This window comes from Salmo salar, chromosome ssa20 (assembly GCF_905237065.1).
Source record: "Salmo salar chromosome ssa20, Ssal_v3.1, whole genome shotgun sequence".
NCBI classification, from domain to species: Eukaryota; Metazoa; Chordata; class Actinopteri; order Salmoniformes; family Salmonidae; genus Salmo; species Salmo salar.
In genome coordinates this window covers 34,602,092-34,890,449 of record NC_059461.1, presented here as the reverse complement: position 1 = coordinate 34,890,449, position 288,358 = coordinate 34,602,092, and the positions used below count along the sequence as shown (strand labels likewise).

The following is a 288,358-nucleotide window of genomic DNA, read 5'->3' as shown; positions in this document are numbered from 1 at the left end:
GGCACCCCCATAGAGACTGCCAGAGGTCCGAACAGGCCCTCCGATTTGACACACTGAACTTTGTCTGAGAAGTAGTTGTTGAACAAGGCGAGGCAGTCATTTGAGAAACCAAGGCTGTTGAGTATGCCGATAAGTATGTGGTGATTGACAGAGTCGAAAGCCTTGGCCAGGTCGATGAATACAGCTGCAAAGTATTGTCTCTTATCGATGGAGGTTATGATGTCATTTAGGACCTTAAGTGTGGCTGAGGTGCACCCATGACCAGCTCGGAAACCAGATTGCATAGCGGAGAAGGTACGGTGGGATTCGAAATGGTCAGTGATCTGTTTGTTAACTTGGATTGGATTGCCTTTTTACTGAAGTTGCTGGGAAATGACTAACAACACAGCTCTTAGCTCCCTCTGTAGATGCCTACTGGACAACTTATTTGTATTGCTTTTAAATATTTTTAATGACTTTTAATCCTATTAACACTTTGTTCTAGCTAGCTATTTGTGTAGGTAGCTATCAAGTAAACACAGGGTAGGATAGATATAGGTCTGTAGCAATTTGGGTCAAGAGTGTCTCCCCCTTTGAAGAGGGGGATGACCGCAGCAGCTTTCCAATCTTGGGGATCTCAGACGATATGAAAGAGAGGTTGAACAGGCTAGTAATAGGGGTTGCAACAATTTCGGCGGATAATTTTAGAAAGAGAGGGTCCAGATTGTCTAGCTCGGCTGATTTGTAGGGGTCCACATTTTGCAGCTCTTTCAGAACATCAGCTATCTGGATTTGGGTGAAGAAGAAATGGGGGAGGCTTGGGCAAGTTGCTTTGGGGGGTGCAGGGATGTTGGGGTAGCCAGGGGGAAAGCATGGCCAGCTGTAGAAAATTGCTTATTGAAATTCTCAATTATTGTGGATTTATCGGTGGTGACAGTGTTTCCTAGCCTCAGTGCAGTGGGCAGCTGGGAGGAGGTGCTCTTATTCTCCATGGACTTTACAGTGTACCAGAACTTTTGGGAGATTGTGCTACAGGATGCATATTTCTGTTTGAAAAAGCTAGCCTTTGCTTTCCTAACTGCCTGTGTATATTAGTTCCTAACTTTCCTGAAAAGTTGCATATCGCGGGGGCTATTCGATGCTAATGCAGTCCACCACAGGATGTTTTTGTGCTGGTCAAAGGCAGTCAGGTCTGGAGTGAACCAAGGGCCATATCTATTTCTGGTTCTACATTTTTGAATGGGGCATGCTTATTTAAGATGGTGAGGAAAGCACTTTTAAAGAATAACCAGGCATTCTCTACTGACAGAATGAGGTCAATATTCTTCCAGGATACCCGGGCCAGGTCGATTAGAAAAGCCTCCTCGCTGAAGTGTTTTAGGGAGCATTTTACAGTGATGAGGGGTGGTCGTTTGACCGTAGACCCATTACGGACGCAGGCAATGAGGCAGTGATTACTGAGATCCTGGTTGAAGACAGCAGAGGTGTATTTGGAGGGCAGGCTGGTTAGGATGATATCTATGGGGGTGCCCGTGTTTACGGATTTGGGGTTGTACCTGGTAGGTTCATTGATAATTTGTGTGAGATTGAGGGCATCAAGTTTAGATGGTAGGGGTGTTAAGTATGTCCCAGTTTAGGTCACCTAACAGCATGAGCTCTGAAGATAGATGGGGGGCAATCAATTCACATATGGTGTCCAGTGCACAGCTGGGGGCAGAAGGTGGTCTATAGCAAGCGGCAACGGTGAGAGACTTGTTTCTGGAAAGGTGGATTTTTAAAAGTATAAGCTCAAATTGTTTGGGCACAGACCTGGATAGTAAGACAGAACTCTGCAGGCGATCTCTACAGTAGATTGCAACTCCGCCCGCTTTGGCAGTTCTATCTTGTGGGAAAATGTTATAGCTAGGGATGGAAATTTCAGGGTTTTTGGTGGTCTTCCTAAACCAGGATTTAGACATCTGGGTTGGCAGAGTGTGCTAAAGCAGTGAATAAAACAAACTTAGGGAGGAGGCTTGTAATGTTAACATGCATGAAACCAAGTCTTTTACGGTTACAGAAGTCAACAAATGAGAGCGCCTGGGGAATGGGAATGAAGCTAGGCACTGCAGGGCCTCGATTAACCTCTACATCACCAGAGGAACAGAGGAGGAGTAGGATAAGGGTACGGCTAAAGGCTATAAGAACTGGTCGTCTACTACGTTCGAAACAGAGAGTAAAAGGAGCAGGTTTCTGGAAACAGTAGAATCAATTCAAGGCATAATGTACAGACAAAGGTATGGTAAGATGTGAATACAGTGGAGGTAAACCTAGGCATTGAGTGACAATGAGAGAGATATTGTCTCTAGAAACATCATTTAAACCAGGTGAGGTCACTGCATGTGTGGGAGGTGGAACTGAAGGGTTAGTTAAGGCGTATTGAGCAGGGCTAGAGGCTCTACAGTGAAATAAGGCAATAATTACTATCCAAAACAGCAATGGACAAGGCATATTGACATTAGGGAGAGGCATGCATAGCCGAGTGATCATAGGGGTCCAGTGAGTAGCTCGGCAGGCTGGAGACATGGCGATTCAGACAGCTAGCGGGCCGGGGCTAGCAAGCTAGCAGAAGGGCCTTAGAGGGACGTCGTGACGGAAGAAGTCTGTTGTAGCCCCCTCGTGCTGTTACGTCGGCAGACCAGTCGTCATGGATCAGCAGGGCTCCGTGTGGTAAAAGGGTTCAGGCCAATTGGCAAAATAGGTATAGCAGCCAAAGAATTTGTCCGATGGGCCTTTGCAGCTAACAGTCCGATATGCTCTCGACAGCTAGCGGGCCGTAGCTAGCAGGCTAGCAGATGGACATTCAGGGGACGTCGCGATGGAGGAGCCAGTTGAAAAACCCCCTCGGGCGAATTACATTGGTAGTCCAGTTGTGATGGGTCGGGGGGCTCCGTGTCGGGAGTAAAAGGGGTCCAGGCCAATTGCCAAAATAGGTATTGTAGCCCAAGGAGAGGCTGATGGACCTCTTCGGCTAGCCGGGAGATGGTTCTAGCAAAGGCTAGTTCCAGGCTAATTGGTTCTTGCTTCGAGACAGAGACATTAGCCAGGAGTGGCCACTTGGATAGCGGCTAGCTAGCTGCGATGATCCAGGTGAAAAGGTTCAGAGCTTGCGGTAGGAATCTGGAGATATGGATAAAAATAAGTCAGATTTGCTCTAGTTTGAGTCGCGCTGTGCAGACTGGAGAGAGTTGTCCGGGCTAAAGGTAGCTGATGACCGCTAGCAGTGGCTAGCTGACTACTAGCTAGTTAGCTGGCTAGCTCCTGTTGGGGGTTCCGGTTCAAAAGTAAAGAAAATAGCAGATATATACCACATTGAGTGAGGCGGATTGCAGGAGAGTCTGTTGAAGTTGAGGTTAAGAAAAATATAAAACATATATGAGAAGAAAAAATATATAAAAATATATATACACGGGACACGACAAGACGAGGACAAAAGACGTCTGACTGCTACGCCATCTTGGATATGACATAGAATTGTCTTGGTAAGCAACTTGTGTATATTTGGCCTTGTGTTTAGGTTAATGTCCTGCTGAAAGGTGAATTTGTTTCCTAGTGTCTATTATAAAGCAAACAACCAGGTTTTCCTCTAGGATTTTCCCTGTGCTCTATTCCATTTCTTTTTAACATAAAAAAACCTCACTAGTCCTTGCTGATGACAAGCATACCCATAACATGATGCAGCCACCACCATGCTTGAAAATATGAAGAGTGGTACTCACTGATGTGTTGGATTTGCCCCAACATAAACTTTCTATTGAGGACATGAAGATAATTTCGTTGCCACATTTTTTTAGTTTTGCTTTAGTGCCTTATTGCAAACATGATACATGTTGGAATATTTTATTCTGTACAGGCTTCCTTTTCACTCCGTTATTTATGCTAGTATTATGGAGTAACTAACGGAGACGCTGGGAGTCGAGAAGCAGGTGCAGGGGGTGAGTTTAATAATACAAAACAAGAGTAGCGTCTGGACATGAAACACCTAACCAATACTGCCTGGGGTATGGAACTAAGGGAGTGACAGTTATAGGGGAGGTAATCAGTGAAATGACAGAGTCCAGGTGTGTCTCATGATGAGGCTCAGGTGTGCGTAATGATGGTTGTCAGAACCAGTGATTAGTAAACCGGCGATGGCGAACACCGGAGAGGGGGAGTAGACATGACTGTACCCCGCCGACGACGCCAGCCAGGGGGACAGCCTCGAGGGTAAGGAGCGGGCTGGTTGGCAATCATGGATGATATTGGGATCAAGAATGTCCTCCACCGGAACTCAACACCACCTCTCTTGACCGTACCCCTCCCAGTCCACCAGGTACTGGAGCCGACCCCCATGATGCTGGGAGTCCAGTAGGGATCTGACTGCATAGGCAGGACCTCCCACGACGTCCAGGGGAGGTGGAGGGGTGTCGTGGGGGACAGCTTCAGACAGGGGACCAGGAACCACCGGCCTGAGAAGGGAGACATGAAAGGAAGGTGAGATATGGTAGTCACTTGGGAGCTGTAATCTATACGTCACCTCGTTAACCCTCCGGAGAACCTTGAACAGCCCCACAAACCAGGGGCTCAGCTTCTTGCAGGGAGGAGTGGGAGGTTCCTGGTGGAGAGCCAGATGCAATCACCAGGATGGAACACGGGAGCCTCCCTGTGGTGGCAATCCGCTGGAGTCTCATGTGGGCATGGCTCCACACTTCTGCATGCCTGAACCACTCATCCACCGCAGGAGCTTCGGTCTGGCCCGGGATCCACGGAGCCAGGGCTGGCTGATATCCCTTCCAGTGTGTTCTGGGTTTCAGCCAGGTGGAGAAGTGACCTAACAAATTCTGGGTGTACTCCGCCCAGGGAAGGAATTGGGCCCACTCCCCCTGCCGGTCCTGGTAGTGGCTCCTCAGGAACCTCCCCAGCTACTGGTTCATCCTCTCCACCTGCCTGTTAGCCTGAGGCCAATACCCGGAAGTGAGCCTGACTGTGACTCCGAGCTTCTCCATGAAGGCTCTCAATACCTGTGATGTGAATTGGGGGCCACGTTTGGGGACGATGTCCTCTGGATAGCTATAATACCGTAAGACCTGCTGGAACAGTGCCTCAGCAACCTGGAGAGCAGTAGGGAGACCAGAGAGATAACAGGATTTTGAGGACCTATCCACAACCACCAAAATTGTGGAAAGGGGAAGGAGTTTCCCTGCTGTAGTGTGCCCGTATTCTGTAACGGTGACGCTGGTAGTCGAGAAGCAGGTGGTGAGTTTAATTAATACAAGCAACATGGACCGACACAAAACAAGAGTAGCATCTGGACATGAAACACATAACCAATAGTTTGGGCGCACACAGAACAGGAGTTGCCGTAGAGAATAACATCCTGTGCCAAGGTGGGCCACCATTACTTTTCAGAGAGATGTCCAGCGACAACAGCTGTGTGTGCCCAAGTCAGCAGCCAGTCTCTTATCCCCGTGGGAATGTAGATGCGCTCAGGACAACAGGTAGTGGGTGCGGGTTCCCTCTTCAGAGCCTGACGAATGTCCACATCTACATCCCAGACCACAGGGGCTACGACTCGAGAGGGGACGGGAAAGCAGGTTCTCCGGCATTCGAGTGACCAGTCCGTCATTCTCATCCTCGACCATGAGATGGTGGGGTTATGACGTTGGAGCCATGGGAGGCCGAGCATGATCTTGTAAGCTGGTTGATGAAGGGAATGTTTTCCTGATCAATGGACTCCACGGTGAGGGTGAGTGGTGTAGTGGTGTGTGATGGTTCTGGATCCGATTATCAAGGGCTTGAACCGGAAACTGAGAGAACAGCAGGTTTGAGGTGATGTTCAGAGAGGAGGCAAGGGTCCGATCAATAAAGTTCCCAGCAAAACCGGAATTGATTAGCGCTGTGAAACAGTACATGACGGACAGCCAGCTAGTGTGAGCGACACAAAAGGTTGGCAAAAAATTATGAAGATAGGATACTCACACCTGCCCCAGGAGGTGGAAGATCATGTGACCGTCCCTCTGCTCTCGTGGAGCCCAAGCTGGGACATACCAGACACTGCTGAAGCCCCCTTGATCCCAATAGGGACAGAGCCCTGTCTGCGTCACTCAGCTGCGGGGAGGCATGTGACCCCTACCTCCATGGGTTCAGGCTCTGATACAGAGTGGTCACTGAGGGAGGGAGAGAAACGATGAGGGTACCGACGCTCCCAAAGGTTATCCAGACAGATGGCCATCGCGGTGAGTGCGTCCAAGGAAAGGATGTTGTCTTGACATGCCAGTTGGATGCTGGATGCTGCTACTGTCCGGAAGCGGTCTGGTCATCCTGCCCCAGTTGGAATAGGCGCTCACCATGGCAACGGTTAACCTCTTGGGGCTAGATGGGACGCTAGCGTGCCACCCGTGGTGCACTCCATCAACAGCAGGTGCATTTCAAGAGCGGCAAATTTGAATCCAAATAAATGTCAAAATTCAAATTTTTCAAAAATACAACTATGTTACACCATTTGAAAGATAAACATCTCCTTAATCTAACCACGTTTTACGATTTCAAAAAGGTTTTACGGCGAAAGCATAAATTTAGAGTATGTTAGGACAGTACATTTACAAGAGTTGTGTGTAATGTTTTGTCAAGTCAAAGACAGGGTCACCAAAACCATAAAACCAGCTAAAATGATACACTAACCTTTTACAATCTCCATCAGATGACACTCCTAGGACATTATGTTAGACAATGCATGCATTTTTAGTTCTATCAAGTTGATATTTATATCCAAAAACAGCGTTTTACTATGGCATTGATGTTGAGGAAATCGTTTCCCTCCAATAACCGGCAGTCAAGTCAGCGTCACAAATTAAATAATTAAAATTAGAAAACATTGGTAAAATATTATATTGTCATTTAAAGAATTATAGATTTACATCTTTTGAACGCAATCAACTTGCCAGATTTAAAAATAACCTTACTGGGAAATCACACTTTGCAATAATCTGAGCACTGTGCCCAGAAAAATACGCGTTGCGATACAGACTAGACGTCATGTTGGGGAGATCTAAAATCGAAAATACTATGTAAATAATCCATTACCTTTGATTCTCTTCATCAGATGTCACTTCCAGGTATCACAGGTCCATAACGAATGTAGTTTTGTTCAAAAAAGCTCATCATTTATGTCCAAAAATCTCCGTCTCGTTAGCACATGATGTAAGCCAGCCGGACTTCTCGTCATGAACGAGGGGAAAAATATATTTCCGTTCGTTCAAACATGTCAAACGTTGTATAGCATAAATCATTAGGGCCTTTTTAACCAGAACATGAATAATATTCAAGGTGGACGAATGCATAGTCTTTTATAACGTATTGGAACGAGGGTACCCAACATGAAGTAGCGCGCCAGGTGTCTAATGGGACATCACCGTTCCATGGCTCTTGTTCGGTCAGATCTCCCTCCAGAAGACTCAAAACACTTTGTAAAGGCTGGTGACATCTAGTGGAAGCAATAGGAAGTGCCAAAATATTCCTAAACCCCTGTGTTTTTCAATGGGATAGGTTTAAAGTCAATACAACACATCAGGTATCCACTTCCTGTCAGAAAATGTCTCAGGGTTTTGCCTGCCAAATGAGTTCTGTTATACTCACAGACACCATTCAAACAGTTTTGGAAACTTTAGAGTGTTTTCTATCCATATATAATAAGTATATGCATATTCTAGTTACTGGGTAGGATTAGTAACCAGATTAAATTGGGTACATTTTTTTTATCCAGACGTGCAAATGCTGCCCCCTAGACCCAACAGGTTAAGTGTGCCAAACTACTAACATTCTTTATTTTTACTTTTTTATTTATCAGATCAGTATAGTGTCTACACTCGGTCTGTTGTTTTTATTAAGTAGTTTTCCTTAAATCGTTTTTAATCATAACAACAACATCTTTAACCATTGGAAGTTTTGATAGCTAAGGATTTCACAATGAGGTTAGCTTTTTCGGCTGGGACCGCAAGTTTGTGTCCTGGATTCCTGCTAAAAAAACACAATCATGCTAACAGAGCAAGATAACGCTAGCATTGCTAGAGACAAAACACCAGTGTGGTATTTGTGTCTACATCTGGGCTCAAATGCACTAGGTATGAGATGATATCTACGCAAGATGAGTAAAATAAGATGGAACTGATGAATGAACATAAATTCTTTGTCTATTCCAAATGTATCATCATCAAGCAGCTTGGGGAAGAAATTCTCCGTCTGCTAGATCAGCTGCGGGAAAAACAAGATGTGCTTTCCAAGTACCTCGATGCAGCCCAGACACACAGAATTTCAGTTCTGAAGGGCCGACCAAGGTCCACTGTTACCAAGACACCCATGTCCAAGACATCAACTCCCCCCTGCCTAAAGTTCTAGGCAACTACTCTAATATTGTCACCATTGTCACTCACGCTGGATTTAACGACATTTGCTTTCGGCAATATGAGGAACTGAAGAAGGACTACAACATTCGCTTGATCAGCCTTGTTTGCACAGGGAAGAGGATAGTCATCTCTGGCCCCCTGCCGTGCTATAGAAGTGGTTCGGAATGAGTTTCTGAATAAACTCTGCAAAGACAGGAATGTCTCCTTTTGTGACAATTTTGACTTTCTGTGGGAGCAACCAACACTCTTTAAAAGAGATAGGATTCACCCTAACCACAGTGGTTCCAGGATTATCTTAATCAACATAGCGAACTGCTTAAGAGACTGACACTGGTTTTGTTAGCGCTCCAGTCCTCCCTGTGATAATAAGCAACAGAGGACATGGAAATTATATTATATCCAAGAGAAATAAAAGTGAATTAAATGTAAGTAACCTAATCTATGTTCCTTTAACTGTTAGCTCCGAGGGTATTGTCTGCAATAATTATATGTACATAGAATTTAATTCCACAATTTGCAAGGAAACCGTCTGCCTTAGGAAGAAGCCCACTGTGGGCAGCCCACTCAGTACCATTAACTCAAATGTAAATGTCACTGACATGTCTATCCTGGATCAGCCTCTCAGAATAGCACTAAAAACAAACAAGCAACTCAGAAAAGGACAAAAAAATCCCATATTAACATACCTAGCCTGAGAAACAAGGTTCATGAAAATGACAACTTATTAACATCAGAAAACATTCATATTCTGGCCATCTCTGAAACACACTTAGATCATTCATTTGATGATGCATTAGTAGCTATACATGGTTATAGAATATATTGGAAAGATAGAAATGCAAATGGAAGAGTAGTTGCCATGTATATCCAGAGTCATATTCCTGTTAGGCTGAGAGAGGATCTCATGTCAGGTTCAGCTGCCTCACCGTAAGCTTATTCTCGTAGGATTGTTGCTCTAGACCACCAAATGCTAAAAGTCAGTATTTGGACTAAATGTGTGAAATTTTGGATAATGTTTGTGATTTTAACATAGAGGTACATTACTGTTCAAAAGTTTGGGTCACTTAGACATTTCCTTGTTTTTGAAAGAAAAGCACATTTTCTGTCCATTAAAATAACATCAAATTGATCAGAAATACAGTATAGACATTGTTAATGTTGTAAATGACTATTGTAGCTGGAAACGGCAGATTTATTTATGGAATATCTACATAGGCGTGCAGAGGTCCATTATCAGCAACCATCACCCCTGTGTTCCAATGGCACGTTGTATTAGCTAATCCAAGTTTATCATTTTAAAAGGTTAAATGATCATTAGAAAACCCTTTTGCAATTATGTTAGGACAGCTGAAAACTGTAGTGCTGATTAAAGAAGCAATAAAACTGGCCTTCTTTAGACTAGTTGGGTATCTGGAGCATCAGCATTTGTGGGTTTGGCCAGAAACAAATAACTTTATTCTGAAACTTGTCAGTCTACTCTTGATCTGAGAAATGAAGGCTATTCCATGTGAGAAATTGCCAAGAAACTAAAGATCTCATACAACGCTGTGTACTACTCCCTTCACAGAACAGCACAAACTGTCTCTAACCAGAATAGAAAGAGGAGTGGAAGGCCCCAGTGCAGAACTGAGCGAGAGGACAAGTACATTAGAATGTCTAGTTTGAGAAACAGAGGCCTCACAAGTCCTCAACTGGCAGCTTCATTAAATAGTACCCGCAAAACACCAGTCTCAACATCAACAGTTTTTCTTTGTCTCTTGACCTAAGAGTTGAGGAGAGACTGACTGCATCACTTCTTCATTTTATAAGAAACATTCATTGTGTTGAAAATCCCAAATTGTTCGCATAGTCAACTTACACACAGCTCTGACACACACACTTAGCCCACCAGACATGCCACCAGGGGTATTTTCACAGTCCCCAAATCCAGAACAAATTCAAGAAAGCGTACAGTATTATATAGAGCCGTTAATGCATGGAACTCCGTTCCATCTCATATTGCTCAAATTAAAAGCAAACCTGGTTTCAAAAACAGATAAAGCAACACCCCATGACACAACGCCTATTTGACCTAGATAGTTTGTGTGGATGTATTGGTATTGATATGTAGGCTACGTGTGCCTTTTGTTATTTATTTTTGAATTTATGTAGTTCAGGCACTTGAACTGTTCTTGTCTATTAATGTTCTATATCCGGTATTCCCAAACTGGTATACGTGCAATGCCGTCGGGGGTATGCCAAATTTGCTTTTTCAAACAGTCCATTTATATTATCCAACGGGCCTATACATTTGGGTGAGTTTTTTTTCTTCGTCTGAGTAGCCTCGTTTCACTGCCAAAAATATAATTAAACTATCTAGTGTTCAGCGAAATAACAACACAATGTCAAATACAGGTATCCTGGTCTTCCCTGTGGCTCAGTTGGTAGAGCATGGTGTGAGCAACGCTAGGGTTGTGGGTTCAATTCCCACGGGGGACAGTAAAAAATAAAAAAATGCATGAAATGTATGCATTCACTACTGTAAGTTGCTCTGGATAAGAGTGTCTGCTAAATGACTAAAATGTAAATAATTAACATCCAATCACATTACCTGTTTCTCTCGTGGGAATTCCACTAATGGTCTGTACGTAGCTGCTGCTCATTCCATTTGCTCGAAAGTGGATAAAAGGTTTTACTACCAGCAGTACTACACCTGCACCTGTCGACGACACAAGTTGTTCTGCTTCCACGAGCACATCCAATGCTAGCATCAGTAATTCAACATTTGTTGTTAGCCCAGCTAGCATGGACACTGACAGTTGTGAATCTAATGCAGACGAAGAGCTACTGCCCCCTTACCTGGGAAAGCACTGAACAACAGACCGGGACGTTGGACCATCGAAGAGGCGCAAATATGATGAGAAATACATTGATTTGGGGTTCACAAATATTGGGAGCAGTACCTTTCCTCAGCCACAGTGTGTTATATGTGCAAAAGTACTATCTCACAACTCGATGAAACCTTCACTCTTGCGCAGACATTTAGAAACAAAACATGCCAATTTGAAAAATAAGCCACGGGAGTTTTTTGAGCGAGAATTAAGACGACTTTCGAGTAGTAAGACATGTATAAAAGCAACAGATACCATTAATAAGAAGGGGCTGGAAGAGTCTTATATGGTGAGCTACCGAGTGGCTAGGACAGACAAGCCCCATACTATTGTGGAGGACTTAATTCTTCCTGCTGCCGCGGACATGGCTGGGACAATGCTGGGGGAAAAGGCCAAAAAAAACGTTCCAGACAATGCCTTCATCAAACAACACTGTTTCACGACGCATCAGTGATATGGCAGGAGATGTTTTGAAACAATTACTGCTTCGCATATAAGCCAGTGAATTATATGCGTTACAGCTGGATGAGTCAACAGACATGGCGGGCCTGGCACAGCTCCTGGTATATGTCCATTATGTGGATGGGGGATCAAATAAGGAAGACATCCTCTTCTGCAAACCACTGGAAACCAGAACAACATGAGAGGATATTTTTAAAGTACTGGACAGCTTTGTGACATCAAATGGAATTTGGTGGTTAAGATGTGTTGGTATCTGTACTGATGGCGCAAAAGCCATGGCAGGGAAACATAGTGGAGCAGTAACGAGCGTGCAAGCAGTTGCTCCCGACACCACTTGGGTACACTGCAGCATCCACTGAGAGGCTCTTGCCGCCAAGAGAATGCCTGTCAGCTTGAAAGACGTTTTGGACACTACAGTGAAAATGGTTAACTTTGTTAAAGCAAGGCCCCTGAACTCTCGTGTATTTTCTGCACTATGCAGTGATATGGGCAGCAACCATGTAACGCTTTTACAACATACAGAAGTGCGCTAGTTATCAAGGGACAAAGTATTGACACTTTTTTTTATTGAGAGACGAGCTTAAAGTTTTCTTTACTGACCATAATTTTCACTTGTCTGACCGCTTGCATGATGACGAGTTTCTCACACGACTGGCCTATCTGGGTGACGTTTTTTCTCACCTGAATGATCTGAATCTAGGATTACAGGGACTCTCCGCAACTATATTCAATGTGCGTGACAAAATTGAGGCTATGATTAATAAGTTGGAGCTCTTCTCTGTCTGCATTAAGGAAGACAACACACAGGTCTTTCCATCATTGTATGATTTTTTGTGTGCAAATGTTCTATATGACTAACGGACTTACGAACAATGTCAAATGTGATATGGCGAAGCACCTGAGTGAGTTGAGTGCGCAATTACGCAGGTACAGTTGAAGTCGGAAGTTTACATACACCTTATCCAAATACATTTAAAATCAGTTTTTCACAATTCCTGACACTTAATTCAAGTAAAAATTCCCTGTCTTAGGTCAGTTAGGATCACCACTTTATTTTAAGAATGTGAAATGTCAGAATAATAGTAGAGAGAACTATTTATTTCAGCTTTTATTTCTTTCATCACATTCCCAGTGGGTCAGAAGTTTACATACACTCAATTAGTATTTGGTAGCATTGCCTTTAAATTGTTTCACTTGGGTCAAACGTTTCGGTTAGCCTTCCACAAGCTTCCCACAATAAGTTGGGTGAATTTTGGCCCATTCCTCCTGACAGAGCTGGTGTAACTGAGTCAGGTTTGTTGGCCTCCTTGCTCGCACACGCTTTTTCAGTTCTGCCCACAAATTTTCTATAGGTCAGGGCTTTGTGATAGCCACTCCAATAACTTGACTTTGTTGTCCTTAAGCCATTTTGCCACAACTTTAGAAGTATGCTTAGGGTCATTGTCCATTTGGAAGACCAAATTGCGATCAAGCTTTAACTTCCTGACTGATGTCTTGAGATGTTGCTTCAATATATCCACATAATTTTCCTCCCACATGATGCCATCTATTTTGTGAAGTGCACCAGTCCCTCCTGCAGCAAAGCAACCCCACAACATGATGCTGCCATCCCCGTGCTTCACGGTTGGGAAGGTGTTCTTCGGCTTGCAAGCATCCCCCATTTTCCTCCAAACAAAACAATGGTTATTATGGCCAAACAGTTCTATTTTTGTTTCATCAGACCAGAGGACATTTCTCCAAAAAGTACAATCTTTGTCCCTAGGTGCAGTTGCAAACCGTAGTCTGGCTTTTTTATGCCGTTTTTGGTGCAGTGGCTTCTTCCTTGCTGAGCGGCTTTTCAGGTTATTTCGATATAGGACTCGTTTTACTGTGGCTATAGATACTTTTGTACCTGTTTCCTCCAGCATCTTCACAAGGTCCTTTGCTGTTGTTCTGGGATTGATTTGCACTTTTCGCACCAAAGTACTTTCATCTCTAGGAGACAGAACGCGTCTCCTCCTGAGCGGTATGACGGATGCGTGGTCCCATTGTGTTTATACTTGTGTACTATTGTTTGTACAGGTGAACGTGGTACCTTCAGGCATTTGGAAATTTCTCCCAAGGATGAACCAGACTTGTGGAGGTCTACAATTTTTTTCTGAGGTCTTGGCTGATTTCTTTTAATTTTCCCATGATGTCAAGCAGAGGCACTGAGTTTGAAGGTAGGCCTTGAAATACATCCATAGCTACACCTCAAATTGACTCAAATAATGTCAATTTGCCTATCAGAAGCTTCTAAAGCCATGACATCCTTTTCTGGAATTTTCCAAGCTGTTAAAAGGCACAGTCAACTTAGTGTATGTAAACTTGTGAAATAATCTGTCTGTAAACAATTCTTTGTAGAATTACTTGTGTCATGGACAAAGTAGATGTCCTAACCGACTTGCCAAAACTATAGTTTGTTAACAAGAAATTTGTGGAGTGGTTGAAAAACAAGTTTTAATGACTCCAACCTAATTGTATGTAAACTTCCGACTTCAATTGTGCTTTCCCGAAACGGGTGACAACAAATCAACTTGTTTGTTATCCTTTCATGTCCTGCCTCCAGTCCACTTACCGATATCTGAACAAAAGAGCCTCATCGAAATTGCAACAAGCGGTTTTGTGAAAATATAATTTAATCAGAAGCCACTGCTTGATTGGGCTGCGCTCAGAGTGTCCTGCCTTGGCAAATCACGCTGTTAAGACACTGATTCCCTTTGCAACCACGTACCTTCAGTATGTGAGAATGGATTCTCGGCCCTCACTAGGATGAAAACTAAATACAGGCATAGACTGTGTGTGGAAAAACACTGAGACACTCCAATATATGCAACATTGCAGAGATATGTGCTTCCTTTCAAGCACACCCTTCTCATTAAGCTGTGGTGAGTTATTCACAATTTTTTGATGAACAAATAAGGTTTTATATGTAAGATGGCTAAATAAAAGAGCAAAATTATTGATTATTATTATATTATTATTTGTGCCCTGATCCTGTAAGAGCTCTTTGTCACTTCCCACGAGCCGGGTTGTGACAAAAACTCATTCTTATGTTTAATGAATGTATTGTATAGTGTGTGTGTGTGTGGCAGGCTTACAATGATGGCAAAAAACATAATTTGAGAGTGCGCTGACCCTGGTGCTAGAGGGGGTACGCAGCTGGAGGTTGAATGTTTGAAGGGGTTCGGGACTATAAAAGGTTTGGGAACCACTGTTCTATATTATGTAATGTTTCATGTTTTGGGTGGACCCCAGGAAGAGTAGCTGCTGCTTTTGCAACAGCTAATGGGGATCCTAATAACATACCAGAAATGCTCATCTGCCTACTCAAAACGAAGCTCCAAGCTGTAACCAGCACCTTCAATCTGGTTTAAGTCATCAGTCTACCTGCCAAGGCATTTACAAACAGAACAGGAATAAAATCATTCACGTGTATTGATCACATCTTTACTAATGCTGCAGAAATCTGCTCTAAAGCAGTATCCACACCCATCGGATTTAGTGATCATAATATAATAGCCAAATCTAGAAAAACCAAAGTTCCAAAGTCTGCAATTAAAATTGTGTATAAACAATCATACAAGAGGTTTGCAATGATTCCTTTGTCCAAGATGTGAAAAATATTTGTTGGTCTGATGTGTGTAATGAGGAAGATCCGGACGCTGCACTTGAAGTATTTATGAAACTGCTTCTTCCGGTTACTGATAGGCATGCACCCATCAAGAAACTGACTGTTTGAACTGCCAAATCCCCATGGATAAATGATGAATTGAAAAACGGTATGGCTGAGATGGATGAGGCAAAGGGAATAGCAAATTAGTCTGACAACACAGCAGACTGGCAAACAGAGACAATTGAGATATCACATAACTAAACTAAACAAAAAGAAGAAGACACTATACTATGGAACAAAGATAAATAAATAATTATAGTAAAAAGCTCTGGAGTATTTTAAATGAAATTCTCGGCAAGAAAGCAAACTCGGAACCATCTTTCATTGAAGCAGATGGCTTGCTCATAACAAAACCCTTTGATATTGCCAACCACTTTAATAACTTTTTTGTTGACAAGATTAGCCAATTTTGGCATGACATGCAAACAAATGCTGAGCCTTCATATTCATGCATAATGGACCAAATAATGAAAGACTAGCACTGTAGTTTTGAGAGGTGAAACAATTGTTGCTATCTATAAATAAGGACAAACCACCTCGTACCGACAACCTGGATGGTAAATTGCTGAGGTTTGTAGCGGAATACATTGTGATTCCTGTTTGCCACATCTTAAATTTAAGCCTAGAAGATCGCGTGTGCCCTCAGACATGGGGTAGGCAAAGGTCATTCTGCTACTCAAGAATAGGCTGACCAATCAGACTTTTACAAGTGCTAAGCAAACTTTGGGAAAAATTGTGTTTGATCAAATACAAAGTTATTTTACAGAAAACTAAGACTTTCAGCATGCTTATTTACATGCTTTGATTTAACCTTTATTTAACTAGGCAAAAAATGAGTTAAATGAGGCCTCACCTCGTGGTTACACTAGTGACCATATCCCCCGTGCATCCCGCAAAGGCGGAGGTGTTGCTAACATTTACGATAGCAAATTTCAATTTACAAAAAAAAAAGTATGACGTTTTCGTCTTTTGAGCTTCTAGTCATGAAATCTATGCAGCCTACTCAATCACTTTTTATAGCTACTGTTTACAGGCCTCCTGGGCCATATACAGCGTTCCTCACTGAGTTCCCTGAATTCCTATTAGACATTGTAGTCATAGCAGATAATATTCACATTTTTGGTGACTTTAATATTCACATGGAAAAGTCCACAGACCCACTCCAAAAGGCTTTCGGAGCCATCATCAACTCAGTGGGTTTTGTCCAACATGTCTCTGGACCTACTCACTGCCACAGTCATACTCTGGACCTAGTTTTGTCCCGTGGACCACCATTCTATTACGTTTGCAATCGCAACAAATAATCTGCTCAGACCCCAACCAAGGAGCATCAAAAGTCGTGCTATAAATTCGCAGACAATCCAAGACTCCCTCTGCCTACCCAAGGACGTCAGAGGACAAAAATCAGTTAACCACCTAACTGAGGAACTCAATTTAACCTTCTGCAATACCCTAGATGCAGTTGCACCCCTAAAAACTAAAAACATTTGTCATAAGAAACTAGCTCCCTGGTATACAGAAAATACACGAGCTCTGAAGCAAGCTTCCAGAAAATTGGAATGGAAATGGCGCAACACCAAACTGGAAGTCTTCCGACTAGCTTGGAATGACAGTACCGTGCAGTATCGGAGAGCCCTCTCTGCTGCTCGATCATCCTATTTTTCCAACTTAATTGAGGAAAATAAGAACAATCTGAAATTTCTTTTTGATACTGTCACAAAGCTAACTAAAAAGCAGCATTCCCCAAGAGAGGATGGCTTTCACTTCAGCAGTAATAAATTCATGAACTTCTTTGAGGAAAAGATCATGATCATTAGAAAGCAAATTATGGACTCTTTAAATCTGCGTATTCCTCCAAAGCTCCATTGTCCTGAGTCTGCACAACTCTGCCAGGACCTAGGATCAAAGGAAACACTAAAGTGTTTTAGTACTTTTAGTACTCTTGACACAATGATGAAAATAATCATGGCCTCTAAACCTTCAAGCTGCATACTGGACTCTATTCCAACTAAACTACTGAAAGAGCTGCTTCCTGTGCTTGGCCCTCCTATGTTGAACATAATAAACGGCTCTCTATCCACCGGATGTGTACCAAACTCACTAAAAGTGACAGTAATAAAGCCTCTCTTGAAAAAGCCAAATCTTGACCCAGAAAATATAAAAAACTAATCGGCCTATATCAAATCTTCCATTCCTCTCAACATTTTTAGAAAAAGCTGTTGCGCAGAAACTCACTGCCTTCCTAAAGACAAACAATGTATTCGAAACGCTTCAGTCTGGTTTTAGACCCCATCATAGCACTGAGACTGCACTTATGAAGGTGGTAAATGACCTTTTAATGGCATCAGACCGAGGCTCTGCATCTGTCCTCATGCTCCTAGATCTTAGTGCTGCTTTTGATACCATCGATCACTACAATCTTTTGGAGAGATTGGAAACCCAAATGGTCTACACGGACAAGTTCTGGCCTGGTTTAGATCTTATCTGTCGGAAAGATATCAGTTTGTCTCTGTGAATGGTTTGTCCTCTGACAAATCAACTGTAAATTTCAGTGTTCCTCAAGGTTCCGTTTTAGGACCACTATTATTTTCACTATATATTTTACCTCCTGGTGATGTCATTCGAAAACATAATGTTAAATTTCACTGCTATACGGATGACACACAGCTGTACATTTCAATGAAACATGGTGAAGCCTCAAAATTGCTCTCGCTAGAAGCCTGTGTTTCAGACATAAGGAAGTGGATGGCTGCAAACTTTCTACTTTTAAACTCAGACAAAACAGAGATGCTTGTTCTAGGTCCCAAGAAACAAAGAGATCTTCTGTTGAATCTGACAATTCATCTTGATGGTTGTACAGTCATCTCAAATAAAACTGTGAAGGACATCAGCGTTACTCTGGACCCTGATCTCTCTTTTGAAGAACATATCAAGACTGTTTCAAGGACAGCTTTTTTCCATCTACGTAACATTGCAAAAATCAGAAACTTTCTGTCCACAAATGATGCAGAAAGATTAGTCCATGCTTTTGTTACTTCTAGGTTGGACTACTGCAATGCTCTACTTTCCGGCTACCCAGATAAAGCACTAAATAAACTTCAGTTAGTGCTAAATACGGCTGCTAGAATCCTGACTAGAACCCAAATATTTGATCATATTACTCCAGTGCTAGCCTCCCTACACTGGCTTCCTGTTAAGGCAAGGGCTGATTTCAAGGTTTTACTGCTAACCGACAAAGCATTACATGGGCTTGCTCCTACCTATCTTTCCGATTTGGTCCTGCCGTACATACCTACACGTACGCTACGGTCACAAGACGCAGGCCTCCTAATTGTCCCTAGAATTTCTAAGCAAACAGCTGGAGGCAGGGCTTTCTCCTATAGAGCTCTCAACCTTTAAGTCTTTACTGAAGACTCATCTCTTCAGTAGGTCCTATGATTGAGTGTAGTCTGGCCCAGGAGTGTGAAGGTGACCGGAAAGGCTATGGAGCAACGAACCGCCCTTGCTGTCTCTGCCTGGCCGGTTCCCCTCTCTCCACTGGGATTCTCTGCCTCTAACCCTATTACAGGGTCTGAGTCACTGGCTTACTGGTGTTCTTCCATGCCGTCCCTACGAGGGGTGCGTCCCTTGAGTGGGTTGAGTCACTGATGTGGTCTTCCTGTCTGGGTTGGCGCCCCCCCTTGGGTTGTGCCATGGCGGAGATCTTTGTGGGCTATACTCGGCCTTGTCTCAGGATGGTAAGTCGGTGGTTGAAGATATTCCTCTAGTGATGTGGGGGCTGTGCTTTGGCAAAGTGGGTGGGGTTATATCCTGCCTGTTTGGCCCTGTCCGGGGGTTTCATCGGATGGGGCCACAGTGTCTCCTGACCCCTCCTGTCTCAGCCTCCAGTATTGATGCTGCAGTAGTTTATGTGTTGGGGGGCTAGGGTCAGTCTGTTATATCTGGAGTATTTCTCCTGTCTTATCCAGTGTCCTGTGTGAATTTAAGTATGCTCTCTCTAATTCATTCTCTCTCTCTCTCTCTCTCTCTCTCTCTCTCTCTCTCTCTCTCTCTCTCTCTCTCTCTCTCTCGGAGGACCTGAGGCCTAGGACCATGCCTTAGGAATACCTGGCATGATGACTCATTGCTGTCCCCAGTCCACCTGGCCGTGCTGCTGCTCCAGTTTCAACTGTTCTGCCAGCGGCTATGGAACCCTGACCGATTCACCGGACGTGCTACCTGTCCCAGACTTGCTGTTTTCAACTCTCTAGAGACAGCAGGAGCGGTAGGGATACTCTCAATGATCGGCTATGAAAAGCCAACTGACATTTACTCTTGAGGTGCTGACTTGTTGCACCCTCGACAACTACTGTGATTATTATTATTATTATTATTATTATTTGACCATGCTGGTCATTTATGAACATTTGAACATCTTGGCCATGTTCTGTTATAATCTCCACCCGGCACAGCCAGAAGAGGACTGGCCACCCCTCATAGCCTGGTTCCTCTCTAGGTTTCTTCCTAGGTTTTGGCCTTTCTAGGGAGCTTTTCCTAGCCCCCGTGCTTCTACACCTGCATTACTTGCTGTTTGGGGTTTTAGGCTGCGTTTCTGTACAGCACTTTGAGATATCAGCTGATGTAAGAAGGGCTATATAAATCTGACATATATATTATAAGTCAGTTAAGAACAAATTCTTATTTACAATGACGCCCTACCCAGGCCAACCCTCCACTAACCCGGACGACGCTTGTGCTCCGCCCTATGGAACTCCCGATCTTGGCCGGTTGTGATACAGCCCGGGTCTGTAGTGACGCCTCTAGCACTGAAATGCAGTGTCTTAAAATGCTGTGCCACTCGGGAGCTTATAGGGAAGGGTACTCAACATGCTCGCCATTGACACAAATGACTGATGTTTGGCTGAAAGAAATTGAAAGTAAGTAGATTGTGGGAGCTGTTCGTTAGACTTCAGTGCAGCTTGTGATGTCATTAATCATAACCCATCTGCCTTATTATGGATTGAGAGCTACCCATCTAAAAGAACACAGAGGGTTTTCGTTAATGGAAGACTCTCCCATGCAAATTCAGTTGAGTGTGGTGTACCGCAGGGCAGCCGGCTAGTGCAATAATTTTTCTGTTTTTACAAACTAACCTTGAATAAAGCCTGTCTGTCTATGTACGCTGACGACTCAACAGATTACACGTCGGCTGAAACAGTAAAATAAATGAGACACTTAACATAGAGCTCCAGTCAATTTTAGGTAACTAGCAATAGGCTAGTGATAAATATTTTAAAAACTAAAAGCATCATTTTTGGTACAAATCACTCGCTCAACGCTAAACATTATTTAGATCTATTATTGAATAATGTTGCTGATAAGAGGAGACTAAACTGCTAGGTGTAACCCTAGATAGCAAGCTTTCATGGTCAAAACCTATAGACTCAATGGTTGCTAAAATGGGAAGAGGTACAGTGCCTTGCGAAAGTATTCGGCCCCCTTGAACTTTTCGACCTTTTGCCACATTTCAGGCTTCAAACATAAAGATATAAAACTGTAATTTTTTGTGAAGAATCAACAACAAGTGGGACACAATTATGAAGTGGAACGAAATTTATTGGATATTTCAAACTTTTTTAACAAATAAAAAACTGAAAAATTGGCCGTGCAAAATTATTCAGCCCCCTTAAGTTAATACTTTGTAGCGCCACCTTTTGCTGCGATTACAGCTGTAAGTCGCTTGGGGTATGTCTCTATCAGTTTTGCACATCGAGAGACTGAAATTTTTGCCCATTCCTCCTTGCAAAACAGCTCGAGCTCAGTGAGGTTGGATGGAGAGCGTTTGTGAACAGCAGTTTCCAGTTCTTTCCACAGATTCTCGATTGGATTCAGGTCTGGACTTTGACTTGGCCATTCTAACACCTGGATATGTTTATTTGTGAACCATTCCATTGTAGATTTTGCTTTATGTTTTGGATCATTGTCTTGTTGGTTAGACAAATCTCAGTCCCAGTCTCAGGTCTTTTGCAGACTCCATCAGGTTTTCTTCCAGAATGGTCCTGTATTGGGCTCCATCCATCTTCCCATCAATTTTAACCATCTTCCCTGCCCCTGCTGAAGAAAAGCAGGCCCAAACCATGATGCTGCCACCACCATGTTTGACAGTGGGGATGGTGTGTTCAGGGTGATGAGCTGTGTTGCTTTTACGCCAAACATAACGTTTTGCATTGTTGCCAAAAAGTTCGATTTTGGTTTCATCTGACCAGAGCACCTTCTTCCACATGTTTGGTGTGTCTCCCAGGTGGCTAGTGGCAAACTTTAAACGACACTTTTTATGGATATCTTTAAGACATGGCTTTCTTCTTGCCACTCTTCCATAAAGGCCAGATTTGTGCAGTATACGACTGATTGTTATCCTATGGACAGAGTCTCCCACCTCAGCTGTAGATCTCTGCAGTTCATCCAGAGTGATCATGGGCCTCTTGGCTGCATCTCTGATCAGTCTTCTCCATGTATGAGCTGAAAGTTTAGAGGGACGGCCGGGTCTTCGTAGATTTGCAGTGGTCTGATACTCCTTCCATTTCAATATTATCGCTTGCACAGTGCTCCTTGGGATGTTTAAAGCTTGGGAAATCTTTTTGTATCCAAATCCGGCTTTAAACTTCTCCACAACAGTATCTCGGACCTGCCTGGTGTGTTCCTTGTTCTTCATGATGCTCTCTGCGCTTTAAACGGACCTCTGAGACTATCACAGAGCAGGTGCATTTATACGGAGACTTGATTACACACAGGTGGATTCTATTTATCATCATTAGTCATTTAGGTCAACATTGGATCATTCAGAGATCCTCACTGAACTTCTGGAGAGAGTTTGCTGCACTGAAAGTAAAGGGGCTGAATAATTTTGCACGCCCAATTTTTCAGTTTTTTATTTGTTAAAAAAGTTTGAAATATCCAATAAATTTCGTTCCACTTCATGATTGTGTCCCACTTGTTGTTGATTCTTCACAAAAAAATACAGTTTTATATCTTTATGTTTGAAGCCTGAAATGTGGCAAAAGGTCGAAAAGTTCAAGGGGGCCGAATACTTTCGCAAGGCACTGTATTCTCCATGATAGGGCATTGCTCTGCCTTCTTGACATCTCAGTCAACCAGACACGTCCTACAGGCCCTAGTTTTGTCGCACCTGGACTACTGCGCAGCTGTGTAGTCATGTGTGGCAAAGGAGGACATAGGTACATTGCAGTTGGTCCAAAACAAAGCAGCACATATCTCACTTAGATGTACATGGAGGGAAAGTGTCAGCAACATGCATGGCTCAAAGATGAGGAGAGGTTGACTGCATCACTATTGGTCTTTGTGCGAGGTATTGATGTGTTGTAGGTACCGAACTGTCTGTTCAACCAGTTGGCACACAGTTCGGACACTCGTCGCTACAACACAAGACATGCAACCAGAGGCCTCTTCACAGTCCCCAGGTCCAAAACAGAGTCTGGGAAACACACTGTATTAAATAGAGCCATGACTACATGGAACTCTCTGCCACCCCAGGTAAAGCAAGCTAGCAATAAAACCAATAAAAAAAACAGATAAAAGAACACCTTACTGCACAAAGGGGACTGTGAAAAGCATAGCTATTTTATATATGTTCTATTTCAATTTGCACTGTATTAGACCTAGATATTGTGTGTATGTACTGATATGTGTGACATTTCACATTGATGTACACTGCTCAAAAAAATAAAGGGAACACTTAAACAACACATCCTAGATCTGAATGAAAGAAATAATCTTATTAAATACTTTTTTCTTTACATAGTTGAATGTGCTGACAACAAAATCACCCAAAAATAATCAATGGAAATCCAATTTATCAACCCATGGAGGTCGGGATTTGGAGTCACACTCAAAATTAAAGTGGAAAACCACACTACAGGCTGATCCAACTTTGATGTAATGTCCTTAAAACAAGTCAAAATGAGGCTCAGTAGTGTGTGTGGCCTCCACGTGCCTGTATGACCTCCCTACAACGCCTGGGCATGCTCCTGATGAGGTGGCGGATGGTCTCCTGAGGGATCTCCTCCCAGACCTGGACTACAGCATCCGCCAACTCCTGGACAGTCTGTGGTGCAACGTGGCGTTGGTGGATGGAGCGAGACATGATGTCCCCCCATGTAAGCACAACCCCCACCTGTGGACGTCGGGCCCTCATACCACCCTCATGGAGTCTGTTTCTGACCGTTTGAGCAGACACATGCACATTTGTGGCCTGCCGGAGGTCATTTTGCAGGGCTCTGACAGTGCTCCTCCTGCTCCTCCTTGCACAAAGACGGAGGTAGCGGTCCTGCTGCTGGGTTGTTGCCCTCCTACGGCCTCCTCCACGTCTCCTGATGTACTGGCCTGTCTCCTGGTAGCGCCTCCATGCTCTGGACACTACGCTGACAGACCTTTTTGCCACAGCTCGCATTGATGTGCCATCCTGGATGAGCTGCACTACCTGAGCCACTTGTGTGGGTTGTAGACGCCGTCTCATGCTACCACTACAGTGAAAGCACCGCCAGCATTCAAAAGTGACCAAAACATCAGCCAGGAAGCATAGGAACTGAGAAGTGGTCTGTGGTTACCACCTGCAGAACCACTCCTTTATTGGGGGTGTCTTGCTAATTGCCTATAATTTCCACCTGTTGTCTATTCCATTTGCACAACAGCATGTGAAATTTATTGTCAATCAGTGTTGCTTCCTAAGTGGACAGTTTGATTTCACAGAAGTGTGATTGACTTGGAGTTACATTGTGTTGTTTAAGTGTTCCCTTTATTTTTTTGAGCAGTGTATTTCAGTCCTTGACTAATAATGTTCTGTCCTATGTATTATCATGTTTCATGTGGACCCCAGGAAGAGTAGCTGATGCTTTTGCAGCAGCTAATGGGGAGCCTAATAAATACCAAATATTTGGCAGAGCAACTTGTACAGAAAAAGGCAAAAGCAGATAAAGAAAATATGTTTGCAAAACGGCAATAGCAGTTTGTCATGCATAGGCACTCACATGAAGACGTTGACAGAAGTATGCTGACATACAGTACAGAATGTATTTAGTAGTAAACAACTGTTACACAACACTAGCAAATGTACCTAGAAAGAAAGATTAATACAGATTCAGCCCTTAAATTTACCCGGTATGCCTTGTGGTGAATTATGACAACGCTGTTGCAAAAATATAACTTATAAATGTCTCATGAGTGTAGTTCAACTGTCGTACCCCATCAGAACCCAAAATATGAACTTGTTTAACTCCAATGTTTGTAAACAAAGTAAATGTTAACACTGTATAACCTCAAAACATGGTTAAAACTATCATTTTTATATCATGGATGGTCAGTCCTTGCATCCATAGCTCTGTCTATGAATTTGAGCGTGGTTACATTTCTCCAGCCCCATCCCTCAGATTTTTACAGAAACAGGGCGTGCAGAACTCTGATATTGTTTCTACTGCTGATTGCCACTTTAAAGCTAGTACCTTGGTAAAACTGCCACATCCGTTTTGGGATATTACAACAAAGAGGTTACTGCAAACAAACAGTTTTTTCCCCCCACTCTGACGTCATTGCATGCGGGATAAACAGAAGAATATGTACTGCAATTATTTTTTGCACCATTCTGCCAGACGCTACTCTCCTCAACAAAAACAGTAACAGGCGCTGTGGTGAACAGTAACAGGCGCTGTGGTGAACAGTAACAGGCGCTGTGGTGAACAGTAACAGGCGCTGTGGTGAACAGTAAGAGGCGCTGTGGTGAACAGTAACAGGCGCTGTGGTGAACAGTAACAGGCGCTGTGGTGAACAGTAACAGGCGCTGTGGTGAACAGTTGCGCTGTTTACCCAAATGCGGTATGATCTTTAAGAGAAGGATGATTAGAAAACTTCTAACATATTTTTTAAGTGCAGAACACCTTACACTGCATTTTCAAAATACATTTATTAAGCAATGTTCCTCCACCCACTTTAGACTATTTTCAATGCAAGGCACCATTTAAAACACATGGTGGAGTTTCAATTTACATGTAGCATAGCAACCAATTATCACAATTACCATGTTCATGTTTCAAGACAGATTCAATTAATTGCACTGATTACTTTCAATTTGATTTGATTGAAATTTGTAATATTAATAATTTTGACTAATCTGTCATTGCAACATGAACTCAGGTTAAACAAGGTTTGTTATGATAAAACAATTACCCCCAGAACATCAATAATATCAGGATACATAAACATAAATTTACAAACACCACTCCCACTACAAATAGATAACACAAACAGTAATCTGACAATCATAAGATTTAATGGGTTAATTAAATTGATCCTGCATTAATATATACAAAGTGGCTCTTATCCCATCGTTAAATAAAATACACAAAATGCTATTTGGGTATTGTAAAAATCCTACTACGACCTGGTAGGCTTCCCTCACAGGAGAGGCTTCCGGTTGTCAGAATTCTACGTGTGTCAGCAGGCAGTAAGTAGCCTTCCGTCTGTGTCAACATAGAATCATGTATACTGCATAAACACTTCCATTACAGATTGGGTCAATACAATTTCCAATTTAATTCAGGAGGTAAACTGAAAATCCAATATTCCTCAAGGTTTTCCAGTGAGATGTGATCTCCAAAGTGCAAAGGGCATGAGGACTTAAGGTTGACATTAGGATTGGGCCAAAGCTTATCTGGTGCCATGCGACTGCCTAAACAAAGCTACCCTGTCTTCTGTTCTCCTCTGTTTCTTTCTCAGGAGGATCATGGTGAAGACAGGCCTGAGACCTCAGCCGTGCTACTGCCTGTCTGGCCAGCACCTAATCCAGTTTGGACATCCTTTGTTGTTCTGACAACAAGCTTTTTTCAGTTTTTGTCCAATGTTTATTACATTTACTGAGGGACTCAGCAGATCCTTGTTTTTATCTGTTATTTCTACTCTGGTCCTGCTGGCACTGTTTTTTACTCCCACACATCACCACAGAGGAAATGTCATTTGACCAAACTGACACATTTGAAAAAAACCCAACCCTGCTTCCTTTAAACAAACAGCTGCATGCATTTCCAGTCTGTAAATGGGAGAAGCTGAAAAGCCGTTGACGCCATGCTTTCTCCTTTCGCCCCATCCCCTCCTGCCCACAAAGCTCCCACCACAAAATAAACCACATAATACAATATACTGTACACAACACAAATGTGGAGGCTTGCAGTACACCAAAGCAGCATAACGCCATAGCAACCATACTGTGTAAAGACTAACACAAACATTATTCAGCAGATCATTTTGCAAGCAAGCCGCTTTGATATTTAAACAGTTGCAAATGAGGCTGTTAATCTATTGTTAGATTGTATTTGTCTTATTAGGTTGTGGTTTGTTATCTTGTGTTCTATAAAATATTAGCTAGATTGAGTTTTGTAAGGATTTGCCAGATGATTAGCATTAAAACTATATTAGTAGTAAATTAATAGGATCTCTATGGGTACAGTAACCATAACGACATTGCTTAACAATGACATATGAAATAGAAAAATAGCATTTTTTTTGTGTCATACCTCTGACCTGAGCGTGCTTTTCAGTTGAATTAGTGCTCTGTCTTTTCAGCACCTGAGTAAGTCCTACCCAATGATGTACAGTGAGGTTGACATTTTTGAGACCCTTCAAAATAACAGTATAAAATAAACAATTAAAATACTGCGTTATACTGTATGCTGGAACATTTTGGGAAATTATATTATTTTATACTAATTCAGAGAAAGAGATTGTTTAATAACAAGTAATACTTTTTTTATAAAAAAAGGTAGGGGTCAAAATTATTGACACCCCCATTTTCAATACCTTTCAATACCTCACCTTGCGAAGATAATGGCACCGAGCCTTTTTCAAAAATATTTTATGAGTTGGAGAACACATTGGCAGGGATCTTAGACCATTCCTACATACAGAATCTTTCCAGATCCTTGATATCCGTTGTCTGCGCTTATTGACTACCTTCTTAAATTCAAACCACAGGTTTTCAATGGGTTTCATGTCCGGAGACTGAGCTGGCCATAGCAAAATGTTGATTTTTGTGTCCAAATAACCATTTCTTTGTGGATTTTGATGTTTTATATTTTGTATTAAAATGTTTATGTTAAGTTCAAGTATGCATTAAGGTGTCTGTAATAAAATGTTGTTCGCAAAACTAATGTACACATGAATAAATAAATTTTTTACAATGGTGGGGGAATACAAAAATGGCTGCGAAGTGGCTTCAAAACAGCAGCCCTTGTCAGTCCTCTAGTGTTTATACTAATGATGTATATAAACTCTAAATTGCTGATGCTATATATTGGCCAATGAGAGGCTTTGAAGTCATTGGTCGACCATATTGATTCTCCTTAGTAGAAGCAGTCCCTCATAGGAATAAATGGAATTCTACAGTATTTCAATTAAATGTTTCAAGCACACAATGACATGTATTTAAGTATTTTTGTCATAGTGGGGACAGTAACATTAGGTACCGTCTAGAAATTATACTTTAAGAAAAATGTTTTTACATATTTTTTATTTGTATGTTTAGCTCACATAATACAATGTAAATGTAGCCTTAGTGATATGATATAGATGCATAAAGTAAACACTGTAGTGGGTAAAGAGTGTTGATGTGCGAGGCTCAACTTTTTCGTTTTTGTGTTGCCCTGGCTACTACGCTGTGAACAGCATGAATGGCACCCCCTGTCAGTCATCTAGTGTATATATAAATCATTGCTTTATACCAGGGGTTCTTACACTTTTTCAGTTTGAAACCAAAATTAGAAATGTAACGTCCTCCCTTGACCCAAATCGTCCTCCAACGACCCAAATTAAGAATAAATAATGTGACTAGAGATGTATTCTCATAATTCGTGACCCATAACTCGTGTTTTGTTTGACTCAGCCCCTTCTGGTGTTTTCATCAGTCCTATAGAGTAAGGGCATTCTCAGAAAACTTTAATAAAACCTTACATCTTTCTCACTCCTTATTAAACTGATATGTTTGTTCAGTAACATGTACAAATGTATTGATCAATAAATAGTTTGGTCCCTGTTTTCACTAGCGACAGGGACTAGATTTCAGTCCAATACTGCTTCTCCAAAACAGTTATTTTCCACCTGTATACTTTTTAATAGTTGTTTAAAACGTATAACTTATTGTGTTATTGTCATTACTGTTATTTAGAGTTTTTTAAAAATATTTCACTGCACTGTTGAGGTAGCTCGCAAGTAAGTATTTAATTGCACCGTTTACCTGTGTATACGATGAATAACCTTTGATTTAATTAGATATCATTTGATTTGTTGTGCTCTGCAGTATCAGATAATGCACTTCCCCTCTGTGCTGAAATTTCTTTTGCCTCAAGTTTCAAGATTGAATTGAACCAAACTGCCTTTTTCTGAGGCATTATGTTCTTTGAGACATTTTAAATGTTGCTTGCTTATATTTATTGGTTTCTCATCTATATTGTTGACAGTGTTCAGATTGAGACTACTTTAGGGCTAAAACGTTGACATTAAACAGTCTCAACTATATCCCCTCTCGTTGTTTTGCTGACAATGTTCAAAGAAATCTTCACTGAGCAAAACAGAATTCATATTCCACTAATTCATATTACAAGCAAAAACAGAATAAGGGCATCACAATGATTGATGTCTTTGCTTTGATTTGCTTTGTTCTCTTTCTTTTCAAGTCTATCTTTGGTGTTTGGAGAGTACTTAGCCGCTCTTAGATTATAGTTTGTCAGATCTAATCTAATGTTGAGATGAGTCCACTTCCCTCGCAATTTGAGTCCACACATGCCATGTCATCTGAAAGAAAATAAAATAAGATGGTGCCTATCTTTTCTATGCATTAAGTATGCATTTAGATTGTAAATGTATATTTAGATTGTAAATGTAATGTAAATCTAAACGTAAAACATTATTAGGGATGCTGAAAGCACCTCCACGGTTTACATCCCCACTAATGATCCCAGGCCTGACAAACTCCCATTGGGCTGGTCTGCTCGTCAACCTGTAGCCCCTTTTTGTTCATCCCATTTCCATTCCCTATTCCTCCACCTGCCCCAGTCCCCCCAACCTCAACATGGACCGTGTTGCTTCCCATCTTAGAATTCTTCTTCAAGTCCAACTCAAGGTGGACAGAGTGCATCACATTACTGTCGGTATACACTTTGTTTCTAGCCCCAAATGGGAGAGGATTGGGGTTGCTTGTCGGCTCCCTCTGGCCGCTTCCACCCTCACCACCATTACCCCCACCACCTGCTCTGACTTCCCGGTTTCCCCTCCCTGCTACCTCAACCCTATTTCCCGGGTGGCAGCAGGAGTTGGTCTGGTAGACTGCCTGGAAGCCCCTCTTGAAGTTCTCATTGAAGTATCCGTAGATGATGGGGTTGACAGAGGAGTTGGAGAAAGCCAGCCAGTGGGCGAAGGGGAAGATGTATCCGGTCAGGAGCTCCAGCTGCTCCTCGTCCAGCCCTGCGTAGTCTGTCAGCAGCATCAGAGTCCACAGAGGCAGCCAGGACAGCATGAACAGCAGGGCTACTACGATCAGCATCTTGATCACCTTGATCTTCTTCTGTGAGATCAGATGCCTGCCCCCCTCATGCCTGGCTGGAGGAGGAGGATGTGCTGCATCCTGAGGCTCTCTTCTTGACACCACGGAGGTGTAGAGCTTCACCCCGATGCGTCCGTACATGACAGTGATGAGAGCCAGGGGCACCAAGTAGATGTGGGCGAACAGCACTGTGGTGTAGACCTTCCGCATCTTCGGGTCGGCAAAGTTCTCGTAGCAGGAGTACAGGGGGTAAGTCTTGTTGTAGTCCTGGTTATACACCATGTAATGATCGGCCACTTCCACCACAGTCAGGGCAGCTGCTGAGGGGCACATGATTACCACAGCCAGGACCCAGATCATCGCAATGGTCACCTTGGCAACTATTAAGGTGAGTTTGGGCTGAAAAGGGAACACAATGCAGCGGAACCTGTGGAGAGCGAAAATAGACAGAGGAAAAGGAAGAACACTTGCTGTTTTTTTGGGGGGGGCAAGGCAAATCAATTCCAAATCTGTGTGAACTTCCACCTTTTATCAACAGCTCTGCAAATCTTTCTCTATCCTTCCTGTCTCTTCTATCTATCCAGCCATCCAATCAACAAATTTAAACAAGTTTAAATAATGAAGCAAATAAACTGTAAAAGAGGTAGAGGAAGAGGCATTGGCAAACCTAAAAAAAACAGTAGGTCATTTATGGATCAAATCTACTATTGTCCATTCACCACCACCACCTCTCCTTCACACCACACACCCCTGCCTCTCTGTAGAGCTCCATCATACCAACCTGTCTACTGCGATGGCCACCAGGGTGAAGACTGAGGCAGCCACAGACATCCCCTGCACCAGACCACTCATTTTACACACAGTGTTGGTAAACGGCCAGCCTGTCAACAAAATAAATTACAATTACCAACATCATCTTGTTAAATAATTGTCAATAAAAAAATTGACTTTCCCAGCAGCAATTTGTATAACCTGAGTGTGTACAGTACTAGGCCATATACAGCACAGTGGTGAACACGTGTGTGTTGAGTGGTTAGATTCTGCACAAATGGGAGTATAGATTTGACCCTTCTTCATAGATCTGTGTTCAGTGAAATGAATGACCTTAATGAATGATCTGGCTTATAACCTGGCCTAGACTTCAATAGAGTATAGTATAACATACTCCCATTTAATTCGCCTCCAGTTATTTCTTTTTCTTTTTTTCTTGAACCTTTATTTAACTGGGCAAATCAGTTAAGAACAAATTCTTATTTACAATGACGGACTGCTCCGGCCAAACCCTAACCTGGACGACTATGGGCCAATTGTGTGCCGCCATATGGGACTCCCAATCACAGCCGGTTGTGATACAGCCTGGAATCTAACCAGGGTCTGTAGTGACACCTCTAGGACTGAGATGCAGTGCTTTAGACCACTGTGCCACTCGGGAGCCCAAGTTAGTATGGCTGCAGGCTAGGGAAACATAACTGCAGAAACTGCTTTAAAGGCACAGACCAGTCAAAATTCATAGTTTATGTTTAAAAATAAAATTCACACAGGCCCTTCTAATCAGCAGGCTTTGCATGGGTGGAGTTTTGGCTTCCCTGGTGATATCACCAGGCGGTATAGTCCAGTGGCTAATCGTCCAATTTTTGGAGAATTGTGGGTTTTGTGATAGAGGCATCAAATTTTACACAGGTAGGAGAAGTCCTTATTAGTATGATAAGCCATCGCATATGTTTTTAGATTAAATATTTTTTTTCACCCATCTATACACAATACCCCATAATGACAAAGTAAAAACATGTTTTTAGACATTTTTGAAAATATATTGAAAATGAAATACCTAAATATCTAATTTACATGAATATTCACACCCGAGGCCATACCTATATGTTAAAATCACCTTTAGCAGCGATTACAGCTGTGATTCTTTCTGGGTATCTAAGAGCTTTGCCCACCTGGATTGGTTGTCAATCATTGCAAGACAACCATTTAAGTTTTGTCATAGATTTTCAAACTGATTTAAGTCAAAATTGTAACTCGGCCACTCAGGAACATTCACTGTCTACTTGGTAAGCAACTTCAGTGTAGATTTGGCCTTGTGTTTTAGGTTATTGTCCTGCTGAAAGATGAATTCATCTCCCAGTGTCTGGTGGAAAGTAGACTGAACCAGGTTTTCCTATAGGAATTTGCATGAGCTTAGTGCCTTTCAGTTTCTTTTTTATAGTGAAAAACTCCCCAGTCCTGAACAATTACAAGCTTACCATTTACATGATGCAGCCACCACTATGCTTGAAAAAAATAGAGAGTAAAACTCAGTAATGTGGTATTGTATTTGCCCCAAACATAACGTTTTGTTTTCAGGACATAAAGTTAATTGCTTTGCCACATTTTTGGTAGTATTATTTTGGTGCTTTGTTACAAACAGGATGCATGTTTTGGAATATATTTATATTCTGTACAGGCTTCCTTCTTTTGACTCTGTCAATTAGGTTAGTATTGTGGAGTAACTACAATGTTGTTGATCCATCCTTAGACTGGTTTCCTTCCTCTCCTGCAACTGGGTTAGGAAGGACGCCTCTATATTTGTGGTGACTGGGTGTATTGATACACCATATAAAGTGTCATTAATAATTCACCATACTCAAAGGGATATTCAATGTCTTTTTTTTTACCCTCCGACCAATAGGTACCCTTCTTTGTGAGGCATTGGAAAACCTCTCTGTTCTTTGTGGTTGAATCTGTGTTTGAAATTCACTGCCCAACAGAAGGCCCTTACAGATAATTGTATGTGGAGTACAGAGATGAGGTAGTCACTATTATTGCACACAGAGTGAGTCCATGCAACTTGTTAAGCAAAATGTTTACTCCTGAACTTATTTAGACTTGCCATAACAAAGGGGTTGAATACTTATTGATTTAAGTAATTTCAGCTTTTCATTTTGTATTCATTTGTAAAATTTTCAAAAAACATAATTCCACTTTGATGTTATTGTGTGTAGGCCATTGAGAGAATGTCCCAACTGATTCCATACATTGAAACTAGTTCAGTGGAGTTTACTCTTTCCCTCTGTTTCTCCCTTCAGCAAGCCTCGCTCTTCTCCGCTGTGAGGAAATGGGTGTTTCAGAAATCTGTGAATCATGGAAAAATACAATGTTTTACTGAAAGCGTACGGCCAAATTGGCTATTTTTATCAAAAGTACTATCGGTTTTGTCACGCCTACTCACGCTCCCTCTCTCCGGCGCTCGATGTCGCCGGTCTACTAACCACGGGCCCTGGCAACCATCATTACGCACACCTGGACTTCATCGTCACCTTGATTACCTTCCCTCTATTTAGTCCTCAGTAATAAGGCAGTATTGGTTTGTTTTCATGTTCAGTACGCATCCTCTGTTTTGTTCATTTGCCTTGCATCATTGTTATTAACCTCTCCTTCTGCACCTACTTCCTGACTCTCTGTGTATACGTGACAACTTGAGTCAGGAAATGTGTACTTTTCCACCTATAACATTTGCAATTATTTTATAGCATTATTTTATGTGACCATCTGACAAGAGCAGGGAAGGGTAACAGCTGCGCATATGTGCTTGTTGGGGAATCCCTGCTATGTAAAATGACATTACATCCCCTTACTTTTTGGTGGGAGAAGAAACTGGTTTGTGAGAAAAGAATAACCTACACACTCCTATTGCTAGTATCACTGCTCTTTATTAAGCTTTACGTATTGGCCTCAAGGCCTTCGTCAAATCTTAATAAAGAGCAGTGTGCGGGTTTGTTCTTTTTTCTCATGTTATTCAACTGTTACCATGCACCTGCAACAAAGCTCAGATGTGCAAGTGCCTTTTGAATTTAGAACGAACTGGTTCAAAAGTTTAGAGAGTTATCAAAGGTAAAGTTTGTTCTGAAAAGTGGAAATCTGAAGAGCTGGTGTTCGGTCCCTGGCTGCAATTTATATATGCAATCTAGGGAAGGAGGCACAAAATGTCACAGATGCAGAAAATTGTTCATAGCAATTAGAAACAAATACGATGTAAATATTACGTTGCTACAGTATTACGTCGCTAGGTGTCTGTAGTAGGTACTTAAACGCCGATGACTATGAAAGAGATCAAAAATGATGGGGACAGATCCCCGAAGAATACTCAAAGATACAGCTGTTCCTTCTGTATTACCATGGACTGGATCTGGTGCAGGGCCAAAATACAGAGGCGTGTTTGAGAAGAAAAAGCAGCAAAGTGATCGTGTGGAGGTTCAGTTGTGGCCAAATATATTGGCACCCTTACACTTTTCTTAAATAATTCCCTATTTATTCTAAAATAAGTTGAAATTGAAAATAAATGTTGGTCTCCACACCTTGGTATTGGATTTCCAACATCACAGAACCAATTTTATTTGTGTAAATTTAAGTTAAATAAATACAAAGGGCATGGTCAAAATGATTGGCAACCCAGAGCTAGTACCTGGTTGCGCAGCCAAGATAACTACAGACAAATGCTACTTGTAGCCATCGATGAGCTTGCTGCATATTTCTACTGGCAATTTGCCAGCAAACTGCTCTAATTCTTTCATGTTTGAGGGATGCCCTCCATGAACTGCTGTTTCTAGATCTCACCATAGGTTATAGATGTGATTCAGACTTGGACTCTTCGCTGGCCACTCTAGAACAGTCCAGCATTTCTTCTTGAACTATTCCAGGGTGCTTTTGTGTGTTTGGGGTCGTTGTCCTGCTGGAATGTCAACAACCTTCAACAGAGACAGTTTTTGGACACTGGGTTGAGCATTGCACTCCAAAACACCTTGATAATCTGCTGATGGATGTCATGATGTCTTCCATACTTTGAAGGCCCACAGTACCAGAGGCAGCAAAGCAACCCTACAGCATTATTATTATTTTAGGGGCTCCCGAGTGGCACAACGGTCTAAGGCACTGCATCTCAGGGCTAGAGGCGTCACTACAGAGCCTGGTTTGATTCCAGGCTGTATCACAACTGGCCATGATTTGGAGTCCCATAGGGCGTCACACAATTGGCCCAGCGTCATCCGGGTTAGGGTTTGGCCGGAGTATAACGTCATTGTAAATAAGAATTTGTTCTTAACTAACTTGCCTAGTTAAATAAAGGTTAAATAAATAAAGTAAATACATTATCAATCCTCCCCCATGTTTGATTGTAGGGAGGGTGTCTCTTCTTTGAATGCTTCATTTGGTAATTGAAAGGGAATATTGTGGAAAGGAATAACGTGCCCTTTTAATGTAGCAGGCATTCCCCAACGAGCACACATGCATAGTTGTTACCAATCTCCTCTCGTGTCAGTCAGCCATATAAAATGATATAAAATAACCGCAAAACCGATAGTACTTCTGATTTAAAAAAATAGCTAATTCAGCCATACACATTCAATAAAACAACGTATTTCTCCATAATTTGTGTATTTCGGCAGAGCGAATCACGTGACCCGTTTTTTTGCAGCTGTCTCACTTCTCCACAACAGGGAGAGGAAGAGAGCAAACTTCTACTAGTTTCAATGTGTGAAATCACTTGGGACATTCGATTTTAGGTAAATGTCTCCTTAAAAGGTGGTGAGGAGAACACAAGAAAATGGCTCAAATATGCCATATACAGGTAAATGCTAGAATAATGGAAACACAAGTAAATAAGGGATACAGAGTATATTGAAAGCAAGTACTTCCACAAAGGTGTGATTGAGTTAATTAAGAAATTAACATCCCATAATGCTTAGGGTCATGTATAAAAACGTCAATTTGCCCATTATTCTGTGTAACAGGCTATAAGAAGAGATCAAATTGACTTTGAAAGAGGGGTCTCAAAGAACCATAGGGGGTTTAAAGTGTGTGTGTGTGTGTGTGTGTGTGTGTGTGTGTGTGTGTGTGTGTGTGTGTGTGTGTGTGTCACCAGATCTCAACCCAATTGAACACTTATGGGATATTCTGGAGCGGCACCTGAGACAGCTTTTTCTATGACCATCAACAAAACACCACATTTTTTGTGGAAGAATGGTCTCGCATCCATACAATAGAGTTCCAGACACATGTAGAATTTATGCCAAGGCACATTGAAGCTGTTCTGTCTTGTGGTTGCCCAACGCCCTATTAAGACACTTTCGGTTGGAGCTTCCTTTATTTTGGCAGTTACATGTATATGTTTCCTTTTTTTTTTAAGTGGCAAAAAAGTGCCCAGAAATCTATCCAAATTTGTGATTATCGAATATACACTGAACAAAAATATAAATGCAAAAAAAATATATTTTACTGAGTTGCAGTTCATATAAAGGAAATCAGTCAATTAAAATAAATTCATTAGTCTATGGATTTCACTTGACTGGGAATACAGATATGCATCTGTTGGTCACAGATACACTACATGGCCAAAATGTATGTGGACACATGCTCATCAAATGTATCGAATTCCAAAATCAAGTGCATTAATATGGAGTTGGTCCCCCCATTGCAGCTATAACAGCCTCCACTCTTCTGGGAAGGCTATCCATAGATGTTGAAAAATTGCTGCGGGGACTTGCTTCCATTCAACCCCAACAGCATTAGTGAGGTCGGGCACGGATGTTGGGCGATTAGGCTTGGCTCGCAGTAGGCATTCCAATTCATCCCAAAGGTGTTTGATGGGGTTGAGGTCAGGGCTCTGTGCAGGCCAGTCAAGTTCTTCCACACCGATCTCAACAAACCATTTCTATATGGACCTCACTTTGTGCACGGGGGCATTGTCATGCTGAAACAGGAAAGGGCCTTCCCCAAACTGTTGCCACAAAGTTGGAAGCACAGAATCGTAGACTGTCATTGTTTGCTGTATGAACCATGAAAAACAGCCCCAGACCATTATTCCTCCTCAACCAAACTTTACAGTTGGCAATATGCATTGGGGCAGGTAGCGTTCTCCTGGCATCCGCCAAACCCAGATTTGTCTGTTGGACTGCCAGATGGTGAAGCATGATTCATCACTACAGAAAACGCGTTTCCACAGCTCCAGAGTCCAATAGCAGTGAGCTTTACACCACTCCAGCCGACGCTTGGCATTGTGCAGGGTGATCTTAGGCTTGCGAGCAGCTGATTGGCCATGGAAACCATTTCATGAAGCTCCCAACGAACAGTCCTTGTGCTGACGTTGCTTCCAGAGGCAGTTTGGAACTCGGTAGTGAGTGTTGCAACCAAGGACAGACGATTTTTGCGCACTACACGCTTCAGCACTCGTCGGTCTTGTTCTTTGAGTTTGTGTGGCCTACCACTTTGCGGCTGAGCCGTTGTTGCTCAGACATTTACACTTCACAATAACAGCACTTACAGTTGACCGGGGCAGCTCTAGTATGACGTGCCACGTTGAACGTCACTGAGCTCTTCAGTAAGGCCATTCTACTGCCAGTGTTTGTCTACGGAGATTGCATGGCTGTGTGCAAAATGTTATACACCTGTCAGCAACGGACATGGCTGAAATAGCCAAATCCACTAATTTGAAGTGGTATCCACATACTTTTGATCATTAAAAGTAGTTTATCATTGTAATCAGCATTCAGGGAACATATCACTTTTTAGAGTGTTTACTATACATAAAATATTCGAGTAAAAATATCTGAGTAAAATATTGTAACTAGGCATGAGGACATTACAAAAAAACTAATTTGGGTCACTATACAAACATGATTTCAGTCTTGGAGGTGTGTTTCCTGATTGATTCCACGACACTGTAGACGCAGAAGCATATTTCACTTTCTCAAAATAACCAGAAATTATCTAAGATAACGCAAGAAACCTGTAATAAATGGACATTTTTGCTGAGGATGTTTTAGTTGCGCAATTTTATATACAACTAAAGTGTTTGGTGCAGTATTTCTCAAGTTCAAAAATGCGCAAAATGTTTTCTTATGTAAACAAAGTCAGAGCCGATGGGAAGGTTGTCTCACTGTCTATGTTAATGGATAGAGAGCAATCACTGCAGTTGTTCACCCCATGTTAGTGGGCAAATGGACATTTTCAAATCAAAACCCAACCTTAATTTGCCCGTTTGCCGACGCACGGACGTTGCAAACTCTGTTTTAGACAAGACTGACTTCATGACCAACATTATTTTATTACACTTTGTACACAATTTTGAAACTAGAATAGGGATGTGTTTCAAATTGGTTGTTGCTTTTTAAAGGCAGTCACTCTTTAAAGTAGACCAATATACGGCATATTTGTGTTCTCCACATCACCCCACACATTTTAAGCAATCATTGGGCTTTATTTACCTTTTATTTATGGAGATATGGACATGTGCCTACTGTCCAATATGGCCCCATGGAGCTGGTTGTTGGCCATATTGGAAATGGTTGCCAGGGGGGGTAATGGACAAAATCTGTGATGGCCCTATAGCCCAACATAATTATTTAGACATGCCTTAGCGGTGTGTAAAATTGGGTGCCTCTTATCACAAAATTGTCCCCTACAATCAGACCACTCCCAGACAGTCCAAGCAAAATTCTTGAGTGGCCAAGTTACAGTTTTCACTTAAATCGGCTTGAAAATCTATGGCAATACTTGAAAATGTCTGTCGAGCAATGATCAACAACCAAACGGACAGAGCTTGCAGACTTTTAAATAGAATAATGTGCAAAAAATTGTCAAAGTCATAGACTGTTAGGGTCACTTGAAGTCACAATGAATATAGGAATACACACACTCCGTCTCTGAAGCGTAGTAGATGAGTGTGTGGCGACGGCAGTGGGGATAAGTGACAGGGCTTAAGACACCCATTAGCTAATGGATCTCTCTCTCTCTCTCTCTCTCTCCCCTTCCCCCCCTCCGTCCATCAGGATGTCAGGGGTTGGAATGGGTGGGGGGTGGGGTCCTGCCCTCCTCCTAATGCAGGCATGTGATTGATAGATGACAAAGTGAAGATATAATTTAGCAATCAGGGCTGCTGGGCTATTTATCCTGGCTGACAAGGGGGCCGTTAAGCATAGAGCATGCTTGACCTGTGCCTGTGAGGAGGCTGTCGTGGGGTAATGAGAGGGAGGAGGTCTAAATATAATACACTTATAGCTGCCATTCAAACAATACACACTCTGCACCAGACAAGGTGCACTGATGGGCCTAGGATCACTAGTCTAACCATGCTTTCAGTGTGTACGACATTTCTCTCAATTCTTCTCTCGTCCCCTCTTTTTTTTCTATTCCTCCTCTTTCTCAATGATAGTGTGGGACTATGGTTACGCGCAATGCTGTCGGGGGTACGCCAAATAAAAATGTGATTCACATATTCAAAACTGGAAAATGTAAATGTACTGTTTTCAAAATGTGATTCACATTTTCAAAACAGTATATTTATATTTTCCAACAGGGCCAAACATTTGGGTGATGTTTTTTTCTCGCCTGAGTAGCCTCGTTTCAATGCCAAAAATAAAATTAAACCATATAGTGTTCAGCGAAATAACACCACAATGTCAAATACAGGTAGCCTAGTCAAATAATTAACATCCAATCACATTAACCATTACTCTCTCGCGGGAAACCTTCACTCTTGCGCAGACATTTTGAAACGAAACATTACAATTTGAAAAATAAGCCACAGGACTTTTTTGAGGGAGAATAAAGACGGCTTTCGAGTAGTAAGACATGTATAAAAGCAATAGATACCATTAATAAGAACGGGCTAGAAGCGTCTTATATGGTGAGCTACCGAGTGGCTAGGACAGGCAAGCCCCATACTATTGTGGAGGACTTCATTCTTCCTGCTACCGTGGATATGACTGGGACAATACTGGGGGAAAAGGGACAGAAATCTATACAGACAATGCCTTCATCAAACAACACTGTTTCACGATGCATCAGTGACATGGGCAGGAGATGTTTTGAAACAATTACTGCTTCGCATACAAGCCAGTGAATTATATGCGTTACAGCTGGATGAGTCAACAGACGTGGCCGCCTGGCACAGCTCTTGGTATATGTCCGTTACGTTTATGGGGGATCAATTAAGGAAGACATCTTCTTCTGCAAACCACTGGAAACCAGAACAACATGAGGATATTTTTTAAGTATTGGACAGCTTTGTGACATCAAATGGACTTTGGTGGTCAAGATGTGTTGGTATCTGTACTGATTGCGCAAAAGCCATGAAAGGGAGACATAGTGGAGTGGTAACGTGCGTGCAAGCAGTTGCTCCCAACACCACTTGGGTACTCTGCAGCATCCACCGAGAGGCTCTTGCTGCCAAGGGAATGCCTGACAGCTTGAAAGACATTTGGGCACTACAGTGAAAATGGTTAACTCTGTTTAAGCAAGTCCCTGAACTCTCGTGTATTTTCTGCATTATGCAACGATGTGGGCAGCGAACATGTAACGCTTTTACAACATACACTGGTTATCAAGGGGCAAAGTACTGACACGTTTTTTTAAATTGAGAGACGAGCTTAAAGTTCTTTACTGACCATAATTTTCACTTGTCTGACCGCTTGCATGATGACGAGTTTCTCACACAACTGGCGTATCTCGTGATGTTTTTTCTCACCTGAATGATCTGAATTTAGGAATACAGGGACACTCTGCAACTATATTCAATGTGCGGGACAAAATTGAGGCTATGATTAAGAAGTTGGAGCTCTTTTCTGTCTGCATTAACAAGGACAACACACAGGTCTTTCCATCATTGTATGATTTTTTGTGAGCAATTTCATTCTAGCTTACACGGACAATGTCAAATGTTATATAGCGAAGCACCTGAACGAGCTGGGTGTGCAATTACGCAGATACTTTCCCGAAACGGATGACACAAGAGAGCCTCATCGAAATTGCAACAATCGATTCTGTGAAAATATAATTTAATCAGAAGCCACTGCCAGATTTCTGGATAGGGCTGCGCTCAGAGTTGCCTTGGTAAATCGCGCTGTTAAGACACTGATGCCCTTTGCAACAACGTACCTACAGTTGAAGTCGGAAGTTTACATACACCTTAGCCAAATACATTTAAACTCTGTTTTACACAATTCCTTACATTTAATCCTAGTAAAAATTCCCTGTCATAGGTCAGTTAGGATCACCACTTTATTTTAAGAATGTGACTTTTTTATTTCAGCTTTTATTTCTTTCATCACATTCCCAGTGGGTCAGAAGTTTACATACACTCAATTAGTATTTGGTAGCATTGCCTTTAAATTGTTTCACTTGGGTCAAACGTTTTGGGTAGCCTTCCACAAGCTTCCCACAATAAGTTGGGTGAATTTTGGCCCATTCCTCCTGACAGAGCTGGTGTAACCGAGTTGGGTTTGTAGGCCTCCTTGCTCGCACACACTTTTTCAGTTCTACCAACACATTTTCTATAGGATTGAGGTCAGGGCTTTGTGATGGCCACTCCAATTCCTTGACTTTGTTGTCCTTAAGCTATTTCGCCACAACTTTGGAAGTATGCTTGGGGTCATTGTCCATTTGGAGTCATTGTAACCACCATTTGCGACCAAGCATTAACTTCCTGACTGATGTCTTGAGATGTTGCTTCAATATATCCACATAATGTTCCTCCCTCATGATGCCATCTATTTTGTGAAGTGCACCAGTCCTTCCTGCAGCAAAGCACCCCCACAACATGATGCTGCCACCCCCGTCCCCCATATTTGGGATGACGTTCTTCGGCTTGCAAGCCTCCCCTATTATGGCCAAACAGTTCTATTTTTGTTTCATCATGTGCGGTTGTCCCCCTTTGTCCCCATGTGCAGTTGCAAACCGTAGTCTGGCTTTTTTATGCCAGTTTTGGAGCAGTGGTTTCTTCCTTGCTGAACAGCCTTTCAGGTTATGTCGATATAGGGCTCGTTATTCTGTGGATATAGATTATTTTGTACCCGTTTTCTCCAGCATCTTCACAAGGTCCTTTGCTGTTGTTCTGGGATTGATTTGTACTTTTCGCACCAAAGTACGTTCACTTCTAGGAGACAGAAAGCGTCTCCTTCCTGAGCGGTATGACGGCTGCATGGTCCCATGGTGTTTATACTTGCGTACTGATGTTTGTACAGATGAAAGCTGTACCTTCAGGCGTTTGGAAATTGCTCCCAAGGATGAACCAGACTTGTGGAGGTCTACAATTTTTTTTCCTGAGGTCTTAGCTGATTTTCCCATGATGTCAAGCAAAGAGGCACTGAGTTTGAAGGTAGGCCTTGAAATATACTGCTCAAAAAAATAAAGGGAACACTTAAACAACACAATGTAACTCCAAGTCAATCACACTTCTGTGAAATCAAACTGTCCACTCAGGAAGCAACACTGATTGACAATACATTTCACATGCTGTTGTGCAAATGGAGTAGACAACAGGTGGAAATTATAGGCAATAAGCAAGACACCCCCAATAAAGGAGTGGTTCTGCAGGTGGAGACCACAGACCACTTCTCAGTTCCTATGCTTCCTGGCTGATGTTTTGGTCACTTTTGAATGCTGGCGGTGCTTTCACTCTAGTGGTAGCATGAGACGGAGTCTACAACCCACACAAGTGGCTCAGGTAGTGCAGCTCATCCAGGATGGCACATCAATGCGAGCTGTGGCAAGAAGGTTTGCTGTGTCTGTCAGCGTCGTGTCCAGAGCATGGAGGCGCTACCAGGAGACAGGCCAGTACATCAGGAGATGTGGAGGAGGCCGTAGGAGGGCAACAACCCAGCAGCAGGACCGCTACCTCCGCCTTTGTGCAAGGAGGAGCAAGAGGAGCACTGCCAGAGCCCTGCAAAATGACATCCAGCAGGCCACAAATGTACAAATGTCCATGTGTCTGCTCAAACGGTCAGAAACAGACTCCATGAGGGTGGTATGAGGGCCCGACGTCCACAGGTGGGGGTTGTGCTTACAGCCCAACACCGTGCAGGACGTTTGGCATTTGCCAGAGAACACCAAGATTGGCAAATTCGCCACTGGCGCCCTGTGCTCTTCACAGATGAAAGCAGGTTCACACTGAGCACGTGACAGACATGACAGAGTCTGGAGACACCGTAGAGAACATTCGGCTGCCTGCTACATCCTCCAGCATGACCGGTTTGGCGGTGGGTCAGTCATGGTGTGGGGTGGCATTTCTTTGGGGGGCCGCACAGCCCTCCATGTGCTCGCCAGAGGTAGCCTGACTGCCATTAGGTACCGAGATAAGATCCTCAGACCCCTTGTGAGACCATATGCTGGTGCGGTTGGCCCTGGGTTCCTCCTAATGCAAGACAATGCTAGACCTCATGTGGCTGGAGTGTGTCAGCAGTTCCTGCAAGAGGAAGGCATTGATGCTATGGACTGGCCCGCCCGTTCCCCAGACCTGAATCCAATTGAGCACATCTGGGACATCATGTCTCGCTCCATCCACCAAAGCCACGTTGCACCACAGACTTTCCAGGAGTTGGCGGATGCTTTAGTCCAGGTCTGGGAGGAGATCCCTCAGGAGACCATCCGCCACCTCATCAGGAGCATGCCCAGGCGTTGTAGGGAGGTCATACAGGCACGTGGAGGCCACACACACTACTGAGCCTCATTTTGACTTGTTTTAAGGACATTACATCAAAGTTGGATCAGCCTGTAGTGTGGTTTTACGCTTTAATTTTGAGTGTGACTCCAAATCCAGACCTCCATGGGTTGATAAATTGGATTTCCTTTGATTATTTTTGTGTGATTTTGTTGTCAGCACATTCAACTATGTAAAGAAAAAAGTATTTAATAAGATTATTTCTTTCATTCAGATCTAGGATGTGTTGTTTAAGTGTTCCCTTTATTTTTTTGAGCAGTGTATAATAATATATGCCATTTAACAGACAACCTTGTTACAGACACTTATTAAAAACATGTTTGAGATACATCCAATATCTCATATCAAGTATCCCTTTTACAAATAAACACATGTAATATAAAACTGATAAAAAGTTACCTTGGGCCTCTGACAGGGTTGACGATAACAGGGTTGAGGATTTAGGTGAAGGATCTGCCATTACTAATCATGTGGTGAAGAGCACGGGACCATGTTCCACACATAATGAAAGTTAAATGAAATTAAAAGTTTTCTTTAACATTAATTGAGCGACCACCTCAGTCAAAAATGATAAAACAATTATCAATAGACCAAAAAAAGAGCAAAGAATTACTTCCTTTTCAACCATGCTTTTCAGTGATATCACCTGCTGTGAATCATTTAATTTGGTGGAATGGTCCATTATTTTAAAGGAGTAAATTGTTTGCATAACAGGGTTGGCCTTAAAATGAGGGACAGACAAATGCATCACTGATCACATGAATATAAAAAATAATCTTCAGAAATGACTGTCAATGCAGCAAAATAGCTAGGCCTTTAGAATGATGGTGAAAGTTGGAAAAATATTTGGATTAAGTGGGTTGAAATCTTCCTAGAAGTGACACAGGGTTGACGGAGGGATGTCATGACTGTACTGTGAGGATCCAAATAGGTCATATCAGCTTTGCAATAAATAACTTCAACCAGACCCCAGACCCCCCTCACTCGCGGGGGGGACTGGTGGGGGTTGACAGCTCACGCCATGTTTTAAATCAAGGACAGAACCTTCAGCTCTCACGCTCTCCAAATTCAACGGAGGAATGTGCCTTTGTTTCAAAGATTTTCCTGACGAAACTCTAACACATTCTAAAGCGAATACTGGAACAATATTTCTTACATAGAATGTGGGGAATGGTGAGAGGTAACCTAAAAGAACACCAATGTTGGTTTGGTTGTTATTTTGTGATATCATTAAAAATGTTAAAAGAAATATTGTAACTTGAAAAGTATACACACTACATGTACAAAGTTTCCATCCTCTACATTGTGCGTGCTATATGAACAATGGTGAAAGTGTTTTTTGTTAAAAAGGGGATGTGATTTTAGAAACTATAATAGGAAATTGTTTCTAAAACTGCACAGTAAGTAGTCACCGCCACCTTGAGTGAGGTCAGAGAGCGTGTCAGCCTGACGGAACAGCCATTTTGAATGAACTGTATAAAATGATGAGTTAAGAATGAATATATTAGACCAGAGAGACGTTGAGCTGCAGCTCACGTTTAAAGTGGTTTGAACTCAGAATCTCAACACGAGGTAGAGATGATAAAATCACCTCCCGGACAATCCCTGGTACGGCTGATTAGCTGTCCTAAGTAAAGTATCTAGAAACGTGAATTTAAGCGGGACCATTCTACTACTCTGTTCAAACCATCGTATTCCGCTACTCTCATCACCCCACTGGGAACCATCGACATGGCTGGCTAGCCTATCTTCAAAGAAGCATCTTTCAGAGCGAATGGGAGGATAAACTTGTAGTTCTGTTCAGGACTACACAATAAGTCACCGGATACCGGACGACTGCAGAGAACAACATTAGAAGATGTGTGGGGACACCTTTTGGACAATCAGAGCCTTAGAAGCGTGCTGCGAAAAGGCCAAACCCCCTTTCCAAGGTGGCCCGGTTCAGATACACGGCGAACAACACGGCAAACTGTTTATCCAGTGTTACTATTTAGTTAGCTAGTAATTAAATAATTAAACCAAGTTGTGTAGTACTGAATCATCAGTAAGGCTCAGGTTTTTGCAGATGCAAGGATACAACTGTTCACAGAATGATGATATGATACGAGGTTATGATTAATAAGTTGACTGTGATAGGTTTTTTTATTTGTATTTTATTTAACTAGGCAGGTCAGTTAAGAACAAATTCTCATTTACAATGACAGCCTAGGAACAGGGGCAGAACGAGGATTTGATCTAACAACCTTTCAGTTGCTGGCCCAATGCTCTAACCACTAGTCTACCTGCTGCCCCATAGGTAAAGACCTTTAGAGTTTAATTCGGGAGAAGGTAACTCTAGAACTGCTCTCGTGGTGCACCAAATCCTAATGAGTTAATTGTTACATGATTAATTCAATTCGGTAACAATTAAACATAGTTAGTTAATTAGATAAATAACAGTCACCAGATTAATGAAAGTAAATTCACGACAAACATGTCAAAATACTGCATTTTGGCACTTTAGCTAAAGGCACCAACTTCGTGGAACGACCCTGGTACATCCATTTTTGGACTTATAAATGAATGATGTACGCATTGATTCTTGAAGAATATAACTTATAAATGTCTCATGAGCTTAGTTCAACTGTTGTACCACATCAGAAACCAAAATAAAAGCTTGTTTTCATTCAAAGTATATGTACACAAACACTAACCTCAAAACATGGTCACGCCTGAAATTCTGATGAATCTCTGTTGCCTCTACAATAAATATCTAAAATGATAATTGTCCATTGGCCTATGTCTAATATGATGAGTGTACAGTAGGGTAACGTGGGGTAAATGCCCCCCCCCATTTTCATTTTCCAACACTTTCCCTGGCTGATTCATAATGATGTGGCATCAACTATGCATGGACATTTTAATATGAGGATTAATTCATTAATAATTTTATCTAATTCACTTTCTAGCAATGTCATGTTAATTATATGCACAGGCAGGGTTTGAATTGGCCTTCACATTGGTCTTGGGTTGACAAAAAGATAGGAGTCCACCAAGTATAACATTTTTAATGCTTATGGGCATCCATTGGTCCCTCCAAAATCCAAACGCAGTCTATGAACGATAACATATTAATAGTTATGCAAATTGAGTTCTGAAATAGTAGAGTTTAAAAAAATATATATAATCTGCTTTTGGAAGATACTGTATGAAGAAAATGTCTGGTAGTAAAAGTAGAAACTCATGAAAGACATTCAGAAGAAAGGATCTATGATAATATTCCCTCTGTTCGTGTCTCCTTTGATCATTTAATGTTGCCTGATATACTTTGTTTACGTTAATTATAATTGTTTGCTTATGTGCTTTCTTTTTGATGAGTCATTCAATTCACAAATTACTTTAACATCTACATACCAGACCTGAGTGAAAATGGATCTGACTCAATCTTTAGAAATTCAATATGGAGTTTGAGTCTGTGATATTGATGTGTCACGGATATTACACTATTCATGGATTGTTTCTAGAGTGGAATTAAGTTTGTAATTAAATTCACATTGATCAACACATTCACCTTGATATGGAGTTAAATGAATGGGATGTAATCAGTGGTGTAAAGTACTTAAGTAAAAATACTTTAAAGTACAACTTAAGTAGTTTTCGGGGTATCAGTACTTTTCTTTACTATTTATATTTTGACCACTTTAACTTCACTACATTCCTAAAGAAAATAATGTACTTTTTACTCCATACATTTTCCCTGACACCCAAAAAGGACTCATTACATTTTGAATGCTTAACAGGACAGGAAAATTGTCAAATTCACACATTTATCAAGAGAACATCCCTGGTCATCCTATTGCCTCTGATCTGACAGACTCACTAAACACACATGCTTTGTTTGTAAAGGATGTCTGAGTGTTGGAGTGTGCCACTGGCTATCCATTAAAATAACAAGAACATGGTGCCGTCTGCTTTGCTTAATATAAGGAATTTGAAATGATTTATACTTTTACTTTTGATACTTAAGTATATTTCAACAATTACATTTACTTTTGATACTTAGTATATTTAAACCAAATACTTTTATACAAGTAGTATTTTACTGGGTGACTTTCACTTGAGTCATTTTCGATTAAGGTATCTTTACTTTTACTCAAGTATGACAAGTGGGTACTTTTTCCACCACTGGATGTAATAGAGTTGATGATGCTGAGTTGCGTTATCCTGCTCAGTTGCGTCTGCCAGCTCAGACAGAATTGCGTTTGCCAGCTCAGACAGAGTTGCGTTCACCAGCTTAGTTAAACCAAGTTGTTTTACCTACCTGTGATGAGGTTGTCCACAAGCGTTGTGGGGATGCAGAAGATGCCCACCAGCAGATCGCTGACTGCCAGGTTGAGGATGAAGAGGTTGGTGACGGTTCTCATGCGACGGTTCCCCAGCACGATCAGACACACCAGTACATTACCCACCATGCACAGCAGGAAGATGAACAGGTAGGCCAGGATGAAGCTAGCAGCCACAGGGAGGGAGTGTTGGTAGTAAGGGAAGTAGGTGATGTTGTTGGTGGTGGTGTAGTTGGAGTCGTTAATAGCTCTGTGGTGGAGGAGGTGGTGATTGGAGGTGGTCAGGGCTGTCATGGTGTCTGAGGAGCCCTCCAGTTCAGTCAGACCCTCCTCTTCACCACTGTTCCACACCTCCATCACTTCTTCAGGATGGGTTGGTCTGATAACACACCACACCTTGTGACACAAACAAAAACATACATCAGGAACTATTATCAAATTATAATGTATTAATTCACTGCGTATCCATACAGTGTGTGACAGTGCTGGCCGTACCCTGTGCACATCAACAAGTTAAAATAATAACTGGACTGATAAAAATTGTCAAAATCAAATAAATATTTATTACGCTGTAAAACAGATGGTTTTAAAGAAGTTAAAACACACCATGCTAAAAGCTTATTAAACACAACAAAAACTGTTGCTGCAGAGCATATATCACGTCTACATCTCCCTCCCACTGTTCAAATAGACCACCTTTCAAGACAAACCAATTAACACACTCAAAAGGTCAACACACCTGAACACACTCAAATTGACAACACAAACGACTGACTGTTGAAGATGAAGTTGATGGTAAATGTTTAAATATATGGAATGGTTTGAACAATGAAACCATTTTGGGACCAATTAACACACAAGTAACAGAATCGCACATTTAAAAGGTATAAATGAAGATGCATTGAATGCAATAAAATTCATCTTCACACAGTTTATCTCCAGTGCTTTGAATTGTTCTGTAATTTGGGTAGGAATTTTTCATAGCCTACTTCTAGTGAACCAAAATATAAATGCAACATGTAAAGTGTTGGTCCCATGTTTCATGAGCTGAAATAAATGATCCCAGAAATGTTCCATACTGTATGCACAAAAAGTTGTGTTCACAAATTTGTTAGTAAGCATATCTCCTTTCCCAAGACAATTCATCCACCTGACAGGTGTGGCATATCAAGAAACTGATTAAACAGCATGATCATTACACAGGTGCACTTTGTGCTGGGGACAATAAAAGTCCACTTTAAACGGAGACTTAAATACCCTGACCAAGTGAGATATACATGGCGGAGGCTTAATCAAGCTAGTCATCTTGACTACTTTCTTATGCCATTCTCTCTGGCACCAAAAGTTTAAAAAAAAGTGTTGATAGGGGACAGAATGCGGTCGGATCTTCACATAATTGGCATATATATTACTCGTACAGGATTTCCACATGGGCGAGGATATTGGAAATTTAATCAAAGCCTACTAGATGATAAATTGTTTTTCAGACATAACATAGGTACAGCAGATCCCCTTATTGTATGGGATACTTTTAAGTGTGTATTTAGAGGCCATGCAATTCAGTACTCATCTATAAAACAAAAGCAATTTAGATCAAAAGAGTCTATATTAACAAAGGATCGAAGGACTAAAAGTGAAGAATAAAAACTGTACTACCGACAGAATAGGTTAGAGAAAAATAAAAAAAAATGGAGGAACTTATTCAAGAAAGATCGAGTGTATCTTTTATTTTAATTGACCCTGTATTTGACTTACAAAACATTACACACAACTCTTGTGAAATGTACTCTAAAATTACTCATAAATAAATTTTTACAAATGATGGACACGATGTTCACTGAATGATAAAAGAGGAAGAAATTTAGAATATGAATGTTTATCTTTCAAATGGTGTAACATAGTTGTATTTTTGAAAAATTTGAATTTTGACATTTATTTGGATTCAAATTTTGCCGCTCTTGAAATGCACCTGCTGTTGATGGAGTGCACCACAGGTATTTTGACTTGACAAAACATTACACACAACTCTTGTAAATGTACTGTCCTAACATACTCTAAATTTATGCTTTTCCCGTAAAACCTTTTTGAAATCGTGAAAGTTTTTGTTAGAAAGGGGAGTGTATTTTAGAAACTATAATAGAATTGTTTTAAAACTGCAGTAGGTAGTCACCGCCACCTTGAGTGAGGTCAGAGCGTCTCAACAGCCATTTTGAATGAACTGTATAAAATGATGAGTTAAGAATGAATATATTAGACCAAGAGACGTTGAGCTGCAGCTCACGTTTAAAGTGGTTTGAACTCAGAATCTCAACACGAGGTAGAGATGATAAAAATCACCTCGGACAATCCCTTGCTGATTAAGCTGTCCTAAGTAAAGTATCTTAGAAACGTGAATTTAAGCGGGACCATTCTACTCCTGTTCAAACCATCGTATTCCGCTACTCTCATCACCCCACTGGGAACCATCGACATGGCTGGCTAGCCTATCTTCAAAGAAGCATCTTTCAGAAGCGAATGGGAGGATAAACTTGTAGTTCTGTTCAGGACTACACAATAAGTCACCGGATACCGGACGACTGCAGAGAACAACATAGAAGATGTGTGGGGACACCTTTGGACAATCAGAGCCTTAGAAGCGTGCCGAAAAGGCCAAACCCCTTCCAAGGTGGCCCGGTTCAGATACACGCCAACAACACGGCAAACTGTTTATCCAGTGTTAATATTTAGTTAGCTAGTAATTAAATAATTAAACCTAGTTGTGTAGTACTGAATCATCAGTAAGGCTCAGGTTTTTGCAGATGCAAGGATACAACTGTTTACAGAATGATGATATGATACGAGGTTATGATTAATAAGTTGACTGTGATAGGTTTTTTTATTTATTTTATTTAACTAGGCAGGTCAGTTAAGAACAAATTCTCATTTACAATGACAGCCTAGGAACAGGGGCAGAACGAGGATTTGATCTAACAACCTTTCAGTTGCTGGCCCAATGCTCTAACCACTAGTCTACCTGCTGCCCCATAGGTAAAGACCTTTAGAGTTTAATTCGGGAGAAGGTAACTCTAGAACTGCTCTCGTGGTGCACCAAATCCTAATGAGTTAATTGTTACATGATTAATTCAATTCGGTAACAATTAAACATAGTTAGTTAATTAGATAAATAACAGTCACCAGATTAATGAAAGTAAATTCACGACAAACATGTCAAAATACTGCATTTTGGCACTTTAGCTAAAGGCACCAACTTCGTGGAACGACCCTGGTACATCCATTTTTGGACTTATAAATGAATGATGTACGCATTGATTCTTGAAGAATATAACTTATAAATGTCTCATGAGCTTAGTTCAACTGTTGTACCACATCAGAAACCAAAATAAAAGCTTGTTTTCATTCAAAGTATATGTACACAAACACTAACCTCAAAACATGGTCACGCCTGAAATTCTGATGAATCTCTGTTGCCTCTACAATAAATATCTAAAATGATAATTGTCCATTGGCCTATGTCTAATATGATGAGTGTACAGTAGGGTAACGTGGGGTAAATGCCCCCCCCCCCCATTTTCATTTTCCAACACTTTCCCTGGCTGATTCATAATGATGTGGCATCAACTATGCATGGACATTTTAATATGAGGATTAATTCATTAATAATTTTATCTAATTCACTTTCTAGCAATGTCATGTTAATTATATGCACAGGCAGGGTTTGAATTGGCCTTCACATTGGTCTTGGGTTGACAAAAAGATAGGAGTCCACCAAGTATAACATTTTTAATGCTTATGGGCATCCATTGGTCCCTCCAAAATCCAAACGCAGTCTATGAACGATAACATATTAATAGTTATGCAAATTGAGTTCTGAAATAGTAGAGTTTAAAAAAATATATATAATCTGCTTTTGGAAGATACTGTATGAAGAAAATGTCTGGTAGTAAAAGTAGAAACTCATGAAAGACATTCAGAAGAAAGGATCTATGATAATATTCCCTCTGTTCGTGTCTCCTTTGATCATTTAATGTTGCCTGATATACTTTGTTTACGTTAATTATAATTGTTTGCTTATGTGCTTTCTTTTTGATGAGTCATTCAATTCACAAATTACTTTAACATCTACATACCAGACCTGAGTGGAAATGGATCTGACTCAATCTTTAGAAATTCAATATGGAGTTTGAGTCTGTGATATTGATGTGTCACGGATATTACACTATTCATGGATTGTTTCTAGAGTGGAATTAAGTTTGTAATTAAATTCACATTGATCAACACATTCACCTTGATATGGAGTTAAATGAATGGGATGTAATCAGTGGTGTAAAGTACTTAAGTAAAAATACTTTAAAGTACAACTTAAGTAGTTTTCGGGGTATCAGTACTTTTCTTTACTATTTATATTTTTGACCACTTTAACTTCACTACATTCCTAAAGAAAATAATGTACTTTTTACTCCATACATTTTCCCTGACACCCAAAAGGACTCATTACATTTTGAATGCTTAACAGGACAGGAAAATTGTCAAATTCACACATTTATCAAGAGAACATCCCTGGTCATCCTATTGCCTCTGATCTGACAGACTCACTAAACACACATGCTTTGTTTGTAAAGGATGTCTGAGTGTTGGAGTGTGCCACTGGCTATCCATTAAAATAACAAGAACATGGTGCCGTCTGCTTTGCTTAATATAAGGAATTTGAAATGATTTATACTTTTACTTTTGATACTTAAGTATATTTCAACAATTACATTTACTTTTGATACTTAGTATATTTAAACCAAATACTTTTATACAAGTAGTATTTTACTGGGTGACTTTCACTTGAGTCATTTTCGATTAAGGTATCTTTACTTTTACTCAAGTATGACAAGTGGGTACTTTTTCCACCACTGGATGTAATAGAGTTGATGATGCTGAGTTGCGTTATCCTGCTCAGTTGCGTCTGCCAGCTCAGACAGAATTGCGTTTGCCAGCTCAGACAGAGTTGCGTTCACCAGCTTAGTTAAACCAAGTTGTTTTACCTACCTGTGATGAGGTTGTCCACAAGCGTTGTGGGGATGCAGAAGATGCCCACCAGCAGATCGCTGACTGCCAGGTTGAGGATGAAGAGGTTGGTGACGGTTCTCATGCGACGGTTCCCCAGCACGATCAGACACACCAGTACATTACCCACCATGCACAGCAGGAAGATGAACAGGTAGGCCAGGATGAAGCTAGCAGCCACAGGGAGGGAGTGTTGGTAGTAAGGGAAGTAGGTGATGTTGTTGGTGGTGGTGTAGTTGGAGTCGTTAATAGCTCTGTGGTGGAGGAGGTGGTGATTGGAGGTGGTCAGGGCTGTCATGGTGTCTGAGGAGCCCTCCAGTTCAGTCAGACCCTCCTCTTCACCACTGTTCCACACCTCCATCACTTCTTCAGGATGGGTTGGTCTGATAACACACCACACCTTGTGACACAAACAAAAACATACATCAGGAACTATTATCAAATTATAATGTATTAATTCACTGCGTATCCATACAGTGTGTGACAGTGCTGGCCGTACCCTGTGCACATCAACAAGTTAAAATAATAACTGGACTGATAAAAATTGTCAAAATCAAATAAATATTTATTAGGCTGTAAAACAGATGGTTTTAAAGAAGTTAAAACACACCATGCTAAAAGCTTATTAAACACAACAAAAACTGTTGCTGCAGAGCATATATCACGTCTACATCTCCCTCCCACTGTTCAAATAGACCACCTTTCAAGACAAACCAATTAACACACTCAAAAGGTCAACACACCTGAACACACTCAAATTGACAACACAAACGACTGACTGTTGAAGATGAAGTTGATGGTAAATGTTTAAATATATGGAATGGTTTGAACAATGAAACCATTTTGGGACCAATTAACACACAAGTAACAGAATCGCACATTTAAAGGTATAAATGAAGATGCATTGAATGCAATAAAATTCATCTTCACACAGTTTATCTCCAGTGCTTTGAATTGTTCTGTAATTTGGGTAGGAATTTTTCATAGCCTACTTCTAGTGAACCAAAATATAAATGCAACATGTAAAGTGTTGGTCCCATGTTTCATGAGCTGAAATAAATGATCCCAGAAATGTTCCATACTGTATGCACAAAAAGTTGTGTTCACAAATTTGTTAGTAAGCATATCTCCTTTCCCAAGACAATTCATCCACCTGACAGGTGTGGCATATCAAGAAACTGATTAAACAGCATGATCATTACACAGGTGCACTTTGTGCTGGGGACAATAAAAGTCCACTTTAAACGGAGACTTAAATACCCTGACCAAGTGAGATATACATGGCGGAGGCTTAATCAAGCTAGTCATCTTGACTACTTTCTTATGCCATTCTCTCTGGCACCAAAAGTTTTAAAAAAAGTGTTGATAGGGGACAGAATGCGGTCAGATCTTCACATAATTGGCATATATATTACTCGTACAGGATTTCCACATGGGCGAGGATATTGGAAATTTAATCAAAGCCTACTAGATGATAAATTGTTTTTCAGACATAACATAGGTACAGCAGATCCCCTTATTGTATGGGATACTTTTAAGTGTGTATTTAGAGGCCATGCAATTCAGTACTCATCTATAAAACAAAAGCAATTTAGATCAAAAGAGTCTTTCCGGTTTGGCGGTGGGTCAGTCATGGTGTGGAGTGGCATTTCTTTGGGGGGCCGCACAGCCCTCCATGTGCTCGCCAGAGGTAGCCTGACTGCCATTAGGTACCGAGATGAGATCCTCAGACCCCTTGTGAGACCATATGCTGGTGCGGTTGGCCCTGGGTTCCTCCTAATGCCAGACAATGCTAGACCTCATGTGGCTGGAGTGTGTCAGCAGTTCCTGCAAGAGGAAGCATTGATGCTATGGACTGGCCCGCCCGTTCCCCAGACCTGAAACCAATTGAGCACATCTGGGACATCATGTCTCGCTCCATCCACCAACGCCACGTTGCACCACAGACTGTCTAGGAGTTGGCGGATGCTTTAGTCCAGGTCTGGGAGGAGATCCCTCAGGAGACCATCCGCCACCTCATCAGGAGCATGCCCAGGCGTTGTAGGGAGGTCATACAGGCACGTGGAGGGCACACACACTACTGAGCCTCATTTTGACTTGTTTTAAGGACATTACATCAAAGTTGGATCAGCCTGTAGTGTGGTTTTCCACTTTAATTTTGAGTGTGACTCCAAATCCAGACCTCCATGGGTTGATAAATTGGATTTCCATTGATTATTTTTGTGTGATTTTGTTGTCAGCACATTCAACTATGTAAAGATAAAATTATTTAATAAGATTATTTCATTCATTCAGATCTAGGATGTGTTATTTTAGTGTTCCCTTTATTTTTTTTAGCAGTGTATAAAGATACAGTCCATTTAAACAATTGGAGACCTCTTAAACTTCAGTGTTGTGATGCAAATATCCTAGCAAAATGCTTGGCGCATAGAATTAAAAAAGTATTGTCAGATATTATTCATCCTAATCAGAATTTTTTTTTTACATGGATGATACATTGTAGATAATATAAGACAAGTACTGGAGACAATAGAATACTATGACATTTCGGGGACACCAGGCCTGGTTTTCATAGCTGATTTTGAAAAGGCTTTTGATAAAGTACGACTGGAGTTTATATGTAAAAGCCTAGAATATTTCAATTTTGGGGAATCTCCTATAAAATGGGTTAAAATTATGTATAGGAACCCTAGGTGTAAAATAGTAAATAATGGCTACATCTCAGAAAGTTTTAAACTATCTAGAGGAGTAGAACAAGGTTGTCCACTATCGGCATATCTATTTATTATTGCCATCGAAATGTTAGCAGTTAAAATTAGATCAAACAATAATATTAAGGGATTAGAAATCCGTGGATTAAAAACGAAGGTGTCATTGTACGCTGATGATTCATGTTTTCTTTTAAAACCACAATGACAATCTCTCCACGGCCTCATAGAGGATCTAGATACTTTTGCTATCCTCTCTGGATTAAAACCAAATTATGATAAGTGTATTATTACGTACTGGATCACTAAAGAAAATGCAAATTTTACATTACCAGGTAGTTTACCAATTAAAGGGTCTGACGGAGATGTGGACATACTCGGTATACAAATCCCAAAAGAAGGAAATGATCTCACCCCAATACTATTTTTATAGAAAGTTAGCAAAAATAGTTAAGATCTTGCTACCATGGAAAGGAAAATACCTGTCTATTTGTGCAAAAATCACCTTGATTAACTCTTTAGTCATATCACAGTTTACCTATTTTCTTATGGTTTTGCCTGCACCTAGTGACCTGCTTTTTAAATTATATGAACAAACAATACTCAATTTTATTTGGAACGGCAAGCCAGACAAAATGAAAAGGGCCTATTTGAGGGCAGCAATTATTAAATATTAAAGCATTAGACCTCTCACTAAAGGCATCAGTCATACAAAAGTTATACTTAAATCCAAACTGGTTCTCTAGTAAATTGGTAAGAATCTCATCCTATGTTCAAGGGCCTTTTTCCCTTTATACAGATTACACCTGCTCACTTTCGGTTGTTTGAAAAGGAAATAATCTCCAAAATATCGTTCTTTTTTAAACAAGCCTTAGAAAGTTGGTTGCAATTTCAGTTTAATCCACCTGAAAAGGCAGAACAAATAATAAAATAAATATTGTGGTTAAACTCAAATATACTAATTGATTAAAAAAAAACGTACTTTTCGAAGAAATGTTAAAAAAGGTATAATTTTTGTGAACGATATCATAAATATGACTGGTGGAGTGATGTCACACATACAGCTAACAGACATACAGAAATGTCTGCTCTACCCAAAATTACAACCAATTAATTGCAGCATTACCACATAAATGGAAGAGGCAAGCAGAAGGGGAAAAAGTAAGGAACTTGTATGGTTAAAGAAAAGTGTGATAAATAAAAACATTTACCAATTTCATTTAAGGACTAAAAAACTGACAGCTGTGCTATATAAATTGCAAAATAGTTGGGAAGAGATTTTCGATGTACCCATTCCATGGCACACGGTTTATGAATTGATACACAAAACAACGCCAGATTCAAAACTTCAAATTTTTCTATTTAAATTACTATACAAAATTCTTGCAACCAATAGAATGTTATATATATGGGGGATACAATCTTCCCAGCTCTGCAGATTCTGCTGTGAGGAGGCAGAGTCATTAGATCATTTATTTTGGTATTGTCCATATGTAGCTCATTTTTGGTCACAGGTCCAGGAATGGCTGAAGAATTGCAACATTTGCCTAGAACTAACGCTGCAGATAGCAATACTGGGTGATTTGAAAAGCCATAGTCAATCAATCAATAACATAATTATTTTAGCAAAAATGTTTATTTTTAATTTACAATCTGTAGAAGCTATGAGAACAGAAAGGTTCAATACTTTAGTGAAGCATCACTGCACAGTTGAAAAATATATGGCAAATAGAAATCCAAAATGTTGAGAGATAGATGGGAGGGGTTAAATGGAGCTGAAGGATGGGACTAATAACAAGATAACCAATGTAAAACATATAGGGTCTGTAAAATGTATATAGGTTCAGAACTTTTGTGAAATAGCACAGTTACAAATAGAAATCAAACTGGATGGACATCAGAAATAGAGGAAGGACTAAAAACAAACAAAATATAACTATTGTAAAATAGATTGTATCTGTAAAATGTGTATAAGATATATAAACTGAAGGTAGAAGCCTAAATGTTTATTGGTTTACTCCTATTGGGGGAAGGGTGGTAGGGTTTGCCGGGAATAATAAAGGTATATTCTAAAAAAAGTATGTCTATATAGGTATGTGTATATGTATGCATGTGTGTATGCATATGGATATATATATTTCCCCCCAAAATATATGGGGGATTGGAAATGATGCAGACAATTACATTGATGGAAGCAACAGTCTTTCTGCAATATTAAGCTGATCCAAAAAAAATAAAATAAAAAATAAAAACACTAAAAATGTGCAGTTTTGCCACACAACACAATGCCACAGATGTATCAAGTTAAGGGATCGTGCAATTGGCATGCTGACTGCAGGAATGTCCACCAGAGCTGTTGCAAGGGAATTTGTTAATTTCTCTACCATAAGCCACCTCCAACGTCACAGGGGCCCACCCAGGAATGCGTCCCTGCCCAGTCATGTGAAATCCATAAATTAGGACTAAATACATTTATTTAAATTGACTGATTTCCTTCTATGAACTGTAATTCAGTACAATCTTCGAAATTGTTGCATGTTGTGTTTATATTTCTGTTCAGTATACTTTGGCCAATACATCCCTTCATACTTGGTAGTGCACAAGTTTGGCTATTGGGACAAAGACAATGTAATCTACCTTTGATCTGGGCTTGAGGACATTGCTTTCAGAATGAATAACAATGATCTCATATCACAAATGTTTCATTGTAGTAATGTACGCTTACCTCAGACGCACTGAGATGAAGCACAAGGATGCAATTATGTGCACATGAAACTCAAATCCACATCTACAAACTAGAGATGACTATTTTTACAGTATATTCTGAAAATAATATAAAACAAGTACTATAATTTAGAACAAATCCATATTGTACAATTGGCAGTAATTGGCTCAACTGGACTGGACACCTCAACCACTCAACCTGTCCTTGCAGGAATTAAATATTGGTAAAAATTCATATTTGTTTCATGACTTATCTTGAGGCTGGTCAAATTATGAAATAGCTATTGAAATGGAAGCTCTTCAAAATATGAGGCAGAACAATACATTATGTTACCTTTTGTATAATGTGAAAATTATTGCAAACATCACTGAAGCCCTTTTGACCAATAAGCAAACAGGTCTAAGTGACGCTTCGAAATGTACTGTAAATATACTTTTTTTTTTAAACTAAAATGCCCACACCCTCCCCCTCAAAGAACTCACTCAAAATGATGTTTATGGCCACGAATAACAATTACTCTAGTGACTATAATGGAGAGGCGTGACACTCTACATTATAGTGTTTATAAACATGGATAATGACTTTGCCACTCAGTAAATGCCTCGCAGGGCTACAGGCCAGAAGGTTTAGGTTTGCCGACCACCACAGACGAGCTCACTCTCCCTGCCTGTAGGCCTACCATACGATCAGAGCTGGCTGCAGACAATGATCAGCTAGGGGGAAATCAGATTTTAACATTTTGATGCCATATTTATAGTTCTATAAAATATATGCAACAAATTTTCCACCAGCAGGTTTGTGTGCCAATGTACCACACAACCAATAAACAAAGCATACCGACTTCGGGTGTTTCAATATCATGGTTTGCGTTTTCAACACCTAAATATATATACTATGACTATGTTAATCTCGTCAAACAGAAAATACATCCATCCCCACCTTATAGGCCTACCTAGTATTGAAGGCTTGGCATGTCATGAAACTTTTTGGTGTTTTGTAACGATGTCTCTTTCCATTCATCAAATGGCCGCTGCACAGTTTGGATTTTGTCAGTTAAAAACAATGACTTTCAAAAAGTATTCATACACCTGGACTTATTACACATTTTGTTGTGTTACAGCCTGAATAAAAAATGTATTAAATAAAAAGTTCTCTCACCCCTCTACACACAATAAATACCCCATAATGACTAAAGTGAAAACATGTTTTTATTAAATGTTGCTAATTTATTGAAAGTTATATACAGAAATATCTCAGTTAAATAAGTATTCACACCCCTGAGTCAATACATTGTAAAAGCATCTTTGGCAGCAATTACAGCTGTGAGTCTTTCTGGGTAAGTCTAAGAGCTTTCCACACCTGGATTGTGCAAAATTTGCCCATTTTTCTTTCAAAAATTCCTCAACCTCTGTCAAATTGGTTGTTGATCATTGCAAGACAACTCAGCCACTCAGGAACATTCACTGTATTCTTGGTAAGTAACTCCAGTGTATATTTCACCTTGGGTTGTAGGCTACGGCCCTGCTGAAAGGTAAACTAATCTCCCAGTGTTTGCTGGAAAGCAGACTGAACCAGGTTTTCCCTTTAGGATTTTGCCTGTGATTAGCTCCATTCCATTTCTTTTTTATCCTGAAAAACTTCAGTCCTGAGCAATTACAAGCATACACATAACATGATGCAGTCACAACTATGCTTGAAAATATAGAGAATGGTACCCAGTAATGTGTTGTATTGGATTTACCCAAAACATAACACGTTGTATTCAGGACAAAAAAGTGAATTTCTTTGCCACATTATTTTAGTGCAAACAGGAAGCACGTTTTGGAATATTTTTTATTCTGTACAGGCTTCCTTCTTTTCACTCTGTCAATTAGGTTAGTATTGTGAAGTAAGTACAATGTTGTTGATCCATCCTCAGTTTTGTCCTTTCATAGCCATGAATTAAACTCTGATGGTTTTAAATTCACCATTGGCTTCATGGTGAAATCCCTGAGTGGTTTTCTTCCTCTCCGGCAACTGAATTAGGAAGGACGCTTGTATCTTTGTAGTGACAGGGTGTTTTAATTCACCATCCAAAGTGTAATTAATAACTTCACCATGATCAAAAGGCCATTTTATTTTACCCATCTACCAATAGGTGATCTTCTTTGTGAGGCATTGTAAAACCCCCCTGGTCTAAGTCATTTAATCTGTGTTTGAATTGCATTGCTCGATTGAGGGAACTTAGATAATAATTGAATGTGATTTTTTAAAAGTGACCGGGATTGCACAATAAAGTCAGGGAATTATTTCCATTGTAGTCCCTATTTGTTACATAAATACATATGCAATTACTTACATACACACATTACAGAAATAAAGTGGTTATGGTTGGTATGGCTTTGAGTTGCTATGGTAGTTTTGTTCCACTCAACAGCACCTGTAGATAAAAACAATTTCTTACCAGATAAAGTATTATATTTAAAAGAGTGAATATTAGAGTCTCTGGCTCTGGTATTATGCTGGTGGACATCTCTAACAAATGTAAAATAGTTAGATAGGTACCTGAGGGCTGAGTCCATGATAATTCTGTGGACCAGACCTTGTTAATGAATGCTACTTTTTTCGCCCCACAGATAGCCAGCTTAGCTGCTTAAAATGCTCGACCTCCAGATGAGAATGAGGGGGTGGGGGCATAATCAAAGTTATACTGGACTAGTGCACAGTCTTTAGGGTGTCTATAGCTAGGTTTTCATCCAATTGGTGACACATTTCATACGAATGTCTAAAATCAGCATAAAAACAATATGCACATTTTCCCATCAGAGTTGTTTCCACCAAATTAACTTGTTGCAGATAAGTCTGTGCCTAAATACATAGTGCATATAAAAATAACTGTTAAAAATCATCAAATACAAGTTAAATGGGTTTGTGATGATACATTTTATGTTTGTTCTTTTATAATAACCAATGTCTTTGTTCTCTGTTTGTGCTTTTCTAATAACACATTTCTGTGTTCATGCGAGTGACTGACTAATAGTGGGGATTCGTTCAGTGTTTTCAATTTGGCAGTAAGCCCAGAACCTTGTTTTGAGAACGAAATTCTCTTAGTTTCAAGGTCTCAGCTTGGAGAGAAGCCTCGTGAGGTATTGGTCAGTCACATGCATGAACAAAGCGTTAATGATGAATTAATTATGAATGATGAATAAGCTAAATCATGCCTGTAAGCAGTATAAGAGATCTAATGGGACTGCCCCGAGAGAGCTCCTGACAGACATGTGCTATGGTGCATCAAGTTTGTTGGAACCTCTACAGTTAACTGTTAACAAAAAATGATTCATTGAAGATTGAGTTCGAGTGTCCCTGTGTAGAATTTCCATAACAGGTTTCCATCGCATTTTGAGCTCTAGGCCTACTGGTGGTTTTGTCACAAAAAAATGTTGCGTAGGTACAGCAAATGTGCCCACTAGTGTTGGCACGTGCGCTCTAGTCAATAGCTCGCGGATACAGTGCGGTATAGCCTAAATTATGTGATAACTATGGGTAAGAACAATAATATTTGTATTTGTCAAATGGCAGCCAAGCATCGATCATCATGTCACAAAAGTCAGACCCTCGATATTTATTGGAAAGGTGCATCAAGATCACCGTACAATTTCACCACCCTGTGAAGTTCATAAGTTATTTCACCTGTAGCCTAATAAACTACATGGTTTCCCAAGTTGTAGTGGGAGGACCACACACCATACTGTATCATCGCATCATCACCACACGGAACCCCACTAACCCACAGACGGAAACGCACGAGCTGGCTAAAAACAGACCTCCCTCCCATCTTCCACCAGCTTGCTACCTATGGCCCGGCTAGCTGTCTGAATCTCACTGGAGCCTTTGATCACTCGGCTAAGCATGCCTCTCCTTAATGTCAATATGCCTTCTCCATTGCTGTTCTGGTTAGTGTTTATTGGCTTATTTCACTGTAGAGCCTCTAGCCCTGCTCATTATACCTTATCCAACCTCTCAGTTCCTCCACCCACACATGCTATGACATCTTCTGGTTTCAATGATGTTTCTAGAGACAATATCTCTCTCACTATCACTAAATGCCTAGGTTTACCTCCTCTGTACTCACATCCCACCATACCTTTGTCTGTACATTATACCTTGAAGCTATTTTATCGCCCCCAGAAACCTGCTCCTTTTTCTCTCTATTCTGGACGTCACAGACGACCAATTCTTATAGCTTTTAGCCGTACCCTCATACTTATTCTTCTCTGCTCCTCTGGGGATGTAGAGGTGAATCCAGGCCCTGCAGTGCCTGGCTCCACTCCTACTCCCCAGGCGCTCTCTTTGATGACTTCTGTAACCGTAATAACCTTGGTTTCATGCATGTTAACATTAGAAGCCTCCTCCCTAAGTTTGTTTTATTCACTGCTTTAGCACACTCCGCCAACCCGGATGTCCTAGCTGTGTCTGAATCTTGGCTTAGGAAGTCCACCAAAAACTCTGAAATCTTCATCCCTAACTACAACGTTTTCAGACAAGATAGAACGACCAAAGGGGGCGGTGTTGCAATCTACTGCAGAGATAGCCTGCAGAGTTCTGTCCTGCTATCCAGGTCTGTACCCAAACAATTTGAACTTCTACTTTTAAAAATCCACCTCTCCAAAAACAAGTCTCTCACCGTTGCCGCCTGCTATAGACCCCCCTCGGCCCCTAGTTGTGCTCTGGACACCATATGTGAACTGATTGCCCCCCATCTATCTTCAGAGCTCGTGCTACTAGGTGACCTAAACTGGGACATGCTTAACACCCCAGCCATCCTACAATCCAAGCTTGATGCCCTCAATCTCACACAAATTATTAATGAACCCACCAGGTACAACCCCAAAGCCGCAAACACTGGCACCCTCATAGATATCATCCTAACCAACGTGCCCTCTAAATACACCTCTGCTGTTTTCAACCAAGATCTCAGCGATCACTGCCTCATTGCCTGCACCCGTAATGGGTCAGCGGTCAAACGACCTCCACTCATCACTGTCAAACGCTCCCTGAAACATTTCAACGAGCAAGCCTTTCTAATCGACCTGGCCCTGGTATCCTGGAAGGATATTGACCTCATCCCGTCAGTAGAGGATGCCTGGTTATTTTTTTTAAATGCCTTCCTCTCCATCTTAAATAAGCATGCCCCTTTCAAGAAATGTAGAACCAGGAACAGATATAGCCCTTGGTTCTCCCCAGACCTGACTGCCCTTAACCAACACAAAAATATCCTGTGGCGTTCTGCATTAGCATCGAACTGCCCCCGCGATATGCAACTTTTTAGGGAAGTTAGAAACCAATACACACAGGCAGTTTGAAAAAGCTAGCCTTGGCGTTTCTAACAGAAATTCGCTTCGTGCAACTCCAACTCTAAAAAGTTCTGGGACATTGTAAAGTCCATGGAGAATAAGAACACCTCCTCCCAACTGCCCACTGCACTGAGGATAGGAAACTCTGTCACCACCGATAAGCCCACTATAATTGAGAATTTCAATAAGCATTTTTCTACGGCTGGCCATGCTTTCCACCTAACTACCCCTACTGCATTCAACAGCACTGCACCCCCCACAGCTACTCGCCCAAGCCTCCCCCATTTCTCCTTCTCCCAAATCCATTCAGCTGATGTTCTGAAAGAGCTGCAAAATCTGGACCCTTTCTTTCTAAAATTATCTGCCGAAATTATTGCAACCCCTATTACTAGCCTGTTCAACCTCTCTTTCGTGTCGTCTGAGATTCCCACAGATTGGAAAGCAGCTGCTGTCATCCCCCTCTTCAAAGGAGGTGACACTCTTGACCCTAATTGCTACAGACCTATATCCATCCTACCCTGCCTTTCTAAGGTCTTCGAAAGCCAAGTCAACAAACAGATTACCGACCATTTCGAATCCCACCGCACCTTCTCCGCTATGCAATCTGGTTTCAGAGCTGGTCATGGGTGCACCTCAGCCACACTCAAGGTCCTAAACGACATCGTAACCGCCATCGATAAGAAACAATACTGTGCTGCCGTATTCATTGACCTGGCCAAAGCTTTTGACTCTGTTAATCACCACATCCTCATCGGCAGACTCAGTAGCCTTGGTTTCTCAAACGATTGCGTCGCCTGGTTCACCAACTACTTCTCTGACAAAGTTCAGTGTGTCAAATCGGAGGGCCTACTGTCTGGACCTCTGGCAGTCTCTATGGGGGTACCACAGGGTTCAATTCTTGGGCCAACTCTTTTCTCTGTATACATAAATGATGTCGCTCTTGCTGCTGGTGAATCTCTGATCCACCTCTACGCAGACGACACCATTCTGTAAACTTCTGGCCCTTCTTTGGACACTGTGTTAACAACCCTCCAGACGAGCTTCAATGCCATTCAACTCTCCTTCCGTGGTCTCCAACTGCTCCTAAACACAAGTAAAACTAAATGCATGCTCTTCAACCGATCGCTGCCTGCACCTGCCCGCCTGTCCAGCATCACTTCTCTGGACGGTTCTAACTTAGAATTTGTGGACAACTACAAATACCTAGGTGTCTGGTTAGACTGTAAACTCTCCTTCCAGACTCACATCAATCATCTCCAATCCAAAGTGAAATCTCGAATTGGCTTCCTATTTCGCAACAAAGCATCCTTCCCTCATGCTGCCAAACATACCCTCGTAAAACTGACCATCCTACCAATCCTCGACTTCGGCGATGTCATTTACAAAATAGCTTCCAATACCCTACTCAACAAGCTGGATGCAGTCTATCACAGTGCCATCCGTTTTGTCACCAAAGCCCCATATACTACCCACCACTGCGACCTGTACGCTCTCGTTGGCTGGCCTTCGCTTCATAATCGTCGCCAAACACATTGGCTCCAGGTCATCTACAAGACTCTGCTAGGTAAAGTCCCCCCCTTATCTCCGCTCACTGGTCACCATAGCAGCACCCACCTGTAGCACGCGCTCCAGCAGGTATATCTCTCTGGTCACCCCTAAAGCCAACTCCTCCTTTGGTCGTCTCTCCTTCCAGTTCTCTGCTGCCAATGACTGGAACGAACTACAAAAATCTCTGAAACTGGAAACACTTATCTCCCTCACTAGCTTTAAGCACCAGCTGTCAGAGCAGCTCACAGATCACTGCACCTGTACATAGCCCATCTATAATTTAGCCCAAACTACTACCTCTTCCCCTACTGTATTTATTTATTTTATTTATTTTGCTCATTTGCACCATATTATTTATATTTTATCTTTGAACTTTCTTCAAACTACAAATCTACCATTCCAGTGTTTTTCTTGCTATACTTTATTTACTTTGCCACCATGGCATTTTTTTGCCTTTACCTCCCTTATCTCACATCATTTGCTCACATTGTATATAGTCTTATTTTTTTTTCTTCTACTGCATCATTGATTGTATGTTGTTTTACTCCATGTGTAACTCTGTTTTTGTATGTTGTCGAACTGCTTTGCTTTATCTTGGCCAGGTCGCAATTGTAAATGAGAACTTGTTCTCAACTTGCCTACCTGGTTAAATAAAGGTGAAATAAATAAAAATAAATTAAAAATGACTCCCAAGTGTACTTCAATATGATGGTTATTATATCAATATTTGCACAAAGGCATTTCCACCTCCATTTCTCTCAAAAATATATATATTTTACAGACAGAAAAAGATCTGACCATGTCAAACGAACAAATTATCTGATGGCATTTATAAACTGTACTGAAACTTCCTGTTTCCATCACAGGTGTCGTGATTTTTATTTTATACGTAACTATAGATGGAAACGTGGTCATTAGCTAGGTTTCCATCCAATTGGCGACAGATTTTTATGCCAATATTCTAAAATCCGCATCAAAACAATGCACACATTTTCCCACCAGAGATGTGTTTCCATAATATTGACCTGTAGTGGATAAAAGGCTGTGGGTGATGAAATAGTGATTATATATACTTGCCAAAACTATAGTTTGTTAACAAGAAATTTCTGGAGTGGTTGAAAAACGAGTTTTAATGACTCCAACCTAAGTGTATGTAAACTTCTGACTTCAACTGTGTGTGTGTGTGTGTGTGTGTATGTATGTATGTATGTATGTATGTATGTATGTATGTATGTATGTATGTATGTATGTATGTATGTATATATATATATATATATATATATATATATATATATATATATATATATATATATAGCTCAAAAAAAGAAAGGGAACACTTAAACAACACAATGTAACTCCAAGTCAATCACACTTCTGTGAAATCAAAACTGTCCACTTAGGAAGCAACACTGATTGACAATAAATTTCACATGCTGTTGTGCAAATGGAATAGACAACAGGTGGAAATTATAGGCAATTAGCAAGACACCCCCAATAAAGGAGTGGTTCTGCAGGTGGGGACCACAGACAACTTCTCAGTTCCTATGCTTCCTGGCTGATGTTTTGGTCACTTTTGAATGCTGGCGGTGCTTTCACTCTAGTGGTAGCATGAGACGGAGTCTACAACCCACACAAGTGGCTCAGGTAGTGCAGCTCATCCAGGATGGCACATCAATGCGAGCTGTGGGAAGAAGGTTTGCTGTGTCTGTCAGCGTCGTGTCCAGAGCATGGAGGCGCTACCAGGAGACAGGCCAGTACATCAGGAGACGTGGAGGAGGCCGTAGGAGGGCAATAACCCAGCAGCAGGACCGCTACCTCCGCCTTTGTGCAAGGAGGAGCAGGAGAAGCACTGCCAGAGCCCTGCAAAATGACCTCCAGCAGGCCACAAATGTGCATGTGTCTGCTCAAACGGTCAGAAACAGACTCCATGAGGGTGGTATGAGGGCCCGACGTCCACAGGTGGGGTTTGTTCTTACAGCCCAACACCGTGCAGGACGTTTGGCATTTGCCATAGAACACCAAGATTGGCAAACTCGCCACTGGCGCCCTGTGCTCTTCACAGATGAAAGCAGGTTCACACTGAGCACGTGACAGAGTCTGGAGACGCCGTGGAGAACGTTCTGCTGCCTGCAACATCCTCCAGCATGACCGGTTTGGCGGTGGGTCAGTCATGGTGTGGAGTGGCATTTCTTTGGGGGGCCGCACAGCCCTCCATGTGCTCGCCAGAGGTAGCCTGACTGCCATTAGGTACCGAGATGAGATCCTCAGACCCCTTGTGAGACCACATGCTGGTGCGGTTGGCCCTGGGTTCCTCCTAATGCAAGACAATGCTAGACCTCATGTGGCTGGAGTGTCTCAGCAGTTCCTGCAAGAGGAAGGCATTGATTCTATGGACTGGCCCGCCCGTTCCCCAGACCTGAATCCAATTGAGCACATCTGGGACATCATGTCTCGCTCCATCCACCAACGCCACGTTGCACCACAGACTGTCCAGGAGTTGGCGGATGCTTTAGTCCAGGTCTGGGAGGAGATCCCTCAGGAGACCATCCGCCACCTCATCAGGAGCATGCCCAGGCGTTGTAGGGAGGTCATACAGGCACGTGGAGGCCACACACACTACTGAGCCTCATTTTGACTTGTTTTAAGGACATTACATCAAAGTTGGATCAGCCTGTAGTGTGGTTTTCCACTTTAATTTTGAGTGTGACTCCAAATCCAGACCTCCACATGGGTTGATAAATTGGATTTCCATTGATTATTTTTGTGTGATTTTGTTGTCAGCACATTCAACTATGTAAAGATAAAAGTATTTAATAAGATTATTTCATTCATTCAGATCTAGGATGTGTTATTTTAGTGTTCCCTTTATTTTTTTGAGCAGTGTAGGATATCCAGCAGGACTCCCTCTGAAGTAGTAAGATGTCGATGTTATCTCCTCTCCTTGGTAGATTAACATGCTCAATGCCTGTGTATTTGAGGGAGGAGATGGTTAGCTTCAACAAAGTGAGCTGCTACTGGATAGTCAGTGTTCTTACACCTGATAGCTATGCATTGTTTTAATTGTCTTTTCATTTTTCCTACGTAGGCTTTCCCAGATGAACAGGTAATGAGATAGATTACTCCATTTGTCTTGCATGAGATGATACCCCTAACAGGAATTTTTAGAACTGTATATGGGTGTCTGAAGAAGGATGTTTTTGTAGTGCTATTACACTGTGCGCATGAGACACATTTGTAGTTCCCATTTGGAATGAGTGTCAAAAGTGTCTGAGTGGGCTCAGGGGGCAGGTCAGATCTCACTAAGCTATCCCTAATATAGATTACATAGTGCACATAAAAATAACTTTTGTGATTAAATTCCCTTGTACCGAATAAGGAATACAAGTTAAAAGGTGCTATATGCAAAAATCGCTTCGTCTTTTCCTGGCTGCAAAAATTCTAGCAGTTCGCCTAATTTCAGTGTGACACAAAACAAGCAGTCATTGTACCATCTAAACCTCAGTGAAATATATTTTCCATAAGCAGAAATATTGAATTTTCAGTTGTTTGAAGCTCTTGTATAGAACCTAAAGTAAAAGAAAACGAAACTTAAAAACGGGAAGCATAGAAATTGTGCACATAGAACAGACCTACTGCTTCTTAGACTTGATTTCAATGAGAATGACAGATTTATAACTAACATTTCAATGTGAATTTGGTTAGGTCGCCCAAAAAGTTACATATTGCCGCTTTAAATGGGTTTACATCACATTTTCAACTCTACTGATGGTTTTGTAAAAAAATAAGTGTTTTATTGCAAATGTGTCCACTCTGGTCTTGGCACCTGCGCTCTAGCCAACAGCTCCCGATACAGTGTGGGTAAATTAGCCTAAATGATGAGCAAGATTATTTATTTGTCAAAAGGCATCAACGCATCGATCATCATGTCTCCAGAGTAAGACCCTTGATATTTATTGGAAAGGAGCATCCAACACCGTGTGCATTTTCAGCGACTTCATAATGACTTTTATCTGTAGCCTAATAAAGTGCCTTCTTTCCCGAGTCGTAGTGGGAGAACAACACAACATATCATCACGGGGTCCCGTGTGGCTCAGTTGGTAGAGCATGGTGTTTGCAACGCCAGGGTTGTGGGTTCAATTTCCACGGGGGACCAGTATGGAAAACAAATGTATGAAATGTATGCATTCACTACTGTAAGTCACTTTGGATAAGAGCGTCTGCTAAATGACTAAAATGTAAATGATATCATCAGTACTTCAATAAGATTGTTATTATATCAATATGAGGCTAAAGGCATTTCCATCACCATTTCTCGCATACTTAATTGTACAGACACAAAAAGATCCCACCTTGTCTTAGTGGATTTTATTTTGTCGACATCTGGAAAATATACCAACAAATTTGCTGTTTCCATCAGGCCTGTGGTGACATTGTTCATCCAACATAATTTACTCGCATAAAAAGGTTGGATGGAAACCTGGTTACTGTCTATGTTTAACATGGTATAGCATCCATGGTTTAAAGGCTTTCCTATTGTTGAATGTGAGGTTATTCTAAGACAGCAGGACAGCAGCCAAGTCAATAACCACCATCATGGGACCAGCCTTAACACAGTTAAGTTAGTCCAGGGTCTAAAAGTGGCCGATCATCTTGAGTTCAGTTGTAGCCCATGTTTCTTTAATCAATTTATTAGCGTTATCCAAAATTCATCTCTTCTACTTCAGCGTCAGTTTGACATCATCTTGATTTTTGATTGTTATTTTCATTGGCTTTCTGAATTACCTTCTGTCTCTCAGTTGACAAATACTCAATTTGTTTCTGTAATATCTCTTGGGAAATGTGAAGATAGTGATTCAATCAAAGCAAATTGTGTGCTAAGTGGTTTGTGATAATATTGTTAAGTAAATGTGTACTGTACAGTAGACACGTCAATCTATCTCCAATTAAATGAGACATTCAGTTGGAATCATTCTAATTATGTCACCATGACATTGTTTCTTCACGTAATATCGGTACATTTAAAATGTTTTCATGCCATCTATTGAAAACTTTTTTATTTTACTTGGTACTTATTTTAGACATGATGCTGTAGAATTGAGTTCACTCAGAAAAAGATAATCCAAGCCAGTGGGCACTCATAGGAAAGGACATGGTGGGTATAATGGAGCAGTAATGCCATGCCCATTTTCAATAAAACATTAGATAAGGCAAGAAAAAAATGTCACAGTAAAGTTTGCCACAATTCCTTTTTGGGACTTTTTAAACCCATTTACTGAGGCAGCTTTATGGTTAGACCACAACCACTTCCCCTTAGACTCATTGATCCTTTAGTTCACATTGCATCCTTGACGGAGTCGTGTACAATGATCATTACATGCTCTCTATGGCTGCGTTTATACAGGCAGTCCAATTATGCAATTTTTTTCACGCTAATTGCCATTTTGACAATAATTGGGCAAAATATCAGAATTTGGCTGTCTTTGTTAACACAGCCATTCTATGCTCTCAAAGAACTGTACAATGAGAGACATTTACAATAAGTGACCTTAACCTGACATTTTTTCTGTCATTGCCTTTTTCACAGATACAGTGTACCTTCCTGAAACAGCATACTAGAAGGCCACGGAAAACAGTGAACATATTGTTTGTGTTCCCCTGCGCTGACGTTGATGCCGCATGCCAGATCTTACAACACCTGGATAGGTGTTCTACCTATCTGCTAACCACATCATATGCTGTAGCAATCTGGTGCCCGACTGCACAGTCGATGATATGGCACGCAACCATTGGTAGACGCATGCAACGTCAGACCAGAAGAACACAAGCATTGCTGACCCTGGCCTGACATATAGAGGTTGTGTCCGAAATCTAATACCCATACTTGCGTTCTAAATGGTAGGCATTTAGGGTATGCGAAAATATAACCTTTTATAGTATGTGAAATGTAAAAAAATGTAATATGGTTTAAATGCCAGGATGCCATACTAATTTGTCCAGATCTGCAATAGGCTAAATAGCAATCGTATCACACAAAAACATTCTAAGCTGCATACAGTTTTTATATGAATTGACAAGAACAAATAGGAATAGCTGAAAGGCAGCGGCAGAGCCGGGCGGCCCAATACGCTCACTACGCAAGTTGCGTAGGGCCCCGCAAATTGCGAAATGGCCCCGCCTACCCCGTGTCAAAGCGGGTGTCAATGTTTACAACTTCGATGAGAGGATGAAGCGGAAACATCCTTCTGGCCACGAAAAGAGAAGAAAAAAAATCACCATGAAAGTGAATTGCGGGAACAGCAATCAGGTAAACTTGTGTTCTGTCCAAATTTGATGTCAGCAAATAACAGTAACGTTGATGTGCTAGCTGGGCAGTGCATCTCTCTCTAGTCTGTCAGTCTGTCTTGGTAACCTAGCTGGGCAGTGCATCTCTCTCTAGTCTGTCAGTCTGTCTTGGTAACCTAGCTGGGCAGTGCATCTCTCTCTAGTCTGTCAGTCTGTCTTGGTAACCTAGCTGGGCAGTGCATCTCTCTCTAGTCTGTCAGTCTGTCTTGGTAACCTAGCTGGGCAGTGCATCTCTCTCTAGTCTGTCAGTCTGTCTTGGTAACCTAGCTGGGCAGTGCATCTCTCTCTAGTCTGTCAGTCTGTCTTGGTAACCTAGCTGGGCAGTGCATCTCTCTCTAGTCTGTCAGTCTGTCTTGGTAACCTAGCTGGGCAGTGCATCTCTCTCTAGTCTGTCTGTCTGTCTGTCTTGGTAACCTAGCTGGGCAGTGCATCTCTCTCTAGTCTGTCTGTCTGTCTTGGTAACCTAGCTGGGCAGTGCATCTCTCTCTAGTCTGTCTGTCTTGGTAACCTAGCTGGGCAGTGCATCTCTTGGTCTGTCTGTGTCTTGCTTGCTTGCCAGCCACTGCCACTGCAGCTCGGAAAAGAACCGATTTGCGTGTGAACATGCACAAATTGAAACTCGCGCTTTCCAACAGCAACTTCTGTGGGGACCAGTCCAGATATATATACGGGCGTGATAACACTCCTCATAGGTGCACAATTTTAAAACAAGACAATGATTGCAAGTGTTTGGTTTCATTCTGTTGAGCCATGTTCTTTGGCCAAATTAAGTTCCAACTGTAATGGTGTGTTTGCCACAATATTGCTTGTATTTTCCCTATAAACAATGGCTTGACTTACTTTTGATATTACCCTAATAAAGTTTAAAAACTTTTGTGAAGGTTTGGTGTGGCTATTATTCATATTTAGCTACTGCAAGCCTATGACATTAAGGCAGTGTGACCGACGCTCCAGCTAACTCTTGAACTTGAAGTGAGGAAGAATGTTTCAGGCCTATCAGAGTTAGTCCTATAATCTAACAATTTTATGCTTATCCCTATACAAAATATTCTGATTTAAAATGTATGAATTAGCCTCCTTCTGTACATCTGTATAGCAGACGCAGTAGCCATCTGACTTTAAAAAAAATGCATCATGGTGTCATGGCATGCCGCGGGCATATATCAATCTCTCTCTGGGGCTAGGCTTAAGCTTCTCTTCCTTTTATATAGGCAATAACTTTTTTTTAAATTAATATCATACAGTGGACACCTAAGCCTATAGGCCAATGCATGCAATGCCCTGATACATTTAGTACTCAAATCTCCAACATCATACGATATGTGAATGTTTTAGGAAGATTTTAAGATCAACATTTCACCATCATTGTAAAACCCTGGATATTATTTTTGATTTGACAGTCATTTCTGAATATTAGTATGTATTTAATGAGATTAGTGATTCATTTGAAGGTAATAACAAAAAATAATAATTGTCCCTCATTTTAAGGTTGAAGATAGCTAGGTGAGAGACTTAGTAAGCAAAAATGTTCCTCAATAAGTAGCTATCAGAAAAGTCAGTGCTAGTAAGAAAAGACAAATGCAAGTGTTCGTTCAAGAAGACAATAGACTGAAGGTAGGGAGGGGCATCACTTAGTCATACACACTGGCAATCTGTACCTACACAGTATGCTTGTTACATCCCTTTAACCTGAATCACACTGTAAGAGCCTGCAGTATAATGCCTATCTGAAGGAAGCAGCTGGTATTCAGAATGAAATACAAATTGTATTGTTGCCAGGATGGGTACTGATAAATTGCCTACAGGTGGAGAAGCTGACTTTCACAGCAGTTTGTATCAGAGGGCTGTCTACAACAGAGAGAAGCAATGTTTTCTTATCAACTTCTTATCAGACCCTACTGGGCATTTCCATGTAAAAGGATCCATGAGCAAGCACCAACATGTGAAAGGAGCATAACAAATTGGATGTCAAATGAAAGCTAAGAATCTATATTTTTGGGGAAATGAAGGCATAGATACATTTTAACTATTTTCCATCTTTGAAATTAGGCATAAGTAAAGGCTTTGATTTCTGGTCAAACAGATGGAAAAGCTGTCTTAGGAAACATCTACCAGAAAAATTCTTAAAAGCTACCAGAAATACATCAGAACACAATAATGTTGACGTAAAGACTCCTGCCAACTAACAACAAAACTTTTAGGGGGGGGGGGGGCAGAAATTCTTTACCTTCTGTAAGTCTAAGAAATATTGCCTTTTGTGAAATATTGCCTGGTAGACATTTCCTAAGACCCCTTGTGTAATTCCATTACCAAAAACCCACATATCTAAGATATTTTCACATTTGTCTCCCTAATGTGGAGGGAGGATAATGAAAGTTCAGAAGTAACAAGTAATGGAAGACCTACCAATTAGTTAGCGATTTTACTGATATAATTTTTTAAAATTAATTATTAAGTGGTAAAAATCTGTAAGGGATTTACTGCAGCTGAATTGGCAAAAATGGGAAATCATAAGTCACAAGCCACAGTTGTCACCTGCTAAAATCCTCCCTTCCACCGGCATACTGTTATGTTCAGCGGAAAGCTGTTTTCCTTCTCTTTCTGTCGTCTAGTGGTCAAACCAAGAATGTAACAAATCTGGACAATCCCTCCCTCCCTGTCTCTCTCTTCCTTTCTCTCCCTCTCTCCACTTACTGTCACCTCTCCCAGCTCTTACTGACACCTACCCATGAGTCCCCTCACTTTCCATTTGCTTTAACCACTATCCTCACCCACTGAACACCAACCAACACTGGACTTCCATGGATGTTGAAAAGTGGTTGAAATTTGGTCAGTCCACCTTGGCCTTGATGTTAATGTCCACAGACGTATCAAATCTGAACCTATCATAGGTGTATGTTTCATAAGTTTGGATAGCACAGTAAAGTGAGTAGAACACATTAGAGTACAGTCCAGTATAGTACAGTGGTAAAGTTCAATACAGTAAAAGAGAGTATAGCAAAGAAAATTAGAGTATAGTACAGTATATTGTACTGTAATGCTCTACTTTACTGTACTCTGCTGTGCTGCACTGTCCAAACTTGTGAGACATTCATATCCATAATTATGCATTTCTGTGTAGTACAGATCAGGCACCCATTGACGTAATTCCGTTACCGGATGAAAACACACTTCACTTACTGTAACCAAAATAGATTTGTTCAAACTTAAGGTGTCATGTCATAGCTGACACCCCAGTCTTTCTGCAGACATCTTTAAATTGTAATTCAGGACAGATATTTAACAGAGTTTCTGAAAAACGTGGTCGCATAAAAACATGAGAGATTATCGTAATTCCTTTAACAAAGTTTGTCTGCACAGTTCTTCACTAAATGTGCTTTTGTACATTTTTCAGTGGACACAAGTAGTTCTTGTGCAAAGAATATGGTTTGTTCAACACCGAAATCAATGGATTTTGTTTGGCATAAAGTACATTTTTAAGTGAAAAAACTGAGTCAAAGCATAATTCCATTATTGTGGAATTGCCCCACTGCAATATACTGTATCTCTCAAACAAAATACAGTGGTTGACTTGCTGCCGACCTCTGGAATGTAGTGTACTGTACTACTGGAGAACATGGCGTCCACGCTAAAGACCCTGGGTCTCATAAAATAGGCCTATACATTGGGTATCATAAGGATTTTTTTTTACGTCAAAGGGATTGAAAGTAGTGATGCACCGATATGACATTTTTTGGCCGATAGATATTTTCCTTGCCCCCCAAAAACGATACCGATATTTAACATTTTAGCGACCTTTTATGCATTCTAGTTCAGTTAAATAGTTAACACACACACGTCTAAGGCACTGCATCTCAGTGCAAGAGGCATAACAACAGTCCCTGGTACGAATCAAGGCTGTAAACAGCCGTGACTGGGAGTCCCATAGGGCGGCGCACAATTGGCCCAGCGTCGTCTGGGCCGTCATTGTAAATAAGAATTGGTTCTTAACTGACTTGTCTAGTTAAATAAAGGTCTCTCACACACACACACACACACACACACACACACACACACACACACACACACACACACACACACACACACACACCAAAAAGTTATTTTGTTGGCATTTATGTCCCCATTAACAGTAAAACATAATAAAAACCTATTTCTTTCACTTACTTGCTGTGCTGTTTCGTTGTTCATTTGTTCAGTCATTTCATTCTCAACCAGGATTTCTATGGAACCCAGTTTGGGTCTTTGCATGTCAAAAAAGATATGAAATATTTGACATGTCAAATAGTGTATGTCAAAACGATTCATATGCAATGATGCTGGTAAAGTTGTTTCGCGCATCTACAGTGCTGGTCATAAAAAAAAGCTAGCTAGCTCATGGATGCAAACAGTGGCGGCAGGTAGCCTAGTGGTTAGAGCATTGGGCCAGTAACCGAAAGGTTGCTAGATCGAATCCCTGAGCTGACAAGGTAAAAATCAGTCATTCTGCCCCTGATCAAGGCAGTTAACCCACTGTTCCTAGGCCGTCATTGCAAATAAGAATGTGTTCTTAACTGACTTGCCTAGTTAAATACATTAAAAAAAAAACAATGTTCTTCCCAAAAAACATAGCAAAATGACACTGTTTCAGTAGCTATAGTTAGCTAGCTAACTATATATAGCTAGGTATCATCATCTAAAATAACCCTAATTTATAAGACAGTATTTCATTAATGGTGGTCGGACCCATCTATGTGAGCTAGCTACAATAAGGATTAGCCACAATAGTGGACATTGCGGTTAGCCTTCAAAATAAGAGTATGGCATAATTCTACTATTTGTATTCCTTTGCATCACTGTCAATGACAATTTATTTTGAAGGCAAACTGCAAATTTCGCTATTGTGCCTAATCCTTATTGTGGCTAGCTTCACAACACATAACCCAGTCCGGTCGAGCCTCACTAGCCAGATGAAGCTAGCTGTCTGCTTATAACATTAGCTTTGGGCAACAGGGTTAAGTAGCTGGCTAGCTATTTATTTTCATGAACTGAAGTTCAATTTCAATTGGCGAACAACAAGTGGCAACCTAGCTAATACTTACTCACAAGGACTCCTAAATCATTGCTAAGAATAATGAAAATGACCGCAGTTTCTACTGGTCATTGTTTTCAGACTGGTTGTATTGGTGCTAGCTAGGTACCAAGCTAAAGCTAGCTAGCCCAGAAGTTGAGATCGAACAAATGATGCTTTATTACCAACGCGGTATTGTAAACATCTTTCGTGGTCGGTGTTTGCAGACTTTTGTACAGCTTTGACAGTGCTACTCTTTTTTGACACGCAAAGACCCAAACGGCGTTCCATAGTATGCATGTCATGAAGCTAACAGCAGTGACGCTATTACTGTGTAACTCCGGTAGGGCAACATCTGAAAAATAGCGCACTTGGTAGTGTGTACCAGTGCTCGACCAGTCGGTGAAAGCCAACATGACCCATGACAGAGAACAGTTCATTGTCAAGGGCAATGCATTCCATTATCTTGGCTTTAATGGATTTCGCCTTTGAGTTGTCTCGCTGAAATTTTCTTACTCTTTCAAATGACTGCCCGACTTGTTGACTGCTGGATCCAAACAGCAGACATTGTGTGGGCTAGGTTAGGAATGCTGTGTTGCACGTGTAGCGCAAAATTTTATGTGGTGTCATTACGTCATGTTATATAGGTATGCATGGTAGCTTTGACATTCGTTTTTGACATCTGCGTTAAACTAGACATCGGCTGATACCGATGTTGCCAGTTTTCGCTAATGTCGGCCGATTCTGATATGGTCACCGATATATCGTGCATCCCTAATTTAAAGAGATTTATTAATAGGGATTTTTTTTGTCATTGACCTACACAAAACACTCCACATTGTCAAAGTGAAAAGAAAATTCATACACATTTTTTCAAATTCATTAAAAAAGCCTAGTGTGTCTAGTGGTTAGAGCGTTGGGCCAGTAACCAAAAGGTTGCTGAATCGAATCCCCAAGCTAACAAAGTAAAAATCTGTCGTTCTGCCCCTGAACAAGGTAGTTAACCCACTGTACCCAGGTAGGCCGGCATTGTAAATAAGAATTTGTTCTTAATTGACTTGCCTAGGTAAATAAAGGTAAAATAAAACGTTTAATAAAAAAATCGTTTAGGCAAGCCTAAATTATTTCAGGAGTAAAATGTGGCTTAACAAATTACATAAGTTACATGGACTCACTGTGTCAAATAATAGGGGTTGTGTCACGTCCTGACCAGTAAAGGGGTCATTTTGTTATTATAGTATGGTCAGGACGTGGCAGGGGTGTGTTTGATTTATGTGTCTTGGGTTTTTGGGTAATGTTCTGTGTTTGAATGTCTATTTAGTCTATTTCTATGTTCAGGTTTGGTTTGGCCTTCAATTGGAAGCAGCTGTTCTTCGTTGCCTCTAATTGGAGGCCATATTTAAGTAGGGTTTTTTTTGGTCACTGTGTTGGTGGGTAGTTATGTTCCGTGTATTGATGTGAGCCTTACAGGACTGTTTTTCGTCGTTGTTTATTATTTTTGTTAAGCGTTCACGTTTTTCCAAATAAAAAAGGAAGATGAGCACTCACGTTCCCGCTGCGTTTTGGTCCACTTTTTACGACGCACCTGACAGAACTACCCACCAAACCAGGACCAAGCAGCGGTGATTGGAGCAGGGAGAGGGATGGACTTGGGGTGATGAACGATGATTCTGGGAGGACAAACTAAGGGAGCTAGAGGAGACCAGGGAGGCATCCCCCAAAATCATTTTTTTTTTTTGGGGGGGGGCACAAGGGCAGTTGGGCAGAGTCAGGATGCAGACCTGAGCCAACTCCCCGTGCTTATTATAGGGAGCGACGGATCAAGAAAGCACCGAGCTATGCGGAAATGCGCACTATATTGCCCAGAAGCATTCAAAGGCCGGTGCGATTGGTTAAAGCTCCTCAACATGGCCAGGCTATATGGAGCACTCAGCCAGGAAGGGTTGTGCAGGCTGTACGCTCCAGACCTCCAGTGAGTCTCCAGGGTCCAGTTAACCCTGTTCCTGCTCCTCGCACTAGCCCTGAGGTGCGTGTCACCAGTCTGGCGCCTCCAAAGCCAGCCCCACGCATCAGGCCTCTAGTGCGCCAGCCCAGTCCAGTACGTCCTGTTCCCCACACCCACCCTCCATTGCGCCTCCATAACCCGGTACAGCCAGTGCCTGCAGCGAGCACTCGCCCGCCAGTCCGGCGCAGCCAGAGTCGCCCGCCAGTCCGGCGCAGCCAGAGTCGCCCGCCAGTCCGGAATTCCCAGAGTTGCTCCTCAGCCCAGAGCCTTCAGCGGGGGTGGACAGGTTAGGTTGGGGACTAGGGCCGGAACCAGAGCCACCTCCATAGCGGGGAGTTTGGGGAAGGGGGGTTTGCACAGGAACCGTCGGTGACGGTGGCCACCCTCCCTTCAGTTCTTAATTTTTTTTTGGGGGGGGGGGGGGTTATTGTTGGGGTCTTTTTGTTGGGGGGGGGGGGGTACTGTCATGTCCTGACCAGTAAAGGGGTCATTTTGTTATTATAGTATGGTCAGGACGTGGCAGGGGTGTGTTTGATTTGTGTCTTGGGTTTTTGGGTAATGTTCTATGTTTGAATGTCTATTTCTATGTTCAGGTTTGGTTTGGTTTGGCCTTCAATTGGAAGCAGCTGTTCTTCGTTACTTAAATATGGCCTCCAATTAGAAGCAAGGGGTTTTTGTCACTGTGTTGGTGGGTAGTTATGTTCCGTGTATAGCTGTGAGCCTTACAGGACTGTTTTTCGTCGTTGTTTATTATTATTTTTGTTAAGTGTTCACGTTTTTCCAACTAAATAAGGAAGATGAGCATTCACGTTCCCGCTGCGTTTTGGTCCACTTTTTACGACGCACATGACAGGTTGACAATTTTTTAATGACTACCCCTTCCTCTGTCCCCCATACATACATCTGTATGATTCCTTGGTCAACCTACATGAAAATAAAGACTAGTTTACTAAAGAATACTAAAGTATAGAACTATATAGTCAACTGTAGTATACTGTAAAATACTATACTACACACTAATATCCCTCGATCATGTGTAGTACTTATTGTAGAACTGACCAGTAAATACTACAGGATTATCCAAAAACAAAACTGTATAAAATAAATTCTGCAAAAACCCTAATCCAACAAATCACTACACTTTTTTAATCATTGTAAATACTACAGTATAGAAATGTAAAGACACCCTGATCATTCCCCTCCCCCATACACTTAATAGGCACTTATAGTAATTTCGAGATGAGAACCTGTTAAATGTAATATTAAAACGTGCTCTTTATGAAAGAATATTACAATTAGGTGAAATAAATTAATACAATATTCATCAAGTTACACTACTCAAGAGGCACCTAATTGGTGGAACTACCCAGACGCCCTTATACAGAGGGACTTACAGTTAGTGCATCCATCTTAAGATAGCTAGGTGAGACAACCGCATATCAGTCATAGTAAGCAAAACATTTTCCTCAGTAAGTAGCAACAGTATCAGCAAAGTCAGTGCTAGTAAGAAAATAAATGTGAATGTTACTTCAAGAAGACAATAGACTGAAGGTAGGGAGGGGCATCACTTAGACATATACAGTTGAAGTTGTAAATATACATACACTTAGGTTGGAGTCATTAAAACTTGTTTTTCAACCACTCCACAAATTTCTCGTTAATTAACAAACTATAGTTTTGGCAAGTCGGTTAGGACATCTGCTTTGTGCATGACACAAGTAATTTTTCCAACAATTGTTTACAGACAGATTATTTCACTTATAATTCACTGTATCACAAATCCAGTGGGTCAGAAGTTTACATACACGAAGTTGACTGTGCCTTTAAACAGCGTGGAAAATTCTAGAAAAATATGTCATGGCTTTAGAAGCTTCTGATAGGCTAATTGACATCATTTGAGTCAATTGTAGTTGTACCTGTGGATGTATTTCAAGGCCTACCTTCAAACTCAGTGCCTCTTTGCTTGACATCATGGCAAAATCAATTTCCAAACGCCTGAAGGTACCACGTTCATCTGTACGAACAATAGTACGCAAGTATAAACACAAAGGGACCTCGCAGCGGTCATACGGCTCAGGAAGGAGACGCATTCTGTCTCCTAGAGATGAACATACTTTGGTGCGAAAAGTGCAAATCAATCCCAGAACAACAGCAAAGGACCTTGTGAAGATGCTGGAGGAAACAGGTACAAAAGTATCTATATCCACAGTAAAACGACTCCTATATCAACATAACCTGAAGGGCCGCTCAGCAAGGAAGAAGCCACTGCTCCAAAACCGCCATAAAAAAGCCAGACTACGGGTTGCAACTGCACATGGGGACAAAGATCGTAGTTATTGGAAAAACGTCCTCTGGTCTGATGAAACAAAAATATAACTGTGTGGCCATAATGACCATCGTTATGTTTGGAGGAAAAAGGGGGAGGCTTGCAAGTTGAAGAACACCATCCCAACCGTGAAGCACGGGGGTGGCAGCATCATGTTGTGGGGGTGCTTTGCTGCAGAAGGGACTGGTGCGCTTCACAAAATAGATGGCATCATGAGGTAGGAAAATGATGTGGATATATTGAAGCGACATCTCAAGACATCAGTCTGGAAGTTAAAGCTTGGACACAAATGGGTCTTCCAAATGGACAATGACCCCAAGCATACTTCCAAAGTTGTGGCAAAATGGCTTAAGGACAACAAAGTCAAGGTATTGGAGTGGCCATCACAAAGCCCTGACCTCAATCCTAGAGAAAGTGTGTGGGCAGAACTGAAAAAGCGTGTGCGAGCAAGGAGGCCTACAAACCTGACTCAGTTACACCTGCTCTGTCAGGAGGAATGGTCAAAAATACACACAACTTATTGTGGGAAGCTTGTGGAAGGCTACCTGTAACGTTTTACCCAAGTTAAACAATTTAAATGTAATGCTACCAAATACTATGAGTGTATGTAAACTTCTGACCCACTGGGAATGTGATGAAAGAAATAAAAGCTGAAATAAATAATTCTCTACTATTATTCTGACATTTCACATTCTTAAAATAAAATGGAAATCTAACTGACCTAAGACAGGGCATTTTTACTAGGATTAAATGTCAAGAATTGTGAAAAACTGAGTTTAAATGTATTTGGCTAATGTGTAGGTAAACTTCTGACTTCAACTGTACACTGTCAATCTGTACCTACACAGTATGCTTGTTACATCCCTTTAACCTGAATCACACGAAGAGCCTGCAGTATAATGCCAAACTAAAGGAAGCAGCTGGTATTCAGAATGAAATACAAATTGTATTGTTGCCGAGATAGGGACTGATAAATAGCTGACAGGTGGAGAGGCTGGGTTTCACAGCAGTTTATATGAGAGGGCTATCTACAACAGAGAGAAGCAATATTTTCCTATCAACTTCAAGACCCTACTGTAATATACTTCTCATACAGTTGTTGATTTGCTGCTGACCTCTGGAATGTACTGTACTCCTGGAGAATGAGTTCCACTCCAAAGACCCTGGGTCTTATAAGGCCCATATATAATAAGTATTCACACCCCTTGGATCTTTAAAATTGTTTGTTGTATTACAAATTGGGGTTGAAATAGATTTACTGGTCATTGATCTAAACAAAACTCCATAATGTCAAAGTGAAAAGAAATTTCTACACATTTTTACAAATGAAATGAAATGTAATAACTTAAATATAGTCGTTGCATAAGTATTCACCCCCTTTGTTTAGGTTAGGCTAAATTAGTTCAGGAGTAACATTTGGCTTAACAAATCACATAATAAGTTACATGAAATAATAGGGGTTGACAATATATTCCTCTGACCCCCATGCATATAACATCTGTAAGGTCCCTCAGTCAAATACTGAATTTCAAGCACAGATTCAACTTCAAAGACCAGGGAGCTTTCCAAAAGCCTCAAAGAAGGGTATTGATTGGTAGATGGGTAACAATAGCACATTAAGACATTGAATAACTCTTTAAGCATGGTCATGCTAATGCTTATGCTATGGATAATGCAATAAACCACCAAGAAACATCAAAAAGATAGCCATCATTCTGAACTGTGCTGCAGGACAGGAAGAAAGCAGTTTTAATGGTGACATCCCTGAGCAGTTAAGTCGTTCAATGGCTGCGATGGGAGAAAACTGAGGACGGATCAACAGTAGTGACTCCACAATAATGACAAAGGGAAAAGAAGAATAGAAATATACAGAATAGAAATATTCCAAAACATACATCCTGTATGCAACAAGGCACTAACGTAATACTGCAAAAAAACAAGGGAAATGAACATACTTTTTGTCAAAGCCTTATATTCGGGGCAAATCCAACACAACACATCACTGAGTAGCTGCCTCCTTATTTTCAAGCATGGTGGTGGCTGCATCATGGTATGGGTATGTGTGACATCAAAGACTGGGGAGTTTTTCAGGATAAAAAGAAATGAGGTGGAGCAAAGCACAGGCAAAATTCTAGAGGAAAACCTGTTTCAGTCTGCTTTACACCAGACACTAGGAGAAGAATTCACCTTTCAGCAAGATAATAGCATACAACACAAGGCCAAACATACATTGGAATTGCTTACCAAGAAGACAGTGAATGTTCCTGAGTGGCCAAGTTACAGTTTTGACTTAAATGCAGGTTTGCAAAGCTCTTACAGATTTATACTAGATAAGTCACAGCTGTAATAAATGCCAAATGTGTTTCTAGCATGTATTGACTCAGGGGGGGTGAATACTTATCTAATCAAGGTATATTAGTGTTTTGTCATTAATCTCTAATAAATGTTAGAAGTGTTCTTCCTGTAGATTATTGACAGAAAAGGACAATTAAATCCATTTTAATCCCACTTTGTAACAATAAAATATTAAGAAATCCAATACTTATGATACCCAATGTATATTTGTTGTTGTAGTTGAACTGTGGCGCCTGCTGTGTGTTGGCCTGGAGGATATGCTGTATGTATCTAGTCAACTCCAAAGACCCTAGGTCACAAAGACCCTACAGTGGGTATTATTAAACAAAATAGTTGTGTAATTCTAAAGCATATGATTGTGGTTCACCTAGATAATATGCTTTCCAAGTAGTGAACTCCCAAAAAATTCTGTGTTTCATTAAAAAAAAATACAGTTGCTAAACTCTGGAATGGGCTGTATACAGCATAGATGGATGTTTACACCCAAATACCTATCGGCTATGACTTTCTCTGGTGTCATTATGGAATGCCTCAGGCTAGTCGAAACTGATTTCCTCTAGTCTGTTGTTTTGACAGTAGAATAAGTATAGAAAAGGTCAACTGCACTAACCTCTCAATCTCTGACCTGTTCACACTCGTTTACAGATTGTAAAACAAAGTATACCCAATCACAAAGTCATCACAGAAACAGTTATTCTTTAACAGTCATATCATATTTGGTCATCACCAAAAGATGGACCTAGCCTGTGTTAATCCTTGTGCTTTATTATCTTCTGAAGAGTTCTGAAGTTATGTGCACAGAAAGCATTCCTTTAGTGCCTCTATTGTGTCCTCAATCCATAAATTGACAGTTTTGACAAGAGGTTTGTTGCTTTCAAATGCTTTACGTTAAGTTTGAAAGGGCTGGCTGAATTTGCTTTGCTGTCAAGGCATCATTGATATTTCCATGGTATTTAGCCAGGTCTCTGTTCTTTCCTGTGTGTCATTCAGAATGGTTAATCAATACAAAAGTGTAATTTGTGCAGCTTCCAAATATGAAATACAGTCAGATCTGACAATTAAAAAAAGGTAATCTGTACTGAAGCACAGTAAAAGAATCTTCGAAATTGATTGATAACAATGATCAGGGGCATATTTCAGAAAAGTATTTCATTATTACATGGGTTATTATTACTTTAGATGATGGCTGATGAATTTGGCACCTAGCGTCACCCTGCAAGAGTTTGTCAAATTAAAGAACAGCTGAACTCACCACTTCCAAATTTGTTGGTCGGCTGCTTATTAAGAAAAACAAGATTTGCAGCTTGGGGGTGTGGTTCGATGTGGGTGTTATATTGCAATATTATAAACTGGGTGGTTCGAGCACTGAATGCTGATTGTCTGAAAGTCGTGGTATAGCAGACCGTATACCACGGATGACAAAACATGTATTTTTTTATGATCTAATTACATTGTTAACCAGTTTATAATAGCAATAAGGCACCTCACGGGTTTGTGGTATATGGCCAATATACCACAGTTAAGGGCTGAATCCAGGTACTCCGTTGCATTGCGTCTAACAGCTCTTCCCTGTGGTATTTTGCCATAGACCCCACCCCTTATTGCTTAATTATAAACCGGATAGTTTTGGTCCTGGATGGTGATTGGCTGAAACAGCATTCTGGCCGTGTGTGTGTGTGTGTGTATCAGACATTATACCTTGGGTATGACTTAAAACGACTTGTTTACTGTTATATTTATGTTGGTAAGCGGTTTATAATAGCAATAAGCAATGTTCCCTCTAAGCTGCGCCCATCAGCCCGTGCAGAGAAGCTCGAGATTGAACTTCTCAACTTTAGAGTTTTCACCATTAGTTAACACTATCATCAACATTTCGCTTTACTGTAGGAATTGTGATCGAATCAACGCAATATTAGTCACTTTCGAAGCAATAACGAAACTAAATGAACTACTATGCAAAACTAACTATGCAAGAACACATCGAAGTAGGATTCAATTGCATTGACAGGCACAACTCAAGCCCGTACTCTACACAGACAAGTGCACCATAACCAATCAGAGCTGCAGTAGGCATATATGCAAAAAAAACATTGCCATATATGGATTTGTGCCATTAACTTTTAACTGGACTGTTTAACAGCATGAGCAGTTGCGATTACTATGCACTTGTTTTTTTTTTTTAAGATGAAATCGAGAGCTGCATGTAGGCACGTGTGCACATTTGTTCATATTCTCAAATCAAATGTGTCAATGCAAATAGTCCGGGAGGCCAGAGAGAGCAGTATGACTTGGGTGACTGGAGTCTTAGACTATTTTTTGTGCCTTCCTCTGACACTGCCTAGTATATGGGTTCTGGATGGCAGAAAGCTTGACCCCAGTGATGTACTGGGCTGTACGAACTAGCCTCTGTAGCACCTTACAGTCAGATGTCATACCAGGCAGTGATGCAACCGGTCAGGATGTTCACCATGGTGCAGCTCTAGAACTTTGAGGATCTGGGGACCAATGCCAAATCTTTACAGTCTCCTGAGGTAGAAAAGGCCCTCGTCGTGCCCTCTTCACAACTTTCTTGGTGTGTTTGGACCATGGTAGTTTGTTGGTGATGTGGACAAACTCTCAACCCGCTGCACTACAGCCGTCGATGTGAATGGAGGCATGTTTGCCCTTCTTTTCCTGTAGTCCACTATCAGCTCCTTTGTCTTGCTCACATTGAGTGAGAGGTTGTTGTCCTGGCAGTGTCTCTGACCTCCTCCCTATAGGCTGGCTCATCGTTGTCGGTGATCAGGCCAACCACCATTGTGTCGTCAGCAAACGTAATAATGGTGTTGGAGTCGTGCTTGGCCACGCAGTCGTAGGTGAACAGGGAGTAGAGGGGTGTTACGTTTTTCTTGTTCCCCATTTTCCCCCGTTAGTGTGTTTGTGTCCTGAGCATTACAGGTGTACCGAGTTGCGGCTAACGATGGTGGGCGTGGCTGTAGCTGATTACAGAGAGGATATCTGTTTGCCGTGTGAGAAGAGGAGAGGAGAGAGAGGACACTTGTTTTTTGTTTGAGTATTGGTGTTAATTTCTTTGTTTGTGTTTCAGCCGGGCCTCCTGAGGCACTCCACCCTACATAGGTCCTGGAGAAGGGAAAAGGTAGATCTGCCCATGGGTGTACATTCTCACGTAGATAACCCATTGTTTTATACACTAGGTTAGCCGGGCGGGTGTCACCCTTGTATTTTTCTTGGAACCAGGTAGGACAGTGGGTTAGGGTGTAGAGTGTGTTAGGAAGGAATAGGTGTGTAGAAGAGGGACCTTTTGTTTATTTTCATTACTTGGACCCCGATCCCAAACATTCCCTTCTCTTACCTTCCCTTGTTGTGGTTGTTTTGTTTCTTATTGATTATTTATGGGTGTTTTATATTATTTATTTAACTAATTCACTAAACATCCCCTGAGGGTTAAAATTGAGTTCTGGTTGTGGTCTGATTTATTTATCGCTCATTGCACCCCACATTTCTTTCCCTTTCATCCGTGTTACCTGGTGTGTTTAGGCCCAGGCATTTACGTCTCCTCCTCAGACGAGCTACACCCGAGGGGAGAACGTAATAAGGGGACTAAGCACGCACCCCTGAGGGGCCTCCGCGTTGAGGATCAGTGTGGCAGATGTGTTGTTGACTACCCTTACCACCTGGGGGTGGCCCATCAGTAAGTCCAGGATCCAGTTGCAGAGGGAGGTGTTTAGTCCCAGGGTCCTTAACTTAGTGATGAGCTTTGTCAGCACTATGGTGTTGAACGCTGAGCTGTTGTTAATGAACAGCATTCTCACACAAGGTGTTCCTTTTGTCCAGGTGGGAAAGGGCAGTGTGGAGTGCGATCTGTGGATCTGTTGTGGCGGTATGCGAATTGGAGTGGGTCTACAGTTTCCAGGATGATCGTGTTGATGTGAGCCATGACCAGCCTTTCAAAGCACTTCATGGCTACCAACGTGAGTGCTAGGCAGGTTACCTTCACTTTCTTGGGCACAGGGACTATGGTGGTCTGCTTGAAACGTGCAGTGCCGGTCAAAAAGGTTGGACACACCTAATATTTTATACATTGCAGAATAAAAGTGAAGACATCAAAACAATGAAATAACATATGGAATGGTTTAGTAACCAAATAAGTGTTAAACAAATCAAAATTAATTTAATAGTTGAGATTCTTCAAAGTATCCACCCTTTGCCTTGATGAAAGCTTTGCACACTTGGCATTCTCTCAACCAGCTTCATGAGGTAGTCACCTGGAATGCATTTCAATTAAAACAGTTGTGCCTTGTTAATTTGTGGAATATCTTTCCTTCTAAATGCATTTGAGCCAATCAGTTGTGTTGTGACAAGGTAGGGGTGGTACACAGAAGATAGCCGTACTTGATAAAAGACCAAGTCCATATTATGGCAAGAACAGCTCAAATAAGCAAAGCGAAAAGATAGTCCATCATTACTTTAAGACATGAAGGTCAGTCAATTCAGAACATTTTAAGAACCAACAAGCGCTTTGATGAAACTGACTCATGAGGACCGCCACAGGAAAGGAAGACCCAGAGTTACCTCTGCTGCAGAGGATAAGTTTATTAGAGTTACCAGCCTCAGAAATTGCAGCCCAAATAAACGCTTTACAGAGTTCAAGTAACAGACATTTCAACATCAATTGTTTAGAGGAGACTGCGTGAATCAGGCATTCATGGTCGAATTGTTGAAGAAACCACTACTAAAAAGGACACCAATAAGAAGAGAGTTGCTTGCTCCAAGAAACACGAGCAATGGACATTAGACAGGTGGAAATCTGTCCTTTGGTCTGATGAGTCCAAATTTGAGATGTTTTGTTGCAATTGCCATGTCTTTGTGAGACGCAGAGTAAGTGAAAGGACGATCTCTGCATCTGTGGTTCCCACCGTGAAGCAAGGAGGTGGTGTGACGGTGCTTTGCTAGTGACACTGTCTGATATTTTTACAATTCAAGGCCCACATTCTGCAGCGATACGCCATCCCATCTGGTTTGAGCTTAGTGGGACTATCATTCGTTTTTCAACAGGACAATGATCCAACACACCTCCAAGTTGTGTAAGGGCTATTTGACCAAGTAGGAGAGTGATGGAGTGCTGCATCAGTTGACCTGGCCTCAACGATCACCCGACCTCAACCCAATTGAGATGGTTTGGGATGAGTTGGACTACAGAGTGAAGGAAAATCAGCCAACAAGTGCTCAGCATACGTGGGAACGCCATACGTGGGAAAAGCATTCCAAATGAAGCTGGTTGAGAGAATGCGCCAAGTGTGCAAAGTTGTCATCAAGGCAAAGGATTGCTACTTTGAAGAACCTAAAATATATTTTGATTTGTTCAACACTTTTTTGGTTACTACATGATTCCATGTGTTATTTCATAGTTTTAATGTCTTCCCTATTATTCTACAATGTAGAAAATAGTAAACATAAAGAAAAACCCTTGGTTGAGTAGGTGTGTCCAATCTTTTGACTAGTACTGTAGGTATTACAGACTTGGTCAGGGAGAGGTTGAAAATGTCAGTGAAGTCATTTGCCAGTTGGTCTGCGCATGCTCCGAGTACACATCCTGGTAATCCGTCTGGCCCCGCAGCCTTGTGAATGTTGACCTGTTTAAAAGGTCTTGCTCACATCGGCTACGGAGAGCGGGATCACAGTCGTCCGGAACATCTGGTGCTCCCATGCTTCAGTGTTGCTTGTCTGGAAACGAGCATAAAAAGGCATTTATCCCGTCAGGTAGGCTCATGTCACTGGGCAAAAACATTTTTCCTTTGTAGCCTAATTGTTTGCAAGCCCTGCCACATCGGACTAGCATCAGAGCCGGTGTAGTATGATTCAGTCTTAGTCCTGTATTGATGCTTTGCCTGTTTGATGGTTCGTCTGAGGGCATAGCAGGAATTCTTATAAGCGTCCGGATTAGTGTCCAACTCCTTGAAAGCAGCAGCTCTAGCCTTTAGCTCGGTGCAGATGTTGCCTGTAATCCATGGCTTCTGGTTGGAATATGTCCGTAGGGTCACTGTGGGGACGATGTCGTCAATCCACTTATTGATGAAGCCGGTGACTGAGGTGGTGTATTCCTCAATGCCATTGGATGAATCCCGGAACATATTCCAGTCTGTGCTAGAAAAACAGTCCTGTAGTGTAGCATCCACGTCATCTGACCACTTCCGTATTGAGCGAGTCACTGGTAGTTCCTGCTTTAAAATTTTGCTTATAAACAGGAATCAGGAGGATAGAATTGTGGTGAGATTTGCCAAATGAAGGGCGAGGGAGAGCTTTGTTCGTGTCTCTGTGTGTGAAGTAAAGGTGGTCCAGAGTTTTTTTTTAAATATTTTTTATTTATTTTTTTTCTCCTCTGATTGCACATTTGACATGCTGGTAGAAATGAGGTAAAACAGATTTAAGTTTGCCTGCATTAAAGTCCCCGGCCACTAGGAGCGCCGCTTCTAGATGAGCATTTTCTTGTTTGCTTATGGCCTTATACAGCTCGTTGAGTGTGGTCTTAGTGCCAGCATCCGTTTTTTGCTAGTTAGTGAGTTATTAGCCCAGTTATAGCTAATTTGTAGTCAGAAATGTGGGAGTGATTGCTTCCAACAAGAGCACAAAACGTGAACATTTATAGCCAAAAATTCTTACACAGGGACACTTGAGAAATTGGTTTATAGAACAGCACATGAATAGAACACTGAAATTAGTTATAAGCACAAACATTCAAATTCCCATTACAGCGAGTCAGGTAAACCTATATTATAATTAAGTCTATGATTTGATAGAGCAGTCTGACTGAGCAGTGGTCGGCAGCAGCAGGCTCGTAAGCATTCATTCAAACAGCACTTTCCAGCGTTTGCCAGCAGCTCTTCGCAATGCTTGAAGCACAGCGCTGTTTATGACTTCAAGCCTATCAACTCCCGAGATTAGGCTGGCAATACTATAGTGCCTATAAGAACTTCCAATAGTCAAAGGTATATGAAATACACATGGTATAGAGAAAAATAGTTCTATAATTCCTATAATAACTACAACCTAAAACTTCTTAACTGGGAATATTGAAGACTCATGTTAAAAGGAACCACCAGCTTTCATATGTTCTCATGTTCTGAGCAAGGAACTTAAACGTTAGCTTTTTTACATGGCACATATTGCACTTTTACTTTCTTCTCCAACACTGTGCCTTTGCATTATTTAAACCAAATTGAACATGTTTCATTATTGATTTGAGACTAAATTGATTTTATTTATGTATTATATTAAGTTAAAATAAGTGTTCATTCAGTATTGTTGTAATTGTCATTAGTACACACGTATGTACGTACGTATATATGCACACACAAAAAAATTATGTTTTTGGTCCTCCAATAATCAGTATCGGCATTGAAAAATCATAATCGGTCGACCTCTATGGCCAATACACTACACCTCCTCGGGCCTTGTTGCTTAATCGTGCCCTGGCAGCTATTGTTAAAAAAAATTAGCAGGGTGGGAGACCCACGGTATAGGCGCCAACCGCACAGAGACAAAGCGTGTTTCAATAATCGTCAACAACAAAAAATATTTTAACCTAAAGCATTTAATAAAGACGTATATTATGGGGAATTGGAATGAGAGGGTTACTTACAGTGTTGGGAAAGGATCACAGCAGTGATTAAATGAGGGTATGAGGCATGAGTTGAGGTGTTCAGAGACTTGACTTCAGTGCAGGACAGGGGTTGAGGTGTTCAGAGACTTCAGTGCAGAACAGGCTCATTACAGATGGATGGATGGATGGATGGTGTTGGAGCACAGCTTAACTCTTCCACTAAGGGCAGGACAGGATTTGACTGGGGAGACCAAAAACAATAACAAATTACACTACACAGACAAAATATCAAAATATCTGTTAGTCCAAGGAGTAAAATCATTGATGTGTAATAATGTGATTGTGATTGACTCTACATACAGTAATGAGAAAATGTACAAGTCTACTCACTGGGTGGCTACTTTGTTAGATTTTTCAATGGTTGGAGAGGAAACATTCAATGTGCCAGTGAATGTGTGGGCAATATGAGACGCGGCTTCAGTTAATGTCAAGAGAGAGTTGATAATGATAGTGGAGTAGAGTGGTCATCACCTCTTTACACTTTTCTGAAATTCACTGAGTAGGATGGTCCTTCCCTTCCTCCTCTGAGAAGCCTCCACTGTTGTGTATGGTTTCCTAGAAACAAGGGTGGCTCAACTTATCCCACTCCCCCCTTATCACAATGTAAATAATTTAAGCATTAATAGGCCAATATTGAAACTCGGTAGAATCACCCATAATGCTCACTGACTGGACATCAAATTACCATGGCAATTATGCATCACAATAGTAAAATATACAGTATTTATGCAACAGTTCACTGTATCCATCAACTGCGCTGCTGCTGCACACATGCACACAGCATGAGTACGCCCAAGCTGTCTGATCTTACGTAATCGCATCCACTACAGCGTCAAGTTCCTTCTAATTGGCTTGAACAGAATGAGCCTATCCCCCAGAGTCATTGAAGACTCTTCTACATACGTTACTGTACAGCCAGAGAGAGCCTCCTTCATGTGTATTAGTGATCAGTCAAATCACTACTAGCTAATGTCCTGTTCCTTGCATCCATCAACTATATTTAAAGAAAAAGAGAGCAGGTCACACCCGGTAACTGGCTATATTCTTTTACAAAGAAATCATGCTGTGACAAGGTGCTAGCATACTGAAAGACGAATCATGCTGTGACAAGACTATAGGCACTATTATTAGAATGTCATCACCTCCACAGTGTGAGAGTAGAGATCAATGTTAAAGACAAACTGGTTTCAATCAGTGTTCGAAAGTTGTTATTCTGTAGGTCAGGACAACTCCTGTGGCGGTAAGTGATGTGAGTAGCTGAGTCATAGCCTCTGGACTGATTCAATACCGTTATTCACATACAGTTTTTACTGTTGTCAAGTTCAATGGTTCAGAAGTCTATACCTACCCATCTTCTGTAATTGTCATGCAATTTTTTCCCCCCTTATTATCTGAGGTAATGGTGATAACCGTAACTTCTTATGTCCCAAATGACACTCTTTCCCTTTAGGGGTGATTACTCATGAAACTAGAACCAAAAAATACCTTTATGGGGAATTTTCACTAAATGTAATCCATAGTGTTACATCTGCCCCTGCCACGCCCTCTACTTCTCATCCTGTGTCTCCCCAACCTGCCACCACTCCCCCAGTGCTCTCTCCCTCTCTGTGTGGGTGTATCTGATTGTGTGAGTGGAGACAGGTGTGCTGGAGTCAGAGCAGATCCCCACCAGCTGCAACCTGTTCCATAATCAAGACCTCTACAAATACTCACCCCTGCCACTTCCATGCTGCTAGATTGTAGCCTCTGCTCAGTCAGTCTGCATTTCAAGCTGTTTGTTCCTGCATAGATCTTATCTTGTGGTGCCTGTTTTCCCTAGCCTGACGCTGCATTTCTCTCCGCTACAGTTCCGTCCGCTCTGACTCTGGTCCCTGTGTCGCCAGTCCCTCATCTCGTCAGTCTTGCTTCCCTGCCCTGGACCCCCCACTCTACTGCTTCCTTGGATTCCGCTCCGGACCTGCTTAACCTGCCCCTACTCCCCTTGCCCCAGCCTCAGTTCCTGGTTCCCTGCTTCCCAACCGAGCTCCCCCTGGCCTGCACCCCATCTCCCCCTGCTTTTCAATAAATACCTTATCCCTGTCTCCCCGTCTGAGTCTGCACTTGGGTTCACCTGCTCCACCCCGCGTAACACATAGAAGGGTACTTTGGAGGAAGTGTTGTTATGACATTTGTATGTTAATAAAGCATAAATGAAATTATTTAAGTTGAAACGCGAGATTTTGGCCTTAACCAGACTTCCTTTAAGAATTGGTGTCATATGAAGCTTTACCACTTGCTCTGTAATATGAGTAGTGTTTGATTTCAATTAAATTTAAGAGTTATGATCCAATATGTAACCATTAGCAACAATGTGAAAATCGATTCAAAATGGTTGCCCTCTGCTGGCGATTTGAAGGACGTGCAATGACAAGTAAAAGGAGGGATGTGATTGGTTACATTGCCTACCATGTCAATTTCTCTAAAATGGGCCGTAACTTTCAAACTAGCAGAGATCCCACTGGAACTTTATGCCCGTAGAGTAGATATGTTCAACAATATATTTTTTAAAACTAGCCAAATCAAAAGCTACATACACACACCTGAATATTTTATGCAAGAACATTTATTTCATAAAAAAAAAATACTCATATCACAGAGCAAGAGGTAAAGCTTCTTATATTACCAATTTTTGCATTGTAGCTCCTACAGATTAATCATTGTGGTGTTTTAAAGGAGGCCTGGGTAAGGCCAAAATGTCAAATGTTCAAACTTCTATTATTTGTCAATGATGCTTTAAGATACAAATGTCATTTGAAAGCTTACAAACAGGGTTGTCAAACTATTTTAGAATTCAACTCAAATGTTTCTAATTTTCCCGTATGTTGTAGCATAGACCATAGTTTACATTGAGCAGTTTGCGTTATGCCAGTCATCGGTTGAGACACAGCATTGTCTTGAATATACGGTCATTTCAAATCATAGAAACCGATTTGGTCCCCTTCAAACAGACGCTCAGCTTAAACAGGCTTCATAAAGCGTTCATAATGCCTTCATAAGAGCTACATAAAATGTGTTAACAAGCATCTAGAACTGTATGTCATGCTCTAGAAAAGGTGAATAAAATGGAATAGCTGTGTGACAACCCATGTCAAATGTGACATAACCCACCATGTGAAAAATGACATGAACCTGTTCTTTATGAAGTGTGGCATAAAAGCATTATAAATCATATTAAAATGGAGGCTTCACAAAGCATTTATAACCTTGTCATGCATCTCGGTAGAGCACTGCAACACCAGGATAATGGTTTATATTCCCGGGATCACCCATACATCAAAATGTAAGTCACTATGGATAAATGGCATATTACTCAACTCTTTCTAGGATGGCCCAAACAATGTTGGACCTGATCTCAACTTTCCCCCAAATGCTGTGCTGCAGGAGAATACACACTCTAAAAAAGTTGATACGGCACTTTAAAATCCATATTTAATTATTTTGCCCAATTCTGTTTTTTTACTATTCTGTTTTCTACGTTTATTTTATTTTATTTTTTTCAGGTTTCGGATTTGCTAAATTTCTTCAGGTTTCTCCAGAAAAAAATTAAGTTGTGATTCCCTTGGATTTTCTGTGTTCAGAATAATGCCTAAATCACATCAGGGGACCATTTGTGAGGTTTGGAAAAAATGTAAGAAACTTTGATTTTTTTGTGTAGTTCCCTTTAATTCAGTGTGCATGCACCATCTGGTTAGCAGTGTTTCTGTAGTTCAGAAATCGCACATGTGATGGAGTTCGCAAATCAAATGACCACTTGTGGTGCAACTGGGCAGTGAAAAAAATAGTAAGTTAAAATAATTTGAAATCCAATAAATAAAAGGTTGTAGTAGTTGTATAAGTGTTAGATTACATACAGTGCACTCGTAAAGTATTCAGACCTCTTGACTTTTTCAACATTGTTATGTTACAGCCTCATTCTAACATTGAGGGGGGAAAAAACGATTTAATCAATCTACACACAATAGCCCATAAGGACAAAGCAAAAACTGTTTTTTAGAAACGCATAAAAAAAATATAAACTCAGCAAAAAAATAAATGTCCTCTCACTGTCAACTGCGTTTATTTTCAGCAAACTTAACATGTGTAAATATTTGTATGAACATAAGATTCAGACAAACTGAACAGGTTCCACAGACATGTGACTAACAGAAATGGAATAATGTGTCCCTGGACAAAAGGGGGGGGGGGGGCAAAATCAAAAGTTACACTATCTGGTGTGGCCACCAGCTGCATTAAGTACTGCAGTGCATCTCCTCCTCATGGACTGCACCAGATTTGCCCGATCTTGCTGTGAGATGTTACTCCACTCTTCCACCAAGGCACCTGCAAGTTCCCGGACATTTCTGGGGGGAATGGCCCTAGCCCTCACCCTCTGTTCCAACAGGTCCCAGACGTGCTCAATGGGATTGAGATCCGGGATCTTTGCTGGCCATGACAGAACACTGACATTCCTGTCTTGCAGGAAATCACACACAGAATGAGCAGTATGGCTGGTGGCATTGTCATGCTGGAGGGGCATGTCAGGATGAGCCTGCAGGAAGGGTACCACATGAGGGAGGAGGATGTCTTTCCTGTAACGCAAAGCGTTGAGATTGCCTGCAATGACAACAAGCTCAGTCCGATGATGCAGTGACACACCACCCCAGACCATGACGGACCCTCCACCTCCAAATAGATTCCGCGCCAGAGTACAGGCCTCGGTGTAACGCTCATTCCTTCGACGATAAACGCAAAGCCGACCATCACCCCTGGTGAGACAAAACCGCGACTCGTCAGTGAAGAGCACTTTTTGCCAGTCCTGTCTGGTCTAGTGACAGTGAGTTTGTGCCCATAAGCAACGTTGTTGCCGGTGATGTCTGGTGAGGACCTGCCTTACAACAGGTCTACAAGCCCTCAGTCCAGCCTCTCTCAGCCTATTGCAGACAGTCTGAGCACTGATGGAGGGATTGTGCGTTCCTGGTGTAACTCGAGCAGTTGTTGTTGCCATCCTGTACCTGTCCCGCAGGTGTGATGTTCAGATGTACCGATCCTGTGCAGGTGTTGTTACACGTGGTCTGCCGCTGCGAGGACGATCAGCTGTCCGTCCTGTCTCCCTGGAGCGCTATCTTAGGCGTCTCACAGTACGGACATTGGAATTTATTGCCCTGGCCACATCTGCAGTCCTCATGCCTCCTTGCAGCATGCCTAAGGCACGTTCACACAGATGGGCAGGGACCCTGGGCATCTTTCGGTGTTTTTCCAGAGTCAGTAGAAAGGCCTCTTTAGTGTCCTACATTTTCATAACTGTGACCTTAATTGCCTACCGTCTGTAAGCTGTTAGTGTCTTAATGACAGTTCCACAGGTGCATGTTCATGATTGTTTATGGTTCACTGAACAAGCATGGGAAACAGTGTCAAAACCCTTTACAATGAAGATCTGTGAAGTTCTTTGGATTTTTACGAATTATCTTTGAAAGACAGGGTCCTGAAAAAGGGACGTTTCTTTTTTTGCTGAATTTATATATTACATTTACATAAGTATTCAGCCCCTTTGCTATGAGACTCAAAATTGAGCTCAGGTGCATCCTGTTTCCATTGATCATCCTTGAGATGTTTCTACAACTTGGAGTCCACATGTTGTACATTCAATTGATTGGACATGATTGGAAAGGCACACACCTGTCTATAAGGTCCTACAGTTGACAGTGCATGTCAGAACAAAAACCAAGCCATGAGCTCCGAGACAGGATTGTGTCGAGGCACAGATCTGTGGAAGGGTACAAAAAAAAAAAAGTATGCAGCATTGAAGGTCCCCAAGAACACCGTGGCCTCCATTCTTAAACGGACGAAGTTTGGAACCACCAAGACTCTTGCTAGAGCTGGCCTCCTGGACAAACTGAGCAATGGGAGGAGAAGGGCCTTGGTCAGTGAGGTGACCAAGAACCTGATGTTCACTCTGACAGACCTCCAGAGTTCCTCTGTGGAGATGGTTGTCCTTCTGGAAGGTTCTCCCATCTCTGCAGCACTCCACCAATCAGGCCTTTATGGTAGTGGCCAGACAGAAGTCACTCCTCAGTAAAAAGCCACATGACAGTTTTCCAAAAGGCACCTAAAGGACTCTCAGACCATGAGAAACAAGATGCTCTGGTCTGATGAAACCAAAATTGAACTCTGGCAACATCATGCTGCGAGGATGTTTTTCAGCGGCAGGCACTGGGAGACTAGTCAGGATCAAGGGAAAGACAAACAGCTTAAAGTACAGAGAGACCCTTGTTGAAAACCTGCTCCAGAGCGCTCAGGACCTCAGACTGGGGTGAAGGTTCACCTTCTAACAGGATAACTAGCCTAAGCACACAGCCAAGACAACACAGGAGAGGTTTTGGGACAAGTCTCAATGTCCTTGAGTGGCCCAGCCAGAGCCCGAACTTCAACCTGATCTAACATCTATTGAGGCCTGAAAATAGCTGTGAAACGATACTCCCCATCCAACCTGAGAGCTTGAGAGGATCTGCAGAGAATGGTATAAACTCCCAAATACAGGTGTGCCAAGCTTGTAGCGTCATAACCAAAAAGCCTCAAGGCTCTAATCGCTGCCAAAGGCATTTCAACAAAGTACTGAGTGAAGGGTCTGAATACTTACGTAAATGTGATATTTAATTTATTTTTTGGGGCAAAAATTGCTTCATCATTATGGGGTGTCTCATTTCAAACAAAGTATTACAGGACACTACATAATGTGTCAATAAGTAGGTTTTAAAAGTTCTGCCGATTTATGAAAGTTCTCTCATGATCCAAAGGTTACTGTAGGGTGTGAGAAGTTTTTACATAGGTTGATGGAACTGCAAAGCTTGCGTTTGTGTGTGTGTGTGTGTGTGTGTGTGTGTGTGTGTGTGTGTGTGTGTGTGTGTGTGTGTGTGTGTGTGTCAGAGCCGAGATTATTTGGAATAGTCCTACCGTACCTGAGACTACCGCACCAGGTATTCCTCTTCTGTTCACAAGCTGGAGACCTAACTTGATTACAACCTGTTACAATGGTGCCAACATTTTATGGCTGATCTTTCAGCGGTAGAGAGGGTGAATGTGTCAAAGACCTGACGGGGTCCAGCACCCCACGGTATAGCTTGTTATATTGTTGTCAAAGACCTGACGGGGTCCAGCACCCCACGGTATAGCTTGTTATATTGTTGTCAAAGACCTGACGGGGTCCAGCACCCCACGGTATGGCTTGTTATATTGTTGTCAAAGACCTGACGGGGTCCAGCACCCCACGGTATAGCTTGTTATATTGTTGTCAAAGACCTGACGGGGTCCAGCACCCCACGGTATGGCTTGTTATACTTTTGTGTGCATGTTTGTGAGGAACATTTCACAACAAAGCCACTTTCAATTTCCTTATGTTGGTGGCTTTCATCAAGGTAATTGTTGCCTTGTGTAATTTGACTAACATGACTTCTCTTTAGAGCGTGTGTCATCCGGTAGCACAACATGTCACCCTTTATAAAGCACGTTTGTCATATTCGACATAGTGGATTATGTCACATTTGACATTGGCGATTGTCACAGAGTAATGTCACATTTGTGAACCCTTTATTAATCATGACATAGGGTTATAGATGCTTTATAACACATGTAGTTCTTATGAAGGCATTATGAAGTCTTTATGAAGCCTTTATTAGCTGAACGTAATTTAAAGTGGGACCAGAGAATTCATAGAATGGACCTATCCCTTCAGACCACTGCAATTTAGATGATCAACTTTAAAAAAATGTTACTAACCTTTATTTTAGCAGGGAGTCCCATTGAGACCAATGTCTCTTTTCCAAGGGAGCACTGCATAAACAAAATGTAAGAATAATGTACAACATACAACGAACACTGAGTGTACAAAAATATTAAGAACACCTGCTCCTTCCATGACCAGGTGAACCCAGGTGAAAGCTATGATCCCTTATTGAAGTCACTTGTTACATCCACTTCAAATCAGTGGAGACCGGTTAAAGAAGGATTTTTAAGCCTTGAGACATGGATTGTGTATGTGTGCCATTGAGGGTGAATTATTTAAGTGCAAAATACACTGCTCAAAAAAATAAAAGGGAACACTTAAACAACACAATGTAACTCCAAGTCAATCACACTTCTGTGAAATCAAACTGTCCACTTAGGAAGCAACACTGATTGACAATAAATTTCACATGCTGTTGTGCAAATGGAATAGACAACAGGTGGAAATTATAGGCAATTAGCAAGACACCCCCAATAAAGGAGTGGTTCTGCAGGTGGTAACCACAGACCACTTCTCAGTTCCTATGCTTCCTGGCTGATGTTTTGGTCAGTTTTGAATGCTGGCGGTGCTTTCACTGTAGTGGTAACATGAGACGGAGTCTACAACCCACACAAGTGGCTCAGGTAGTGCAGCTCATCCAGGATGCCACATCAATGCGAGCTGTGGCAAGAAGGTTTGCTGTGTCTGTCAGCGTAGTGTCCAGAGCATGGAGGCGCTACCAGGAGACAGGCCAGTACATCAGGAGACGTGGAGGAGGCCGTAGGAGGGCAACAACCCAGCAGCAGAACCGCTACCTCCGCCTTTGTGCAAGGAGGAGCAGGAGAAGCACTGCCAGAGCCCTGCAAAATGACCTCCAGCAGGCCACAAATGTGCATGTGTCTGCTCAAACGGTCAGAAACACTCCATGAGGGTGGTATGAGGGCCCGACGTCCACAGGTGGGGGTTGTGCTTACAGCCCAACACCGTGCAGGACGTTTGGCAAATTCACCACTGGCGCCCTGTGCTCTTCACAGATGGAAGCAGGTTCACACTGAGCACATGTGACAGAGTCTGGAGACGCCGTGGAGAACGTTCTGCTGCCTGCAACATCCTCCAGCATGACTGGTTTGGCGGTGGGTCAGTCATGGTGTGGGGTGGCATTTCTTTGGGGGGGGCCGCACCTGCAAGAGGAAGGCATTGATTCTATGGACTGGCCCGCCCGTTCCCCAGACCTGAATCCAATTGAGCACATCTGGGACATCATGTCTCGCTCCATCCACCAACGCCACGTTGCACCACAGACTGTCCAGGAGTTGGCGGATGCTTTAGTCCAGGTCTGGGAGGAGATCCCTCAGGAGACCATCCGCCACCTCATCAGGAGCATGCCCAGGCGTTGTAGGGAGGTCATACAGGCACGTGGAGGCCACACACACAGCCTCATTTTGACTTGTTTTAAGGACATTACATCAAAGTTGGATCAGCCTGTAGTGTGGTTTTCCACTTTAATTTTGAGCGTGACTCCAAATCCAGACCTCCATGGGTTGATAAATTGGATTTCCATTGATTATTTGTGTGTGATTTTGTTGTCAGCACATTCAACTATGTAAACAAATAAGTATTTAATAAGATTATATCTTTCATTCAGATCTAGGATGTGTTGTTTAAGTGTTCCCTTTATTTTTTTGAGCAGTATATTTAAGTGCCTTTGAACATGGTATGGTAGCAGGTGCCAGGCGTGCCAGTTTATCAAGAACTGCAACGCTGCTGTTTTCTTTTTTTTTTTCTTCCACTTAACAGTTTCCCGTGTGTATCAAGAATGGTCCACCACCCAAAGGACATCCAGGCAACTTGACACAACTGTGGGAAGCAGTGTCTCAGCCAGCCTTGACCGGGAGACCCATGAGGTGGCGCACAATTGGCCCAGCGTTGTCCGGGTTAGGGGAGGATTTGGATTTCCTTGTCCCATCGCACTTCAGTGACTCCTTGTGGAGGGCCAGGCACCTGCAAGCTGACTTTGGTCACCAGCTGGACGGTGTTTCCTCTGACCTAATTGGTGCAGCTGGCTTACACCCTGACTACACCGCTCTCGTCGCGTGCAAAATAAATTTAGAAATCTATATTATTCAATTATTGCACCCACTGCGCGTGTGCCAATAAGCGTCTGCGTTGCCAAGGGCTAAAATAGAAGTTAGTGCTATTTGTGACGCAATTCGCGCTGCAAGTCCTTCCTCTCCCATCTCCTCATTGGTTTATAGAAGCAGCTACCCACGTGCCATCTCCTCATTGGTTATGCCCACGTGGGTGACAAAGACGAACGAGGTCGGTGGCGGTAATGCACCTAACTTATGAAAGTTGCCAATCGCAATATAAAGTCCAGAGAAGAAAAGGCCTGGAAGGAGGAGAGATGACTAGAAACGATTCGGTTGACCGTTTTATGTGTGGATTAATTGTCGGACTAGAGGAACTTGTGCATTTCAGGTAAAATAACAACTCAATGTTTATATCCCAGGACAAATTAGCTAGTAACAGCAAGCTAGCTAAAATAGGACAAATTAGCTAGCTTGCTAAATTGCCATAAATGTTTAATGCTTTTTGACCCGTCCCTAAATTAATCTAATTAGTTCAGAGTTTGTTTTTGATATTTTAACCTGCGTGTCGTGATCGCGTTTGGTGTGGGGGTACAAAATAAATGTATGCACGATGGCACACGCGCGCAGCCATTTTGGGGTCCGTGTTAAGCAAGCAGTGTGTCAAGAAGCAGTGCGGCTTAGCAGGGTAGTGTTTCGGAGGAGGGATGACTCTCAACCTTTGCCTCTCCCAAGTAACCTTTGCCTCTCCCAAGTCCGGAGGGGAGTTGCAGCGATGGGACAAAACTGTAACTACCAATTGGATATCACAATATTGGTGAGAAAGGGGGGGGTACAACAACAAAAAGCTCTGCAGATCATTCCATACAAAGAGTGAGAGTGTCTCCCCCTTTGAAGAGGGGGATGACCGCAGCAGCTTTCCAATCTTTAGGGATCTCAGACGATACGAAAGAGGTTTGAACAGGCTAGCAATAGGGTTTCAACAATTGCGGTGGATAATTTTAGAAAGACAGGATCCAGATTGTCTAGCCCAACTGATTTGTAGGGGTCCAGATTTTGCAGCTCTTTCAGAACATCAGCTATATGGATTTGGGTGGAGGAGAAATGGGTAAGGCTTGGGCAAGTTGCTGTAGGGGGTGCAGAGCTGTTGACCGGAGTAGGGGTAGCCAGGTGGAAAGCATGGCCAGCAATAGTAAAATGCTTATTGAAATTCTCGATTATCGTCGATTTATCAGTGGTGACAGTGTTTCCTAGCCTCACTGCAGTGGGCAGCTGGGAGGAGGTGCTCTTATTCTCCATGGACCTTACAGTGTCCCAGAATTTTTGGGAGTTTGTGCTACAGGATGCAAATTTCTGTTTGAAAAAGCTAGCCTTCGCTTTCCTGACTGCCTGTGTATATTGGTTCCTAACTTCCCTGAAAAGTTGCATATTGTGGGGGCTATTCGATGCTAATGCAATACGCCAAAGGATGTTTTTGTGCTGGTCAAGGGAAGTCAAGTCTGGAGTGAACCAAGGGCTATATATGTTCTTAGTTCTACATTTTTTTAATGGGGCATGCTTATTTAAGATGGTAAGGAAAGCACTTTTAAAGAATAACCAGGCATTCTCTACTGACGGAATGAGGTCAATATCCTTCCAGGATACACGTACCAGGTCGATTAGAAAGGCCTGCTCGCTGAAGTGTTTTAGGGAGCGTTTGACAGTGATGAGGGGTGGACGTCTGACCGCGGACCCATTACGGACGCAGGCAGTGATCGCTGAGATCCTGGTTGAAGACAGCAGAGGTTAATTTAGAGGGCAGGTTGGTCAGGATGATATCTTGAGGGTGTCCGTGTTTACGGATTTAGGGTTGTACCTGGTAGGTTCCTTGATAATTTCTGTGAGATTGAGGGCATCTATTTTAGATTGTAGGATGGCCGGGGTGTTAAGCATATCCCAGTTTAGGTCACCTAACAGTACAAACTGAAGATAAATGGGGGGCAATTAATTCACATATGGTGTCCAGGGCACAGCTGGGGGCTGAGGGGGTCTATAACAAGAACTGTTTGTCAGGAGCTTAATAAAATGGGTTTCAATGGCCGAGGAGCCGCACCTAAGACTAAAATCACCTATGCAATGCCAAAATAGGTCAACTTTGAAATCACCACACTAAACTTTGAAATCATTAAAATCCAGACGGAAAATATTTACACAAGAAGCAACCTAATATCACACAGTCAACTCTAGTCATTTAGTAAGTTCACCATTCTGCGATTCTCACTTTTAAACATTGCACAGTGTTCAACACAATGCTCTTTATGTCATCCAAAAGTCAACCTAAAGTATAAAATCAAAAACAAGCAAGTATAATTGCGTATAGTATAATTTGGGAATGTGGTATACACATTCCCCCCCAAAAGATAAATGACCAAAAAAAAAAGTATGTGGACACCTGCTCGTCAAACATCTCATTCCAATATCATGGGCATTACTATGGAGTTGATCCCCCTTTGCTGCTACAACTGCCTCCACTCTTCTGGGAAGGCTTTCCACTAGATGTTGGAACATTGCTGCAGGGACTTGCTTCCATTCAGCCACAAGAGCATTAGTGAGGTCGAGCACTGATGTTGGGCGATTAAGCCTGGTTCGCAGTCGGCATTCCAAATGATCCCAAAGATGTTCGATGGGGTTGAGGTCAGGGCTTTGTACAGGCCAGTCAATTTCTTCCACACCAATCTCAACAAACCATTTCTGTATGGACCTCGCTTTGTACACGGGGGCATTATCATGCTGAAAGAGAAGAGGACCTCCCCCAAACTGTTGCCACAAAGTCGGAAGCACAAAAATCGTCTAGAATGTCATTGTATGCTGTAGCGTTTAGATTTCCCTTCACTGGAACTAAGAGGCCTAGTCCAAACCGAAAACAGCCCCAGACCATTATTCCTCCTTCGGCAAACTTTACAGTTGGCACTGCTTTGGGGCAGGTAGCGTTCTCCTGACATCCACAAAACCCAGATTCGTCCGTCGGACTGCCAGATGGTGAAGCATGATTCATCACTCCAGAGAACGCGTTTCTACTGCGCCAGAGTCCAATGGCGGCAAGCTTTAAACCACTCCAGCCGACACTTGGCATTGCACATGGTGATTTTAGGCTTGGGTGCGGCTGCTCAGCGATGGAAACCCATTTCATGAAGCTCCCGACAAACAGTTATTGTGCTGACGTTGCTTCCAGAGGCAGTTTGGAACTCGGTAGTGAGCGTAGCAACCAAGGAAAGACCAATTTTACACACCTGTCGGTCCCGTTCTGTGAGCTTGTGTGGCCTACCACTTTGCAACTGAGCCGTTGTTGCTCCTAGACATTTCCACTTCACAATAACAGCACTTACAGTTGACCAGGGCAGCTCTAGTCAGGCAGAAATTTGACAAACTGACTTGTTGCAAAGGTGGCATCCTATGACGGTGCCACATTGAAAGTCACGGAGCTCTTCAGTAAGGCCATTCTACTACTGTACCAATGTTTGTCTATTGAGATTGCATGGCTGTGTGCTCGATTTTGTACACCCGTCTGCAACGGGTATGGCTGAAATAGCCAAATCCACTCATTTGAAGTGGTGTCAAAATTTGTGGATTTGTCAATATCAGAACTTTTCAAAATGCACATAACGGTTCTTCGTTGCAAGGGTTCACCTTCCTCCAAAGGACCCTTCTATGGATTCCGTTTTGTGAAAATCTCTAAAATCATGGTCTTTTTTGGTTCTAGTTTCATGAGGAATCACCCATGGTGCCTGGAGCAACACACGCTTATGCTAATATCATCTTCTATCAAGGACAGTGAAGAGTATTAAGTTTGACTCCTCAGTCCTCACTGGACTAGCAGTTATAAAATGAATTTTTCCATGTACAGTTGTCAAGTGTAAATTGGTGCAGATACCTACCCATGTACTGAACTTTTAAGAAATGTGCTTTGTTATTTCTGACTATGGGGTTAAAGGCTAATCTGTAGCGGCTCAGAAAGCCTAGAGTAACAGTGAACAGCGTGGCAGTTGAGGTAGACAATTCTCTCTGACACATCACCTCGGTACTCATCACCTCACTAAAGGAGTCAAAGCTGTGTCTCATTTCAATCCATCTTCACCTCAAATACAAGATAGAAGACGGGATTTCCACTCAACAGCAGCACGGTAAGGCTACTTGAGACTGAAACCATGCATCCTTGGCCAGTTCACACTACTCTTATGCGGAAATATTGATATAATAAACATCATATAGCAGTACATTTGGAGTCACGAGATTATATATCGTGTGTGGTCATCCCACTACGATTTGGAAAACCATGCAGTTTATTAGGCTACAGTTTAAATAAATTATGAAATTCACAGGCTGGTGAAAGTGCGCGGTAACGAGTTCGATGGCGCTTTCCAAAAAAATATCGAGGTTTTTTTTCTGGTGACATGATGATCGGTGCTTGAATGCCATTTGACGAAAACAAATATTCTCGTACTTATCCATAATAATCAAATCAAATACTTGACAACCCGCACAGTATCTGTGAGCTGTTGGCTAGAGCGCAGGTACCAAGACCAGAGTAGGCACATTTTCTATTTAACACAACAGTTTGTGACAAAACTATCAGTAGAGTTGAAAATGCGATGGAAACACATTGAAATTTAAGTTAATGTACTGAATAAAAATCTAAGCGAAAAAGTAGTTTGTGTGCACTACCTCATGCCCTGATTTTTATCCGCAACAAATCCATTTGGTGGAAACATAACACTGGCTTGGAAAATGCGCATATTTTCTTTATGCGGATTCTAGAATATTCATATGAAAATCTGTCTCCAATTGAATGGAAACCCAGTTACTGGTTTAAAAATACTAATCTTTAAAAAAAAATCTCTCCCTCTCTCTAAAGTGTAACTGATTTGAAAAACTGCCTCTTGAGGTGGCATGGGAATTTCAAATGAGGGGAAGGCAAATAGCCTAATTTTTAATACCCCAAAAAAAGGAATATTTTCTACGGTCATATAGATGGAAAATATTGGATAGGAAATATTTATTCTGGCTGGCATAGCACACCAACCTAACATAAACCAATTTTTGTGCAAATGCCTCATTGTATGCAAGTAAAACTAATTCAATATCTGTGAACTTAGATAGTTTCGTCCCAAAAATATATGAAAATGTATTGCTTCAGGTCAACCTTTTTTTTCTGATTGAGAGTAATGCTACTTTAAATTACAGGTGAAACAAATTATACTCGTTTGGTTCGAAAACCCACGAAGCACAGCTACTAGCATGCGTCCAGAATCTTGCGGATAAAAAAAATATACTTTACAAAGGTAATGCAATATTAGGCTACTTCTGAGAACATGCATGCGATTCATTGACAGTTGTTGACCCATGCAACAATAACGCCCAAAAAATTTAGAAAAAGCCTACCTTCTTGAGCGAGCGCTTCACTCCAATTACTTTGACAGAAGTTGAAAATAGTTATAAGCGATGCAGCTATGCAAATGTTGATGAATAAACACGCCACGAGTGGTTGTCGCAGAATAGCCTAGACGTTTTCCCAATTAAGCCAAATCGAGTTGCAGGAATTGATTATTCATTTCTGATCAAATTTAGCAAACTCAACGAGACATGCAGCTTGGCGAGGTAATTCCATATTTCTCATCTGAATGCCTCGCCTCTCAAGTCCAACTGAGCTACTGAGTTTAGGGAGCTGTGTCAATCACATAAAGTCCATGGGAGCAAGTACCCACCTAACAAGCATACATGCCTAGCATAGCCTACTGTGCACGCCCTTTCCCCATACACACTCCCTCCACCCGGCACGCACGTGCACACGCACGCACTAAACCTCTCCCCTTGACAACTGAGGTGGTTTTCTGACACTGAATTCAGTAAGCCCTACAATAGCTATTTTTTCAATACGGAGTCAAATTGTTCAAGTTCTAACTTGCCAATTAAACTCATTCCCACAAGGGGCTGAAGCACATAAGCCCACACCATGTGGTGAATTCAATTCTCAGCTGGAATGGTGAACAAGGCTGATTCATTCATTGCTAATTCAAGGACACTATGAGAGCCAGATTCAAGTAAATCAGTATTGTCCAAAACTCAGAGCTCCACCACTGAAATACACCCTTTATTTTCACCCAGCAAACATTGTTTGATTAATTAATCATATTACCGTTGATTACAGGATGGGTTAGAGAGGGGACTTGGGGGGTGGGGAAGGCAGATGGGCAAGAACCCATGCAACATGTTAATTACACTAAAATAGATTTCACCCATTGAATGGTGTTTCCTTGCCAACTATCTATACTATGAATACCATGATCAATCTTACAGTATTTTCCTGAAATGCACAGGATCTGAATAAATCTCATGAGCGCACAAGCACACTGAATTGAAAAATGTATTTAGCCAGGAATCTAATTTTGTAATGGGATGTAAACAGGGATGGAACCTAAGGATTTTGGGCACTGGCCAGCCGTGCTAGTAGACTGCAATTTTGACTATCCCGGGTCCAAAATCTGTGCCATGCGATATCTTAAAATACAACATTTCACTGGCTGGTGGGCTCATTGGGCACATTTTCTACTAGCCCGGTCTGAAGGGCTAGCGGGCTAGCTTAATTTCCATCCCTGGATGTAAACAAATACAAAACAGATACAGTATTTCCATGTTCTTGCCCCCTCTTAGAGCAGCAAGAAGACCAAATGGAGGCTGATTGTTGCTAGATGCAATTATCTTTATGAAATTGATATTGATTGTGCTGCTGAATCTTCATTAATAAAGTCCATAGTAAATTAGATGGACAGCATACCCAAAAAATAGTATTCTATCCATGTACCCACTGGGTGCACACTAGTTAAATTAACGTTGTTTCAACGTTATTTCAATGAAATTACATTGAACTGACGTGGAATAGACATTGAATTGACATGTGTGCCCGTTGGGTATTGCTCTGCACAGACTCATTTCATCCGCAGACTAGTTCAGTGTAAAGACATTCAACAAAGTAACCACAGGTGGCCATAATTACTATTTCCAACCCACAAGTTGTCACCCAAACGAAAGCTATTCTAAACAGGCAGGTAAAATACCAGTCTATGGATACATGACAAGACAAGGTAGGCAACCCAATTTGCAGTGTGTCCTTCTGGACATCAGTGTGAAGACAGGATATGGCCCTTGGGATGAAGAGAGTTTGACCACCCTTCCTTAAAAGTGTTAAGAATGGCGCCGGCGGGGATGGCTGCAATTTTACGTGCTCCTAACCAACTGTGCTATTTTGTTAGTTTTTTCGCATTGTTTGTAACTTATTTTGGACATAATGTTGCTGCTACCATCTCTTATGACCGAAAATAACTTCTGGACATCAGAACAGCAATTACTCACCTCAAACTGGACAAAGATTTTTTTCTTTAACAAGACCGACGCGAAGGATAAAATGCTTTCTTGGGAATGTGCTCAAATCCCTGTCATTTGCGTGAAGAAAAGATGTAGAAAAAGAGGACGGAGGTCAGGCTGCCTTCTGAGAATTCGTAGGTGAGTGAGTAAACCTCCACTGCCATCCTCTCTTTTTTTTATTTCACCTTTATTTAACCAGGTAGGCCAGTTGAGAACAAGTTTTCATTTACAACTGCGACCTGGCCAAGGTAAAGCAAAGCAGTGCGACACAAACAGAGTTACACATGGAATAAACAAACGTACAGTCAATAACACAATAGAAAAGTCTATATACAGTGTGTGCAAATTAAGTAAGATTAGGGAGGTAAGGCAATATAGGCCACAGTGGCGAAATAATTACAATTAAGCAATTAAACACTGGAGTGATAGATGAGCAGAAGATGAATGTGCAAGTAGAGATACTGGGGTGCAAAGGAGCAAAACAATAAATAACAATATGGGGATGGGGTAGTTCGGTGGGCTATTCACAGATGGGCTATGTACAGGTGCAATGATATGTAAGCTGCTCTGACAGCTGATGCTTAAAGTTAGTGAGGGAGATATGAGTCTCCAGCTTCAGTGATTTTTGCAATTCGTTCCAGTCATTGGCAGCAGAGAACTAGACGGAAAAGCCAAAGGAGGAGTTGGCTTTGGGGGTGACCAGTGAAATATACCTGCTGGAGCGCATGCTACGGGTGGGTGCTGCTATGGTGACCAGTAAGCTGAGATAAGGCGGGGCTTTACCTAGATGACCTGGAGCCAGTGGGTTTGGCGACGAATATGAAGCGAGGGCCAGCCAACGAGAGCATACAGGTCGCAGTGGTGGTGTCATAAGTTTCGTCTTCTGAGGAGGAAGAAATATCAGACCAATACGCAGCGTGGTAAGTGTCCATACTTATACTTTTATGGAAACGTGAACACTGAAAGAAAACGAACGACAGTCCTGTAAGGTAACCTAACTATACATGGAACAACCACCCACAAACACAAGAGAAAATAAACCCACTTAAATATGGCCTCCAATTAAAGGTAACGAAGAACAGCTGCCTTCAATTGAAGGCCAAACCAAAACCCTGAACATAGAAATAGAAATACTAGAAAATCAAACATAGAAATACATAACATAGAAATAACCCAAAGAACCCAACAACACAAAACAAACACACCCCTGCCACGTCCTGACCAACTACAATAACAAAATGACCCCTTTACTGGTCAGGACGTGACAGTATCCCCCCCAAAGGTGCAGACACCGAATGCACCTTAACCATAAGACACCAACAACAACCCACAACAACAACAAAAAAACTAAAGGGAGGGAACGGTTCCTGTGCAAACACCCCCCCCCCTTCCCCAATACTCCCCCCTACGGAGGTGGCTCTGGTTCCGGCCTTAGTCCCCACTCTAACCTGTCCACTCCTGCTGAAGGCTCAGGGCTGTAGCCCACCGCTGAAGGCTCTGGGCTGAGGGGCGACTCTGGCTGCGCCGGACTGGCGGGGCGACTCTGGCTGCGCTGGACTGGCGGGGCGACTCTGGCTGCGCCGGACTGGCGGGGCGACTCTGGCTGCGCCGGACTGGCGTGGCGTCGCCGGAAGCTCTAGACGGGGCACTGTTGCCGGAAGCTCTAGACGGGGACTGCGCACTGAAGGCCTGATGCGTGGGACTGGCTTTGGAGGCGCCAGACTAGTGACACGCACCACAGAGCTAGTGCGAGGAGCAGGAACAGGATGTACTGGACTGGGCAGGCGCACTAAAGGCCTGGTGCGTGGGGCTGGCTTTGGAGGTGCCAGACTAGTGACACGCACCACAGGGCTAGTGCGAGGAGCAGGAACAGGATGTACTGGACTGGGTAGGTGCACTAAAGGCCTAGTGCGTGGGGCTGGCTTTGGAGGCGCCAGACTAGGGACGCGCACCACAGGGCTAGTGCGAGGAGCAGGAACAGGACGTACTGGACTGGGCAAGCGCACTAAAGGCCTGGTGCGTGGGGCTGGCTTTGGAGGCGCCAGACTGGTGACGCGCACCTCAGGGCTAGTGCGAAGAGCAGGAACAGGGTAAACTGGACCCTGGAGATGCACTGGAGGTCTGGAGCATACAGCCTGCACAACCCTTCTTGGCTGAGTGCTCAACATCGCCTGGCCATACTGAGGAGCTTTTACCGATCGCACCGGCCTTTGAATGCGTCTGGGCAATACAGTGCGCATTTCCGCAAAGCTCGGTGCTTTCTCGATCCGTCGCTCCCCATAATAAGCACGAGGACTTGGTTCAGGCTTATTGCCTGACTTACTCAAAAAAAAACTTTTTGGGGGGTGCCTCCTCACCTCCACCTGCTTCCCCGGCAGGCGGTTGCAAAAGTCCAATAGCTGTTCCCAAGTCCGGTCAATTCTTGCCTCCAATTCCTCCAGCGACCAGGATGCCATCACCTCCCGAGCACGCCGCTTACTCCACTCCTGGTGCTGCTCCCTTCCACGCTGCTTGGTCCGTTGGTGGTGGGTGGTTCTGTCATAAGTTTTGTCTTCTGAGGAGGAAGAAATATCGGACCAATACGCAGCGTGGTAAGTGTCCATACTTATACTTTTATTGAAACGTGAACACTGAAACAAAACAAGAAAACAACCGACAGTCCTGTAAGGTAACCTAACTATACATGGAACAACCACCCACAAACACAAGAGAAAATAAACCCACTTAAAACCTGTTAGGGCAAGGGGGCAGTATTTACACCGCCGGATAAAAAACGTACCCGATTTAATCTGGTTACCACTCCTACCCAGTAACTAGAATATGCATATACTTATTACATATGGATAGAAAACACCCTAAAGTTTCTAAAACTGTTTGAATGGTGTCTGTGAGTATAACAGAACTCATTTGGCAGGCAAAAAACTGAGAAGGTTTCATGCAGGAAGTGGCCTGTCTGACAAGGTGTCGTTCTTCTTGTCTCTGTTTATTGAAGAGTGAGGATCTTAGCTGTCCCGTGACACTTCCTACGGCTGCCATAGGGTCTCAGAAGGCGGTAAAAAGCTGAATCGTGGCTTTGCAGGCTCTGGCTGAAAAAAAGTAGCGCGTTTGGGTAGTGGCTTGTTACAGTACTGTGACACTCAGGCTCGTGCCCACGTCGACCGAAAGCTTTGTTTACTTTCCTCTGTTTAGCTAAATGGACATTCCCGGTCGGAATATTATCGCTTTTTTACGAGAAAAATGGCATAAAAATGGATTTTAAACAGCGGTTGACATGCTTCGAAGTACGGTAATGGAATATTTAGATTTTTTTTGTCACGAATTGCGCCATGCGCGCGACCCTGATTTACCATTTCAGATAGTGTCTGGGACGCACGAACAAAACGGCGCTATTCGGATATAACGATGGATTATTTTGAACCAAACCAACATTTGTTATTGAAGTAGCAGTCCTGGGAGTGCATTCTGACGAAGACAACAAAAGGTAATCAAAGTTTTATAATAGTAAATGTGATATTGGTGAGTGCTAAACTTGCCGGGTGTCTAAATAGCTAGCCCGTGATGCCTGGGCTATGTACTTAGAATATTGCAAAATGTGCTTTCACGAAAAAGCTATTTTAAAATCGGACAAATCGAGTGCATAGAGGAGTTCTGTATCTATAATTCTTAAAATAATTGTTATGCTTTTTGTGAACGTTTATCGTGAGTAATTTAGTAAATTGTTAGCGAATTCCCCGGAAGTTTGCGGGGAATTTGCTAGTTCTGAACGTCACATGCTAATGTAAAAAGCTGGTTTTTGATATAAATATGAACTTGATTGAACAAAACATGCATGTATTGTATAACATAATGTCCTAGGGTTGTCATCTGATGAAGATCATCAAAGGTTAGTGCTGCATTTAGCTGTCTTCTGGGTTTTTGTGACATTATATGCTAGCTTGAAAAATGGGTGTCTGATTATTTCTGGCTTGGTACTCTGCTGACATAATCTAATGTTTTGCTTTCGTTGTAAAGCCTTTTTGAAATCGGACAGTGTGGTTAGATTAACGAGAGTCTTGTCTTTAAATAGCTATAAAATAGTCATATGTTTGAGAAATTGAAGTAATAGCATTTCAAAGGTTTTGAAAATCGCGCCACAGGATTCAACTGGCTGTTACGTAGGTGGGACGAATTCGTCCCGCCGGTCCCATAGAGGTTAAATATGGCCTCCAATTAAAGGCAACAAAGAACAGCTGCCTTCAATTGAAGGCCAAACCAAAACCCTGAACATAGAAATAGAAATACTACAAAATCAAACATAGAAATACATAACATAGAACTAACCCCCCCAAAAAACAACAACACAAAACAAACACACCCCTGCCACGTCCTGACCAACTACAATAACAAAATTACCCCTTTACTGGTCAGGACATGACAGGTGAGTAGTATATGGGGCTTTGGTGACAAAACGGATGGCTTGTGATAGACTGCATCCAATTTGCTGAGTAGAGTGTTGGAGGCTATTTTGTAAATGACATCGCCGAAGTCAAGGATCAGTAGTTTTACGAGGGTATGTTTGGCAGCATGAGTGAAGGATGCTTTGTTGCAAAATAGGAAGCCAATTCTAGATTTCATTTTGGATTGGAGATGCTTGATGTGAGTCTGGAAGGAGAGTTTACAGTCTAACCAGACACCTAGGTATTTGTAGTTGTCCACATATTCTAAGTCAGAACCATCCAGAGTAGTGATGCTAGACAGGCGGGCAGGTGCGGGCAGCGATCGGTTGAAGAGCATGCATTTAGTTTTACTTGCATTTAAGAGCAGTTGGAGGTCACAGAAGGAGAGTTGTATGGCATTGAAGCTCATCTGGAGGTTTGTTAACACAGTGTACAAAGAAGGGCCAGAAGTATACAGAATGGTGTCGTCTGCGTAGAGGTGGATCAGAGAATCACCAGCAGCAATAGCGACATCATTGATGTATACAGAGAAAAGAGTCGGCCCGAGAATTGAACCTTGTGGCACCCCCATAGAGACTGCAAAAGTTCCGGACAACAGGCCCTCCGATTTGACACACTGAACTCTGTCTGAGAAGTAGTTGGTGAACCAGGCGAGGCAGTCATTTGAGAAACCAAGGCTGTTGAGTCTGCCGATAAGAATGTGGTGATTGACAGAGTCGAAAGCCTTGGCCAGGTCGATGAATACGGCGGCACAGTATTGCCTTTATCGATGGCGGTTATGATGTCGTTTAGGACCTTGAGCGTGGCTGAGGTGCACCCATGACCAGCTCGGAAACCAGATTGCAATGCAGAGAAGGTATGGTGGGATTCGAAATGGTCGGTGATCTGTTTGTTAACTTGGCTTTCGAAGACTTTAAAAAGGCAGGGTAGGATAGATATAGGTCTGTAACAGTTTGGGTCTAGGGTGTCTCCCCCTTTGAAGAGGGGGATGACCGCGGCAGCTTTCCAATCTTTCTATTGGCCAACGGACATTAAAAACTGTAATATCTTCTGTTTCACAGAGTCGTGGCTGAACGACGACACGGATAACGTAGAGCTGGCGGAACTTTCCACGCATCGGCAGGACAGAGAAGCTACGTCTGGTAAGACGAGGGGCGGGGGTGTGTATCTATTTGCCAATAACAGCTGGTGCGTGATGTCTAATATTAAAGAAGTCTCAAGGTATTGCTCGCCTGAGGTAAAGTAGCAGGAACCCACTTTGGTCCGCTGAAGTAGTTCCTAGCTAAGACAGTTTCTCTAGGATTGAAAGCTCTGTCCTTTGCTCTCAGTTCACAACGTTTGACTTGACACTCCTCTTGACGTAACACTGTCTCCTTTGCATTTGGAGGTTTGAATAGGTCGAAACTTGTATGTAGCTCTCTCTTCATGAGTGGCAAAGCCTTGGTGGTTGCGTGAGGCGTGTTCCAGTAGGAGAGCAGGAAGCTGTTCAAGCGTTGGCCCAGTGTCCCAAAGATGCTTTCAAGGCATGTTTCATGGTCTGTATGAAACTCTCCGCCAGCCTGTTGGTAGATGGATGATATGAGGCAGACCTGATATGCTGTACGCAATTCACCTGTAGGAACATGGCCATTTCTTGGGACACTAGCTGCGGTCTGTTTTCACTAACGAGTTGGAGTGGTGATCCGACCAGACTAAACACTTCCCCAAGCTTCTCTATGGTCTTCTGTGCAGCAGGCCTTATGATGGCAACATTTGGCCTCTTGCTATGAGCATCCACGACCACAAGAAACATTCCTCTTCAAATGGACCTGCAAAGTCACCATGTATGCGTTTCTTTACATCATCCGGCCAATCCCACTGATGAAGAGGTGCAAGTTTAGGTACGTTGCGAACCTTCTGACATGAGGAACATGTTTTTGTTTTCTCCTCAATGCTTCCATCCAATCCAAGCCACCAAAAGTAGCTTCGTGCGATTTCCTTTATGCAAAGCATTCCACGATAATCTGAGTGTAGCTGTTGCAACACCGGTTTCCTCAGCAAAGGTGGAGTGATTATTTTCCTTCCCCACAGCAGACAATAAGACTGTACTGACAGCTTCAGTTCCAAAGCATCTCCTGTGGCTTTACCTTTCATGATGATGTCCATCACTTCAGATACCACCAGGTCGTTTCTAGTGCCTCTCCGCACTTCTGTTGAAGTGACTGACGCATTTTCCACTTTCCTGAAGTAGAAGATAGATAGTGGTGGTAACCTGTAAAGATAGTGGTAACCTGGAAAGTCCATCAGCGTTGCAGTGTAGTTCTGACTTGCGTTATCCGAAAGCGATCGGCTTCTCTGCACCGGAATGCATGATATGGGATGCAACTGCTCCACAGGCATGGTGCCACGAAGGGGCAAAAGGGGGCAATGCCCCCTTAGTTGGAATTTTGTGCCCCCTCAGTTTTGTATCTCTATTCAGTCCCACAATCTGCCCCCTCCGTCATGCCCAACCAATTTGTTGTGTATGCTTCATTCATGCAACTCCCTTGCACGCATAATACATACAGTTGAAGTCGGAAGTTTACATACACCTTAGCCAAATACATTTAAACTCAGTTTTTCACAATTCCCGACATTTAATCCTAGAAAAAAATCCCTGTTTTAGGTCAGTTAGGATCACCACTTTATTTTAAGAATTTGAAATGTCAGAATAATAGTAGAGAGAATGACTGATTTATTTCAGCTTTTATTTCTTTCATCACATTCCCAGTGGGTCAGAAGTTTACATACACTCAATTAGTATTTGGTAGCATTGCCTTTAAATTGTTGAACTTGGGTCAAACATTTCGGGTAGCCTTCCACAAGCTTCCCACAATAAGTTGGGTGAATTTTGGCCCATTCCTCCTGACAGAGCTGGTGTAACTGAGTCAGGTTTGTAGACCTCCTTGCCCGCACACACTTTTCAGTTCTGCCCACAAATATTCTATAGGATTGAGGTCAGGGCTTTGTGATGGCCCCTCCAATACCTTTACTTTGTTGTGCCATTCTGCCACAACTTTGGAAGTATGCTTGGGGTATTTGTTCATTTGGAAGACCCATTTGCAACCAAGCTTTAACTTCCGGACTGATGTCTTGAGATGTTGCTTCAATTTATCCACATAATTTTCCTCCATCATGATGCCATCTATTTTGTGAAGGGCACCAGTCCCTCCTGCAGCAAAGCACCCCCACGACATGATGCTGCCACCCCCGTTCCCCATGGTTGGGATGGTGTTCTTCGGTTTGCAAGCCTCCCCCTTTTTCTTCCAAACATAAAGATGGTCATTATGGCCAAACAGTTCTATTTTTGTTTCATCATGTGCAGTTGTCCCCATGTGCAGTTGCAAACTGTAGTCTGGCTTTTTTTATGGTGGTTTTGGAGCAGTGGCTTCTTCCTTGCAGAGCGGCCTTTCAGGTTATGTCGATATAGGAATCGTTTTACTGTGGATATAGATACTTTTGTACCTGTTTCCTCCTGCATCTTAACAAGGTCCTTTGCTGTTGTCCTGGGATTTATTTGCACTTTTCGCACCAAAGTACATTCATCTCCAAGACACATCGCATCTCCTTCCTGAGCGGTATGACGGCTGCGTGGTCCCATGGTGTTTATACTTCTGTACTATTGTTTGTACAGATGAACGTGGCACCTTCAGGCATTTGGAAATTGCTCCCAAGGATGAACCAGACTTGTGGAGGTAAACAATTTTTTTTCTGATGTCTTGGCTGATTTCTTTTAATTTTCCCATGATGTCAAGCAAAGAGGCACTGAGTTTGAAGGTAGGCCTTGAAATACATCCACAGGTACACCTCAAATTGACTCAAATGATGTCAATTAGCCTATCAGAAGCTTCTAAAGCCATGACATCATTTTCTGGAATTTTCCATGTGTCACATCCTGACCATAGAAAGCTGTTATTTTCTATGGTAGAGTAGGTCAGGGCGTGACAGGGGGGTTTTCTCGTTTAGTTTTTCTATGTTATGTTCTAGTTTTGTATTTCTATGTTGGGTTTTGTTTGGAATGATCTCCAATTAGAGGCAGCTGGTCATCGTTGTCTGTAATTGGAGATCATACTTAATAAGTAGGTGTTTTTTCCACCTGGGTTTGTGGGAGATTGTTTTTGAGTTAGTGTATGTTTCAACTCTGCATCACGGTTTGTTGTTTTTGTTTGTTCAGTTTATTGTGTATGTATTGCATAGTTTCACAGTGAAAATAAAATGTGGAACGACACACACACTGCACTTTGGTCCGCTCCTTCCTACGACAGCCGTGACACCATGTTTAAAGGCACAGTCAACTTAGTGTATGTAAACTTCTGACCGACTGGAATTGTGATACAGTGAAATAATCTGTTTGTGAACAATTGTTGGATTAATTACTTGTGTCATGCACAAAGTAGATGTCCTAACCCACTTGCCAAAACTATAGTTTGTTAATAAGAAATGTGTGGAGTGGTTGAAAAACAAGTTTTAATGACTCCAACCTAAGTGCATGTAAACTTCCGATTTCAACTGTACATCATACACATTTTACCAGTTGAAAAAAACACATTTTGATTGGCCGTCACAGTAGAAGGGCAGGGTCAATTTGACAGTTTAGGTTTACTTTCAAAGTTACGTACTACGGGGAAAAAAGTTTAACTTCACAGCTGGATGGAATTTAGCTAATGTTAACAGTTAGGTAGGTAGCATGATGGATATTAAAAAGTGGCTTCGCCAGGGTACAACGGCAGCATCGGATCAAAGAGGCGGGGAGGGGGAGAAGCCTGCCACAGAGGCCAAGGCCGCTGAGCCGACGCTAATCACCGAGGCCAAGGCCGTCAAGCCCAGCAGCAAAGTTACCTGCACGACTGTCTTGCAGCCTGGTGACATAGGAGGTAACCAACCCGAGGACGGGCCTGCAGCCGCCAAGACCGAACCTAGCAGCAGCACCGCCAGGATATTACAAGCACCGACGCCTCCGTTAGTGCCTGATCGACTTCGGTGATGAGGAGCCAGCGCAGGTTTGTCTGGGGAAATAACCAACCGCCTGTACTGTGGGAAAAAACGGGCATTTTGTAGCATGTGATTCAAAGGCAGAGAGTGGCTGGAATATTTCTGCAAGGCAGATTTCAACACCTGTGAATTCTGCACAGCTTGCAAGAAATCGTATGTATTTGTCATTGATTGTGGACATTGGAATGTCAACAAGCTTCCTCTCAGGGGAACTTTGGATGCGATTGATGGCGATGTTAGATTATACACTTAGTAAAGACAAGGAACTTGCTAGTGCCTTAAGCACAATTCCCCGCAATGCCACATACACCTCATGACATCCAGAATTAAATAATGGGGCTCATGAGTGAGTTAGTCAAAGAGGAAATTGTGAAGGAGGTAGGTGATTCATGGTACACACTTAAAGTGGATGGGACTACAGACCCAACTGGGTGCGAGAACATTTCAATTGTACTCCATTACGTGGACGAAAACAATCTTGTTTGTGAGCGGCTACTGTAACTGGCAACGGGTAAAGAATGTGATGCTTTATCGCTAACTAACTTGGTCCTATCAGAGCTAACAAATGTTGGCCTTAGCACCGAGAAGATTCTTGTTCAATGTTATGAGTGAGCCAGTGTGATGTCTGGTAAACATGGGGGAATGCAAAAGGTAGTGCAGGACGAGCTGAATCGGGAAGTGCTGTATGTGCATTGCTTTAACCACCAGCTGCATTAAGTCATAGTGCACGCTATGTCCTCTAATGTGTGTAATTCCCTTTACAAGTTTCTCAGGAAACTGTGCAATATATGGGAAAGAAACTGAAACGGCTGCTTGAGCAGTGAAGGACTATTCGTGTCATTATAAAATCTCTGGATAGCATCATCCACCTGCTCAGAGAAATCAAGAGTACCCGCACCTACAGTACAGAGGTGCGACTTGAGGCTGTGGGCCTATTGAAAGCTGTTTCCGAGCCGAGCTTCAGATCCATTGCCTTCATGGTCCACAAAGTCCTCAGCCTGCTCGATCCCCTAACAAGTTACTTCAGGCTGAAGCAACTGATCTGTACACTGGCATCCGAGTCGTCCACAGTGCCCACAACTGTGTGGAAAAACTGAGACGTGTGTAACGGCTGTCAAATGGAGTAGACCAAGGCACAGCGATTTTAGTGCTCATCATGTATTTATTTGATCTGAACACTGAAACAAAGAAACAAGAAACGACAGCCAAACAGTTCTGTCAGGTAAGTAATACAAAACAGAAATTAACCACCCACAAAACACAATGAGAAAACCCCTACATAAATATGGTCTCTAATCAGAGGCAATGAGATTCAGCTGCCTCCAATTAGAGACCAACCCCAAACAATTCCAACATAGAAACAGAAAAACAAGATATTCAAACATAGAAATAGAATAACATAGATCAACCCAAAAACCTTAAAACACACAAAACAAACACCCCCTGCAACGCCCTGACCAAACTATCATAACCAAATGACCCCTTACTGGTCAGGACGTGACAACGTGACAGTGAGTTTGATGAGTTACGGGAGAAATACAAGCACACGGATACCCCCGCTCCAAGCAAAAGGCAAAGAGTAGTGAGTAGTAATCTGAAAGAATATGTGGTCGAAACAACAAATTGGCCAGCAAGAAGAGGATAATTTTTCAGCCCTCTGGATGCTGTACTGGGAGAAATGTCAGCAAGATTTAACAAACGAAACAGCCAACTTCTTGAGGCCCTGTGTGCCTTGCACCCAGAGAATGAAACCTTTATGGATGTGGAAAAGGTGAAACCACTGCTGGACTTAATCTCAGGAGACTTTGTGGAAGCTGAGTTTACTGTTGCACTACAGTTTCTACAGACTGAAATTTCCCGATCTGGAGAAGAAAAATGGACTACGCAGAGCATTTTGGATAACTTTGGGCCTCTAACAGCAATGCCTACTGTGATGATGGCATTGAAGCTGGGATTAACATTTGGAGCATCCACAGCAACTTGCAAGAACTCTTTTTCAACATTGAAAAACATATTAAGTGAGCACAGATGGAGCATGTTGTACAGGAGGAAAGCGCAGCTGATTCAACTGGCATTTGAGTGGGATCTTACGAGCAAATTCTGTGGAGGGTGGAATGAGAGACTGCTGAGGAGGTTCAACACAGCCTCAAGGCGGCTGCAACTCTTTTGAATCTGGGTAAGAACAGGCAGCCTGGCTGGGCTTGTATTATTTTGTTATTTGCTAGCTTTTGGAAATGCATGGCAAATGTCATAAAAAGGCGTAGATGTGATTTTCTTTATTGGCGTTGCTGCCAAGTCTACTGCTTGATTTCTGTGATGTGATTGGATTGGAAATGTTTGGTTTATAATATAATCAGATTGTTTTTAATGTTGTTTTATATGGTAGAAGAGGTGCTCTGCATTATATTGATGAGGGTGGGCAGACCTTGACTAATGGTTGAGTAACAATGTAGCTATAGTGTTGCCATAAACAGCTCGTTGCCATGGAATACTAATTTCTCTGTTATCATACACAGCGTAGTTCAACACTCTTGTGGGAAGACAGCTTGGTAGCTGCGTCAAAGCTGCATTGTACCGATAAGTCGTGGTTGTGCATTGTACATTATTGTTTCTTTTCTGCCATTGGAAATGGATTGTATTGGCATGGGAAGTGTTATTACGGTAATTAGCAACTGTTTTGCATTGCATTGATGGGTATTGTGCATGCAGCTGTGTAGCATTGTCATAACCTTCTCGAGATAGTAATGAATTGTCCATGTTTGTAAAGTGGTGCAGTAGCCTGTATTCTTGCGCAAGACAGCCGTACATGACTGCAAATACATTGTGTGCAATTGTACTATTGATAATTATCCATCCATTGTTATCACCAAGCAAAAATAGTTGTGCCCCCTTAGTCATTTCTGATGCCCCCTTGCCGAGTTAATCCTGCCGCTGGGCCTGCTACTCCAACACCATATGGACTAGCATCACAAGCTAGTTGGAAATGTGTCAGTGCCGCAGAGTGTTTCCGTGGTTTTCACAAATCCTTCCTCGCATTGTTCTGTCCATTTCCATCTTTTGTCCTGACAGAGCAACTGATGCTTCATTGTTAAGCTGGGGATAAAGCGTCCATAGTAATTCGGTAACCCCAAGAAAGAACGTAGTTGGCTGACGTTCTGAGGAGCTGGGGCGTCCAAGATAGCCTTGACCTTTGACCGAGCCTTGTTAAAGCCTGTGGTGTCGATGACGTGTCCGAGGTATTCAACTGATGAGTGAAAGAATGCACATTTGTCCTTACAAACTCACAGTCCATAGTCCTTCAACCTCTGTAAGGTCGCATCCAAGTTCCGGAGATACAGGTAGCATTGTACTCCTGGCAATCCACTCAAGATCTGGTCCATCGCCCTCTGGAACAGCGCTGGCGCACCTGTGATTCCAAAAGGTAGACGACATTACCTGAAAAAACCCTTGTGTCATGACGCTCAGCAGCTCCATGTGCATCTTTAAGTAGGCTTGGCAGAGGTCGATTTGACAGAATTCTTTACCCCCACCTAAGCCCACAAAAATGTTGTCGATGTGTGGTAGCAGATACTGCTCAGCGGACAACACAGGGTTCACTGTGACTTTAAAGTTTACACATATGCTGATTCCACCATCCTTCTTAAAGTGTGACTGCCTTTAAAAAGCAACAAATCCCTTTGGAAACGATATGAGTCAGAAACAGTTATTCTAGTCTCAATATTGACAACAAAGTGTAAATAAAGTCAGTCTAGTCTAAAATGGAGTTAGGAACATCCGTGAGTCACACTGTGTAAATGAAGGTTAGGTTTTGATTTGACGAGGTCCATTTGTCTACTAACATGGGGTGAACAGCTGCAGTGATTGCTCTCTATCCAATGGCATAGACAGTGAGACAGACCTGCCCAGCAGCTCCAAATGTTTACATAAGATAATACAGTACATTGGCCATTTTTTTTACATGAGAAATACTGCACCAAACACCTTCGTTATATGTAAAATTGCGTAACTAAAACATCCTCGGCCAAAATATCAAAATTATTTACACATTTCTTGAGTTCGATTTTGAGGAAGTGAAATAGGCTTCCGCGTCTACAGTGTCTCATGGGGGCAAACATCATTAACCAAACGCGGAATTGGTCAGGAAACACACCTCCAAGACTGAAATCAAATTTTTCTAATGAGTAACAGAAAAACGCATGTGCCAATTGGTGTGTTCAGTGGCCCTTTAAGAAATGGTACAATGGGCGTCACCCATTCACTCATGCTGACCTGCTCCAGTTCTTTGTCCTTGACTAGGGCGGCAGGTAGCTTAGCGCATTGGGCCAGTAACCGAAAGGTCGCTGGTTTGAATACCCAAGGTGAAAAATCTGTGAATGTGCCCTTGAGCAAGGTACTGAAAAATAATGGTAGTTTATTACATTTGTAAAGCGCTTTTCATTAGACAGAATAATAAATGCATAAAATAAAAACGGGATGGGAGGCATCCAAGTCAACCTCGACTTTTGTTCTCATAGCATAAGGTACGCGTTGTGCTTTCAGGAACTTTGGTTTGGTGTCTGGCTTATTGCTAAACTTCACTGTAGTCTTTAATGCTTCCCAGCTCTCCATTAAATAATTATCCATGTTTCTTTAAGATGGAGGGTATGCCTGTGTCTTCATGTGTCATTGCATGCACTGATGGCCAGTCCAGTGTGATTTTCTCCAACCACAAACGTCCCAGTAGTGATGGGTAGTCTCCTTTCACGATGTAGAGTGGCATCTTTTCAGTTTGTCCGTTTAACTGAACTGTGACCTCAGTTATACCTCTCACGGCGACAGATTCACCTGTGTAAGTCTTTAACACGATGTGTGCTGGCTGAAGTGGAAGGTGTTTCAATGTATTTTTGTGGACTGTGTCTGAAACAAGAGCTACAGCTGCCCCGTGTCAACCTCCATATGATACTGGCTGCCCCTCTAGCAAGGGAGAGACATATTAGCCGTGCCCCCCCCCCCCCCCAGAACCAGTCAGTATTTTCAGTGTGACTTCCTCATCTGAGTAGTTACTCACTTCTCTCAACAGAGTGAACACGTGTAATTTGATCGATGTGGCCCTTTTACCACAGGCTTGGCAATCCATGTCCTTACACCAGCATGTCGATGGCTGATGTCCTACTTTGCCACAGCAGAAGCATGTACCTTGAATTCCCTGTCTCTGATTTTCAGTTGCAACTCGGTGCACTTTTGCTGAAGAACTCAACTCCCGAGCACCTTTAGCAGCTAGTTCCATGGACACACTGACTTCAACAGCCTTTGCCAAGCTCAGATTACTTTGTCAATAGTCGCTTTTGTGAAGCTTCACTCTGTAGCCCACATTGTAGTCTGTCTCTAATGGTGTCATTTAGAACATCATTAAACTCAGTGCTCAGATAGTTTCTTTAAAGCAGCAGCAAACATTGTCACTGATTCTCCCTCTTTTCAATTTCTTCTGTGGAACCTTCAGGAATAACTAGTGGTTTTGGTAAAAAGTGTCCTTTCAGTATTTCCACAATATCCCCATATTGTACGTCTTATTACCTGGCCTGTCTGGCTGTAGCAGGCTGCATTGTAAATTAAATGTATTTGGCCCCATAACACAAAAATATGTAGGCACAGTTCTGTCCTCATCTATGTCATTTGCAAGAACAAAATAGTCAAACTTTTCTGTATATGAGCTCCACTGCTCAATACTTTCATCAAACTGTCCAATGTTTCCAACAATTCCAGCCATTTTTCATTTCTCAATAAGCTCCTGATTGTCACTCACTTCAATATTGTCCTCAACCATGGCAATATTTTCTTCAGTCATGTGATCTTCATTCACTTCCCTTACTAACGTTTCCTCCTCAAGTTCGCTCATTTAGCAGTTTTTAATTTCAAAGTTCGTCTTCACATTTGAGTAAATGTCCTTTCCTTTACTCACTCTATATTCCTCCCTTTTAAATCACCTTGTTTTCCTTCACCGAAGTGACGATGCTAACTCTGTCTCTTAGCTAGCTCAACTATGCACTTGCTTCTGATAGCAAAACACTGGGCTAACATTAGCTTAGACTGTACCATGGAAGATAACAGTTTTAAAAACAACTTTTTCCGGGCAGAATAGTCACTGTAGGTTCACACATACTCTTCATCACTTTTGTTATGTTTCATGGGTTTCCTAACCACACAAAAAAATGTCATTCAATAATGATGAGACGGGAATCAGTTCAACCATTTAACTAGAAAGTGCTCATCTCAACGCATACAACACCCATGATGCTCTGCAGCACAACTCCAATACACAACACTTGGCACTTCCAGGCAATATTCCAGGAATCTGTAATACTGTGCAGTCAGTGTCTATACGATTAGGTGTGAATATGCTTGTTAGGTGGACTCTCGCTCTAAGTTACTCTAACTAGCCATTCAGCTACCTGCTAACCTCTGTAGTTAGCCTGCAAGCTAGCTAGCGAAGCTAACGGGATTGCAAACGGGTTAGCATAAAAATCATATTTAACTCCAGCCAAACCCCAAAAATTGTTTTTCTAAATATTAGCTAGATAACATTTATGAAGCCAGCAAACACGTTCCTCGCACACTAGGAACATATTCCCTCCAACGTTATAACAAAAAGGTGCAGCTTGCTCCCAAAACACACGTTTTCTGGAGACTTGTGAGCAAAATGCTGATGAAATCGCCCACTGTATGCGTTTTTGGTAGACTGATTGTGTCCAGAACGAGGGTAAATCCACACACAATGCTTCTCTGACCTGAACACAATCAGACCTCAACGCAACTTTTGTGCATCTAGACTTTTCATCTTATTCTAATAGCAGAAGTCGCATGTAAGTGTCAAGTGTAGACATGCCCTCAGTGGCCTTGTGGTTAGAATGTCTGCCCTGATATCAGAAGGTTGGGGTTTGATCACCAGTCATACCAAAGACTCTAAATATGGAACCTGATGCCTCTCTTGTTGGCGCTTAGCATTAAAGGCCCAATGCAACCCTTTTTATATCAATATCAAATCATTTCTGGGTAAAAATTAACTACCTTACTGTAATAGTTTTCCATTCAAATTGACAAAAAATTGCTTTTTAGCAGAAAACTTTTTTGCTAGGACTGTCTGGGCGTGATCTGAGTAGGGAAGGGAAAAATTAAAACTAGCTGTTATTGGCAGTGACGTTTGGAAGTCTTTGTTATTGGTCAATTAACCAATTTACCTCCTGATGTCACTAGGCAAGCCGAAACTCCGGCCCATGCAAACCTGCTGATTATCAGGTCCTGTGTACAGTATTGTAGTGGAGGCTATACGCAGGTATACACCGTATACCCACTTATTTTTCAATGGGCATTGCGTCTACTCACTTCTTAAACCCCACAATGCATATCAAAGTAGTGTAGTGGAGGTATATGCTGTATCAATGAATAAGGTTGATAGAACAGATCAGGGCCCGGCTTCCCAAAAGTATCTTAAGGCTAAGTTTATCGTAAGAGCCTTCTTAGGAGCGTCATTAAATCTCAGCGCTGTTTCCCAAAACGATAATATTGCACTTGAAAACGCTCATAATGCCGGCCTCAGACCACTCGTAGAACAGCTAAGTGTGTGGTTAGATTCATGTTTTGCCCTCCCGCATAATTTTATACACAGAACATATTCGCTAAACATAGAATCACATGGTTTATGCATCTCTCTGTGAAGGCTGATAACTTCAGAACAAAGTTGACTACAAATATACTGAACAAAAATATAAATGCCACATGTAAAGTGTTGTTCCCATGTTTCATGAGCTTAAATAAAAGATCCCAGAAATGTTCATGCACACAATAAGCTTATTTCTCCAAAATTTGTTTGTGAGAATTTTTTCATTGCCAAGATAATCCAGCCACCTGACAGGTGTGGCATATCAAGAAGCTGGTTAAATAGCATGATCATTACGCAGGTGCAGCTTGTGCTGTCGACAGACATTCCTGCTGTTCCAGAGCTGTTGCCAGAGAATTTAATGTTCATTTCTCTACCATAAGCCGCCTCCAATGTCATTTTAGAGAATTTGGCAGTACGTCCAACCAGCCTCACAACCGCAGACCATATGTAACCACGCCAACCCAGGACATCCTCTCGGTTTCAACTGTACTGGGAAGATGGCGTTGTGTGGGTGAGCAGTTTGCTTATGTCAACATTGTGAAAAGAGTGCCCCATGGTGGCTGTGGGGTTATGGTATGAGCAGGTGTAAGCTACAGACAACGAACACAATTGCATTTTATCGATGGCAATTTGAATGCACAGAGATAATGTGACGAGATCCTGAGGCCCATTGTCGTGCCATTCATCTGCCGCCATCCCATTATGTTTCAGCATGATAATGCACAGGCCCATGTTGCAAGGATCTGTACACAATTCCTGGAAGCTGAAAATGTCCCAGTTCTTCCATGGCCTGCGTTCTCACCTACATGTCACTCACTGAGCAGGTTTGGGATGCTCTGGATCGACGTGTATGACAGAATGTTCCAGTTCCCGCCAATATTCAGCAACTTCGTACAGCCATTGAAGTGGAGTGGGACAACATTCCACAGGCCACAATCAACAGCCTGATGAACTCTATGCGAAGGAGATGTGTTGCGCTGCATGAGGCAAATGGTGGTCACACCAGATACTGACTGGTTTTCTGATCCACACCCCTACCTCTTTTTTAAGGTATCAGTGACCATTAGATGCATATCTGTATTCCCAGTCATGTGAAATCCATAGATTAGGGCCTAATTAATTAATATCAGTTGAATGATTTCCTTATATGAACTGTAACTCAGTAAAATCTTAGTAATTGTTGCAATGTCTTTGAAATGTATACAAACAAGCGATGTAGGCTATAAAAAGATACTTCAAATGAAAACCGAGATGACTGCATAAAAACAGTAGGCTATAGGCCTATTTCAATCATATTGAAATACATTTCATGTTCAATGAATTAAGTTCAATTTTACTACTTGTGGGCTACTGCCTGTAATTTGTCTCAATATATTTCATGATGTGTAGCCTAACAGGTGAGCAATAATATTCCAATAGGGTTAGGAGGTAATATCTCTCTAGGAGCTGATCCGTCATCAGTATTGTGAAATAATTCTAAAGTTATAGCAGCAATCAGCAGTTGAAACAATAACAAAGCACATCCCCGCCCCTTTTACAGTAAAAAGCTGAGGGATGGTGCTGGAGAAATTTTACCGCTCTCAAATTCATAGAGAGAACTATGGATTCAAGGACTGACCATCCATGATATAAAAATGATAGTTTAACCAGGTTTTGAGGCTATATAGTGTTTGTTTACATTTACTTTCTTTACAAAAATTGGCGTAAAACAAGCTTATATTTTGGGTTCTGATGTGGTACAACAGTTGAAATAAGCTCATGAGGCATTTACACTGAGTGAACAAAACATTAGGAACACCGTCATAATATTGAGTTGCACCCCCTTTTGCCCTAAGAACAGCCTGAATGCTTGAGGGCATGGACTCTACAAGGTGTCTGTCAAAAGCATTCCACAGGGACGCTGGCCCATGTTGACTCCAATGCTTCTCACAGTTGTGTCAAGTTGGCTGGATGTCTTTTGGGTGGTGGACCATTTTTGATACACACAAAAAACAGTTGAGCGTGAAAAACCCAGCAGTATTGCAGTTCTTGACACACAAATCGGTGCGCCTGGCACCTACTTCCATACCCAGTTTAAAAGCACTTACATTTTTCTCTTGCACATTCACCCTCTGAATTGTGCACACACAATCCATGTCTAAATTGTCTCAAGGCTTACAAATAGTTCTTTAACCCTGTCTCCTCCCCTTCATCTACACTGATTGAAGTGGATTTAACAAGTGACATCAATAAGAGATCACCTGGACTCACCAGGTCAATCTACTGTATGCCATGGAAAGAGCATGTTTTGTACACTCAGTGTATAAGTTATATTCTTCAAGAATCAATGTGTCCATATCATTAATTTACAAGTCCAAAAATAGATGTAGCATCTGCAGATTGCCTCTTTATTAAGGAAAGATTTGAATGGAGAAAACTGATCCAAGAGCAGCGCTCTCTTTCTTTTGATCATATCAGTATCGACACATGCTCCAACGACGCACTTAGCGACCGTTCTCTCTGCGTGGCATGTTACATCTTCGGCCGTTGTAGGAAACAAGCATCGTTAAAACACTCGTAAGCAGTGTTTATCTCTATCTTAAACAGATGTTTTTTTGATGAGGATTTTTTAAATATGCTAATTCGATTCCCGAGGGGGCATCGACCTCTAGGGGATAACACTGATCAAATGTTTTCACACTTTTAGAGTGTTACTTTCATCAACTGTTGTACAATATGATACAAAACACAAGAAAAACGTCATTTTCACTGCACGGGGCCTTTAATAAGGAGATGGATTGTGTGTAAAACCCTGCATCAGACTAGCTTCTTGTCCAGGGGGTGTACTTGTAAATCAAGCTATGTAACGCCAAAAACAGCCTATGGGCTGTCTAGCTCAGACAAGGCTTACTTACTGAATGCTTGTTGCTCTGTCAATCTAGGAGACCATGGTGCAGATGGAGATGAAACATCCCCCCACAGACAACAGGCTGCCAATTAAATTCAGGAATGTTTTTATTAATTGAACTGTGTCATGTAGAGCAGGTGGACAAGACACTGCTATAAGTGACGCAGGGAGATGGATGATCGCGTTGTCATGAGTAGATGTTTTCTGGTTGATTTATTAATTATCAGATATTTTGGATGTTTGTATAATTGGGATGCAATTGTTGTCTTGGCTATTCAATTTATGCAATGTGGTTGAGTTCAGATGGTTGGGTAGAGAGCATAAAGACACATTTCCATTACATTAAAAAAGGATTAAAAGCTTTCTTTCTAATTAGTAAGTACTAGAATTACTATAATTTACAGCACTTTCATTAGAGCTCTTTACACAGGCCAAACTATGGATTACGGCCTAATTACGCGTATTTGAAATGGTGAATTAATACCAAAATGGTTCATCTTTGTTTTCTTATCGATCTACACAACCTACTCCACATTTAAGTGAAAGAGAAATTACAGAAACATTTTCTCTTCACACCACAGAGTTAATACTTGGTCTAAGCACCTTTGGCAGCCATTACAGTCTTTTCTTGCCAGCAATGATTTTGCTGATAGTTGCTTTACTTAGAATGATTGTGCGTTATGTGGTGTCTTACCTAGCTACCTTATTAAAGCTGAATGCACTGACTGTAAGTCGCTCTAGGTAAGAGTGTCTGCTAAATTACCAAAATGTTAATGCAAAATGTCTATCCCATGTCCATTCCCGGAGGGATCACATACGCATAGATCTCCTAAAAATGGATGCACTCTGTGTCCTGAAAGTCCCTTTGTAGACAGTATAAAGTGCCTTCAGAAAGTATTCACAGCTCTTGACTTTTTCCAAATTTTTTGGTTTTACAGCCTGAATTAAAAATGTATTAAATTGGGATTATTATGGGGTCACTGGTTTACACACAATACCCCATAGCGGTCAAAGTGGAATTATGTTTTTAGACATTTCTACAAATTAATACAAAATGAAAAGCTGAAAAGTTTTGAGTCAATAAGTATTCGACCTCTTTGTTACGGAAAGCCTAAATAAGTTCAGGAGTAAAAATGTGCTTAACAGGTCACATAATACGTTGCATGGACTAGCATTGCAGTGCTAGAGGCGTCACTACAGACCTGGGTTCGATCCTGCTGTGTCGCAGCCGGCCGTGACTGGGAGACCCATGAGGAGGCGCACAATTGGCCCAGTGTCGTCCGGGATAGGGGAGGGTTTGGCCGGCCGGGATGACCTTGTCTCATTGTGCTCTAGTGACTCTTTGTGGCGGGCCGGACCCATGCACGCTGATTTCGGTCGCCAGTGTACGATGTTTCCTCTGACACATTGGTGGGGCTGGCTTCTGGGGTAAGCAAGCAGTGTGTCAAGAAGCAGTGCGACTTGGCAGGGTTGTGTTTCGGGGGACGCATGGCTCTCGACATTCACCTCTCCCGAATCCGTACAGGAGTTGGAGCGACGGGACAAGACTGTAACTACCAATTGGATATCATGAAAAACGGGTAAAAAGTACCACATAAAAAATGAATGACTACATCGTCTCTGCACTCTGCACATACAATTATCTGCTCATTCAAGCAATGAATTTCAAACACAGATTCAACCACAAACACCAGGGAGGTTTTCCAATGCTTGCAAAGAGGTGCACCAATTGGTAGATGGGGAAAGAATTGAATATCCTTATTCATTACACTTTGGATGGTGTATCTATACACCCAGTCACTACAAAGAAGTAAACCGCTCAGGGATTTCACCATGAGACCAATTGTGACTTTAAAACAGTTACAGAGTTTAACGGCTGTGATAGGAAAAAAATTAGGATGGATCAACAACATTGTAGGTACTCTACAATACCTAATTGAGTGAAAAGAAGGAAGCAGAATAAAAAACATTCCAAAACATGCATCCTGTTTGCAACAAGTCACTAAAGCGCTAAAGTGATACTGCCAAAATGTGGCAAAGCAATTAATTTTTTGGCCTGAATACAAGCATAGTGGTGGCTGCATAATGTTATGGGTATGCTTGGAAAGGACTGGGGACTTTTTCAGAAAAAAACAGAATGGAGCTAAGCACAGGCAAAATCCAAGAAAAAAAACCTTGTTCAGTCTGCTTGCCACCAGACACTGGGAGATTAATTCACCTTTCAGCAGGACAATAACACAAGGCCAAATCTACACGGGAGTTGAATAACAAGAAGACAGTGAATGTTCCTCAGTGGTCGTGTTACTGTTTTGACTTAAATCTGCTTTAAAGTGTATGACAAGACCTGAAAATGGTTGTCTAGCAATGATCAACAACCAATTTGACAGAGCTCGAAGAATTTTGAAAAGAATAATGGGCAAATGTTGCACAATCCAGGTATGCAAAGCTCTTAGAGACTTACCCAGAAAGACATCACTGCCAAAGGTGATTCTAACATGTATTGATTCAGGGGTGTGTATACTTATCTAATCAAAATATATGAGTGTATTTTTATCGAATTTTTTACAAATGTTAGAATTTTTCTTCCACTTTGACATTACATATTATTTTGTGTAGATCATTGACAAAAAAATTACAATTAAATTTTAATTTTTTAGTCCCACATTGTAACACAACAAAATATGGATACTTTCTGAAGGTACTGTATCTGCTAAGTAACATATACTATTATAAGTGACCCACGTTTTTAATAGTGATTGAGGTACTACAGATACTGCATAATCAAGTACTGTATTTTAAATCCCGAAAAATTTCTGACGCAAAAGTCTACGTTCTCTTCCAATTCTGTAACACTCTCACACAACATATTGATGTTAATTACTATTTTAATGGAAAAGTGCTCAACTGCATAAAAAAGGAAGAACAGTACACAACCACAACAGTGGATTCATGTGGAATAGTAGCCCATTGTATAAAACATCTTATGGATTTCACTGGTCTCTCGTTGCTGATTTGCTTCCGGGCGCCGAGATTAGGGTTTCACTTAAGATGTTTTATGCAACTGGGCTTCTCAACCCTAAGACACCATCTGTTTAGTAGTCTGTAGCAGGGTTCTAGTGTGAGACAGACGATGCTGTCAATATGGGAGATGTATTGATGCTATATTGCTATAGGCTGCTCGGACAGCCCAGGGTTCTCACAGACTATTTGACTGATCTGGCATTGTGTCACCTCTGTCTTATGGATAGAAAGCCTGAGTCAAGCTAGGGCCCTTAAAATGGTCTCAGACTCAACAGGACACTGTGCAACTGTCCAGAGAGCATAATCAGGTGAGCTCTCAGGACAGTTATGAAACCTTTCCAACCTCTTTCTGAATGATGAATCACACTAACACTGTCTGGTGTGAAGGTGTACTGAACTGTTCTACTATAGCTAGACATCTGCCTTGTGTAAGTGATCAGGTCACCGACCTGGGTATGAACACATGACATCTACATAACAACACCTCATACTCACAAAGCAACTTCCAACCAATCGCTCTACCAAAACCATGGTCTTGGACTGGTTGAGCAAAGGAAAGTCTCAGGCAGGGTGAAGACACTGCGCAATGCTCGCTCTGGTGCTCGGCCAACCAACTAATCAAATCAAATCAAATGTATTTATATAGCCCTTCTTTCATCAGCTGATATCTCAAAGTGCTGTACAGAAACCCAGCCTAAAACCCCAAACAGCAAGCAATGCAGGTGTAGAAGCATGGTGGCTAGGAAAAACTCCCTAGAAAGGCCAAAACCTAGGAAGAAACCTAGAGAGGAACCAGGCTATGAGGGGTGGCCAGTCCTCTTCTGGCTGTGCCGGGTGGAGATTATAACAGAACATGGCCAAGATGTTCAAATGTTCATAAATGACCAGCATGGTCAAATAATAATAATCACAGTAGTTGTCGAGGGTGCAACAAGTCAGCACCTCAAAAGTAAATGTCAGTTGGCTTTTCATAGCCGATCATTGAGAGTATCTCTACCACTCCTGCTGTCTCTAGAGAGTTGAAAACAGCAGGTCTGGGACAGGTAGCACGTCCGGTAAACAGGCCAGGGTTCCATAGTCGCAGGAAGAACAGTTGAAACTGGAGCAGCAGCACGGCCAGGTGGACTGGGGACAGCAAGGAGTCATCATGTCAGGTAGTCCTGAGGCATGATCCTAGGGCTCAGGTCCTCCGAGAGAGAGAAAGAGAGAAAGAGAGAATTAGAGAGAGCATACTTAAATTCACACAGGACACTGGATAAGACAGGAGAAATACTCCAGATATAACAGACTGACCCTAGCCCCCCAACACATAAACTACTGTAGCATCAATACTGGAGGCTGAGACAGGAGGGGTCAGGAGACACTGTGGCCCCATCCGACGATACCCCCGGACAGGGCCAAACAGGAAGGATATAACCCTACTCACTTTGCCAAAGCACAGCCCCCACACCAATAGAGAGATAACTTCAACTACCAACTTACCATCCTGAGACAAGGCCAAGTATAGCCCACAAAGATCTCCGCCACGGCACAACCCATGTAGGGGCGCCAACCCAGACAGGAAGACCACGTCACTGACTCAACCCACTCAAGGGACGCACCCCTCCTAGGAACGGCATGGAAGAACACCAATAAGCCAGTGACTCAGCCCCTGTAATAGGGTTAGAGGCAGAGAATCCCAGTGGAGAGAGGGGAACCGGCCAGGCAAAGACAGCAAGTGCGGTTCATTGCTCCAGAGCCTTTCCGTTCACCTTCACACTCCTTGGCCAGACTACACTCAATCATAGGACCCACTGAAGAGATGAGTCTTCAGTAAAGACTTGAGACCAAGTCTGCATCGCTCACATGGGTAGGCAGACCATTCCATAAAAATGGAGCTCTATAGGAGAAAGCCCTGCCTCCAGCTGTTTGCTTAGAAATTCTAGGGACAATTAGGAGGCCTGCGTCTTGTGACCGTAGCGTATGTGTAGGTATGTACGGCAGGACCAAATCGGAAAGATAGGTAGGAGCAAGCCCATGTAATGCTTTGTCGGTTAGCAGTAAAACCTTGAAATCAGCCCTTGCCTTAACAGGAAGCCAGTGTAGGGAGGCTAGCACTGGAGTAATATGATCAAATTTTTGGGTTCTAGTCAGGATTCTAGCAGCCGTATTTAGCACTAACTGAAGTTTATTAAGTGCTTTACCTGGGTAGCCGGAAAGTAGAGCATTGCAGTAGTCCAACCTAGAAGTAACAAAAGCATGGATACATTTTTCTGCATCATTTGTGGACAGAAAGTTTCTGATTTTTGCAATGTTACGTAGATGGAAAAAAGCTGTCCTTGAAACAGTCTTGATATGTTCTTCAAAAGAGAGATCAGGGTCCAGAGTAATGCTGAGGTCCTTCATAGTTTTATTTGAGACGACTGTACAACCATCAAGATCAATTGTCAGATTCAACAGAAGTTTGAATCTGTTTCTTTGTTTCTTGGGACCTAGAACAAGCATCTCTGTTTTGTCCGAGTTTAAAAGTAGAACGTTTGCAGCCATCCACTTCCTTATGTCTGAAACACAGGCTTCTAGCGAGGGCAATTTTGGGGCTTCACCATGTTTCATTGAAATGTACAGCTGTGTGTCATCCGTATAGCAGTGAAATTTAACATTATGTTTTCGAATGACATCCCCAAGAGGTAAAATATATAGTGAAAACAATAGTGGTCCTAAAATGGAACCTTGAGGAACACCAAAATGTACAGTTGATTTGTCAGAGGACAAACCATTCACAGAGACAAACTGATATCTTTCCGACAGATAAGATCTAAACCAGGACAGAACTTGTCCGTGTAGACCAATTTGGGTTTCCAATCTCTCCAAAAGAATGTGGTGATCGATGGTATCAAAAGCAGCACTAAGATCTAGGAGCACGAGGACAGATGCAGAGCCTCGGTCTGACATCATTAAAAGGTAATTTACCACCTTCACAAGTGCAGTCTCAGTGCTATGATGGGGTCCAAAACCAGACTGAAGCGTTTTGTATACATTGTTTGTCTTCAGGAAGGCAGTGAGTTGCTGCGCAACAGCTTTTTCAAAAAAAATTCAGAGGAATGGAAGATTCGATATAGGCCGATAGTTTTTTATATTTACTGGGTCAAGGTTTGGCTTTTTCAAGAGAGGCTTTATTACTGCCACTTTTAGTGAGTTTGGAACACATCCGGTGGATAGAGAGACGTTTATTATGTTCAACATAGGAGGCCCAAGCTAACGAAGCAGCTCTTTCAGTAGGTTAGTTGGAATAGGGTCCAGTATGCAGCTTGAAGGTTTAGAGGCCATGATTATTTTCATCATTGTGTCATGAGATAGAGTACTAAAACACTTTAGTGTCTCCCTTGATCCTAGGTCCTGGCAGAGTTGTGCAGACTCAGGACAACGGAGCTTTGGAGGAATACGCAGATTTAAAGAGGAGTCCGTAATTTGCTTTCTAATGATCATGATCTTTTCCTCAAAGAAGTTCATGAATTTATTACTGCTGAAGTGAAAGCCATCCTCTCTGGGGGAACTAATAGTTCTACATCTTAGCTCACACATGCACACATACAGTGAGGTCCGAAATTATTGAAACCCTTGATAAAGATTATAAAAAATGACTGTATAAAATAAATTATTAAAATACAGCTTCAAAAAATGGGGAAGTTATATTATTTAATACTGATACCTCACCTTGCAAGGATAACGGCACTGAGCCCTTTTCTAAAATGTTTTATAAGTTAGAGAACACATTGGGAAGGATCTTAGACCATTCCTCCACACAGAATCCTTTCAGATCCTTGATATCCTTCACATGCACTTATTTATGGACTGTCCTCTTCAATTCAAACCACAGGTTTTCAATGGGTTTCAAGTCCGAAGACTGAGATGGCCATTGCAAAATGTTTATTTTGGGGCCAATTAACCATACCTTTGTGGATTTTGATGTGTGCTTGGAGTTATCCACTTGCGGCCAAGTTTCAACCTCCTGACAGAGGCAAAGAGGTTTTTTGCTAAAATGTCCTGGTACTAGGTAAAGTTCATGATGACATTAACCTTAACAAGGGCCCCCGGGCCAGTGGAAGCAAAATTGCCTCATAAAATCAAAGATCCACCACCATATTTTACAGTAGATATGGGGTTATTTTCTGTTCATGCATTCTTATTTCGAAGCCAAACCCACCACTGGTGTGCGTGCCTATCTGATCAAAGCACCAGTTCCAATCCAAGTGTCAATGCAGTTTAGCAAACTCCAGGCATGTGTTGGATGACATGAAAATAGAGCTCTTTGAAGCTCTGTCGCAATCGTTGGACCAACCAGAACAGAACCCCAATAGGATTAAGGTTTGAAACTCTTTCTGCCCTGGGGTAAAATAATATATTTCCCAGTACTTAAGTTGACTTTAGTTATTGCCTTAAAGGGACAGTGTTTAATTTGGGAGTGTTTGCCATGTTTCAGTGAACTTTATTTTGGGACATGAAGAGTTCCCAAGCTACCTGTTAAGCCTTTTGAGTTAATAAATCCCCATTTGAACAAAATCTCTTTCTCTCAGCAATTGTATCAGTATAAAATAGTATAACTTCCCAGTTGTTTAGAGCATACAATATAGCTACATTTTATAGTCATTTTTTCCTATCTTTAACAAGGTTGTCAATCATTTCGGACCCCACTGTATGTACACACACACGTGTGCAAGTAAGCATTTCATTGTACTGTGTACCATGTGTATCCTGTGCATATGACAAATACATTTGACTTCTATAGGGTACATCTGTTCCACTTGAGAGCAGTGGGTGTGTTTGACAATCTTAGCCTACAATCAACCTGCCATCATGGCTTCGAAATCCATTGGCTATGCTGCTTTTATCAATACTCTTAGAAAAAAAGGTGCTATCTAGAACCTAAAATGGTTATTTGGCTGTCCCCATAGGATAACCTTTTGAAGAACCCTTTAGGTTCCAGGTAGAATAACCATTTTGGGTTCCATGTAAAAACCCTTTCCACAGAGGGTTGTACATGGGACACAAAAATAGTTCTACCTGGAACCAAAAGGGGTTCTCCCTGGAACCAAAAGGGGTTATCCTATGGGGACAGCCGAATAACCCTTTTGGAACGTTTTTTTCTAAGAGTGGTAGCCATAGCAAACAGACTCTATCTGTATAGATGTGCTTCAATGATTTCAATGCATATTCAATGCATCAATATGCTGCACAACCATCTCAGTGCTTTGCCTTGCATTCCAGAATGTGCATCACATTCCAAGAGTTTAACGCTCCATTAAACAATGCTCCATCGAAGGGGCGTTTGACCTTCGATCAAATGTGTTATCCATTAGACTGCATTATCTGTATTTCATTTTAATTTTAGTGCTGTAGTCTAACCTTCCAATACATGCAGGCCTGACATTAGGATAGCTATGAGTCTCATGTGCGAGAAAAAAACGATATTTTGGGACCAAATTAAAGGTAAATTGATGAGAAATATATGAAGAAAGGTTTTCCAAGGGAAATGGCCTGGTACTGACATTTTCAGGGTTTTCAAGAATTGCTGAATTAAGGATATTCTCTGTGTTGGCTGGTTGGAAAATGCTTCTAACATATAAAATAACAGGTGGGAACCTACTGTAGATTTGGCACCTATGTAAGCAATTGTTTATGTTTTTGTGACGGTTTATGGAATTTGAACGCTTTGGCAGCATGCCCCGTCTTTGGCAGCAGAGTCAACCCACTGGGCACACACTGGTTGAATCAACATTATTTCCATGTAATTTCAATGAAATTATGTTGAATCAACTTGGAATAGACATTGTATTGAAGTCTGTGCCCAGTGGAAAATGCCTCGTGTTATCGTGCTCTTGCTTTTGAACTTTAAATAGATTTTCCTCGATTGTCCGCTTAAAAATGACTGATCCCGGTCACTGTCATTACATCCTGCAGGGCTTTGACTTGCTAACTGTACAAAAAAAATTGAGAGACACTCAGTCAATGACATTGAACAAAGGGCAAGTCTTCAGTTCCTATTGATTTTTGCCACAAAGTGGTTCTTGGCGACATATGCTTTTTGTACAACTATTTCCCATTGAAGACATGATTGAAGAAAAATAGTTTTTTGACCTCCCTGGACTGAACAATGAAAAAGGGCTGGAGAAAAATAAAAAAAAGGGAATCCATCCATCCTGGCTCTTGAAACAGAGACAGTGTCAAGGTTGTCGTAGGAAGAAGCGGGCCAAAGTGCAACGTGTGTGTCGTTCCACATTTTATTTACACTGTGAAACTATGCGATACATAAACATAAACTAAAGAACGAAACAACAAACCGTGACGCAGACGTGAAACATACACTACTCAAAAACAATCTCCCACAAACCCAGGTGAAAAAAAAAACTGCTTAAGTATGATCTACAATTAGAGACAACGAGGACCAGCTGCCTCTAATTGGAGATCATCCCAAACAAAACCCCAACATAGAAATACAAAACTAGAACCTGACAACATAGAAAAACTAAACTAGAAAACCCCCCTGTCATGCCCTGACCTACTCTACCATAGAAAATAACAGCTTTCTAAGGTCAGGACATGACAGTATCCCCCCCAAAGGTGCGGACTCCGAACGCACCAAAACAAAAGGAAAAAAAGGAAAAAAAGGAGGGTTAGGGAGGGTGACAAATGTCTATGGCGGCTCTGGTGCAGTAAGCAGAACCTTCTCATCCCGTGGCTCCTCCAACAGAGGAGGCGGCTCCGGGTCGGGGCGTAACCCCCGCTGATCCCTCTGCTTTTGTGCCACCGGACCGTGGATCGTCGTCGTCGGAACTGGACCATAGATCATCGCCGGAGGCTCTGTACTGCCGGCCGCCGCCGGAGGTTCCGGGCTGCCGGCCGCCGCCGGAGGGTCCGGACTGGGGAATGTCGCCGGAGGGTCCGGGCTGTAGGCCGTCTCAGGCGGTTCCGGGCTGTAGGCCGTCTCAGGAGGTTCCGGGCTGTAGGCCGTCACAGGAGGTTCCGGACTGCAGGCCGTCTCAGGAGGTTCCGGACTGCAGGCCGTCTCAGGAGGTTCCGGACTGCAGGCCGTCTCTGGAAGCTCTGGATGGGAACTGTCGCCGGAAGCTCTGGACTGGGAACTGTCGCCGGAAGCTCTGGACTGGGAACTGTCGCCGGAAGCTCTGGACTGGGAACTGTCGCCGGAAGCTCTGGACTGGGAACTGTCGCTGGAAGCTCTGGACTGGGAACTGTCGCAGGAAGCTCTGGACTGGGAATGCGCACTGGAGGCCTGATGCGTGGGGCTGGCACAGGTGGTGCGAGACTGGTGAAACACACCTCAAGGCGAGTGCGGGAAGCAGGAAAAGGACACCTCGGACTAGGCAGGCGCACTGGAGGCCTGATGCGTGGGGCTGGCACAGGTGGCGCCAGACTGGTGACACGCACCTCAGGGCGAGTGCGGAAAGCAGGAACAGGACACTCCAGACTGGGCAGGCGCACTGGAGTCCTGATGCGTGGGGCTGGCACAGGTGGCGCCAGACTGGTGACACGCACCTCAGGGCGAGTGCGGGAAGCAGGAACAGGACACTCCAGACTGGGCAGGCGCACTGGAGTCCTGATGCGTGGGGCTGGCACAGGTGGCGCCAGACTGGTGACACGCACCTCAGGGCGAATGTGGGGAGCAGGAACAGGGCGTACCAAGCTGGATAGACTCACTGGAGGCCGGGTACGTGGGGCAGACACAGGATATACTGGGCCGTGGAGGCGTACTGGAGGTCTCGAGCATAGAGCTGGCACAACCCGTCCTGGCTGGATGCTCAACCTAACTCGACAAATGCAGGGCGCGGGCACAGATCGCCCCGGGCTGTGAATGCGCACTGGCGACACATAACACGGTGCTTGCTTCTTCACTCGCTCCCCACGGTAAGCACGGGGAGTTGGCTCAGGTCTCCACCCTGACTCTGCCAATCTCCCCGTGTGCCCCCCCACTCGTGTTTCCATCGTTGCCGTGCTAGTTCCTTGTAACGTTGCTGTTCCTGCCTCGCTGTCTCCACCTGCTTCCATGGCAGTGTCTTATCCCCTGCCATTACCTCCTCCCAGGTCCAGGACGTCCTCCACGCTTCCAGGACCCCTGCTCTTCCTGGGCACGCCGCTTGGTCCTTTTGTGGTGGGAGATTCTGTCACGGTTGTCGTAGGAAGAAGCGGACCAAAGTGCAGCGTGTGTGTCGTTCCACATTTTATTTACACTGTGAAACTATGCAATACATAAACATAAACTAAAGAACGAAACAACAAACCGTGACGCAGACGTGAAACATACACTAACTCAAAAACAATCTCCCACAAACCCAGATGGAGAAAAACCCTACTTAAGTATGATCTCCAATTAGAGAAAACGAGGACCAGCTGCCTCTAATTGGAGATCATCCCCCCAAAAAAAGTACATAGAAATACAAAACTAGAACCTGACAACATAGAAAAACTAAACTAGAAAACCCCCCTGTCACGCCCTGACCTACTCTACCATAGAAAATACAGCTTTCTAAGGTCAGGACGTGACAGACAGAGAACATGTGTTTTTCATTACGTAAAACAACAGGTGGTACATACATTAAAAACTGTAACTATTTTTGCCCAAGGCACATGTAAACACAATGTTGAATGAATAGCACTTAAATAGAATAGAATATGGGATGTGTGGGATGTAACATACAGATGTAGGATCTTAATTTAACCTATATTGTCACAGAAACAGGATTTGAATGTTTAGTCCATAATGTTACTTGATTGGTGGATCAAATTTGCTAGTCAAAATGAGGCTACATGAAAAGCGGAATACTGTTAATATAACTGTCATGCTCTGACCTAAGAGAGCTGTTTTTTCTCTGTTTAGGTAGGTCAGGGTGTGATAGGGGGTGGGCATTCTATGTTGGTATTTCTATGTTTTGGCCAGGTATGGTTTCCAATCAGAGGCAGCTGTCTATCGTTGTCTCTGATTGGAAGCCATACTTAGGCAGCCTTTTTTCCCTTGGTTTTTGTGGGTAGTTGTTTTCTGTTTTGTTAGTATAACCTGACAGAACTGTTGGCTGTCGTTTTGTTTTCTTTGTTTAAGTGTTTTCATTAAAAGTAAAGATGAGCACTCAACACGGTGTGCCTTGGTCCCCTTTATGTGTTTTAAAAACAAAGAAACATACAATTATTTAAATGGAAAAGTATTTATTTGCTTGTTGGTGAAATGAGCAAAAACGTTTTACTATTGTTACTAACGTTACAATAACCATGTGTCAGTGCAGGTTTTCAGTGAATTTATGTAAATCATGAAGCTCATCCGCATATCCTATGGCACAGGAAAATGCTAAGCAACAAAAGAAGAGTGATCAAATTAAGATCCTTCACCTGTATGTATCAACTGACTTACTAGGAAAAGTGGGCATCCATTAGAAGGTTTTAAGGTACCAGGATTCCTGTGCATACCATGTGTATCCTTATCCTGTACATAGCAATGATAAAAACTTGGAACCAGCTTAAGTGCCGCTTTAGATACATTATGTGACGCACTGCTCTTTTGAGTGTCCATTTCCTCAATATAAACATTTTGTAGGGTAAACAACTGGACCTTGTAAAATAGAAATCAAAACTGTATGTTCGTCAGAGATACAGTAGATGGGAGGGGTTGAGGGTAGCTGAAGGATGGGACTAAAAACAAACAAAAGATAACTCATGTAAAATATACTGTGTCCGTAACATGTACAGTATATAGTATGTATAAACTGGAAGTAGAAGCCTAAATGTTGTTGTCTATTAGTTTACTCCAATTACGGGAGGAGTGGTAGGGTTAGGGGAAAATAATACAAAAAATACAGCACCAGTCAAAAGTTTGGACACACCTACTCATTCAAGTGTTTTTCTTCATTTTTACTATTTTCTATATTGTAGAATAATAGTGGACATCACAACTATGAAATAAAAATCATGTAGTAACCAAAAAAGGGTGGCTACTCTTTGCCTTGATGACAGCTTTGCACACACTTGGCATTCTATCAAACTGCTTCACCTGGAATGCTTTTACAACAGTCTTGAAGGAGTTCCCACATATGCTGAGCACTTGTTGGCTGCTTTTCCTTCACTCTGCGGGTTCAACTCATCCAAAACCATCTCAATTGGGTTGAGGTTGGGTGATTGTGGAGACCAGGTCATCTGATGCAGCACTCCATCACTCTCCTTCTTGGTCAAATAGCCCTTACACAGCCTGGAGGTGTGTTTTGGGTCATTGTTCTGTTGAAAAAAAAATGATAGTCCCACTAAGCGCAAACCAGATAGGATGGTGTATTTCTGCAGGATGCTGTGGTAGCCATGCTGGCTATGTGTGCCTTTAATTGTAAATAAATTACTGACAGTGTCACCAGCAAAGCACCCACACACCATCACAGCTCCACACCTGATTCATTCAGTGTCCTCTGAACAGTTGATGTTGAGATGTGTCTGTTACTTGAACTCTGTAACGCATTTATTTGGTCTGCAATTTCTGAGGCTGGTAACTCTGATGAACTTATGAATTAACTTATCCTCCGCAGCAGAGGTACCTCTGGGTCTTCCTTTCCTGTGCTGGTCCTCATGAGAGCCAGTTTCATCACAGCGCTTGATGGTTTTGCGACTGCACTTAAAGAAACTTTAAAAGTTCTTGAAGTTTTCCAGAATGACTGACCTTCATGTTTTAAAGTAATGATGGACTGTCATTTCTCTTTGCTTATGTGAGCTGTTCTTGCCATAATATGGACTTGGTCTTTTACCAAATAAGGCTATCTTCTGAAAACCATCCCTACCTTGTCACAACACAACTGATTGACTCAAACGCATTAAGAAGGAAATAAATTCCACAAATTCCACACCCGTTAATTGAAATAGATTCCAGGTGACTACCTCATGAAGCTGGTTGAGAGAATGCCAAAAGTCTGCAAAGCTGTCATCAAGGCAAAGGGTGGCTACTTTAAGGAATCTATAAACTATCAAAATAAAGAAAGTCGCACACTTCATGTATAATCTCCCAGCAATTTAATGGGTATTTACCAACGTTTCGGCATCACTGTGCCTTCTTCAGGGTCAGTCTTATAAATTGAACAAATATTTTTACAGCTTATTAGCGTTCACCTAATATGTTCCCCCTGTTGATGATGCTCATTATATATTAAGGTTGAACTAATATTACATGTAACAAAAATGAAATATGAAATTATGTGAAATTGAATAAAACAATAATGTATGTTGACGCTAATATGATGTACAATATTCCATTCTGTTTCTATATGATAACAATAGCGTAATATATTTAATATGCCATATACTATTTTTTAACAGTTTCACTAATTCATTTTAATTAACTTAATCATTATGACACACCCCTCACCACTGTCATTGGTTACACTAATTGCACTGTGTGTCTACATAACCTGGTTCAAGTATTCATGACATTACCCTGAAGAAGGCACAGTGATGCTGAAACGTTGGTAAATTACCCATTAAATTGCTGGGAGATTATACATGGAGTGTGCGACTTTCTTTATTTTGATAGTTTATAGTTTATTCGCCGTTAGTCAGCACCTCCACACAAACTATTATTCTGGGTGTCACCAGCTCATGTTTTTTTATCTACTTTAAGGAATCTAAAATATATTTTGATTTGTTTAAAAACAAATTGGTTACTACATTATTCCATATGTACTATTTCATAGTTTTGATGTCTTCACTATTATTCTACAATGTAGAAAATAGTAAAAATAAAGAAAAACCCTTGAATGAGTAGGTGTGTCCAAACTTTTGATTGGTACTATATATATATGTGTGTGTAAAAAAATATATGGGGGATTGGAAATGATGCAGACAATTACATTGATGGAATCCACAATCTATTTGCAATATTAAAGCTGTTCCACCCCCCCTCAAATGATTATTATTCTTTTTAAAACAACTGGACCTTGTCTCTTCAGAAAGGGTCATTCTATTTATATGGTGCCTTCACCTTGCTTTTATTAAATTGATTTCTGGAGAAGCCTGAAAAATCACTGCGTCATTTGTGCTAAACTCTGGCGGGCATACGTGCTGATCTGCCCTGAGTTCCCTCCAGATGTGAAAGTGTCTATTTATTTGAATGTATTCTATGCTTTTCTCATCTTCACATTTGCATGGCAGCTCAGCCCAGTGAATAAAATCATCATATTTTGCATATCATCATGCCTTGCCCCCTGCTCCTGGGCTCTTAGGGCCCAATTCAGAATTACTGTAGGAAATCTATTTATTTTTTACATGTTTTGATTTAAGCACTTCTCAGTAGTTGGTATTCAGACTTAACATATTTTCAGGTGGGTAACGGGCTTTGCAGATGTTGTTCCCTTGCACTTGCTGAATAAATTGAATTCAACCACTGAAGCCCTCCCACTTGCTGGCCAACAAATTTTCTCATGGAGTTTTTATTCAATAGTGTTTTCAGTACATTTATCTAAAGCCATCCCTTTAAATAGGGTTTACCTTTAATTAGGATTTCCGGTAACACACTCAGCGTCATAACCATGTCATAATATGTCATAACAGCTGACATAACTTGTCTTAACCTGTCATAATATGGTCATAACACTGTCATGACCCATATATTTACATCTGTTGTAGCATATATTGTGTTATTTTATGGTTGGTTATGACACCGCACAAGAGTGTCAAAACCCACATTAATTCAAATATGTTTTTTCTCAGCCAAGAAGTTTACTTTCATTTGAAAGTTTATTTATTTTGTCCCTTGTTGTGTTATAATAAATGTTTTACAGTCATGTTTTTTCATCATATTTTAAATAACTTGCAGTAAATGTAATTTATGACACTGTCATGAAGCATTATGACCATCCTGTGTCACTTTAATTCGACTAATAAAATACACTTTATGACACTGTCAAGAACCATTCTGACTATCATAATCATACAGTGCATTCGGAAAATATTCAGGCCCCTTGACTTCTTACACATTTTGTTACTTTACAGTCAAATTCTAAAATGTATTAAATAGTTTTTTCTCCTCATCAATCTACACACAATACCCCATAATGACAAATCAAAAAGAGGTTTTAAGAAATTTTAAATAAGTATTCAGACCCTTTACTATGAGACTCAAAATTGAGTTCCCATTGATCATCCTTGAGATGTTCCTACAACTTGATTGGAGTCCGCCTGTGGTAAATTAAATTGATTGGACATGATTTGAAAAGGCACAAGCTTGTCTATATAAGGTCCCACAGTTGACAGTGGAAGTCAGAGCAAAACCAAGCCATGAGGTCAAAGATATTGTCCATAGAGCTCCGAGACAGGATTGTGTCGAGGCACAGATCTGGGGAAGGGTAGCAGAGCATTTCTGCAGCATTGAAGGTCCCTAAGAACACAGTGGCCTCCATCATTCTTAAATGGAAGAAGTTTGTAACCACCAAGACTCTTCCCATAGCTGGCCACCCGGCCAAACTAAGCGACCCGGTGGTCACTCTGACAGAGCTCCAGAGTTCATCTTTGGGGATGGGAGAATCTTCCAGAAGGACAACCATCGCTGAAGCACTCCACCAATCAGGCCTTTATGGTAGAGTGGCCAGACGGAAGCCATTCCGCAGTAAAAGGCACATGACAGCCCACTTGGAGTTTGACAAAAGGCACCTAAAGGACTCTCAGACCATGAGAAACAAGATTCCCTGGTCTGATGAAACCAAGATTTAACTCCTTGGCCTGAATGCCAAGCGTCACGTCCGGAGGAAACCTGGCACCATCCCTATAGTGAAGCATGGTGGTGGCAGCATCATGCTGTGGGGATGTTTTTCAGCGGCAGGGACTGGGAGACTAGTCAGGATCGAGGGAAAGATGAACAGAGCAAAGTACAGAGAGATCCTTCATGAAAACCTGCTCCAAAGTGCTCAGGACCTCAGACTGGGGCGAAGGTTCACCTTCCAACAGGGCAACGACCCTAAGCTCACAGCCAAGACAACGCAGGAGTAGCTTCGGGACAAGTCTCTGAATGTCCTTGAGTGGCCCAGCCAGAGCCCGGACTTGAACCCGTTCAAACATTCCTGGAGAGACCTGAAAATAGCTGTGCAGCAACACTCCCCATCCAACTTGACAGCGCTTGAGAAGATCCGCAAAGAAGAATGGGAGAAACTCCCGAAATAGAGATGTGTCAAGCTTGTAGCGTCATACCCAAGAAACCGCGAGGCATCAGCAACAGATCATGTTCGTAGATGCATGTCTGACATCAATTTGAGCGCAACTGCAATGATAATTTAATATGGTCAATTTCAGAAAATGTTATATAACATAAACATACTGTTGACCATTAAGTTATAGTGTAATGGAATGATTTGCCTTGAGTGGTAGGTTTTGTTGGTTTTGACACTCTTATATACGTTTCATAATAACCAGCCATAAAATAACTACCGTGGAAGGTTTTGTGGTTTTTGACACTGTTATGTAGGTGTCATAACCAGCCATAAAATAATGCAATATGTCACAACAGGTCTAATTGTATGTGTCATGAGTGTGTTATGATGAAATTATGACATGTTATGACAAGTTATGTCAACTGTTATGACATGGTTATGACTTTGTCATAACGTTTTATGAAGCTGGGTGTCAAGTAAAGTGTTACCGAATGTTCTCGACCGACTCACTGGAATATACATTGAGTGTAATCTTTTATTTTTATTGGCCAGTCGGAGATACGGCTTTTTCTTTGCAACTCTGCCTAGAAGGCCAGCATCCCGGAGTCGCTTCTTCACTGTTGACATTGAGACTGGTGTTTTGCGGGTACTATTTAATGAAGCTGCCAGTTGAGGACTTGTGAGGTGTCTGTTTCTCAAACTAGACACTCTAATGTATTTGTCCTCTTGCTCAGTTGTGCACCGGGGCCTTCCACTCCTCTTTCTATTCTGGTTAGAGCCAGTTTGCTCTGTTCTGTTAAGGGAGTAGTACACAGCGTTGTAATAGATCTTCAGTTTCTTTGCAATTTCTCGCATGGAATAGCCTTCATTTCTCAGAGCAAGAATAGACTGACAAGTTTCAGAAGAAAGTTCTTTGTTTCTGGCCATTTTGAGCCTGTAATTGAACCCACAAATGCTGATGCTCCAGATACTCAACTAGTCTAAAGAAGGCCAGTTTAATTGCTTTTTTAATCAGAACAACAGTTTTCAGCTGTGCTAACATAATTGCAAAAGGGTTTTCTAATGATCAATTAGCCTTTTAAAATGATAAACTTGGATTAGCTAACCCAATGTGCCATTGGAACACAGGAGTGATGGTTGCTGATAATGGGCCTCTGCAGATATGTAGATATTCCATTACAAATCAGCCGTTTCCAGCTACAATAGTCATTTACAACATTAATAATGTCTACACTGTATTTCTGATCAATTTGATGTTATTTTAATGGATAACAAATGTGTTTTTCTTTCAAAAACAAGGCCCTTTCTAAGTGGCCCCAAACTTTTGAACGGTAGTGTATGTGGGTATAACTGACGGTGGCTACCGATAGTGGCTAATATTTAACATGACACAAATTGCAGTGAAACGTCTAAGCATATAATTAAAACATTCTAGAAATCATAAATCAGCTCGGTAGTTTTGGGGCTATAATGTCATTTGCAAATGGATACAGAAGCCTATAGCTTGGGTCTCCATATTTCATATCGGCAAGTTATAAGGCCAGCGTTTCATTTACTGTGGAAAAGGTGATATGTTGATATGCTTCAGTTTGCTGCCATGTTACTGGTTTCACTTGTCTTCAGCGATTATAAAGGTAAAATGCACTATATATACACAAAATGTATGTAGACACCCCTTCAAATTAGTGGATTCAGCTATTTCAGCCACACGGTGTATAAAATCGAGCACACAGCCATGCAATCTACATAGACAAACATTGGCAGTAGAATGGCCTTCCTGAAGAGCTCAGTGACTTTCAACGTGGCACCTTCAAAGGATGGCACCTTTCCAACAAGTAAATTTGTCAAATTTCTGCCCTGCTGAGCTTCCCGGTCAACTGTAAGTGCTGTTATTGTGAAGTGGAAACGTCTAAAAGAGCAAAAATGGCTCAGCCGCGAAGTGGTAGGCCACACAAGCTCACAGAACGGGACCGCCGAGTGCTGAAGCACATAGCACGTAAAAATCGTCTGTCCTCATTTACAACATTCACCACTGAGTTCCAAACTGCTTCTGGAAGCAAAGTCAGCACAAGAAGTGTTCATAGGGAGCTTCCTGAAATGAGTTTCCATGGCCGAGCAGCCGCACACAAGCCTAAGATCACCATGTGCAATGTCAAGTGTCGGCTGGAGTGGTGTAAAGCTCGCCGCCATTGGACTCTGGAGCAGTGGAATCGCGTTCTCTGGAGTGATGGATCACGCTTCACCATCTGGCAGTCCGACGGACAAATCTAGGTTTGGCGGATAACAGGAGAACGCTACCTGCCCAAAAGCATAGTGCCAACTGTAAAGTTTGATGGAGGAGGAATAATGGTCTGGGGCTGTTTTTCATGGTTCAGGCTAGGCCCCTTAGTTCCAGTGAAGGGAAATTTTAACGCTACAGCATACATTGACATTCTAGACGATTCTGTGCTTCCAACTTTTAGACAACAGTTTGAGGAAGGCCTTTTCCTGTTTCAGCATGACAATGTCCCGTGCACTTGACTGGCCTGCACAGAGCCCTGATCTCCTCAACCCCATCGAACATCATTGGGATGTATTGGCACGCCGACTGCGAGCCAGGCCTAATCACCCAACATCAGTGCCCGACCTCACTAATGCTCTTGTGGCTAAATGGAAGCAAGTCCCTGCAGCAATGTTCCAACATCTAGTGGAGGCTGTTATAGCAGCAAAAGGGGAGACTAGTTCCATATTAATTCCCATGATTTTGGAATGAGATGTTCGACGAGCAGGTGTCCACATACTTTTGGTCATGTGGTGTATATATAAAACAATTGTAATTTATATTTACGATCCCCTTATCCAAACGGAATACTCATTTATCTAGCTCATATCAATTTGTAAATTGCAGTGCATGAAGAATGGTGTTATTTCTATCCGAGAAAAAGAAAGTAGATGTTGTTTTACTTGGAACCGACAGGTTGCTCGACCTTATTCATCGTTTCATCGCGGGTAAAGGTGGTGTAATTATGAGGGAATAAAGTCAAGTTCAGAATATGGTGTACCTGTAGATACACCGTCACACCTTAATTTCTTTGATCTCCCAAAACAAATAGCGTTTGAATAGCATGCTATTCTCATGCATAAGTTCAACGTCAGAATACACGTAGAGGAAGGTGCATAAGCAAAGGGAATAACATTCCATTTGGAATTGGCCCCTTATTGCACAAGTATATGTGCAGACAGACAGACAGAAAGACACCTATAAAACATCATATTGCTGTGCTGCCCTCATGTGGACATGAAGAATTAACTGAACCATGGTTTGTGTGATTGTTATACTAGTTCAAAACTAATATACTATTTACTGTCATACAAGTCAGAAAGTATTCAGACTTTTTCCACATTTTGTTACGTTACAGCCTTATTCTAAAATGTATTAAATATTTTTTTCCCCTCATCAATCTATACACAATACCCAATAATGACAAAGTGAAAACAGGTTTTTAGAAAATGTAGCAAATAAAAATAAAAAACAGAAATACCTTGTTTACATAAGTAATCAGACCCTTTGCTATGAGACTCGAAATTGAGCTCAGGTGCATCCTGTTTCCATTGATCATCCTTGATTGGGAGGTGACCAAGAACCAGAGGCTCACTCTGGCAGCGCTCTAAAGTTCCTCTGTGGAGATGGGAGAATCTTCCAGAAGGACAACCATCTCTGCAGCACTCCACCAATCAGGCCTTTATGGTAGAGTGGCCAGAATGATGCCACTCCTCAGTAAAAGGCACATGACAGTCTGCTTGGAGTTTGCTAAAAGGCACCTAAACGACTCTCAGACCATAAGAAACAAGATTCTCTGGTCTGATGAAACCAAGATTTAACTCCTTGGCCTGAATGCCAAGCGTCACGTCTGGAGTTAACCTGGCACCATCCCCACGGTAAAGCATGGTGGTGGCAGCATGCTGTAGGGATATATTTCAGCGGCAGGGACTGGGAGACTAGTCAAGATCAAGGGAAAGATAAACGGAGCAAGGTACAGAGAGATCCTTGATGAAAACCTGCTCCAGAGCGCTCAGTACCTCAGACTGGAAGGTTCACCTTCCAACAAGACAACGACCCTAAGCACACAGCCAAGACAACACAGGAGTGGCTTCGGGAGTCTCTGAATGTCCTTGAGTGACCCAGCCAGAGCAAGGACTTGCGCTCGATCTAACATCTCTGGAGAGACCTGAAAATCGCTGTCCAGCGACGCTCCCCATCCAACCTGACAGAGCTTGAGAGGATCAGCAAAGAAGAATGGGAGAAACTCCCCAAATACAGGTGTGCCAAGCTTGTAAACCAATAAGACTCGAGGCTGTAATCACTGCCAAAGGTTCTTCAACAAAGTACAGGGTGAAGGGTCTAAATACTTGTGTAAATGTGATATTACATTTTTGTATTTCTTAACCAGTTTTTGCTTGTCGTTATGGGGTATTGTGTGTAGATTGATGAGGGGAAAAAAGTATTTAATCCATTTTAGAATAAGGCTGTAACGTAACAAAATGTGGAAAAAGTCAACGGTTCTGAATACTTTCCGAATGCACTGTATATAGCAAAAATGTTGATCATGACACTAATTATTTTCATTTTTCATTTTGTTTTATTATCTCGCAACATAAAACAATATTGTGGGTTGTACCACATACATTATGTATTCACATAGTACACCATACAGCTACAAAGAGAGACTGAACAAAAACAAAGAAACAATTCTTATTTTTTTTACATACTGCATACTTGACATGAAAAAATAGAACCATGAACAATCTTTAAACTCAAAAAGGAATGTAGCTGCCAGATGTGATGTTTTGTTTATTTGGGACAGGATTTAAGCCTGAGCCCAGATTGAGTCCAGCTTGAGTCCACCCTGAGCTCACCTTGAGTCCAGCTTGGAAGAGTGGGCAGATGGGGTGATCAATGAAGATCAGTACTGAGAGCAGAGTATACATCCTGATAATATTTGTGTGTGTGTGTGTGTGTGTGTGTGTGTGTGTGTGTGTGTGTGTGTGTGTGCATGAGAGAGAGAGAGCGAGAGGGAGGAGGGAGAGAGGAGCGAAAGACAAAGTATGAGATAAAAATAGAAAATATGTGAAGTGTGTATAGGTAAGGAGTTAGTGAGTGCATAAGTATGCAAGTAAATAAGTCTATGATGGAGAAACATGCAAGTTGATGTTAATTGTCATAAGTCTTGCCCTGGAGGCAGAATTGAGCTGTTTCCGCTAGATGGGCCAGCTGAAAAGTCATAATTGGCTATATCGTAGAAATGTTTGAAAACAAAAATTTGCTTTTTGGTCTTCAATTAAGGTAAGGGTTATGCATTAGGGTTAGCAGTGTGTTTAAGGTTAGGGTTAAGGTCAGGTTTAAAATCCAATTTTATGACTTTGTGGCTGTGCAAGCTAATGAACACCCTGCAGAGCTGCCTCCAGTACATGAGTAATCTCAATAAATGCCAACCTGTGAGAAACATCTGGAGTTATATCTTAACATTCTCCCATCACCATAAAAATGTACAACATACCCAAAAGAGTCATGTATAATAGCTTCCAGCACATACACTGCACCAAGTTTTGAATTAAGATAACAGTCTGTTCACTTCAATGTAATATGATTCTTCAATCCCCATACCAGTTAAAGCGAGAATAGAGTTCCTTTTCAAGTAGCTTATGTGGACGAAGGATTAATAAAAGTTGTGTATGAACTGTGTGAGTGGTTCAATTCAACAGTTTTCTTATTTTTTTATTACCTTGAACATGAATGGGAAATTCCCATTAAATCAGCACCGGAGTAGTTCCCCATCATTGAAACTGCAATATTCAAAGAAATAGTTTATCTTATCATTCTAAGAGCTCAGAAAAATATCAGTGATATAATCATGTCACCCCCCATTTTATTCCACAGTGAAGTTAGGGAGTAGCACCATAGCATTAGCCTCCCAAAAAATGTTGTACAAATAAAAAATGTATATATATATATATATATATATATATATATATATATATATGATCAGCACCCATTATTACATAGATCATAAATATGACTGAATCATTATAACTGTGTCGATCATGCATTGACGTTATTAAAGGGGGAGTTTGTTCTAACGGTGGGAATAGAATAGCCATATTCCCCCAGTCCCTAAATTAGTCAAAGTCCTGTTGGTCATGTCTGTGACAATCTACAACGACCAACAAAAGATATTACAAACTAAACTACCAGTTATTATCTGGTGTCTTCCATTAATACACTGTACCTTCAGTCTGGTACAACAAGTGTTAAGTTATCATGGTTTTCCATTACTGTTACATCTTTTACTACTGTTAAAATCACTATCATTGATAATACCACATTAAAAACAAGTTACGCTGCTGACAACCTCTCACCTCAGTCTAACACAATGGACAAGACAGACTGCTGGGGCTACACCTCACCTCTGTCACTAGAGTTCTCTCATACAAGCACTTCTGACAACTTTGATTCTGCAACTGTTTGATTCTTGTGTTAAAAAACAAGAAATACTTTGTTTCTCATTGGTTCTCAGAGTGGAATGCTAGATATCATACTCTGGCTTATAAATGGCCAGATTACTGATTAGGTCAATCTTTTCTCATGAAGGAAGGGTGGCTGGTTGGTTGCTGTCAGAGGTATCGTGTAGTACAGTACTTATGAAATCAGGTATCGTGTAGTACAGTACTTATGAAATCAGGACAGCAGTATTGAGTATACATCTACAGACATAACAACACATTGGAAATCACTGAGTTGTTTTCTGTTACTAAGGGCTGTCTGGCAAACTGACTGGACTAAAAAGCCTGGAATCATTTATGATTTAGTCATTATCCCTCAACAGTTAAATAATCTTACCTAAATATTTTAAATATGTACATTTTTTTTATCTCTCTCTCGAAAAAAAAAAATTAAAAAAAAATGAAGCTTCAAGTTGTCAATAATCTGTTCTCTTTTTTCTCTCAATGAAATCAAGATTAAAAGTGCTTTTATAAAATATTTTCTTCTGTATGTACAATTTCTATTAGCTATAACAAAACAAAAAAACAATAACAACAATCATCATCATTATCATGTAATAAATAATAAAGAAGTGGATTAAAATGAGTTTGTAGAGCACACGGGGAATCTGTGGACTAATTTTTATCATGTTCCTCTGACCTCAGTGGTGCCTGTGTGTGTGTGTGTGTGTGTGTGTGTGTGTGTGTGTGTGTGTGTTTGTAGCGTTTTGCGACCTTGACCAGTGTCTCGGCAACGTTGAGGTATAGAGAGCTCTATCTCGACCACTTCATAAGCACCAAGATTTCTCATCTCAAAAGTGAGCCCCAAGCAGGCTCTGGCTCTGACACGCAAGCAATGCAGAAGCAGCCATGATTGGTGAATAAGGATTTACTGGCTCTGTCGTGACAGTGTGTGCATAGAGACAAACCTTGCTCTGCTTCAAAACGACTAACAGCACCAGGCAGAAGCAGGACTCACTGACTGAGCCCTTTGTGTGTCAACATGTGTAGGGAAAGCACCAGTGTGTTTAGGAGTGCATTTCTGTCCACACACTATTCCCATCAATGTCTCCGGTTTCAGGGTAAAGGGCCTGTGTGGCCCGTGCTGCCTGTGGTCATTGGAAGGGCCAGACTTTGGCGGCCATGCTTCGGTGGTTTAAAGCAGTAAGGCATTGCTCTGTGCTGGCTGGATGACAAGAGCTTTCTGTGTGTGTGTGTGAGAGTTGGTGTCTGTGTGTCAGTGCACCATTTTACAGGGTCACTGCTGCCCTCTTGTGCTTCAAATAGAAAGCGCTCACTAATCCCCACAGGAGCCATAGAACTGGAGGGATAGATCTCTCAACCAACACCTGAAGGAAGATGAGGACTTCTAGTGCCTGTTGTTCTCACTATACATCTATGCTATAAGAGCACCCTTATATTCAGCATCTAGTGCCGTGAAGAAGAGATGGAGAGACTGATATCATCCCTGTAAAAGGGATAAAGATCAATGAAGCACCACAGCAGTAGAGTGAGACGGATCGGTGGGGTGAGAGTAAAATGGAGAGAGAAGAACCCTTCTCTTCACAGCAAGGCAGACAGGACAGGAGTTGGTTTAAAAAAGGCATGACTTTGGGGACGTTACTGAAAACCTTTCACTATGTGGGATGGTTCAGAGAAGTTTCTGTGGGTTTCTCTTCACTCTTTTGGTCAAAATGAATGATTCAAATGTAAAACATGTGTATGTCATGCTTGTTGGAAAGACTGTCTTGAAGAGCCTTGCAGTGCTGAGGAAGGCCTTTCTCCAAGTACAGTTACAAACATTTCAAAAGCCAAAGAAAAAAAAAGAAAAGGGCAGATTTACAGAAATATGGGAAAAAAGCAAGACAGTCCCTAGGTAAAAAAAACACAACTTTAACAAAATAATAATTAATAACAACATGAAAAAACAACCACATCAATAAACAAACAAATCAAATCACCATCTTCATAATAATAATAATAATATCTGTAATAACAACATTGACAGTAACAATAACAATCGTAATAATATTGATAATAATAGTAATAATTTGGAGGATCATTAAAATTCTATGAAGAAGGAGAAGCAATGGAGTCCCTCCCGCAGAGGAGAGAGAAAGAGCACCACAGGCAGTGTGTCTGTCTGGTCCAGGGTCGGGCCCAAACTGCTGCCTGACATGAGGTAAAAAACAAACAAAACAAAAAGAGGAATCAAACCAGTAGTCCCCCTCCTTCCAGCCTAGAGCACCAGAGCGAGAAAACAGAGCAGGAGGAGGAGAAGGACGGAGAGAGACACAGGACTAAAAGAGGGGCTGAGATACACATCTCTGTCCTGCTCAGCGCGCTCTCCCTCCACCAGCCTGTGTGTCCGTCTGTCTGTCCATCCTCACACAAAGTGGCTGTAGGGCCCAGTGAGTGTGGTAAAGGCATAGGGGGACACAGTGACCGTGGAGGTGGTGTGGTGGGTGGGGGCCAACCGCGTCACCGTCCCCATCACTGGCCCCTCCGTGGTCTGGCCAGGCCCCGGGCTGGCCCCTCCTGCCGTGGCCCCCAACTTGCGTTTCTTCCCAGGTTTGATGTCCTCGTAGGGCAGCCCCAGTAGTGCTGCCTCCTGCTGCCTCTCTCTAGCCCGCTCCGCCAGCATCTTCATCTTGGCCTCCCAGAGCCACTGGCCATGGCAGGGCTGGTTCATGTTCTTGTGCTGGTAGAACACCAGGGAGATGCGGGTGGGGTGAGAGCGGTCGGGCCTCTTGAGCGGCGTGGTGGCGTGCAGCTCACGCCGGGCACACTCGATCAGGATGGAACCGTGGGCGGGTGCCACCGCCACCCCTCCGATGCTGGGGTCCAGGAAGTTATGCTCGCTGTCCGACCACTGCTCTTCCTCGTCCAGGTCACAACCTCTCTGGCTCTCGACGTCGCTCGGGGTCTCGGCCCGGTTAGGGTCACAGCAGGTCTCTGGGGCTGGAGACTGTGTACCTGCCATGGATCCTCCGAAAGACTTCCAGGCCTTCTCCTGGAGACCTAGGGGGGTCGAGCCCCGACTCTCGCCCGCTTTGGAGCATATCTTGTCGGGGAAGCCTCTGGCCGGGCTAGGGCAGTACCCAGCAGGAACCATGCCCATGGGCCAAGCCTTAGGCTGAGGGCTGGGAGCAGGGCTGTCCCAGTGGCGGGGGGTGCCGGGATGTGGGGAAGGAGAGGGTGACGGGGAGGGAACAGGGGAGGCCTTGGGGGTGTTGGGGCCAGGGTAAGAGTTCCACTGCTGGGTGTATGGGGAGGGCTGTTGTGGGGGATGCTGATGCTGGGAGTATGGAGACTGGGAAGTCTGGTGAGGTCCCTGCTGGTGGAGCTGCTGCTTGTCTGAAGTGAAGGGAGCCTCCGGGGGGCATGGTGGTTGGAGGTTGCCTTCCCAGCTGCCTGGTACCATACTCCCGTTGGGCTTGTGCCCGGGCCAGGGCCCTTCAGGCTGTGGGGCGGGGATGGGAGTGTCGGGACAGCTCTGGGTATTGCCCCCCTCATACACTGGCACATCCATGGGCTCCTGCTTGATGACAGGGGTCCCTCTGTGGGAGGGCTCTGAGGAGACTGAGGAGGGACGTGATTGGTTGTAGTCAGGCTGGTGGGGGTGTGGGTAAGCGTTGCATTGGTGTTGGTTGGCTGGGTCTCCATGCTGCTGCTCAGGGAGGCCTGGGCCTGAGTAGGACTGTGCCAGCCTGGCCTGGAGGCTCTGAATGTCTGGCTTCTTGTCCACAGGGCCGGGGGAAGCATTGTGCCCTGCGTGATGCCAGGAGCTGTTGCGGCCCTCGTAAGTGAGCTCATGGGGGAAAAGTGTGTTAGGGTTGGGGGGAGAGTTGTAATAGCCGTAAGGCAGTGCTGAGGGTAGATTGGGGTGGTAGCCATTGACAGGGCCTGTTGGAGGTGGAAGTGGAGGGGGCTGGCCATTGGAAGGGGGGCCTCCCCGTGCGTAGTAGCCAGGGTGGGAGGGGTAGACGTGGTAGGGGTATTGGCACTGGTCCATTGGCTCCTTCTTTATGGTGGGCTTCACCTCCTGCTTAGGGATCGCTGTGGAGGAGAGTAGGCAGAGGAGAGAGGGGTGATAAGACATGAGATAATCACTTGCCTCTGCACAAATCTGTGTTTTTTTATGGTTCACTTGGTTGGAGTTTTGCTTAGAACACCAGTAGTGGGTTTGATTCCTGAATGGGCTGCATACTGTATGCTGACTAGCTATAAGGCTTAACCCCGAGGTCAGTTTGGATTAAATATACTCTATGACCATATTATTATCGTCATATTGTAAAGTTGGCTGGAGTTTTGTTTAAAACACCTGAGTTCTGGGTTTATTATTAGCATAAATCTCACAACACTCATGAAGCCACTCTCCCATGTTTCTAGTAGAGTTCAGGGGTCATCTCGCCTTTATTGCCGTGCTGTCTGACAGGGGAGCCAGCGTGCCGGACCTCCATCTTCATCACCGTGTTATCCGCCGTCTCCGTGGGCGTTGGCAGCTGCTGCTTGGCCTTCTTCTTCTCCGAGGCACGGTTCTTAGCGTCCAGGCGGCGCTGGCGGCAGGACTTGGCGGGCTCGGGCAGCTTGCGGACCTCACGGCGGAAGTTGCTAAGCACCTGAATGGCGCCAGTGCGCATCTTTTGGCGCTGGCCCTCCTCGCTGCCAAACTCATCTGTGAGGGCGGCCTTGTAGAGGGGAAGTACGTGGAGCTGCTCGTCCTCTGGGATCTCCCCCACTGTACGGTTGTCCTCTTTAGTCAGAGTGCACACCTTGGGGAGGGGGGGTTAGTGTGGGACACTCACTGTCTGTACCATCCAAACAGTCTCTATACCACCATTTGCCCCTGCCACACACACACACATTCAAACACACACAGCAGAGCATCCATTCGATGTCCACACAAAGAGAGGGAAAGAAGACAGACTGAAAGCTGTTTTAGACAGTGACAGTGAGAGTGACAGAAAGAGAGAGAGAGGTAGGGCTGTGTGTCGTACCACAGTGCAGCCGTTGTAGAGGTTGTGCTGGTCCTTGTGAGCGTGGGCACAGAAATCCATGCAGGCAGTGACACCAGAGAAGGGCCGGCCCTCCTTCAGACCCAACCTGCAGTCTGGAGCCGTCACCTCATTCTGACACTGAGGGACAGGAGAGGGGACACAGCAGAGTAAGCATGGGACTACTCTACAGACTATGTCTAACACTCATATCATCCTTGAGTTTCTATTGTGTACTTTTGGGGGGAAGTAAACCAAGTAATTCTCCAGTAGAGTGTAAAACTACTGAGGGACACGGGGAAAAGGATGGTTAGCATGTCAAAGGACACCATGTTACACAGACTATACATTCTGACACTGAGGGACACGGGGAAAAGGATGGTTAGCATGTCAAAGGACACCATGTTACACAGACTATACATTCTGACACTGAGGGACACGGGGGGGAAGAGGATGCCATATCCAAGAGCAACCTGTTACTACAAACAACATATCAAAAACTCATAGCATCCTGCAGCTTGTGTCGTTTACTATTGGAGGAATAGTCCACTATTTAGAGGACTCTGGCACTATAACTTATCAGCTGCAGCTAGGTGAAGGTGGGTGTGAAGGCAGGTGTTACCTGGTTATTGTATGCCTGTGGGGCCAGCTGCTTGTACAGGGGAGCCAACTCAGTAGCCAGATCCTGGAAGTTATCCCTGAGTTGATCCTCCTGACACAGACACACACAACAGGTCAGCATAACCACATCAGTAACAGTTTTATCTTGGTGTGGTGCTGTCAATAATATAGCAGTGCTGTGAAGGTGGTATCAGAGTTGTGTGTTCCAGGAGCCCGTTCTCCACAATTAAGGTGCCACCAAGCTCCTGTGAGATAGACCATAGATTTCGTGTTCCCTTACCTCTTGGGGGTGGTCTCCTGCCAGTCTGAACTTGCGGGGTGTTTTGCTGCGGGCGTACTTGCAGCCGTTAAAGTACATGCTCCAGGAGCAGCCGAAGGAGAAGGAAGCTCCACAACTGTCAGGGTCCTTGCCTTGGCACGCACACGTACGACTGCAGGCAGGCAGGCCAGGGGCGACAGAGAGCACGAACACAGTCATCAGACACTGACACAGTCATCTTCATCATTCTGGAACAGATGCCTCAGTGCATTGAATATCAGTAAAAAAAAGGATAATGAAGTGATCTGCAGTCCAGAAGTAGAACTAGAATAACATATTAACTTATTATATTATTTCAATCTACAACAGCGATTATCATGCACAGATGCTTCGGCTGAAAGCCTCCCTCAGAATGCCATCTAAATGGCAACGCACTGCACTGTATAGCCTCCAAGTGTAATGCTAATTTAACAGAAGAACATGAGCATATTCAGATAAGTGCTGTCCCTTATTCAGATGAGCCATGGGTCTGTGCTGTCCCTTATTCAGATGAGCCATGGGTTTGTGCTGTTACTTATTCAGATGAGCCATGGGTCTGTGCTGTTACTTATTCAGATGAGCCATGGGTCTGTGCTGTACTTAATGAGCCATGTTTGATGAGCCATGGGTCTGTGCTGTCCCTTATTCAGATGAGCCATGGGTCTGTGCTGTTACTTTTATGAGCATTCTTATTCAGATGAGCCATGGGTCTGTGCTGTCACTTATTCAGATGAGCCATGGGTCTGTGCTGTCCCTTATTCAGATGAGCCATGGGTCTGTGCTGTCCCTTTTTCAATGAGCCATGGGTCTGTGCTGTCACTTATTCAGATGAGCCATGGGTCTGTGCTGTCCCTTATTCAGATGAGCCATGGGTCTGTGCTGTCACTTATTCAGATGAGCCATGGGTCTGTGCTGTCACTTATTCAGATGAGCCATGGGTCTGTGCTGTCACTTATTCAGATGAGCCATGGGTCTGTGCTGTCACTTATTCAGATGAGCCATGGGTCTGTGCTGTCCCTTATTCAGATGAGCCATGGGTCTGTGCTGTCACTTATTCAGATGAGCCATGGGTCTGTGCTGTCACTTACTCGTCGTTGAGTCCACAACGGCGGCTGGTGGGGTTGCCGAACTTGGTGATGGTGGCGGAGAGCTCTCGGTAGAGCTTGTCGCCTAGCGCCCGTGGCACGCCCTCCCACGCCATGATGAGGATGATGATGACAGCATTGGGACAGTGGTGACCCGGCCGGGGACGCACCAGACACAGCAACTTCTCTGTCTCACTGCCCCGACGAATCACCTGAGATGAGGAGAGGGGGAAAGAGAGAAAGGGTGAGAAAGAGAGAGAAAGAAAGAGAAAGAGAGAGAGAGAGAAAGATGGTAAGATCGACACCTGTCTTGTCTTCCCCCAGCTCCCTCCCACCTTGTGTCTATATTGTCACTAACAACCTGTCTTCTCCTCTACTCTCTCCATAGTGTCTGTTTTGAATCCATAACGCCATTAGCAGGGTGTCAGAGGGAGTGACAGAGGTGGAAAACCCCAACTGGGAGGGAGAGGGACCAGGGAGACCCTGCTGCTTTACTGTCTGGGGTTGAGACTGTGGTGTCTGTGGTGGGTGATACTGTGGTGTATGTAGGGGTGATACTGTGGTGTCTGTGGGGTTGAGGTTATGGTGTCTGAGGGGGTGATACAGCGGTGTCTGAGGGGGTGATACTGCAGTGTCTGAGGGGGTGATACTGCAGTGTCTGAGGGGTGATACTGTGGTGTCTGAGGGGGTGATACTGTGGTGTCTGAGGGGGTGGTACTGTGGTGTCTGAGGGGTGGTACTGTGGTGTCTGAGGGGGTGGTACTGTGGTGTCTGAGGGGGTGGTACTGTGGTATCTGAGGGGGTGATACTGTTGTGTCTGAGGGGTGATACTGTGGTGTCTGAGGGGGTGAGGCTGTGGTGTCTGTGGTGTCTGTGGGGTTGAGGCTGTGGTGTCTGAGGGGGTTGAGGCTGTGGTGTCTGAGGGGTGATACGGTGGTGTCTGAGGGGGTGATACTGTGGTGTCTGAGGGGTGATACTGTGGTGTCTGTGGGGTGATACGGTGGTGTCTGTGGGGGTGATACGGTGGTGTCTGTGGGGGTGATACGGTGGTGTCTGTGGGGGTGATACGGTGGTGTCTGTGGGGGTGCTTCTGTGGGGGTGATACTGTGGTGTCTGTGGGGTGATACTGTGGTGCGGTGGTGTCTGTGGGGGTGATACGGTGGTGTCTGTGGGGGTGCTTCTGTGGGGGTGATACTGTGGTGTCTGAGGGGTGATACTGTGGTGTCGGTGGTGTCTGTGGGGGTGATACTGTGGTGTCTGAGGGGTGATACTGTGGTGTCTGAGGGGGTGATACTGTGGGGGTGATACTGTGGTGGCTGTGGGGGTGATACTGTGGGGGTGATACTGTGGTGTCTGAGGGGTGATACTGTGGTGTCTGAGGGGGTGATACTGTGGGGGTGATATTGTGGTGTCTGAGGGGGTGATACTGTGGGGGTGATACTGTGGTGGCTGTGGGGGTGATACTGTGGTGTCTGAGGGGGTGGTACTGTGGTGTCTGAGGGGGTAGTACTGTGGTATCTGAGGGGGTGATACTGTTGTGTCTGAGGGGTGATACTGTGGTGTCTGAGGGGGTGAGGCTGTGGTGTCTGTGGTGTCTGTGGGGTTGAGGCTGTGGTGTCTGAGGGGTTGATGCTGTGGTGTCTGAGGGGTGATACGGTGGTGTCTGAGGGGGTGATACTGTGGTGTCTGAGGGGTGATACTGTGGTGTCTGAGGGGGTGATACGGTGGTGTCTGTGGGGGTGATACGGTGGTGTCTGTGGGGGTGATACGGTGGTGTCTGTGGGGGTGATACGGTGGTGTCTGTGGGGGTGATACTGTGGTGTCTGTGGGGGTGATACTGTGGTGTCTGTGGGGGTGATACTGTGGTGTCTGAGGGGTGATACTGTGGTGTCTGAGGGGTGATACTGTGGTGTCTGAGGGGGTGATACTGTGGTGTCTGAGGGGGTGATACTGTGGTGTCTGAGGGGGTGATACTGTGGGTGTAATACTGTGGCGTCTGTGGGGGTTATACTGTGGTGGCTGTGGGGGTGATACTGTGGTGTCTGAGGGGGTGGTACTGTGGTGTCTGAGGGGGTGATACTGTGGCATCTGTGGGGGTGATACTGTGGCATCTGTGGGGGTGATACTGTGGCATCTGTGGGGGTGATACTGTGGCGTCTGTGGGGGTGATACTGTGGTGTCTGTGGGGGTGAGGCTGTGGTGTCTGAGGGGGTGATACTGTGGTGTCTGTGGGGGTGAGGTTGTGGTGTCTGTGGGGGTGAGGCTGTGGTGTCTGTGGGGGTGAGGCTGTGGTGTCTGTGGGGGTGAGGTGTGTGTCTGTGGGGATGAGGCTGTGGTGTCTGTGGGGGTGAGGTGTGTGGGGATGAGGCTGTGGTGTCTGTGGGGGTGAGGTTGTGGTGAGGCTGTGGTGTCTGTGGGGTGAGGTTGTGGTGAGGCTGTGGTGTCTGTGGGGGTGAGGTTGTGGTGAGGCTGTGGTGTCTGTGGGGGTGAGGTTGTGGTGAGCCTGTGGTGTCTGTGGGGGTGAGATTGTGGTGAGGCTGTGGTGCCATCTACTCTACTCTTATTCATTTTCGCATGTTTTTTTTACCTCATGGCTCTTAGTATATAGAAGAGAAAATCTATTCTTGTCTGGTGCAGTGTCTGTTGGTTTTAAAATGCACAGACAATAAAGGTGTAACAAGTCTAATGAAACATTGTGTGATGATATGAAATAGTTTTTGGTTGCCTACACTAGTGTTTAATGTTAGCCCGACGAGGGCCAGTCTGTTTGTGCTACCATGCCAACCATTTACACTCATTTTCATGTTTGGCTTGACAATGACAACAATGGAGTTGGCAAGAGCCCAAACAGATTTGGGACCAGGCTAGTGTTGTGTAGGGTGGTTAGGCTTGGTTTGTTCTGTGAAAGGTATAGGTTCAGTTTGTTATGTATGGCTACTTGTACTCACCCACTTGGCGATGGGACATCCCTGAGAGCTCTTGCCTTCCCGGCCGGTATAGACCACCTTCTCAATACGGATAGCATCTCCCTTCTCTCCATACCTGCACAGAGAGACAGAGAGCACAGTGTGAGTGTGTGTGTCTTACTGAACACTACAGTTTAACTGTATCGTATAGTGTTCATTATAAACTGGGTGGTTTGAGCCCTGAATGCTGATTGGCTGACAGCCGTGGTATATCAGACCGTATACCACGGGTATGACAAAACATTTATTTTGACTGCTCTAATTACATTGGTAACCAGTTTATAATAGCATAAAGGCACCTCAAGGGTTTGTGGTATATGGCCAATATACCACAGCTAAATCAAATCAAACTTTATTTGTCACATGCGCCGAATACAACAAGTGTAGTCTTTACCGTGAAATGCTTACTTACAAGCCCTTAACCAACAGTGCAGTTCAAGAAGAGTTAAGAAAATATTTACCAAGTAGACTAAAATAAAAAGTAATAATAAAAAGTGACACAATAAGAATAACGAAGCTATATACAGAGGGCACCGGTATCAAGTTAGTGTGCGGGGGTACAGGTTAGTCCAGGTAATTTGTACATGTAGGTGGGGTGAAGTGACTATGCATAGATAATAAACAGCAAGTGGCAGCAGTGTACAAGAGGGGGGGTCAATGTAAATTGTCCGGTGGCGATTTTATTAATTGTTCAGAACAGCCCTTAGCCGTGGTATATTGGCCATATAACACACCCCTGGTGCCTTATTGCTTAATTATAAAACTTTCACATCGTGCCTAAAAACACCCCTTAGCAGTGGTATATTCACAATATATCACACCACCTCTGGCCTTATTGCTTAATAAGCAAGTAGCCTATGTGCTTCTACAAGACCATAATGTAAGCCTTTGGTCTCCATGAGAGTTGGACGTGTCTTGTCAAACAAAGACACCACAAGCTGGCTGACCCTGGCTGGCCAAGAGGAGTGTTCACAGGGCACCGTTGATAATCACAGAGGCATGACAGTAGCAGCCAAAGCCCAACATAATCAGACCTAAATCTGACCCTAACCATAACCCTTACTCCGAGCTGACAAGGTAAAAATCTGTTGTTCCTGAGCAAGGCAGTTAACCCACTGTTCCCCGGGCGCCGAAGACGTGAATGTTGATTATGGCGGCCCCCTGGACCTCTGATTCAGAGGGGTTGGGTGGAAGACACATTTCAGTTGAATGCATTCAGTTGTACAACTGATTAGGTATCCCCCTTTCCCCTTCCCTTAAAACCTTTTAGGGTCACATAGTGTTTCTTTGTAGTCTTAAACAAATCTACTTAGAAACAAAAGTATACACCTCACACACATTGTTATGGGCTTAAAAAAGAAGACACCTGTACCATGTCAAATATAATATATTACATTTTGAGTTTGCATCCCAATATTACATCACAGAAGACTGAAATATAACAAAATCGTTTGACATTTTGTTTAAATATTGTTTAGTAATTTTGAAATGAGGAAAAATATGAATAACATTCCACCCATGAGGCCACTAGAGGGCGATTTGGTCATTTGACTGCAGGAAAGGGCTACTCCTAACCCTTACAGTAACCCTAGCAAGTGGTTGCATTTCAACAGAGTTTGTTGATATACTATCTGCTATCTAGAACCTAAGAGTGTGAGCATCTGTAGATCATATATAGGGGACTATCCAAATAAAGTGTAACCACACGAATGTGTGTTTGCTTAGTGTGTGTATGTGCCTGATTACGTTCTGGCGTGTGTCTCTCTCTCTACACAATGTGCAGGGGGCTGGGTTAACTACCAGCATTACTCAGATGTTCGCCCACAGCTCACCCTTTCCTCCCTGTGTATCATACATGTCATGTTGATAATGTCACCCCTGAGCGGGTCTACTATGGTGGGACACATGTGGCTCTGTCCTGAATGGGAACTCATTCACCAATCACCAGCCAGTCGGAAGGAGTGGGCTCGGCCTCTATGGGGTGGGCCAATGGGGTCAGAGGTGGGTTCAGGGGTCGGGAGAAGACTATCGAGGGCTTTAGTTCTTAAGTCACCTCTCAAATACAAACAAAGAGAGATCTTCCCCTCTTCTCCTCACCCATCCCCCGCATCTGCTACCCCGCCCTCTCTCAGGATAGTGATGAGTCACTGGTCTATTGAAATAATCCTCTGTTACTATAATAGCCAGCCACTCTCGACCCCGGTCCCCTATACAACAATGTATGGGACACGCACTAAGCAGCCCCCCCCCCCCCATGTTTAGTCAGCAAAAACACTGATCCCAAGACATTCCAGCTGCCAATGAACTATTCCTGTTTTGTCAGTTGAGATTTTAGGGTACTGAATTGGTAAATGTGATTAAGTAGCTACTGTATGTAATGTTTCCATTCACTAGTTTCACGTTACAATACTCCCAAGAGAAAGCCTAAAACCGAGTTTATCTATTTCCTAATGCAAATGTATCCCTGTTTGACTCTCTCTCAATTTCTCCCCTCTTCTTTCTCTCATCGCTCTCTACCTCTCTCCGTCTGTTCCTCTCCTCTGTCTCTTCCTCTCATCCCTTTATCTCATCTCTGCCTCTCCTCTGATTTCGCATTTCAGTCATTTAGCAGACACTCTTATCCAGAGTGATTTAAGGAGCAATTAGGGTTATGTGCCTTGCTCAAGGGCACATAGACATATTTTTCACCTAGTTGGATCTGGGATTCGAACCAGTGACCTTTCGGTTACTGGCCCAATACTTTAAACCGCTAGGCTACCTGCTGTCTCTCTCTCCTCATCTCCTCTCCTCTCCTATCACTGTGCCTATCCCTCTGTTCTGTCTAATCTGTTGATGCTGATAGTTCCTGTTCCTCCTATTGGATTCTGGGTCAGGGATTCCCTGGGGACAGGATCAGAGGAGTGGGGAGGGGAGAAGGGGATGGAGAAAAGGGAGAGGGGGATATACAGCAGCGCTGGGGGAGAGGGAGAGAAATAAAGAGAGAGAAAGGGAGGCAGGGAGAGAGGGAGGGAGAGGGAGAGAGATAGAGATGCTAGCTCAAAGCTGTGGGAGGGTTGGATGCCAAGACAGCAGGCCATAGCCAGCAGCTCTGGATAACCTCCTGTTCACAGGCAGAGGTCACGAGAGAGGGAGAGGAGAGAGAGGGAGAAAGAAAGGGAGGGAGAGGAAGAGAAGGACAGAAAAGGAGAGATGGAGAGGAGAGGGAGAGATGGAGAGGGAAAGAAACAGCTAACTCTGCTCCAGGAAAATCAGGAGGCTGCCATCAAGAGTTGTGTGGCTATAATCTAGGGGGCTAAAATCCCTGAACAAGCACACTACAACAGTATTCTGTAGTGTTTCCTCCACCCATCTATTCCCTAATATTTCCCCCCAGGTTAAGGCTATTTCAGTCCTTGCTCCTTTGCACTATGTCTTATCTAGCGGGAAATACACTACATATACAAAAAAGTATGTGGACCCAGCACACAGCTATGCAATAAAACATTGTCAAAAGAATGGCCTTACTGAAGAACTCAGTGACTTTCAACGTGGCACCACCTCGGTCAACTGTAAGTGCTGTTACTTTGAAGTGGAAACGTCTTGGAGCAACAAAGGCTCAGCCGCGAAGTGGTAGGCTGCACAAGCTCACAGAACGGGACCACTGAGTGCAGAAGCGCGTAAAAATTGACTGTCCTAGGTTGCAACACTCACTACCGAGTTCCAAACTGCCTCTGGAAGCAATGTCAGCACAAGAACTGTTAGTTGGGAGTTTCATGAAATGGGTTTCTATGGCCGAGCAGTCATACACCAGCCTAAGATCACCAATGCACAATGCCTAGCGTCGGCTGGAGTGGTGAAAAGCCCGCCGCCAACGGTCTCTGGAGCAGTGGAAACGCGTTCTCTGGAGTGATGAATTACGCTTCACCATCTGGCAGTCCGATGGACGAATCTGGGTTTGACGGATGCCAGGAGAAAGCTACCTGCCCCAATGCATAGTGCCAACTGTAAAGTTTGGTGGAGGAGGAATAATGGTCTGGGGCTGTTTTTCATGGTTCGGGCTAGGCCCCTTAGTTCCAGTGAAGGGAAATCTTCGCTACAGCAAGTCTGCTCCAGAAGTCTCACCTGGTCTCCATCAGCTCTCGTATGGAGGCCACAGTGGGCCCGGAGCCCAGGTGATTGTAATACGGACCCTCATCCTTCTCCAGGACTTGCTCTGGGAAGAGGAGAGAGAGAGAGAAAATTACAAAGAGTTCACAATGCAATATAGCACACCTCTAATTCAACCACATACTTTTTTACTTCCTCACAATAATATCTGTATTATTGGGATTAGTGCAGGGCTGTTCTGTGACATTGAAGGTATGAGAAGTAGTAGTGATTGCTTATTCATATCTAACAGGCCATGGAAACCAAGAGGGACCATAGATAGGTGTGACTGAAGATAGATGTAAAGCCACACACACTTCCTCTAACCTGAAACTGACTATGTTATGACTGGGGGATAGTCGGGGTGGGGGCACTACATTAGAACCAAGGCTGTTTGAGGGAGTGAATGAATCTGTCTGTGTGTGTGTGTGTGTGTGTGTGTGTGTGTGTGTGTGTGTGTGTGTGTGTGTGTGTGTGTGTGTGTGTGTGTGTGTGTGTGTGTGTGTGTGTGTGTGTGTGTGTGTGTGTGTGTGTACGTGTTTAACTCTTCTTGTGGGGACCAGAAGTCTCCACAAGAATAGTAAACAAACAAACATTTGACCAACTGAGGACATTTTGTTTGTCCCCACAAGGTCAAATGCGATTTCTAGTGGGTTTAGGGTTAAGGTTAGAGTTAGGGTTAGAATTAGGTTTAGGTGCTATGGTTAGTTTTAGGATTAGGGTTAGGAGCTAGGGTTAAGGTTAGGTTTTGGGTTAAGGTTAGGGTAAAGGTAAGAGTACAGGTTAGGATTAGAGTTAGGTTTAGGGTTAAGGGTTAGGGAAAATAAGATTTTGAATGGGACTTAATTGTGTGTCCCCACAAGGGTAGCTGTAATATATTGTGTGTATGTGTGTGTGTGTAAACAGGGAAGCTAGAGGATGAGTGTGTGTGTGTGTGTGTGTATCTGGTTGAGAGGCAATGAGATCACATTCCAGTGACACAGTGCAGGGAGGAACCAAGCAAGGCGTGGTAAGAAGTAGGCAGGAAATGCTACATAGGACTACTAGCCTAAAATAGAACTGTGTGTGTGAAAATTGTTGTGTGCGAGGCAGAAATGGTTCCATTTTTGTACGCAGCAGAGTGGAGGGAAGTGTAAAAGTATACTTGCTTCTCTGAGAGAGTAGGAGAGAGATTTTTTGAAAGAGAAGTGTGTGTGTGTGTGGGGGGGGGTCAGGTTTAGGGCTGTGGCGGTCATGACATTTTGTCAGCTGGTTATTGTCATGAAAAAAGACTGCCGGTCTCACAGTAATTTACGGTTAATTAACATAAACATGTTTAGCATCTCCAGGCCTCCACACATACAAGCCAGTGATGCATGCCTTCGGAACATCTACGTTTAAAAAAGTATAATAAATCAATTTAATATACACCATCACAATAAATCCATGATTTATTTTAATCAGGTCTAAAGAAACATTATGATATGAAGAAAATGTATTTCAGGAGAACAGAATATCAGTTGGCCTACTGTATGTTAGTTATCTGGCTATGCTCCATGCCATAGGCTGTAGGCTTGTTCATTTAGCTGACAAGATATGCTTATAAGTCCGCGCCATCATTTTTCTTTTATATCATTTTATAGTAAGAAGAATATAATTGAACTTCGCTGAATAAAATAGAAAATACGGAGCGAGTGCACATATGAAGTGGCTATGTTGAGTGTAAAAGTGATCATTTGAAACAGATCCTATAGGGTACGTTAGATTTAGAGTTATTTGGCAACTTTAGTTGTTAATGATACAAACCTTAGAATGTCTTAGAAATCAGAACATACAGTATATGGGCTACATGATGTGACTATAGGCTATTGATGTTTTGATAAAGTAGCAAAAAAAGGTTGAGCTCTGTTCCTTGCCTCAGGCTGCACAGCTGTTCTCTCAAGTATTCATATTTTCAACCATGAGACTGTTTGCAATTTAATCTGGTGTTTACTAATATGTCAAATTAGTTTTGGATTCTAATTGGCCAAAACGGGCAGGAACAGGAGCAGGGGAAAAAAGACAAAGCATATTTTGAAAGTATTCAGACCCCTTGACTTTTTCCACATTTTGTTACATTCTATAATGTATTAATAAAAAAATGTATCATCAATCTACACACAATACCCCATAATGACAAATCTAAAACAGGTTTTGAGAAATGTTTGCAAATGTATACTGCTCAAAAAAATAAAGGGAACACTTAAACAACACAATGTAACTCCAAGTCAATCACACTTCTATGAAATCAAACTGTCCACTTAGGAAGCAACACTGATTGACAATACATTTCACATGCTGTTGTGCAAATGGAATAGACAACAGGTGGAAATTATAGGCAATTAGCAAGACACCCCCAATAAAGGAGTGGTTCTGCAGGTGGTAACCACAGACCACTTCTCAGTTCCTATGCTTCCTGGCTGATGTTTTGGTCACTTTTGAATGCTGGCGGTGCTTTCACTCTAGTGGTAGCATGAGACGGAGTCTACAACCCACACAAGTGGCTCAGGTAGTGCAGCTCATCCAGGATGGCATATCAATGCGAGCTGTGGCAAGAAGGTTTGCTGTGTCTGTCAGCGTAGTGTCCAGAGCATGGAGGCGCTACCAGGAGACAGGCCAGTACATCAGGAGACGTGGAGGAGGCCGTAGGAGGGCAGCAACCCAGCAGCAGGACCGCTACCTCCGCCTTTGTGCAAGGAGGAGCACTGCCAGAGCCCTGCAAAATGACCTCCAGCAGGCCACAAATGTGCATGCGTCTGCTCAAACGGTCAGAAACAGACTCCATGAGGGTGGTATGAGGGCCCAACGTCCACAGGTGGGGGTTGTGCTTACAGCCCAACACCGTGCAGGACGTTTGGCATTTGCCAGAGAACACCAAGATTGGCAAATTCACCACTGGCGCCCTGTGCTCTTCACAGATGAAAGCAGGTTCACACTGAGCACATGTGACAGATGTGACAGTCTGGAGACGCCGTGGAGAACGTTCTGCTGCCTGCAACATCCTCCAGCATGACCGGTTTGGCGGTGGGTCAGTCATGGTGTGGGGTGGCATTTTTTGGGGGGGCCGCACAGCCCTCCATGTGCTCGCCAGAGGTAGCCTGACTGCCATTAGGTACCGAGATGAGATCCTCAGACCCCTTGTGAGACCATATGCTGGTGCGGTTGGCCCTGGGTTCCTCCTAATGCAAGACAATGCTAGACCTCATGTGGCTGGAGTGTGTCAGCAGTTCCTGCAAGAGGAAGGCATTGATGCTATGGACTGGCCCGCCCGTTCCCCAGACCTGAATCCAATTGAGCACATCTGGGACATCATGTCTCGCTCCATCCACCAATGCCACGTTGCACCACAGACTGTCCAGGAGTTGGCGGATGCTTTAGTCCAGGTCTGGGAGGAGATCCCTCAGGAGACCATCCGCCACCTCATCAGGAGCATGCCCAGGCGTTGTAGGGAGGTCATACAGGCACGTGGAGGCCACACACACTACTGAGCCTCATTTTGACTTGTTTTAAGGACATTACATCAAAGTTGGATCAGCCTGTAGTGTGGTTTCCACTTTAATTTTGAGTGTGACTCCAAATCCAGACCTCCATGGGTTGATAAATTGGATTTCCATTGATTATTTTTGTGTGATTTTGTTGTCAGCACATTCAACTATGTAAAGATAGAAGTCCACCTGTGGTAAATTCAATTGATTGGACAGGATTTGGAAAGGCACACACCAGTCTGTATAACGTCCCACAGTTGACAGTGCATGTCAGAACAAAAACCAAGCCATGAGGTCAATGGAATTGTCCGGAAAGCTCCAAGAGAGGATTGTGACGAGGCACGGATCTGGGGAAAGGTACCAAAAAATGTCTGCAGCATTGAAGGTCCCCAAGAACACAGTGGTTTCCATAATTCTTAAATTGAAGAAGTTTTGAACCACCAAGACTCTTCCTAGAGCTGGCGGTCCAGCAAAACTGAGCAATCGGGGGAGAAGGGCCTTTTTTCAGGGAGCTGACCAAGAACCCAATGGTCACTCTGACAGAGCTCCAGAGTTCCTCTGTGGTGATGGAAGAACCTTCCAGAAGGACAACCATCTCTGGAGCACTCCACCAATCAGGACTTTATGGTAGATAGGCCAGACGGAAGCCACTCCTCAGTAAAAAGGCACGTGACAGCCCACTTGGAGCTTGCCAAAAGGTACCTAAAAGGTTCTCATACCATAAGAAACAAGATTCTCTGGTCTGATGAAACCAAGATTGAACTCCTTGGCCTGAATGCCAAGCATCACGTCTGGAGGAAACCTGGCACCATCCCTACGGTGAGGCATGGTGGTGGCAGCATCATGCTGTGGGGATGTTTTTCAGCGGGTAGTGACTGGGAGACTAGTCAGGATCGAGGGAAAGATGAGCGGAGCAAAGCACAGAGAGATCCTGCTCCAGAGCACTCAGGACCCCAGACTGGGGCGACAACCTTAAGCACACAGCCAAGACAACGCAGGAGTGGTTTCAGGACAAGTCTCTGAATGTCCTTGAGTGGCCCAGCCAGAGCCCGGACTTGAACGCGATCAAACATATCTGGAGAGACCTGAAAATAGCTGTCCAGCGACGCTCCCCATCCAACCTGACAGAGCTTGAGAGGATCTGCAGAGAAGAATGTGAGAAACTCCCCAAATACATGTGTGCCAAGCTTGTAGCATCATATCCAAGAAGACGCGAGCGAGGCTGTAATCGCTGCCAAAAATGCTTCAACAAACTACTGAGTAAAGGGTCTGAATACTTCTGTAAATGTGATATTTCCGGGGGGGTTTTGTGGATAAATTTGCTAAAAAATCTAACAACCTGTTTTTACTTTGTCATTATGGGGTATCGTGTGTAGATTGGTGAGGAAGAAAAATGATTTTAATCAATTTTAGAAGAAGGCTGTAAAGTAATAAAATGTGGAAAAAGTCAAGGGGCCCGAATGCACTGTATCATCTGTATTCACTATTTCAGGGCATGGAGGCCGCAAGCTTTTCCGCCAATCTGTTTTGTAGGCTACTTTGGTTTTATAGCGGAGCATGTGCTTAGTATTTAAGCATTAAATATAAGAAAATGTATTTCACGCCATACATCAACCACTAATTGAGGAGCATGCTCTCGCTGCCCGATGGGATATTCCGGTCAAACTCTGTATGCCATGGGCTCTCCGACCCTGTACACATGCTTAATTTTGGAAACCATGTGAAATCTGTTTGGGAAAAACACAACAAAACATACACTACATGACCAAAGGTTTGTGGACATCAGCTCATCGAACATCTTATTTCAAAATCATGCGCATTAATATGGAGTTGTTCCCCCCTTTGCTGCTACAACAGCATCCACTCTTCCGGGAAGGTTTTCCACTAGATGTTGGAACAAAGCTGCGGGGACGTGCTTCCATTCAGCCACAAGAGCATTAGTGAGGTCGGGCACTGATGTTGGGCGATTAGGCCTGGCTCGCAGTCAGCGTTCCAATTCATCCCAAAGGTGTTTGATCGGTTTGAGGAGATCAGGGCTCCTCAAACCGTATGGACCTCACTTTGTGCACGGGGGCGTTGTCATGCTGGAACCGGAAAGGATCTTTCCCAAACTGTTGCCACAAAGTTAGAAGCACAAAATCGTCTATAATGTCAATGTATGCTGTAGCTTTAAGATTTCCCTTCACTGGAACAAGGGGGCCTAGCCCGAACCATGAAAAACAGCCCCAGGCCATTATTCCTCCTTCCCCAAACTTTACAGTTGGCACTATGCATTGGGGCAGGTAGCGTTCTCCTGGCATCCGCCAAGCCCAGATTTGTCCGTTGGACTGCCAGATGCGGAAGCGTGATTCATCACTTCAGAAAACACGTTTCCACTGCTCCAATGGTGGCGAGCTTTACACCACTCCAGATGACGCTTGGCATTGCACATGGTGATCTTAGGCTTGTGTATGGCTGCTCGGCCATGGAAACCCATTTCATTAAGCTCCCAACTAACAGTTATTGTGCTGACATTGCTTCCAGAGGCAGTTTGGAACTCGGTAGTGAGTGTTGGAACTGGCCTACCACTTCGCGGCTGAGCCGTTGTTGCTCCTAGACGTTTCCACTTCACAATAACAGCAATTACAGTTGACCATGGGAGCTCTAGCCGGGCAGAAATTTGGCAAACTGACATGTTGGAAAGGTGGCATCCTATGACGGTGAAACATTGCAAGTCACTGACCTCTTCAGTAAGGCCATTCTACTGCCAATGTTTGTCTATGGAGATTGCAAGCTGTGTGCTAAATTTTACACACCTATCAGCAACGGGTGTGCCTGAAAAAGCCAAATCCACTAATTTGAAGGGGTATCCACAAACTTTTGTATGGTATATTTACAACAGTTTAGTGTATTTAGTGTAGTTTAGTGTATTTCACTAAACTGTTGACAGCCCATCTGCGCGCTTGAGAAAGGAATAAAGGAGAGCGAGAAGGAGATGGAAACTCATGGTGGTGAGATATTCTGTACAGCTAAAGGTAATGTGTCACCCATTTCATTATGAAACAATTCTCTATTACTAGGCTATTCAAATACAAATTCACTAATTGTATGCTGCCCTGCACCATCAATGAACCAACAGCATCACCTAAGGCTATACGTTCTCTCCCAGACTCATGGATAGACATTTTGGAGCGTAGCATAAGCTAACCAGTCCATCCAATATGTATAATAATACAGTCCACACTCAAAATTGTTTAATTTTGGAGTGTAGGCTAGACCAAATATGTACCAAAGACATGTTAAATATGTTAAGTTTGATGTTTTTCTGCCATGCGTAATATGTGATAGGCTATGTATTGTATTACGGCACAATCATCATTTTAATTCCGATTTTTGGGGGGGAGCTTTGGCTCATAAACATGATATGCATAAGCTCTAATATGCATATGGATGTTTTGAATGAATCATCACATCAGAAAACGCTGTCCATTTCGTTGTGTTAGGCTTTGAAATAACATCCACAACAATCAGGTTTTACACTGTTTCAAACTGCTGTTGAACTTCTTTCTTTAAATTGATCATCACAGTGAGGTGAGTTTTAAAGTAAGATAGGCCTACTGTTTTGATGGTACGCTTTTGATGTGATTTTCAATAGCATTTGCACTGATGTCAGTGGTTAGATGAACAATAGAGCCCTGAGTACCAGGCCATTAGGACCTGATGGTCATTAGCAAGTTGGGTTCTACCAAAGCATGTCCAGAGTGCATAAAAGGAGATTACCATGACTCAACGGTCACGCAGAATTTGACTCATGATTGCCGGAGTGGTGGTAATACGGTCAACAGCCCCAGTCAGGTTACACATGGGGTGTTTCAGTGTGGTGTTGTCAGGGGAGTGTGTAGGCTTCACTATGGAGACCCGTTGTCTGGCGCCCTTGGCTTTTGGTAACAGCCTTACAGCACAGCAAGTGTTCCCTGCATCTCTCCCTAAAGGGCTTTATTGGCATGGGAAATATATGTTTACATTGCCAAAGCAAATGAAATAGATAATAAACAAAAGTGAAATTAACAATTACAAATGTACAGTAAACATTACTATATTCACAAAAGTTCCAAAGGAATAGAGACATTTCAAATGCCATATTATAGGTATGTATAATGTTGTAATGATGTGCTTAAAGTTAAAGTACAAAAGGGAAAATAAATAAACGTAAATATGGGTTGTATTTATAATGGCGTTTGTTCTTCACTGGTTGCCCTTTTCTTGCTGCTGTGATGGCACATTGTGTACTCTCATGAGTGTCATGTTCTTGTCCAGTTCTGACATTTAGGTCGCCACAGACTAGTACATGTCCCTGGGCCTGGAAATGGTTGATGTCCCCCTCTAGGATGGAGAAGCTGTCTTCATTAAAGTCTGGGGATTCTATTGAGGGGATATAGGTAGCACACAAGGACATTTTTCTCTGTTGACATCATTTCCTTATTCATTTCCAGACAGATGTTAAATGTTCCTGTTGTGACTAATTTAATAGTGAGTTAGGTCTGCTCTATACCAAATTAGCATACCCCTTGAGTCTATTCCCTGTTTCACACCTGGTCGCTTGGTGGATGGGACTACCAGCTCTCTGTAACCTAGAGGGCAACCAGTTGGTCCGTCTCCTCTATACTATGTTTTTTGTAGGATGACAATGTCTGTATTTCCAATTTTTTTGATGAAGTCTGTTCCTGCTCTTTAGGCCAAAGGCAGATAAACTCAGACCTTGTATATTCCAGGATGAGATAGTAAGCTTTGTGTTCCATAGTGTCTAGTGTTGTTTTCGTGTGGTTTAGGCTGGGACCATTACAGTAGGTGTGAGCAGAGCATGTTGAGCATCTGCTACATACCTCTTAGGTCACGGGATGGTGTTTGGGCGGGTGTACTAGTGGGGGTTGGGCCTGTTGCTCTGCTCACGGCCTGGGCATATGTGCGACTTTTATGTTGAGGTCCTTGCTGCAGGGGTGGGGGGCAGAAGGGGCATAAGACTGATCTGGGGGGTCTATATAGGGTATTGCTAGGGTTTGTTTGGGGAGGGGTCAACTGGTTGGGGTGGGGATGTGGCTAGTGGTGCTGTGGTCTGGGTGTAGGTCCTCTTGGTGTGGATCCTGTTGGTGCAGATCCTCCAGGGGGATCACGCAGTTCTGGGAGAGTGTATGGCTGGTCTGGGCGGGGTATCCGTTTCTCTGTTGCTCCTATATGAGGTGCTGGGGCTGCGGTTGAGGGTGACATCCTTCAGGGTCCTGGCAAAGGTGGGGACTGCTGCCTTGTAGAGGTGGACCTGGTCATAAAGGCTGGTGGAGTGGTGGGTCAGTTAAACATTTGGTTTTGAGGCACAGTCCCAGGTAATGCTTGCATTCACCTGCTGTATAGTGGCAGAGTGAAAGTATTTTTGTGATAGCAGGGTGGAGATACAGTGAGGGAAAAAAGTATTTGATCCCCTGCTGATTTTGTATGTTTGCCCACTGACAAAGAAATGATCAGTCTATAATTTTAATGGTAGGGTTATTTGAACAGTGAGAGACAGAATAACAACAAAAAAATCCAGAAAAACACATGTCAAAAATGTTATAAATTGATTTGCATTTTAATGAGGGAAATAAGTATTTGACCCCTGTGCAAAACATGACTTAGTATTTGGTGGCAAAACCCTTGTTGGCAATCACAGAGGTCAGACGCTTCTTGTAGTTGGCCACCAGGTTTGCACACATCTCAGGAGGGATTTTGTCCCACTTCTCTTTGCAGATCTTCTCCAAGTCATTAAGGTTTTGAGGCTGACGTTTGGCAACTCGAACCTTCAGCTCCCTCCACAGATTTTCTATGGGATTAAGGTCTGGAGACTGGCTAGGCCACTCCAGGACCTTAATGTGCTTCTTCTTGAGCCACTCCTTTGTTGCCTTGGCTGTGTGTTTTGGGTCATTGTCATGCTGGAATACCCATCCACAACCCATTTTCAATGCCCTGGCCGAGGGAAGATTTGACGGTACATGGCCCCGTCCATCGTCCCTTTGATGCGGTGAAGTTGTCCTGTCCCCTTAGCAGAAAAACACCCCCAAAGTATAATGTTTCCACCTCCATGTTTGACGGTGGGGATGGTGTTCTTAGGGTCATAGGCAGGATTCCTCCTCCTCCAAACACGGCGAGTTGAGTTGATGCCAAAGAGCTCCATTTTGGTCTCATCTGACCACAACACTTTCACCCAGTTGTCCTCTGAATCATTCAGATGTTCATTGGCAAACTTCAGACGGGCATGTATATGTGCTTTCTTGAGCAGGGGGACTTTGCGGGCACTGCCGGATTTCAGTCCTTCACGGCGTAGTGTGTTACCAATTGTTTTCTTGGTGACTATGGTCCCAGCTGCCTTGAGATCATTGACAAGATCCTCCCGTGTAGTTCTGGGCTGATTCCTCACCGTTCTCATGATCATTGCAACTCCACGAGGTGAGGTCTTGCATGGAGCCCCAGGCCGAGGGAGATTGACAGTTCTTTTGTGTTTCTTCCATTTGTGAATAATCGCACCAACTGTTGTCACCTTCTCACCAAGCTGCTTGGCGATGGCCTTGTAGCCCATTCCAGCCTTGTGTAGGTCTACAATCTTGTCCCTGACATCCTTGGAGAGCTCTTTGGTCTTGGCCATAGTGGAGAGTTTTGAATCTGATTGATTGATTGCTTCTGTGGACAGGTGTCTTTTATACAGGTAATAAACTGAGATTAGGAGCACTCCCTTTAAGAGTGTGCTCCTAATCTCAGCTCGTTACCTGTATAAAAGACACCTGGGAGCCAGAAATCTTTCTGATTGAGAGGGGGTCAAATACTTATTTCCCTCATTAAAATGCAAATCATTTTATACAATTTTTGACATGCGTTTTTCTGGATTTTTGTTGTTGTTATTCTGTCTCTAACTGTTCAAATAAACCTACCATTAAAATTATAGACTGATCATTACTTTGTCAGTGGGCAAACGTACAAAATCAGCAGGGGATCAAATACTTTTTTCCCTCACTGTAACCACTTATGCATTGGGGAAAATGGAAGAGGCTTTTTCAATCACTCCCTTGGGTGCTGTGGCCACACTTTCCTACTGGGCTCTCAGGTCATTTGTGCCTGTGTGTATTATAATGTGGCTGGGGGCACCTAGTCGGTCCTCTGACAGCAGCTCCAGGGGACGCCGGGTGTTCGGACACCAGAGTTTAGCCAAAGTTTCCTCTCATCAACGTATTTCCCATTTGCGTCAATTAGGAGTACAATCTCTGTCTTTTGTGTGTCCTCAGTGGGTGTGGGGGTGTGGGGGTGTTGTCAGGAGAGCTATCCAGTGGGCTGACAGAGGGATGCCAGTGGGGGGAGTCTGCTGAGTTGGTGGATCCTTCCTTGTCTGTCCTGCTGTGGCGTTAAGGCAGTGGTCGAGGTCTAAAGTGGGCTGTTCTGTTGGCTTCTCTAGGGGGATGGCTAGCTCTCAGCTTTCTCACCTCCTCCTGCAGTGCTGCTAGCTGGGCTGTGTGTTCCGGGGGGATGCTCGTCTGGCGTGTGTGTCTGTGCTACCTAGACTGTGGACTAGCTCTCTGAGCTCCACCATGTCTCTCTCCAGCTCGGTGAATTTATCCCTCTCAATGATGGAGGAGCAGTGCAGTTGTGGGACCTGGGTGTGTTCAGTGCTGGGGAGTGACTATCTTCGTCTGCAGGACAGTTTGAAGAGGTGTGATCAAACTCGCTCGGGGTGGGGGAGTCGTCACCAAGAGAACTTCTCATGCCATGATCTCGCTTTGATTAATTCTGTCTCTCTCTTCCTCTCTCTCTTCCCCACTGCGCTGAGCACACTAAACTGTTTAGAGAAACACTGGCTCTGCTTACCACTGCTGAACACTTACAAATGTTAAATTAACACACTATCAGACATTTAGACAACTGACACGGAACACTAGGAAACTTTGACAGTAGTGACTTACAGGACTACAATATATAAACATACACTGCTGTAGACTACATAAACTACTATCCAGGTCTACAGTATATCTACCACAGTACTTACTGTATATGTCAAGCTAGTCTCTGTATGTCAGAATCCGAGCAGTGGTCTAATTTTGACCAACGCACTAAATAGGAAATAGGGTGCCATTTGGGACGAAGTCAAAGAGACTGTATCCCACTCAGTCAGACATGTAGCCTAGACAGAGTGTCTGCTCTGTGCTGTCTGCCAGCCAGATCCACACAGCCACCCCACACAATGGACACAATGGCTGCCCTATTGTTACCGCTGTCTCTCTATGCACATTGCACTGTAGCTTACTGGAGAGTAGTGGCTCGGGACGCACATCCCGGCAACATACACACACCCACCCTGGCTGGCTAGCAACACACATTCTCAGACACACTCATTAGATGTCCAGCAAGAAGAGCTGGAGAAGAAGTGATTGGACCACCTGATGTACACCAAGCCTCTATACACCAAGAAAAAAGGGTTCCCACAGGAGAACCCTCTTAGGTTCCAGCTAGAACCCTTTTGAGTTCAATGTAGAACCCTCTGTTCAAAGGATTCTACATGGAACCGAATCGGGTTCTACCTGGAACCAAAAAGGGTTCTCCTATGGGGACAGCCGAATAACCCTTTTCGGTTATAGAGAGTACCTTTTTTCTAAGAGTGTACATTGGCTGCTGTATAGCCTCAGCCTCTGCTGTACAGTATGTGAAATGTCTTCTATTAACACTAAATGTATGCGATCATAGGATACACTTCCACACTTCATCCCCTAGGTGGCAGCAACCGGGTCTAGGTGCTGAGCCAATGAACCCTCCAGAGTCTAAGCCCGGTCTAAGCCGGGGGAGGGTCTAAGCTAACATATGGAAATGTTTTAAGATGGTCATACCAAGGATGATTTAGTTATTTGATTTAACATTTTAAGATACCAAGGATCACATTGGCATTACTGCTATTAGCCAATAGAAACACATTGAATAACAGATTCACTACAACAGATAGTCTCAAAAAAATCTAAAGGAAGTTTATTCTGAAGTATTTGTTTTTTTTTTTACATGTAATTATCCCTTTATTTTAGGCACTGGCACTGTATACATAGGTGTGTCCAAACTAGTCGAAAGTTTGGACACCTACTCATTCCAGGGTTTTTCTTTATTTTTACTATTTTCTACATTGTAGAATAACAGTGAAGACTTTAAAACTATGAATTAACATATGGAATCATGTAGTAACCACAAAAGTGTTAAACAAATCATGATATATTTTATATTTCAGATTCTTCAAAGTAGCCATCCTTTGCCTTGATGACAACTTTGCACACTCTTGGTATTCTCTCAACCAGCTTCATGTGGTAGTCACCTGGAATGCATTTCAATTAACAGGTGTGCCTTGTTAAGAGTTAGTTTGTGGAATTTCTTTCCTTCTTAATACGTTTGAGCCAATCACTTGTGTGTGACAAGGTAGGGATGGTATACAGAAGCTATACAGCCCTATTTGGTAAAAGACCAAGTTCATATTATGGCAAGAACAGCTCAAATAAGCAAAGAGAAAGTTTGTTCATCAGAGTTACCAGCCTCAGAAATTGCAGCACAAATAAATGCTTCGCAGAGTTCAAGTAAAAGACACATCTCAACATCAACTGTTAAGAGGTGACTGCGTGAATCAGGCCTTCATGGTCGAATTGCTGCAAATAAACCACTACTAAAGGACATCAATAATAAGAAGAGACTTGCTTGGGCCAAGAAACACGAGTAATGGACATTATGTAGTGTACCTCAATAAATTATTTTAAACTGGTACCGGGGACCTTAGGAAGAGTATTGTGAGGCGTGTGGGCATCCTAGAGCAAAACAGAGAACTCCATCATGTTCATGAGAGTCTCAGAGAACGATTTTCGGGATGTCTCACGGTCTGTCACCTTTCACCGCAGATGTGGTGGATTCAGACGCGACCCATGCAAAAAAATATACCAAATATCTCTAGCTTAAACTGACAGATTTTGATGGGGATTTTTTGTTGTTATGTTAATTAGAATTCAACGGGGCCGCGGCTGTAGGCTAAGGGTTAAGGCTGCTGGTTTTGGTTGCCATGAGGCCTTTCGTTTGTTTTGAATCTTTAGTTTGGGCATGCCTGTTTGTAGTTTTCCATTTTGTATGTTAATTTTTGTCACCATCTGAACCAACAATAATCCGCATGGACTGGCCGACCAAGAGGTCAAGATAGACAGAGCAGGCCCTGGACCAAGGTAAGGTTGCTGTCTCCCTGGGCATCTAACACCGTCGTCAAATGCTGATTTCTCACATTAATGCACACATCAAGACCATGTACCTAGGCCTAAGACCCCTAGACATAACAAGTGCAGAAAAATCTGTAGGCTAGTTATATACTTTTATTATATTCCAAATATACCAAAAACATTTGTGTGCAGCCCAAGCCCACACACTGGGAGTGTAAAGCCATGTGGAACTCTGCGGGGCCAACAGGGGTCTAAATGGAGCTACATTAAAACTGTTCAATACAAACACAGACACACACCACTCACCGACACAGTTGCAGGTGGGGAACTCAGCCTGGAGGTCCTTGGCGGGCATGTCTAGCAGGCTCTTAGTGGGCGTGTCCAGGTAGCGTAGTGGCGACTCCAGGAAGCCTTTTAGGGAGGGGTTAAGGGGGAATCCGTCTTTAGTGGGGGTGTCGTCCTCGCCCCCATCAGAGAATAATCCAGTGGTGGAGAGGACAGCTACGTTCCCATTGGTCTCAATCTTCATGCGTTTGGGCAGCGGGGACGAGGAGAGAGGCAGCTTGGTTGCCTCCCGCTGCTCCTCCATGGGGCTCTCAGTGGAGGGCTGTGTGGTGGAGGTTACTTTACTCATACCCCCTGACTCCTCCTTGTCCACCTCCATGTCCTGGTCTGCTGGTGGGGCTGTGGTAGGAGCTAATGGAGCAGCGCTGGAGGACTGAGTGATGGTAGCGCTGGATGGTGATGGGGGCCTGGCTTGTCCTGAGTTAACTTTGGGATGAGGCTCTGTCACCACGGGCTGGGCTGAGGCAGAGGGGGCCTGGTCCTGGGGCTGGCTCTGGATCTGAGAAGGGCAGGGCTCTGGGGCCGAGGATGAACTGTCCCCGAACTCTGCCTCAAACTGGCAGATCAGCTCCTCGAACTTAGGGTCCAGGGAACTGAGGCCTGGTATGGACTGAGAGATGGTGGAGGTCTGAGGGGTGGAGGCCTGTGTGGCGATGGCCTCCGCTGAGCTTGCTGGGATGTTCAGGGCTACAGTGAGAGGCTGAGGGGTTAAGACGTCTGGAGTGTTTACAGACAAAGTGGAAGCAGCAACAGGGGGTGCAATAGAAGAGTTTAAAATGGATACCTGAGATTGGGCTGGGGCAGGGAGGCCTGCGGCAGCCTGAGTGGGGTTACTGAGGAGGGGGAAGGTAGGGAGAGGGAGAGAACCTGGGTGGGCGCTGGCCAGAGGCAGGGCTCCGGTAATGGTGAGGGGAGACGGTTTCTGTATGGAGATCTGTCTGTGAGGCAGGAAGATTGGCAGGGAGACCTTCTGCTTGGTCTTCTTGATGACTATCGTCTTGGGTTTGGGGCCTGGCTGGAACAGCATCCCACTCCCTGGGTGCTGCTTGAGGAGCGGAGATGTCCCCGCTGTGCTCTTCCTCCTCTTGGTCTCCTTGGGCTCCTGCTTGATGGCCACGGGGACGGGGTGGCCCTCGGGGCCCATCTGTTGGGGCCACCATTTGCGGAGGTTTTGGCAGGCCTTGGCGGGCCGCAGAGGGCAGAGGCCTGGGAGGCCGGGAGAGTTGGAGAAGAGGTTCCTCTTGTGGTGAAGGTGCTGCTGCAGAGCTGTCTGGGTGGAGTGGCGGATAGTTGCGCTGCCCGGGGAGAGAGGTGGACCAGGGTACCTAGGCTGCTGTTGGCCATTCATCAAGCTGTAGCAGCCCCCCATGGAGGTGCAGGCAGAGCTCTGGTACTCCCCGGAGTCTACCTCCTGCTTGTCCCGAGGCATCCCTGGTTCCTGCTTGATGTGGTGGTGTGGGACGGGCAACTTGAAGGGACCGTTTATGTACTTTCCGCTGGAGTCCCCCAGTAGCTGTTTGAGCTCGGACATGGGGTCGCCAGTGCTGTGGCCACCGGACGGAGGGGCGAAGCGAGGCTGCTGGGAATCTGAGTTCATCCACAGGTTCCTCTGCTCTTGGGATCCCCCAGGGCCCTGCTGCTGCTGCCACTGCTGGTGGTGAGGCAGGCGGCTGCCTGCCTGGGGCTGCCCGGGGAAGGGTGAAGTGGAGGACGGGAGAGGGGAGGTGTGGGCCGGATGGCCATGGGACTGGGGTCTGTGCTGCTGCTCCCACGACACAGGGCTCTGCTGGGGCTGGGGGTATAGTCCAGGAGGGACGGATTGTGAACGCGAGGAGGACAAAGAGGAGAGGGGGTTAGGGGAGGAGGGGACCAGGCGGGTGCCATGCTGGAGGTGTGGAGGGGGGGTGTTGGGGGTGGTGTTGAGGTTGGCTGGTGGAGGAAGCCTGGGCAGGAGGGACCACGGTCTGGGGGACAGTGGCAGACAGCTGGGTCAGGGCCTCGATGGCAATAGCCGTCTGCAGACTGACGTTCTTCTCCTTGGCAATGGAGAGGACCTGAGGGGAGCAGGGGATAGGGGCTAGGTGTTGGCCCTGTTGATGTGGGCGTAGTGGTGGACAGGAGGGAGGGTTACCTCCATTGACATGGGGTTGGGGGTGGGGGGGCTGCTGTGAGTGTGGGGGCTGTTGATGAGGCGGCGTATCAGCGGTCATCTTGGAGCAGGGCATGTTGTTGTCCCGCCCCTCCCCTGCCCCTGTCTGTTTGATCCTCTTCTCCAGCCACTCCAGGTAGTCTGGGCAGTCTGGCCCATCACAGTCACAGTTGGGGGGCTTGTGGCCGTGCCGTGCCTGGCTCAGGGCATTCTGCAGGGTGTTCAGGTCCTCTGGGGGGCTAGCCTGGTTTCCTCCTTCTGGGGCATGGAGTCTGGCTTGAGCCGCGGCCCCCTCACCAGTGCCCATCTCCTGGTTGAACTTCTCATACAGCTGGGCGGTGTGGGACTGGGGCTCAAGGTGACCTGAGGGGGGCAGGGAGCCCACACTCACGCTGGCTGAGAAGGCTACCAGATTTCGTGCAACCTCCATGTCTGCCTCATGGACAGGCTTCCCAGGAGTCCTACCACTACTGCTCCAGCCATTGCAGTGCTGCTGCTGATTGGGTTGGGTGGCTTTGAAGTGCCCAGGTACACAGCCCTGTCCTGGGGAAACACTCCTTGACCGCTGGGGCTCCCTCTGGGGCCCCAGGCCAGCTCCACCCTCCTCATGGGTGTCCCTGGGATGCCGGCTAACCCCATTGATCGGTTCCAGGCTCAGCAAACCGCCTTCCTCGATGCGGTCATGTGACCCAGTTTCCATCTGGCCTCCTCTTCTGGGGCCATCCACTGAACGAGCGTCCGAAACAGTCTGAGTGAGAGAGTGAGAGGACACAGGTTAGGGACAAGGAACCAGAAAAACTAAATAGGAACTGTGCATCAACATGGAATAAACAATAGCAATCAATATACAAAAAAATATAGTTTAAACATGTTTACAACTAGTTTCTTCAGTTGATCATCTTAATATAACATTATACTCAAACAAAACATTCACAGAGAACAGACAAATAATAATGATTATGATAGGGCACTGGCTAGAAATCTCTCTCTGAGTGTTAAAGTCACATCATTGCACAGTAATATGCACACTACTACAGTAGTCAGACCATGTAAAGGTTTACCATCCCCCCCAAAGACACAAAGGATAATTGAAAAAGTAGTCAAACACACACAATTCAGGGCCATTATCTCAACATCTATTCTATATGAGGAAGAACAAGTGAAAGGCGAAGGAGAATGAGGTGAACTACAGCATCCATTGTATAGTGCATATCTACCATTCACTTCTATAGTTACTGGTAATAAACTTGCAACTCAACTTCCCCATTTGAATGTCAACATACTGTATATTGCCAGTCTATAAATGTCAATTAGCTCTCTGTGTTGTCAACGACTGTCTACTATATTGGACAAATGAACAGTGTTGTCTGAATCAGGTTAGCCAAGCAGGATTCCTGGTTTCTGATCCTGTGGTCCTGAACCTCTCCCCCCCTCAGGCCTTTATGACAAGGGACTATCTACTGTATCTACTGTACCTCTACAAGACTGCAGCATTCAACACCTGTATGTCATATCACCATAATGTAAGACTAGACACAATCAATGCATGATGTCTCAACAAATGCAATACACGTGTGAAGGATCGAGAGAGCAAAGATGTAGCAAAGAGTAGCTATTGTTAGTATATGGTTACGTTCTTGATGCCCTTTCACAAGTGTGCTTAATAAGATGATAGTAGCGACAGTCTTCGATTAGCGTCCATTAGAGATAGAGCATAGTGCTGATGATCTCATCTGGGGGTTGAACCTGCTCATCCAATACATTAGCTGTGATGACATCACTGTTTACTTGACCTGCAGAAGGGAGGCTGCAACACTATGGACAGGATCTGGTCTGGCTGATGATTTTGGAGGGAAAAACTAAAAGTGACATTTTGACAGTGCAACCAAAGCAGTGCTGTTGTCAAAACACTCTACACTGAGTGTATAAAACATTAAGGACACCTGCTCTTTCCGTGACATAGACTGACCAGGTAAATCCAGGTGAAAACTATGATCCCTTATTGATGTCACTTGTTAAATCCACTTCAATCAGTGTAGATGAAGGGGAGGAGACGGGTTAAAGAAGGATTTTTAAGCCTTCAGACAATTAAGACATGGATTGTGTATGTGTGCCATTCAGAGGGTGAAAGGGCAAGTCAAATAATATAACTGCCTTTGAACGGGGTATGGTAGTAGGAGCCAGGCGCACTGGTTTGTGTAAAGAACTGCAACGCTGCTGGGTTTTTCACACTCAACAGTTTCCCGTGTGTATCAAGAATGTTCCACCACCCAAAGGACATCCAGCCAACTTGACACAATCGTGGGAAACATTGGGAGTCAACATGGGCCAGCATCTCTGTGGAACGCTTTCAACACCTGTAGAGTCCATGCCCCAACATATTGAGGCAGTTCTGAGGGCAAAAGGGGGTGAAACTCAATATCAGGAAGGTGTTCCTTATGTTTGGTATACTCAGTGTACATGCTGCAGCCCTCTCAACATGACACTGACTTTAAAAAATGCAACAGATCTCTGCTTGAATCGTGTATCTGCACTGTTTCAAGCACAGTTAAAGGGATACTTTGGGATTTTGGCAATGAGAGAATGCCAAGCGTGTGCAAAGCTGTCATCAACGCAAACGGTGGCTACTTTGAAGAATCTCAAATATAACATTTGTTTAACACTTTTATGGTTACTACATGATTCCATATGTGTTATTTAATAGTTTTGATGTCTTCATTATTATTCTACAATGTAGAAAATAGTAAAAACCCTGGAATGAGTAGGTGTGTCCAAACTTTTGACTGGTACTGTATGTTCAACCACTTCTACACAGAGACACAAATCTATGTCACACTAAATATCAAAATAACCAAATAATACATTTAACATTTTTTATTTGCCTCTGAACATCTTCAAGTCTTATTCTAGAAGTTGTACCTCTACAATAGCCTAAACTAAATAAGGAAGTATTCAACATGGCACTATCTAATGGACCTGCCAGAGCAGGCAGGGCAGTGACATTGAGGCTACAGCAGGTAAGTCCTGCCCTATTGTTCAGAAAGACAGACGTTAATAAAGCCTGAAGCATTGTGAGCTCAGACAGACAGAGCTCTATAAGGATTACACACAGTCATAATAATGTCCACCTCACACACATACAGTATGCTGTACACACACATGTACTACACACACATGCACGCATACACACACACAAACATTCACAGTTTACTGTACACAGATATACAGGTACACATAAAGGTAGGGTACACCATTAAACATGTCTAGAAGAGAGGAACTAGACTGGTTTGTTGTTTGAGTTATGACCCAACAGGTCTGTGTACAATGCTAGTCAGTTTACAATGCAGACTTGATCATATCTACAGTATGTTCACAGTGAGAACACAGCTCTCGTTTGTAGTTCCTATAGTTGGTTGACAGCTGAAGTAGAATGACTGCTTTTCCCGTGGTTTGAATATATTTAAATGGGACTTTTGAAGTGTCTTATTGGACGGGCCGCTTGCTCAGGCCCTTATAATTCACCTTTTGTTCCGGGTGTCTGGTGGGGGTCCCTGGAGGGGTGGGGGGAGGACAGCCGGCCGACGATAAGTGAGAGGCCCAAGTTGCCCTACCGCAGACTGATCAGACTGAACTGAGACGGGGTTGTGAGTAACAACAGTTTGGATAACTAGTCTGTTGAATCAGCGTAGTCACAAAAATGCACAACCCACAGTCAGTCACATTGCTGCTCTTTTCTTCTTTTCACACAGTTGATACACTGACACTCTTTTTCTCTCTTAAACACATACAATAACAATTGTATCGTAGCTTTGCACGTCTCAAACCGAAACTTACAGGGATCTACTGTGCAAACAATAACACCATAATGACAGTTCTCATAACCGGTTAACTGGGACTTTCGAGATACATTCCATTCAGCCACAAGAGCATTAGTGAGGTCGGGCACTGATGTTGGGCGATTAGGCCTGGCTCGCAACCGGTCTTCCAATTCATCCCAAAGGTGTTTGATGGGGTTGAGGTCAGGGCTCTGTGCAGGCCAGTTAAGTTCTTCCACATCAATCTCGACAAATAATTTCTGTATGGACCTCGCTTTGTGCACGGGGGCGTTGTCATGCTGAAACAGGAAAGGGCCTTCCCCAAACTGTTGCCACAAAGTTGGAAGCACAGAATCGTCTAGAATGTCATTGTATGCTGTAGCATTAAGATTTCCCTTCACTGGAACTAAGGGGCCTAGCCCGAACCACGGAAAACAGCCCCAGACCATTATTACTCCTCCACCAAATTTTACAGTTGACACTATGCATTCAGGCAGGTAGTGTTCTCCTGGCATCCGCCAAACCCAGATTCGTCCATTGGACTGCCAAATGCTGAAGCGTGATTCATCACTTCAGAAAACACGTTTCCACTGCTCCGATGGTGGCGAGCTTTACACCACTCCAGACGACGCTTGGCATTGCGCATGGTGATCTTAGGCTTGTGTATGGCTGCTCGGCCATGGAAACCCATTTCATGAAGCTTCTGGCGAACAGTTCTTGTGCTGACGTTGCTTCCAGAGGCAGTTTGGAACTCGGTATTGAGTGTCGCAACCGAGGACAGACAATTTTTCATACACTACATGCTTTAGCACTTGGCGGTCCCACTCTGTGAGCTTGTGTGGCCTACCACTTCGCGGCTGAGCCGTTGTTGCTCCTAGACGTTTCCACTTCACAATAATAGCACTTACAATTTACCTGGGCAGCTCTAACAGGGCAGAAATTTGACGAACTGACTTCTTGGAAAGGTGGCAGCCTATGACGGTGCCACGTTGAAAGTCACTGAGCTCTTCAGTAAGGCCCTTATACTGCCAATGTTTGTCTATGGAGGCTGCATGATTTTATACACCTGGCAACAACGGGTGTGGTTGAAATAGCCGAATCCACAAATTTTAAGTGGTGTCCACATATTTATTATATATAGTGTATATTTAGCCAAATGAGACTGTCACAAATACCTTCTCTCTCTTCATACACGCCGTACTACACACTGCACTATACACACTGTGGCACGCTCACACCTGCAGGTACCTACCACGGTGCATCTGACAGTGCAGACCACGTGCTCCAAAAACTATTTACAGCGTGCCAGAGCCTACTCTCTCCTGCCAGGACACTCAGTCACACACACACGGCGCTTCCATTCCAAAACATCAACACGCCAAACCAGAAGAGACTGCCTAACCTGTTAGACACCATAGTCACTGAGACTAGTCCCTTCAAACAACATGCAACTGTACCACTACACGTCCGTCCCCACCTCCACCAGACCAAAACAGATGCCCTCAAGGTTGACAGCACAAAGCAAAACATTAGGGAGGGAGGGGAGACAAGAGGGTGGGGAGGAGGTGGGCATAAAGCCTGGGAGTAGACAGCTGAACATAAATCCACACATTTAGACACACTCCCTCCCTCCTTCTCCAACCCCCAACCCAAACCCCACTCCCTCCCAAGCTTCTCCCAACCCCACTCCCTCCCTCCTTCTCCCACCCCCAACCCAAACCCCACTCCCTCCAAAGCTTCTCCCAACTCCACTCCCTCCCTCCTTCTCCAACCCCCAACCCAACCCAAACCCCACTCCCTCCCAAGCTTCTCCCAACTCCACTCCCTCCCTCCTTCTCCCACCCCCAACCCAAACCCCACTCCCTCCCAAGCTTCTCCCAACCCCACTCCCTCCCTCCTTCTCCCACCCCCAACCCAAACCCCACTCCCTCCCAAGCTTCTCCTAACTCCCCTCCCTCCCTCCTTCTCCCACCCCCAACCCAAACCCCACTCCCTCCCAAGCTTCTCCCAACCCCACTCCCTCCCTCCTTCTCCCACCCCCAACCCAAACCCCACTCCCTCCCAAGCTTCTCCCAACTCCACTCCCTCCCTCCTTCTCCAACCCCCAACCCAACCCAAACCCCACTCCCTCCCCCTTCTCCTACCCCCATACCCACTCCCTCCCTCCTTCTCCTACCCCACTCTCTCACTACACCCACTCCTTCCTTCCCTCCCTTACTCCTTCTCCCACCCCCAACCCCACTCCCTCCCCTGCCTTGTCTCTCACAGAGAAACCGTGAAAGAGGAACCATGAGAAAAAAAACAGCAAAGAGCCCCAGACAGCTCCAGTACTTACATGGGTCTAGACGTCCTGACAGTCGTAGTGGAGAAACACAGAGGGGAGAAGAGGTAAAGAGGAGCATGGAATAGTGGTGCTAGGACACTAGCAATCTGGTGGAGGCTTTTTTTTATAGTCAGTGCGGCACACATTCACAAGAGCTGACACGCACGCGCGCACACACACCCACACCTCCCCCAACCAACACACGCTCGCTCTCTGTCTCTTCTTATGGCCGTCGTCGCTTTCGGTTCTCTCCCTTTTCCTCTCTCATTATCCCTCTCTGATCCTTCCTTCCTTTTTCTTTCTCTAACGCTCACAGTCTGGTTCTCCTTGCAGCCCCCACCTTCCCCTCTCTCTCTCTCCCTCTGCTCCTCTACCTCTCGCTCAGTCAGTGTCTTTCTCCCTCTCCTCCCCCTCTCTCTTCTGTGTGTGCAGAGTGAGAGGCCATTTTCTGAGGCACAGTGGGCACGTAAGAGGGAATGGAGGAGTGTGCAGCTAGCGCGGCGAGAGAGAGAGGGAGAGGGGGGGGGGGGTTGGAGGCTAGTGGCAGTCCTAGAAACAGCAGCACATTGCAGCAGAGCTGTTACCAGGCAATGCTCTCTCTCTCTCTCACACAAACCCTTATTGAAAACTAACACTTTGAATACATAACAGTGTGTTTCATAAAACATGATGTTATATGTTTTAGTCTATCTAGTAACGTCTAATAATTTGGATATCATCGAGCGGAGCGGTTTTTGAGCACGGAGGTGATGGAAGCCGCTAGACGCAGGCGAATGCCAATCTCAGCAGCCCTCTCTGGACATTAACAGGAACATTGAAAAAAATGAAAGAAAAACAACATAAGAATCTCTGTAGGTGGTTTGAATCTGACCAATTCAGACTCCTCTTTCTCCTGCGAGACAAGCTGTACTTCCATCTTTAGGTCTGTTTCAGTCATAGTCCATTGGCCGCCACAAAGCCGATGACCATCTCTCTGTTTCTCTGCCTTTTACCACAACTATGTTAATAATAACTATTTATTTATTTCTCTACAGGTCTGTTACCTTCACCGCCGGCAGATGTGTCGCTCATTGCGAGGTAATACCGGAGGAAGAGGAGCAGTCTAGGACTTGTGAAGGCGAGACAATGCACAGCGAGTCTCCTACATACCAGAGGATAGCGATGGCTTGAGATGACTTTAAAAATGGGCCAATACGTTTTACACTCAATCGTTTCTAATGCCTTTCATTTCCTGATTCATACACGTGAAAGACCAAGAGAATGGAGGATTGAATGTGATTGAGAGAGAGGGATAAAGACTAGAGGACTAGAGGCTGGGGAACAGGACAAGCAGCGGTCGGCGACAGTTTGGCAACATACTAACCACAGGGATAAAGGAAGCTAGAGAGACAGTAGAGAGGAGAGGAACATAGAGGGGAGAGTAAGGAGAGATGTTGAGCTACAGAAATGCAACACTCACACACACATAACAACCGAGTAAGTTGTCTTATTCATGTGACTTCGGCTCTAGCAAAAGAGTAAACCATGGATAAGAGAAGGAAGAGGGAACAGAGATCGAGCGGCTTGTCGCTTGACAGAGAACGTCCGCAGTGACATGGTGGTACTAGAGACATCGACAAACAGCAACATCATTTGCACCAAAGCCTAAGAGGACAGAAAGGATTCCGGCGTCTCTCCTTCTCCATGGCGTGGCTGCTTTCCCTCTCCTTCCAGTCGGCCGGGTTGGTCTTTCAGTCTCACTCGGTTCCTCCAATGTTTTTCCAACGTTATCCCCTCACCATTGCTCAGCTTTAGCACCATCGTCGCTGGCTCGCTCCACTTGTTCATGCTACCCCTCTGACCACCCTTCTCTGCACCTTCTCTTCTCTCTGTCCTCACTCTCTCCTTCAGCAGCATTGCTAGAAGTTTGGAATCGGATTTATGGAAGAGGGGGAAAAAACATGGCCGACGTCTCTTCTCTCCTCCATACAGATGAGATCGTTGTCGGCTCCTGCGCAGTGTCATTCTCTTATTATCCCTCACTGAGCATGCTCTGCGCTGCGCACTTGCTGGATTAACTTGAGTAACCTCTCCCTCGATCTCTCTCTTTCGCTCTTTTTTTTCGCTCCCGTTTTCTCTCTCTCTAGTTCGGTTTCTGTCCCTTCCTTTGCTTTCCTTCACTCCAGGTTCATCGCAGACAGTGTCTCTCCAACCCTTTCTGAGGCTTTTACTCTCTGGCCCTGTTGTTCACAGTCTTCCACCAGCGCTGTCTGGCCCACACTCACACACACAACCCAAAGACAAACACGGCACAACCCAAGCCGGTGCCTAGTAAAGGGAAGTTTGTTATGTCACATGCCCAGGAAGCACCAATGAGAGAGAGAGAGAGGGCAGGTGGGCGTGAGAGCTAGTGAAAGCATGTAGTTATGACATAGCTGTTACATCATCAGAATCTCACAACCTCGCTCCCACCCTGCCCACCCGCTGCACAGGCTGGGCGGATGTGTCATATGACAGTGTGTAGACCCCCCCCCCCTTCCCCCATCACACACACACTCTCATTCATCCACCCTCCTGACTACGCTCGCTCTCTCCCCCAGTACAGTGACACAGCATTTCTTGCGCTTAGAGCGAACTTAACCCTCTCCATTCTCTAGAATAACACACACTCTCGTTGGCTTCGAGCAGATGAGCATGTAAAACAACAAAATAAGCTAACTGTGTGCCACCGCGTACCACTCGGCAGTTTTTAGAGCCATAAATGCTACATTATTTGACACTTGAATACAACATGAATATGAATTCACAATATGAATTTGATTAGCCAAACCTATTTCTAAAAAGCTGTTCTCGCTATGTCATATAGATAGTTCTCCCATAGGGAAAAAGTTGGGAGTTCAGTGAAATAATCGTGATGTTTTTAAGCAACTAGTTGGCCACAAAATACAGCAGATGCATCTACTAATAGCAGTCTACACTCCAATTCTCCTGTCAGAACTATACAGTTTTTTTATTCATTTATTTCCAAAAACAAGTAAGCAAACATAATCAATGTTTGTTACGGTAACCCTGAGGTAGTTTTAGGTTAGTGCTACTGTTTTGTGATAGGCCGCCTGGGAAGAGCAGACCAGCAGCCATCATACCTCAGACAACAGACCTACTTATCTAGTATGGCAAGACCGCCACCTCACTGATGAGCCCTATAGGCCCTGGTAGTCACCTCAATACGTCAGAGTCACTTCAAAATTGAAGGCCATGTCCGGACTGTATTGTGGACCCATAAAGGGCTGTTTTCTGGACACAGATTAAAGAATTTCCATTGAGTTTGTTTCTAGTCCAAGACTAGGCTTAATCTGTGTTCACCAGTGGTGCGTATTCATGGATGCCAAGGGAAGCCAGGCTTCCCATAAAGTAACACACTCCTCCCCTCCAGCTTCCCCAGTGATTTTACCCACGCACCCTTACTGGTGTGCGGTAAACCAGCCCTTTATGTGTAGGATGGGGACAAACTAACATCCAGTCTTTTCAAACTGAAATGTAAATAACACAGTTGAAATATTATGGGGTATTGCGTGTAGATGATTTTGATTTGTTAGTATCCCCATTAGCCCAAGCCAATGGCAACAGCTAGTTTTACTGGCGTCCGACAATGAAAAATGACATTACAGACAAAATAATTTACAATTGACATGAATTTAAAAACATGAACATGTAGTGTGCGTGCATCTATCAGTTACACATACATGTCAGTACATACACACAACAAGTAGGTCACTTGGGGGAGAGGTGTTGTGCCGTAATGTATTTTTGTATTTATTTTTTATGAAACCAGGTTTGCTGTTCATTTGCGCTATATTTGATGGAAGGGAGTTCCATGCACTCATGGCTCTGTATAATACTGTACATTTCCTTGAATTTTTGCTGGACCTGGGGACTGTGAAAAGACCCCTGGTGGCATGTCTGGTGGGGTAAGTGTGTGTGTCAGTGCTGTGTGTAAGTTGACTGTGCAAACAATTTGTTTCTTAGAAAAACAAGAAGTGACGCAGTCAGTCTTTCCTTAACTCTTCGCCAAGAGAGACTGGCATGGATAGTATTAGATGAGTGAGAAAAAAGATCAATGTAATCCATTTTGTATTCAGGCTGTAACACAACATAATGTGGAATAAGTCAAGAGGTATGAATACTTTCTGAAGGCCCTCTGTGTTCTCCTAAAGCCCTAACAGACATAACAACCTTGTTTACTCTCTAATCACAAAGCACACAACTAGCACATAGACGACTTTCAAGGACTTGACAGAAAATAGAAAAGTGAGCGCTCTGCTCTCAAAACAATACAGGGTAGTTCCATAGCAGCAAATGATAAACTGACGCCCTAGTGAATAATAACAACACAGGTGCTGGTTTGATGAGGGACACCTATATGTGAATGTGATGATTCCAAAAACAGAAGGACAATTCAACACGTACAGTAGGAGTACTCTATTTGAACATGAGGTGCGTGGTGTGTGGTATCTCAGAAATGAAATTAACTTAGTCAGACAATCATCAGAAGGTGTGATTCAACATCTCAACTCCTCCATCTCTGTCTCTCTCCATCTCTCACTCTTCCACACACACACGCACAAAGCAGAGTATTGGCCTTGTAGGAGTGCTGACAGTATAGAGAAGTGCAGCTGTGTTCACATTTTTACCATGACTACGAGCCTGACTCATCTTCTCATCCAACCATTCACCCACACTGACAAGAAAACAACACACACACACACACACACACACACACACACACACACACACACACACACACACACACACACACACACACGTATGTACCTACTTTACCAAGACCAGTGGAGGCTGGTGGGAGGAGCTGTAGGAGGATGGGCTCATTGAAATGGCCGGAATGGAATAAACGGAACGGAGTCAAACGTGGTTTCCATATGCTTGGTGTGTTTGATACCATTCCATTTATTCCATTCCAGCCATTACAATGAGCCCATCCTCCTACAGCTCCTCCCACCAGCCTCCACTGATCAAGACAGGTGGGGTGAATCTCAACGATGTAAATGACAAAACATGACAGAGCATATGATTTATTGTACAGGGTACGGAGGAGCCCAGCTCTCCGTGTAGAAGATGGCAGGTGTAAGACATCAGGTATCCCTAGCGGATGATGCAACCCTCTCCTCTCATGTGTGTCAGAACAACCACCTTGTCTTCCATTCAGGTCCCATCTTCTCGAACAGCAGAGGACTATGCAGTATACAGTGCATATCTTCTTATGAGGAACACAGCCTAGGTCATCAATAGATGACAGAGTCCAGACGCCCAAATCAGATCATTGCTCTGTTTTCCTGACAGAGCAGGCTTAACCCCCTCACTAATGTCTTCCTGTCACTCCCTGACCCACATTACCACATTACACACCCTCCTCCCCTCCAGCCTCATACCATCAAGGTCATCTGTTCTGACACACATGCTCCATGTGACACACACACACACACACACACAGAGACATGCATAAGCACACAGGCAGAGAAACAAACACAGGCAAACACACTAAGGGTCACACGAACAGGGGAACACACGCAAATTAACATTTTAGAGGATTGTTCCTCTATCTGTACACAGAAGAGTGAATACTGCAGAGTACAGGCTGGCTGGCTGGCTTGTGTAACACATTGGATTGTGCTCTCACTCACACACACACAATGACAGAGGGTCAGTGGGTGCATTGGTGAGGATGAATGGTGAGTGGGACTGAAAGTGTAGCATAGAAAACAGAATAACAAAAATATCTGAGAATCTATCCTCATCCATCTTTCTGCTCACTAGTTCTGTTTTTCCTTTCTTTCTTTTATTGATCCCTCTCTGCCAGTGATTTCACTATTCCTCTGTCTTTCTCCCTCCCTCCCTCCCTTTTTTACTCTGACCCTGTCCTCTCCTCTGTGTTGTCCCTGACCCTGTCCTCTCCTCTGTGTTGTCTCTGACCCTGTCCTCTCCTCTGTGTTGTCCCTGACCCTGTCCTCTCCTCTGTGTTGTCCCTGACCCTGTCCTCTCCTCTGTGTTCTCTCTGACCCTGTCCTCTCCTCTGTGTTGTCCCTGACCCTGTCCTCTCCTCTGTGTTGTCTCTGACCCTGTCCTCTCCTCTGTGTTGTCCCTGACCCTGTCCTCTCCTCTGTGTTGTCCCTGACCCTGTCCTCTCCTCTGTGTTGTCTCTGACCCTGTCCTCTCCTCTGTGTTGTCTCTGACCCTGTCCTCTCCTCTGTGTTGTCCCTGACCCTGTCCTCTCCTCTGTGTTGTCTCTGACCCTGTCCTCTCCTCTGTGTTGTCTCTGACCCTGTCCTCTCCTCTGTGTTGTCCCTGACCCTGTCCTCTCCTCTGTGTTGTCCCTGACCCTGTCCTCTCCTCTGTGTTGTCCCTGACCCTGTCCTCTCCTCTGTGTTGTCTCTGACCCTGTCCTCTCCTCTGTGTTGTCCCTGACCCTGTCCTCTCCTCTGTGTTGTCTCTGACCCTGTCCTCTCCTCTGTGTTGTCTCTGACCCTGTCCTCTCCTCTGTGTTGTCCCTGACCCTGTCCTCTCCTCTGTGTTGTCTCTGACCCTGTCCTCTCCTCTGTGTCGTCCCTGACCTGTGGGCTCCTCCTCTGTGTTGTCTCTGACCCTGTCCCCTCCTTTGTGTTGTCCCTGACCTGTGGGCTCCTCCTCTGCTCTAGGCAGGAACAGAAAGGGGCAGAGAGGGACAGAGAGCGGGACAAAGAGAGAGGGACACAGAGAGAGGGACACAGAGAGAGGGACACAGAGAGATGTAGGATGGCGGTGTAGGTTATCCACCTGACTCTGCCCTCCCTGACACGAGGCATGTGCAAGTCAGCACGCGGACACACAGCCCACCTGGGGGTGTGAGGTCTGCCTGCCTGCCCCACTCCACCACTCCTCAGAAAGGGAGAGAGGAGGAGAGGAGGGATGAGGAAGGAGAGGGGAGGGAGAGGCCAGGGTGGAGCCACCAAAAACACTCCAGCACCAAGAGAGGGGAAGGAAAGTGAAGAAGGAATAGTGTTTTTAAAAGAGTAGTCTTTGTGGGAAAGACTTGGGACTGAATGGAAAATAGAGGGAAATATGAGGAGGCAAGGAACGGGTGGAGGGAAGAGGGTAGAGAGATGGAGGGAAGAAAGGGTGAAAGGGTTTAAAGTAGTGAACAAAAGGAGGAAATAATACCCTTACAAACGGTTCAAATACTGTATTTGACAAACAGTGGAATGGATAGCAGATGATGTCACTGTAGTTAGATGAAGTCATACTGTTTAAATCCCACAATAGCACTTTCTTTCTGTTGGAATACTTTCAGTTGGATTACTTTGGGTAGGAATCTGACCAAGACCCATGCATCAAAGACAGACAGACAACAAACAGTAGGCTACAGCAGTACAGTGAGGGAAAATATTAGAAAATAATACAACTATGGTGCAACAACTTAACACCAATGGGGGTGAGCTACAGAGAGAGAGAGAGAGAGAGAAGTGGGAGAGAGTACTAGAGAGAGGAAGGTGAGAGAACTAGAGAGAGAGAGAGGGGTGGTAGAGAGCTAGAGAGAGGGGAGAGAGTGAGAGGTGGGAGAGAGAGCTAGAGAGAGGAGGAAGTAGAGAGAGAGAGAGAGAGAGAGAGAGGAGGAAGTAGAGAGAGAGAGAGAGAGAGAGAGAGAAGGGAGAGGGAGCTAGAGAGAGAGAGAGAGAAGGGAGAGGGAGCTAGAGAGAGAGAGAGAGAGAAGGGAGAGAGAGAGAGAGAGAGAAGGGAGAGGGAGCTAGAGAGAGAGAGAAGTGGGAGAGAGAGAAATATAAATATATAGAGAGGGAGTTAAAGGGGAAGAATAGAGAGAGAACCTTCCCCTGCACAGTGGCATGTTGCCAGCCTTGTCTCTCCCAGGAGTCAGGCTAAGATTAGCTCCCCATATGTTCAAGTCAGGCGTAGCCCGTTTTAAAGGGCCAACGCTCGCCTTGCCTGTAGCACTGCAGAGAACACACCATCCATCCCTGTGCTCTGTCATGCTTTACATCAACCACTACATACCATACATATCCAATAACCACGACGTTTGTTGTAAAATATCTAACGTTTTCCAGCCATATTGTATCGTCTATATACCAAGCTTGTAGCCTTGCAGATTGTATCCATGTGTTTAAAACGTTTCCATAGAATCATAAACAATAGACATGTCACTTTTGGAGCTCCAACACACCAGACAAGACATCAAGCAACACACCAGGCATGATACCAAGCAACACACCAGACATGACACCAAGCAACACACCAGACATGCCTCCAAGCAACACACCAGACATGCCTCCAAGCAACACACCAGACATGCCTCCAAGCAACACACCAGCAACACACCAGACATGACACCAAGCAACACACCAGCAACACACCAGACATGCCTCCAAACAACACACCAGAGACATGACTCCAAGCAACACACCAGACATGCCTCAAAGCAACACACCAGACATGACTCCAAGCAACACACCAGACTTGATGCCAAGCAACACACCAGACCTGCCCCCAAGCAACACACCAGACATGCCTCCAAGCAACACACCAGATATGCCTCCAAGCAACACACCAGACATGCCTCCAAGCAACACACCAGAAACACACCAGACATGACACCAAGCAACACACCAGCAACACACCAGACATGCCTCCAAACAACACACCAGAGACATGACTCCAAGCAAGACACCAGACACGACACCAAGCAACACACCAGACATGACTCCAAGCAACACACCAGACTTGACGCCAAGCAACACACCAGACATGCCTCCAAGCAACACACCAGACATGCCTCCAAGCAACACACCAGACATGCCTCCAAGCAACACACCAGACATGCCTCCAAGCAACACACCAGACATGCCGCCAAGCAACACACCAGACATGACGCCAAGCAACACACCAGACATGAACCCAAGCAACACACCAGACATGCCGCCAAGCAACACACCAGACATGCCGCCAAGCAACACACCAGACATGCCTCCAAGCAACACACCAGACATGCCTCCAAGCAACACACCAGACATGACGCCAAGCAACACACCAGACATGCCTCCAAGCAACACACCAGACATGCCTCCAAGCAACACACCAGACTTGACGCCAAGCAACACACCAGACTTGACGCCAAGCAACACACCAGAACATGACTCCAAGCAACACACCAGCAACACACCAGACATGACTCCAAGCAACACACCAGACATGACGTCAAGCAACACACCAGACATGCCTCCAAGCAACACCAGACATGCCGCCAAACAACACACCTGACATGACGCCAAGCAACACACCTGACATGACGCCAAGCAACACACCAGACATGCCTCCAAGCAACACACCTGACATGACGCCAAGCAACACACCAGACATGCCTCCAATATTGTATCATGAAAACTCAAAACAAAGCTACAGGGATACGTTCTAAATCGTGACGTGTGTAATCATGGTTTGGCAGGATTCATGACAGTACTGTACACAAACAGTTCCCAGTCTGAGAGGGAGAGTAGCCAGCAGAGGGGTGAGAGTTAAACACATGCCAATACAGCCTCTTCCTCCTCCTCCTCCTCCTTCTTCTCTTCCTCCATTCATTTTTCGTTAACTGCAGCAGGCACTGCTGGCCCTCAGCCATTCTGTACTCCAGGAGAAACCAGACACTGGCCGGCAGGGGCAAGAGCCACAACACTACAACCATGCTACAGGGCACCGTAAACTTAGGCCAAGCCATGGGTCCTCAGTCAGCCCCACAGACGGGTCCGATGAGGGGGAAGAGACACCACTGGCAGGAGCGTCCATTATAGAGCATTCATTAGAGCAGAAACATGCAACAGGGATGCTGATGATACTCAATCCCTTCTTGACGTTTGAGTGGTCCCTGTAGACTGCATCAGGGGAGGAGAATGAGTTGGTGAATATAGAACATGAATCAAAATGTCATTTAGGTTCCCACTGAGGCTCAATATGTTTCATGCACATCTTGGTTGAGGAGTATTATGGGGTGACAGACACTTGATTTCAAGTGGTATTCATACAGGTTTTATTGATAATTAAAGAATATCTGACGTAACCAATGGAAATACAACCAAAAGGAAGAATTGTTCTTCGTGCTCGACAGATGCGTTCCTAACAACTGTTTTCTACAGAAGACAGGTGCATTGTGATTCTTCATTGAAAGCCCTGACATTTGTTCTCTACATGTGGGCAGTCTGTTCAAAACTCCACCTTCTCAATCCAAGAAACAGTCCATGGCCTATTGCCACCAGGCATCACTTAACAGTGATAGGTCCAAGAAAACAAGCTGAATAGAATAGCTATCCTGAAACACCTCACGCTTCCTGTAAATACTACATACACACCGCTCCCCCGCACACACGCAACCCATCTCAACACATGACCATCCTAGAGGGAGGGCCTGGGTTAAAATTACAGCCATGATGTCATCTGCCACTCACTGTTGCCACAGAAACGAGGTCACTGCTAACCCTTTCTAATCAAGGGAGGGGATTCCGCAACATGGCACCATATTCCATATATTGTGCACTACTTTTGACCATGGCCCATAGGGTGCCACTTGGAACACACCCTGGTTAAACCAAACCTGCTAGCACTGTACTTTCCATCTGTAGTCAGAAACACAATGACTCAGTGTCTTTGTTCCATCCACCTTTCCGGTTTACAGTCTATGTGTATTTGCGCATGGTGCAGGTGCACATTTGATGAATGAAAAGGAAACACTGCGTTTGAAGAGAAATCACACCAGCGCAGTCTGTGGTAACTAACATTGCTCTAGCATTTCCTGAAAAGCTACTACAAAGTGTTAGAACCATACTACAAAGCCCAGTATAACCCTTCTAGAACTGAAAATGTATACATTGTATGCGTATATTTCTATATCGTATGTATATACAATGTAGAATTAAAGAGTGAAAACCAGACTTTTATAGAGTATGCTGAAGTGATTCTTCAACAGGGGGATGTTTGTATGGATGGTGTGAGCCGGCCTTGACTATTTTCCAGAATGACGTTTTAGCATTTGTGGCAAAAATCCCATTCAAGTCATGGGACCGATATTAGCATTTTTCGCACATCATGTCCAAATCATACAAAAATATCTCAAATTGATTGCGAAGCTCACCAAAGTCACGTATAGATGATTTGAACATGCGCGAACAATGCTAATAACGGCCCCATGACTTGAATGGGAATTGTGTCACGAATGTTAAAATGTTAACATTTGGAAACACTGCCAGACACTGACAAATAAACTAAACCCAAGCATGGATTGCGGTCATACCTTGTACATTTACTGCTTACAGGGTAAGGAAACCAATTTGTCATTTTGTAATTTGGGTGAACTATGTCTTTAATCATGACAACAGATGGTGGCCAAGAGCCTTAGCTGATAAGAATGTAGCCTATCAGCAAACCTGCGGAAGTTCACTGAGGTCAAAACTAACAAGACAACCATTTCTCTGACTGTCTGAACATGTCTAACTGAAACCGTGAAGACAGTCAGTTCAACAAGAGAAGCCTACATCTAAATTCTGCCCAAAATAAAGTGACTATACAGAGTGTACAGAGCTATACATGTCAAAACTCAACATTGACAGGCTAACAATGACAGAATGCTCCAAAAACAGACACGTGTCAGAATATTGGACATTGATCAGCTTTGCCAGTCTCCTGCTATAAACAGACTGCCAGTTCAGCAACAGCATGGACAGATTCTTCTGTCTGAAACCGTAGCAGAGATTCACTCCGTATATAAACACACAAGCGTGCCACGACTTGGTAGACCAGGGAACAGCAGCCTGCCAGCGTTTAGAGGCCACGCGCTACAGGTTACTACACACACACACACACACACACACACACACACACACACACACACACACACACACTGCCAGACAAACACATGCTCATGCGTGCCTGTGTGACCCACTAACTTTTAGCTCGGCTGACTTCAGAACTCAGAGAGGAGGGCCCGCCCCCTGTCCCCTGAGCGTACGGTTCCTCCTCCTCTCCTCTCCTCCTTCTCCTCCTCTTCCTCCTCCTCCTTCTCCTCCTCCTCTCGCTGGCCGCCTTTCTCAGCACATGCCTGACTCTGCCGCCAATCGCAACCCAGCCCGGGACGCTTTAAAACCCGACCCAGCCTTAACGCCAGCCACTTAATCACAACAACCTAGTGCACAACGCAGCCGTCAGAAAGCCTGAACGCTGAACTAGCAGCCATGCAGCGAGCTAGAGGGGGAAGAGAACTAACTACACACTGCACTACAGTATGTGTTGGTTTGCACGCCTGACTTTAAACACCTCTCCTCTATGACACAGAGCTCAGACAACTCTGAACACAAACCAAACATGGTCACCGGTGTGAGCGCCAACAGACAGATGCCATGGGCACGACAGTGGATGTCTATTTACTGTCTGTCTGTCTGTAGATCAGGGGCTAGTGTAAAGCTCACTAATATGATGCATAAACATGAACATGTGCTTAAAAAAGCTGCAGCACTATATAGCCTACCTCCCTTCCCAATGTATGGAAACCTACTACTCTAAACCTACTAAACTACTCTTCTTTATTTTCAACCAACAACACCGAGACAGACAAGGGACATCCCAGACAGATGAGAGACCAGATGAGAGACCAGATGAGAGACCAGCAGGAACACAAGGACTGAAGCTCTCCAATCAACCTAATAACAAAGAAATAGAGCAGATATTACACCCACCAGCTCTGTCTATCTGACCCAGGGCGAGTCTCTCTTACCTCTGTTGCCAGACTGGCCTTTACAAACCAGGCTTTACTGTTGTCCTCAATATGTCCCACCTTTCCAGCCATTCAAAACAGGTAGAAAGAGAAAGGGGGAGAGAGGAGGGAGGGAGGGAGAGGGGGGAGAATAACAATCAATAGAATAATATGAGCTTTTTTAAAGAGGTGTCAATCCACACATGACTGCCTAAAGAATATTTATATTCATTCATCTTTACCTATATAATCCCATTCTCATATTCTCCCCTCCTGACAGAAAACAACCCTAACACATATCACTTCTATTTGTCTTCAAATGCGAGAGAGAGTGAGAGAGCAAGGATTCTGTTTTAATGATAAAATTATGTAATGCATCGTGAAAGAGGATAGCCTCTATTCACGATTGTAGCTACTGTATGTGCCTTTAAATATCACCATGACCTCATATCAATTTAATATTTCAGGTAAATGGTCATGCATTATTACATCTTCATAATCCATATACAGTTATATTCATGTATAGATTACTGTCAATAAGAGAATAAAAGCAACGTTCAGACACTGCAATGGGGTTGTTACATTTACAGTAACAGCAGTAATCATTTAAGTAATGAAACAATAGCAGCAGTTTACATTTGTCCCCCTAACCCTACCCCCATCTAGCTGTTTAGAGTGCCGGCAGTGTTTTGTCTCCAGCTAACCCTCCTGGTCTCTCCGCCCCCCTCTACTCTATCTCAAATATACCCCCCTCCAGGGCCAGGTCAGGCATTCTGCCTGGTAATTAATATTTACCCAGTGAGCCAATCTGCCTTGGTGTGCTTCTCTCTCTCTCTCCGTCGGCTGGCCGTATCCCCATCAGAAGACTCAGGCTTCCTCTCGTCTAATCCCTACTATCACTCTCTCTCTCTCTCTCGTCTTTGCTCCAATCCATTCAGGAAGCCATCTTGTGTTTTAAATCCTGTTTTACTTCAGCCCAAGTACAAACACACATTCTCTCTGTCCCTCCCTCTCTCTCTCGCTCGTTCCCCTACACCAATAGGTCTACCGCGCACACACACGGGAGAGGATTTTTCTTTTAAAGCCAGCCTCTGTGATCGCTTTCACTGCTGCACTACACACTACCTCCTCCCACTCCCTCTTTAATCTTTTAACCCCCCTCCTCCCTGTCTTTCCAGCGAGTAAAGCTAACTGCAATCGTGTTGTGAAAACTCCCCCCTACCCCTTCTTCAACCATACACTCGCATGAAAACACACACACACAACCGGCGAGACGTCACGCTACACATAGCACACAAAGAGAGTCAAGCAACCAATCAGCAGCCATCCTGAGCTCTGCTGCTAGGGAGAGAGAGAGAGAGAGAGAGAGAGAGAGAGAGAGAGAGAGAGAGAGAGAGAGAGAGAGAGAGAGAGATGGAAGGTGGACTGGGGGATGGGACCTCTCTATGGCTGTCAATTATCTCCTGGAGCTCGCCTTTCCTAAACAATGACTCTGGTATGTGGTATCACTGAGGACCATCTGTGTCAGGGCTGCCTGCAATAACTGGACTGGACTGCACAGTGCAGAGTGCGCATGCACACACACACACACACACACACACACACACACACTCCCTGTGTAGCAGGGAACAGACACTTACACAGCACCACAACCATTTAAACATGCTGACTCAACATCCACATACACAGACAGTGTAATGTAGCAAACACTGGTCATTGACAAAAGTTAAGATGAAATTAAAGAAAAAAACATTGCCTATTTTGTATCATTCTGATAGACAAAATAACCCCCAAGGTTATATACAATAAAAGTGCTCCCTCTCCATTCTGCAGAGGAGTTTCTCTTTTAGGAACCTGACCCTGCGAGACTAATACACCGATCATATCTAGGAGGTCTAGAGGGGAAGTGTTTTGCTTATGTTGGTTTAAAGGGAGAGAGATGTCCTGCTAGTACTGTCTCAGACCCAGGTAAAAGGTTCATATGCTCTCTGTTTAGTTTTTACTGACACTAGTAATGGGTCTGTGAATGCCAGTGAACTATTGGCATGAGCAGAGTTGTATCTAGGGTATGCAAGTTTCTTATACTTCCCAATCAGAGTGCCAGGCAACAGATGCTACGATATACTGTATATGGGCTTACCTGGATATAGTGTTGCTGTATAGTGTCAACATTTCTCTTTTTTTAGAAGTGACAATTCTTTATTGAAAAAGCACAAATCACCAAAACAGAATGACGAAAGAGAGAGTAGGAAACGGAAAAAAATGGCAAAGAGAAAAATGACTGAAAAAGAGAGGGTAAAAGTCAAACGGAGTGAACAAGTTCATGTTAAGAACAGACAGAGAGAAAGAGAGAGAGAGAGAAAGAGAGAGAGAAAGAGCGGGACTGGAGTGGTAGTAAAGCAGTCAGTCAGTGAGTAACACAGCGTTTGTAATGTCTGTCTGAGCCACAGCCTCTCATATGGATGGTGTGTGAAATCCCCTGCTCTGACGTCACTCACTGGAGACGCCCGCTGCCGCGTGTGTGAGAGTGTGTGTGTGTGTGTGTGTGTGAGAGAGAGAGTCTGAGAGTGTGAGTGAGTGTGTCATGTCAGCTCTCGCTCTTCCCCCCCCGAGCGCTTGAGGGCGCCAAGCTGCCCTGCATCACGCACTCCTGCCATCTATTACGCACACCTGCCTTCCCTCGTCAAGCGCATCAGCGATATTGGACTCACCTGGACTCATTCATCACCTGTTTATTTCCTCCCCTATATTTGTCAGTTCCCTGCTCTGTTCCCTGCTGATGCATTCATTGTTTTTGTCTTTGTTACCCTTGTGCTGACGCTGTTCCTATCTCGTTCCATGTCCGTTCCTTATTAAATGTTTGACTCCCCGTACCTGCTTCGTCTCTCCAGCGTCATCCCATGTGACAGACTGTGTGTGTGGGGGACAGCGAGAGCAGATGCGCAGCGTGGCTGTGATATGGGTGGTGACCGACCAACATCATCATACATCTGACAGCGTGCCATGGCTTTCTTGTGTGTCTGTGGCACGCGGGAGAGCATGCTCTCGCTCTGCAGCGCTTACATTAATCGAGTGTTAAAAATAGATCTGTAATAAAGTCTGTTAGACATGCGACTCTGAGTCGAGACTAATACAGAAGTGTGTGGACTACTCAGTCTCACGTAATGTACCGTATATCTCCAACCCATCTCAAAACTCAGTACTGACTGAGCTGGTCACACTACACCTGGCAACCTCAGACGGCCCTCACCAATTCTTTACACACACACACACACACACACACACATGTAAAATCCCATCTGCTCAATGACATTACTGTAATCCTGATATAAAAAAACAAGCCCCCCATAACTAAATCTCAGCGTATTCCCACGTACCCGGTCAGTCAGTCTCCCTCACCCCCACTCACACAAATGACAGTGCCTGGTAACACAGGCCTCACCATCCTCCCTATCAACCCTGCTTATACCAGACTGAACAAATTAAACAAGAATGAGTGGTGTTCAGTCTGGTGTAAACAGGTTACCAACCCCCAAACACTCTCCTCACTCACCCAGACCTGTGACAACCCACCTCCACACCCCTCTAGACTGAGGAACAGAATCAGGGGGAGGGAGACTCATTGCAACCCCTTCAATGATGAGTTGTAAATATCTACAATTCACAGGGGGGGGGCTGTAATTACAACACTATTAACAGTAATATTTCAGGTCTGACTCCATCCACCCTGTCCTCTCATGTGACCATGCCTCTGGTCTCTAGAGCCTCCGGTTAATCCCTAATAACAACCACTCCCCTCCCTCTGCAACAACACACACACCACTGGCTGTCACCCATCAATACATTGGACTAAGAGAAGTGTGATCGCTCCTGTCATATGTACTCACACAGCTTACAGCTTATTAGGCCTGGTTCACAGTCGGGTATGTGATCAAAACCTGCCACATGGTTACTGTAAGAAGATGTCTTCTAAGTGACTTACTTTTTTAAAATGTTTAACTTGGCTTAATACAGGCTAAATAAAAGAGGCAGTAGACCTATAAAACACCATATACATCTTTAAATATGGAGTAATGTACAGTTGAAGTCGGAAGTGAACATACACTTAGGTCGGAGTCATTAAAACTCGTTTTTCAACCACTGCACAAATTTCTTGTTAACAAACTAACGTTTTGGCAAGTTGGTTAGGACATCTACTTTGTGCATGACACAAGTCATTTTTCCAACAATTGTTTAGACAGATTATTTCACGTATAATTCACTATATCACAATTCCAGTGGGTCAGAAGTTTACATACACTAAGTTGACTGTGCCTTTAAACAGCTGGGAAAATTCCAGAAAATGATGTCATGGCTTTAGAAGCTTCTGATGGGCTAATTGACATAATTTGAGTCAATTGGAGGTGTACCTGTGGATGTATTTCAAGGCCTACCTTCAAACTCAGTGCCTCTTTTCTTGACATCATGGAAAAATCCAAATAAATCAGCCAAGACCTCAGAAAAATAACTGTAGACCTCCACAAGTCTGGTTCATCCTTGGCAGCAATTTCCAAATGCCTGAAGATACCACGTTCATCTGTACAAACAATAGTACACAAGTATAAACACCATGGGACCACGCAGCCGTCATACCGCTCAGGAAGGAGACGCATTCTGTCTCCTGGAGATTAACATACTTTGGTGCGAAAAGTGCAAATCAATCCCAGAACAACATCAAAGGACCTTGTGAAGATGCTGGAGGAAACAGGTACAAAAGTATCTATATCCACAGTAAAACGAGTCCTATATCGACATAACCTGAAAGGCCGCTCAGCAAGGAAGAAGCCACTGCTCCAAAACCGCCATAAAAAAAGCCAGACTAAGGTTTACAACTGCAAATGGGGACAAAGATCGTACTTTTTGGAGAAATGTCCTCTGGTCTGATGAAACAAAAATAGAACTGTTTGGCCATAATGACCATCGTTATGTTTGGAGGAAAAAGGGGAAGGCTTGCAAGCCGAAGAACACCATCCCAACCGTGAAGCACGGGGGTGGCAGCATCATGTTGTGGGGTTGCTTTGCTGCAGGAGGGACTGGTGCACTTCACAAAATAGATGGCATCATGTGGGAGGAAAATTATGTGGATATATTGAAGCAACATCTCAAGACATCGGTCAGGAAGTTAAAGCTTGGTCGCAAATGGGTCTTCCAAATGGACAATGACCCCAAGCATAATTCCAAAGTTGTGTCAAAATGGCTTAAGGAAAACAAGGTCAAGGTATTGGAGTGGCCATCAAAGCTTGACCTCAATCCTATAGAATATTTGTGGGCAGAACTGAAAAAGCATGTGCGAGCAAGGAGGCCTACAAACCTGACTCAGTTACACCAGCTCTGTCAGGAGGAATGGGCCAAAATTCACCCAATTTAAAGGCAATGCTACCAAATACTAATTGAGTGTATGTAAACTTTCTGACCCACTGGGAATGTGATGAAAGAAATAAAAAAGCTGAAATAAATCATTCTCTACTATTATTCTGACATTTCACATTCTTAAAATAAAGTGGTGATACTAACTAACCTAAGACAGGGATTTTTTAATAGGATTAAATGTCAGGAATTGTGAAAAACTGAGTTTGAATGTATTTGGCTAAGGTGTATGTAAACTTCCGACTTAAACTGTATATAGGCTAAAGTAGTCTTGCATGGCCATCCTTCCAAATGATATGCCTGGTCTCCCGAGGCTTTGGCAATAAGGGTGTAAACACCATGAGATGTGTGGCCAGCTCTCATCTGGAGAGGACAATGATGGATGGAGATATAAAATAAATCTATTATTATTTATTGCTCTTTTCATACAGAATCTCAAAGTCGCTTATAAAAGAAAAAGAAAAAATTATTTAAAAATTTCAGCGAGCTAGTAGTTGATGGGAGATGGCCTTCCACAGCCAGATCATGATGCAGTTCAGTACAGGAGTAGCGTGAGTGGAGGTGTTGACGATGGTTTAGCCAGGGAGGGAGAAACATCAGACAGGCAGGCCCGGAGCTTTTCATCAGGCACCTCTGTCTCTGAAGTTCACAGCTAGTACTTCTCCTCTGTAGGAAGGCTGGAACATCCACTACCGAAAGTGTAGCACGCACTTGTGATGCTTCGGCAGCTATAAGCGCCTGAGAGACCACCACACCTCGACAGTAATCTGTAAGTGTCCTACGAGGCGAGCCTCTGTCATCCCCTCACACAGTCCACATCCTTCCAGAAACAGGGGCAGGTGGAATAAAAAGCCAGTGCTGTGTTGATCAAGTGTTGATGTATCATTCGAATTAGATGTCTGTCAGACATATCAGTGTGGATGACGGATCACCACCTCAAGCTGAACCTCGGCAAGACGGAGCTGCTCTTCCTCCCGGGGAAGAACTGCCCGTTCCATGATCTCGCCATCACGGTTGACAACTCCCTTGTGTCCTCCTCCCAGAGTGCTAAGAACCTTGGCGTGATCCTGGACAACACCCTGTCGTTCTCCACTAACATCAAGGCGGTGACCCGATCCTGTAGGTTCATGCTCTACAACATTCGCAGAGTACGACCCTGCCTCACACAGGAAGCGGCGCAGGTCCTAATCCAGGCACTTGTCATCTCCCGTCTGGATTACTGCAACTCGCTGTTGGCTGGGCTCCCTGCCTGTGCCATTAAACCCCTACAACTCATCCAGAACGCCGCAGCCCGTCTGGTGTTCAACCTTCCCAAGTTCTCTCACGTCACCCCGCTCCTCCGCTCTCTCCACTGGCTTCCAGTTGAAGCTCACATCCGCTACAAGACCATGGTGATTGCCTACGGAGCTGTGAAGGGAACGGCACCTCCATACCTTCAGGCTCTGATCAGGCCCTACACCCAAACAAGGGCACTGCGTTCATCCACCTCTGGCCTGCTGGCCCCCCTACCTCTGAGGAAGCACAGTTCCCGCTCAGCCCAGTCAAAACTGTTCGCTGCTCTGGCACCCCAATGGTGGAACAAGCTCCCTCACGACGCCAGGACAGCGGAGTCAATCACCACCTTCCGGAGACACCTGAAACCCCACCTCTTTAAGGAATACCTAGGATAGGATAAAGTAATCCTTCTAACCCCCCCCTTAAAAGATTTAGATGCACTATTGTAAAGTGGTTGTTCCACTGGATATCATAAGGTGAATGCACCAATTTGTAAGTCGCTCTGGATAAGAGCGTCTGCTAAATGACTTAAATGTAAATGTAATGTAGATTGGTCAGCTAGCTAGCTAGCCAAGCAAACAGACTTCCCATCATCAGTCCTGCAACTCCATGGGTCACCACCAGATATTTTAGCTCAACCTTCAACAGGTTCACCCCCCACAATTTTTATTTTATTTTAAATGCAACAAAAACCCCACTTAAAACTAACAAAAATATGTACAATATTTACAGAGGTCTCTGCCAAGGCTTCCTCATGGCTCCATGGCAACCACGGATCTCAAATGAGATGATGGGATGTGGTTGCCAAGGCGATGGGGACTCAGAGAAGACAGAGGTGAGGGGGATGGGAGGGAGCTGTTCAACCTCTGTGCTCAATACAGTTCACCTAAAGAGCACAGCTACAGCCTCTTCTCTGTCCATCCTACTCATGGCTGGCCATTACAATCTTATACTGTAAATACAGTCCGCGTATTAGCATGGCCCATACAAACACCCACCGCCCACACACTCTATCCCTGTGTGTTAGGTGTGTAAGAGTGACGGGGGAGGGGATTCTCAGGTTCAGACAGACATTATTAGTCACACATCACCTATAACTCTGATATCTCTAATCCCACTGTTACCAGGGTGCAATGGTTTGCTTCTAGAAGAAAATCACCATCAATATACAGGTAACTACCAAAATAAAGGAAATACTCCTGAATTTGTATAAAAATGACCAATTGGCCATTATTTTGTCTACCATGGCTAGAAGAAGAGATCTCAGTAACTTTGAAAGAGGGGTCTCAAAGGACCATAGGGGGTTTAAAGTGTGTGTGTGTCTCAGTCACCAGATCTCAACCCAATTGAACACTTATGGGAGATTCTGGAGCGGCACCTGAGACAGCGTTTTCTACCACCAACCAACAATTGTTTTTTTTATTGAAGAATAATGGTGTCACATTCGTCCAATAGAGTTCCAGACACTTGTAGAATCTATGCCAAGACGCATTGAAGCTGTTTTGGTGGCTTGTGGTGGCCCAACACCCTATTAAGACACTTTATGTTGGTGTTTCCTTTATTTTGGCAGTTACATGTATATACACTGTTAATTTGTTGGTCTAACTTATAATTAGATCTACAAAGCTAAAAAGACAGATACAGTATAAGACAGAAACAGACAGATACAGATCAGTATTAATGGTTAATATAACTGATTTAGGACAAACTGTCTGGATCAGACCCTAGCTAGGCCTACTCCAGGTTGAACAGAGGTAGAGTTCCCCTACGAGGTCACTGGTCTAATCTATGGTGGCCATAAACATTCTACTTCTAACAACAATGGGACTGAGTGAAAACCTCTGGCATAGGATCATATATCCAGTCCATAAACACTAGCTGGGCTGCTTCTGTATTCCTCTCTGAGACAGATAGAAGAGGTCATCATGAGTATCATGTTAGATATAGCTGGGTGCTTCTACAATGTTGGTCCCTGAATATACAGTTACTGTAAGTCAGGGGTGTCAAACTCATTCCATGGAGGGCCATGTGTCTGCAGGTTTTAGTTTTTTCCTTTCAATTAAGACCTAGACAACCAGGTGAGGGGAGTTCCTTACTAATTAGTGACCTTAATTAATCAATGAAGTACAAGGGTGGAACAAAAACCTGCAGACACTCGGCCATCCCTGGAATGACTTTGACAAGTGCTGTAAGTAATGCAGGATGATAAATTAGGATAAATCCATGAATTGAAGTCATTCCCACTAAAGCAGGACTACTGAAATGTCTGGGTTACAAGTTACAACTCCTCTCCATGACCCTCATCTTAAATATGACCACATTTGAGGTCTAGGTAACCAATCACAGACTGGGAAAGTGACCGTGTGAAAACAAAGAGGACAGAGTGACAGAGCAGGGGAGGGCAGTCCAGGAGGTACGCCAAGATTTCCTGTGATTGACTGAACCTCTTCCCCCCTCCTCAGATCTTTTCCTCTGTCCCCAAGGCTATAGGCTACCATCTCCAAAATGTTGTCCATGTCTCTGTGTACAGCCCCCCCCCCTCCCCTTTCTTAAACTCACACAGAGAGGGAAGAAGGGAGGAAAGAGTAGATGAGCAGCAGCCTCTTTCCTGTGGCCTTGCCTAGCCAGTTCAGTTTTTCCTGAGCCCTTCCTCCTCACTGCTGACTATTTATTTACATTCTTCCTGTCCTCCTGCCTCTTAGCCCCATCCCCATCCTGTGTACTCACCGCACACCCCCCCCCCCCCCCTCCTCCTCTCCCCGGGGCCCTAGTTCTAAGGTCAACCCCCACACCCTCCCTCCACCGTTGCACTGACCCTAAGGTCAACCCCCACCCTGATCCTACCTTTTAACCCCATCCCCCGTCCTGCGTACGCACCGCACAAACACACACACCCTCCCCCTCCTCCCTATGTGACCCTGGTCCTAAGGTCAACCACCACACCCTCCCCCCTCCTCCCTCCCTGGCCCTAAGGTCAACCCTCACTCTGAGTGCCAGTGCGGGGCCTCAGGAGTCAGGGGAGAAAACGCAGAGGGAGCTAGAAGGGATTCTACACTGCTGCTGTTTGTTGAATGGAAGGAGGTACCAAACACGACCCTCATCTTCATTATTCCACAAACAGAGCTAATGGAGACAGTTGGGGTGGTTGCTTACATTGGCACAAAACCTCAGTGCTTGGCCAAACCAAAATGTCATGTATTAAGCTTTCTAGAAGTCAAAATCTTCTACAATACATGTATATCTAGTTTTTGTTTTGTATGTCTACACACGCACATTGCCACAGGCAAACACACTTCAGTGGACAGCTCATCTGTTTCCCTGACCTTTAATGACAAACCGCTGGTCAAACAGGCTGGAAATCTACTGAGTAATTATGACTGGTTTACAACTGTCACACCCTGACCTTAGAGTAGAGGTCGACCGATTATGATTGTTCGGCGCCGATACCGATACCAATTATTAGAGGACCAAATAAAAGCTGATACCGATTAATCGGACAATTTTTTAATTTTTTTTGTTGTAATAATGACAATTACAACAATACTGAATGAACACTTATTTTAACTTAATATAATACATAAATACTATCAATTTAGCCTCAAATAAATAATGAAACGTTCAATTTGGTTTAAATAATGCAAAAACAAAGTGTTGGAGAAGAAAGTAAAAGTGCAATATGTGCCATGTAAAAAATCTAACGTTTAAGTTCCTTGCTCAGAACATGAGAACATATGAAAGCTGGTGGTTCCTTTTAACATGAGTCTTCAATATTCCCAGGAAGCTTTAGGTTGTAGTTATTATAGGAATTATAGGACTCTCTCTCTCTCTATACAATTTGTATTTCATATACCTTTGACTATTGGATGTTCTTATAGGCACTTCAGTATTGCCAGTGTAACAGTATAGCTTCCATCCCTCTCCTCGCTCCTACATGGGCTCGAACCAGGAACACATCGACAACAGCCACCCTCGAAGCAGCGTTACCCATGTAGAGCAAGGGGAACAATCACTCCCAAGTCTCAGAGCGAGTGACGTTTGAAACGCTATTAGCGCGCACCCGCTAACTAGCTAGCCATTTCACATGGGTTACACCAGCCTAATCTCGGGGGTTGATAGGCTTGAAGTCATAAACAGCGCAATGCTTGAAGAATTGCGAAGAGCTACTGGCAAAACACACGAAGGTGCTGTTTGAATGAATGCTTACGAGCCTGCTGCTGCCTACCATCGCTCAGTCAGACTGCTCTATCAAATATCAAATCATAGACTTAATTATAACATAATAACACACAGAAATACGAGCCTTCGGTCATTAATATAGTCGAATCCGGAAACTATCATTTCGAAAACGAAACATTTATTATTTCAGTGAAATACGGAACCGTTCCATATTTTATCTAACGGGTGGCATCCCTAAGTCTAAATATTCCTGTTACATTGCACAACCTTCAATGTTATGTCATAATTATGTACAATTCTGGCAAATTAATTACGGCCTTTGTTAGGAATAAATGGACTTCACACAGTTCGCAATGAGCCAGGCGGCCCAAACTGCTGTATATACCCTGACTGCTTGCACGGAACGCAAGAGAAGTGACACAAATTCATGTTAGCAGGCAATATTAACTAAATATGCAGGTTTAAAAATATATACTTGTGTATTGATTTTAAAGAAAGGCATTGATGTTTATGGTTAGGTACATTGGTGCAACGACAGTGCTTTTTTCGCAAATGCGCTTGTTAAATCATCACCCATTTGTCGAAGTAGGCTGTGATTCGATGAGAAATTCACAGGCACCGCATCGATTATATGCAACGCAGAACACGTTAGATAAACTAGTAATATCATCAACCATGTGTAGTTAACTAGTGATTATGTTAAGATTGATACTTTTTTACAAGATAAGTTTAATGCTAGCTAGCAACTTACCTTGGCTTCTTGCTGCCCTCGCGTAACAGGTAGTCAGCCTGCCATGCAGGCTCCTTGTGGAGTGCAATGTAAGGCAGGCGGTTAGAGCGTTCGACTAGTAACCGGAAGGTTGCAAAAACAAATCCCCGAATCCCCCCTGAACAAGGCAGTTAACCCCCGTTCCTAGGCCGTCATTGAAAATAAGTATGTGTTCTTAATCTGACTTGCCTAGTTAAATAAAGGTGTAAAGAAAAATAAGATTTTTTTTTTTTTTAAATACAAAATTACAACAACAAAAAATACAATTACAAAGAAATTAAAATAAATCGGCAAATCGGTGGCCAAAAATACCGATTACCGATTGTTATGAAAACTTGAAATCGGCCCTAATTAATCGGCCATTCCGATTAGTCGGTCGACCTCTACCTTAGAGAGCCTTTTTATTTCTCTATTTGGTTAGGTCAGGGTGTGATTTGGGTGGGCATGCTAGTTTTTCTATTTCTTTGTTTGCCGGGTATGGTTCCCAATCAGCGGCAGCTGTCTATCGTTGTCTCTGATTGGGGATCATACTTAGGCAGCCTTTTTCCCACCTTAGTTTGTGGGATCTTGTTTTTGGTACTGTGCTGTATGCCCTACTGAACGTTACGTTTTCGTTTGTATTTGTTTTGTTTCGGGGGTTCATTTAATAAATTAAAATGTTCGCCTACCACGCTGTACCTTGGTCCAATCCTTCCATCGACGAGCGTAACAACAACGACTGTCTGGGACAAGGACAGGTCCACTAGTTGCTCAACAACTTAGCTTGAATTTAGTATACGTTGTCCATTCAGACATGTTATTTGGCGCACACCAACAGAGGTCCTACCTCCCCCATTGTTTTGTACTAAACAATGACAATGGTATAGCCTGGGTACCAGTCTGTTGAGCTAACATTCCACTCCTTGTACTCTGTGTCATATGCCAAAGATGTTTAGCATGACAGGAGTGGCAAGGAGTGGAATGATAGCTAAACAGACTGGTAAAGACTAACAATGGTAAGCTGTTCCTAGGTAAACATAGGTGAGTTTATGGATAGGTAAGATGAGGTGTATGTGTCATTTGGTTGGACTATTCCCATAGCCAGGCCTTGGGGTGCTGCCCGTCCAGACCTGACAACTAAATAATGTCCAGGGTGGATCCAGACAGGGGCTTTAACATCAGTTTGTTGTGACTTAGGTTTTCATCAGACCACCTAAGACAGCCAGCTACAAGCACTTTAAAATCTGTCTTTGTCAAACTCAAAAAGGAAAGTTAGCTGTTTTAAAATGAATGTGATTAATCAGTTATGGAACACAAATACCATCCTTCTCTGCTGTGGTTCGTCCACATATGGCCATTATCTGTATACAAAACTCAACCTAAACTGTTAAATTGATATGGATCATGACATTTACATTTTAGGGCCCTATATCTTAGAGAGACATTTTCTAGTAAAGATTTACAACTTCAATTTCCCTCAAACAGCTCCAAACAGTCTCACACTGACCTAGGAGAAACAGCCACTGGGAATATATCAGGAAAATGTGTGTTAGAAGTTTGGTCAGTCATTTACACTCACCTCCCAGTCCTTCTGTCCCTTCATCTTCAGCTGCTCACATTTACGCAGCTTACAGATCTGCTTCCCAATCTTACGGTTCATACAGTTGCTGCAGGTGCCACAGTTCTCCTTCTGCATACAAGGGCCACACACGCCGCACCGCCTCCTCTTCTTTCCCTGGGGGGCCGCGAGGGCCTCTCCATGGGTAGGGGGCCCAAGGGAGAAGATAACCCCCTGCTGGTGCTCAGTCTGGATATACTTGTGGTGAGGTGACAGGGGCAATCCCGGGCCCTCCATGGCTTTCCCCGGGCCCCGCAGAAAGATCTGGGTCGCGGTCTCGTCACCATCCAGGGAGAATTCATAGATGTCCTGGATGTGTGGGGGGCCAGGCCCTCCCTTGGCCCTGTGCATGCTGACAGACAGTCCAGCCTAAAGCCTAGCTGCACTGTCCTGGTGGCAATGTGAGGGATAAAAACAGCACAGCAACAGAGTAGTGTAGTCTAATGGTCTGGAGTTGGGGAGGTAGTTGTTGTAAGAGCTGAGAAGGGCTAATGACTATGTTAGTCCATCCTGTCCTGTCAGTCTCCTGGTTGGGCTGCTGGATGAGATAGGTCATTGGTGATAGGGCATGTTTCCCAACTACCCAGCGGGATGGACAGGAGTCAGCCATAACCACAACAGGGGAGCAGGTGTCAGAGGAGCCATGGTCTGGTCTCACCTGTCCAGCAGTAGCCTACCTGGGTGCTTTCTGAAAGTGGGAATAGGCGGCATGGGAAAGAAAGATGGAAAAGAACAGTTAGACCTACTTACAATGAACAATGTAAATGTGTCTGTTCATAGCTGTGGGAAGATGTTTTGAGTTGGGGGTGCTGGGGGGGGAGAAAAAATAATTCATCTATAATCGCATTTGCTGATGGCATACAGTTGAGCAGAATCATTTTGGAGATTTCCATACAATGGATTTTTTGTTGTTGCATGGTCTGGGAAAAACATTTGCCTTTTTTAAACGCATTTCTACATCCATAGCAGAATATTTGTATATATCATACAAATGGCCAAATGCAGGCTACTGTGCAACTCGCTAACCAGGTTAAGATGCAATTAAAAAAAAAAAAAATCTTCTCGTATTTATAATCATTATTATAATCATAATCCTTATTATTGTATATCATTGTAGGCCTATTTATTAATCTAAACCAGTTCTGGAAATATGCAAAACATGTTTAGTTCCATTCTGTTGAGGCATTTTCATTGGCTAAATGAAGTTCGATATGTCTTTTCAATTGTGAGCTACGTATTTAGTTTAAGATAGGCCTTTTATTAGCCTATTGCTGTCATTTGTTGGGTATGGTAGGCACTAGCTTTTCTAGGTAATTGCTGCAATCTAACTTTTGTGAAGGTTTAAACTAGTTCACAAGTGTTTTGTTTAATTGTGTTGAGCCATTTTCTTTGCCAAATAAAGTTCCAACTGTAATGTTGTGTTTGCAGCGATATAATATCCTGCTTGTAGTTTCCTTATAAACAACGGCTTGATTTACTTTTGATATTACCCTAACACAATTTAGAAACTTTTCTGACGGTTCGGTGTGGTGTGGCTATTAGCCTATTATACCGCTGAACTACGCGACCGTTCAAAAGTTTGGGGTCACTTAGAAATGTTCTTGTTCTTGAAAGAAAAGCTAATTTTTTTGTACATTAAATTAACATCAAATTGATGAGAAATACAGTGTAGACATTGTTAATGTTGTAAATTACTATTGTAGCTGGAAACGGCTGATTTATGGAATATCTACATAGGCGTACAGAGGCCCATTATCAGCAACCTCCTGTGTTCCAATGGCACGTTGTGTTAGCTAATCCGAGTTGATCATTTTAAAAGGCTAACTGATCATTAGAAAACCCTTTTGCAATTATGTTAGCACAGCTGAAAACTGTTGTCCTGATTAAAGAAGCAATAAAACTGGCTTTCTTTAGACTAGTTGAGTATCTGGAGCATCAGCATTTGTGGGTTCGATTACAGGGTTAAAATGGCCAGAAACAAAGAACTTTCTTCTGAAACTCATCAGTCTATTCTTGCTCTGATAAATGAAGGCTATTCCGTGTGAGAAATTGGCAAGAAACTGAAGATCTTGTACAACACTGTGTACTACTCCCTTCACAGAACAGAGCAAACTGTCTCTAACCAGAATAGAAGTATGAATAGGAGGCCCCGGTGCACAACTGAGCAAGAGGACAAATACATTAGAGTGTCTAGTTTGAGAAACAGACACCTCACAAGTCCTCAACTGGCAGCTTCATTAAATAATACCCGCAAAACACCAGTCTCAACGTCAACAGTGAACAGGCGACTCCGGGATGCTGGCCTTCTAGGCAGAGTTGCAAAGAAAAAGCCATATCTCAGACTGGCCAATAAAAAGAAAATATTAAGATGGGCAAAAGAACACAGACACTGGACATAGGAACTCTGCCTAGAAGGCCAGCATCCCGGAGTCGCCTCTTTACTGTTGACGTTGAGACTGGTGTTTTGCGGGTACTATTTAATGAAGCTGCCAGTTGAGGACTTGTGAGGCATCTGTTTCTCAAAGTAAAACACGTAATAATAAAACTAATAATAAATACACAATGAGTAACACTAACTTGGCTATATAATCGGGGTACCAGTACTAAGTTGATGTGCAGTGGTACGAGGTAATTGAGGTATACATGTACATATAACTAGGAATAAAGTGCTAGATAATAAACAATAGCAGCAGCGTATGTGATGAGTCCCAAAATAAGTTAGTGCAAAAAGGGTCAATGCAGATAATCCGGGTAGCTATTTGGTTAACTAACCGATTTGCCAAAACTACAGTTTGATAACAAGACATTTGTGGAGTGGTTGAAAAACGAGTTTTAATGACTCCAACCTAAGTGTATGTAAACTTCCGACTTCAACTGTATATTTAGCAGTCTTATGGCTTGGGGGTAGAAGCTGTTCAGGGTCCTGTTGGTTCCAGACTTGGTTCATCGCTACCACTTACTGTGTGGTAGCAGAGAGAACAGTCTATGACTTGGGTGGCTGGAGTCTGAACATTTTTAGGGTCCTTCTCTGACACTGCCCGGTATAGAGGTCCTGGATGGCAGGGTGCTCGGTCCCAGTGAAGTACTGGGCCGTATGCAGTACCCTCTGTAGTGCCTTGTTGTTGGATGCCAAGCAGTTGCTATACCAAGCGGTGATGTAGCCATTCAAGATGCTCTCAAATGGTGCAGCTGTATAATTTTCTGAGGATCTGAGTGCTCATGCCAAATTATTTGAACCTCCTGTGGGGGAAGAGACGTTGTGGTTCCCTCTTCACGACTGTGTTGGTGTGTGTGGACCATGATAGATCCTTAGTGATGTGGACACCATGGAACTTGATGCTCTCGACATGCTCCACTACAGCTCCGTCGATGTGAATGGGGGCGTGCTCGGCCCTCCGTTTCCTGTTGTCCACAATCAGCTCCTTTGTCTTGCTGATGTTGAGGGAGCGGTAGTTGTCCTGGCACCACACAGCCAGGTCTCTGACCTCCTCCCTATAGGCTGTCTCATCGTCGTCAGTGATCAGGCCTTACACAGTCATGTAGTCGGCAAACTTAATGATCGTGTTGGAGTCGTGTGCGACCAGGCAGTCATGGGTGAACAGGAGGGGAGTACAGGAGGGGACTAAGCACGCACCCCTGTGGTCATCTGTACTTTGTTGAAGCACCTTTGGCAGCTATTACAGCCTGGCGTCTTCTTGGGTATGACACCACAATCTTGGCACAACTATATTTGGGGAGTTTTTCCCATTCTTCTCAAGCTCTGTCAGGTTGGATGGGGAGCGTCGCTGCACAGCTATTTTCAGGTCTCTCCAGAGATGTTAGATAGTGTTCAAGTCCGGGCTCTGGCTGGGACACTCAAGGACATTCAGAGACTTGTTTCGAAGCCACTCCTGCGTTGTCTTTGCTGTGTGCTTAGGGTCATTGTCCTGTTGGAAAGTGAACTTTCGCCCCAGTCTGAGGTCCTGAGCGCTCTGGAGCAGGTTTTCATCAAGGATCTCTCTGTACTTCGCTCTGTTTGTCTTTCCCTTGATCCTGACTAATCTCCCAGTCCCTGCTGCTGAAAAACATCACAGCATGATGCTGCCACCACCATGCTTCACCATAGGGATGGTGCCAGGTTTCCTCCAAATGTGACACTTTGCATTCAAGCCAATGAGTTCAATCTTAGTTTCATCAGACCAGAGAATCTTGTTTCTCATGGTATGAGAGTTCTTTAGGTGTCTTTTGGCAAACTCCAAAAGGGCTGTCATGTGCCTTTTACTGAGGAGTGGCTTCCCTCTGGCCTATCTACCATAAAGGCCTGATTGGTGGAGTGCTGCAGTAATGGCTGCCCTTCTGGAATGTTCTCTTATCTCCACAGAGGAACTCTGGAGCTCTATCAGAGTGACCATCTGGTTCTTGGTCACCTCCCTGACCAAGGCCCTTCTCCCCTGATTGCTCAGTTTGGCCGGGCGGGCAGCTTGGTGGTTCCAAACTTCTTTCATTTAGGAATGATTGAGGCCACTGTGTTCTTGGGGACATTCAATGCTTCAAAAAAAGGTGCTACCCTTCCCCAGATCTGTGCCTCACACAATCCTGTCTCGGAGCTCTACGGACAATTCCTTCGACCTCATGGCTTGGTTTTCGCTCTGACATGCACTGTCAACTGTGGGACCTTATATAGACAGGTGTGTGCCTTTCCAAATCATGTCCAGTCAATTGAATTTACACCAGGTGGACTCCAATCAAGTTGTAGAAACATCTCAATGATGATCAATAGAAACGGGATGCACCTGAGCTTGTCACACCCTGATCTGTTTCACATGTCTTTGTGATTGTCTCCACCCCAATCCAGGTGTCACCCATCTTCTCCATTATCATGTGTATATATACCTGTGTTCTCTATTTGTCTGTTGCCAGTTTGTTTTGTTTCGTCAAGCCTACCAGCCTTTTCTCCTCTGTTCCTGTCTCTCGATTGGTCCTGTTTTCTAGTTTTCCCGGTATTGACATGTTCTACCTGCCCTGACCCTGTCTACCTTTGCCCCACCTATCTGGATTACTGACCCCTGCCTGCCCTTGACCTGTCTTTTGCCTGCCCCTGTTGGAATAATAAACTGTTGTTACTTCGACATTGTCTGCATCAGTGTCTTACCTCAAACGTGATAGAGCTCAATTTCGAGTCGCATAGCAAAGTGTCTGAATAACTATGTAAATAAGGTATTTCTGTTGTTTTTTTTATAACAATTTGCAAGAATGTCTAAACCTGTTTTCCCTTTGTCATTATGGGGTATTTTGTGCAGATTGATGAGGGGGGGAAATTATTTGATCCATTTTAGAATAAGGCTGTAACAAAACGTGTAAAAGGGGAAGTGGTCTGAATTCCCCCCCGAACGCATGCTCCCAAATTGTGGTCTTCCCAAGAAGTGCTTGTAATAACTTTATCCACAGCTCTACATTTTTTTTGAAGCTATTGATCCTCTGCAGCTAAATTATGCTCTCTGGTGTAGTATTTTGAATTATTGTATTTATGTCTGTTCAGACAGGAGTAATATCATTCTGGGCGGGGAAAAAATGTAGAGCCTTATTTTGCCAAGATTATTTCAATTTATCAGGGGTGCTGCAGCACACCTTCTTCCGGCAGCTTTGCGTCTGTTCCATTTAGGCCTATAAACTCTGGGAAAATATGACACGCCATAATAACAAAACAAACTCACCTGTCATTTCCCTCAACAAACCTTAATCAACAACTGCTTTACTGGGAAAGACATGAATCTCACCTAATGACAGATATTAGTAGTCTAGACCTGTAATTTGAAATGGCTGGGGATGCCAGACAGATATGCTCATGGGTCGATATGGGAATATGCTGAGTTCTATAATGGCGAGTCCTCCCATGAGGAGGCTTTGTTTGCCCTCTCTCTATGAATGAGAAAGGGGGTCTCGTTGAACCCGCGACGGTGCTCTTTGTTCCGCAGTCAGACTCCAGTCAGCCGTCAATAAACTGCAATGTTGTTTTAACTGTGTAGATAAACCCGCCGTAGGAAACTTGTTTCTCCGTGGCAGTAGCATTACGCTCATGTTGAATCACTGCTGTAGCATGCTGCTGTGCATATAAAAAGACACACTGAAATATGTATAATTAGACTTTTTAATTGAATGAGCTCGAACGACTGCTATAGCTTAGTTATTATTAGGCTCACTAATATACTGAATACTGTCAACGTGTCTGAAATTCGTATGAAAATGCTTTTTTGCCTTCGTAAAACGTAAAAGTTTTACTACTGCAATATTGTCAATCATCCCAAACATTGTTTTTAAAGTCGTTATTTTTGCTACTTACTTTCTTCGTAGTCTTGCGCAGAATCAGTCAGATGCAATGGAACGTTTCCACAAAGTAACAAGCTCCGCTACCCTTCCCACATAAGCACGTGGCTTATTCAGCAATTTATAACCTGTCCTTTAACTGGCCGCAAAGCCACCGCTGCACAAGACTGTTACAGTCCCGTTATTACTTAACTATAAAACCATTTTTATATAGTTTACAGATGTGTCAGGTAAAAGGGGTGGAGGGGGAAAAACATCAAATAAGGAAGCCCCCCCTAGACTTTCAAAACATCACCCCAGGAAGCAAAATAGACAAGAACAATGATTAAAGGATAAAAGTGAGAAAAACATCAGATACAACAATACACAATTAGATGGGATCATAACATTTACATAAACCCTATTATCTGTCAGAACACGTTAGAAATCTGTTAGGGAATGTGTGAAGTCACTAATAATGGGGTTTATCAGTGGCCACAATGTGTATTTGACTAATTGCTTTACTGGTGAGAAACGACTTACTTTCACTGGGCGAAATAGCCTACACGTCTAGATTTCTTTTGACAACAAGCTCCTAGGCTGTTAGAAAGGCTGATGGTCATTGAAAGTAAAGTAAATAGAGAAATGTAGTTAATAGGATACATACCACGTTTGAGGGTGGTTCTTTAAATGGTTCGACTTTTCACCTTAGATAAAACGTTTTTAAGGTGAGGGGGGAAAAAAGCAGCAAAAACTCCCTCTTCAAAGACGTAGCAAAAGTCTACATACTAATTTTGAAATGTTATTCGAAGGTGAATTATAATAATGTGAAAAGTTATTAAAAATTGCAATGGACAAGTAATTTAAACAGCAACTCAACTCCCAGAATAAAAACAAAAAACAACCAATAACCCAATAAGTGATCAGATGAAGAAAAAAAAATCGCGATTGTCTTACATTTATTTAAACACTTTTTCACGTATGAGTCGTCGAAAGTCTGAGGTCTGGTTAGAGTTAAAAGACGAAGAGGAGGAGGAAGAGAAGAAAACGTTGTGTTGCTGTTAAAGTGATCAGCAAATGACGGAATGGAGTTCGATAAACGCAGTGGAACCACAGGGTTAACTCTTCGACCCCTGGGACAATGTCCTTCTCATCTCAGACAGGACACATTGTTTGCGTTTTACACAAGCCTTCAATAGAATTCAAACATGAAATGTACAGTTATAAATTATGGCATTACTTTTCAGATGCTAAGTTAACACATATCAGATGGGCTATGTCCTCCTGATAAATTTTATGAAAATGTTATTACAATAAAAATAAGTATTGGCCATGATGGCATTATCCATAGATGGCCTAGCATTAGTAATTGGCGTTAGCCATGTCGTAATGTTAAGACAGAAGAATTTGAGAGTAATGTTCATTCTAGCCTATGCAGGAATGAAAGTCGATTTAATTTCTTACTGGTACAGGACACCCAAGTGTGCGCACGCATTTTTTTAATACTACAAAAATGACAGGGTAGCCTACTCTGCTGACACTGACAAACAGAGCTATAAAAACTATGTTGACTGATCCATCTAATCGGCTTATACAAATGGGAGACACAAATACAACATGACGTCCATATAACCTGGAGGAGGAAATTATTGTCCAAAAACAAACAAAAGTGGCACTGGCCCAATGATAAAGACAGTCAATATGCACACTCACCCGGATATGGCGGAAGTCTCAGCTGGTGCCAATAGGCTACTGTTCGCTCAATTAAGTTAAGAATTTTGATAACTGAAAGACAGATTGGAGTATTTTCATTGTCATCGCTTTACAACAATAGCCGTTTGCTTTCCAAACAGTTTTTCCGCGATTGTATTTTTAAATATTGTGATATGCCTGGTTGGGTCTCTCTGCTTTTCACCGACAGTCGCAATTTAACAATCATCTATTTGGTAATTGCAGCGCGCGCTGTCTAAATGACGGGCCCTTCCGACTGTAGGCTATCCAATATAAAACAATCCACAACTTTTTTTAAATGATCCTTTGAGGCAAAAACATGCTGTATGGGGTAGTAGCCTATTTTGAATGATTTATATTTATTTCTATACAGACAGGACTAAGCTAATTAGGTTATATAATTTTGGCAATTTACTTTAGGGAAAGCCTTACGGACACGCCGCCTATGGCTTTTAATGTGCAATAAACACAACCAGTCATGTTTTCATCTGATTGTCAAACAAGCACTTAACATAGGCGCTCCTGTAGGCTACCTGCACGCATTCGTTCACTCAAAAAATAAATTCAGCATCCAAACTCCAACAGTGCACTGTGCACCCACAATTTGATGAATGGAAAGAGACATCTGTTACAAAACACCTACGTGTAGTGTATTGAAATTCTGAAATTGTCATTAGGTCTACACTTGTAGCCTGAATAGATGCATCCACTGTTGTCCACGCACGCCTCCGTGTCAGCCTCTCTTCCCTGCCTTGACAAAATGTAAGTGTTCTCAAACCACAACGCAATTTGGAGCGTATACCACCCGGCTTCCAGTCAATTCACTAATTTGTCATGCTGCTGACATGCAGTGATGTTAAATAATGGTGCAATAGCCTACATTTGTTTGGGCATGTTGTATTAATTGTGATAGGCTCACGTTTTACCGGTACGGCATACCCCCACTATTTATTTAACCTGGAGGCAGTACCTGACCATACCGCCTTACTTTCACCCCTGAGCCTATGACATTGGGTAGAAAAGAAACAGATCCTATAACATTCGTTTCCCATTTTTGATGATACTGTACTTCAAGATCATTGTATTGAAATGAACTGAAACTAAAAAGGATGGCATGAACCTTTAATCAAACCTCCCACACATCATCACAAATGGGTTCTTACAGTGGGGGAAAAAGTATTTGATCCCCTGCTGATTTTGTTCGTTTGCCCACTGACAAAGAAAGGATCAGTCTATAATTTTAATGGTAGGTTTATTTGAACAGTGAGAGACAGAAAGAATAACAACAAAAATATCCAGAAAAACGCATGTAAAAAATGTTAGAAATTGATTTACATTTTAATGAGGGAAATAAGTATTTGACCCCGTCTCAATCAGAAAGATGTCTGGCTCCCAGGTGTCTTTTATACAGGTAACGAGCTGAGATTAGGAGCACACTCTTAAAAGGGAGTGCTCCTAACCGCAGCTTGTTACCTGTAAAAAAGACACCTGTCCACAGAAGCAATCAATCAATCAGATTCCAGACTCTCCACCATGGCCAAGACCAAAGAGCTCTACAAGGATGTCAGGGACAAGATTGTAGACCTACACAAGGCTGGAATGGGCCACAAGACCATCGCCAAGCAGCTTGGTGAGAAGGTGACAACAGTTGGTGCGATTATTCACAAATGGAAGAAACACAAAAGAACTGTCAATCTCCCTCGGCCTGGGGCTCCATGCAAGATCTCACCGTGGGGTTGCAATGATCATGAGAACGGTGAGGAATCAGCCCAGAACTACACGGGAGGATCTTGTCAATGATCTCAAGGCAGCTGGGACCATAGTCACCAAGAAAACAATTGGTAACACACTACGCCGTGAAGGACTGAAATCCTGCAGCGCCCGCAAGGTCCCCCTGCTCAAGAATACATATACATGCCCGTCTGAAGTTTGCCAATGAACATCTGAATGACTCAGAGCACAACTGGTGAAAGTGTTTGTCAGATGAGACCAAAATGGAGCTCTTTGACATCAACTCAACTCGCCGTGTTTTGAGGAGGAGGAATGCTGCCTATGACCCCAAGAACACCATCTCCACCGTCAAACATGGAGGTGGAAACATTATGCTTTGGGGGTGTTTTTCTGCTAAGGGGACAGGACAACTTCACCGCATCAAAGGGACGATGGGCGGGGCCATGTACCGTCAAATCTTGGGTGAGAACCTCCTTCCCTCAGCCAGGGCATTGAAAATGGGTCGTGGATGGGTATTCCAGCATGACAATGACCCAAAACACACGGCCAAGGCAACAAAGGAGTGGCTCAAGAAGAAGCACATTAAGGTCCTGGAGTGGCCTAGCCAGTCTCCAGACCTTAATCCCATAGAAAATCTGTGGAGGGAGCTGAAGGTTCGAGTTGCCAAACGTCAGCCTCGATATCTTAATGACTTGGAGAAGATCTGCAAAGAGGAGTGGGACAAAATCCCTCCTGAGATGTGTGCAAACCTGGTGGCCAACTACAAGAAGCGTCTGACCTCTGTGATTGCCAACAAGGGTTTTGCCACGTAGTGCTAAGTCATGTTTTGCAGAGGGGTCAAATACTTATTTCCCTCATTAAAATGCAAATCATTTTATAACATTTTTGACATGTTTTTCTGGATTTTTTTGTTGTTATTCTGTCTCTCACTGTTCAAATAAACCTACTATTAAAATTATAGACTGATCATTTCTTTGTAAGTGGGCAAATGTACAAAATCAGCAGGGGATCAAATACTTTTTTCCCCCACTGTATAATACTCAAGATGATTTTTAGACAGAAATGTGTTTGTTGTTACAAACATGTAGACAAATTAGGTTATTTTAGTTGGTACAACCAGATGTACACTACATTGATTTGTGGTTTCCTAGTATCTATCCGAGGGGAACACAATGGACTGGATAATTCAATGTATATCATATCACTTCTTAATTCTTTAATGTCATAGCATTGTAAAACAACATTCCAATTCATTTGACAAACACACAAACAAAACAAACAAAAGCTTTCAACCCGAACCTTGAACATTCTTGATAGGGAAACCCAACCAACCGTGTCATCAAACTGCAGTATGGAGAACTTATAGAAAACATACCTACACAGAGGAAAGCCAGGCCACTGTGAGTAACAGCTTCAATAACATCACGTTTCATGTTATTGGTCTTCATGATGCTCAAGCCTCTGTAGAATTCACTATAGAGTAATAAAGATACATTTGAGCTGCATGATATGAGCTGGGTTATTCAGCATGCGATTTGGTGCTCGTATCAGGATTATATCATTGTTGAATAAATAAGAATGAAAAAAAAAGGTCATCAGGAGGGATTAAGGTGGATAAAACATCAGGTAGGCCACAGCAAGGTGCTCGACCTGACGCCTTACATGATATAGAAAAAGAGAGAAAAACAGTAGCATACTGTGTCAACCTCACCCTACAAACCACTAGATTGTATTTGAGAATGACATGGTTATGCCTACAGTATTAACTGTTGACAGAACAATAGGCATGGTAGTGAATGATTCAGGCGGAGGAATTTCATGTCGCATTCTCAAACGCCAGTGCGTGACTCCAGAGTTGATAACAGAGAGACACAGAAATACATTTGGTTTGGAGGACCAAAGAGAGAAATTCAGAAAACAGGGAGCATTGGAATAAGTAAAGGGAGAAAATAGCAAGGGAATAAAGAATTTGGAATATATGTAATATAGGCAGAGCCAGGAACTTTTCCAGTCCTGCCCATGTGACCTGACCAGAAGAAACTCTGGGATCCCACTAGATAACACAACCACAAAGTCAGATTCTACAGCCTCAAAGTCAAAATTGATGGGGGAAAAAATATTTTGGGTCTTAATTTAAGGTTAGGGTAAGGCATAAGGTTAGCAGTGTGGTTAATGTTAAAATCAGATTTTAAGAAGATTCATTGTAGAAATGGGCGAGGCTTAGCCATAATTTCTATTTTGCCCTGTTTATCAAAAGTGTCAGAAAAAAAAAGACTTGTCAATAATCAACTGACTGGTTTTTCTTGATGTCTATAGTATTCTCTCTGGTATGCAATCTGGTTTCCGCTCAGATTATGGATGTGTCACTGCAACCTTAAAGGTCCTCAAAGCTTTCTTAGTGTCCAACAAGCTTTCTCTGCCCTTAACCTTATTTTGAACACCTCCAAAACAAAGGTCATGTGGTTTGGTAAGACGAATGCCCCTCTCCCCACAGGTGTTATTACCTCTGAGGGTTTAGAGCTTGAGGTAGTCATCTCATACAAGTACTTGGGAGTATGGCTAGACGGTACACTGTCCTTCTCTCACCACATATCAAAGGTGCAGGCTAAAGTTACATTTCCTCTATCGTAATCGCTCCTCTTTCACCCCAGCTGCCAAACTAACCCTGATTCAGATGACCATCCTACCCATGCTAGATTACTGAGACATCATTTATAGATCGTCAGGTAAGGGTGCTCTCGAGCGGCTAGACGTTCTTTACCATTCAGCCATCAGATTTGCCACCAATCCTCCTTATAGGACACATCACTGTACTCTATACTCTTCTGTAAACTGGTCATCTCTGTATAGCTGTCACAAGACCCACTGGTTGTTGCTTATTTATAAAACCCGCTTAGGCCTCACTCCCGCCTATCTGATATATCTACTGCAGGCCTCATCCTCCACATACAACACCCGTTCTGCCAGTCACATTCTGTTAAAGGTCCCCAATGCACACACATCCCTGGGTCGCTCCTCTTTTCAGTTTGCTGCAGCTAGCGACTGGAACGAGCTGCAACAAACACTCAAACTGGACAGTTTTATCTCAATCTCTTCATTCAAAGACTCAATCATGGACCCTCTTAATGACAGTTGTGGATGCTTTGTATGATATATTGTTGTCTCTTCCTTCTTGACCTTTGTGCTGTTGACTTTGCCCAATGTTTGTACCATGTTTTTGTGCTGCTACCATGTGTTGTTACCATGCTGTGTCATGTTTTGCTGTTATGTTGTTGTTTTAGGTCTCTTTTTATGTAGTGTTGTGTCCCTCTTGTCGTGATGTGTTTTGTCCTATATTTATATTGTATTTATTTTTTTAATCCCAGGCCCCCGTCCCTGCAGGAGGCCTTCTGCCTTTTGGTAGGCCGTCATTGTAAATAAGAATTTGTTCTTAACTGACTTGCTGACTTAACTGACTTGCCTTTTTTTAAACTCAATAAATAATTCTGACATTGTGGCTGTGTTAACTCGTGAACACCCAAACTCTGGGCCGTTGGTTATAAGGAATGGATGGGAACATAAAAGAGGTAGTAGCAGTAGAAGCACCCAAACCATTTTGCCTGCTATTCTCGCTCACAAAAGGAACTCAAAGGATATCAATGAGATTGGAAAAGGAACCAGAAATGACACACAACAGATAGACCAATTCCAGGCTTTAGCTTACTAAAAATGCTGTCGACACATTGAGGATGATAGTCTCTTATCGCCATCTATTTGACTGCGCAAACAACTCCATTAAATAGGCTTTTGTGTGTCGTGTCACACCTTCTGTGGTAGCTAGTTCAGTTAGACAGTAGAGAACACAGTTTGTGTGGATAAATCCTGAAATGCATTTACACAGGGAATGTACCATAGCCACTCCCTTCCCTATATTTTCTGTATTTATTAGTAGTATTGGTGCAGAGGCCAGAGAGCAGAGAGCCGAGCCTCTATGTCCGCACCTGGAATTTGCCGGCCTTGGTCATGTACTTGATGCCTTTGAATGGTTTGTATTTCTCCCCGTACATATCCAACCGATTCACCTTCAGTCCTAGAGAAGAACAAGTCAATTAAAAGAGAGAAGGTGTCACATTGCTATTTAATATGTACTCTGCAGAAAGTCATATAAATCATTGATTTGGCCATTGCAAGAGAAGTAGCCCACATCCCTTTTGGAAACAGATGCAAACCTCTGTGGGGATCCGATAGAGCAAATAAAAATACAAATAGAGTATCTTGTCTCCATCTAGTGGTACAAGGTGTCACTGTGAATAAACTGTGTGGATGTCATGTGGCTGACTAATATGGAGTTAGTAGATACAATATATGATCTAGGGTTAGATATTTCTTTAATCACAGAATTATTACGGTTAAGAATATGGGTAAAGTTAACTAATACTAGTTCAGCGGCTAAGGAGCAACTGCTACTCTAGAGTGTAATAACCAATTCTGATAAGGTGTGTTTAACCTGAAAGGGCCGACTGTTGGATCTTGAACTGAATGTTGATGGTGGGGTTCTCGTCTGGCTTGGAAGCCCCTGCCTGCAGGCTCATAGAGCCCTTTAGACTAGGCAGCTTCTGAGGGTTGATTTTACCCACGTCCCATGACAAGAGCTGCAAAGGGACAACACAGCAGCCTTCCACTGTTATTACCACACACAGGGAGAAGGGTATTGTTTTGAACGCAAACAGGTGGGTGGGAGGAGGAATGAACTAATCCATTAAATGTAAGATTATACAGTGCATTCGGAAAGTATTCAGACCCCTTGACCTTTTCCACATTTTGTTACGTTACAGCCTTATTCTAAAACAATCCCTCATCAATTTACACACAATACTCCATAATGACAAAGCATAAACAGGTTTAGAAATGTTTGCTAATTTATAAAAAATATCACATTTACAAAAGTATTCAGACCTTTTACTCAGTACTTTGTTGAAGCACCTTTGGCAGCGATTACAGCCTCGCATCTTCTTGGGTATGGCACACCTGTATTTGGGGAGTTGCTCCCATTCTTCTCTGCAGAACCTCTCAAGCTCTGTCAGGTTGGATGGGGAGCGTCGCTGCACAGTTATTTTCAGGTCTCTCCAGAAAGGTTTGATCAGGTTTACGTCCGGGCTCTGGCTGGGCCACTCAAGGACATTCAGAGACTTGTCCCGAAGCCACTCCTGGCGTTGTCTTGGCTGTGTGCTTAGGGTCGTTGTCCTGATGGAAGGTGAACCTTCACCCGAGTCTGAGGTCCTGTGCACTCTGGAACAGGTTTTTAATCAAGGATCTCTCTGTGCTTTGCTCCGTTCATCTTTCCCCCCTGACTAATCTCCCAGTCCCTGCAGCTGAAAAACATCCACACAGCATGATGCTGCCACCACCATGCTTCACTATAGGGATGGTGCCAGGTTTCCTCCAAGCGTGACACTTGGCATTCAGGCCAAAGAGTTCAATCTTGGTTTCATCAGAACAGAGAATCTTGTTTCTCATGGTCTGTGAGTCCTTTAGGTGCCTTTTGGCAAACTCCAAGTGGGCTGTCATGTGCCTTTTACTGCGGAATGGCTTCCATCTGGCCTATCTACCATAAAGGCCTGATTGGTGGAGTGCTGCAGAGATGGGAGAACCATCTCCACAGAGGAACTCTGGAGCTCTGTCAGAGTGACCATCAGGTTCTTGGTCACCTCCCTGACCAAGGCCCTTCTCCCCCGATTGCTGGCTGGGTGAGTCTAGGAAGAGTCTTGGTGGTTCCAAACTTCTTCCATTTAAGAATGATGGAGGCCATTGTGTTCTTGGGGACGTTCAATGCAGCAGACATTTTTTGGTGCCCTTCCCCAGATCTGTGCCTCGACACAATCCTGTCTCGGAGCTCTACGGACAATTCCTTCGACCGCACGGCTTGGTTTTTGTTCTGACATGCACTGTCAACTGTGGGACCTCATATAGACAGGTGTGTGCCTTTTCAAATCATGTCCAATCAATTTAATTTACCACAGGTGGACTCCAAGATGTAGAAACATCTCAAGGATGATTAATGGAAACAGGATGCACCTGAGCTCAATTTCGAGTCTCATAGCAAAGGGTCTGAATACTTATGTAAATAAGGTATTTCTGTTTGTATTTATTTGCAAACAGTTAAAAAAAAAAACCTGTTTTCGCTTTGTCGTTATGGGGTATTGTGTGTAGATTGACGACAATTTTTATTTAATCCATTTTAGAATAAGGCTGTAACGTAACAAAACGTGGAAAAAAATCTAGGGGTCTGAATACTTTCCTAATGCACTGTATACCCTTTTGTATGTTTACAGCATACACTAAACTGGTCAGGTAAATCCATGTCCACACACACACACACACACACCCTTTTCCCACCACCTTACCTTAGTGACAGGGTCGAAGTTGTATGTCCCCTGGGAGGGGTTGAGGTTGGTGTTAAGGACTCCTCTGGGTAGCTGGCTACTGATTAGAACAGCCTCTAACCCCTTCCCCATGGTCTGCTTGGGGCCCAGGGTCAGCTCAAAGCGGCCCTGAGAACTACCCTCCCTAAACGTGATGTTGTGCTTGACGTACACTGGGATGGCCACCAGACTGAGGGGCAGACACAGAGAGTGTCAGAATAACACAGGTAGGATGGGCACAGAGACAGAAACAGCACACTGAACACAAAGTGTGCAAGTAAGTGAATAATACTGAAAGAACAAGTGAATTATTTTCTGCACAGATGGCAGTTTGTTACATTGTTATTACAACTTTCAAACATGAAACTTCAAACAAAAAATGTGGATATATAATGTAAACATTAGGAGCATTACCATACTGGCATTGCTGTAAAATATTGTTACTGGGTTTTCCCAAGCCAAACCACAAGTGAATAATGATCCAATCTATACCAATAGATGTCCCCTACCGACACTATAGTATTGTACTTACATCTAATGCTTTGCCAAAAACATCCATTTAATAATTAATGTAACGTTAAACCAAACACAGGACTTCATCTAGCTAACATTTTACAACAACTCGTTTTAGATCGAGCCCCAACTACAATGTCAATTTTGAAATACCTTGTTGACCTTAATGGGTGGAGACTGAATTAACACAATGAAAAGAAAAAGCAAACATTCAGATACTGTGTGTGTGTGTGTGTTTGTGTGTGTGTGTGTTATGCCTTGAGCACATAACATAATGTTTAGTCTGGCTTTGCAGAGGTAAAGAGAGCGCAGTACTGACTTCTGGCAGCTGACGTGATAGGAGAGCAGCCGGAAGTTTCCGTCTGGAGGGATAAAGGAGAGGATCCTCTCAGCTTCCCAGCGCTTGAAGCGCACACACGGGTGGAAGCTCACATCATCTAGCAGGCGAGGGTTCTGAGACAGGATCAGACAGGTGTATCAAGATAGAGAGGGGGAGAGACACAAACAGACAGGACAATTTTGACACAGTTATTCAGTACAACAGTTAAAAATATGGTTTCAAGACAGAAGAGAAACAGACAGGAAGTCTACAGTTATACAACACAGGTCAAAAACATTACAAACATGAATTATTTCATACGGAGAGGAAGAGAGGGAACGGTTATTTGCTAAGGACAAGAGTGGATATAAACTACTGGCTAGAGCACGAGTGGGCAAACTACGGATCCGGCCCGCAAGACCATTCAACGGGTTAAAAAAAAAAACACTCCAGGCTACTCTTGAACATCTAAAACGAGATAGAAAGTATGTAGAAATTATAATGGACATCCATTTTCAAATAACTGCCCTTTTTCTTGACCTCAAATTGCTTTTGACAAAACAAATAGGTCTGGGGAAAATCTGTGCAGCCATCTGCTGTATTTTGAAACCCCGATGTGGCCCTCGAGCCTAAATGATGACCGACCCCTGGGCTAGAGAGAGAAAGAGAGGACCCACCATGAACGAGAGAGTGAGGTCAGGCATGCCTGTCAGTTTCACACAGGCATCAATCACCCCCTGGATCTCTGCTGTAATAGTGGAGCCTAAAAGTGTGTGAGAGAAATATGGAGAAAGAGGAGAGTCAATCAGAATGTCAAGTTCTGTGTTTCTGTTGTTTTTAATGGGTCAGGACAGGTTTAGCTGACAGCATAATGGGGCAGTGGGCCAACTATACCTGATTTATCAATGATGGCATCAATCTCCTCCACTACATCAAAATAGGCCTCGTTGTTGGTGTACTTGACTCCAGTGCGTCGCCATGGCACCACAGACAACTGTCCAGTAGGGAGCTGCTCCCCTACATTGGTGCTGCCTACAGACAACAGAACAGTCAAATATGACACAAACATGATGTACACATTCAGATAGTTGTGTACAGTGACATGGGTCTAAATGAAAAGTTTAAAAACATACAGTATTATTTCCAATGCTGCCAATAATATGTAAATAATGATGAATAATTAAGAAATAATGTAAATAATGAACACATATGTCATGACTAAGGGCCTGTTTTTCATGGTCAGGTGACGTGGTATAATACTATGAGGTTGAGGTTTTTCATGGTCAGGTGACGTGGTATAATACTATGAGGTTGAGGTTTTTCATGGTCAGGTGACGTGGTATAATACTATGAGGTTGAGGTTTTTCATGGTCAGGTGACGTGGTATAATACTATGAGGTTGAGGTTTTTCATGGTCAGGTGACGTGGTATAATACTATGAGGTTGAGGTTTTTCATGGTCAGGTGACGTGGTATAATACTATGAGGTTGAGGTTTTTCATGGTCAGGTGACGTGGTATAATACTATGAGGTTGAGGTTTTTCATGGTCAGGTGACGTGGTATAATACTATGAGGTTGAGGTTTTTCATGGTCAGGTGACGTGGTATAATACTATGAGGTTGAGGTTTTTCATGGTCAGGTGACGTGGTATAATACTATGAGGTTGAGGTTTTTCATGGTCAGGTGACGTGGTATAATACTATGAGGTTGAGGTTTTTCATGGTCAGGTGACGTGGTATAATACTATGAGGTTGAGGTTTTTCATGGTCAGGTTACGTGGTATAATACTATGAGGTTGAGGTTTTTCATGGTCAGGAAAAAGTGATGACATAGTGACTGTGTAGAGGCAGACATGGTAATCTTCAGGCACCTGTGATGGTGTTGACCACTGTGCGCAGGATGGTGGGTGGCTTGATGAGCTCTTTGAGGATGTTGGACTCTGTGGCCAGGGGGAAGCCATTGTCCAGCATCTCTTCTAGCAGCTCATATACTACCACCACATTGTCCTTGATCGCTGCCTCTGTGCACACCCCAAAATAGTCCTAATAACAGGGAGGGATGAGTATATTCTGATCAATGACTTACAACTTCCTTTGAAAAGTAAAAACACTTGTAACTTAACAATAAGACAATCAGTAACTCAGAGAGAGTTACCAGTTCGAAGACTTTAGACTGCTGGACAGATTACATTGTAAGGTAGACCTAGGTGGTGGTGATGAAGAGCCTGAACAAGTGAAAGGAAGAAAAGTTAGTATACCAAGTACAAACCTGGAATGTATCAACTACCCTGTGTAGGAACTCGATGACAAAGAGCGGCGGCACCTCGCTCTGGATGACCGCCACAAAGTAGATGCGGTGCCTGAGGACGCTGATGAGGTAGTGGTGGGGGGTCGGGATGACGGGGGGCACATTCTCTGGCTCACTGGCGCGCTCTTGCGCCTCGAAGAAGTAGTCACACACGGAGCGGCTCACAACGCTCTTCCAGTGTTTCTCCAGGAAAATGTCCCCCGAGGAATTCACGAGGAACAGGCTGTGGATCATTTTGGCTGGAGGCTGAGATAGGAAAATAAGAAGAATTTAGCGACTCTAAAACGGTTTTAGCTATACCATCCCATGCAGTTGGAATAAAGTCTGAGTTACACCGCGCTTGTGGTACCTTCATTAAATATAGACATACATCTATGAGCAGTGACAATGTTTCATGTAGGGTGACAGGTGACACGAGTTCAATAAATATTCGGTTCTGCTATCAGGTTCCGCAGTGGGCGGCCGTGCTACGGGTAGGTTACCTGCATGCACACGAACCTGTGCGGTAATAAGATGAGTCGACGGTAATATGGTATTTTACTGGAAGACAGGCCTGCATCTGTATCCCTACAACATCCGTGATTCAGACCCTCCTCCCGCCACACAGTTGTCTTGTGACAGCAGGCGATCCCGTCATTCAGCGATGGTGAATACCGAGAACGGAATTAATCATGCATTGCTCTCAATATTTTACTGCTATTCCGTCTGTTTAGAAAGTGTAATTACATACCAAAGACAATCTATTGGTGCTTTCCTCTCGCCTTCACCTTTTCTCAATGAAAGATTAGAAAAGGCCGTCGCTTCTTCTCCGTTAGCTGGAACGGAATGAGGAAGCTGACACCAGAGATGACCAATCGGAGATGAGAAACAGCAAGAATGCCCGCCTCTCCCAAATAGTGATTGGTCCATAGTGCGGAAGTTTCTTAACGTCAGACTTGGAATTCGATTGTAATTGGACAGCGCCTATTAAACGCCAGATGAACATGCACCTTGATTGGCTCACCAAGACGGTTGTATCTGACATTTTGTGTCAAGACATCGTCCACGGATCGTATCAGATTTCATCTTGTGGATACATTTTGTGGATACAAAATAGATACATTCTATTAATGAGAAATGCAATAGAAAATGGTCCTCTGTAGCTCAGTTGGTAGAGCATGGTGTTTGCGACGCCAGGATAGTATTATATTTTTGTATTTTAAAATAGTGAAGGCTACTTGAATATATGTTACACATAATAGGCCACGAATGTGATACTTACATATGTGCAATAGAGATAATAGGCCAACTGTTAAATCAGTATATCATCTGACCCTTTGACAGTTCCATATGTGATTCTGTAAATGATAAATAGGATAATAGAATCGTTCGCTCTGGCTTATATTGAAGATGTAGCAGGTGTCTTGACAAGTAGAAAGCTGTTGATGGGGATGAATGTGCATTTTCTTCATAGGGTTCCCTTGAATGGAATGTCTGACTTTTTGCAGTCACCGACTAGCCTTTGATCCACTCTACTGTGCACCGGATCTTATATGAACCCGCTTCGCATAGCAATATTTACAGGCTTTTTATCTGCAAAGAAGCACAAATAATGTAAGCAAGCAACATTAGTTTCTAAATAAAGAAAATATTATCATTGCCAAGGAACAGCAATTATTAGAATTGGTAGGAGTCAGAACAATAGATCCAAGAAATACCATGACAACATAAATGGCTCAACATAATTTATTTTTGTTTTATGTTAAAATGTACAGAGTTCTTTGAAAGTACTTGCTAAGAAAGAAAAAACTAATAAATGGAAATACATACAGGGACTAAGTAGAGAGATCGAGGCAGCCGGGCGCTATCAACCTTCACAAGGCACCCAGCCAGCCCCATTCCTCTCTATATCTTGCGCTCTCTCTTAGCTTACAACGCACCATGTACAATTACAAAGGATACAAAAAGGGAAGCGATATAAACAGACAAATATACTGAGCTCATTTTTACATGCCTCTTAAATGTAAAGAAGTCGTCCTATTCACACACAAATTATCCCCAAAAAAAGAACAGCTAAGTGACCTTTAGATATTTGTTTTTTCCTTTCGTTTTAAAATAGCATTAATATACTACACAAAGATAGAAAACTCTAGAGATGAGTGGAATGGAGAGGTTAAAGGCATCTTAAATTCACTAAAAGTGAGTGGTATTTTTTTTTTTTTTGAATTTCTTTATATTACCTCAAGAGTCAAGCTAAAAAATATGTATTGTTTTTGTTCCTGAAACAGAAGTGAAAAAAATGACAGTACCAATATCAACGTCAGAATTTCTTTATATTATAGAAAAAACATTCTCTACAATAGGTTCTAAAGTCAAAAAGAGTCAGCTTGTGTCATAAAAGAAAGCTGCCCAGTCTGATAAAATTCAGAGAAAATAAAACGAACAAACAAAAAACAATACACACAAATAATATACGAAACGTCAGGTCTGTAAGAAAAGTATCCTCATTTTGACTTTGAATACTAGAACACTGAGACAACTGGGTAAATTCTTAACCCACCCTCCCCATCCTAACACGGTAACCATCCAGATGTTTGCATGTGTGGTGGGCGTACACAATGCACAGTATTTGGCATTGGCCACCTCTCCAGATGCTGATGGTCCATAGAGCTCAGACATCTCTACTAGTCAATGGGAGTGCACGCTAGACTTGCACAGATTAACTGGTTAACAGAAAACACCCTTCAGAGAGGATGCCTGTCACTAACACTTAACGAAGCGGCTCAGCTGATATCCAACAGCTGATGTTCCTTAAAGCAGTGAGTTTGACCTCAAATCTCTGTGTATATATTTATTCCATGGAAGGTAAACTGCATGGGGCTGACAGATGTACACCATCAATGGGGTAAAAAGGCCTAATAGCCTTCTGTGGAGTGTGATGAAAAATGTGTGAATGCTGCAATGGGAGACTGGTGGACTGTGCTGTGAATCAACAGGAAGTACCAGAACATTTACATCTAATCATTTCAGAACAAACAGCTACAGCATCCTGTGGGTGATGCTGAGAACACTACTGGTTTGTTTATTTATGGACAGACTAATGGACAGTGACCCCTCGTCTCTCCTCCATCACTGTATTCCTCTGTTCTGCCCTGATACACACCGTCCTACCTGGAAGACCCTCCACACTTGTTACTATGTCGTTCTCCAATGAGGCCCCACTTCTACTCATATCTGAGACAAATGCCACGGCTCACAGAAGCAATGGAGACGTGTGTGTGAGAGAACGTGTCGGAGCTAGAGGGTGAACCACCATTCCAGTATGCCACGATCAAAGCATAGACAGGTTGGACTGCACACAAGTTCTTTTCAACAGCTGTCAAAATAAAAACAAAAGTATTCAAAATAATAATAAAATAAAAAAAACAAGTCCATCTACAATTATAATCATAGTCTCTTTTTTAAAGGTAAGGCTTCCTATTTCAATTAAAAGATTGTGTGCATGGTTTCATATATTTAGTTAACCACTTTTTTTTCCTTTCTCAGTTTTGACAATGTAAGGTCCTCCAAAGTCCCTCTTCCTCTTCCACCTCCTCCACTCTCTGCCAGGTAAACAGTGGAGGAGCTCTTCCGTTAGCGTAGAAACTGTGAGAGAGGAGCATGTCGTTTAGGTCTGACTAGACTAGAGCAGTCTGCCATACAGTACCAGGGGACCATTTAGCTGTGATGTATCGCCCCAGCTCTGCCAGCTCACTCCCTACACAGCCAGCTTGGGGGGGAAATGTGTCCAACTGAATGGAACAAAATGACAACATACAAAACAGAAAAACATAGTCCTCCCTCTCTCTTTGCGCTCGCTCGCTCGGGCTTTGGAGAGGGTGGATACAACAGTAAGTGATTCAGTAAAGAGAGGCAGAGTCCCTCCCTCCATCAGCGAGTGTCAGGTCAGGTTGGAGAGTGTTCCTCCCATCTCTGTCTCTAGAGCTGCGATGTTGTTCTTCGGTGCTCTGCTCATCTGCTCATGTAAGGCGACTGTTTGGGGACGCCGGCGTAGCTGTGGTGGGTGGGGCCCGTATACATCATGTTGCCGTGGTGATTGGGCTGCATAGGCTGCTGTGGGTACCCCTGTCCCCCCATCATGCCCATCTGCATCTGCATGGGGTACTGGGCGGGCTGGTTCATGTAAGGGGGGTTCCCATGGTAACCGCTGTTCATCATGGGCTGTGGCATGCGGTAGCCAGCCGACATGGCGTTCAGCTGGTTCATGTTCATGGTGTTGTAGCCGGCCGGCGTGGGCATGAGGTTGGGCATCATGCCACGCTGCACAGCCAGGGTGCGGGGCGAGCCCTGCATGGCCACGGCCCCAGAGCTGCGTCCGTACAGTTGCTGCTGGTGCGGGGAGGGAGCGGGGGCTAGCTGGGCCTTGGAGCGGATGGAGATGTGGCCCTTCACCGTGGCCATTTGGCCCTGCAGCCGCTGGGTGTGGGGCGGGGGAGGCAGGCCGATGTTGCTGGAGGGCATGTTGCACTGCAGCTGCAGGGAGCCCAGGTTCATGGAGCCAGAGCTCAGTTGGGGAGGGGGGGTCATGGTGGCCTGGCCCTGGGCTAAGGGAGGGAGTGGGGAGGGGGAGAGCTGGGCCAGCCCGGGGTTAGACAGAGAAACACTGGTGGCGTAAGATGTGACAGAGGCCGAGTGCGAGTAGGGCATAGCGTGGGGGTCCATGATGGTGTTGGTGAGCTGCTGCAGCTTAGCCAGGCTGAACGTGGCCGAGGGCTGGGGGTAACCCCCTGCACCAAAGTCCTGGCCCATCCGCTCGTACAGGCTGCGGCCCCCTCCCTGGGAGGCACTCTCAGGGATCTCCATGATCATAGGGGTAGAGCCAAAGCCGTTCCCCATACTGCACTGGGACAGAGGTTGCTGCTGCTGGGGCGGGTGGGGGGTTGGAGGGGCCGAGGGCGGGGGGTGGGGAGCCTGCTGCTGCTGAGGGGGCTGATGCTGCACCTTTTTCTGAGACTGCTGGCTGGCGCTGGGCAGCCTCTCGATCACACAGCTCTGAGGGGACTTGATGCCTTGGTGGGTGTTGGCAGATGGGGGACGGGGTGGCGGCGGGGGCACGCTGTTGTTGCCACCATTGTTGCCTCCCGGCCCGTTATTGGGCCCTGGTCCAGTTTGTTGGATGAGACTGCAGCTGCCCATGGCGAGCTGTGATGTCACTGCGCCGCTGGAAGACGTGAGACAGGGCGCCGGGACAAAGGAGCAGCTGCTGCCCTGTGAGGAGGGTGTGACCGAGCTGGAGGAAGAGGAGCCCGTCGACGACGAGGAAGAGGCAGCCACAGCCACCGCTGCATGGTTACTGCCGTTGTTCCCTCCCCCGTTGCCCCCACCGCCCATGGTGGAGTCGTAGCTGCTGGGATTGTCGTAGTTCTCCGTGGTGCTCTCGATGCTGCCCAGGTCGCTGAAGCCACTGTCCACCACCTGCTGGGAGTGGTCAGACACTGACGGAACGTCCATCATGGGACTGGTCTCCATGTTGTGCTGGGATGGGGCCGACAAGGAACTGGGGTGCTCAGGAGTGATCTGGGTGTACCCTCCTCCTCCCGTTGCCCCTGTTCCCCCAGTAGGGCCTGGTGTGCCCCCTCTTTGCTGCCCCAGCCCAGATTCCATCATGCCTGCTGGGCTGTTGATGGAGCGGACTGACTGGCTGGGTAATGGGGGCATGGGGGGGTTAGTGTGGGGCAGGGGGCTGCTGTGCTGGGAGGCTCCACACTCCTCCACCAGGGCAAGGTGGGTAGTCTCCTCCTCGGCCTCCCCGGCGTGGCTGTAGCTCTGCAGGGTGCGGCAGGCGGCCAGCGTCTCTTCACAGTCCTGGTAGGCTCCGTGGGAGACCCCGTGGCTCTCTGGTTCCTCGTCCTGGGCCTCTCCCTGGGTCAGAGACTGGACCGCCTGCACCGTCTCCAGGTCCAGCTCGTTGCTGTGGTGGTGCTGACCATGGTGTGACCCGTGGTGGTGGCTCAGCTCCTCCTTGAAGGAGTCGGGGTGCTGGTGAGGGTGCTGGGGCTCCATCAGCAGCGTGACAGTCTTGTCCTCGGGGTGCAGCAGCTGCAGCTCAAGGGGCTCAGAGGGGACTGAGATGGCTGTCACCGTCTCCACCGCCGCGGCCGCTGCTGCTGACTCCTCTGCCTCTCGCCGCCTTCTCTCGTCCTGTGCCGCGTCCAGAGGCCGGCACTTCACCTCCTGCAGCTCCTCCGCCTCTTCGTCCTCCTCTTCGTCCTCCTCCTGCTTGCTGACGTAGGAGTCTCTGGCCTGCACACTGCCCTGCATGTCTAAAAAACATTCCCCGCCCTGGGGTTCTTCTTTGACGGGTGGAGAGCTGGCTGGGGAGGTAGGTTCTTCCTCATCGTCTTCATCCTCTTCCTCAGAGTCCTGGCTCTTCCGCTTTTTGCTTTTGCTCTTGTCCTCCAGGTGTCCGTCTCCTTCATCGTCTGCATCGTGGTCGTCGCTGCGTCTGCTGCCTGAGCCTGGCGTTGTCGCAGTCCTTCTGCTGCTGGTGCCCAGGGTGGCACACTCTTCATCCTCCCTCTCCTCGTCTTCCTCATCCCTGTCGGCCATGACTCTGTCCGTGTCTGGTCTACTGGGCTGGGGAGCCCTGGGGCCTCCGGTAGAGGACGGAGAGAGCAGGGAACGGGACGGTGGACGGCTGGGCTTGTCCTCTACCCAGCTCCTCTCTGTCTCCTCCTCCTCTTCTGGCTCTGAGACAGTGGGCTGCTTTGGGACAGGTTGTTGTCGCAGGGCTGGGTTTTTGGGCGGTCTCCCCCGCCTCTTGGGGATTCTCTGCTCCACGGGCTTGGGGAGGTAGTCATCCTCTTCATCAGAGTCTTTGTGTTTGTCGTTGTCGGTAGCTGTAGCTCTGGAGGCCCTCTTGCATGCTCGGTCCTCTAGCTGCTGGAGGGGCTTGTCTAGCTGCTGCACCCCTCCCAGACTCAGCCTCTGTCTCTCTGCCTCCTGCCTCTCAGCCTCCTCCTGGGCCCGCTGTAGGTACCAGCTCCGGGGCTTGCGGCCCGGCTTCATCTTGATCTTGGGGGGTGGAGGGTCCCCTGAGTTGGTCAGGCTGGTGTCCCCTGCATTCTGCTTTGCCCCGCTGCCAGGGGGTCTGCCCGGCCGTTTCTTCCAGTGCAGGGGCTTACGGGGCTTGCCCTTGGGCCAGCCTTTCTTCTTCTTGACGGGAGCCTCTGGGTTGGCCGCCGGAGTCTCTGCTGAGGCCGTGGGCTCTGGGTTCCGTAGGAAGGACGGTGGCTTCAGAACAGGAGTGGGTTCTGTACAAGAACAGAGAACGGGAGAGAAATCCATTGTTACACATGCATATCTACTCAAGCAAGTACTTTATATCAATGCCTAGCTAACATACAGCTCTGCTCCAGCATGTACTATACACCAACACCTTGGTATATAAATAACTGCTCTGTTAGCCCTAAGGACTCCGGTGGCCTCACCATCCTCCTCTGACTCTGTGAGGTTGGCTCGTTGGGCTCTCTTGGGCGGTGTCTCTGTGTGTCGTAGGGCGGGGCGGGCCGGGGGGTAACACCTCAGGGGGTGTCCCAGGGGGCTCTCCTCCTCCAGCCGGGGCATGGGCCTCTCAGAGTCAGAGTCTACGAAGGGCTCGTCCAGCACCTCGGTGGTTTCAGAGATGGTCTCTGTCACCACGCTGCTGTGGGCGTGGCTGTGGCTGCGCTGACGCATGCGCCTCTTCCTCAACGGCTTCTGTGGAGACATGGGAACAGCTATTGAAATATCATTCTTTTGCAAACAAGCAGTAACAAATAATCTTGCAAATGTTTCTTTAGAGGTTCCTACTATCTCATCATTTCAAGTGACCTGAATAACTTTATTCTTTCCATTCACCTTGCATTTGAGCCCCAGGGTGGGCTTTGTGAGGATGGGTGGGGAGTGAGTCCCCCTCTCCTCGTCATCATCATCTTCATCATCCTCCTCCTCCTCCTCTTCCTCGCTGCTTTCACTGAAGCAGCTCCGTCTGACTGGAGGCGGGTCGCTGAGCCTGGGCGCCAGGGGCAGCTGGGGCAAGGTTTCTCCGGGACCCTCACTCAGCCTGCGCTTGGGGCCCCTCTTCTTCCTGGGAGGGCGCCCTCTGCTGCGTGGGGGAGGGACAGCAGGGTGCCTGCCAAGCATCTCTAGGGGCCTGAAGGTACCTGTAGAATCAGCCAGCTGTCTGTCTAAAGAGAACAGGGAGGGTGGGCTGCTGCCAGAGGTGGGGCTGATTTTAGTGCCCTCAGCCCTGTCCTCCTCCTCATCGAAATCCTGCACCTCCAACCGCATCTTTGGAGGTCGTCCCGGTCCCGGCCTCCTCTCAGTCCGTGGCCCGTCCTTCACCTTGCCCCAGGGCCAGTTCTTGGGTGGGCGGCCCCTGCCCCTGCGCTCTCCGTTGGCGGGGGGAGGGGACCGGTGGTCGAGGACTGGCGGGGGACAGCGGACTGGGGAGGAGGCCGGAGAGCTTTGGCTGGTGGGGAACCCCGGGAAGCACTTTATCATCATCTCCTCCTCCTCTTCCTCTTCTCCTCGGACGAGCCAGGAGAGTGGAGACACCTTGTGGCTAGGCTTGATCTGTAAAATAATAACTACATTTACCTCTAATCCATTCAAGTCATTGTTGTAATGTCATTCATCTGAAATCAAAAAATATACTGAAGCATCATTGTCTGCACCTCCTTGCAGGTATCATCTCCTTCCTCCTCCTCCTCCTCCTCTGAAACCACGGTGTTGGTGACGATGACGGGGGTCCAGCGGAGACAGTCCGGGTCCACCTCTAGCAGCCGGGGCCTGGCGGTGAGACAAGCCATGTGGCTGGACACCAGCTTCTCCTTACGCACCAGGACTAGCCTACAGGGGGACAGAGACAGTTTGGTTATCCCTACAGGGAAGGAAGAACTACTCTGAACAAATGACGGCTGCCAAACAGACGCGTTCTATGCTGTAGAATTGTCTCGCCAGCTTTCAATGGGCTTGTAGTTTAGCATGTTGTTGCTAATTTCTGCATCGTTGAATTTGTGTTGTCATCATGATTATGCCTCTGAGTGTGTGTGAGAGAGTTTCTCACCGCTCCCCTCTCTGCTCCAGCATGTTGAGGTGGTGCAGCGTGGCGGTGATGTCCTGGGGGCAGATGCCAGTGATCTTGCTGAGGCGTCGGATGGTGAGCTGGCGGTCGCGGACCTCATGGAGACACTCCAGCACCACGCTGCGCCAGTAGGCCATGTAGGACAGACGACCCAGGTCTGACAGGGGCTTCTCTGGGGAGCCGGGCTGGCCCTCCTGCTTGGACAGCAGGTAGCCTGGAAGGGAAGGGTGCAGGGTGAGAACAAGATCAATGTTAAAATCGGTAGGCTATACAAGGTCAATTGACATTGGTGTATACAATTCAGTCTATGACTGCTGGTGTATACAATTCAGTCTATGACTGCTGGTGTATACAATTCAGTCTATGACTGCTGGTGTATACAATTCAGTCTATGACTGCTGGTGTATACAATTCAGTCTGACTGCTGGTGTATACAATTCAGTCTGACTGCTGGTGTATATAATTCAGTCTGACTGCTGGTGTATATAATTCAGTCTGACTGCTGGTGTATACAATTCAGTCTGACTGCTGGTGTATACAATTCAGTCTATGACTGCTGGTGTATACAATTCAGTCTATGACTGCTGGTGTATATAATTCAGTCTGACTGCTGGTGTATATAATTCAGTCTGACTGCTGGTGTATATAATTCAGTCTGACTGCTGGTGTATACAATTCAGTCTGACTGCTGGTGTATACAATTCAGTCTATGACTGCTGGTGTATACAATTCAGTCTATGACTGCTGGTGTATACAATTCAGTCTGACTGCTGGTGTATACAATTCAGTCTATGACTGCTGGTGTATACAATTCAGTCTATGACTGCTGGTGTATACAATTCAGTCTATGACTGCTGGTGTATACAATTCAGTCTATGACTGCTGGTGTATACAATTCAGTCTATGACTGCTGGTGTATACAATTCAGTCTATGACTGCTGGTGTATACAATTCAGTCTGACTGCTGGTGTATACAATTCAGTCTGACTGCTGGTGTATACAATTCAGTCTGACTGCTGGTGTATACAATTCAGTCTGACTGCTGGTGTATACAATTCAGTCTGACTGCTGGTGTATACAATTCAGTCTGACTGCTGGTGTATACAATTCAGTCTGACTGCTGGTGTATACAATTCAGTCTATGACTGCTGGTGTATACAATTCAGTCTAACTTGGTGTATACAATTCAGTCTGACTGCTGGTGTATACAATTCAGTCTGACTGTTGGTGTATACAATTCAGTCTGACTGCTGGTGTATACAATTCAGTCTGACTGCTGGTGTATACAATTCAGTCTATGACTGCTGGTGTATACAATTCAGTCTATGACTGCTGGTGTATACAATTCAGTCTATTACTGCTGGTGTATACAATTCAGTCTGACTGCTGGTGTATACAATTCAGTCTGACTGCTGGTGTATACAATTCAGTCTATGACTGCGTATTATAAATAAATGCTACTATTTCTACCACAACATGATAGTGGTGCAGCTTTCCTCAAAACAAGCACCTTCTAAAGCATCCCATTCCAAACAGCTAAGCAGAGTAAGAAGGGGCCAATGAGGTTTCACTTATTCAACTCAACAAGGAATTGGACCGGACATTATTCATTACAGCCACTTTGAATCAGATCCCAACGTGGTGCTAGTTCAATTCAATGGGATTGACTGCTATTCTGATGGCATTGACCCACAACTCTACAGCAGCTTAGAGCAACTTGCACTGCATCAAAGAGGACTGGGAAGAGGAGCTGTAGCTGAGCCTGAGAGGAGCTCCTTACTGAAGTCGATGAGGAAGCGACCGTAGCCTTTGCGCTGGTACTGGGGAAGAATCATGATGCAGGACACGTTGTACTTCTGTTGACAATGCTTCTCCTGGAGGGGGAAAGAGAGCGTGAGAGAGAGAGATTCCAATGAGGGGGAAAAGGCATGGTAATGTACTCTGAGAAAGACTGTGCTATCACAGTAGAGGCCTGTGTGTGTGTGTGTAAAGATCATTGCAGTGTTTTGGCAGCTATTCTGTATGTTAATTAGAGCACCTGCATCCGTACAGACAGTAAGCAGTGAGACAGAGCATCAAAGCAGCAGAGGTTTTTCTGCATTCTACGGTATTTCACTAGAACAGAATGAAGGTGCGTCCAGACACTGATCTAAAGACAACTTGTGCAATTCCACTTATGGTTAAGGTTAGGATTTGGGAAGGGTAAGCTGATCCTAGATCTGTCCCTAAAGGCAACTTTAGGGTTTAACCGGTTGTGCTTATTTATGGATGTGTTTATTTGGATGATTTGGTGGTTAGACGTACCTTAGAGAAGTAGCCCACCAGGTGGCAGCCCTTGCTGTCGTTCTGTGTGAGAACGTAGAAGAGGAAGGGCTCCACATCGTAGTACAGCGTCTTGTGGTCCAGGAACAGCTTGGCCAACAGACACAGGTTCTGACAGTAGATTGTGCTCACGTTCCCATCCACCTGAGAAAACAAAACAAACACACCATGAATAAATTAAATGACTGAAAACCTGTATTGCCCGAAAGGAATCTGATTTGCGCGACATGAGCACAGAGAGCAACCACCAAGCTGCCGAGGCAAACGTGCACATGAATATAACAAATACAACTATTACACATGAGTTTGACTACAATGATCCAAGTTCAAAAGGACAGTCTTGACTGCACCATTCAGCCCGTTTCCGAACCTTAAAATGAGTAACTATGAGACAGACACGTGGGATATGGGAGGAGGGGAGTAGTCAGACAATAATGCCAATGATGTGAGCCATGGCATCTCTGGTGTCCCTGGCTGGGAGAGAGAGAGAAGGAGAGAGGGGCTCCCTGGCACATAGCCTGACATCCCAGCTATTCTACTCTGCTGCTGAGTGAGGATGAGTCAGGAGCGGACGAGTCAGGACGGGACGGGCTGCAGAGGCAATGAAACCAGAGCTGCAGACGCCATCCTACCACACAGATGGACTGCCCCTCAATTAGGCTGCGTTTACACAGGCAGCCCAATTCTGATCTCTTTTCCACTAATTGGTCTTTTGACCAATCACATCAGATATTTTTACATCAGCTCTTTTTCAGTGCTGATCTGATCGGTCAAAAGTCACATTTGTGAAAAAAAGATCACAATTGGGCTGCCTGTGTAAACGCAGTATGTAGCGTTCTCAATTCTCAACCTTCAGTCCACAGAGTCTCTTTGTGACACTGAGCACAGGATGTGGCAGGAGCGGTGTGGCTTGTGGCAGGGCGGTGGCCTCCATCGGCTTCTCTCTCTTTCTCTGTCTGTATTCCTCTCTCTCTCAGTCTGTCTCACCTCGAACACGGAGACACCATCCTTCCTGTAGATCTCATTGGCTGGAGGGTGGAACCAGGCACACTTCCTCATGTGCTGGAAGAGGATGCTGCGACTCTTCACATAACGCAGGCAGAACTCACACAGGTAGAGCTTAGGCAGTCTGGGACAGAAGATGGAGGGAAATTGATGAGGACCAGACAAGAGCAAAGCTGACTAAGTCATTAACATCAATTATACGAACACAAACTAACAGTGGAGTGACTCAGAGTGGAGCATGTGAAATGTTTGTGCTCGTTTACCTGCTGTACTCTTGCGGATACGGAGAGGAGTACCAAGTCTGGATCTCAAACTTGCCAAACTCGATGACAGACGGACAACGCATTTGGGGATCTGGAGGGCCGGTCACCCCCACTTTCTGCATAGGCAAGAGAAAGAGAGAGAAAACGAGAGCAGAGAAGGGGGGTTCAGGTTTGGAGCTCCAGTATCAAGTGAAGGCCAGGTTTTCCAACAGGGGATTAAGAAAAGAACATGGATCAGACTGAGATTACACAGCAGGGATTACTGGGCCTCTGACTGGCCCTGCCTAACCCAGCACGGTATGCCCGCCACACACACTAGGGCCTGGCACGCACCGGCACTCAAACACACAGTGACAGAAAGACATATACACACGCCAAGGCACACCCACACAGGCACAGTAAAACAAACAGGCACACCCACTCCGGCTCCTGTGCAGCTGGCACCCTGACGCCTGCTTACATAATTATTATTAGCTCTCTTGAGTGGAAACGCCAAGCATCTGCCACTGGGTTCTGCTGACACGCGCTGGTAACCACACGCTCCCAAACAAACAAACACACACACACACACACACACACACACACACACCTACCTAAGGCCAGTCACCCCTGCCTACAGTCAGGTCTGCGTTGAATCTTTTTCACTGACTGCTGTGAGAGAGGATCCACTCTCAGAGGAACACAATCAGTTTCACAATGTGTCTAGTCTACAATGTAATTGGAAACAAACCACAACAGGAAACCATCAATTATAAAATACAAAGTTGAAATAACGCTGAGCTTGCACCTACTTTTCACCAGCCTTCCCTATTCTCCTACTGACCAAGACAAGAATAAAACCCTTCGTTGGGACCGAGCGTTTCTCCTGTGATGTACGGCAGTGATCTGAAGCTCTGCTATGTCTGTGCCAGTGAGGGATCACAACCGAATAGACAGATCAGCTCTGCCCTGACAATGCACTGAACCACAGTGCCCCCTCTCTCACACACACACACACACACACACACACACACACACACACACACACACACACACACACACACACACTTTCTTTGTCTCTGTCTTTGTGGTTACCTGTAGCGCCAGCTCCTGGATGTGTCTGAAGAGTTCCACGTCTTTCTCTGTCAGGTTCTCGTGTCCTGGCAGCTTGTCCTCATCCTCACGCCAGTCACTACTGTCCTGATTGTCTGTGAAGGACAAACAAAGGGGGACAGTAAGTCAGTGGGACACTTCCAGAAAGGGGACAGTATATTCATGTTTTAAGGTTCTGACTGACACACAAAGTGCTGGAACTGACAACTGTGTGGACACTGGGCCAGTTCTCAGAGACCAACAACCACTATGCAGGTGTTGGGTCTGTCTGAAGGACATAGTATGAAGTGCAGCTTTTGACTGATACAAATACAGCCACTACAACCCCTCATTCACACTCAGTATTCAATGCATTATTCAGCATACCCTCCTCACCTGTCCTGTCGTCCCCCTCTTCCTTGCGTATGGCCTTCTTGCGGATGCGGTATTGCTGGGAGTAGTCCACCTCGTGCTGGGCCTTGCGTCCGTCGGGCGAGGGCGTGAAGAACTTGGTGAGGGCGTCAATCAGGCCCTTGGTCTTCTTGTTGAAGCGAAGGCCTCCCTGCTCCGACGAGTCCTCTCGTAGGGAGAACAGCAGCCGGTCGTCGCCAGGATAACCCTCGCAGGACGAGCTGGACGACGAGTGCGGGGAGGAGGAGCCCTGCGAGCGACGGCCCCCCTTCCGCCTGCCACGCCCACCCGGCCCTCGCAGCTTCTTGAATGGCCTGCCCGGTCTGCAACGGGAGACAGGACTATTCAGACACCCACCAGCTAATAGCAACACCCTATATAGACTAAGGCCTGGTCATTTGCAAGACATTTACATAGTAACAAGAGCAACAGAAGACAGACATAAGTGTTTTGGCTTTGTTTCCAATGACCAGTAGTGTCAACAAACGAGAGTTCAGCTAGGTTCCCCACTCCCACATTAAAACAACTCCATTTGGTTGATCAGCGAGTGTCATATAGCTAGATTCTATGCTCCAAAGAAGCTTCATTTATGGCATGAAACTCAGCTCTTAGACCAATAGGCAGTCATTAAAAACAGTCTGACTGGCTGATCTGCTGTGTTTTACAGGTCTAGCACCGTGTCGTACTGCTAGCTCCCAGACGGTGCTGCTCTCTCCATGTCGTTACCAACCTGTTCTTGGGTCGTCCCAGTGGTGCGTTGTAGCGCCGTTTGATTTGTGCTGCCTTTTCATGCAAGAGCTTTCTTCCCTTTTTCCTGGGCTGACAGATCTGACAGATCCACATGCCTGGGGGGAGAGCAGAACAGAAGAGATCCGATCAGAAGAGATCAGGAGTGTATTAGCTTAGCTGGCCTGGCATAAAACCGCTTCTTCAGTACCACCATACACTGACATGAAGTACACAGTACCACCAGCATTAAAACCACAATAAAGATCCATGTCATTACACTGGTGGAAAGAGGTACCGTCTTGGTTTGTGGTCCTTCTGAGCTTTGTCATTTGTTCCCAATTATCTCATGGCCATAGTCGTTTAGATGTACAGTGGATCCATTTACTGCACAGAGGTAGGAATTTCCAGGGACAGCGCATGCTTAAGTGGGTTTTATTAGGTACATTAGGAGGGTCAGGGGTAGGAGATAGAGAGAGGAGGAGGAGAAGTAGTGGAGAAGGGGGGTTACCTTTTGGCATCCGCATCAGTGGGGGGTCACAGCACTCCATGTGGAACCCCCGGTCACAGGAGTCACAGAACAACATGTTCTCCTAAACGCACGCACACACACAGTAAACATTTGGTCACTCCCTGCCGTCATATTTACATAGTTGACATTTCCACCATTTGCATATTTCCCTCCAACCAGAACTGTACTGTACTTGGCAGGTCTGAGGAGAGAGAGAACCATCTGCAGCAGCTGTCTAAAATAGTTCTCAGTTTGTTGAAAAACAACAGATCTGATTCCTACGTATTGTGCTGAAGTACAGGCAGGCACACTGGCTGACACAGAGACACATGGACACAAACACTCACTGCGTTTTTGCCTTGATCTTGACAGTTGCTGCAGGTCTTGCATTCGATGCACTGCCACCACAGAGCTTTGACTCGCACAGTAAGCTCTGGTGAGAACTTTAGACAGGACGGGTGGCCTAGGGGACACAGATCCACAGATCCACACACTCACTATCCTGACAACCACAGGACACCACCACCTCACAATAGAAAAAAATGACTCAAAAGGCCCTATAGAGCCAAAATCAACCATGACAACAAACTACCAAATGCAGACATCTACGAGACCCAACCAGTCAAATTATAACTTCAGTTAAACCTAAGACAAATCCAATAGAACAAGGTGCAGGCAGAAGTAGCAGGCAGTGCTGCCTTGATGTCTCAGCGTATAGAAACCGTGCTGCCACAGTGCGACTCACCGCTGTTGCCACAGTCTGCACAGGAGATTAGCTCCTCTGGCTTCTTGTCTCGATTCGACTCCGTAGTGCCCAGGCAGAAGCTGCAGATAGGGATGGGCTCTGCCACAGGCTGAGAGATGGAGAGAGAAAGAGGGAGGGGGGGCAGAGAGAGAGAGAGAGAGAGAGACACACACACAAACAGAGGGAGAGTCACTTATTAACAGCTCCATTGTACCAGACAGAGGGGTAAAACACATTCAGATCACTGTCAATGAGCCTGCTGTGAGAAGGTTTGAACCAGCCACAGAGACAGCAGTTAAAGTTCAATCAGACAGGAAATGAACACAGTTAATTTGTCAGTGAGATTGTCATTCACTTAGAGGCAGCAGACTCTTCCCTGGTGAGGTTGTTGTGATCTAACAGATGACCATTAAAGGCTATGACGATGATGATGATGATGAAAGCCTGCCTATACTACAGAAGATCAAGGCCCATATTATTCAGAAAGTGTCTCAGAGTAAGAGTGAGGATCTAGGATGAGTTTAGCCTTTTTGATCATAATGAACGGACACAGGGGACATGATCTTAGATCGGCAGTCCAACTCCAACATGACTGACTGCTTGATCAGACCTGATCTGATACTAGAGCATGTCGCATGACCTGAATGAACCGTCCCTCCCTTGACTCAGCTTGAATGGCTGCACAACATTCCCATTTCATTTCCAGAGCAGCGCTGTGCAGTGTGAGTAGGAACGGGATACCTGTTAGTATCATGGCAAGGAAACAAAACAACAAGCGGATTCAACTTCTTTAGTAGAACAGCCCTAATGTTGGAAACATGTTGTAATCACGAGTCACAGGTATTTATTTTCCAAGCTATAGCACACAATATTTTATATACAGCAGGTTTTTAAAATGACGGAACAGTTACATCTGCTTCGTGACTTCATTTTTGCCTTGGAAAAAATATAGTGATCCTGGTATCGTCCCAGCCTCGAGTCTGAGGCCACTGAAGGCCATGTTCTGTTTTGATGCTTATACTGTAGCACACCATCTGACATGTGCTTCTGGGACGCCATAAATCATTCAGCATGAGAAGAGGAGAGCCACCCAGGACCCTTTCTCTGAGAGACAGACACACACACACACACACACACACACACACACACACACACACACACACACACACACACACACACAGTCATATCAGACACAGGGCAGCTACACAGAGTGAGTCACACACAATTGTCTTCCCTGCACATAGAAACAGGAGGAGGGATGGGATGGTTCTCCTTCAATGTCCCTGGAGCCTTGGAGCCCAGGGGAGTAGTCAGTGGTGGAGGGAGGCTGATGACTAAAGCCCAGGGGGCTGGGAGGTAGGAAGCCTGGACTGGGGTCAGGCTATAGAGCTGGCGCAAAGGGCTGGATGCTGGAGGGGGGGGGGGGGGGGGCTTTCTGTAAGCCGGGCCCAAAAAAGAAATACAATTGTTGCCAGCCAAAATGTCTGCAAAAAAAATGTTTCCATCACAAAATAATGCGTTTCAATCATTGATGGAAGAAGTCAATGTGCTCCAACTTAAATATATTTCATAGACTAATAAATCGTCAAGCTACTTGGAAATTAGTGTGTTTATTTTTAATCTGGGCATAATTTAGCAAAATTGGTGAAGATTGTGTTGATTATCCCCGTTTCCAGTGTGCCTGACGAGAGGGAATTCTTTCTCCAAAACCGATTAGAAGACGGCCTCAAGATCGCACCGTCTTGAGGACAAAGTAACAAGGCTGATGCACATCTTAAGCCGCTCCAAGGAGTTGGACGGTTTTGACTTCCCAACAGCAGCGGCTCACTTTGAGCAGGTCAAGGTCCGCCACAAACTCAAGTAAAGTAGAGGCATATTATTGTGTTGGTCAGGCCCGGTCCTTGAAGTTCCACTGCCGCCCTAAGCAAGATATCAAGCCCGTGTCATGTATAGATAGTATAAAGATTTGGATTGGACAGACTCGAGTAGAGTAATAATGTGGATCATGCGCAATTGGTGCATTTCAGTTGAGCTTATTTAGTAGCACTTGGAAACAACACATCGTTGAAAACTATTCACGTCGGAGAGTTACAATGATGCAATCACTAGGCAGCCAACTGCCTATAGTAGGAAACAGAGTTATCAATAGCCATGTATATCACATGACCAGAGTCATGACCCCACGATAGTTCAAATTACAATAAACATAACATTTATTAACATCATCCAGTAGAACTGGAAAAAGTGCTTTCACAGGCCTTGTTTCACAGGCCTCGTTTCACAGGCCTCGTTTCACAGGACCGTTGGAAAAATCAGCTTTCTGTCAATGAACCAGCCTTAACGAATAGTTTATTTACATATTGAATTTGATTGTCCAACATCAGTTTTCTAATTTCTTCATTTTGTGGCTGCCTAGAGCAGCCTCTTTCCACTGCTGTGGTGCTGAATCGCAGCGGGAATGGGAAGTGGGACGGGACGGCCCGGCTCTGGTGTTCCTAGACAGCCACGTTTTGTTATTAGGCCTAATTAAAATGTTCATGCCTAGGCTAAATTTCTTAATTAAAATGTTCATACATTTTATAGGTCAGGTCGTTTTCTATACAAAATGTATATTTTGAAGTTGTGTTTTATTACTAACTTGTTCTGGGCTAAATGTTTCTTTCTGCTTTTAAATGATATTAATGTATGATTTATAGGAGGAATGAAGACTTCAATAAAACCTGTCATGTTGGTATAAGAACATCGTTGTACTTTATTACAACTTTCTATTCTTTTAAGATGAATTACAATAATGGAAATGTCATTGTGAGCACCGTGGCTGGACGCCCTAATACATATGGATGTCCGGTAAATTTCTCAAATGTCGCCAAATGTTCCTGACGGAAACCCTGCTGGGTAGGATAAGGCTGGGGGCTGGGGCAGGTGCAAAGACATTCCTGGCTGACTGCACATAGCTCCACGCAGGGATGGAAAAGCAGGTCCAACCAGGGGAGAGGAGGAGAAGAGACAGTCCGAAGAGCTTGATTTATTGGGTTCATTTCCCTCTGACTCAGGCTCCCGCTTGCATGCAGGGACACCTCACATTGAGAACAGAGAGAGAAAGCAAGAAAGAGCGAGGGAGAGAGAGAGCGAGGAGAGAGAAAAAAAATGTAGAAAAGAGAAAGGAGAGAAAATAAGGCAGCAGTCCTTTGTGCAGTCTCCCAGAGACCAACACCTCAATCATTCCTGCCAGTTAACCCCATCCCTCCCAGTGGAGGTTGCCCTGTGTGTGCTCACTCACTCGCTTGCTCTCTCCACGCTCGAGCAGCTAGTGCATGCAGAGCACAGCCATCGGGTTTCATACATACACATTACAGTGTGGGGTTTCATTGGTGATATGACTCAATTACTGACACTAAAGAAGAAATAAATCGTTTTCCAAGACAATATGTGTGTGACAAATGGTATACATCTCCCTGACATTCCTTACGGAGGCATGCTTTCTTTTTTAAAAGCCCCCAAAAATGCTATTATCACATACACCAGATAGGTACAGTGAAATGTGTTGTTTTACAGGGTTGCTTTTATAGTAGTACAGCACCCCTGGAGCAAATTAGGGTGAAGTACCCTGCTCTAGGGAACATACACAGATTTTTCACCTTGTCGGCTCGGGTATTTCGGCCCAACGATCTTTCGCTTACTGGCCCATTGCTCTAACTGCTAGGTTACCTACAGCCCTAACCTTCTGTAAGGTTAGCAATACATTTCCCTCAAGAGATAGTCTTGTACTTTATTAGCCATAAACTTACAGACTGGTGAGTCAGTCACATGGTCCAGAATTCCCACAACTGTGTCGTTGACCTGTATGCTACTATGTACACACTAAATAAGAGATGATTTCTGCAGGAAACGTTAGTTGCAACACAGACACGCCTATAACTCATCTCACCATGTCAACGCAACAGAGTAATCTCTACATGCTTGAACAACTACAGACAGAGACTTGATAAGCATCCTTCAGGTTAGAGTGAGGGCTCGAGCCCTTTGGTATAAAGGGTAGAAGTAACCCTACCCCTACTCTGTCCTGACATCTAGCCCTCTGTCTTACTAAGGCCGACACTTGAGCAAAAACAGAGCCTAGTTAATAAGGATTTATAGTATAGGCCTAGATTTTCCACGTTAGATGTCCCATTACGAAAGATACACTGGCTCATGCTATGGTAGCAGATGTCCGTAGTGTACAACAGTGGATCTCAACTGGTTTTGCCTCAGGACTCAAATTGAACCAGGTTGTCTCAGTCGCAATCCAATATTCACATTGGGATATCATAAGGTGAATGCACCAATTTGTAAGTCGCTCTGGATAAGAGCGTAGGCTAAATGACGTAAATGTAAATGTGATTTTTTGGTTGGCAAAATGCAATCTGGAAAACAGATGTTTTACTGTTTAATGCTATATTGATAGTAAATGTACCAATTATATAACAAGGGAACAATAGTCCCACCTTTTTAACTGTCAATAATTTCACTTTACCCATATTCTTGATGCAGAAGGTTAAGCTCATTTTGTGGTTTGAGACCACAAAATCAACCAAATCCTCTAAATAGCTCTGCTAATAACCCTATATTGAAGATACTGTGATTGAAGAAAAATTGCTTAACTCCATTAAATATTTAAAAAAATTGATGAATTATCATTGGTAAACACTTTCTACCTGGTTTTAATCGTTTATAAGATAGATCACGACCCATTCAAAATCTCCTGCGATCTAAATGTGGGTCTCGACCCACCAGTTGAGAATCGCTGGTGTACAATACCCTAGCTGAGAGATGCACTGTGAGAGTTGCCTGGTTTCTCCTTGTCCATTTGCATTGGGTGTAATAGAGAAGGGACAAGTGAAAGGGAGAGGACAAAGGAGGAGATAATGAGAGAGAGAACAATGAAGAGAGGACGAAAGGATAAGGATGTAGGGTGGGAGGAAATAGGATGAGAGAAAGAGAGAGAGGGAGAGAGAGAGAGAAAAGACGCCCTGTTGTCCTTGTCTCATCTCAAGTCAAGGTTCTCATTAACATGTGAAACCTATTTCACCATCCAACCACCAGGCAGCGCTGAGCTGCCCCTCCTCCCGTCCCCAATACAGACTTAGCCCCCTCACCACAACCTCATTGATCACTGTTACAGGCCAGTCGCTCCGCAGCACACACTCGGCCACTCGCACACTCTCGTCACGAGGAACACACACGAAACACACAACCTCCAGGCCATAGCAGGAATATGGAGTGGAGTGGATGACTTAACATAGCTAGCTATACATCTTCCGATGGCTCAAATGGTTGAGTGGAGAATGGTGTTAGGAACACCCAAGAAGTGGGTTTGACTCCTGCATGGGCCAATGGACTACATATCCTGAATCACTGTATTACTGGCTGAAAGTCCATTTGGATAACAGCATTAACTAAATGACCTTATTATACGCGCTGGGATTTTGGTTGAAATAGACGTGCTTCCTGCCGGTCTAGCTGTTAGAAGCAGTGAAGCACCATACAGTAGGGAGGTTAACGAGGTAAAAGGCTAAATCAGTAATCACTGTATCAAAAAGGTATGAGTTGGCCGTGTGTGTGCCAGCTAAAGACTTCCCAGAGGGAGAACACATTGGCCCTCTTTGCTGGGTTCTAGTTCTACATAGCCCTGCAGTCATTCTACGCCAACAAGCATTCTCATCACTCTCTCCTGCCGTAGCCACTTTAACCCCAGTCAGGCTGATAATGGCACTCCACCAGACTACTGCCCAGATGCTGTCTGTGCGCACGCGTGCGTGTGTGTGTGTGTGTGACTCATAACCCTCCGGTGTCACTAGGGCAAGTGGGAACACCTGGCCAGTGAAATATGAGCTCTGTTAGATTTCATTAGTGACAACACTAACAACCTGCTCATAATACATCCCTATTTAAAGGCCAAGCATAGGCTAAATACATCCATAACCTGAGAGAAGTATAGGTCAATGGACATGGCCTTTGAGCACAGAGTAGAAGCAAATTCAAATGATGTCCCCTATCTAAGGACTCCAGGTAATGCATTGGGTTAAATGTAAACAATACCTGTCTCCAATGCAAATCAACCTGCACTTTCCCCAGACTCCACACTTCGCCATAATATGGTTTAGTCTACTAACAAATAAATCAGCCCTGTATTGTCCATCAATACTTTCCTAAACTCTACTTGATCCATTGGTTTAGCAGACTGCTAACAAACATCTGCTCTCTCTATTGCAAACCTGATACTCAACGGGCTTCAAAGACATTGTCATCATGGCTCTGGGATATGGCCCTCTTTCTGGACCCCAGTGGTGTCCACTGTCCACTACTGAGAGAAATGTCTCACTTCTCAGTCCAGACACCTCTCTGACCTGGCCAGCGCCTCTCGACACACAGAGACACCGCAGCGGTGGGGGAGACCGCGCTGACGATGCAGCGGTGGGGGAGACCGCCCTGACGATGCAGCGGTGGGGGAGACCGCCCTGACGATGCAGCGGTGGGGGAGACCGCGCTGACGATGCAGCGGTGGGGGAGACCGCCCTGACGATGCAGCGGTGGGGGAGACCGCGCTGACGATGCAGCGGTGGGGGAGACCGCGCTGACGATGCAGCGGTGGGGAGACCGCGCTGACGATGCAGCGGTGGGGAGACCGCGCTGACGATGCAGCGGTGGGGAGACCGCGCTGACGATGCAGCGGTGGGGGAGACCGCGCTGACGATGCAGCGGTGGGGGAGACCGCGCTGACGATGCAGCGGTGGGGGAGACCGCGCTGACGATGCAGCGGTGGGGGAGACCGCGCTGACGATGCAGCGGTGGGGAAGACCGCCCCGACGATGCAGCGGTGGGGAAGACCGCACTGACCCAAGGCACATAATCCTTGTTTACTGGTATGTTGTGTTTATGTCCTGTGTTGCACTAAGCCTTTACTTAGCAGATAAAAACACTAGAGGGTTGTAATGTTAGCTAAAAGGGGGAGCTAATATCCATGTGAGACGTTTCAGTAATTAGCCTACACAGGGCGAGCGGTACATATGCCATTACGGTTTGAAAGTGACTGAGATAAAAACACAATCAGGCTCCAATTAGGCCTACAACTCATTCATAGGCAGACAACCAACCTGCTAGCACACTGAACAGAACAAATCAGGTCAGTGAGAACACTACACGGTCACTCCAATCCAATCAGTTGCTTATATTTTCACACGTCCCTCCCCTGACACAGCAACATCAGTGAAGAGAACTCTGCTTCACCCGGGTCCAGCTGCTGTGAAAAGGGCAAGCACAGGGCCACAATCGCTCTTCGCCTCAGCTCCCTCCCCAACGCCATAACAACTCCCATCCTGTCCCCGTCCCATAGCCTCCTAATGGCCCACTAGGCTCATAACTACAGCTGGCTCTGGGTGGCTCATCTCAGGAAAAGCAATGAGGTTTGCTATCTATACATCTGTGACCCTTGACTGACTCCACACCCCCCTTGCCTCCCCCAATATGGCCCGGTAGTGACCCCCTATTAGGGGGAGAGAGTGGGTCTGCAATAATGTTTGAATGGAGCTGTGTGACACAGTCATTCCGTGTTGAGTACACAAATCTTCCCTGCCATGGGGTCAAAGCCGGTGCTTATCCATTTGTTTTTCCCTTTTTCCCCTCCCCTTCCATCTCTCCCCTCACCCACCGCTCCCTTTCTAAATTACAACCACTAGCAATCATGAAGGCAATATGGCACTGATGAGCCTTCGCCTGAGTGAGAGCGAGAAGAGGGACGCGTGAGCGTCACACACCACCAGTCACACACACAAACACACAGTGGGATAAGCTAGAGGACATGAGGCTGACAGAGGCTCTATGGCAGAGACATGGTGAGGCAGCTCCTTTAATACTGCAAATAGCAGCATAAGAGGAACAGAGCTGTCTGGTCTGGAGGTTGCCTGAATGCCAAAGAGAAACATTCAAATCACTCTCAGCCAGCAAGGAAGCTGCTTTAGTATTAGTACATCCAGAGTTCACCATGCAACGGCTCCAAACAACAAATGAGCACCACTACGAATGAGCCTGTTTACTCAACTAAGTCAAAGAGGGATCACTGTCTTAAAAGGATAATCCACCCCAAACCACTAATTCCAATGATTAACAGTGTTAAATAATACTAATCAGGGCTGGGAATTGCCAGGGACCTCACGATACGATATTATCACAATACTTAGACATTTACATTTCAGTCATTTAGCAGACGGTCTTATCCAGAGCGACTTACATTAGTGAATGCATACATTTCATACATTTTTTTTCTGTGCTGGCCCCCCATGGGAATCGAACCCACAACCCTGGCGTTGCAAACACCATGCTCTACCAACTGAGCTACAGGGAATTGTATCGGCACTTAGGTGCCGATAGAATACGTATTGCGATTCTCACCATTCTATATGTATTGCGCTTCCGATACTGTGATTTTATTGGGATTCGATGTTCCAAACATATTGCTCACCATATGTTTGCTGCAGAAGGCCAAAAATGCCATGAGAAAATTAGTTTTGATCAGTCATGGAAATAAAAGTGCTGGGCCGAGTTAAAGTTGGCTGTCAGAAGTATTACAATGTAAATGTACTTTTAATCCATCTGTCTGCATATTACAAGACATGGCATATGAGGGTGCAGTGAGACACTTTTCTTGTTAACACAATGGAAAGTTTAAATGCTTTATTATCTAAATGTTGAAAGTGCGTGGGCAATGGAGAGAAACAAAATGGTGCAGTTTGAGGCCATGTGGCGCAGAGTGATGCAGGCACTTGAGATGGGGGTGTGAGCATGTGGGTCTGGGCAGGTGTGATGTAGCTGATGTTGGTGTGATGTCTTTTGTACAGTGCATTCAGAAAGTATTCAGACCCTTCCCTTTTTCACATTTTGCTAATTTACAGCCTTACTCTAAAGTGTTTTTTTTACATCAATCTACACACAATACCCCATGATGACAAAGCAAAAACAGGTTTAGAACTTTTTGCAAATTTATGAAAAAAAACCCAGAAATAACTTATTTACATAAGTATTCAGACCTTTTGCTATGAGACTCTAAATTGAGGTCAGGTGCATCCTGTTTCCATTGTTCATCCCTGAGATGTTTCTACAACTTGATTGGATTCCACCGGTGGTAAACTCAATTGATTGGACATGATTTGGAAAGGCACACCTGTCTTTATAAGGTCCCACAGTTGACCGTGCATGTCAGAGCAAAAACCAAGCCATGAAGTCAAAGGAATTGTCCGTAGAGCTCAGAGACAGGATTGTGTCGGGGCACAGATCTGGGGACCGGTACCATTGAAGGTCTCCAAGAACACAGTGGCCTCCATCATTCTTAAAAACTGAAGAAGTTAGGAACCACCAAGACTCTTGATAGAGCTGGCCGTCCGGCCAAACTGAGCAATTGGGGGAGAAGGGCCTTAGTCAGGGAGATGACCAAGAACACGATGGTCACTGACAGAGCTCCATAGTTCCTCTGTGGAGAAGGGAGAACCTTCTAGAAGGACAACCATCTTTGCAGCACTCCACCAATCAGGCCTTTATGGTAGAGTGGCCAAACGGTAGCCACTCCTCAGTAAAAGGCTCATGACAGCCTGCTTGGAGTTTGCCAAAAAGGCACCTAAAGGACTGACCATGAGAAACAAGATTCTCTGGTCTGATGAAACCAAGATTGAACTCTTTGGCCTGAATGCCAAGTGTCACATCTGGAGGAAACCTGGCACCATCCCTACAGTGAAGCATGGTGGTGGCAGCATCATGCTGTGGGGATGTTTTTCAGCGGCAGGGACGGGAGACTAGTCAAAATCGAAGGAAAGATGAACGGAGCAGAGATATCCTTGATGAACGAAGTAGAGAGATGCTTGATGAAAACCTGCTCCAAAGCACTCAGGACCTCAGACTGAGCGAAGGTTCACCTTCCAACAGGACAACGACCCAAAGCACACAGCCAAGACAATACAGGAGTGGCTTCGGGACAAGTCTCTGAATGTCCTTCAAAGTACTGAGTAAAGGGTCTGAATACTTATCACATTTACATACTTAAAAAATTTTTTTTTAAATGTGCAAAGATAAAAAATTAAAAACTTTTAGTTTTGTCATTATGGGGTATTGTGTGTAGATTGATGAGGGGAAAACATGTAAATCCATTTTAGAATAAGGCTGTAACGTAACAAAATGTGGAAAAAGTCAAGGGGTCTGGATAATTTTCTGAATGCACCGTGTATGTGTATGTTTTGTATTGTTAATTTTATTTTATAATCTTACAAAGAAAGGAAATGAAAGTGCTGAAAACAAATTGGCTCCTTATTTAACCTGGAGAACAAGCTATGAAGGAAAAATACTGGTGTTTTGGTGCAAGTACAGCCAACTAGTGCAATAATGTTGAATATTGTCAAAATGATACGATAGAGAGCATCAAAAATAATATCCTGATATGTAACTGTATCGACCCCCCCATCTCTAACACTACTACGTGAAAACTATATTTTTGGAGAACAAATGTTTCATTTTGTCATTAGAACAAGATTGGTAGGAACATGTTGGTTGAAGCTCAAGTGGACTACAAAACCCATAATGCAAAGGTTGCTACCAACTAGCGTAGCTACACACATTAATACAAGTCAATATCAGCATGTGAAGTACAGTAGCAAGCTACCTGTGAAATCTCCTAAACAAACTGCACTATGAATTTAAGAGTCTCACCAAGTTCAGCTTGCAGTTCCTCTCTGCCTAGAGTACGTTGCTATGGCAACAATGGCCAGTTCCCACGTTTCCCACAGACACACAAGCCGCATTGCAAGATGGTACTTGAAAGAGAAACTGAGTTGAATAATTTGGTACACTGTATAGAATGAGCACATCTAAGCTAAATCTCTACTCTACTATTTCCGATTTATACAAAATTGTTTGACCACAGAGGTAGCAAATGTACTTCAATCGATATACTCCCCATCTTACTAGTTGGGCCCAAGCTTTCTGTACAACATTAAAACACCTTCAGTCTGTCTACAAACAGGCTCTCAAAGTGCTCGATAGGAAGCCCAATTGCCATCATCACTGTTACATCCTCAGAAAGCATGAGCTCCTGAGTTGGGAAAATCTTGTGCAATACACCGACGCATGTCTTGTATTCAAGATCCTAAATGGCCTGGCTCCCCCTCCACTCAGTATTTTAGTTAAACAGAAAACCCAAACACATGGCAGCAGATCCACAAGGTCTGCCATGAGAGGTGACTGTATAGTTCCCTTAAGGAAAAGCACCTTTAGTAAATCCGCTTTCTCTGTGAGAGCGTCCCATGTCTGGAATACACTGCCATCAGACACACATAACTGCACCACATATCACACTTTCACAAAATGCATGAAGACATGGCTAAAGGTCAATCAGATTTGTGAACATAATCACTAGCTGTGTATTGCCACTTTCCATGTTGTCTGTTGTCTGTAGCTTGTGAGGTGTGGAAACACTTTGTTGTTTTTATGGATTTTGTCTTGTTGCTTTTTATCCTATGTTGCTCTGTCTGTATGCTACATCTTGCTTGTCCTATGTTGCTCTGTCTGTATGCTATGTCTTGCTTGTTCTATGTTGCTCTGTCTGTATGCTACATCTTGCTTGTCCTATGTTGCTCTGTCTGTATGCTACATCTTGCTTGTCCTATGTTGCTCTGTCTGTATGCTACATCTTGCTTGTCCTATGTTGCTCTGTCTGTATGCTACATCTTGCTTGTCCTATGTTGCTCTGTCTGTATGCTACATCTTGCTTGTCCTATGTTACTCTGCGTAAGCTCACTGTTCAATGATTGTCTGTATTGTAATTGTTTTTAATAACCTGCCCAGGGACTGCGGTTGAAAATTAGCCGGCTGGCTAAAACCAGCACTTTTACTGAAACGTTGATTAATGTGCACCGTCCCTGTAAAAATAAACTAAACTTAGTCATGAGGATATAAAAGGATGTGTTTTAGACAGTATATCCATACCATCTATTGGCTGATTTGGCAATCTGGAAGTAGGTAATTGTTTAAAAAGCATTATTAAATGTTATCCCTTATCTACAGTGACAAGAACCAAGTACAGTAGCTATGATGCGTTCCTACTCCATTTCCGGATTTCACAGACGGACCACATAGAAGTTAAATCACGGGGAAAGTTTTTATTTTACCCACTGAACACAGGCGTGACAAGTGACAGGAGTTTGATGTTTTCATTGTATTTCTGGTGGTGGATCATCCCTATAAGTGGAGGCCATCTGGGCCAGAGGGTCAGTCAAACAACCAGCAGGTCAGTCAGGCACGTGACTCCTGGCTGCTCCCACCACCTGGCAGAAATAATCCTAGTGTGCGTACCAAATGGCACCCTTTTCCCTATATAGTGCACTACTTTTGACCAGAGACCTAAGGTTCCTGGTCAAAAGTAGTGCACTGTATAGGGAATAGGGCAGCATTTGGGACAACGCATTGCAGTATGAACTGAAAGACAAACCCCTTGTACGGCAGAGAAGAGTAGAGCAGAACCGAAACGTACAGAGTCTGGCTGGAAAGCAGGAGGAGGACCTTTCAGATCCCTATACGCTGCAGCCCTGTCATCCCTGCTGTGACCTGGATATCATCCCATGGCTGATAAGGGTGTGTACTGCACACAGTGTACAAAACATTAGGAACACCTTCCTAATATTGAGTTGCAACCCCTTTTGCCCTCAGAACAGCATCAATTCACCAGGGCATGGACTCTACAAGCTGTCGAAAGCATTCCATAGGAATGCTGGCCCATACAGACTCCAATGCTTCCCACAGTTGTGTCAAGTTTGCTGGATGCCCTTTTGGTGGTGGACCATTCTTGATACACATGGGAAACTTGTGTGGAACACCCAGCAGCGTTGCAGTTCCTGACACAAACCAGTGAGCCTGGCTCCTACTACCATACCCTGTTCAAAGGCAGTTCAATCTTTTGTCTTGCCCATTCACCCTCTGAATGGCACACCTACACAATCCATGTCTCAACTGTCTCAAAGCTTAAAAACCTGTCTCCCCTTCATCTACACTGATAGAGATGGATTCAGTGACATCTATAAGGGATCATAGCTTTTACCTGGTTACACTGGTCAGTCAGTCATTTTGTACACTCAGTGCATTAGTGTAAGGGTGCGTATAAGCACATGGTTGTCTGTGTACATGTGTGTACAGTATGCCAGCTTGCGTGCACTTGTGTTTGTTCACAGTGCACACAGAGGTGCGTATGCATGCCATACGTGTGTTTGCATTCCTGAATGTAATGTATGTTAGCTAGTGTGCAAGTATGAGTGCGGTCCTGCCCCTAGGAGAGGTTAGTTCCCATCCGGCTGATGTCTATCGGGTTACATTGTGGGTGTGTCTTCTGTCGCCTGCATGTCTGCCTCTTCTTTCTCAGAACATGCATCTGCCAGGCCTCTTCCTCTGGCACCATGCCTTTTCTCTCTCACACCACTCCCTCCCTCCCTTCCACTCTCACAACACTCCCTCCCACCCACTCCCTCCCTCCCTCCCTCCCACCACTCCCTCCCTCCCACTCTCCCACCACTCCCTCCCTCCCTCCCTCCCACCACTCCCTCCCTCCCACTCTCCCACCACTCCCTCCCTCCCTCCCTCCCACCACTCCCCTCCCTCCCACTCTCCCACCACTCCCTCCCTTCCACTCTCCCACCACTCCCTCCCACTCTCTCTCACCCCTCTCCCACCACTCCCTCCCTCCCTCCCTCCCACCACTCCCCTCCCTCCCACCACTCCCACCACTCCCTCCCCTCCCACCACTCCCTCCCTCCCACTCTCCCACCACTCCTCCCACCACTCCCCTCCCTCCACCAATCCCTCCCACTCTCCCACCACTCCCTCCTCCCACTCTCCCACCACTCCCTCCCCTCCCTCCCTCCCACCACTCCCTCCCTCCCACTCACCCACCACCCCTCCCTCCCACTCCCTCCCTCCCACTCACCCACCACTCCCTCCCTCCCACTCACCCACCACTCCCTCCCTCCCACTCACCCACCACTCCCTCCCTCCCTCCCACCACTCCCTCCCACCCACTCACCCACCACTCCCTCCCTCCCACTCACCCACCACTCCCTCCCTCCCACTCTCCCACCACTCCCTCCCTCCCACTCTCCCACCACTCCCTCCCTCCCACTCTCCCACCACTCCCTCCCTCCCACTCTCCCACCACTCCCCTCCCACTCTCTCTCACCCCTCTCCCACCACTCCCTCCCTCCCCTCCCTCCCACCACTCCCTCCCACCCACTCTCCCACCACTCCCTCCCACTCTCTCTCACCCTCTCTCAATTCAAGGGGCTTTTTATTGGCATGGGAAACATATGTTAACATTGCCAAAGAAAGTGAAGTAGATAATATACAAAAGTGAAATAAACAATACAAATGAACAGTAAACATCACACTCACAGAAGTTCAAAAAGAATAAAGACATTACATGTCATTAAGTATATACACAGTGTTGTAACGATTCTCTCTCCCCCCCTCCATGTACGTCCACCTCCCTCCCTTCGTCCGTGTCCACCCCCCTAACTCCGTCCCTTTCTCCGTCCGTCCCCACCTCCTCCCTCCTTCCCTCCGTCCGTGTCCACCTCCCTCCCTCCCTCCGTCCGTGTCTACCTCCCTCCCTAAGTCCGTGTCCACCTCCCTCCCTCCCTAAGTCCGTGTCCACCTCCCTCCCTCCCTCCGTCCGTGTCCACCTCCCTCCCTCCCTCCGTCCGTGTCCACCTCCCTCCCTCCCTCCGTCCGTGTCCACCTCACTCCCTCCCTCCCTCCCTCCGTCCGTGTCCACCTCCCTCCCTCCGTCCGTGTCCACCTCCCTCCCTCCGTCCGTGTCCACCTCCCTCCCTCCCTCCCTCCGTGTCCACCTCCCTCTCTCTGTCCGTGTCCACCTCCCTCCCTCTGTCCACCTCCCTCCCCCCGTCCGTGTCCACCTCCCTCCCTCCCTCCCTCCGTCCGTGCCCACCTCCCCTCCCTCCCTCCGTCCGTGTCCACCTCCCTCCCTCCCTCCCTCCGTGTCCACCTCCCTCCCTCTGTCCGTGTCCACCTCCCTCCGTCCGTCCGTCCCCACCTCCCTCCGTCCGTCCGTCCCCACCTCCCTCCGTCCGTCCGTCCCCACCTCCCTCCGTCCGTCCGTGTCCACCTCCCTCCCGCCCTCCGTCCACCTCCCTCCCGCCCTCCGTCCGTGTCCACCTCCCTCCCTCCCTCCGTCCGTGTCCACCTCCCTCCCTCCCTTCGTCCGTGTCCACCTCCCTCCCTCCGTCCGTGTCCACCTCCCTCCCTCCGTCCGTGTCCACCTCCCTCCCTCCCTCCGTCCGTGTCCACCTCCCTCCCTCCCTCCGTCCGTCCGTGTCCACCTCCCTCCGTCCGTCCGTGTCCACCTCCCTCCGTCCGTCCGTGTCCACCTCCCTCCCTCGGTCCGTTTCCCCCTCCCTCCCTCCCTCCCTCCGTCCGTGTCCCCCTCTCTCCTCCCTCCCTCCGTCCGTGTCCACCTCCCTCCCTCTGTCCGTGTCCCTCCCTCCCTCCCTGTCCGCCTCCCTCCCTCCCTCTGTCCGCCTCCCTCCCTCCCTCCCTCCCTCTGTCCGCCTCCCTCCCTCCCTCCCTCCGTCCGCCTCCCTCCCTCCCTCCGTCCGTCCGCCCTCCCTCCCTCCCTCCGTCCGCCTCCCTCCCTCCCTCCCTCCGTCCGCCTCCCTCCCTCTGTCCGTGTCCACCTCCCTCCCTCCCTCCCTCTGTCCGTGTCCACCTCCCTCCCCTCTGTCCGTGTCCACCTCCCTCCCTCCCTCCCTCTGTCCGTGTCCCCCTCTCTCCCTCCCTCCCTCCGTCCGTGTCCACCTCCCTCCCTCTGTCCGTGTCCACCTCCCTCCCTCCCTGTCCGCCTCCCTCCCTCCCTCCCTCTGTCCGCCTCCCTCCCTCCCTCTGTCCGCCTCCCTCCCTCCCTCCGTCCGCCTCCCTCCCTCCCTCCCTCCGTCCGCCCTCCCTCCGTCCGCCTCCCTCCCTCTGTCCGTGTCCACCTCCCTCCCTCTGTCCGTGTCCACCTCCCTCCCTCCCTCCCTCCCTCCCTCTGTCCGTGTCCACCTCCCTCCCTCTGTCCGTGTCCACCTCCCTCCCTCCCTCCCTCTGTCCGTGTCCACCTCCCTCCCTCCCTCTGTCCGTGTCCACCTCCCTCCCTCCCTCCCTCCCTCCCTCTGTCCGTGTCCACCTCCCTCCCTCCCTCTGTCCGTGTCCACCTCCCTCCCTCCCTCTGTCCGTGTCCACCTCCCTCCCTCCCTCCCTCTGTCCGTGTCCACCTCCCTTCCTCCCTCCCTCTGTCCGTGTCCACCTCCCTCCCTCCGTCCACCCCCTCCCTCCCTCTGTCCGTGTCCACCTCCCTCCCTCCCTCCCTCTGTCCGTGTCCACCTCCCTCCCTCCCTCCCTCCCTCCGTCCTCCCTCCTCCCTCCCTCCGTCCGTGTCCACCTCCCTCCCTCCCTCCGTCCGTCCGTGTCCACCTCCCTCCCTCCCTCTGTCCGTGTCCACCTCCCTCTGTCCGTGTCCACCTCCCTCCCTCCGTCCACCCCCTCCCTCCCTCTGTCCGTGTCCACCTCCCTCCCTCCCTCCCTCCGTGTCCACCCCCTCTCCCTCCCTCTGTCCCTGTCCACCCCCCTCTCTCCCTCCCTCTGTCCCTGTCCACCTCCCTCCCTTTGTCCCTGTCCACCTCCCTCCCTTTGTCCGTGTCCACCTCCCTCCCTTCCTCCCTCTGTCCGTGTCCACCTCCCTCCGTCCATGTCCACCTCCCTCCCCCCTCCCTCCGTGTCCACCTCCCTCCCTCCCTTTGTCCGTGTCCACCTCCCTCACTCCCTCCCTCCCTCCCCTGTCCGTGTCCACCTCCCTCCCTCCCTCCCTCCGTCCGTCCACTCACACTCCCTCCCTCTGTCCCTGTCCACCTCCCTCCCTCCGTCCACCTCCCTCCCTCCGTCCGTGTCCACCTCCCTCCCTCCCTCCGTCCACCTCCCTCCCTCCCTCCGTCCACCTCCCTCCCTCCCTCCCTCCGTCCGTGTCCACCTCCCCCTCTCCCTCCGTCCGTGTCCACCTCCCTCCCGTGTCCACCTCCCTCCCTCCGTGTCCACCTCCCTCCCTCCCTCCCTCCGTCCGTGTCCATCTCCCTCCCTCCCTCCGTGTCCATCTCCCTCCCTCCTTCCCTCCGTCCCTGTCCACCTCCCTCCCTCCGTCCGCCTCCCTCCCTCCCTCTGTCCGTGTCCACCTCCCTTCCTCCCTCCGTCCGCCTCCCTCCCTCCCTCTGTCCGTGTCCACCTCCCTCCCTCCCTCTGTCCGTGTCCACATCCCTCCCTCCCTCTGTCCGTGTCCACCTCCGTCCCTCCCTCTGTCCGTGTCCCTCTCCCTCCCTCCCTCTGTCCAACCCCCACCCTCCTTTGTCCGTGTCCACCTCCCTCCCTTCCTCCCTCCCTCTGTCCGTGTCCACCTCCCTCCGTCCGTGTCCACCTCCCTCCGTGTCCACCTCCCTCCCTCCCTTTGTCCGTGTCCAACTCCCTCCCTCCGTCCGTGTCCCCCTCCCTCCCTCCGTCCGTGTCCCCCTCCCTCCCTCCGTCCGTGTCCCCCTCCCTCCCTCTGTCCGTGTCCACCTCCCTCCCTCTCTCCCTCTGTCCGTGTCCACCTCCCTCCCTCTCTCCCTCTGTCCGTGTCCACCTCCCTCCCTCTCTCCCTCTGTCCGTGTCCACCTCCCTCCCTCTCTCCCTCTGTCCGTGTCCACCTCCCTCCCTCTCTCCCTCTGTCCCTGTCCACCTCCCTCCCTCTCTCCCTCTGTCCACCTCCCTCCCTCTCTCCCTCTGTCCGTGTCCGCCTCCCTCCCTCTCTCCCTCTGTCCGTGTCCACCTCCCTCCCTCCCTCCGGTCCAACCCCCCTCCCTCCCTCTGTCCGTGTCCACCCCCTCTCTCCCTCCCTCTGTCCCTGTCCACCTCCCTCCCTTTGTCCGTGTCCACCTCCCTCCCTTCCTCCCTCCGTCCGTGTCCACCTCCCTCCGTCCGTGTCCACCTCCCTCCGTCCGTGTCCACCTCCCTCCGTCCGTGTCCACCTCCCTCCCTTTGTCCGTGTCCAACTCCCTCCCTCCGTCCGTGTCCCCCTCCCTCCCTCTGTCCGTGTCCACCTCCCTCCCTCTCTCCCTCTGTCCGTGTCCCCCTCCCACCCTCTCTCCCTCTGTCCACCTCCCTCCCTCTCTCCCTCTGTCCGTGTCCACCTCCCTCCCTCTCTCCCTATGTCCGTGTCCACCTCCCTCCCTCTCTCCCTCTGTCCGTGTCCACCTCCCTCCTCCGTCCAACCCCTCCCTCCCTCTGTCCGTGTCCACCTCCCTCCGTCCACCCCCCTCCCTCTGTCCGTGTCCCCCTCCCTCCCTCTGTCCGTGTCCACCCCCCTCTCTCCGTGTCCACCCCCTCTCTCCCTCCCTCTGTCCACCTCCCTCCCTCTCTCCCTCTGTCCGTGTCCGCCTCCCTCCCTCTCTCCCTCTGTCCGTGTCCACCTCCCTCCCTCCCTCCGTCCAACCCCCTCCCTCCCTCTGTCCGTGTCCACCCCCTCTCTCCCTCCCTCTGTCCCTGTCCACCTCCCTCCCTTTGTCCGTGTCCACCTCCCTCCCTTCCTCCCTCTGTCCGTGTCCACCTCCCTCCGTCCGTGTCCACCTCCCTCCGTCCGTGTCCACCTCCCTCCCTTTGTCCGTGTCCAACTCCCTCCCTCCGTCCGTGTCCACCTCCCTCCCTCTGTCCGTGTCCACCTCCCTCCCTCTCTCCCTCTGTCCGTGTCCCCCTCCCTCCCTCTCTCCCTCTGTCCACCTCCCTCCCTCTCTCCCTCTGTCCGTGTCCACCTCCCTCCCTCTCTCCCTATGTCCGTGTCCACCTCCCTCCCTCTCTCCCTCTGTCCGTGTCCACCTCCCTCCCTCCGTCCAACCCCTCCCTCCCTCTGTCCGTGTCCACCTCCCTCCGTCCGTGTCCCCCTCCCTCCCTCTGTCCGTGTCCACCCCCCCTCTCTCCGTGTCCACCCCCTCTCTCCCTCCCTCTGTCCGTGTCCACCCCCTCTCTCCCTCCCTCTGTCCCTGTCCACTCCCCTCTCTCCCTCCCTCTGTCCCTGTCCACCTCCCTCCCTCTGTCCGTGTCCACCTCCCTCCCTCCCTACCTCTGTCCCTGTCCACCTCCCTCCCTCCCTCCGTGTCCACCTCCCTCCCTCCCTCCGTGTCCCCCTCCCTCCCTCCCTCCCTCCGTGTCCACCTCCCTCCCTCCGTCCACCTCCCTCCCTCCCTCCGTGTCCACTCCCCTCTCTCCCTCCCTCCGTGTCCACCTCCCTCCCTCCCTCCCTCCGTGTCCACCTCCCTCCGTGTCCACCTCCCTCCCTCCCTCCCTCCGTCCACCTCCCTCCCTCCGTCCGTGTCCACCTCCCTCCCTCCCTCCCTCCGTGTCCACCCCTCTCCCTGTGTGTGTGTGTGTGTGTGTGTGTCCACCCCTCTCCCTGTGTGTGTGTGTGTGTGTGTGTCCACCCCTCTCCCTGTGTGTGTGTGTGTGTGCCACCCCTCTCCCTGTGTGTGTGTGTGTGTGTGTGTGTGGCCACCCCTCTCCCTGTGTGTGTGTGTGTGTCCACCCCTCTCCCTGTGTGTGTGTGTCCACCCCTCTCCCTGTGTGTGTGTGTGTGTGTCCACCCCTCTCCCTGTGTGTGTGTGTCCACCCCTCTCCCTGTGTGTGTGTGTGTCCACCCCTCTCCCTGTGTGTGTGTGTGTGTGTGTGTCCACCCCTCTCCCTGTGTGTGTGTGTGTGTGTGTGTGTCCACCCCTCTCCGTGTGTGTGTGTGTTGTGTGTCCACCCCTCTCCCTGTGTGTGTGTGTGTCCACCCCTCTCCCTGTGTGTGTCCACCCCTCTCCCTGTGTGTCCACCCCTCTCCCTGTGTGTGTGTGTGTGTCCACCCCTCTCCCTGTGTGTGTGTGTGTCCACCCCTCTCCCTGTGAGTGTGTGTGTCCACCCCTCTCCCTGTGAGTGTGTGTGTGTGTGTGTGTGTGTCCACCCCTCTCCCTGTGAGTGTGTGTGTGTGTGTGTGTCCACCCCTCTCCCTGTGAGTGTGTGTGTGTGTGTGTCCACCCCTCTCCCTGTGTGTGTGTGTGTCCACCCCTCTCCCTGTGTGTGTGTGTGTCCACCCCTCTCCCTGTGTGTGTGTGTGTCCACCCCTCTCCCTGTGTGTGTGTGTGTGTCCACCCCTCTCCCTGTATGTGTGTGTGTGTGTCCACCCCTCTCCCTGTGTGTGTCCACCCCTCTCCCTGTGTGTGTCCACCCCTCTCCCTGTGTGTGTGTGTGTGTCCACCCCTCTCCCTGTGTGTGTGTCCACCCCTCTCCCTGTGTGTGTGTGTGTGTGTGTGTGTGTGTGTGTGTGTGTGTGTGTCCACCCCTCTCCCTGTGATTGTGTGTGTCCACCCCTCTCCCTGTGTGTGTGTGTGTGTGTCCACCCCTCTCCCTGTGTGTGTGTGTGTCCACCCCTCTCCCTGTGTGTGTGTGTGTCCACCCCTCTCCCTGTGAGTGTGTGTGTGTGTGTGTGTGTGTGTCCACCCCTCTCCCTGTGAGTGTGTGTGTGTGTGTGTCCACCCCTCTCCCTGTGAGTGTGTGTGTGTGTGTGTGTGTCCACCCCTCTCCCTGTGTGTGTGTGTGTCCACCCCTCTCCCTGTGTGTGTGTGTGTGTCCACCCCTCTCCCTGTGTGTGTGTGTGTGTCCACCCCTCTCCCCTGTGTGTGTGTGTGTGTGTCCACCCCTCTCCCTGTATGTGTGTGTGTGTGTCCACCCCTCTCCCTGTGTGTGTCCACCCCTCTCCCTGTGTGTGTCCACCCCTCTCCCTGTGTGTGTGTGTGTGTCCACCCCTCTCCCTGTGTGTGTGTGTGTGTGTCCACCCCTCTCCCTGTGTGTGTGTGTGTGTGTGTGTCCACCCCTCTCCCTGTGTGTGTGTGTGTGTGTCCACCCCTCTCCCTGTGTGTGTGTGTGTGTCCACCCCTCTCCCTGTGTGTGTGTGTGTGTGTGTGTCCACCCCTTTCCCTGTGTGTGTCCACCCCTCTCCCTGTGTGTGTGTGTGTGTCCACCCCTTTCCCTGTGTGTGTCCACCCCTCTCCCTGTGTGTGTCCACCCCTCTCCCTGTGTGTGTCCACCCCTCTCCCTGTGTGTGTGTGTGTGTGTGTCCACCCCTCTCCCTGTGTGTGTGTGTGTGTGTCCACCCCTCTCCCTGTGAGTGTGTGTGTGTGTGTCCACCCCTCTCCCTGTGTGTGTCCACCCCTCTCCCTGTGTGTGTCCACCCCTCTCCCTGTGTGTGTCCACCCCTCTCCCTGTGTGTGTGTGTGTGTGTGTGTGTGTGTCCACCCCTCTCCCTGTGAGTGTGTGTGTCCACCCCTCTCCCTGTGTGTGTGTGTGTGTGTCCACCCCTCTCCCTGTGTGTGTGTGTGTGTGTCCACCCCTCTCCCTGTGTGTGTGTGTGTGTGTGTGTCCACCCCTCTCCCTGTGAGTGTGTGTGTGTGTGTGTTCCACCCCTCTCCCTGTGAGTGTGTGTGTGTGTGTGTGTCCACCCCTCTCCCTGTGAGTGTGTGTGTGTGTGTGTCCACCCCTCTCCCTGTGTGTGTGTGTGTCCACCCCTCTCCCTGTGTGTGTGTGTGTCCACCCCTCTCCCTGTGTGTGTGTGTGTGTGTCCACCCCTCTCCCTGTGTGTGTGTGTGTGTGTCCACCCCTCTCCCTGTGTGTGTGTGTGTGTCCACCCCTCTCCCTGTGTGTGTGTGTGTGTCCACCCCTCTCCCTGTGTGTGTGTGTGTGTGTGTCCACCCCTCTCCCTGTGTGTGTGTGTGTGTGTGTCCACCCCTCTCCCTGTGTGTGTCCACCCCTCTCCCTGTGTGTGTGTGTGTGTCCACCCCTCTCCCGTGTGTGTGTGTGTCCACCCCTCTCCCTGTGTGTGTGTGTGTGTGTGTGTCCACCCCTCTCCCTGTGTGTGTGTGTGTGTGTGTGTCCACCCCTCTCCCTGTGTGTGTGTGTGTGTGTCCACCCCTCTCCCTGTGTGTGTGTGTGTCCACCCCCTCCCTGTGTGTGTGTGTCCACCCCTCTCCCTGTGTGTGTGTGTGTGTCCACCCCTCTCCCTGTGTGTGTGTGTGTGTGTGTGTCCACCCCTCTCCCTGTGTGTGTCCACCCCTCTCCCTGTGTGTGTGTGTGTCCACCCCTCTCCCTGTGTGTGTGTGTGTGTGTGTGTGTCCACCCCTCTCCCTGTGTGTGTGTGTGTGTGTCCACCCCTCTCCCTGTGTGTGTGTGTGTGTGTGCCACCCCTCTCCCTGTGTGTGTGTGTGTGTCCACCCCTCTCCCTGTGTGTGTGTGTCCACCCCTCTCCCTGTGTGTGTGTGTCCACCCCTCTCCCTGTGTGTGTGTGTCCACCCCTCTCCCTGTGTGTGTGTGTGTGTGTGTGTGTGTGTGTGTGTGTCCACCCCTCTCCCTGTGTGTGTGTGTGTCCACCCCTCTCCCTGTGTGTGTGTGTGTGTGTGTGTGTGTGTGTCCACCCCTCTCCCTGTGTGTGTGTGTGTGTGTGTGTGTGTGTGTGTGTGTGTGTGTGTGTGTGTGTGTGTGTCCACCCCTCTCTCTCTCCCTCACCCAGCCCAGCTGGTCACCAGTCTCTCTCGTCCTGGCATGATACTCACTGGGCGCCACGTGACTCTTCCCCGACCACCTCTTTTCCCTCTCTTTCTCCTCCTGCTGCAGGCCAGAGACAGAGGGCTGTAGAGCAGCACTCGCCCCTGGCAGCTGCCCACAGAGAACTAAGCACACTGCTTATAGGGCACTCCGCTCACCCTGCTTCCTCCTGGAGTACACACCACCACTACACGCTGACCCAGCCCCCTGAAAGACAGTGAAAGCCGGACCCACGGACTGCCACAGCGATGCTACGCTGGTCGTCTCCCCCATGGTGCTTCTCTAACCTGTGGACGGACCTGTTCTACCTAGGGTTTCTCTTTCACAGCTCTCCAACTGGCTGTCTGCCGGTCAAGGGCTAATTTGGCTACAACGTGTTGCTTTAAGTCGGTCATGTAAATCTCACAAAAACATGCACCAGAGCTCAGATCTCTTTATCAGCTACGTCCCCTGCTTATATTCACAAGCTAATCTTTGAAATGTATTAAGCCATTTAAGGGCTCTAAACTTACTTTTTTGTATTATTTGTTTTTACAAGGAACACGTGTACACCTAAGTTAAAAAATGTAGGCGGACACAAACATTTAAGAACATAAATAATTGGAGATATTAGAGCTAGAATCCTTAAATATTTCTAGGCGCACTGCCCACAAATGTCAAGTCACACAGGAAAATATTTAGGTGCATATGTGAGTAAAATGGTTCCACTGTAAAGCCCTGCATTTGACACCACTCACTCCAACAAAGACATTATCAATCAAACCACGCTGAGCAAACAGTGTGATCACGCAATATGGAAGTTAATGCCCTGGAAGCAGCTCGAGGGATTTTGTTTGTGTACTGTGCACAGACTGGTTAAAAATGAAAACCAGTTCAACTTTTGACATTGTGGCTGGCCAAACTCTACTGCGTGGCCCGACCTGGCTACTAGTTGCATGAGATAAAGTTACATTTTTGGCATTACTTCTTGCCTGGCAGCTCTACAACCACATGGGAAAGCACTTTATAAAAGATCATTCTAGCTCTGCTAAGATTGATCGTGTGGTGTGCTGCCTTCAGCCTTCATTGTTTGTTTACTTCTACATGATCGTCACTAGACTTCAACCAGCTCCCTGACCACCTTCCTCTGATCAAGCCATGGACTGTCCCTCCATCTCTGGAGGATGCATGCTCTCAGACTTGGCCTCTATTGCGTGACCTAACTAAGGCTAGGCTACTCATAATGTATCGCTTGTTTGTTTTTTGCTTTTGAAGCGCTTTGAGATTTTATAAAAAGTGATATAGAAATGTAATTCATTATTACTTATTCTTTCCACTGCCACAGGGGACAAAATGACAGATTGCTCTTTTTACAGTTAACCGTTTTCACTTACACTGTAGGTTTACAAAGACATCACATTGTGTTTATATTTGAGAAAGTGAATGTAGGTGCATGGCTTACCTTGTCCTTTTCGTGTGGCAGCAGGCGGACAGGTGGGAGGGAGTCCAGCGCCACGGTGCCTGTCCCGTCCAACTGGGAGCTACGGCTGATGAGGTGGAACAGCGGCCCATTCTTGGCCACCCTGCCGTGGGCACACGCCCGCTTCAGTGCCACTCTCAGCTGCTGGTGGAACAGCCCGGGCCCCATGGAGCCACTGCCAGACAGGTAGGCCGCCACGTCCCCCTGGCACTTGAGGAAGCGCTCAACACTTTTTAGGGTGGAGCCCCCTGGCTCATGGAGCCCCTCCAGGGAACGCTTGATCAGCTTGTTCCAGTCCAGCCCTGGTTTCTTCCCAGAGCGATGGTGGCTCCCGCCGTGGCCCACATGCCCATGATGACCACCCCCTCCTCCACCGCTGCCCAGGCGGGGCTTGGGGTAGGCCAGGCGGCCGGGGTTCTCCGGATCCTTGTAAGAGTTGAGCCCCTTGTTAGAGACTTTGAGGATGGTTCCATCTTTGACGCTGAGCTCCAGCTGCTCCAGTATAGTCTTGCGGTCCAGCCCGTGGGACATGGACACAGCGTTGCATATCCTTTCCTCCGACGGCCGCTGCTTCTGCTTCTTCACCTTCTTGATGGCCTCCAGGATCCAGGTGGTGTACATTGGGTTGGCCAGCTTCACCATGACTGCGGCTGGAGGTCGCAATGACGACACACACACAAACACACGCCCGTAGCGGGCAAAGGGTAAGAATCCCGCGGCCCAGGCCGCCTCCTCCTAGCCCCTCTGTCCGAAGACTATCCTTTGTCCCGGGGCCGCACAGAGAGTCCCTCAGAGCCTGGTCCTGAGCAGCACGGCAGGGAACAGCTCACCATAGCATAGGCTCCCCCGCCAACCCCCCCAATAAAGCTTGGTCCACCCACTACCCTCTCCCGGCAGGGTCAGTTAGCCTGGGGGAGAGCAGTGTCGTGGAGCAGCAGGTACTAGACTAACTCTGGAGCTGTGGTGGACCCACACACACTACAACAATAACACTTAGGTTTCTCCCACTACTGCCTGTTGCAAAGGGCCGAGGGACAAACGGCAACAACCTGACGATTCAGTCTCCCCTCAATGTAAATAAGAGGCTCTCAGTGTGATGTGGAAACCTTGACTGTCATCTGAGTTGAAGATCAGTTGTACTGTAAGGGTAGAGTCAGGACAGTGTGGGAAAAAAATGTTTTCTGTAGATTATTGGAATAAACTCTTTTGCAGAAGGATGTAAATGTATTTCATCCGTGCGGCTCCAGTCCTTCACCCTCTTTCTCTCTCCCTCGCTCTCCAGCGGTATCCACTTGTTCTCCGGCCTGGAAGGGGACAGATATCACCCCAGGGAGCAGCGAGGGCTGATCACCTTCATGCACAGTCAACTTCAGCAGGAAACGCACCCTGCAGAAACAAAGGACACACACGGAAGGGTCAGAAACTGTGTGCAAGAGAGAAAGCAGCAAGACGGACACATTCTGCAGGCAAAAACTGAAAGAAAAACCATCTTTAAGTTTTGTATTAGAGTTCAGGTAATTCTGCCGTTTCAAAACATTTGCTTCCTTTAGTGCCTACTGAATGTAACCCTCAAAAGACATGTACTAAGACACTCCTAAAACAACAGCAGCATGTAAACAAAGTCATGCTTGGCAACTAAACACAGACACACAGTTAGTTAGGGAGCACACATCTTGTATGAGATTGATACATGCTGCCTGAAGTCTAGATCAACATTACCTGACAACTGCAACGTTTATAACACTCAACATAACAAAAACATTTAGGACGGGAAGAGAAAACCCTGAGCAGAGGGCATAGTTAGCTCAGAAGGACGGTGCCAGACTAGCTTCTGAGTAGGTAAACATCAGCCACTGTGATGATCTCTAATGTAGATATGGAGCTAACTTTACATTCTGTTCTCCAGTTTTGTGTAAATGCAGATTCTTTAAACCACAAAACCAGAGCAACTCCCATAAGTGTCATAGTAAACAATACGGAAGAAAGCCCTACCTCCTTTATTTACATGTTATAGTATATTATCTTTATATACCTAAGAATTTCACAACATGGGCTCATGAATTGGGTTAGAAACAGACATTGATAAAAGGTCATAACAACAACAGGCCAGATTATGGAGAACGGGAAACATTGTTGTTGAATCCTTGACATTATGATTTTGCCAAGACACATGGTTCTCACAACAGCAAAACAAATCAACTGAAATAACTAAATAAACAGCACACTACTAGCTATCCACATGTTTTCAGTGCCTTGGCTTGATATCAGCAAGCATGCTAACGTTAGATATATTTGTATTCCATGCACAACAAACATGATCTTGGATTACATTTGTGCAGTAGCTGATTAAGATACATCGTGACCCAGGGTAGCTAACGTTAGATGTGTTCGTTATCTGGCTAAACATCTGTCTCATTACTGGTAGCTAGCTATAGTAACCATGTTAACGTTAGCCATTTATTTCTAAACTGATTGGTGTTACCGTTACTATAGCACAGTTAACTAACTGTAGTTAACGTTAGCTAGCTAGCCAAGCAATAGCCAAGTGTCTCACTTTCTCAACCTACTCCTGTTTACTCTCACTGATATGATAGGCAATTAGCTGTGTTGCTACAAACCTTCCCGCGAACTGATATTGCTAATTTGCTTGCTAGCAGTAACGAAATAGCTCAAAACAGTAACAACGTGTAGCTAGCTAGCTGTCTTAAGGAAACCAGTGCTTTGACACAATCAACAATGACAGATTCCTACAACGCCCGAGGTTTCAAACAATAACACAGGCAACAATCACAAGGATCAATCTAATTTAGAATAGAATGGATGATATTCATGATGAGATCGCTGACTGCAAATGCACAATGTAAGTTGTAAACGTCCATAACCGCTATCGGGAAAGTGCCAAAATGACGACTTCATAGTGGATAATTTTTCAACGTTACAATATATGTTCTATGGCTGTTCGGCCTCCTTCGCCTCGGCTCTGGGTGAAAATATTTCCCGGCAAGACGCGTCTCTACACACGGCTACCAATTCCCTCACCTTTCCTTACTTCCTTCCTGCATCACCCACCCACATAGTGCCTGCGGACTGCGTTGCGGTGAAGACAAGGCCGTTGGAGCGAAGTAGGCCTCGGCTCGCCCCCTCCCTCCCCCCCTCGCGATCTTCATCTCCCCGTACCCCGTTCCCTCTACCTCTCGCGGTTCCCAGAAAGCTAGGACTGGTCCAGTTCGGGTTTCAAAAGGAAGCTCGGAGACCTTGTAATATCCTCTCCCCAGTAGCCGCTACTCACCGGAATTTCGTGTCGAGTTGCCGAAGAGAATGTGCCAAAAATCCTTCGAATCCGAGACAACAACAAGCCCAAAAATGCAGCCAGAGACCAGAGGCTCCAGAGCTGACGCCATCTTTGAGTGAAACAGCAGCTCAGCTAGTGGGGGAGGGGGGGAACAGTCGGGGCCAGGGACCGTCTGCGTCGTTCAAACTGCAAAGCCGAGTGGACAGGGAAACTCAATGCAAGGGGAGAGGGGGGAACAACGGAGTTGTAGCTGTGAGGGGTGGATATCGGTTGAACACATGAAATGGAAGAAAGGGAGGGACAGATGGTGGAGCAGAAAAAAAGGATAGAAAGGTGTTCTTGCTGTCTCCACTGGGCGCGCGCGCACGGAGAGTGTCATTTAGGGAACGTCTGAATTTATACATTTTACAGCTGGCTCGTGAGAGAAAAATCAAAGCAACTGAGTGTGGTTTTAAATGAGAGGGTATTTAAAGATCAAAGCGAGAGCCCTCTCTACACAGCCCGGTAGGTTCTGCAATCTATTGTAGAGGCTCTGTTATCTATTAGAGCAGGAGAATGAACCAGCAAAGATACAGTGCCCCAAATAAATATCGGAGGCTTGTTACTAGTATCCGACTACACTAGTATCATTCGACAAAGCATATCTGTTTAGGTTGATCGCTGGTTCCTCGCCAGTCAGATTATTATGGCTAATATTATCCTCCCACAAAAAAACGATTATGTTAAATGAGCGCAATGCCGAGCGACAGAGAACCACACCAACCTACACCGGAAGAAACGACCATAAATTGGAATTGACAGGTGAATCTTGTAACACCTTTTCCCGCTCATGAATGTTCTGCATTTCAGAAGGGGAGCTGTTTTCAAACAATATGGTATTGTTTGAAATAATAGCATATTTTCATTTGCATATCATTTGGACATTTAGGGAAAATGTATTGATATCTCACTACACGATCTCTGAATCTACAAGTGCCACATTATGTGCTAAGTGCATTATGTCTTCTAGGGCTACATCATGCATGGATCAGTTTAATGCTATCAGTGAGTGATCTTATTTATAAGATTTTATATGATCATATCAACAATGTATAATACATTAAAATTGTCACATCATACTGGTCACAGAGGTCAATTCAACGTATTTTTCACATTGGTTCAACGTAATTGAATTGAAATGACGTTGAAACAACGTTGATTCAACCAGTGTGTGCCCAGTGGGTTGGAACTGAAGAAATGAATTACATTCTTTAGTTTGCTCTTTGTTGAATAGAAAACATCAACGCCTGCCTGTATATCAACCAGGCAAAGACCAGCCCTCCCTATTAAAACTCCCTATTCATGATGATCTTATGATCTCCCTGGACGCTCAATTAAATTATGTGAAGCTTTGTTTAAAATGATTAGCACCCTGCAGTCCTCAGAGAGGGATTATCAAGTCATAAAGGGAGCAATTAGATCATAGGAGGTTTTCACTGGTTAGAAAAACCATATGAGACAAAACATATGCACATTAAAGTAGCTACTCGTATGACACAGTAAGTAGGTAGGAATGTAGGAGGCAGGCTATTGTAGTAGCTTTTGACAGAAGATAAATATATGAGTGCAATAAACATTCTAAACCAGCATGAAACTACCATCACATCAAATCACATTTTATTGGTCACATACACATATTTAGCAGATGTTATTGCGGGTGTAGCGAAATGCTTGTAAATGGCATACATCTTAAAATATTACAAAATGGTATCTTTCAAATATTTCAGTACTATAGTGATCATTAAATGAAACTGAACATAAGTTTGTTGTGATATGTATTGAGACCATAACCCCCCAAGTGCACAACATGAACATAAACATATAGCAATCAACATCAATGAATAATGTCATGCACTATGACAGAGATCTATGACAGAGATCATATCAATTGATGCAGAAGTCTGGTTTAACAAAAACAGTGGAAACACCCCCGGATGCGAGTAAAAGGATGCATGGTTTTCTGCCAGACAGATCAACAGTGGGACTTTTGTTTTGGTCCATGCTACTGTTTACACACTGGCCTATGAGGGGTTCAGAGAGGGCATTATATATATCCAGACTGACATTGCTCATTCTGATATTTCTTTATTTCTTTCCTTTAAAAAAAAATTGCTAGGTATTATTACTGCACTGTTGGAGCTAGAAACACAACTTTTTCGCTGCACCTGCAAATCTGTGTACGTGACCAATGGGATTTGATTTGATTCGATTTTTACAGACAGGCAGGGTGCACAGACAGGAGGATAGGCACTAACCAATAACTACCAATAGCCTTGGCAGCTATAAAGACGGTCAAACAACTGGATTTTGAGCAATAGAGAAAGACAATATCACAGAGTATCAAATAACGAATGAAAACATAAGGGAACATGAAAAGAAAATCCTTCTATGCCTGTTGCATTTAGTCAAAGAGAATACTTTATTTTGTAAACACAATGAAGACAAACACTGCTGACATTACATACATGCATTCATGTGTAAAGAGGGTTGAATAGTCAGTGCAGCTGTGAGTAACTGACTGCAGTCAATCTGTGCAGTGGTGCCGCCGGACCCATATAACTGTGCAAAGTTCCTGTTTTGGGGGTTGGGTGAGTGAGGGCTGTTGAGTCCTGAACAGATAGCTAGGCAGTGGCCAGGACTGCTTTTGTCCATGTGAACTAGCAAGCTTCCTGCTGTGGCTGGCTCCTAGCCAAGTCCCAAAGCCCCACAGCTCACACCCCTCCCATCCTGGAATGGGCTGCTGAAACATAAAAAGGACATTTCCAGGCCTGTCCGGCAAGAGCATGCCCCCACCCATCTCCACCCCCATGGCCCCTATTCCCTCCCCTCCCTCAATCCAAAGGGGACAGAGAGCAGCTGGAAGGTAAAGTGCAGCTTGTTGGAAACCCAGAGCCAGGGCCCCGCCTGACTGGACACACTCCAGGGATTGAGGTTTGAATTTAAAGTCAAGCCAGACACCTCTCACACTCACAAAGTGGTGGAGAACTCTTTGCAGTCTTTCCTTTTTCAGAAATTCAGCTGAAAACACAAACTCCTCGGCTAGTAACTTAAAGTACTTTTAAAGTGCCTTGAAGAACACTTCTCTGTCATAGACATTGCCCAATTGAAAGATAAAGGAAGAGGTTGTTTGGAAAACTCTGAGGTTTGACAAATCAATTGTCTCGCTGAATGTGCCTTGCAATCCTTTCAGTGTGAGTACATTTATAGATGTGCCACTGACAAGGTAATTTACATGAACAACTAATTCTGACTCTAATATAATTCATCCTAAATGGTGGAGTTCTGTATTCAGAAACAATGACAGACAATAGCGCTACAGTACTGACATATCTATGACAAAGAGCTTTGTCAACTGTAACAAATCTGCATGTCCATGAGGGAACCTGTTGGTTGAAAACAGGAATAATACTCTGTCATAATGCAAGGCATTACTGTGACATACTCATTGTTGTACAGGCAATTTGGGTCCCTTTGGTACTGCTACCATAGCCAAACCCTGTTGGAGAGAATCCATTTGCCAAGGCATCATTCCAAAACACTGCCAGTTTGCCATACCCCAAAATCACAGAATTCTCAGACAAGTCTAGACCTTACAGCGGGATGCATGTCATAATTTAACGCCTCCCTTTTCATGTGTTAAGAGAGGAACATTATTGAAGGTGGTAAAACACATTTGGTGGTTTAACTCTGGCTTAGCTCCATTTCTGCCATGGGCATGTTCCTAGGGGGATAAACAGCCCCCAGTCCATTCAGTGTGTTGTTGGACCCCCTTTGTCTTTCCCAGACACAAACTGGGTTAAGGCTAGGACTCTCCCCTGGGGCTATAGTCCCTGATACACAGTGGTACCACATGCCGCTCTGCCTGAGAGGAGTCAGCCAAGGGATATCGAGGCCCCAAGTTGTATTTATCCGGAAGGTTCTTCAAACAGAGAAGAATGCTGCAATATCCTGGATGATCAGTGTTTCTGTTTACTATTTACATATTTATTTAGATTATTTCAAAAGAAAAAACAAACATGACACACAGAAAAAGTTGCGAGATTGGTGTACCCCACGTGATTTATGTCTTCTACAGTATGTCTTCTTCCTACAAAAATAAGCTTGAGTATTCCCATGGACCAGTCAGTCTATAGACCTTGAGTTGTAATGTGTAGTCTCAGAAACTGAGCAGGATGCACCTCAGACAACAATGCCCCCTCCAAGACCCTTTCGCATTCCTGTGGGCCCTATTGGCGGGCTGGGGACTTAACCTCTGGAGCTCATTGTCTGCACTGCTTCTCTTCCACTCTGTCTTTGCAGACTCCCATAGTATATCCCCATTTTCTCCCGCAACACTTACTTTCTCAATAATCTCCTCATAGGCCTTCTCAATAACTAGTATCACCACTGCTTCTGCTTTATTAGCTTCATTATGAGTTGGGATGAATGACTACTGGGGGCTTGTGGGTTTGTCAATGAATTAACCTATAGGTAATGGAGAGTTCTTTGATGTTCTGTGGATGTGCCTCTCTCCTTGAATACTCCCTGTTAACATCATTGATACGTATTCAAGATTATGACCCATATGAAATTTCAACATGGGTTACTTTGAAGTTGAGCCCTTATGTCATAGATCAAATAAAACACATGGAGTAAGTCCTTGCTAAGTATTCTATGATCCTCATTATTCATTTAGCCATTCAAGATAGCACATAATTAGGCTCAGGTTTGTGTACAGATCTGTATGTTTGTCTCCCCCCTGTGTCGACCAGGGGAAACTAGAAAGATCGGGGAAAATACGTTTAGAGCATATTTTTCTCATAAGATGCAGTAACGTCTCCCATAATGTACTATAGCCATGATGTCAGAGATAGTAGAATTGTTCAAATAAACAGGAAATGGGCATGTCACAGCTAATCTACAGGCCCTCTGTCCGCTGCCACATGCCCATAGAAGACCATTGCCTGTACTTCCTCTATAAGGTCATCAGCCCGCCACAACGTAACCTTTCTCCATCTACATCACAGACACAATTTACCTCCAGGCTAAGTCCCACTCCCTCCCAACCCACTTGGAATCACAACAACCCCTTTTACTGCGGGCAGCCAGCCAGGGCCTGGACCTCTTCACTGATACCACCACAAACAGAGAGCGCTTTAAGGTTGTCAATAATGACTCCATTTACTTAACACCGACCCAAACATCTGCTAATTTATCATGGTTGACATCTGTCATGAACGGAGACAGATCATTTCTCACAGTCACAACCCCAAAGTTCATTTCTACAGATTCAGATCAGGGGCATATTCATTATGGCACACCGTAGCAAAACCTAATGCAACAACCAAAATGAGCGTTTGTTATTGAACCAATGCATGTAGTCCATCCATCTCTGTTTCCGACTGTTTTCTTCTGTTTGGTGTCTAATGAATACGACCCCAGTATATATTTTCTGCAAGCCTTCTTGGGTAGTCTACTTCTATTATCCCTTCAAGGTCACACAGCGTCTAGTTAGTATCATCCCTGTGGTGGGCTAGTCATCTCTGATATGGAGCCTTGTCCAGTGTCATGTTTATATTGACATTTTAGCCATTTAGCAGATGCTCTTATCCAGAGCGACTTACAATTAGTGCATTCATCTTCATTAGTGCATTCATCAGGTTCTGAACCACACGAGGCTGGTGAGGGGAGGACAGCTCCAAATAATGGCTGTAATGGAGTGAACGGAATGGTATCGAACACATGGAAACCATGTGTGTGATGTGTTTGAAACCATTCCTAAAATTCTGTTCCAGCCATTACTATGAGCCTGTCCTCCCCAATTAAGGTGCCACCAGCCACCTGTGTTTTGAACCATGATTACGTTCTCGTCTAGGTTCTCCACATCGAAAACCTCATGCTATAATAGGTCCACTGGGGAATGAGCTTCCCTCAGAAACACACAGAGATACACACAGGCGAACTACCCACTGAGCACAGACTTCATCAGTTCAACGTCTAGTTTTGATTTATCTGGTTGAGTTGTCAACTAACGTAAATTCTACGTAAAATACAAATAAAATGTCACCATCTCATTGGATTGACGTTAAAAGTTAGGTGATAGGAAATGGCCTTACGTCGATTACTTTTTGCAAATCCAATCATTTCCCCACATTGATTCAATGTCATCACATATATTTTTGGGGGTTGAAAGGATGCGGAAAGAACTTTGATTCAACCAGGGTATGTTCTTCACCTCATCCCAAAGACACACCTTGTCAGATTGTGTCTCATCTAGTCCAGACATGCCCAGAACTGTTCTCTTAGAGGTGTTCTATATTCTTCAACTGGGCAGCAGCACAGCTCTTACGTTTAATGGCTGTCCCTCACGCAGAACATCTTGTATGTTGGTTTGGCTTGTTAACATACCGCAAGTCACTTGTGAATCAAGTGACCACCACAATTATATTCTACTTAATCTTCTATTCAAATTAGACTTTTGTGTTATTTACTCATATAAGAGCCCTGGGGCGAGTCACCTGCCAACTAACACCACTACAACCATAGCAGCTGGACAGATCAAGAGAAAAACACAAATAGATTGGAGGAAGCCCACTGAGCACAGACGTCAATTCAACGTCTATTCCACGTTGGTTCAACGTCATTTTATTGAAATGCCGTGGAAACAACGTTGATTCAACCAGTGTGTTCCCAGTGGGAGGGGCCCTAGGAGCCCTTGGTGTTGCAGTAGTCTCCTCCACTCTTTGTTTCCCTCATCCTTCTGCTGTCCTTAGCTTTACAGGAAACCCATGCAGAGCTGAGGGAGAGCGACACCACGCAGCATGAATAATAGAGAGTTGAGAGCACAGATCCTCATCCTACTATAACACTAAGATCCCGAGGAGCAGATATGAACAAAACTGTTAACACCATTCACCTCCTTAGCAGAGAAGGGATGTGTGTTGTAGAATGTATGTAACATTATATAAATCAAGTGTTATCTTGTTATTAAGGAAAGTTTTCTTTTGTTGGAATAGCTTTTGCACAATGTGTAAAAACAGATGTACTGCAAGATCTTGTAAATCACTCATAAGTATCAATGACCCCATTGGTAAATGTCATTGTTCCATGAGCAGGAAATAACAATTGTGTTATTTATCACCTGGTGTCACACTCACTTTTTATTTAAAAGAATAGGTCGGCCTGCCAGGCGTATATAGTATATTAAAACCTGAGATCATAAAGTGGACCTATCCAGCAACAGCTGGAAAGTGCAGTGTAACATATAGGCCTACTACATACACACACGTTGATGATTGAGAGAGGGAATGATAGAGTAGACGAGGAGAGGTTCAGTGGAAAGAATGGACTCCATTTTTGTAACTCTCCCTCTCCAGCTGTCAGCCCGCTCGCTATCCCATGGGGGGTTGCCACGGTGACAGGAGGCCACATGTCTTGGGGGCGTCTTTTTGGTCAAAGGACTCCATTGTTCTTGTGTTAAGCCGTATTCTCTATGCCCGTCTGCCAGGCCCAGGGACAGGGGCTTCACACCCCGACACTCACACCACACACACAGCCCCACTGAACCCATTATGTAGTAGGAGACGACACATTCAGCCCTACACTGCAATTACAGCACATATCACTTTTATAGACAGAAATTAAGGAACAAAGCTATTTATATGAGTCCAACTACAAGGATAGAACAAAGACAAATTGATCAATGACTCAGATTCTACTAATGATCTTATGTAAAAAATACAAACTTCTAACAAATAAGAATGTGTGTTGTAGTATTTCTTAGCGTGTTTTTAAAATGGCAGATTATTCCATAGTAGTACAAGGGCAAAATATCCAACGATGGTTGAATGTCAAGTAGTTGAGTAGGCCTGATGAATTGTTCAATGTGTGTATTGTCCTACTGGCTCCACCAGATGGTGACATGTACCCACCTGGTCAAAAAAACGAGGGATCTTGAAATGAAAAAATAGGTAATAAATCACTGCTTTACCCTTAGTTTACACACTTGACATAGACAAACTATATTTGTCTTGTAATACAGGAAACAGAGGAGCGAGCACGCCCCCATTCACATCGATGGGGCTGTAGTGGAGTGGGTCGAGAGCTTTAAGTTCCTCTGTGTCCACGTCACTAAGGAATTATCATTGTCCAGACACACCCACATAGTTGTGATGAGTGCACGACAGCGCCTCTTCCCCCTCAGAAGGCTGAAAAGATTTGGCACGGACCCTCAGAAAGTTCTACAGCTGTACCATTGAGAGCATCTTGACTGGCAGTATCACCGCTTGGTACGGCAGCTGCAAGGAACTTGACCTCAAAACGCTATAGACGGTGGTGAGTACGGCCCGGTGCATCATTAGGGCCGAGCTCCCTGCCATCCAGGACCTCTATACCAGATGGTGTCAGAGGAAGGCCCAAAACATTTTCAAAGATTCCAGCCCCCCAGACCATAGATTGTTCTCTCTACTACTGCACGTCAAGCGGTACCAGAGCACCAAGTCTGGAACCAACACTACCCTGAAGAGCTTCTACCCCCGAGCCATGGCTGCTAAACCGTTAAATAGCTAAATCAAATGGCTACCCAGACTAGCTGCATTGACCTTTCTTTTTTAACTCTCCTGCATTGGCTCTACCCACACACTCAAACATATTTACACTGACTACCCAACACACATACTACATACGCCCACACAACAAGAACACACATGCATACAGACGCCACACACTCAAACATATTTACACTGACTACCCAACACACATACTACATATGCCCACACAACAAGAACACACATGCATACAAACGCCACACACTTGCAACATATGCTGATGCCACTGTCTATTATCTATCATGTTGCCTCGTCACCCCAACCTATATGTACATAGCTACATCAATTACCTCGTACTCCTGTAAATCAACTCGGTACTGGTACTCCCTGTATATAACCATGTTCTTTTTACTCATTGTTATTCACAGTATTTATTTCCTGTGTCACTATTTCTATAATTTTTATATTCCACTTTAACTCTGCATTGTTGGAAAAGGACACGTAAGTAAGCATTTCAATGTTAGTCTACACCTGTTGTTTACATATGACAAATATTAGATGTTATTATTATTGGATGGGTTGGATATGGCTCTGGCTACATCTATTATTAGAAATACATACAGTCATGTGAAAAAGTAAGTACACCCCCTGAAAAGTAGTAATTTTTTGTAAATATTTGGACAGATGTATATGAAGTCTTTACTTCAACACTTGACATATAAAGGTAACCTAATTTAACAAATGAAACAGATTATACTTTGCAATAATTTATTCATAAAAAAAAAAGAATCTACAGAAATGCAATACCATAGTGCGAAAAAAAGAAGTACACTCCTAGCTTCAATAGCTGGTGTTGCCCCATTTTGCTGAAATAACTTCATGTAGCCCCAAACCATAATGCCACCGCCTCCATGCTTTACGGTTGATATGAGGTTCTTCTGTTCAAAGGCCGTGTTTCGTTTTCGCCAAAGATGCGGCCAAACAACTCCACCTTTGACTCATCTGTCCAGAGGTCATCGTTCCAGTAGTTTTGGTCTTTACCCAGGTGTTGTCTGGCAAACGTCAGTCTTGATATTCTTTTTTTGAGAGCAGAGGCTTCTTCCTTCCTGACCTCCCATGTAGGCCAAGTTTGTGAAGTCTCTTTCTGACAGTTGACTCATGCACTTCGATATTGATTGTGGCAAGAGAGGCCTGTAGATCCCGTGATGCACCAATTTGTAAGTCGCTCTGGATAAGAGCGTCTGCTAAATGACTTAAATGTTACCCTGGGGTTCTTTAGAGACTTCTATGCGCATCTTTCGGTCAGCTCTTGGGCTGAATTTGGTGGGACGACCTGTCTTAAGTAGATTGCCAGTGGTCTGGAATTTTCTCCATTTGTAGATGATCCATCGGACAGTGGAACAATGTACTTCAAATTGCTTGGAAATGGATTTGTAACCCCTCCCAGACTCATGGCATCAATAATGTTTCTTCTGAGGGCCTCTGAGGTCTTCTGATCTTGGCATGATGTGTTACTACTATATGGTTAAGACAAAACCAGACCAATTTTCTAATCTTTATGGAAGGTTGGATCCTCCCAATGTACTCTCTAATGATTTCCTAATCATTTGCACCTGTTTTGGGCCATTTTAGGTGATGGTAAAGGTAGGGGTGTACACATTTTTGTGCATTTGATTGCATTTGTGTTTATTTTAATTGTATAACATTTTCAAAGCAATTGTTTTTGTGTGTGGTTGGAATTTAGCTGAAATATCCATGTGTCCAAATATGTAAACCCCCCAAAAAAGACCACTTTCGAAAGGGTGTACGTACTTTTTCACATGACTGTATATGGCTCTGGATGTAGCCAGTTACAACCATCTACATAATTATATGGTCACCACACCTACCTATGAAAATATGGATTTCTCCAAAAGTTTTATCATGAACATAGGAGACCAATATTCAATCTACATTTCTGTGGTTATGTATATTCTTGTCACTGCACTTGTCTTTGGGATTTAGATGAGGGGACAGTGACCTCTACTGGCCAACTTTCAACATACAGAATTAACTGTCCTATTAAAATACAATACACGACCAAATGTATGTGAACACCTGCTTGTCGAACATCTCATTCCAAAATCAATATGGAGCATTGCTGCGGGGACTTGCTTCCATTCAGCCACAAGAGCATTAGTGAGGTTGGGCACTGAGGCATGGCTCGTTCGATGGGGTTGAGGAGGTCATGGCTCTGTGCAGGCCAGTCAAGTTCTTCCACACCGATCTTGACAAACCATTTCTGTATGGACCTCGCTTTGTTCACGGGAGCGTTGTCATGCTGAAACCGGAAAGGGCCTTCCCCAAACTGTTGCCACAAAGTTGGAAGCACAGAATCATCTAGAATGTCATTGTATGCTGTAGAGTTAAGATTTCCCTTCACTGGAACTAAGGAGCCTAGCCCAGGCCATTATTCCTCCTCCGCCAAACTTTAGTTGGCACAATGCATTGGGGCAGGTAGTGTTCTCCTGGCATCCGTCAAACTCTGATTCGTCCGTCGGACTGCCAGATGGTGACGCGTGATTCATCACTCCAGAGAACGTGTTTCCACTGCTCCAGAGTCCAATGGCAGCGAGCTTTACACCAC

The 288,358-nt window shown here is 44.6% G+C and overlaps 5 protein-coding genes and 1 non-coding gene across 11 annotated transcripts; 1 reads left to right on the top strand and 5 right to left on the bottom strand.

Moving 5' to 3' along the window:
* Nucleotides 1–10,798: 10,798 nt before the first annotated feature.
* trnaa-agc (transfer RNA alanine (anticodon AGC)) lies at nt 10,799–10,874 on the top strand. The gene has a single exon. It is a non-coding gene; the product is annotated as a tRNA-Ala (tRNA).
* Nucleotides 10,875–27,656: 16,782 nt separating this feature from the next.
* npffr1l2 (neuropeptide FF receptor 1 like 2) lies at nt 27,657–48,191 on the bottom strand. The gene is made up of 3 exons (XM_045703262.1): nt 47,775–48,191; nt 30,782–30,881; nt 27,657–30,427 (listed from the first exon to the last, which is right to left on the bottom strand). The coding sequence occupies exons 1-3, from the start codon at nt 48,151–48,153 to the stop codon at nt 29,407–29,409; spliced, it is 1,500 nt and encodes a 499-aa protein (XP_045559218.1). The 5' UTR covers nt 48,154–48,191; the 3' UTR covers nt 27,657–29,406.
* On the bottom strand, nt 48,153–53,247 carry LOC123729164 (neuropeptide FF receptor 1). The gene is made up of 2 exons (XM_045703366.1): nt 52,831–53,247; nt 48,153–48,175 (listed from the first exon to the last, which is right to left on the bottom strand). Exons 1-2 carry the CDS (start codon nt 53,207–53,209, stop codon nt 48,153–48,155), a joined length of 402 nt encoding a protein of 133 aa, XP_045559322.1. The 5' UTR covers nt 53,210–53,247.
* Nucleotides 53,248–149,901: 96,654 nt separating this feature from the next.
* On the bottom strand, nt 149,902–221,285 carry LOC106580493 (methylcytosine dioxygenase TET3). The gene is given in 13 exon segments (XM_014161626.2): nt 149,902–155,880; nt 156,236–156,596; nt 156,822–156,959; nt 157,441–157,530; nt 157,720–157,870; nt 158,826–159,034; nt 161,771–161,864; nt 165,890–165,980; nt 179,943–181,896; nt 181,898–182,878; nt 201,068–201,127; nt 214,231–214,957; nt 221,219–221,285. Coding segments are annotated over 12 exon segments (6,192 nt in total). The 5' UTR covers nt 214,621–214,957; nt 221,219–221,285; the 3' UTR covers nt 149,902–154,207.
* Nucleotides 221,286–225,205: 3,920 nt separating this feature from the next.
* On the bottom strand, nt 225,206–234,390 carry LOC106580492 (AP-3 complex subunit mu-2). Of its 3 annotated transcripts, none has more exons than XM_014161623.2 (9): nt 234,284–234,390; nt 233,515–233,799; nt 233,117–233,288; nt 232,141–232,278; nt 231,924–232,009; nt 231,247–231,380; nt 230,397–230,604; nt 228,500–228,644; nt 225,206–228,082 (listed from the first exon to the last, which is right to left on the bottom strand). In XM_014161623.2, the coding sequence occupies exons 2-9, from the start codon at nt 233,785–233,787 to the stop codon at nt 227,982–227,984; spliced, it is 1,257 nt and encodes a 418-aa protein (XP_014017098.1). In that variant the 5' UTR covers nt 233,788–233,799; nt 234,284–234,390; the 3' UTR covers nt 225,206–227,981. The 3 variants fall into 3 exon arrangements, with proteins under 3 accessions (XP_014017098.1, XP_014017097.1, XP_014017099.1); XM_014161622.2 differs by having other exon boundaries at nt 234,036–234,377; XM_014161624.2 differs by having other exon boundaries at nt 234,052–234,362.
* An 872-nt stretch (nt 234,391–235,262) lies between these two features.
* On the bottom strand, nt 235,263–277,517 carry kat6a (K(lysine) acetyltransferase 6A). 4 transcript variants are annotated; one of them, XM_014161617.2, is made up of 17 exons: nt 277,166–277,517; nt 273,859–275,262; nt 249,714–249,822; nt 249,316–249,431; nt 248,969–249,050; nt 248,462–248,576; nt 247,708–248,054; nt 247,324–247,436; nt 246,250–246,365; nt 245,969–246,110; nt 244,964–245,125; nt 244,440–244,533; nt 242,642–242,873; nt 242,250–242,424; nt 241,432–242,148; nt 241,023–241,290; nt 235,263–240,845 (listed from the first exon to the last, which is right to left on the bottom strand). In XM_014161617.2, the coding sequence occupies exons 2-17, from the start codon at nt 274,516–274,518 to the stop codon at nt 237,544–237,546; spliced, it is 6,750 nt and encodes a 2,249-aa protein (XP_014017092.2). In that variant the 5' UTR covers nt 274,519–275,262; nt 277,166–277,517; the 3' UTR covers nt 235,263–237,543. The 4 variants fall into 4 exon arrangements, with proteins under 4 accessions (XP_014017092.2, XP_014017096.2, XP_014017094.2 ...); XM_014161621.2 differs by having other exon boundaries at nt 247,717–248,054; XM_014161619.2 differs by lacking the exon at nt 277,166–277,517 and adding an exon at nt 276,916–277,047.
* Between the last annotated feature and the right edge of the window lie 10,841 nt (nt 277,518–288,358).

Excerpts from the sequence above, each read along its gene's own strand:
- npffr1l2 (XM_045703262.1), bottom strand. The coding sequence starts at position 48,153 with ATGGAGGTGTGGAACAGTGGTGAAGAGGAGGGTCTGACTGAACTGGAG. Across the intron at positions 30,882-47,774 it reads TGTGGACAACCTCATCACAG|GCTGGCCGTTTACCAACACT; the intron begins GTAGGTAAAACA and ends TTTTGTTGACAG. Across the intron at positions 30,428-30,781 it reads GTGGCCATCGCAGTAGACAG|GTTCCGCTGCATTGTGTTCC; the intron begins GTTGGTATGATG and ends CGCTCTCCACAG.
- LOC123729164 (XM_045703366.1), bottom strand. The coding sequence starts at position 53,209 with ATGGAGGTGTGGAACAGTGGTGAAGAGGAGGGTCTGACTGAACTGGAG. Across the intron at positions 48,176-52,830 it reads TGTGGACAACCTCATCACAG|ACCAACCCATCCTGAAGAAG; the intron begins GTAGGTAAAACA and ends GTGTGTTATCAG.
- LOC106580492 (XM_014161622.2), bottom strand. Across the intron at positions 232,279-233,116 it reads AGTGGTCAACACCATCACAG|GCAGCACCAATGTAGGGGAG; the intron begins GTGCCTGAAGAT and ends TGTTGTCTGTAG. Across the intron at positions 231,381-231,923 it reads ACCTCACTCTCTCGTTCATG|AACCCTCGCCTGCTAGATGA; the intron begins GTGGGTCCTCTC and ends ATCCTGTCTCAG.
- kat6a (XM_014161617.2), bottom strand. The coding sequence starts at position 274,518 with ATGGTGAAGCTGGCCAACCCAATGTACACCACCTGGATCCTGGAGGCC. Across the intron at positions 247,437-247,707 it reads CGACAGGACAGGTGAGGAGG|ACAATCAGGACAGTAGTGAC; the intron begins GTATGCTGAATA and ends TGTCCTTCACAG. Across the intron at positions 240,846-241,022 it reads CACAGAGTCAGAGGAGGATG|AACCCACTCCTGTTCTGAAG; the intron begins GTGAGGCCACCG and ends GTTCTTGTACAG.